The 233,563-nt window shown below is 40.9% G+C and overlaps 5 protein-coding genes and 1 long non-coding RNA gene across 7 annotated transcripts; 4 read left to right on the plus strand and 2 right to left on the minus strand.

The window, feature by feature from the left end:
- The first annotated feature begins 10,003 nt into the window (after positions 1 to 10,003).
- LOC114710938 (vomeronasal type-1 receptor 90-like) lies at positions 10,004 to 10,915 on the plus strand. The gene has a single exon (XM_028895255.1). The coding sequence runs from the start codon at positions 10,031 to 10,033 to the stop codon at positions 10,913 to 10,915; it is 885 nt and encodes a 294-aa protein (XP_028751088.1). The 5' UTR covers positions 10,004 to 10,030.
- A 12,034-nt stretch (positions 10,916 to 22,949) lies between these two features.
- LOC119087618 lies at positions 22,950 to 34,313 on the minus strand. Its single transcript, XR_005091100.1, has 3 exons — positions 34,131 to 34,313; positions 25,662 to 25,762; positions 22,950 to 23,789 (listed from the first exon to the last, which is right to left on the minus strand). It is a non-coding gene; the product is annotated as an uncharacterized LOC119087618 (long non-coding RNA).
- Positions 29,922 to 30,869, plus strand: LOC114710948 (vomeronasal type-1 receptor 90-like). Its single transcript, XM_028895266.2, has one exon. The coding sequence runs from the start codon at positions 29,922 to 29,924 to the stop codon at positions 30,867 to 30,869; it is 948 nt and encodes a 315-aa protein (XP_028751099.2).
- Positions 34,314 to 55,127: 20,814 nt separating the features above from the next.
- Vopp1 (VOPP1 WW domain binding protein) lies at positions 55,128 to 133,936 on the plus strand. Of its 2 annotated transcripts, XM_037203779.1 has the most exons (6): positions 55,128 to 55,186; positions 55,292 to 55,466; positions 95,609 to 95,667; positions 112,440 to 112,517; positions 124,193 to 124,329; positions 131,513 to 133,936. In XM_037203779.1, the coding sequence occupies exons 2-6, from the start codon at positions 55,362 to 55,364 to the stop codon at positions 131,701 to 131,703; spliced, it is 570 nt and encodes a 189-aa protein (XP_037059674.1). In that variant the 5' UTR covers positions 55,128 to 55,186; positions 55,292 to 55,361; the 3' UTR covers positions 131,704 to 133,936. The 2 variants fall into 2 exon arrangements, with proteins under 2 accessions (XP_037059674.1, XP_028751101.1); XM_028895268.2 differs by lacking the exons at positions 55,128 to 55,186; positions 55,292 to 55,466 and adding an exon at positions 55,614 to 55,830.
- Positions 133,937 to 142,815: 8,879 nt separating this feature from the next.
- Lancl2 (LanC like 2) lies at positions 142,816 to 204,118 on the minus strand. The gene is made up of 9 exons (XM_028895234.2): positions 203,892 to 204,118; positions 175,484 to 175,601; positions 162,380 to 162,587; positions 161,412 to 161,559; positions 159,985 to 160,131; positions 155,612 to 155,794; positions 149,999 to 150,175; positions 147,139 to 147,211; positions 142,816 to 145,146 (listed from the first exon to the last, which is right to left on the minus strand). Exons 1-9 carry the CDS (start codon positions 204,096 to 204,098, stop codon positions 145,052 to 145,054), a joined length of 1,356 nt encoding a protein of 451 aa, XP_028751067.1. The 5' UTR covers positions 204,099 to 204,118; the 3' UTR covers positions 142,816 to 145,051.
- A 10,988-nt stretch (positions 204,119 to 215,106) lies between these two features.
- Positions 215,107 to 217,947, plus strand: Pyurf (PIGY upstream reading frame). Its single transcript, XM_028895256.2, has 2 exons — positions 215,107 to 215,376; positions 217,076 to 217,947. Exons 1-2 carry the CDS (start codon positions 215,180 to 215,182, stop codon positions 217,215 to 217,217), a joined length of 339 nt encoding a protein of 112 aa, XP_028751089.1. The 5' UTR covers positions 215,107 to 215,179; the 3' UTR covers positions 217,218 to 217,947.
- The last annotated feature ends 15,616 nt before the right edge of the window (positions 217,948 to 233,563 follow it).

Raw genomic sequence — 233,563 nt, forward strand, 5'->3', positions numbered from 1 at the left:
ATCACCATGACCTTGGTGGCAATAAGCCACTCACAATTGTCTGATCCTTAACTCTTTCATCATTTAGATTACCTCTGTCTATAGTACATGAACTATTCTGACTCTCTTCCCCCATACCACACCATTCATTTCCTCACTATAATAGTGCCCATCTGCCCAGCACTGCAAAGCATCAGACAGACATATGTTTTCTCCTTGGAGACCAGGACAAAGTGCCCTGAGCTTGAGTGTGGGTCTTCTTGTCCCACTCAGTCCATCATGGTACCGGGCAGGACCACACTTCCTCCTCAGAGACTGGGATCTTCCACTGTAGACCTGGCTGTATGTCTGTTGGAAATTTTCTTTCTTGTCTTATCTTTTACTAGTTCTGTGTGTGCATCTCATGTGTTTTTGTGGGTGTGTCTTTCCTCAGTTTGGAGGAGTTTTCGTTTGTGACCTTTTTGAAAGTCTTGTCTTTGCCACCAACTTTGGATTCTTGACTCTCTTTTGCCTATAATTTGAAGGTCTGATATTTTCATGGTATTCGACATATACAATACTTTCAAGGAGTGCACTCTCTCAGCTGAGCTACATCACTAGCCCCCCAGTTTGCTATCTGCTGATAATACAGTATATCACCTCATGTCTGTGCCATCTGTAAGAAAGATTACTTTACCAAAGGGTGTTTGGAGAAGGTGACATTTTTCTTATTTTTTTTCTTCCTATTTTTTTAAGGAAAGGAAGAGTTTATTTAGGTGTATGGATTCACAGGGTCCAGAGTCCATCATGGCATGGCAGTAATTTACAGACATGGTGTCAGGAGCAGAAAGCTGAGAGTTCACATCTTGAAACACAAGCATGAAGCAGAGAGAACTGGAAATAGCAGAAGTCTTTAAACTCTGAAAGCCTGCCTCCAGTGACATATTTCCTTCATCAAGGTCATACCTCTTAAACATCCCCATTTTTGTGGGATATTTTGATTGCATTCTGATATTCCTGAAACTGGCAATGAAGTTTGCTTTGATTCAGAGGGCTTAAGTAGCTACTAGCTGATCAAAAATTAGCCATAGAGGAATTGGAGAACTAAGCACAGATAGAGACACACAGGAAGTAGTAGGCTGGGGCTTAGAGAAAAATCTTGGCTTTTTTGGATCAAAAAACAAGAGGCCGGGCAGTGGTGGCGCACGCCTTTAATCCCAGCACTCGGGAGGCAGAGGCAGGCGGATCTCTGTGAGTTCTAGGCCAGCCTGGGCTACCAAGTGAGTTCCAGGAAAGGCGCAAAAGCTACACAGAGAAACCCTGTCTCGAAAAAACAAAAAACAAACAAACAAACAAACAAAACCAAGAGAGAGGGGTAGTTCAGTGGTCAGTGTTCCCACTGCTTCTCTGATCATTCAGCTTCTTACTCTGACATCTAACTCCTGAATTCTTATTAACAAGAATAATTAGATAAATGCTTCATCTGGCACCCAATGTGGGGCAGAGGATCACACGTCCACTGGCTTTGCAGCTGCTGCAGCTGCCCCCAAGGCTGGAGCTGCCACTATGGCTGCCTTTTCCTCCCTTCCCCCATACCCTTTGTGCAAATCTGGGGTTTTCCCGTTGTAGCTTCTCTACAGTGGCCTCCAGCTGCTGCTGTTCCTGGCCCCATACTCCACAGGTGGCTGGGCACCAAATGCTATCTGAGTTAGCTGCCCACTGCCAGCTGGCTCTGTCCTTCAGGCAGCCCCCATGCCCCCACTTCCTTCCATGCAGGCTCCTTGCACACATCTCCCTATGTCCACTTTTCAGGTAGTTGACTCCTCCCTGTGGGTGGACGGCTTCCCCTGTATGCCCTCTTCAGGCTGCTGCCACACCAGACTGGCTGCCTTGATACCTTCTTGGCCTTTTACTATGCTTGTCATCACCACACACTCTCAACCCCCAGCTACAGACAAACAGCTGCAGCTGTCCTCAGCCAAGCCGTGCACCACGGAGCCCGGCCATGCACCACAGTGACAGCCAGGCTCACATCTCATTGTCATCATCATCAGTGACAGCCAGGCTCACATCTCATTGTCATCATCATCAGATCTGGACAGATCCTCAGGAAGTGCTAAGGGGGAATTATTATTTTTTTTTAAAGTTTTTCCACATGTTAATAATGGGGAACAATATTATGATACAGGGAGTTAGTTCTCTGTATGGTTCCATATTGAATGGCTTAAAAATGAAAAAACATTAAGTGAAGGGATAAAAACTTACCTGGTATTGACATGAGGTTGATTATAATCATTATCACTTTGGTAATTCATGTTTTATCCTTACAAAAATATGTTTGATTTTGGAGTCAAATATGAAAAATTGGCTGATAAGATACAATCTTTAGAAAGACCTATAAATGAAACTAAGAAAATATTCACATACAAACAGAGGAAATTTGAGAAGAATCTACTGCTTTTTAAAAAACTATACCTTTGCAAAAACAAGATAGAGAAAAATTGCCTTTACTGTGCTTACTTATAATAATACTGAGCCTGTCAAAAAATATCAGTGGAAAATTGTTCCACAATGGATGTTAAGCAGCCCTACCTTGTGTCAATATTTTGTACAACAACCATTAAAAATAATTCTTAAAAAACTTCCTCAATCTGTGACTTACCCTTAAATGAGTGATATCTTACTAGCTGATTCAGACTCAAATACCTTAGTAAAAGTGTTTAAAGAGGTAAAGAAAAATTTGCCTTGGTGGTGATTATAAATTGCTCCTGAAAATTACAAAGAAGAGATTCTATTAATTAATTACCCATGATATAAAATAGATTTACAAAAATTCAGCCACCGAAAGTACAAATCAGGAGAGATCAGTTATGAACTCTTAATGATTTTCAAAATTTGCTGTCAGATATTAACTGGCTACGGCCCACAATTACATTGATAACTCAAGAAGTTAGTAATTTATTTCAAACCTTACCAGTAGATAAGGACTTAAATAATTCAAGAAACTCCACTACCTGCAGGTAATAACAAAAGGGTACACAAGGAAATGAATTTGGCAAATGGATGTGTTTCATTTTGCAGAGTCTCAAAAAGTAAAAATGTACACCACACCATAGATACATATTCTGGATTTCAATGGACAACATCTTTGAGTTCTGAAAAGGCTGATTCTATAATCACACATTTATTAGAAGTTATGGCCATCATGGAGATGTGGGCATCATGTTTTTTTATACTGTTTCTTGTTGTCTAGGCATAATGAAATCTTAAGGGCACCCTTTGTTGCAGAGGAACCTTCGGTGACTGTCCAGGCAGCCAAATGCTTTGTCATTTCTAAAGTTTTAGAAGTTGTTTGCTCGGCACTTCCTGTTTACTCAGGTAATATTATATCTTCCTTGTGTCTCTAAAGGAGTTGAAAACTAGATAGTTATATTTACAGTGTTCCTTGTTAACAAATTCAAAAGGGAAACTCACAAGTGTAAAGTGTATAAGGTTGAGTGACATAATTAAATTGTTTCTCTAAGAAAATGTTTTGAGGTAAAAAAAAATAGTTTTGTGGTGGTAATACAAGTTAGGATAGAAAGTAAATTAGGTACAAAACTTTGGACTCACCGGGATAGGTGAGAACATGGAGTACTTTTTCTGGTTTTGCTAAATGCAAATGGACTGGACATTGTGAATGTAATTCTTACCCAATAATTATTCTTGTTGTATATAATTATACTGTGTTAGAATTAAAAACCTTCCATTTTTATTTAGACTATAAAGGGGAAATGTTGTGGGATAATTTGATCACATTCTGATGCTCCTGAGACTGACAATGAAGTTTGCTTTGAATCAGAGGGTAGAACTAGCTACTAGCTGACCAAAATTAGACATAGAGGTTTTGTAAGAGCAAGAACAGGTAGAAAGACACAGGCAGTAGTAGGACTGGAGTTAGAGAGAGTCTCAGCATGTTGGGATCTAGGAATGAGGGAGAGGGAGAGAGAGAAAGAGAGAGAGAGAGAGAGAGAGAGAGAGAGAGAGAGAGAGAGAGAGAGAGAGAGAGAGAGAGTGTTCAGTAGTCACGTCTCCACTTCTCTGATCATTCAGGTTCTTACTGCAATATCTGACTTCCAAATTTTTAATAGTAAAGAATAAATAGATGAATGCTTCACCCCATACAGCAACATCAACTGGAAATTAAGTGTTTAAATGTCCATGACTCTCAGGAATATCTCATTTAAACCACCACAGCTCTGGTACGATTTAGATCATCTTTTGTGTGTTTCATATCTTAGTCCCTGTCTAGCAACTGCAAAATTTCTTCTTTGGGGTTTCTTTTAGTTATCATAGAAAATATTTGAATATTTCCCTTTGATTAAGCAAAAGCACAGGTTTTAGCTGTAGAAGTTTTCTTTTCTTTTCTTCTTCATGTTAGCCTAATGTTTAGCTGAGGGCTGCATCTGTTTCCATCAGTTACTAGAGGAAACCTCTCTGATGACTATTGGGCTAGGCACCAATCTATGTGTATAACAGAATAACATTAGGCATCATTTTTGATGTATTTTTCTCCAGTCATGTTTGGTTCTATCCCAGATCTCTGGGTCAACTAGCCTGTGGGTCCTGATGATCACAGTAGTGTCAGGGGTGGGCCTACTCTCCTGCCATGGGTTTTAGGCTAGACGAATCATTGGTTTTCCACTCTCTCAATTTCTAGGCCATCCTTACCTCAGCACATCCCATAGGCAGGACAGACTATAGGTCGAAGGTTATGTGGCTGGTTGGACATTTTCTAATTTTAGCAAAATTGATGATAATTTCCAGATGAGACCCTGAAGCCACTACCAAGTAAGTATGGAGGCTATCAGGAATGTTTTGGAAGTAGGAAGGATACCTTGGGGAAGTGAAAATGTTTTTCTACTTCTTTTAAATGGGATATTGTTAATTTTCCTTTTGTTTTGTCCGTAAGGACTGGGATCAGCTAATCCACACAGACAGATATGGCCTGGGGAGAGTAGCTCACACATGGGAAACCCAGAGCTCAGCTGTTCCCACTCCACTGTTCTCCTGGAATTAAGAAGTTCACTTTCCCATTTGATGGTACAACTTTCTAACAACCTCATGATCAGAAGTGCCCTCTACAGATGACATGATAATTATGGGTCTAGAGAGGCATAAGCCGATGACATTCCTTCTTTATAACGGCTTCTTAGGGCTCATTCTACACTGATGTTTATCAGAGGTCTGTCCAGGTGAGTGTTTGCTTTTCTATTCATTAATAGTGAGAGCTATGTATGGTAGAACAAAGCAGGATTTTCTGTAATAAAATGAATAAAGAGTTCTCTGCTTAGAACTTTATTTTTGAGTCCTGCTGTTGCAGAAGCATACACTACAGATGCTTGTAGACATAAAATATCAGTGTAATGATTTGTAAAGGACATAGACATGGACTAACAGATGTGTGGATAGAGACAGGAAAGGCTAATAGGGGGAATATTATACATTGAATGAAAATGTCATGAAATCCTTCATTTTTTGCAATGACTGTTCACTAGTACATATGTAAAAAGTAGCCCCAAGTAGAATATTTAAGCTTATATCAGACTACTTATTCTCCCGAGTGCATATTCTAAAAATTCTAAAAATGTGGTTCCATCTATCTAATGCCAACTGTGTTAGTCTTACATTCCTGTCATGAAATACCTAAAAAAAATTAGAGAGTAAAACAGAGAACCCACATTTATTTGTTTGCTGGACTACATTTATAATACTAATTTACATTGAAATGATATTTTGTTCTTGTCATTTTACTACTTTTCTCATGTTAACTGTCTATACATTTATTCATATGAAACTTAAGCCAGAAATATACAACAAATATTAACTAATTTAGAGTTTATCAGTAATTTTCTGTTCTGTTAAATTTGCATATACTTAGGAATTCTGAGAAAATTTTCAACTTATTTTCTTAAGAATGTATAAATAAGTTTTTAAAAGTTTTACATATATTTCTTTATTCTATTACAGTGATTTCTAATAAAGTATATCTTTTCTGGGTATTTAAAAAATATCTAAAATCTTACCTCACTTATTTATTAAATCCTTGTAAAGTTATCCTTACAAAAATGTAAAGTGGAAAATTTTCAGTTTGATTATAAATGTTTTAATTAAAATAAATTAAGTTTTAATATTTCAAGTTTATAAATTGAACTTTGTAACATTGACATTGATATAATATTGAATAAGCTTTTCATTAGCAATGAAAAACTAATTTCAATTCTTGAATAGTATCAAAATCCCTAATAGTTACAGAATACAATTGCCTATAAATATGCATTAATAAAAAATGCCAAGTCAATTTAATGCAGCTGCCGAGTGCCATGAGTCCATTTTTACTTTGTTGGGATCTCATTTACTAAGGCATACAGGAGACTCAAATGGAGAATGAAGGCAGGTGTGGTGGCACACACCTGTGATCCCAGCACTTTGGAGGCTAAGGTAGGAGCATTGTGAGTTTGATGGAACCTGAACTACAGGTTTAGATTCTCTCTCTCTCTCTCTCTCTCTCTCTCTCTCTCTCTCTCTCTCTCTCTCTCTCTCTCTCTCTCTCTCTCTCACACACACACACACACACACACACACACACACTTAGAATGAACATTTTCATATCTTTCCCAGAACTACACCATGTGACGTGTGATCCAGCTGTGGTGTGACGGCTTCCCCAGAGTCTGCAGTGACGTTCTGCTGCTGCTGCTTCATCTCAGGGAAACTGGCTCATAACTGTGAGAATGTAATGTTCTAGTCAGTGTCTGTGGGTTTCCAGTTTCACCTGTGCTAAACTAATTTCCAAAGAATAAGTTATGCATTAAAATTATTTGTGTATCAGGTAATAGCGAAGAACTAATACCTTATTAGAAAATAATCGCAATTTATTCCTGCTGGTATTATGTATTTCATAAAGATTTCATGGCCCTAATTTGAGTGGCTAAGGTCTTCACCTTCCTGAGATTCCTGAAGACGTATTAATGTTGCTGACAGTGGACCGTGCACCAGCCAACACCATGTATCTTGTCACCTGAAAGTCACACAATCACTCTGTGTTCTCTCTGAGCGCTCCTGCTGCCTTTTGGTCATTCCTCACTAACTATGGTAAAAATGATACTTTTTATCGAGTATATTTCTATGTTCATTATTTTATTAAATCTCCACAAGAAGAATACAAAGATCACTATAAATTTATAAAATAAGACTCTTCCAAACCAAATACTGTGATAATGAAGGGGTAAAGTGATTTTTCTCAGAATATTGTAGAGCTAAGCATGAAGCAGCTCTAGGTTTCTATTATTGCACATCTCTTCAAACAGCTTCCTGAAGGCTGCTTGAACTTTAGGTCTGGGTAAATTTAATTGTGATGGCTTCTCCATATTATGAATGTTTATGGGTACACTTTGGGTTTTAGTACTTCAAACTAAATACTGTAACAAATTGATATGGAATGCCCTAGCACTGCAATTTTTTTCAAATCAAACAAATAATTTTTCCGGTCCATGTGTATGTTAACAACTCAGTTAGTAGCCATGGTAGCTATGGTCTTTTCTGGTTAGGTCTCAGCTACGTGAGCTCCAGAGGAAGATGCCATATGATGAATTAGGAGATGCATCATTTTCTGTAAGTTATAAACATTGACAAATCAATATTTGTTGACTATATCATTGGGCTAAGGAGAAAACATTTTAGATTACTACCTTTTACCTTATGTTATCATCTTTTTATATTACCTATAATACATGTGCTATATTGATAAATTACAGATGTATAATTAATGAAAAATTTTACAGATATGGTTTGTCCATTTTCAATTTTAAAATTAGAATTGAACTCTAAATCTTTCAGTTTGAAGACCAAGGCTTGAATAAAGTGTTATGCTGGAGCTTTTATTTATTTAAGATTTATTATTTAAGATTTATTTATTTTATTCTCCATATATGAGTGTTTTGTCTGCATATATGTCTGTATGCCACTTGCATGCTTGGGTCATAGAGGACAATGGCTCACCTAGAACTAGAGTTACAGATGGTTATGAGCTTCCATGTCATGGCTGGGAATCTAACCCAGGTCATTTACAGAGTAAACATACTCTGAACCACTGAGCTATCTCTCCAGCTTGTATCCTGGAGCTTTTATAAACACAGAGCATCACAGTGCAGCTACCGCAAATGTATATTGGTGGGAGAATCAGATGTTTGTCTCTGGCAATTGGGGTGAGTCTATACCTTTACTGGATCAAGCTTTTCAAGAGCAAAAATCATGTAAATATAAAATGTGTGATTTATGGTATCATATTCATGGGAATGTTATAGGGTGGTTTGATTAACTTCTGCATTATTTCTATACATACAGGCATGCATTAATTTGTATACATGGGATATGGTAGTGAGCTTGACAATACATTTGGGCACTCTTTTTCTCACAAGAATCTGAGTCAGTGAAACAGTTTTCTATTTCTTTATCATGAAGCTAATTTTAAAGTACTGAATTGTAGTAATTTGATAAAATAATGACACTGGTAACCAGCCCAAAAAACTAACAAAGGTGAGACTGTTGAGTGGAACTGTAAACACTGTCTGGTTCTGATGAACTCTGATAACACTGGGGCCTTGGTTTCCACGGCATGGGAAGGAATCTCTTTTAAAACAGAAATTCCAAAACTGGATCACTATATGGTCATCTTTGGCAAGTTCACGTTTTTCCCAGTGTGTTGAAAATAGTGTTTGTCTTAGTCGCATGTTCTCTCCTCTTGGAGGCTCCTAGCTCCACATCTTCAGATGTGAGTATGTAGCCTGCAGTAACTACAGACACCAGAGCAAAAGGGGACCATGGCCAGGATGGGGTGGGGCACAGAGAATTAGAGAGGAGAAGGGCAGGGTACATGTGATCTCTTCAGGGAAACGGGCGAAGGTTGAGTCCTTAGCAGGGAGGAGGGAAGTAAATATAGAAGGTGGGAGGAAGGTACAGCTGAGTAGCAGGACACAAGTGATCTAATCAGGAAAATGAGAAAATGGGAGGTTCTAAGTTAAAGGGAGGGGATATCAATATAAAAGAAGGAGGTAGGTAGATAAAATGACAATATGGATCGCTGAAAAAGTTAGAAGGTGAAAAGAGAAAATAATCATAAAGAATCATACTATTAATGATTTACCCCACCAAAAAAAAAAAAAAAAAAAAACAGTAAAAGCAGTGTTTCTCTTGATAGCTGGGAGTTAGTTCTTTAATCCTGAAGTGGAGTGTTCCAAAGGTGATGGGATGGGAGCTACCCTGGGAGACAGTTAGGATCATTTATAATTATAATTAATGATTACACAATTAACAAGGTGTGGAAAGTGCAATATATGTCTCCAAATGTATCTATGTCTTTAATTTTGGATTCTGGGGATGTAATACTTCATAGTATAAGGGACATAAAAAAAGGAACATATGAACAAAGACTAACATTTTGCTGATTAAAATAGTAGGATTATCATGAATTTTCACTGTGATTCCATTACAATTATGAGTCAAGCATAACTTTCAGTATCTATAAAAATAGAGCATATTAAAATTATGCAACGTGAGACTGACTTACCTCACTCTTTTGGTTTCTTTTATGACTATTTTGCAGGTCAATGTAAGTTTTAGTTGTTTGCAAAAATGCGATTAATATTCTGTGTTCATCACTATTGTTTTAGGTGTTAACTATATAATGAGGCAATGTAAATCAATAGGATTGGATTTCTAAGGCATGACACCTAAGTGCAATACAGGCACACAAAGTGTGTGTTCTGATTAGGATTTGACTATAAATGCCTTTATCATCTCTAGTATGCTATATATATATATAGGTAGATACATGGAGAAGTATATAGAAGTATATGTTGTCCAGTCTGGAACATCGAAAGTTAAAGAGACAGGTTAATAAAATTGGTAAGTAAAACAGAATGATGATAATAGACATACTGACAAGTGAATCATAAGTTTGATAAATATTATTTTTTCCAGATATATGAAATATGCTTCCACTACAATGCTGAGATGAATACACTTTGCATATATGGCCACATTAAACAATATCCTTTATTTCCAATCTGTACTTGGAGTTCTAGCCAATATGTTTCTCCTTTTTTTCTACACTGTCATAATCCTCTGGCACAGACCTAAGCCCACAGACCTGATCTCCTGCCAACTGACCTTCGTCCACATAGTGATTGTCCTCACTGGAGGGGACCTTTGGCTTACAGACATACTTGAGTCACTGAAATTTGATAATGACTTCAAATGTAAGACAACTTTTTACATGAGCAGAGCAATGAGAGGCCTCTCCATCTGCATCACCTGCCTCCTGAGTGTGTTCCAGGCTGTCACTATCAGTCCCAGTACCTCTTTGTTGGCAAAATTTAAACATAAACTAAAAACATACACAATCTATGCTTTCTTCTACCTCTGGTCTTTCAATTTGTCATTCAGTAGTAGGTGGATCTTCTATGTTGGTGCTTTTACCAATGTGAGTGAGAGCAACCAGATGAAGGTCACCAAATATTGCTCAATCTTCCCCAAGAACTACATCATTAGTGCACTGTCTTCAACAGTGACCATCTCCAGAGATGTCTTTCTTGTAGGAGTTATGCTGACCACAAGTGCATACATGGTGATCATCTTGTTTAGACATCAGAGGCAATGCAAGCATCTTCACAGCATCAGCCACCCGAGAGTGTCCCCTGAGCAGAGGGCCACCCAGACCATCTTGCTGCTGGTGGTTTTCTTTGTGGTCATGTACTGGGTGGACTTCATCATCTCATACACCTCAGTCCTGTTATGGAAGTACAACCCAGTCATCCTGACTGTTCAGAAGTTTGTAATGAATGCCTATCCTACAATTACTCCTTTGGTACAAATCAGTTCTGATAACAGAATAACCAATATTCTGAAAAAGATATAATGAGTGCGCCACCAAATTTTTTAAAAACTATAAATTATCTCATTTTTTAATAAAACGATTTATTTATTTTTATTTATGTTTATGAGTATTGTGTCAGCTTGTATGCATGTGTCCTGGTCCCCACGAAGGTCAGAAGAGGTCATTTCCCCCCTGGATATACAGATGGTTGTGAGGAGTCATTTTGGCACAATTATTTTTTTTTAAAAAACACAGATTCTTCTTAAACTGTTAAATTGTTCAAGTAGCAAACCAAGATTCTTCCTATATTTAAATAAAGTTTGTGGTGTCATGAATGTACATTCTGATGACATTTCTACTGCCGAGTGATGCAGAGTTCTTTAGGTTCATTGTACACCACAAGTCGATACTTCCACAGGGAGTCCCTTACTCTCCCCCTTCTTATTTTATATCATCAATGTTCCATTGATGCCGAAGTTACTCAAAGGGAGGGATTTTAATCTACTTTCAGCTACTGAAAATAGTTTAACTATCCTATTGTAGCTTTAATTCTCTTTCCTAAGTACAGTTTCTCTGGATCATAAAAATAGTGTGAATTTGAATATTCCATTTTTTACCCACAGTTACTTAAATAGTCTTGTATGAAAATTTCATTAGCCTGTTTATTTGCACTTCATATCATCCAAACTTACTGAAAATCATCGGTACTAAAAATTGTTTATGCATACGTACATGATGTGCCGTGTGGCTTTTGTGAGTGTGTGTGTGCATGTGAGTGTTCACGGATGAAGGAAATGTGTGCATGTGCACATGGAGACCAGGAGACCACCTTCCCTTTTGTTCTTCATGTGCCAATCATCTTTATTTTGAGAGAGCATCTCTCACTGTACCTGGAGCTCACCCAATAGGCCAAGATGGTAGCCCCAGTTCTTCTCCTGTCTCTGTCTCCCCAGCTCTGGCATTAGAACTGTTCACCACCAGACTCCACCATTTCAATGCTGTGTTTTTCTTTTATTGGAAAAAGATTATTTTTCTTATAATATATTCTGATTAGGGTTTCCTGCTCCCCTACCCCTCTCAGTTCTTCCTCTCCTCCTCTCAACCAGATTTCTGCCTCTCCTTAGAAAACAACCAAGCATCTGAGCAATAATAATAAAATAAACAACAAGATAAAACAAATATAAACAAATCAGAGTAAGACAAAAGAAATGGAAGAAAAAGAGCCAAAGAAAAAGCACAAGAATCACATATAGATATAGAAACAGAAATTCACACATAGGAATGTCATAAAAACACAAAAGCAGAAGTCATAATATATATGTGTATATGTATATGTAAATGCAAAGAGCCTGTAGATTCCATTGAGTTCATTTGGTGTTGACAATCTGCTGCTGGGCATGAGGCCTTCCCTTAAGAGTGGTTTGTTTCCCCAGTGGGACTCATTGGCGAAAACTAATGTTTCACCTGCCAGTGTTTATCAAATGGAGACAGCTTCCGGATGTGGGATGGGGGCATGTATCCACTTCTTTCTATCCAGGAGCCCATCTGGTTCAGACCTGTGCATCCTGCCATAGTCTCTGAGTTTCCACGTGTGTCTGTTGTGCTTTGTTTACAAGACCTTGTTTTCTTGGTGTCCTCCAACTACTCTGGCTCTTCCAGTCTTTCTACCACTACTTCTAAAGAATTCTCTGGGCCTTGAGGGGAAGATTTTGATGGAGAGATCCAGTATAGGGCTGAGGTTTTCAAGGTCTCTCACTCTTTGCACATTTTCCGGCTGTGGATCTCTGTCTTTGTTCTCACCTGCTTCTGGGAGAAGCCTCTCTGATGATGGCTGCTCAGGACACAAACCTATGAGCCCAGCAGAGTGTCATTTGGAGTCATTTTATTGCTACATTCTTTTAGTAGAACACTAGTATTTGATTTTCTCCTTTGTCCCTTGGCCTATTCAGAATCAGGTTCTTCACCATGCAAGCAGTGTCCAGTACGAATTCCATGCTTTAAATCAAATCAGATATTGGTCGGTTATCCTCACAAGTTTGTGCCATTATTGTACTAGCATATATTACAGGCAGGACACCATTGTAGTTTGAAGGGTCTGCAGCTGGGTTGGTTTTTACTTTTCCTCTTTTGTAGTGTCCATGTTACCTTCCAGTACCATGAACTCTAATCTGTAGGGGTGAAGGCTTTAGATTGCCCCCCGCTTGAATTCTTTGAGTTCAATTAGATGTGTAGGTGTGCCAGGGACTGCATATAAGATGGCTGACATGCTGCCAGCAGAGATTGGAGAAAAGGGGACCCAAGATTGTGCACCATCAATCCTCTGTGTGTTCCCCTTCGCATCCCCTCTAGAGGGCCACGGCAGAAATGCCTGTGTCCCAAGGTCATTCTTTATGGCATGCACATGTCATGTCCTCCTCTGTATAAATCCTTCTTGTAATACTAGTCTTTTTCTTCTATCTGATCTTCATGTTCTGTGTTCCTAGATCAGTGGTGATTTCTGTGATACAGGAAAGGAGTGAAGTAAATTTCACAGGAAATTATACAGAGATGATCATCCAGGCTGGGGTTAAGGAAGTTATACAGTTCATGGGAAAGAATCTGCAGCCTGGGGAAGCTTTTCAGGCTTGGATAAACTGTACCGAATGTGTGGTCAACTATAGCACATGGTATGATGTGTGTCAACACACTGGACTCAAATTAGCCATGATGAATAATTCAGTTTCTGAGGATATTCCAAGGACATTGTGTAAACTTGAGTCCCTAAGGGGTACTGGCCGAAGCCTGTGGATGGAGCAACATATAGTTGGAATGACAAACTAAAAGTGTGGGAACCTGGAATATGAGGAAAATAGTGGCCTCCACCAAGAAAGGGAGATGGCAACTTTAATCCAGATATTTTTTATTCCTCCTGAAGGAGTGTGGAGACAATGTGGCAACTGATGGAGTGATTGCTACATATTTTGTTGTGTTCCTAGATTAAAAAGAGCTGCCCGGCCGGGCAGTGGTGGTGCATGCCTTTAATCCCAGCACTTGGGAACCAGAGTCAGGCAGATCTCTATGAGTTCGATGCCAGCCTGCTCTCCAAAGTGCGTTCCAGGAAAGGCGCAAAGCTACACAGAGAAATCCTGTCTCGAAAAACAAACAAACAAAATGAGCTGCCAGAAAAGGTGAGCGTCCTTTCATGGAAACTCTGCAAATTGGATCAGGTCTTCCTTGGAATTGTTGGGATACAGAAGGACTGAATTTGCTGACTTGCAGGGACAGATTTCTTGTCTGAGGTCTTTGTGGCCCACCAGTCATGGGGCTTGGTGTTTGCAGAGGGTTGAGGAGGAACTTAGGTGCCTGCAGGGGTCTTGAGGTCAGAGCAGGCTGTGTGAGAAGGAAATGACTGTCTGGTACATTGACCACTGTTCTTATTTTTACCTTTTTGAGTGTGTGTGTGTGTGTGTGTGTGTGTGTGTGTGTGTGTGTGAAATTGCATGTTATTAGCCTCTGGGTCAAGTGCTCAGAAGATTGTATAATTATTAATAATAAAAATAGATTACACTTGCTTCGGTGTTAAGTCTGGGATAGTTCCTGTGTTTAGTAAAAGATAATGAAGATTATATTGGTGATTTTCTAAGAATAATCTTTGGAATCATGAGAACATTTTGTATTGGGTGATTTCCCCTTTTCTTTCTGTTCCCCCTTGCTTATGATAATAAAAGACTGAGGTTACCAGGGCAAAAGCAGAAGCTAGGGAAGCTAAGGAATCTGTAGCAAAGAGGGAACTTAGCAACTGCAGAAGCCGGAAGTGACCTCAGCTTGCAGGAACACTGTCTCTGAGTCATTACTGTGCCTTCAAGGAATCCTGTCCTTCGGTCCCCCAAAAGTGCTGAGGCTGGTCCCCGGCATAGCTGTTGACCTCAGGATCAGTTTGTAGAGAGCAGACAACAGCCTTGACAATTCCCTGGGTTGTTTTCAGATCCTCATGAAGTCCCTTTGTCCAACAGCTCAGTTAGATGTAACTTATTCCTGGTACTGGAAGCTTCGTTTGGTGTTGAGAGATTTAATTTGGGGTTCAGTACCCCCGTTATTTGGTGATTTCATTTAGACTGCTTTCATATATGTATACACTTTAGGAAGCTTCTTCTGTTTTAAGTTCTCCACATGATCCCTTAAATGTTCCCTAGTTTTAGCTATCCCTCCCTATACTCTCTTCTTGTCCCTCTTCTCCCTCCCCTTTCCCATTTGGTTCCCCCTTTCAGCCTTCCTCATCCATCCATAACTATCTGTTCTATTTTCCCTTCCTAATGAGATCTCCTGATCCCTCTTCCCTAGCTTTATGCCTAACCTCTGTGGTTATATGGATTATCAATGACTTAATAGCTCAAATCCAAATATAAGCAAACATAACCATGTTTGTCTTTCTGGGTCTGTGTTACCTCACAGACTTTTTCTGGTTTCATCCCTTTGGCTAAAAATTTCATTACTTTTAATGACTGAGTAATGTTCTATTATGTAAATGTACCATATTTTCTTTATTCATTCTTCTGTCAGTGGACATCTGGTTGTTTCCAATTTCTGGGTATTATGAATAAGCAAGTGTCTGTAGTAGAATAAAGTGCCCTCTGGGTATATGCCCAATCATGCTATAGGTGAATCTTGAAGTTGCTCTACTCCCAACTACCTGACGAACCACCACACTGGTTTCCATAGAAGATGTACAAGTTTTTGCTGCCAATAACAATGGATGAGTATTCTCCTTAGCCAACAACCTTGCCAGCATAAAATGTCATTTGTGTTATTCATCTTGGCCATTCTGACTGTATAAGGTGAAATCTCAAAGTAGCTTTAATTTTCATATCCCAGATGACTAGGGATGTTGAAACATTCTTTAAGTGCTTCTCAGGCATTTGATTTTCCACTTTTGAGAATTCTCTCTTTAGATCTGTACCCCACTTTTAAATTAGGTTATTTGTTTTCTTAATGTCAATGTTTTGAGTTCTTTATATATTTTGGATATTAGCCCTCTATTGGTTATGTAGTTGGTAAAAATCTTTTCCCATTCTGTAGTTTTCTAATTTCTCTAAATGATGGTGACTTTTGCCATGCAGAAATTTTTTAGTTCATGAGGGCCCATTTATTAATTGCTGTTCTTAGTGCCTGTGCAATCAACATTCTGTTCAGAAAGGTTTTCCTGTGACAATGGGTTCAAGGCTATTACCAACTTTCTCTTCTAATAGGTTCAGTGTATCTGGCCTTATGCTGAGGTCTTTGATCCATTTGGAGTTGAGTTTTGTACAGTGTGATAAGTATGGATCTATTTGCATTCTTCTACATGCAGACATCCAGTTTGACCAGTATCATTTGTTAAAGATACTATTTTCCAGTGTACATTTCTGATTTCTTCATCAAAAATCAGATGTCCATTGGTATGTGGATTTCTGTGTGGGTCTTCAATTAGATTCCATTAATCAGTGTGTCTGTTTTTGTGACAATATCATGCTGTTTTTATTACTATAGCTCTCTAGTACAACTTGAGATTGGGAATGATGCTATTAAAGAACCAGCCTGTCTCCATCTTAGGCTTAAAAGCTACCTTACAGTAAAGAGGAACAGGGTCATTCCTGTCTATGATTAAACCTCTGTTTCTCAAAGATTGGGCTATGTGTCACCTGAAACCTTAACTACAAATGGTTCTCTCCTGCCTGTTCCAGGAATGCCTATCATGTCTTTGTTTCAACAAGTTGTTTATAACCATCTTGAAATCCTAACTTTGTTTCAAAATGGTTGGTATGGCTACCTTTTTATAACTACCTTACTATACCTACCTTGCAACCATGTCTTTGTTTCTGGAGGGATTTATTTGTTAACTTATGTTCTGCTCCTGTAACCTGGCCTATTTTGCCCACAAAATCGGCTATTTAGAAAGCCCCTAACCTTGAGCTATAAAGGCTTTGTCTTCCTTACATCCAATGCTGATCATAGGGAGAGGTGTCATATGTATATGAATTAAAAAGCTTGCTTTAATCAATTGTTTGTTTTTATTATTTGAGCACGATGATTTCGGTCAGGGGACTTTCTCTTACCATCTTTGGAATTAATAATACCTCCAGCAGTTCTTTTATTATTCAGTAGTGTTTTAACTATCCTGTGGATTTTTTTTGTTTTTGTATTTCCATATGTGTAGTAGGACAGGCTCATAGGGTCGAGGAAATTGGCTCACACCAGTAGCCAAGGCATTCACACAATGTACTCGTGGAGTCTTTCTGAGGGCCTAGCAACAGGAGCTCTCAGAGTTCCTAGTCGATGTCAGAGTTCCTGATCATGCCAAGTATGCCTGAGGACCTAGCAACAGTTGCTGTCAGAGTTTCTGATTGTGCCCAGTCAATGAGGAATGACAACACAGACTGGTTGCTGGGAGGAGGGTACATAAGGCCTTCCCTGTTATTGAGTAAATGAGTTTGGTATTTGCTTTCAATGGACTCCTGGTGTCTGGTGTCTGTGTCGTTGATGCCACACCTTTTCACCCCCTCCCCCGTGGGAGCCCTTAGGATCCAAGCAACACATATGAAGTTGAGAACTGTCTTTTTAAGTTCTGTGAAAATTGTGCTGGAAATTTGATTGGGATTGCATTGAATCTGTAGATTGCTTTTGGTAGGATGGCCATTTTTACTAAATTAATCCCAATGATCCATGAACATGGAGAGCTTTCTATCTGCTTATATCTTTTTCAGTTTCTTTCTTCAATGTCTTAAAATTTTTATCACACCAGTCTTTCATTGCTTGGTTAGAGTTAACCCAAGTTATATTATTTGAAGCTCTTGTGAAAGGTGTTGTTTTCTTGATTTCTCTTTCAGTCCATTTGTAATATATAGAAAGGCTATTTATTTATTTATTTTTGATTTTTCGAGACAAGATTTCTCTGTGTAGTTTTGGTGCCTGTCCTGGATCTTGTTCTGTAGACCAGGCTGGCTTTGAACTCTCAGAGATTCACCTGACTCTGCCTCCCAAGTGCTGGGATTAAAGGTGTGTGCCACTTCCAGCCAGCAAGGCTACTTATTTTTGTGAATTAATTTTGCATCCAGTTAATTTGCTGAAAGTGTTTAGCAGCTGTAGAAATTTCCTGGTGGTAGTTTTAGAACAGTGATTCTCAAGCTGTGCATCACAACCCCTTTAGGGTTGAATGACCCTTTCATGGGGTCACCTAAGATCTTAAGAAATATTAGATATATACATTATGATTCATAACAGTAGCAAAATTAGTTATGAAGTAGCAACAAAAATAATTTTATGATTGAAGGGGTGACTACAACATGAACTGTATTAAAGGGTCACAGCATTGGGAAGGTTGAGAACCAGTAAACTAGAGTCATGTAGTATAATCTGTATTATTCAGGGTTCTCTAGAGAACAGAACATATAGAATGAATATATTCTATATAGAAAGCACATTTATTAGAATGGCTTATATACTGTGGTCCAACTAATCCAATGATTGCTGCCTACCACAGGAAAGTCCACAGATCCAGTAGTTGTTCAATCCACAAGGCTGAATGTGTCAGCTGCTCTTTGGTATATGATGAATCCTAAAGACGTAGTCTCTAATGCCAGTGAAAGAATGGATTTTCTGGAAAGAACAAGAGCAAGTAGGCAAAGAGAGCATGCTTCCCTTTTCCGTGGCCTTTAAATAAGCTGCAGTATAGGTGTGGTCCAGAGTAAAGATGGATCTTCCTACCTCAAAGATGCAGATTAGGAGTGGGAAAAACCAACTTCTAATGACTAAGGAAAAACATTGCACAAGTGTCTCCGGTCATTTTGGGTTACAGTTCATTCTAGATGTAAAAAAATCAAAAACTAAGACTAATGTCACCCTATCACAGCACGTGCAAACGAAGATACTTTGACTTCTTTCTTATTTGTATCTTCTCAATGTCCTTCAGTTATTTTATTGCTCTATTAAGACTTTGTGGTAGTTTGAATGTAATCAGGTCCCATAATCCCAAAGGGAGTGGCACTATCAGGAGGTGTGGCCTTGAGGAATAGGTGTGGTCTTGTCAGAGGAAGTGTGTCACTGTGCAGGAGGACTTTAGGTCTTCTTTGCTCAAGCTTCACTCAGTGTGACACTCAGTTGACTCTGTTGCCTGCAAGATGTAGGACTCTCAGCTACTTCTCCAGCACCATGTCTGCCTGCATGCCACCATACTGCTCCCCACCATGCTGATAATGGAATGAACCTCTGAAAATGTAAGCAAGACACCCCAATTACACATTTTTCTTTATAAGAGTTGCCATGGCCATGGTGTCTCTTCACAGCAATAGGAACTCTAAGATAGACTCAAGTACTATATATATAATAGGTATGGAGAGAGTGGGTATCCTTGTCTTCTTTCTGATTTTACTTGAATTCTTTTAAGTTTCTCTCTGTTTAAGTTGCTGTTGGCTATGGGCTCACTATAAATTGCCTTTATTATGTTTAATTATGTTCCTTGTATCCCTAATATTTCCAAGACTTTTCTCATAAAGGGGTTTTGGATTTTGTCAAAGGCCTTTTCTTTATCTAATGAGATGATCATGAGGTTTTTGTCTTTCAGTCTGTTTATATGTTCTATTATCTTTATCAGTTCATGTATGTTGAATTATACCTGCACCTCTGGGATGAAGCCTACTTGATCATGGTGAATGATCTTTTTGATGTGTTCTTGGATTAGGTTTGCAGGTGATTTAGCGATAAACTTTTGCATCTATGTTCATAAGGGAAATTGATCTAAATTCTCTTTCTTTATTGGGTCCTTAAGTAGTTTATATATCAGGTTAACTTGGACACACAAAAAAGAATTGGGCAGTGTTCCTTCATTTTGAAATTTGGTGAATAATTTGAAGAGTTTTGTGAGGTGTGGCTGGAGTAAGAATGGACCCATTAGGCTCATAGATTTGAATGCTTAGGGAGTGGTACTATTTGTTTGAGTAAGTATGGCATTTTTGGAGGAAGTGTGTCACTGGGTGTGGGCTTCCAGCTTTTGAAATCCCAGGCCAGGCCCCATGACTCTCTTGCTGCTGCCTGTGAAACTGGAGGTTGAATTCTTAGCACCTTCTCCAGCACCATGTCTGCATGGCACCATGCTCCCCACCAAGACAAAAATGGAAAAAAATTTCTGAATCGTAAGCAAGCCCCAATTAAATGCTTTCCTTTACAAGAGTTTTCAAGATCATGGTGTCTCTTCACAGCAATAGAACTCAGGCCAAGACATGGGGTTAACGTCCTTTTGGAAGTCATGGAGAATTTTGTGCTAAAATCATCTGGCCCTGGCCCTGGTTTTTTTGTTTTTCTGGTTTTCTTTTCTTTTCTTTTTTGTTGGGAGACATAATTACTGCTTCTAATCCATTGGGGTTATAGGTCTGTTTATATTTATACCAAAAGAAAATATAATTTTATTAATAATTTATATGGTATACATCATATTATTCATGATATTTTGCCATCAATAATATACAAATTCATATATATATTTTCATATTTGAGTTCTCATGAATAATGCAATTATTTCTTTGGGATATAAATTTAATGTCCTGCATATATGTTCACAAAATGGAATCTTAGTTTGATTTTTGTAATTCTACTTTGAATCTATGTGAAGAACCACAATAGTTTTTCACACAATGCCTGCATCCTTTCATGGAAAATGAATGGGTATTCCTTTTTCTCCTAACCCTTGTTATCTGTTGAGATTTTGATTCAAATCCTTCTAATATATGTGAAGTAATATCCATATTGTTTTGGTTTGCCTTTCCATAATAATGAGTATTATTGTGCACATTTTCATGCAACTGTTGACAGTTTATATTACTGGAAAAAACCTGTTTACAATCTAGTATCAAATTGAGTTATTTATGTATTTATTGAATTATATTAATTCTTTGTGTATTTCATTAGCCAATTTATTAATTGGATTGTGTGATTTCTTTTTTAGTTTCTTATTTCTGTGTATATTTTATATACACAGAAATTTTATATACACAGAAATATATATATATTCTGTCAGATATATAGCAGGCCAAGATTTTTCTCCCATTCTGTGGGTTGTCTTTTCACTTTTCACATTAACTGTCTCCTTTTCAATGAAGCTGTTTAATTTCATGACATTCCTTTTTTCACTTTTTTGCCTTATTCCCTGTGCAACTGGAGTCTGAATTAGAAACTTGTCTGTCTATATGTTGAAATGTCCCCTACTTTTTCCTTTAATTGTTTCAGATTTGGGTCTTAATGTGTCTAAGACTCCTGGAATTAATTTTTTTGAGGGTGGATAAAGGGCTATAGATTAAGTATCTTACATGCGGACATAATATTTTCATGCACTGAAAGGTGAAGAGGCTGGCTTTTCTCCAGTGTGTATTGCTGGCATCTTTGTCAATGATCAGTGGATACAACTTAATGACCTCATGCCAGTATCTCCTATGTTATTACACTGATCTATCTGTCAGGTTTGGCGCAAGTACGATGTTGTTTTTCCTAATATGGCTCTGTAATATAGATTGAAATGAAGTATTGTGATACCTTCTGTAATAGCTAGTGTGTGGAAAATAATTACTTTATTCTATACTATAAATCTCAATATTCTTACAACAAAATTGAAACCAAACTAGCTACATTGTAAAATAAGCCACATGTCAGTAATACCAACTAGAAAATCTCTAGGAGAAAGGTTAGCCCAATGTGTAACTGTTTCATATCACAAGTTCAATCATTTCTAAAATGGTTACTATTTATGCACAGATATCCTTTCAATGTATCTCAGAAATTATGTCTCATTGTTTTCATTTTGATTTAGTTTCACAAATTTTTATTTATTGATTTCTTCTCTAACACAGTCATCATTCTATAAGGCATTGTTTCATTTCCATGAGTTTGAGTTTTACTAGAGATTCGTGTGCTGTCAATTTTAGGTTTTATTGCACCATTATCATATAGAATACAAAGAGTGATTTTCTTCTTTCTTATTTGTATTGGTTTGTTTTGCATTTGAATGTATGGCCTACTTTAGAAAAGGGTCTTTGTGCTGCAGAGTAAAATGTGGACTCTTTAATATTTGGGTAGACTATTCTGTAGATATTTTTAAGCCCATTTGATGTGTGATGTCAATTAATCCTGATGTTTCTCTGTTAATTTTCTGTCTAGATGACATGTCTATTGGAGAGAGTTGGGTATTGAATTCACCAAATATTAATGGATTAGTGTTAATCTTTGTCTTTTAACCCAGAAATAGATTTTGTTTTTTAAATTTTGTGTCCCTGAGTTTGGTGTGCATATGTTTAAGGTAGTAATGTCTTCTTGATTAAGTTTCCTTGATTAGAATGCTTGATTAGAAAGTTTCCCTCTTTATTTCATTTGATTAGTTTTAGTTCAAAGTTTATTTTGTCAGATGTTTGGATAGTAACACTTGCTTTCTTCCTGGTTCCATATGATTGGAGTACTTTGTCTATCATTTTACTCTAGGGTGGTGCCTATCTTTATAACTAAAATGTGTTTTTTGCAAGCAACAGATAGATTTTGTTTCTTGATCTATTCAGGCACTCTCTGACTTGATTGGAAAATTGAGGCCATTCATGTTTGAATTATTATTGCAATATGTGTGCTAGTTCTGATCATCATGTTGTTGATTTTTGGTGTTGTGTTCTCAGTGGGACTTTATGTCTTAATAATTATGGCTCATATGTATTTCCACAGTGTCTCTGTTTTGCTCATTCCTCTTTTTTTTCCCAAAATAATGCTCCCTGTATTACCCTAGGTTTGGTTTGTTGAACATAAAACTTTTAGGCTGTCTATCATGTGGAAAATTGTTCCTTCTCTTCATCCATGGCAGTAGTTTACCTGGGTGTAGTATTTTAGATTGGTTGTCATTTAGGCATGTATTGTTCAAGGCCCTTCTGGGTTTCAAAGTTTCCTTTGAGAAATCAGGTGTTCTTTTGGTGGGTTTTCTTGAGCTGTGACCTGCAGCCCTTCTCTTGCAGCTTTCAATCCACTTTTCTGTTCTGTATACTTAGTGTTTTAACTATGAGATGCCACTGAAGTGTTCTTTTCTGGTCTTGTCTTTGATGTGTTCTGTGTGCTTCTTGTATTTGTATGGGTGACTCTTTCCTTAGTTTGGGACAGTTTTCTTCTGTGATCTTATTGCAGGTCTTGTGTCTGCCATTGACTTGGGATTCTTCTCCTTCACCTGTACATATAACGTGAAGTTTGATTTCTGCATGGTGTCCCACATAAACAATACTTTCTAGGCATGCACTCTACCATCTGAGTTACATCCTTAGTCCCACAGCTCACTATCTGCTGATTATATTGCTTCACGTCTGTGCCCTCTAAGAAAAATTATGTTTCCCAAGTGTGTTTGGAGGAGGTGACATTTTCTTAAGTTTAACAAAAGTGTTGTTAATTTCCAGGTGAGACCCCGAAGACACTGTCAAGTAAGCAAGGAGGCTTTCAGGAACGTTTTGGAAGCAGAGGATGCCTTTGGGGAGTGAAAATGTTTTCCTACTTCTTTTAAATGGGACATTATTATTTTTCCTTTTGTTTTGTCCACAAGGACTGGGATCAACTCATCCATACAGACAGATATGGCCTAGGGAGAAGAGCTCACACACAGGAAACCCAGAGCTCAGCTGTTCCTACTCCACTGTTTTCCTGGAATTAGGAAAGTTCACTCTTCCATTTGATGATACCACTATTTAACAACCTCAAGATCCGAACTTCTCTCCATAGAGGACATGATAATTATGGGTCTAGAGGGAGATGATCTCATGACATTTCTTCCTTATAACTGCTTCTTAGGGCCTCATTCTACATGAATGTTCATCAAAGGCCGGGCCAGGTGAGTGTTCGTTGTTCTTTTCATTAATAGTGAAAGCTGTGAGTAGGCAGTGAAGTGAATCAGGATTTTCTGTAATAAAATGATTAGAGAATTCTCTGCTTAGAAATGTACTTTTGAGTCATATTGTATCACAAGCAAACACAGCAGATGCTTGTAGACATAAAACATCTGGGCAATGATTTGTAAAAGAACATAGATTTCACTTTCTATGACAGTAGAAAAGAGGCTACTGGAAAAAGGACAGGGCCTAGCAGAAGTGTGGCTAGAGACAGGAAAGGCCAATAGGGTGAAGACGATCAATGGATATTATATATTGAACGTAAATGTCATGAAGCCCATCTCTTTTCACAATGAATATACACTAGTACATACATAAAAAGTAACACCAAATAGAGTATTTTAGTGAGTGTATCTGACTATGGATTCTCGTGAGTGTGTGCTTTAATAATTCTAAGAACATGGTTCCATCTAGGTGATGCCAACTGTGTTAGTTTTCCATTCCTGTCACAAAACACCCGAAATGACTTAAGAGGATGAACAACGAAGAACACACATTTAGTCCTTTGCAGAAGTACATTTATATATTAAGATACATTTAAATTGTATTTTGTATTTTCTCATTTTACTACTTTTTCTTAAGTTAACTGAGTGTATGCATTAATTTATATGAAACTTAAGCTATAAATATACCACAAACATTAACTAATTCAGTGCTTATCAGTAATTTTCTATTCTGTTAAGTCTGCATATACGTACCAGTTTTTTTAAGGAAAGTTTCAACTCACTGCCTAGTAATACATAAGATGTTCTTAACATTATACAGTGAGTTTAAAAAATTGTTTACTCTATTGCAATGATTTCTAATAAACTCTATCTTTTCTGTTTACTGCCGAAGTATCTGGAAGTCTCATTTCACTTATTTATGAAACCTTTGTAAATTTATTCTTACCAAAATGTAAACTGTAAAATTTCAGCAGCAGTTCCACTCTTTAAGTTAAAGTAAATTCATTTTTAATATTTTACGTTTTTTAAATTGAATCATGTAACATTGATACTGATATAATATTGAGTAAGCTTTTTATTAGCAGTGATAAAAATATTTTCAATTCTCAAATAGTATAAAATTACTCAAAGTCAAAATCCCCAAGGTTTTCTCTAATAGTTACAAAATACAATTGCTCATTAAAATACACATTCACAAAATATGCCAAGTAAATTTAGTTTAGCTGCTATCACAAGTTCATTTTAGTTTTGCTAGAATATCATTTACTAATTTATACAGGAGATTAAAATGGAAAATGAAGGCAGGTGTAATGGCACACTTTGAGGGCTAAGACAGGAACATCAAGAGTTTGATTGAAGTCAGTTTGCACTACAGAATGAGACTCTATGTAACACCCCCATACACACACTACAGCAAAATTAAAGTGGAAAACCGATAATGTAAAATTATGAAATTGTTGTTTTTAAAATATAGAACAAAATGATGCCAGTAAATGTCATTCAACCCTGGCCATAGAGTATCCAAACTACAAACCACAAAAAAAAAAAAAAAACAAATGACAGAAACATGAGTTTATTTTTGCAAGCATTAAAGAATTTTCACTTTGTTTTGAGTAATGCAAATTAAAAATCTGTGCTTATGCACTAGGCAGGGCCCACAGATCTGGTCAAGTCAAGCATAAAATATAGGACACACTCTCCATTTTCTTTAAGGCTCATTTTATTTCATGAACATATTTGATGTAACTCTCAGTTTTTCACTCAAGTGCTCAATAGTTATTCATGATAGCAGCTCCAGCACACAATATGCTATTGCTCTAGTCTCAGGCCCAGCAGTCCAGTCATTTAACACACACACACACACACACACACACACACACACACACACACACACACACACACTTAGATTGAACATTTTCACATCTATCCCAGACTTACACTGTGTGACATGTGATCCAGTTGTGGTGTGACTGCTTCCTCACAGGTTCTGCAGTGATGTTCTGCTGCTGCTGCTTCATCTTAGGGAAACTGGCTCATAACTGTGAGAATGTAATGTTCCAGTCAGTGTCTGTGTGTTTCCAGTTTCATCTGTGCTAAACTCAATTTCCAAAGAATAAGTTATGCACTAAAATTATTTGATTATCAGGCAATTACTATGAATTCATACTTTATGAAAAATAATCACTATTTTTTCCTGCTGGCATTACGTATTTCATAAAGATTTCATGGACCTAATTTGAGTGGCTAAGGTCTTCATCTTCCTGAGATTCCTGAAGACTTATTAATGTTGCGCCAGTGGACCGTGCACCAGCCAACACCATGTATCTTGTCACCTGAAAGTCACACAATCACTCTGTATTCTCTCTGAGCAGTCCTGCTACCTTGTGGTCATTACTCATTAACTATGGTAAAACTTAAAAATGAAAATGATACTTTTGATCTACTATATTTGTATGTCTATCATATTATTATCTCTTCAAAGCATCATAAATTCATGTTTAAAATCAAACGCTGTGAAAACGCTGTGATAATGAAGGGGTAAAGTGATGTTTCTCAGAAGAATGTAGAGCTATGCACTAAGGAACTATGCAACTCTACATTGGTTCCTTTTTTTATACATCTTTCCAGACAGCTGCCTGCAGACTGTTTGGTCTTTGAGTCTGGGTCAATTCAATAGTGATGGCTTCTTCACAATTATGAATGTTTATTGGTACACTTAGGTTTTAGTACTTACAACTTAAACTATTGTGAAAACCAGAAATAGCAATAACCTTCATTTCCAGTGTCTGCTTCAAACGTGCTCCAGTGCTTTTGTGGCCTGAGCAGCCCTGACCTTCACACACCTATAGACTACAAGGTATGTATACAGATAGTAAATTTCCAGCATGTCACAGAGGGTCTAATTCTCCTCGGCACTCTACTACTGTGTAGATTTTATCTCTGGTGTTTTAATCTATTCTATGACTTCCTGGTTAGCATTACATTAGTATAGATGTTTTGAATCTTCTATTTAGAAACTGCCAGAGTTATCAAATAAAAATGTCTGATAAATTCTTAAAATTTAAATTAAAATAAACATCTTGGATTTGCGTGCACACCAGTAACTCCAGCACTCAAGACACAGAAGCAGAAGGAACATGAATTTGAGAACATCCTGGACAACATAGCAAGCTCAAGGCCAGCATCAGCTATATAGTGAGGTCTGTAAAAGCATAAATAGAAAATAAACAAGTGACAAATACTCAGAGCTTCAGGTTATGCCTTCGTTTTAGAGTGCTTTCCTAGAATGTGCAGATTTACCCCAGTGTTGCATTTTTTTTCCAAATAAAACATGACTTTTCTCAATGCATATATGTGTTAACACCTCAGCTTGTAGCCATAGTAGCTATGGACATTTCTGGTCCAGTCTCACCTCCAGTGAGCCTAAGAGATGGATGACACTTGATAAAGATGTGTCATTTTCTTCATGGGATAAACATTTACAAAGCTATGGATAGGAAATGAAGGGGCTGAAGTGCTCGCTCAACTTTGGGATAAGAAAAAAACATTTGAGATTACTCTCTTCTACCTGATTGTAGTATCATCTTTTTGTATGACTTACAATACATATGAGACATTAAGGAATTGTATATTAATAATATATTAATTACTATTTTTAGTAATATCTATGAATAGATTAATTCATAATAAATAGTTGTACATATATGGTTTGTGCATTTGCATTTTTAAAGTTGTAATTGGGCTACAAGTCTTTTTGTTTGGAGATCAAGCCTTGAATTAAATGGTACCTTGGAGCTTTTATTTATTTATTTATTTACTTACTTACTTATTTACTTATTTATTTATATATTTATGATTTTGTCCATCTATGATAGGAGGATTTGTGCCCATTCTTATTGTATCTTGTTGGGCCATGTTTGGTGGATATCCCTGGGAGGCTGGCTATGAGATTGTTTTTTTTTTTTAGTGGAAACAGAGGATGAATTGATCTAGGGGAGAGAGGAGGTGGAGGGAGGGGAGGGAAGGAAAGAGGGGAAACTGCAGTCCGGATGTAATGCATGAGAGAAGAATGAAAGTTTAAAAAGGTTTATTTTATTTTCCATGTATGAGTGCTTTGTATGCATATATGTCTGTGCTCCACTTTCATGCCTGGGTCTGAGAGGGCAATGGATTCTCTGGAATGAGCGTTACAGAGGGTTATGAGCCACCATGTCATTGCTGGGAATCTAATCCAGGAGAGATGGCTCAGTGGTTCAGAGTTCATTTTACTCTTGCAAAGAACCTGAATTAGATTCCCAGCAACATCATAGTGCAGCTGCTGTAAGTACATGTTGGTGGGGAAATCAGATGTTTGGCTCTGGCAATTGGGATGAATCTATTCCTTTACTAGGTTAAGCTTTTAAAGGGCAAAATTTGTGTGATATCAAATGTGGTTTATTGTCTTGTATTCATAGGGAGCTTTTAGAGGGTCATCAGCCACTAACTCCTGTACTATTTCTATACATATATGCGTGCATGCAACTATAAATGTGAAATATATGAGTGAACTTGAAAATACAATTGGGCACTCTTTTTCTCACAAGAATCTGAGTCATTGTATCAGTTTTCTTTCTTTTTTTTTTTAATCACGAAGCTCATTTTAAAGCACTGAATTATAGTAATTTGACAAAATAACGACACTGGTAACCAGGCCAAATAACTAACATAGGCACCAAAGGTGAGACTGTGGAGTGGAACTGCAAACACTGTCTGGTGCTGATGTTCTCTGATAACACTGGGGCCTTGGTTTCCACAGCATGGGAAGGAATCTCTTTTAAAACAGAAATTCCAAAACTGGATCACTATATGGTCATCTTTGGCAAGTTCACATTTTTCCCAGTGTGTTGAAAATAGTGTTTGTCTTAGTCACGTGTTCTTTCTTCTTGGAGGCTCCTAGCTCCACATCTTCAGGTTACATAGCCTGTAGCAACTACAGAAAGCAGAGTAACCTTGCCAGGATAGGGGTGGGATGGTAGGGAACAATGGAGAGGGGACAAGTCATAGAAGGGTACAAGTAGTCTGATCAAGGAAATGGGAAAAGGGAGCGCCTTGTAGGGGCAGGGAAGAGGGTAAAGGAGAATGGTAGAATACAGGAGATCTGAGAGTGTATGTGGGGAAATGGGAGCTCACTAGGGAGGGAGAAGGAGGTACATCCAGAAGAAGGCAGGAGAAAAGTAAGGGTAATTGCAGAGTACAAGGGATCTGATAGGGAAAATGGGAAAACAGGAAGGTGGCCCCTTTGGTGGTGGGAGGTAGGTAAATAGCAATATGGATGCCTGAAAAAGCTATAACAAATCACACTGTTAACCATTTACTACCCACCCACTCCACCACAAGAAAAGAAAAATAGTGTTTGTCTTTATAGCTGGGAGTTAGTTCTTTAAACCCGAGGTAAAGTTCACAAAAGTTTTAAACAGGATGGGAAGTAAGCTGAGAGACACCTAGGGACATTTATAAACATAATGGTTACAATTAATAGGGTGTGGAAAGTGCAATAATGGCCTCCAACTGTATCTATATTTTCAATTCCAGATAATGGGGATGTAAGGTTCCATGGAAAAGTGAACATAAAAACAGATGAATTGAGATAGACATTTTGTGGATTAAAATAGTGAGATTATCATGAATTATCATTGTAATTCCACTAGAATTACGAGTCAAAACATGGCCTAGTTGCAAAATAGAGCTTATTGAAATTATGAAATATGAGGCTGACTCACCTCACTCTTTTGGATTTCTTTTGTGATTTTTTTCCCAGATCAACATAATTTTTATTTAGTTGTACAGATAAGATTAATATTCTGTGTTCCTTACTACTATTTTAGGTGTTAACTATAAAACAAGGCAATTTAAATCAATAGGATTAGATTTCAAAGGCATAAGGCCCAGGTGCAATATAGGCACACAAAGTGTGCATTCTGTATCGGATGCAACTTTGAATGCCTTTATTATCTCTAGTATGCTATATATACCGGTAGATACATGGAGAAATATATAGAAATATATGATATCCAGTCTGGAACATCAAAAGTTAAAGAGACAGGTTAATAAAGAATAAGTAGGTAAAACAGAATGATGGTATAGACATATTGACCAGTGAATCACAAGTTTGATGCATACTCTATTATTTTTTCCACGTATATGAAATATACTTCCACTATGATGTTAAGAAGAATGCACTTTCCACGTATGTCCTCATTAAAGAATATACTTTATTTCCAATCTGGACTTGGAGTCATAGCCAATATGTTTCTCCTTTTTTTCTACACTTTCATAATCCTGTGTCACAGACCTAAGCCCATGGACCTGATCTCCTATCAACTGACCTTCATCCACATAATAATGGTCCTCATTGGAGGGGATATTTGGCTTACACACGTATTTGAGTCCCTGAACCTTGAGAATGACTTCAAATGTAAGGCAACTTTTTACATGAACAGAGTGATGAGAGGTCTCTCCATCTGCATCACCTGCCTCCTGAGTGTGTTCCAGGCTGTCACTATCAGTCCCAGTACCTCATTGTTGGCAAAATTTAAACACAAACTAAAAACATACATGATGTATGCTTTCTTCTACCTCTGGTCTTTCAATTTGTCATTCAGTAGTAGGTGGATCTTCTATGTTGGTGCTTTTACCAATGTGAGTGAGAGCAACCAGATGAAGGTTACTGAATCCTGCTCACTCTTCCCCATGAACTACATCACCAGGGCACTGATTTTAACAGTGGCAGTCTCCAGAGATGTCTTTCTTGTAGGAGTTATGTTGACCACAAGTGCATACATGGTGATTATCTTGTTCAGACATCAGAGGCAATGTAAGCATCTTCACAGCATCAGCCATCCAAGAGCATCCCCCGAGAAGAGGGCCACCCAGACCATCTTGCTGCTGGTGGTTTTCTTTGTGGTCATGTACTGGGTGGACTTCATCATCTCAACCACCTCAGTCCTGTTATGGACATACAACCCAGTCATCTTGACTCTTCAGAAGTTTGTGATGAATGTCTATCCCACAATTACTCCTTTGGTACAAATCAGTTCTGATTACAGAATAATCAATATGCTGAAAAACTTGCAGGCAATGCGCCACCAGATTTTTAAAAAAGGTTAAATTTTCTCTTCATTCAAAAAACCAATTTATATGTATGAGTGTAGTGCCAGCATGCATGTATGTGTGAATTCCTCATTCCAACAGAGGTCGGAGGAGGTCATTGGCCCAGCCCCCTTGCACTGGACATTTATATAGTTGTAAGGAGTCATGCTGGTACAACACCAATATTTTTTCCGCTAAAAACAGATTCTTCTGCCGGGTGGTGGTGGCGCACGCCTTTAATTCCAGCACTCGGGAGGCAGAGCCAGGCGGATCTCTGTGAGTTCATGGCCAGCCTGGGCTACCAAGTGAGTTCCAGGAAAGGCGCAAAGCTACACAGAGAAACCCTGTCTCGAAAAACCAAAAAAAAAAAAACAGATTCTTCTTACAAGTAGCAAAGCATGATTCTTCATATGATTGGAATAAAATGTGTGGTATTACTTGTATACACTCTTGTGACATTTCTGTTGCCAAGTACTATAAACTTCATTGTACACCACAAGCTGCTGTTTCCACAGGAATTCTCTTACTTGCTCCCTTTTATTTTATGTCATAAATGTTCCCTAGATGCTGAGGTTATTCAAGGAAGCTCCTTGTTGATAGTGACTTTCTAAGATTTTTTTAAAAAAATATTTTAATTTATTCTAAACATTCCAGAATAGTTTAAATATCCTATTGTAGCTTTAATTCTGTTTCCTCATTATAATTTCTCTGGATCGTAAAAATAATGTGAATTTAAAATTTCCATTTTTTTACCACAGTTACTTAATGAGTCTATGAAATTTTCATGTGCCTGTTTATTTGCACTCATTTCATCTACATTTATTGAAATACTATTGGTTACTGAAAATGTTTATATATACATACAAATTGTACAATGTGTTTCTATGTGTGTGTGCATTGCATGTGTGTTTGCACAGACAAAGGATTTGTGTGCATGTGCACGTGCAGGCCATGAGACAACCTTGGCTTGTCTTCATATTCTCTTTACCTTGTATTTTGAAAGAGCATCTCTCGCTGTGATGTGGGTCGTGCCAAATAGCCCAGTATGGTAGTCCCCGGGATTGTCCTGTCACTGCCTCTACAACTCTGTGATTGCAGGTGTGCACCAGTATACCCTAATTTAGTTGTTACCTGTTTTCTTGATTTCCAGTGTATTAAGTTATTCATATATATTGGAGCTTAGTCCTCTATTAGTTATGTAGTTGGTAAAAATGTTTTCGCATTTTTTAGTCTGTTGCTTTGTCTGAATGTGGCTTCTTTACCTTACAGAAGCTTTTCAGTTTCCCGAGATCTCTGCTATTAATTGCTTTTCTTAGTGTCTGTGCTATCAGTGTTCTGTTCAGAAAGACTTTTCCTATACCATGAGTTCAAGGCTCTTCTCTGCTCTCCCGTCAGATTCTGTGTATCTGACCTTAGTCAAGGTCTTTGATCCGTTTGGAGTTGAGCTTTACTCAGGGTGATAAGAATGGCTCTCTTCGCATTTTTCTATATGCATCCACCAGTTTGACCAACAGCATTTGTTGAAGATGCTGTATTTTTTCCACCATGCATTTCTGGCTTCTTTATAAAAGATCAGTTGTCCTTATGTGTGGGGGTCTCTGCAACCATTACATCCAGAGTAATGATCCAGATGAGGCAAGAAGTTAGTTTTATTCAACACACCTCAGTAGCCTGTGTTGATTCAAACTTTGAGAGTCTGAACCTGAGTAGTTTATTTTAGGCATATTTAAGGATAGCAGAATTTGGTGAAATTTTCCCTATTGATAATTAACTCAATCCTATGTATACAACAAAGCTTAGCATATGATTACATTGAAACTATTTGTAAAGTAAAAGTGACATCTTCCCTAAAGACAGCATCTATAGATTGACTGAGACAATCTCTAGGCAAGGGTCTTGGGGGGGGGCGGATCTGGTGTGGTCTCTGTCACGCAGATATCACAGTGGTCACCAGGACATTAACCATGTCCACTGCTACCCTTCTGTGCAGAAAAACGTTATGTATCTATCCTCTTGAAGAGACCACCCTGTGTGTTTAACATTTCTGGTTCTTTTAGTGCTTATCTGTGAGCACAAGAAACCTTGTGCCTCTAACGCATAGGTGTGTGGATTTATGTCTGTGTCTTCAATTCATTCCATTGATCAACATGTCCATTTTTGTGAAATACCATGCAGCCTTTATTACTATAGTTTGGTAGTACAATTTGAGATCAAGGATGGTGATACTTCTAGCAGTTCTCTTATTACTCAGGAGTGTTTTACCTATCCTGAGTGTTTTGTTTTTCCATATGAAACTGAAAATGATCAGGCTCTGTGAAGACTGTTGGAATTTTGATGGGTATTGTAGTATATCTGTAAATCACTTTTGGTGGGATGTCCATTTCCACTACAGCAATCCTGGCAATCTGTGAACATGGGTGATCTTATACATCTTCTGTTACGTTCTTCAATTTCTTTCTTCAATGTCTTAAATTTTTTATCATGTAAGTCTTTCACTTGCTTGGTTAGAGTTACCCCAAGATATTTTACATTTTTGAGGCTCTTGTGGAAGTTGTTTCCCTTATTTCTGTCTTCTGACGTATATCTTTTGTAGTCCTGTCTCTTCAGGACTTTTTATCATGAAGAAGTGTTAGATTTTGACAAAGCCTTTTCTACATTTAATGAGATGATCATTGGTGAATAATTTGAGGAATATTCAGTTGCCTTAAGGGAAGGCCCTCCAACACCCCCATCTCCCAAGTCCCCAGTTCTTTCTTCAACTTCCTCTATCTTCTATTCTATGGTATTTCAGTCTATGTGACCTGTGGACACCCCAGTGATCTTCAGAGCTACTTAGATTCAGCAAATGGATATATCCCACACCTAAGAGATTGTGTGTGTGTGTGTGTGTGTGTGTGTGTGTGTGTGTGTGTGTGTGTTCACTGAGCAGAGGTACTTTTGCTAAGCAGAGGCTGCATGGCTTTGCCTGTGCCACCTGGGTCACTATAAGCACTGTGCTCTGACACCTTCCTTCAATGTCCACTGGGCTCCTTTCACCAGGCCTTGTTATACCTACTGCTCAGCTAGTATATATAGGATCCTCAGATCCACACCCTGCACAGCCCTCTTTCTTCTCCTATACCCTGCCTCCCTACAACCATTCCTTCATTCAAATCCCAAGGCATGCCTACCTGTGCCAGGCACTGTGCTTTTACTTTGGATGCCATGTTAAATATATAAATCCTGTATCATCCTCTATTCTGTCAAGACCACCCTTTGCTAACACACCCTGTCACTTACCTCTTCATTTGCTGGCCTCTTTCCTCAAAGCCACGGGAAACATCTGGTCCAGAGATATCTGTTTATCAATCAGATTCTGCTCAAAAAGCCCTACAAAGTGAAGGGCTTCCTGGCTAACGATTCATAGGTGGAGACATACCACGCAGATAAGGTTGGGTTTGCACCTTACCCATCACAGCACAGTTCTCCTATACCAAGACAAAAAGCCAAGAATAGCACTCTGAGAACAAAGGCCATGACTATGACCAGAGTATGGCATGCTGAGGATCAGGGAACTTGGCAGGGTACCTCCTGTTCAACCACTTCCAGCTCCTCACAGAGGAGAAAGAACATGATTTGTCTTCCTAGTCAGACTCACAGGTATGCACAACAAGATTCAGATTCAGCCTAAGAAACCTACCCTATATTTAACATTAACATCTATCTCACTGAGCCCATTAGGTTTTTGTAGCCTGTCTCCCACCATGCCCCATACACCTTACTTATTTTCTACCCTTCTTTCATGTCACATGAATTTTCTAGTCATTAGAAAACATGTCAGAAGTCTCACGTCCCAATCGTGAATCCAAGGACATGTAATTATGAAAAGCAAAAGCAGCAAACTTCCTTTTGAGCAACTTAGCTCTAGTTAGTTCTCAAGAGCAGCTTTTGAGAAAATGTCCCACCAGCAAACAAAGCCATTAAAATGTACTTTAAATCTCAAGTTATAAAAATGGAGGAGAGTTAAAATCATGGACAAATAATGACAAAAAGTGAGGTGTTAGTAAAGCTAGATTCTTGTGTTTTGATTTCTGATGAAGTTATCAGTAAGTATAACAATGAGTTTATTAAAGACTTCACAAGACCACTACCCACAGGTCCCCTCTGTGCTACATCCAATCTTTCCACCCTGCTAAGTCTCCCATACCTTTTTTCAGGGTCTTTCCTGGTGAGTATCCCTGACCTTCTCCATCCATGCATTCCCACAACCCAATAGATCTAGCCTGGATCCCACATCCACTATCCTGGCTTATTCTGGCCACCCTGGCCTGCACTGCAACCAATTTCTAGGCCTTTTCCATCCTATCTACCTCCTAACCCACAGTCCCCTCCTATGCCACATCCAACCTTCCATCCAGCCAGATCTACTCCCATACTCCATGCTTGGACTAGGAGATACATCCTGTATATCTGCCCAGTCCTTATGTCTACCTGACATCATTCCACCCAAGACATTTCCAACTTCTAAGTCCAATCTTCCCACATAGCCTATCTTCTGCCCCAACCCACTCTGTCTTTATCAGACCTAGAACTAACAAAAGCAGTCCATACATCCAAATCTCACTGTAAAAATGCAAACAATATGAAAGATCAAGTCAGTATCTCTCCTTTCAAACATAGCAGCCCTGTAGAAATGCTCGCCAAAGACAGAAACCTAGATGAACCACAGGAAACAGATTTTTAAAGAACAATCCTAAACGTCAAAGAATTCAAAGAGTTTAAAGAAGACACAAAGAAATAATCCAGTGAAACTAAGGAGAAAGAACATTAGAAAAAAATGCCTGGGTAATATCCAAGAAAACACAAAGATGAGGTGATAGAAATGACAAAGAGAATCCTGGACTTGAGAACAAACTGCAATGAGAAGGTAGAAATATGAATATGGCTCAAGATAAAGTGAATATGGAATTGATAAAGCCAACAGCTCAACTAGAAAACTTAAAGGAAAACCTTGTAATGAGAATGAATCAAGCACAAGATGGAATATCAGGACCTGAAGATAAAGAATCTATACCAAGTAAGAAAAGAATATGAAAACTTAACACACACACACACACACACACACACACACACACACACACACACACTCAGAGAGAGAGAGAGAGAGAGAGAGAGAGAGAGAGAGAGAGAGAGACAGACAGACAGACAGAGAGACAGAGACATAAAAGGAACACACAGGAAATGTGGGACACCATGAAAAAAAAACCCAAACCTTCAAATTATAGTTATAGACAAGGGAGAAAAATACCTAGTAAATGCCATAGACCAGCTCTTCTAAAGGATCATAGAAGACTTCCTCAAACTAAGAAAAGTTATAATCATACAGATACAAGAAGAACACAGAACAACAAATAGGAACAAGCAGAAGAAAATCCCCACATTAGATGATAGTCAAAATACTAAGTATACATAGCAAAGAAAGTTTATTGAAAGCTTCAAGAGAAAAACTGCAAGTCACATATAAAGGAAAATCCATTGTATAGCAGCTGATTTCACAATGGTAACTTTCAAAGCCAGAAGAGCCCAGAAAAATGCATTCCAAGTCCTAAAAGACTATGATGACCAGGCTAGACTAATAAACCTAGCAAAACTATCTGCCATATCTTTGAAGGAGAAAGAAAAACTTACCATGATATAAACAACCTAAAAATATTGTGTACAACAAACCAAACCTGAAGAAAATAGAGTGAGCAATAGTTCAATCTGAAGAATGAGCATAGCCAAAAGATTGTGGAAAGAAATACAAAGTCATAATCATTATAACACAGGGCACCACTGTTAACATAAACAATATCACCAAAACAACATGATGACCACAACCAACACATACATTTCAATAATATCTTTAAATGTCAATGGCCTCAATTCTTCCTTCAAAAGACACAGGCCAATCAAATGGATCAAGAAACAAAATGTATTGATCTATATTCTACAAAAAACAAAACAAAACAAAACCACATCTTAGCTTTAAAGGTAGGTACCTCCTTAGAGTAAAAGGATAAACAGAAGTACTCCAATCAAGTAGGACCAGGAAGCAAGCAGATGTCACTGTTCTTATATCTGACAAAGCAGACTGCAAACTAAAACTAATCAGACGAGATGAATAGGGACACTTCATTGTAATTAAGGGAACATTTAACCAAGACATTAGTATCCTAAACATATATGCATCAAATTCAGGGGCACCCAATTTCATAAAAACAAACAACAAAAACTCAACTGCTATTAGACTAAAAGACACAGATTAATATCAACCCATTAATAGTAGGTGCCTTCAATACCCAACTTTCTCCAATAGACAGGTCATCTGGACAAAAAATAAACAACAAAAAACCCCATCAGAACTAATTGACATTATACTTCAAATGGACTTAACATACTTATAGAATATTCTACCCAAATACCAAAGAATATACATTCTGCTCAGCAACACATAGTTTTTCTGATACAGACCATGTCCTAAAATATAAAACAAATCTTTACAAATTCAAAAAGACTGAAATCACTCCTTGTATCCTATTTGACCACAATGCCATAAACTTGAAATGGACAGCATACAAATCTCTAGTAAATATACAAACTCATGGAGATTAAACAACTGATTATTAAATGATGACTGGGTCAAAGAAGAAATCAAGAAAGAAATAACTTCCTGGAACTAAATTAAAATGAAAATGTAATACAATAAAATCTCTGAGATGCACTGAAAGCAGTCCTATGAGGAAAATTCATTGCTCTAAGTGTCTACATTAAAAAATCAGAAAGTGCACAAAAAAATGAACTAATGATGCAACTCAAAAATTTTGGAAAACAAGAACAAATCAAAACCAAATGTAGTAGACAGTCACAAATAATAAAAGCAAGAGCAGAAATAAATGAAGTAGAACAAGGAAAATAATACAAGAATCAACAAATATAAGAGCTGGTTCTTTGAGATGATGAACAAGATTGAACAGACTTGGCCCACCTAATCAAAAGAAATAGAGGACCCAAATGAACTGAATCAGAAGTGAACAGGAAAACATGACAACTGACCAAAGAAATTTAAAATATTTTAAGAGGATACTTTTAAAACCTGTAGTCCACTAAGCTGGAAAACCTAAAAGAAATAGATAAATTTCTAGATTCAGCCAAACCATAAACATTAACCAAGAAGTCAACAACCTAAACAGACCCATAACAAATGAGATTGAAATACTAATTAAAAGTCTTTCAGCTAAGGAAAAAGTCCAGGGTCAGATGCATTCACAGCAGAATTCTAGTAGCCTTTCAAAAAAGATGTAGAGCCAGCCCTTCTCAAACTATATTTAAAAAAAGAAAAGAAAAGAAAGAAAGAAAAGAAACAGAAAGAACAGTACCAAATTCCTTCTATAAAGCCAGTATCATTCTAGTACCCAAACCAAATAAAGATATAACAACAAGAAGAACAGCAAAACTACAGGCCAATAGTCCTGATGAACAAAGACTCAAAATTGCTCAATAAAATACTTGCAAACAGGATATAGACATATTTCAATATTGTACAGCATGGCCAACTTGGCTTTATATCTGAAATGCAGGGATGGTTCAATATCCGCAACTCACTAAATGTAATAAATCACATTAATGGACTTAAAAACAAAAATCATATGATCATCATAGATACAGAAAAATAAATACCATCAATCAGTTTAGAAAAAAGCCTTGGACAAAATCCAACATGAGTTCATGATAAAAGTCCTAGAAAATGTGGGACTAGAGGGAATAGACCTCAACATAATAAAAGCTATTGTAGTAGTTTGAGTGAGAATGCCACCAAAGGCTCTTGTATTTAAATCTTTTGGTCCCCAGTGAGGGAAGGATTAGGAGGTGTTGCCTTGTTGGAGGAGATGTCACTGGGGGTGAGCTTTGAGGTTTCAAAAGCCTATACCATGTACAGTCTCTTTCTCTCCTTCCCTCCCCCTTCTCTTGTCTTCTCTCTTCTCTCCTCTCCTCTCCCCTCCCCCTCTCCTCTTCTCCCTCCTCTCTCTCTCTCTCTCTCTCTCTCTCTCTCTCTCTCTCTCTCTCTCTCTTTCTCTCTCCACCTGCTTCTTGTGGATAAGGATGTAAAGTGCTCAGCTACTGCTCTAGCACCAAGTTTGTCTGCTTCCTGCCATGATGATTATGGATTAAACCTCTAAAATGATAAGCAAGTCCCCAGTTAAATTCTGTATTTTATAAGAGTTGCCTTGTCATGGTGTATCTTCACAGCAAAGGAACAGTAACTAAGCTAGTTATATACAAGAAACCCACATTATTCATCCTAAATGGAGAAAAGAGTGGGACAATCTCACTGACGTCAGGAATGAGAATGGAATGAATGCCTGCTCTCTGAACTCCTTTTCTACATTGTGTTTCTTATCTGGAGGATAAGAAAAAGAAAAGAAATTAAGGGGATACAAATAGGAAAAGAAACTCAAGTATTTTTATTTGCAGATGATATGATATTTTACATTAACTATCCTAAAATTCTCAAAAATTTTCTAGAAATAAATGAATTCATCAATGTGGCAGCATACAGAATCAATTTGTACAAATCACTAGATCTTCTTTACACCACCAACAGAAAATGAGATCTTGGACACATACCCATTCACAACAGCCTCAGAAAAAAATATGTAGGAATAAACCTAACCAAGAAAGTGAATAACCTCTACAATCAAAACTTTAAAACTTTGAAGAATGAGATAGAGAAAGAAACTAGAAAATGGAAAGATATCCCAGATTCATGGATTGGTAGAATTAATATTGTGAAAATGAACACTTTTTTCAAAAGCTTTTTACAGACTCAATGCAACCCCAGTCAAAATACTCATCTCACTCTTTACAGAAACAGACAAAACTGTCCTAAAATTCTTATGGAATCACAAAAGACCTGACATAGCCCAACAATCCTGAACAAAAAGAACAGTGCTGGTAGATTACCATTTCAGAGCCATAGTAATAAAAACAATATGGTTTTGACTCAAAAACTGACCTGTAGACAAATGGACCAAAATAGAAAACCCTAACCTGACTATATATATTCAGTCATTTAATATTTGTCAAATAGTGATGGAAATAGCAGGTTATACATGATCTGAATGATGAAATGGGAAAAATGGGGGGCCCTAATTAGGGAAGGGGAGAGAGATCAATACAGATGAAGGAAAGAGGAGGGTAAAACAATAGTAAGGATATCTGAAAAAACTCGTAAGAAATCATACTACTCATTATCTAAAAAACAAAACAAAAACACCCATAAGGCATGTAAATCTATGTATAAATATAGATATAATTTAAATGAAATTTTCTCATCTGAGTTGGCAATTCCCCTCCTCTTAACAAAACTCCCAACACCAGGCATGAGAAGCCCTTTTTTCAGTTGTTGGACAGGGTTGTCCAAGAGACTCCAAAACAATGCAGACTGTTGCTATTGCCCTGGGTTGTCTCTCAGAGGTGGAAGGTAAGTCCCAATTGCTGGAGACACCACGCACTTCAGACACAGGGCCCAGAGGCCTCTGAACTGGAACTGATTCAAAATGTTTTCTTTTTGAGGATTAGCTTTTATGGCACCAGAAGTACCATGAAAGCCTCCAAAGAAGGAATCAACCAACAGTTCTACCCAGATATGATACCTATGAGTCACAATAATGACCAGCATGGCACAATAAACCTAAGGGTGAAACAGTGGCACACGGACCTTTATGATAACCAGTAGCTCTCTAATTGGACTCAAGATTTATTCTACAAGAAGAAAATCTTGTCTTGTACTAGGAACCTGACCAACCTCCCAGGGCTAGAGAAGCCATGGATTTGGGGAGGCAATAGACAACCACCATTTTATTAAATCAGCACAACCCCTAAGAGCATTCTAAACATTTGTCCTTATAACCACAGATAAGTTTAGTCCCCATTCCTCATCACAGAAACTTCTCTTTGCAACAAATGAAGACTACTAAAAAACACCACGACCAATCAAAATGCAGAGTTATGGAGTCCAGTTCCAATGAATATATCTATAAAGCAACTCTTACACATAAGGCTCAGGGAACATTGTGAAAGAAGAGGCGAAGAGATTGTAAGAGCCAGAAGATCAGGGAGTTTGCTGTGAGACTGTGTCTCCTAGCAATGTCAGATGCTACACCCATAAAGTCTCACCAACCTGAATGCCTAAACATAAGCTGAACAAAGACAACAATAATAGACATGTCAAAGTGGATGGGGGGAACAATCATGAGACCCTACACAAAGAACTACAGGCAACTAAAAAAAGCTGAGAGCTGGACAAATAGTCTTCCCCGGGTAAGAACACACTAATTGGTTATCCAATACCAAATGGTCAGCCCTGGAAACACATACAAATAACATTATACAGGCTGAGCATATTATATTAGTAATATACATGCATATACATATATGCATGTAACAACAATTAATGAAAAAGGAGGTCATGAATCTGAAAGAGACCTAAGAGGGGTACATACATAGGAGTGTTTGGATGGAGGAAAGGGAAATGATGCAATTTTATTATAATCTCAAAAATAAAAGAAAAATTATAAATTTAAAGAAAAAAAGACTTCATGAGTAGGAAAATGTTTCCTGGCTTTCTGTTCTGAAAGGAACTGACCATTAGTGCAATAAATATGTACAGACTTTGGAGCAAATAAAGATTAGTTTAGCTTCACCTCTTATGACAGGTTTGTAACATTATTTTTATAAAACTTAAGCCATCTCATGATACTTTTCAGCTCAAAATGGTCTTACTCTGTCCCATTTAAAAATATAAACTATCATAAGTCATTAACACAATCAAAGAGCATTAAAACCTATTAGTGAGGAGCTTGTAGGATGATTCTATGGCTAGTGTTAACTATCTGATTGATAGAATCTAAGATCACCTGATAATTGTTGTTTTGGGCCTGCCTCTAAGGGATTATCTTGATTAAGTTAATTGATGTAGAAAAACCCGTATTATCTGTGGGTGGGAGCATTTCCTGGGCAGGGATCCTGCGCTGTATAAAATGAAAAAAGCAAGCTGAGGCCAAAGATTTTCTGCTCTATTCTGACTGAGAGGGCAATGTGACCAGCTTCTTCAGGCTCTGACTGCTTTGACTTCTTCATGATGGACTGTACCTTGAACTAGGAGCTAAAATAAATCTTTCTTTCCAAAAGTTGCTTTTCTGACAGTATCTTATCACATCAACAGAAAAAGAAAATAAAACAGATGACAAAGTATGGTGATATTTTATTTGTACTGAAATGTGATTTTATTTGTATGTTAATAAATAAAGTTTCCTGGGGGTCAGAGCTAATATCAAGCCAAAGCAGAAGCCAGGCGGTGGTGGTGCACACCTTTTTTTTTTTCCTTTTATTTTATTTTACAATACCATTCAGTTCTACAAATCAGCCAGGGATTCCCTTGTTCTCCCCCCTCCTGCCTCCCTCCCCTTCCCCCCAGCCCACCCCCCATTCCCACCTCCTCCAGGGCAAAGCCTCCCAGGAGGACTGAGATCAACCTGGTAGACTCAGTCCAGGCAGGTCCAGTCCCCTCCTCCCAGACTGGGCCAAGCGTCCCTGCAAAAGCCGCAGGTTTCAAACAGCCAACTCATGCAACGAGGATAGGACCTGGTACCACTGCCTAGATGCCTCCCAAACAGATCAAACCAATCAACTGTCTCACCTATTCAGAGGGCCTGATCCAGTTAGGAGCCCCTCAGCCTTTGGTTCATAGTTCATGTGTATCCATTCGTTTGGCTATTTGTCCCTGTGCTTTATCCAACCTTGGTTTCAATAATTCTTGCTCATATAAACCCTCCCCTTTCTCACTAATTAGACTCCCGGGCTCCACCAGGGGCCTAGCTGTGGATCTCTGCATCCAGATCCCTCAGTCGTTGGATGGGGTTTCTAGCACAACTATTAGGGTGTTTGGCCATCCCATCACCAGAGTAGGTCAGTCCCGGCTGTCTCTTGACCATTGCCAGCAGTCTATTGTGGGGCTATCTTTGTGGATTTCTGTGGGCCTCTCTAGCACTTTGTTTCTTCCTTTTCTCATGTGGTCTTCATTTACCATGGTTTCCTATTCCTTGTTCTCCCTCTCTGTTCTTGATCCAGCTGGGATCTCCCACTCCCACAGGCTCTCTTTCCCTCGATCCTCTCCCTTCATTACTCCCACTCATGTCCAGGTTGTTCATGTAGATCTCAGGCATTTCTTCGTCATTGGGTGATCCTCGTGTCTTTCTTGGGTTCCTGTTTTCCAGGTAGCCTCCCTGGTGATGTGAGTAGCAGTCCAGTCATCCTTGTTCCATATCTAGTATCCTCCTATGAGTGAGTACATACCATATTTGTCTTTCTGAGTCTGGGTTACCTCACTCAGGATGATTTTTTTCTAGATCTATCCATTTGCCTGCAAACCTCATAATGTCATTGTTTTTCTCTGCTGAGTAGTATTCCATTGTGTATATGTGGGTGGCACACACCTTTAATCCCGATCACATGACAAGCAGATCTCTGTGTTCAAGGATACAGCCAGCATGGAGACACATGCCTTAAATCTCAATACCAACCATAGAGATCTAGAGGTCTATATAGACAGGCAGTGACGAGGAGGTCATGTGGTTGGGTTTACACCCAATGAGAAGGCAGAACAGAAAGTCAATAAAAAGACAGACACACAGGAAGTAGGTCTCTTTCTCAGGGAAAGGGCGTCAGCGGCGGCTGGTGATAAGGTAGTTTTAGTCTCAGCTCTCGGCTACTGCTCTGACCTCTTGGGCTTTTAACTCTGCATTTGGCTCTGTGTTTCTTATTTAATAAGACTGTTACATCTTCAACAAAGCTTCTTCAAAGTTCATTATAGGTAACTGACACATATGTGACCAATGAAGGGTGTGTGTGTGTGTGTGTGTGTGTGTGTGTGTGTGTGTGTGTGTAGAAATAAGATTGAGAAGCTATGACTGATTAGGGTTCTAACTTTAGCATGGGTCATTTGACATTTTACATATTAAGATTATTCACAAAGTCATGAGAGGATCATTTGGGTCTCTGTTACATAACACCATTATGTAAACAAAAGCTTACATAAATGAAAAAGAATTATGTGTTGCTAGATATCAAAGCCACGTGCCTACATGCTACATTGTGCTGTATTTCTGGGATACACTCCCATTTCTGACTCTGCCCTTAAAAACTATTTTGTCAGGGTGACTAAATCAAGAAAACAAATGGCAAGAAATGCTGGTGAAGATGCTGGGAAAGGGAACCCTCACCACTGCTTGGGGGGTTTGTGTTGTTGGTTGTTTTTTACTCTTTGGCTCCTTGTTCTTTTGGGGGGCCTCCACCCAGCTCCCAAATAAAGCACACATGGAGTCTTCTGTAGAGACTCACAGAGGTTTCCTAGTGAGAACTTACTCAGGGTCCAAGAATCTGAAGTTGCTTTGCCAGCAGGGTTGCATAGGGGATGATTTGACCATGGGCATGGTTACCAGGTATTTGGAAGGGTCTGCACTTGGCTATGATGTGTGTTTTGATCTTGCAAGGGGGAGGTCCTTTGCCCTGCCCCTTGGCATGTTATAAAAATCCCTTTTGAAGAGACAGAAGGGGTCAGTGGATTTTGATCCAGGTCCTCTAGAAGCTATCCTTTGTTTCTGTCTTTCTCCTCTCCAATATCTTTCTATCTAAAAGTTTCTTATCCCTCTCTCCTTCTCATAGGAACCCTTTAAAATGTGGGAGCTGGCCTCTCACAGTCTTCTTCTTACTTAAGAATACCTGGCCTTAGTTTGGCTTGTTTCCAGCCAGCTTGTCAGCTTTTCTTAACTTAAATTATCCAGTCTACCTTTTGCCTCTGTACTTTTTCCTTTTCTTATTTCTGTATATCTTACTTTCACTCTTACTCTGTGGCTGGGTGGCTAGCCCTTAGTGTCCTCTTCTCCTTGTTCTCTCTTCCCAGATTTCTCCTTCTATTTATTCTCTCTGCCTGTCAGCCTCACCTATCCTTTCTCCTGCATGTAACACTGGGGCCTATGCAGCGACATTTTGTTCAGCCTGGGTGAAGAGAGGAGGGGACTGGACCTGCCTCGACTGAATCTGCCAGGCTGAGCTGAATCCCCAGGGGAGTCCTTGACCTGGAGGAGATGGGAATGGGGGATGGACTGGGGGGAGGGGGAAGCGGGAGGAGGGAGGACAGGGGAATCTGTGGCTGAAATGTAAAATTAAATTAAATTACAAAATAAAAGAAAAAATAATATTCCACAACATTTCCTCCTTTTTGTCTAAATAAAAATGAAAGGTATTAACTTTAACATAGTAAAACTACATACAATAAAAACAGTTATCAAGTAAGAATTATATTTACAATATTCAGTCCATTTGTGTTTAGCAAATTCAGAGAAAACACTCTACCATCTACCCCTTCTTAATGACTCCAAAGTTTTATAACTAATTTTTTTTCTATCATTAACTAAGAAAAACTGATACTCTAATTATTTAGTCTTTACCTCCACCAAAGACCTCAGAAGGATGTAATATTACCTAAGTAAACAGGAAGTGCATTGTAAGCAACTTCCAAAACTCTAGAAATGACAGAGACATCTGCCTGCCTGGACAGTCACCCAAAGCTCCTCTGCAACATTGAGGCATCCATCTTCTGTCTATAGGTCTAGAATATCTGGCAGACTTTTCAGTGAAGCAGGAAATGTGAAGGACTGCCCTGCCTTGTATTGGCAAAGTTCATCAGTCGCTTTTTTTTTTTCCGGGTCCTGCAGAATGTCTGGCAGACTTTTCCATAAAGCAAGAACCCTGAAGTACCATCCCATCGTTATTTGATAAAGTTCAGCAGTCAATTTCCTATGGGTCCTGCATGTCTAGTTTATAAAGCATACAGTTAAGTAGTCAAGGTAAAAACAGTTTCTTGCCCAAATGGCTAATCTTGCTTCAATGAAAGCAAACTCTTATGGAGTTTCTTCAATGCCTATCATCTTCTCTAAAGTAAATTGGCACTTCCAGGAGCAGAGGTGTCTCATTGTCATGAAAATCCTCAGGTTAACAAAACATTTTAAATGCTATATTCTCTAGGTCTTTGAAGTGTTTGAAAACCATTTATCCATCTAAATTTATCCATTTAACCTTGAAAACATACCTAATGTGACTACAATTTTGATTATTATAGACTACCTACTAACCTCATTTCTTATTTATACATTGCATTTGTAAATGAGCTGCATAAGCACAATACCCCAAAAAGAGTAGAAACATATACAGTATAAGAAAAATAATTCTGTTTATATTAGTATAGCAAAATCTATGCCAATGCAAAAATATCTGAAATTAATATATTTGTCTTTTTATCCTATATTCCCCTAAATTATAACAAACATCCATAACCCACCAAATAACCAAAAGCCTCCCACAACTCAACTCTTGGAAATGTGAATGGCTGCTTCCTGTTGTCTGTGGGCAAAGGCATCTTTAGGGGTCCCTGAGAAAAATTTTGAGATAATGAGCAAGTCCTGGGAAGACCAGCAGTAATCTTTCTTGATAGATATCATCTGTCAAGATTCACAAGGTCTCTCCTGATCAAAACTGATCAATATCATTCCTGAAGGAATCCACAGTCTCTCATCTTCTGTGGAAACAAAAGCAAAAACTCTTCTCCAAAGCATTTTTGATTTCTGTTTGACAAATATATTTTTGGCCTCTTTTTAAAAGTTAAGATAGCCCTAAGTTATCTAGGTTGGCTCAATGCTTCAGTCCTATTCATAATACCATGTCTTCCAGTAGCTGTTTTTTGCCCATCAGCAATCAAAAAAAAAAAAAATTCAAAATCAACACAATACTGTACAGGATCCAGACTCTCTGCATATTTCCCATCTTTGCATGGCTTTTTTCTTTTATATTACTTTCATTGTCTCTAAAGACTTTATTTTTTTAAGTATTATTTATTTCTCTGACTATCTATACTCATTTTATTTTCTCTCATAAGCCTAAGCACATCTGTGTTGCTGGAGGGCTTCTCTTCAGGTCCCCAAGCCCCGCAGTCCCACAATCCACTTATAAAATAATCACTCAGACGCTTGTATCACTTATAAACTGTATGGCCGTGACAGGCTTCTTGCTAACTGTTCTTTTATCTTAAATTAACCCATTTTTTTTATAAATCTATACCTTGCCACGTGGCTGGTGGCTTACCAGAGTCTTTACATGCTGCTTATCCTGGTGGTGGCTGCAGTGTCTCCCCCTCAGCCTTCCACTTCCCAGAATTCTCCTCTCTCCTTGTTCCACCTACTTCCTGCCTGGCAACCTACTTCCTGCCTGGTCACTGGCCATCAGTGTTTTATTTATATAGAACAATATCCACAGCACTTCCCCTTTTTTTCTTTTTTTAAAAAGGAAGGTTTTAACTTTAACATGGTAAAATTACATATAACAAAACAATTACTGAGCAAGAATTATAGTTACAATATTAAAGATGTCCTATCTATCTTATATTTGTGAGTTTAAGGTTTTATATCTAACTTATCTTTTATCATAACTGAGGAAATTACAACTATCTAGTTTTCAACCACATTAAAGACCTGAGAAGGAACATAATGGTACCTGAGAAATGGTAGATGGATGCAAGCAACTTTCGGGAATCTTGCAAAAGTAGACCAAGACAGCTGGCAGCCTGGACAGTCACCTAATGTTTCTCAGCATTGTTGGTGCATTCAAATTGGCTACAGGCCTAGAGTATCTGACAGACCATTTTCAGAAGCAGGATTTCTGAAAGACCATCTTACCCTGTCTTGGCAGAGTACAGTGGTCGCTTTCCTTGTATCCCGCTTGTCCAGAAAGGACAGCATTATATTTGTACTGTCAGCCATCAAGGCAAGGGCAGTTCTTTGCCCAGTAGGCCATTTTGTGCCAAAAAGACAAACTTCCAAATGGAAATGTCTTAGAAGCCCAACATTCTCTCGGGATCAATTGGTGTAGCCAGGAGCAATTGTGTCTCACGTTAACAGAATTTTAAGTTATTTAAATGCCATATTCTCTAGGTCTATGAAGTGTTTGAAGATTACCTATCTATCTGAAATATATCTATGTATACCTAGAAGACTTAACTAACATGGCTACAGATATGATTATCATAGATGACTAATTATTAATCTATTTTTTAATTATCCATTACAATTTTAAATGAGTTACATAAACATAATACCTCAAACAAGAATAGAAATATATATATATATATATATAGTATAACAAAATTAACTTCAAGTTTGTATCAATAAACTAAAATTTATACCAATGTAAAACATTTTAAACATAAACTAAAATCTATACCAATGTAAAACATTTTAAACAAGTTGGTCTTTAAAAGTAGGTTGATTAATCTACCCTTTTATCTTATCATCTCTATATCCTCCTATATATCTGTATCATATCCCCTTTTCTTTTTTAGAAAGAGATCACATTTATAATCAACCTGTTTTAAATAAAAATATTGGTTTTTCTCTGTCCCACACCAGAGGGCTCTTTTGATTTGGGACACAAGAATCTCTTTACCATTTTTTTTAAAGCAATATATCTGGGGTTAGAGGGGGAGTGAGCCAATTCCACCTCTAAAGCCAGCTTGGTATATTTGGGAATTTGGGCGTAGCATCTCTTACTACTTCCTGCTGGAGGGGGGGCACTGTATCTTATGGGGACGCAAAGAAAATTTTAGGCCTATGGGGTAGTCTGTGAGGCTGTATTGTGTGAACCAGTTGCCTTGAAACTGCTCTGGATGTTGGATTATCTGGGCCATGGTGTCATCGGAGACCTTTCAGGGGGTCTTGGATGGTGAAACCTGATGTATCTTAATCTGGAACAAATCCACAGCCTCTGGCTTTCTGTGGAAACAAAGCAGAACCTCTTTTCCAAAGCAACATATCCTTAAATCCAAATTTTGAAGTCAAGGTACCTTTAAAATATACATTTTGGCATAACTCAACAGCTTTTGCAATCAAATGTTTTTCTTCAGTTACGAATATCAAAGACAACATAATCCAGATTCTCTGTGTGGTAGCCATCTTTACGTGGCTTATTTTTTATATTACCTTGAGCCTATTGCTTTAAACTTTAGCCTTCTAAGACTGAAAAGGCACTGGCACTGTGGCTGCTGGCTCTGCCCACTTCAGCTTCCCAACATGGCAGTAGTACGTTTTCCGCCAGCTCTGGGAGTCATCAAGTCTCAGAAATAGTGGGTCTAAGCTTTTATCAAAGCAGCGTGTAGCCCAGAAACCTCTTTTTTTTTTTTTTTTTTTTTTTTTTTTTAAAAAAAATACTAGTAAAGACTAAATCTACCACACAGATTAATGTGCCGCTGGCAGACGCCTCATTTCCACCATACTGCCGGGCAAACGCAAACTCCAGGAACCCGCCAGTGTTCAAACCTGCGTTTTTCAGCGTCTAGCTGCCCATATGAGACAAGAAGCAGGAACCTGGTTTTGGCTCTGTTTAGAATTGGTTATTAAATATTCTCAGGTTTAAGGTGGAAACTCGAGCCGTTGGGCACCATTTGTTCCTGGAGGGTTCCCCAAGCCCCGCAGTCCCACAATCCACTTATAAAATAATCACTCAGATGCTTATATCACTTATAAACTGTATGGCCGTGACAGGCTTCTTGCTAACTGTTCTTTTATCTTAAATTAACCCATTTTTTATAAATCTATACCTTGCGACATGGCTGGTGGCTTACCAGAGTCTTTACATGCTGCTTGTCCTGGTGGTGGCTGCAGTGTCTCCCCCTCAGCCTTCCACTTCCCAGAATTCTCCTCTCTCCTTGTCCCACCTACTTCCTGCCTGGCAACCTACTTCCTGCCTGGTCACTGGCCATCAGTGTTTTATTTATATAGAACAATATCCACAGCACATCTGTTTAGAGTTTTTTTTTCCCCATCTGGACCTCTTTTGCTGCATATTTCTAGTCTTTTTAACTGTGTAAGCAAACTTTAAACTGCTAAGCTACAACTAGATCCTCTGAGCTGCTCTATCAGCTGGCTCTACCTGCTTCTTGAGTCATGAAAGCCAAGCCTAAAGCTTGAGGCCTGGTCAGAGGTGTGTGACCAAGAACTGCTGTCTTCTAGAGCTCTAGAATGCCAGTGCTTGCATTGCTGCAGGCATTTTTACTTTTATTTATTTATTTTTTTGTTCCTACTTAATGTACTGGCTTTTCAAGGGTTCACCAGCAGGCAGAAACTCTTAAAGGAGCCTTTCTCTCTCTCTCTCTCTCTCTCTCTCTCTCTCTCTCTCAACTTTCTTGTTTTTAGCTTTCTCAGGCACAATGAAAATTTGAGCTTCACATTGTTGTTGGTTTTTTTTTTTAACTCTTTCAGGGGCCTGCCACCTTGTTCCCAAATAAATACACACAGAAACTTATTATTACTTAAAAATGCCCTGCCTTAGCTTGGCTTATTTCTTGCCAGCTTGTCTTAACTTAAATTATCCCATCTATCTTTTGCCTCTGGGCTTTTACCTTTCCCTGTTTTTGTATACCATTCTTTACTTCTTACTCTGTGGCTCTTTGTGTAGCTAGATGGCTGGCTCCTTATTTGCTCATCTCCTCCTTTTCTCATTCCTTGATCTCTCTTGCACCTTCCAGATTTCTCCTCCAATTTATTCTCTCTGCTTGCCAGCCTTGCCTAGCCTTTCTTCTGCCTTGCTATTGGCCATTCAGTTCTTTATTAGACCAATCAGGTGTTTTAGAGAGGCACAGTAACACAGCTTCACAGAGTTAAACAAATGTAACATAAAAGAATGCAACACATCTTTGCATCTTTAAACAAGTGTTACACAACATAAATGTAACAGATCTTAAAATAATATTCCACAACAGGTTTGCAAACTAGTATAACCACTCTAGAAATCAGTGTGGAAAGTTTTCAAAAACCTAAAAGTGTATCCACCCTGCTCCACAACCTTTTGCCATATACTAAAAGGACACAATATTCTACTACTTGCTGAGCCATGTTTATTGCTGTTCTGTTCACCATAGGTAGGAAATGAGGCCAACATAAATATCTTTTAACTGATGAATGGAAAATGAAAATGTACATACACACAATGGAATACTATTCTTCTGTAAAATAAAATGAAATCATGAAATTTTTAGATAAATGACCAGATCCAGACAGATAAATGCTACATATTCTTTCTTATTTGCAGTTCCCTGATCAAATCTTTGTGTTTGGGTATATAATTAAGAGTAACTGCAGAAGACAGAAAAGTAGAAAGGGGCCATGGGTGGTGGGGGAGAAGGAACTCAAGGTGTGGATAAGACATGGATGTTATGAATGCGGGAGGGGTCAAATGGAGGTGGGGAGGGGCTGAGAGTTAAATAGGGAGAGGGAAGGGAGCGTAATTCAGAGGGAGAAGGAGGAAGAGAAAAATAACACTAAGGATGTTGGGAAAAGTCATAGGGAAATATTTTACAAATTTACTTAAAACATAATATGTATGTATATGCACATGCATACATATATTTATGTATACATATATACATACACACATACACACACACATATAATGTGTTTATCTAATTTTTAAAATGAAGTTATACCTCATGGGGTGACAATGCTCCCCCAATAACAATAAACTAACAAAAACTTCTGTACCAGTGTGGTGGTTTGAATAGGCCCCCATAAGCTCATAGATTTGAATGCTTGATCAACAGGGAGTGGTACTATTAGGACAAATTGCCTCGTTAGAGGAAATGTGTCACTGGGGGTTAGCTATGACATTTCACATGCTCAAACCAAGCCCAGTATCTCTTTCTCTCTTCCTGCTCTGTGCCAACCAAGATGTAGAACTTACGGCTCTTTCTCCAGCACCATGTCTGCCTGCATAATGCCATGCTTCTTGCATTGACAGTAACGGACTAAACCTCTGAACTTGTAAGCCAGCCCCAATTAAATGCTTTTCTTTATAAGAGTTGCCATGGTCATGGTGTCCCTTCACAGCAATAAAAAACCTAACTAAGACAGCCAGATATGGGAAACACTCTTCAATTTGTTGGTCGGAGAGTCCTAGGACTCCCCAAATAATATAGGCTACTTTCAATGTCCTTTCAGTTGCCTCCTAGAACTTGGAGGTAAGACCCTATTGCTGAAGACACCACAGCAGACACAGGATTTGGAGGATTTGAGCTGTAACTGACCTAGAAGCCTCTTCCCTGAGGATTAGCTGTTACAGTATCAGAAGGTGCTATGTAAATTGACAAGGGAGAAAAGCAATCACTAGTCCTACCCAGCTGTAAATTCTGCAAACCACAAAGACTATCCCAGCAAGATATTTCCAGTGGTGGCACTTAGATCTTTGGGGTAACCAACAGCTGTCTAATCAGACTTAAGGCCTGCTCAGTAGGTGGGAATTCTTGGTACTGTAAACCTAGCCAGTTACCTATGACTGGAGAGGTCATAGACCTTAAAAGAGAACCTAGTATTGCCATTTTCCTAAATTAATATAGTTTTTAACTGTACTCTTAAAAATGTACTATCATACCCACAGATAAGTGTAGTGCTTGATGCTTGTCTAAAGAATTTTCTCTTTTTTTTTGCAGTAAATGGACGATGTCATGAATTTGCAAGAGTGGGGAATCCCCAGCTGGCCAGGTCAGGGTTTCCCAGGGTATCCTACGGGCATGAGGGAAAACATGCTGGGCAGATGCAGCAGGGGTGATGGTGTGTGGAAAGTCATTCATACCCAGACACTGCATCCACGTGGAGAGTTTATTATAATAGAGAGATGAAGAGAAAGACAGAAAAGAGGGAGACAAGGAAGAAAGAGAAGGGAGAGAGAGAGGAGGTATGTACACCTCATGGGAATGGAGAGAGAGAGAGAGCAGAAGAGAGAGAGGATGGGGGGTTCCTTTATGTCAGGATGCAGGGTGGCCCCAAGGGGTAGGATTTCAAGGGGCAGGTCAGAATATTAACACATATTATAGGCTACTATAAAAATCACAACTGGCCAAAATCCAGAGAACAAGTGACCTGGGGAGCTGAGCTTCAGTTGATATATATACAATACAACCTGTATGCCTAAGGTTCTGTGAACATCATAGAGTAGGGCACAGAAAGATTGTAAGAGCCAGAGGACCAGGCCACCAATTGACACGTTTTCCCAATATGACAGGATTGCTATACCCATGGCATCTCAAAAGTAGGTTGCCCAAACAAGACCTGCATTATGTCTACCCCATTTGACATGCTAGTGCAGCTGGGGGGAATTCACAAGGTCCCACTCTTATATGAAGAGCTAAGGGCAATTAATGGTTGTTAAAGAGAGAGACTAAGTTTTCTCCAGGAACGAGTCCCCTTTTAGGTTATCCAGTCTCAAGTGGTCAGCCCTAAATGTGTTCATACGAACAACACTAAGTGCACTCAGTATGTTATATAATAAAAGTGTGTGTATAAATGTAACAATAATAATTGAAGAAGAAGCCTGTTGTGGGATATTTATACACTGTGTGAAAATGTATTGCTGTGATTGGTGCAATAAAAGCTGAATGGCCAATAGCTAGAAAGAGGTTAAGCAGGACTTCTGGGAACAAAGAAGACTCTCGGAAGGAGAAGGGCAAAGTTGCCAGAGAGGAAACAGGAGGTGCATGATAAAAGAGAGATAACACCATGTGATAGAACATAAATTAACATAAATGGGTTGATTTAAGTTGTAAGAGCTAGTTGAGACAAGCCTAAGTGTAGCTGGAGTTTTCTCCATTCCTGCCCGGGCCCGCAGCCGCTCAGACCCAATTAAACACACAGAGACTTGTATTACTTATAAACTGTATGGCCATGGCAGGCTTCTTGCTCTCTAGTTCTTATATCTTAAATTAACCCATTTCTATAAATCTATACCTTGCCACATGGCTCGTGGCTTACCAGTATCTTTACATCTTACTTCTCATGGCGGCAGCAGCTGGCAGCGTCTCCTGACTCAACCTTCCCTTTCCAGAATTCTCCTCTCTCTTTGTCCTGCCTATACTATACTTCCTGCCTGGCTACTGGCCAATCCAGCATTTTATTTATCAATCAATCAGAGCAATACATTCACAGCATACAGAAAGACATCCCCAGCACCTAAGCTAAAGGCCAAACTTTCATAATTAATAAGAAGTCTCATATCATTATTTGGGGCTGTTGGGAGAAAAGAAGTCCATCTACAGAGGTCATATATTTGTGAGGAAGTGGGAGGGTACAAGAGAAATTGGGGAAGGGAAATGGAGGAGTGGAATTGTAAATATATAGTACTCACACATGAAATTCTTTAAACAATTAAAAAGTTAATTAATGAAAAAAAGATTTGTAAAGAAGGCAAAGTCACCAGTCTAATAATCCTTTGCAGGCTTTGAGTCAGTCCTGTGTGCACACAAAAGTTCCCCAAAGAAACTACTTGTAGTGACCAGAGAGCTAAGAATACCATCATGGCCAAAGCAGAGACTTTTCTACTTCACTGCTACCCACCTATTTAATGTTTCTACCAAAGGTCTTAATTTTTGTCCTTCTTTATTTTGTTACTATAAAACTTAATGCAGCTATCACTGTGCTGGAACATGGAACTCAGGGTAACCATGAGGACATTTCCCCCCACACACACACACACACTCCTGGTTTCACCCACCAGGTGTTAACAGGTGTGGTTTCATGGTGCATGCTCTCTCTATCTTAACCAAATAAGTCATGTCCTGAAAGTTGGCAAAGTATTTTAGACTTGCCTCATGAAAAGATCTATCTTTGTAAACTTCTTCCATGACCTGTTGGAGGTGGTTCTGTCCTTTAACTAACTATAGTTATTAAAAAAATATTTAATTTCATTCATTATTGTGAGTGAATGTGTGTGCGTGTGATGGTGTGATGTGTTTGTGAGAAGGTACGCACATATGCCATGTGCTCATGTGGAGGTAAAATGAATTGATTTTTCCTGTCTTAGAATTCCAGGGTGGAATTCTCTTCCTCGGGCTTTCCCGGCAAGTATTTTCACCTGCTGAAGGACCTCTCTGGACCTAAGGACTCTATTTTTCCCTCGATCTCTGCACTCAGCACCCTGTATCACACTTGTTTAAACTAGATCTCTCTTTAGACTCTATGAGCTGTTTTCTTGTCCGCCTCCATGGATGTATCAGCTTAGGTCTGATACATCTTACAAGTTCAGCCAATGCTTCAGTGATTTCTTGAACTAGGTGGCCTCTGAGCCTTGGGGAAAAACAAAAAGACAGTGTCTGCCAGCAAGTGAGAGTGGGCGCGGCTGTCAGCGGCAATTCTCTGTGGTTAAAGGGTCTGTCTACTTCAAAGGTACGTTGTGAGATCCAAAGGTGGGGCGTCCTAGCAGAGCCAGACAGAAAGATGTTGGCATAACCCTACATCAACCTTTGACAGTCCGCTGTCCTTTCCTTACAGTTTAACTGTCCTTTCCATAACGCTGGGGCGGGGTGAGCCTTCCACCTCACCTGTAGAAACCACCGTGAGAATGTCTCAGGAGGGCAGAAACTTCAGGAAGGCCCCAGCGATGGGCTCATCCGTATCCATCTCCCCCAACACGGCGTCCTCTAAAAACCTTCCCAGAACTATCGAGGTGAGACGAGATGGTCTCCTCCCGGAGAGGAGACACCTAGCAGCGGTCTTCGCCCCCTAGCCCGCCATCTCCGCGTCCCGCAGCGCGCTCTCCAGACCTTGCCAGCTCCGAGCCCGCGAGCGCGCGCCCGTGCGGTGGGTCGGGGGCGCGCGGCGAGGGCGGCCCGGCACGTCCTCGAGCTCCGCCGGCTTGCGGCGCGTCCTTGTGCCGGCGTCGGCCGGTGTCCCCGGAGTCTGCACACCGGTCCCGGGGTGTGGACCGGCCCTGAGGCCGCCGTGCAGCCGGCCTTCGGACGGGCCTCGCGGGAGCCATGAGCCGCCGGCTCGGCGGGGCGGCGGCGCTGCTGCTCGGGCTGCTGGTGGAGGTAGGGCCGCCGGTTGCCCCCGCCTCCTGGAGTGGGGACGCGGGAAGGGCAGTCGCGGAGCTCGTGGATCTGCGGTGCGGGGTGGCGGAGGGGCCTGGGGCGGGGACCCCCCAGCCCTGCCTGTGCCCGGGGTCCCCCCGCTGCTCGGTTGGCTTGGGGAGGGACCTTTGTGCGTGTCCACACGCGCACCCCGCTGCACAGGGCCTGGGGCGGCGCCACCCGCAGCTGGTAGGAGGGAGAGGGACATTTCTGCTTTGGGGAAATGAAGTGCTGGCCTGTAGAGGCGAGGAGAAAATTCCACGGGGAGCTTGGGTGGGGGGTGGACTGAGGGGAAGCCGCGGGAACTTGGTGGTGGGTGGAAGCACAGCCAGGGTTAGACAGCGACCGCGGGCTGTGGAACCGCGACATCCTGTGACGCCAGACACCCTTCCTGCTCCAGCGGGTTCATTCAAAGGCAAAAATAGTGGTCTTGTGGTGTGTAAGATCTGAATTGGGGCTTTGGGGGTTTGTTCACTCTCCCCCGGCTTCACTTTTTTGAGAGAATTTTGTACTAATAAAAGTCAGTGTAAGTGGGTAGTGATAACCCCCTGCCTGTCGCGGTCTGAGACCTGTAAAACGCCCTTGGTTGGGGATTCAGCAGTGCTGGGAGGACTTTTTGGTTTTCTTGGAGACGCCGGAGGGAAAGTCTTATTTCTTTAGACAGGAGGGTTACTGGAACAGTTTCTCCTTGCTCCAAGTTCCAAAACGGAGCAAAGATTGCTTGCTTTTCTTCAAAATATCTCCTATCGGGCATTTAATGTTTTCTGAGAAGAAGTGCCACCTCTCACTTTCTTCCCACTTGCTGAGATTTTAAAAATCTTAGAAAGGAACCCCTCTGAGTGGTGATTCAACATTGACTGCTGTGGGAAAGCGAACCAGAGACCACTGTTTACAAAAATAACCATGTGTTTACCTTAACACATCGCTGCCAATTTTTGTAATCCGATTTGTGTGTGTGTGTGTGTAACAGTGCTTGATAAGATTATCTAGCATTCTCTGGGTTTCTGTTTGTGCCACTCCTGTGTCCTTCCTAGCTTTGTGTGTGTCTATCCTAAAAGGCTGCACAGGGTGTGTGTGTGTGTGTGTGTGTGTGTGTGTGTGTGTGTGTGTGTGTGTGTGTGTGTGTAGGGGTGTTCTTTTTCTGTCTTTTTGTATTCCAGTGATGTTTATTGAGGAAATGAACAGGAGACGACTGCTTGGCATGCCAACAGTCAAGGGCTTCATAGTCAAGAGTGGAAGTGAAAAAAATCCTCCAAACGGAGTCAACTGTATTAGCTTTTGGGGGAAAGAACCGGAAGTAACTTCAACTCTGATGGATAACCTGTGGTTGTTGCTTGTCATCAGTTTTTATTTTCAACGTTTTCATCACGCCTTATGGAGGTGTTGTCTAGAACTGCAGGAATAGACTTTTTCCCCCCTGCTGATTTAAAGAATAAGAAGGCAGGAAAAAACAAGGTCTCAGCACTCAGCCAAGTTTTATTGCAAGCAGAAACACATGTGGGTTGGGGTAAGGATGAGAAAGGTGGGGAGAGAGGGAGGGAGGGAGGGAGAGAGACAGAGAGGAAGGAAGGTAGGAAGGCAGGGGATGAACACAGAGAGTCTCCCAGTGGAGAGGGGAACCAGACCTAGAAATCAGAGTTTGCCTGGCAGAGCTAAAACTTTGATGTTTAGGGATGGGTTGATTTCCCTTTTTTTCTCTTAATTGGCTGGTTTGGGCTAGTGCAGGAGATTGGGTAACCCAGACAAAGAAAGGGAAGCTGATTGGTTCCTGCTGTAGGAACCCCCCCCCACCTCTTGTGGGAGATTTGAAAGCCCACTGAATACTTTCTGGATGGAAAAAGCCCACACTAGTCTTGGTGAGGAAGAAGGAGCAGGAAGAAGGTTGTCACAAATATTCAAGTGAAAAGTGTATTAATCCACCTAGAACCTCCTTTCCCTGTCTGTCCGTCTGCTGGGGAATCTGTCTAACGCCTAATCCTTTAGTGTAGAAGGTTTTGTTCTATCCAATAAGCTGTTTTTTGCATAGGAACTTCTTTCAAGTGCTGAGAATGGAACCCAGGACCTCAGGACCCTGAACATAGTCGTCAGACAGGACACTCTACCTTCAAGTTGCATTCCTATTCATTTAATTTTATTTATTTATTTTTCTTAGCTGCTGGAGATTGAACCTTGGGCTCCTTTACACATGTTAGACAGGTACTCTATCCAGCCGTAGTCCCTGTTTGTTTTTTAAGACAGGGTTGTCCTACACAACCCAGGCCTCAGCTCCCCCAAGTGCTGTCATTACAGGGATGGGTCACCAGGTCTGGATAGAAGTTTTTATTTTAATAGGGAATTTAAAACTTCTTTGAAGGGTTGAAAAGACCCCAAAGGCATAGCTCTTTTGCTTTTACAAGGTGCATTATCTGGGTGCTGGTAGCATTTGTTTTCTAGATAACCCACTTATACATGATGGTGATCCTCAGTGTCTGATTTCTGGTAGGGAGGTGTGCCTCCAAGGAATTACGATTTCTTAACAAATTTTCACGTGCCAGTTTAATGTGAGATTTTAGTCTGAGCTTTTCCATCTTAAACTGTCTGCTTTGACTATTTTATTTGCATACTTTAGATGCTTTTGCTGTCCTTAACGGTGCAGTTATCGTTAGAAAGTGCGTGAGGAGGCAGAGGGTCCCTTCTGAGGACATTAGGAAAGGCATTTGATGGCTCCAGTTTCTGATTGTTGACTGACCCTTGGGATACTTGTATTGGTTTCTGTGTGCTGCTTGGGATAGTTTCAATGTGTACATTTGTTTTGTAGTTGGCTTTGAACGTGTTTTGTGGCAGTGGACATCTCATTTCTGCCCTCTGGCAACCTTTCGTCAATGAATGCTGTCAAAATTAGTTTTATTAGTGAGATATCCTTGAATAGAGAGAGAATCTTAACAGTTTGGAGAGGGCTTTCCCATCCCACCCTGACATCCTTTTATAGAAGTTGGCTTGGATGGAGAAATTTGTATTTTTGTTTAGTGAGCGTTCACAGAATAACTTACTCTATCGCCAAGCCCTGCTCTGAGTACTTTACTAATGCTAATTCATGATTCATCCTGGCAATTATCCTCATGCCCGTGGTTATTTCAAGTGGGAGCTATTGTATAAATGGTCCCAGGTTTCACTGCTGTTAAGTAAAAGGGTTTGAAATACAAATTCAGGTACTTGGTTCTTTTGTTCCCCCACCATAATGTTCTTCTCCAAAGTCTGTTTACATGGGAACATGGACCAAATATATGCCTTGCATTATCCCAGAGAGATTTGCAGAGGTGTGCATTCCAACATGCAGGCAAACCACCAAAACTCTTCCAGAAACTTAAGTCAGTTCTCCTTAGAGGGATAATCTAATTTAGCACTTAAATGTGACATTTCAGAGAGGGAAGTTGGATGTGTACTGGATACCAGATATCAGCATGAACATCCCAGGAATCCTGGCCATTCAACAGGACTCCTACCTAGGTCAGGATTTAAGCAGGAAGAGGCAGCTGACATCTTCCTACCCCATGGAGGCATATTGAAGCTCATTTCCTGGAACCATCCTTCTCCCCAATTTAGTTTCCTGTGAATTATATGATCAGCTAGTGGGAGTCCCTGTCGTATACTCCTCACATCTTTCCGTCACCGTCTACCGTCTGGTTAAATACAAGGTTAAGTGCAGGTCAGAAATGTAGCATACTCTGTAGGTTGGTCAAAGACTGGTTCCCACAAGTGGGAGACACTAAAAGCCCCTTGTGAGTCCTCAGATTCTAAGGTTTGTTGCTTCAGTTTTGCTGGCTCGCTCACAAGAGCTCCTTGTAGGATAAGAGAACAGGGATCCAGCTCCTGTCGGTGCTGGTAGGATTATTCCTAGTAGCCTTCACTGGATCACAGTAAATTGCAAGAACACACTAAAAAGCTGGTTGCACCTTGTTTGAAACGGGAGTAATTAGACCCCAAGTGTGGAGGCTTTCCTGGGACTTTTCCTCATAATACATTGTTTCACAGCACTGTACTTGTTTTTTTTTTTTTTTTTTTTAATTTTTTAAAAATTTTTTATTCTTTGTAGACCCTGCCATCCAGCTCCCAAATAAACACACGTGGAGGCTTATTATTACTTATAAATACTGGGCCTTAGCTTGGCTTGTTGGTAGCCAGCTTTTCTTAAAGTCATCCCATCTACCTTTTGGCTCTGGGCTTCTTCCTTTTCTTACTTCTGTATATCTTACTTTCACTCTTACTCCATGACCGACTGTGTATCTGTCCCTTAGCATCCTCCTTTCCTTCTTTGCTTTCTCCTTGATCTTCTTCCAGATTTCACCTCCCATTTATTCTCTGTGTCTGCCAGCCCCACCTATCCTTTCCTGCCAAGCTGTTGGCCATTCAGCTCTTTATTAGACCAGTCAGGTGTTTTAGACAGGCAAAGTAACACAGCTTCACAGAGTTAAACAAATGCAACATAAAAGAATGAAACATCTTTGCATCATTAAACAAATGTTTCACAGCATAAATGAATGTAACACATCTTCAAATAATATTCCATAGCATTTCACCCTTTTTGTCTACATAAAAATGAAAGGTTATAACTTTAACATAGTAAAAGTACATACAACAAAAACAATTACCAAGTAAGAATTACATTTACAATATTTAGTTCATTTGTATTTAGCAAATTCAGAGAAAACACTCCATTATCTATCTTATCCTAGTGACTCCAAAGTTTTATATCTAATTTACTTCCTATCATAACTAAATAAAAACTGAAACTCTATTTAGTCTTTAACCCCATCAAAGACCCGAGAAGGAATTAATATTACCTAACAACAGAGACATCTGCCTGGACAGTTACCCTACAATGTTGAGGCATCTATCTTCAGCCTACAGGCCTAGAGTATCTGGCAGACTTTTCAGTGAAGCAGGAAATTTGAAGGACTATCCTGCCTTGTATTGGCAAAGTTCATCACTTGCTTTCCTCTGTGTCCTATAGAATGTCTGGCAGACTCTTCTGTGAAGCAGGAATCTTGAAGGACTGTCCTGCCTTGTTTTGGCAAAGTTCAGTAGTCACTTTCCTGTGAGTCATGTATGTCCAGTCTACACAGCACACAGCCAAGCAGTCAAGGCAAAAGCAGTTTCTTGCCCAAATGGCTAATCTTGCCACAATGAAAGCAAACTCCTATGGAGTTTTTTTGATGTCCATCATCCTTTTATGAAGTAAATTGGTACTGCCAGGAACAGATGTGCCTGAAATTAATAGTTGTATTTTTATCCTATATTCCCCTAAATTATAACAAACATCCATAACCCACCAAATAACCAAAAGCTTCCCACAACCCAACTCTTGGGAATGTGGACATCATTTTCTCTAAACTACTTCCTATTGTCTGTGGGTGAAGGCATCTCTAGGGGTCTCTGAGAAAATTTGAGATAATGGCCAAGTCCTGAGAAGACCAGCTATAACCTTTATTGATAGATATCACCTGTCAAGTTTCAGAAGGTCTTCTCTGATCAAACCTGATCCATATTAACCTGGAATGAATCCATAACCTCTTGTTTCCTTTGGGGGGGGGGGCTCTTCTCCAAAGCATTTTTGATTTCCATTTGAAAAACACATTTTTTTTTAACTTCTTTTTAAAAGTTAAGACAGCCCTAAGGTATCTAGGCTGGTTTAATTTTCAGTCCTGTTCACAAGCCCATAGCTGCCAGCAGTTGTTTGCTCATCAGCATTCAAAAAATTCAAGATCAGCACAGTACTATATAGGATCCAGAATCCCTGTGTGTCTTTGTGGCTAATTCTTTTTTTTTTTTACTTCTCTTTTTAAAGACTTTATTCTTTATTATTTTTAAACTATTTCTTTCTTTCTATGACTACCTATTCCCATATTCTTTCTTTCTTAAGCTAGGCACATTGTAAAACACACTGGAACCTGTCTAGAGGGTTCTTTCCGTTTGGATCTGTATTTACTGTGTATTTCTTAATCTTTTTTTTTTTTTTTTTGACCCTGCAAGAAAACTTTAAACTGCTGAGCTGTAACAAGGCTATTTCTGTATGGCAGAACTTCTTAAAGGAGTCATATCCTCCCCCCCCCCAAGCTTTTTCAGGCCCTATGGAAATTTGACCCTCACATTGAACACCAAAATGTAGTTGGTTGGTTTCTACTCTTTGCTTTTTTGAGGGGACCCACCACACAGCTCCCAAATAAAAACACATGGAGACTTACTAATTAATGCCCAGGATTTGACCCTCACGTTGAACACCAAAATGTAGTTGGTTGGTTTCTACTCTTTGCTTTTTTGAGGGGACCCACCACACAGCTCCCAAATAAATACACATGGAGACTTACTAATTAATGCCCAGGCTTAGCTTGGCTTGTTGCTAGCCAGCTTTTCTTAACTTATCCCATCTACCTTTTGCCTCTAGGCTTTTACCTTTCTCTATTTCTGTATATCATTTCTTTCTTATTCTGTGTGTGGCTGTGTCTGGCCCCATCTTTCCTCCCTCCTTCTTCTCTTGCTCCTAGATCCTCTCCCAGATTTCTCCTCCTGTTTATTCTCTCTGCCTGCCAGCCCTGCCTGTCTCTCTCCTGCCAAGCTATTGGACATTCAGCTCTTTACTAGACCAATCAGGTGTTTCAGACAGGCAAAGTAACACAAATGCAACATAAACGAATGCAACACATCTTTGCATCATTAAACAAATGTTCCAGAGCATAAACAAATGTAACACACCTTAAAATAATATTCTATAAGACAGCAGTCTCCTTCTAGGAGTTAACTTGGTGACACTTTTGAAATATATTTAGTGTTTGTTAGAAGGGCTCCATTTTTTTCTGAAACGTATACTTTAAAATTTTACTTATGTATATATTAATTTTTACAAATATCTTGGCTGTGCTGGGCATGCCCTTGTGCATGCCAGAAAAGTGCTATATCTCTGAGTTAATCCCCACTCCTCTCAAATATTATTTAATACGAGTCACCAGTGCAAGTCTGTAAGTTCATCTGCGTTTGTTCACAGGGGCATGAACCCATTTTATGGGCGGGGTCAGCCTCAGACTCTTCCTGATCTGTCCCTGGCACCAAAGCTCTGCATTAAATGATGCTGTCTTTTGCTTCAAGGCTGTTCTCCAAAAGAACAGCTGTTCTTGGCTGGGAAGTAAGGGTGGTTATCCCTGGGCGAGAGAGGATGAGGAAGTGAATGTTGCCTTTTGAAATTAGGAAAATAAGGGGGTTAGTGAGTGTTTTTTTTTTTTTTCTGTAGTTCTATGTATATTGATAGTCGGGAATCTCAAAATTAGAACTTTACTATTTCAGAGTGAGGGATTTTTGTTGTTTGTCAAAAGTTTCGTGCCCTGGCATTCCAACCTGTGAGTTTTCCGAAATAAACCTTTCAAGTGTCTTACTTCAAAGAATATTTAAAATCCGAGCAACAATTCAGTTTGGATGGAAAAGGGTTCAGGTTTATCCCTGGAAGCTCCGGAGAGGCCTGGGTGGCTACAGGTGAGAGAGGAAGGGCAAAGACAGGCGAGCCAATGGCACCTTACCACAGAGGCATTGCTCTGACGTGGGGAAGGGCTGTGGCCAGATGTCCGGGGAGTCGGGAGCATTGTCCAGAGCTTGGGCTCTACTTGGCCTAACTGGGAATGGGCATGACGGCGACATACACAGCAAGGATAGGGTTATAGTCATGGCTGGCCGCTTCATTAGGTACACGGTGCATGTTATTCCTAGCACTTACTCTTATTGTATTCTCTTTGTGAAGCGTCTTAATGTCTCCTCCGCATAGCCGTCTTGACCACCCACAAAGCTTCCTTCCCAGTCGCCCTCCTGACTGTCTCTGTCTTTCTTCCCCGTTAACCCCCTTCCTGCCGGCTACATATCAGCTTCAGAATGCGATGGAATTTATCTTCTGCTATGTAAGTAGTTTAGAGACAAATGTTTTAGTACTGTTTATTAACTGAAATGTCCTCGGAGACTGGGGATGTAGGTCAGTGGTAGAGTGTTAGTGTTGCGTATGCACAGGCTGGAGGTCCAGTCTCTGTGCCACCAACTATATACATGTCTGTAGTGCTTGCCAATAATAGAAACTTAGTAAATATCTGAATGTGCAAATAGATAAATGGGTAAGTAATGACATGGCAGGAGCTGGGCAGGGCTGTGGTAGGAGGAAGGTAAGTGATAGGCTCTGAAGAGGGGGTGGGTGCCTGTGCAGTGTGTGTGAAATTCTGAAGCATTTGTTGAACGTGTAAGATACATCAGTTCACACTGAGGGCCACCCATCCTCACCCTAGTTATTTGTTCTAGTCACCAATCCCATCCCCACCCCCTTTCAACCTCCTTAGTTTTTGTTTTTCTTTGGTTTGGCTTGGTTTTTTTTCAAGACAGAGTTTCTCTATGTAGCCCTGGCTGCCCTGGAGCTTGCTCTGTAGACCAGGCTGGCCTTGAACTCACAGAGATCCATCCACCTGCCTCTGACTCCTCAGTGCTGGGATTTAAAGGTGTGAGCCACCACTGCCCGGTGTTACTCTTTATTTAAATATAATTCTCCTTATGTACCTGTTAGACCATTGCAGAACTTAACTGTCAAATAAGTTTTTTTTGTCTTGTCTTTAACTACAATGTTGTATTTGCATCATACAAGATCCATAACGTTACCTTGCTGTTCATTTCTTTTGCTCTTCTGGGACCCTGTGGTCAGTTTGATTATAGAGCTAAGTACTAGTGAGAAGTGGGCTCTTTCAGAAAAATAAAAAAAAAGGTTCACTGGTCTGTACATTTTGTCCTGAAGCCTTTGGTTCTTAATTCTTCTTGGTGAATAATAAGGACACTGTTCTGTAAGTGTGACGTGACTGACATTGTCATAGCATGGTTTCCCCTTCTTGTCCTTATGCTATTAAGATTGTGTTAGTTTGTGATCTTGCCTTGCGCCTCAACTTCTGAAACAAAGAAGGCCCACACTGAGTTGTGGTGCAACTGCACTCATTTCACCACGTGTTACTGAATACAGTGGTCATGGAGCTGTGTGTTACATTAAAAATATAAATTGGTTCTATTTCAAAATTATTTGTCTTTTTAGACCGATCAAAATCTAGCTGTGTAAAATCTAGCTGTGCAATATAGTTTTTAATCTATTATTATTATTATTATTTTGTATCATTGACAGCTTTGGTTAATATACTATTAGTGTTATCCACCTGACTAATAAAATATTGAGCAGAGTAGGGTCTGAGATATTTGCAATTTTACATGGAGGACAGAATAGCCTAAATTGTATTAAGTCAGACTTCAAGTTTAATACAGCTCTCAACTACTGCTCTAACACCTGCCTGCATGCCATCCTCCTCCTCACCATAATGGACTAAACTTCTGAAGCTGTAAGCAACCCCCCAATTAAAAACTTTCTTTATGAGAGTGATGCCTTGGTCATGGTGTCTCTTCACAGCATAGAGCAATGACTAAGACAGAGACCCAATGTTAAGCTTTTCTATTCACATGGAAAGAAGAACCGGGAACCAGAACCATCCAGAAAGGCAATCTCATCAAAACTCAGTCTCATGAATACCTATTTTGACTCTTTTGTTGATGATGAAACATATAAAACAGCAAGTGACCAAGACAGTGGCCAGCTAGGGGGTAAGAGTCACCCCTACTCTCAAGTTAATTGGCAGCCAGCATGTCACCTGAACAGCTGATGCTTTCTTCTTGACCCTACCCTGGCATCCCAGGCCGAGAGATGGCTACTTTGTCTTATTGGTTTACTCAGGTCAGAAAGTAATGCCAGGGATGACAGTCCTTTCCATCATCATAGAAAAATGAAACCTGATATTTTAATCTGAACTGACATATTCTAACTCCAAGCAAGGACTTTATTATTTTTATTTATTCTTCATCAACTTCATACATGTATACAATGTATTTTAATCAATTCTCCCCCATTACCTCTGACACCCCTCCCACTCTTTTTGAACCACTTCTTCCCAGTAAGCCCCCTTCTATTTGCATGTTGCTTTGGGTTTTTTGTGTTTTTATTGCATTTTGTCACCCACTGATTTTAATTAGGGCCATTTGCATGAGCACGGATGTGGAGTTATTTTTTGGGGCATGGACAACTGACCAGAAGCACAACTTTTAAATAAAGAATTAACTAGAGCTCTTTCCTGTAGGTAGACAGCTGATCTTGGTAGGGACCAGAACGTAGCAACCTTGCTTGGGAATTGCTGTAATAGTCATCATCTCATTTAAAAAAATATTTTTTAAAATTATTTGCATATAGGGGGATCACATGAAAACAGTAGATCCCCTGGAGCTGGAGTTAAAAGCAACTGTAATCCACCCAAGTGGATGCTAGCCAAACTCTGGTACATTACAAGAACATTATGCTCTTAACAGAGCCATCTCTTTGGCTCCTATTCAGAGTCTCTTAATCCAACCTGTGGAACCAGTTAAATTCCACATGGGGATTTTCCAAAGAGCTCTGTCAGTGTCAAGGCAATTCTCTTTTACAGATGAATCAACTGAGTCAGCGAGAGGAGACTTTAAATCTCTAATTTATACAAAGATTCCCAGCTATTCCATGAAGAGCCAAGAGCGTGTGTCATACAGTCACAATGCCATCCAAACATGAGACTTAACTGCTACCCAGATATTTCCCGTGCTCCAAGCAAGTAACTAATCAATTTCAAATCTCATTTATAAAATAACATCTCTGTGTTGTAGTCTGGGGACACAGTTTTCTTATAAAGGAAAATCTTTTAAGTGCACAGCTCTGCTTCTGTGGTTTTGTGTGTGCAAGTATGTGAATTCTCATTACCTCCTTGTCTTCCCTAAACCCTGACCACTTAACCAACAAGCAGTCACCTCTTCTGTTCACCAAGTATCGGGGTTTCGTGGGAGGCTCCTTTTCAAGATGCTTCATAGTTTCTGAATGCCAAGAACTAATCCGCAGGCAGAGTGAGAGGAAGAGTGGGGAGAGGGGGCGGGCAAGGGAGAGAGCCTGGGCCTGTCTCAAAGCCCACCCTCCCAGTGACACACTTTCTCCAACAGGGCCACACCTCCTTCCTATCCTTTCAAACAGTTCCACTCCCTGTGACTCAGCATTCAAATATATGAGCTTATGTGGGCCATTCTCATTCAAACCACCACAGTCTCTGTGCCCTAGGGCGTTTTTCTAAAGCCCCTGTAGACCTCCTCTAAATAAAATCCTGCAGCCTTGGTTCTTCTCTGTTGCTCTCAAGATCAACTAAAACACTTTCACTTCCTCTCTTCTTTTTTTCTTTTTCTTTTTTAATTCTCTTTCCCCCTGTCTTTTCTTTTCCTCTGGAACCCCTTTCCTTGACATAGAGGTTATCAGCACTTTTTATATTCCCCTAAGAGTTTTCCAAAATCTGTATTACTTTCATATCATTTTTAAAAACTTTTATTTAGTCTTTGTGGATTTCACATCATGCATTCTGATCTAACTTATCTCCTCGCCCCCTTGCATCCACCCTCTGCCCTTGCAAACCGCCCCCCCCCAACAAAACCAAATTTGAAAGCAAAACCAAAAACCAAAAGAGGGAGGGAGGGAGGGAGGGGGGGGGAGAGGGAAGGAGGGAGGGAGGGGGTAGAGGGAGAGGGAGGGAGGAATCTTGTGGAAGCTGTAGTGTGGCCTGTTGAGTCACACAATTTACCCTTAGTCCATTTGTCTTTACTTGCAAGTGTTCCTTGCCATGAGTCATTGGTCTGGTTGGAGATGAATATGCAACCTTTTATTATTGGTTTTAAAGAATTGTAATAGATTTGATTTCTCATGTATTATAAAAATATGAAGTAAAATTATAGCATTAATCATCAAATGTACTTAGTAGAATCTAACTACCATTCGTAATTTGATACTGATTCTTATTCCTTTGAAAATACCTAAAGACCTTTTATTTTTTTTTTTTTATTTATTTATTTTTTTTTGTTTTTTGTTTTTGGTTTTTTTTCAAGACAGGGTTTCTCTGTGTAGCTTTGAGCCTTTCCTGGAGCTCACTTGGTAGCCCAGGCTGGCCTCGAACTCACAGAGATCCACCTGGCTCTGCCTCCCGAGTGCTGGGATTAAAGGCGTGCGCCACCAACGCCCGGCTCCTAAAGACCTTTTATAACAGCTGAAAATATAATTTTCTCAAATCTTTGAGCTTCTACTTTTCCTATAGAATTTTATTGTGACAAATATGTATTTATGCTTGAAAAATCTTAGCAACTGTGAAACATACACATTATATGACCATTCATTTATCTCTCTGGATGTTTAGTTAGGGTTTCTATTATTGTGATAAAGACTGCAGTCACAAGCAACTTGTGGGGAGAGGGGTTTATTTCATTTACATTTCCATCACTTAGGAAAGTCAAGACAGGAACTCAAAGCAGAAACCTAGAGGCAGGAACTAAAGCAGAAACTGTGGACTGTGAAAAATACCACAGCCAAGGGAAAGTATTTAATTGGGGGCTTACTTACAGTTTTGGAGGGTTAGTCCATGACCATCATGGTGGGGAGAGTGGCAGCAGGCAGGCATGGTACTAGAGCAGAATCTGAGAATTGTATCTTTATCTTCAAGCAGCAGGCAGAGTCACTAGGCCTGGCATGAGGGTTTTGAAACCTCATAGCCCACCCCCAGAGACATGCTTCCTCCAATAAGGACACACCTATTTCAGCAAAGCCACACCTCCTAATCCTTCTAATCCTTCAACAGTTCCATTCTCTAGTGACTAAGCATTCAAATACATGAACCTGTGGAGGCCATTCTCATTCAAGCCACCACACTTACTATACCTCAGGATCTGCCTATGGGTGGTACTGTCCCCACATCAATCATTAATTAAGAAAATGCCCCACATACATACCAGCAGGCAATCTGATGGAAGCATTTTTTTTTCAACTGAGGTTCTAGATAGCTCTAACCAATTGGGACATTGGATAATGTTTAAAGTAAACATCAAAAAAGATGGAAGAGTTGTCTTAATTTATTATAAATTTAACATTAAAGAAATCCATGTTCTTTTGATATTTAGAAAACTATGTGTAATTAATGTATGCAACTTCACAAGTTTCAGTATAGCCCTGCTGCACCTCTACCATGTACATGATAAACCTATTATCTCCAAAAGTTTCTACTTGCCATATGTAGTGGTTTGAATAAAAATGACCCACAGAGGTTCATATGTTTGAGTACTTCAGTAGGTGAAATTGTTTGAGAAGGATTAGAAGATATGACTTTGTTGGAGATACGTTACTGGGAACCTTTGAGGTTTGAAAAGCTCACACCAATCCAAGATAACTCTCTCTACCTCACACTTTTGGATCAAGATATAACCTCAGCTACTGTGGCATCTCTGTCGGCCTGCTGCAAGGCAAGGCTCCCTGCTATAATAATCATGGACTCACACTCTCAGCCCCAAGTAAATGCTTTTCTTTATAAGTTTCCTTGGTTCTAGTGTTTTATTATAAAAATAGAAAAGTGACTAAGACAGAAGTTGGTACCAGGAGTTGGGTAGTGTTGTGATGGCCCTGACCATTCTGGTTTTTTCTTTTTCTTTTTCTTTTCTTTTCTTTTCTTTTCTTTTCTTTTCTTTTCTTTTCTTTTCTTTTCTTTTCTTTTCTTTTCTCTCTCCCTTCCTTCCTTCCTTCCTTCCTTCCTTCCTTCCTTCCTTTCTTCTTTTTCTTTTTTCTGTTGTTGTTAAGAATGTGGAATGTTTTAGGACCTTGGATTAGGAAAGCCATTAAATGTTGTGAGCAGGGTTTGACAAGCCATCCTTATTGAAGCTTGGAAGACAGTAGTGCTGAGAGCAATGTGGATTTTGTAGGCACAGCTCAGGAGGTTTCATAGGGGAACAATATTAGCAACTAGGCTGGAGATCAGCCTTATGATTTCTTGGCAAATAATGTGGCTGCTTATTACCCTTGTCCTAAAAGTCTGCCTTAGGCTAAATTGAAAAGTTTTGGACTAACTTCATCGGCAGAGGAGATTTCAAGACAGCCTAATATTGACTCTGTTGTGTAGTTACTAGCTGTCACTCTTACACAGCTCTACAATGACAGAGAGCAAGCAGGGTAAAAAGGAAGTACAATTATACAGTTTGAAGCAAAAATAGTACTAGACAATTACTACTTGAGCTAAAGCTTATGCTGAAAGAGATAATGAGAGTCCTGGTGTGAAATGGAATAAAGGGAATAGTGCACTGAGGGTCAGACCCCACCCAGCATAGCTTCCAATTTATAAAAAAGGAACTTCCTGAGGGATTTTCTGCTCTACAACAGAGGGAAGCTTGTGTAACATAGGAAAACAGCGAAAGAAAGTTTATGCAAATATATTTCAAGGAGGGGGCCAGGCTCCAACCTAAGTAGGCAGCTGAACTTGGTAACCTTGGCCAAGTGGTTCTGGCTCTAGAGAGTCATGAAGGAGTTATGAGTAAATGGGTCGTGGTATCTTTCTCTGCAATTGAGAGCCATTGAGGAGAGTTCCTGTATAGAGGTCTTGAGATGCCATGTGTGAACCTGTGACAAATGAAGCCTGGATAGCATTGGAGTCCCCAGAGCCTTGAGACAGCTGCTAAGAGCTGCATACTTGGAATGGAACTAGCCAAGAGAGAGAGAAGTGTACTGTACTCAGCAAAACTGGAAAGGCAGAGCCACCTTAAGCCCTTTGACGTGAATCATACACAGATCTATAGGATTTAGAGTTGGCCCTGCTGAGTTTCAGTTTTGCTTTGGTCCAGTATTTCCTCAGGATGTCCTATTCCTCCCTTTTGGAATGGTAATGTTCTGTGCCGTGCTCTGCATATGTTGGAAACATGTAATTTGCTTTTGATTCTGATTTTACAGGGGGTTGCAACTAAGAGCTTGCCTTGAGTCTCAGGAAAGACTTCAAGTTTGGGACTTTTAAACTGTGTTGAGACTGTGAAAGACTGCTCTGGCACCATGCCAGCTCGCCGGCTGCCTGCTCCCTGCCATGATGGTCATGGACTCTAAACCTCTGCAGCTGTAAGCCCCAAATAAACGCTGTCTTCTCTAAGTTGCCTTGGTCATGGTGTCTTATCTTAGCAACAGAAACGTAACTAAGATAGCAACTCAAGCAGTAATTTTAAAAAACTGAGCATGCCAACACACTGTAATCCAGAGCTTTGTCTGTATGCTGAGGAATGACAACAGGAAAGTCAATTAAAATCTTTGTTTTTTGTACAGTTGCTTCTATAAGGACAGAAATGTTTATATGTATAGTCAGTCTGTGGCTGGTTATGACATACCATACATCTGAATTTGAGTAAGGTGTTTCAAGTTTTGTTTCTTGGCATTTTGAGGGTGTGCGCGGTATAAACTGGGCATATTGTATGTTCAGAACTAAGGCTGCAAAGAAGTCATGTACTGTACTGCAGAAGAATGCTCCTAGAAACACCTTGGATTCTTCATGCAACCAATTTTGAATTGATTTCTGGTCATCACACATTCTGAAGTTTCACAGCAGTGAAAATTTCACCCCACATTCAGTAATGTGACCCTATTTACAGATTAAGAAACTGCAGTTTGAGAGACTGGCCCTCTTGAGCTGGTCTTGTATCTTTGGTTCTATGACTGAGTTGTGTTATATCAGGGAGTGATTTCCAGAAGTTCTTGCACTTACTACGTAGTAAAGGAATGTCTATGTTCTTCCACAAACAGGCATTTTCTGTGTCTTTTCTCCTTCTGGAAAGTAGGACCTGGGGCATGGCTTCCCAGTCCCCCAGACCTGGGTCATGTGGTAACCCTGTTTGTGTCCAGAGAATGAATATGCTCTGGATGTGGATGGCTCATAGACTGTTTTCCTGGTCATGCAATGCATCTCTGCAGCGAACATGACCAGATTTGGAATGGCTGTAACTGAAGGCTAATATGTGGGACTTTACTTAAAGTGGAGATTTCTTACTGAGTATTCCCATTCTATATTGACTGTAAAGAAGAAGCAGTAGACTTCATAATGTGGGTGTGTGTATCTATTTAAATGGATACTGGCCTGTTGAGGGTAAAGGCTATAGATCTAAAAACAATCTCATTTGCAGACACTTCCTCCTTTTGTTTTTGTGTTCATGGTCACCATGCAGTGCACCAGGTGCATGGTTGCCCTGCCTTGAATTGTTAGGGGGGTGTACCCCTGCTCCTGTCAGTCACCTGCCCTGAGAAAGGGGTGAATGATTGGAAGCTTTTGCTACCATTTTTGTCCCATGTCTGTGCATAGTAAGTTGACCTTTGATTGATGAGCTTGGATATCTCTAATGATTGAGAGTCATCATTGATGAACTAGCTCTGTGTCATTTGTCAGAGCTTCAGAATATTTGGCGTTGACTTGGAATACTGGCCTCTGTGTGCCAGGACTAGTCATTTGTTTTGCAAGACCTCTTGCATATGATTAGCCTTGCTAGACAGGCTAGGACAGTCCCTGTACCTCACTCACCCCAGAGTCAAAATCCTTTAAACTTCAATGCCTCATAGGCCTCCAGCGCCTAGAGACTTATGTCTTCACGCACCTAGTCCCACTGTAGCCACCCTAGCTAACTTCTAGATGGTAACGAAACCTCTCCAGTCCCAGGACTGTGGGCTTTATTGGCTATAGGAAGTGCTAGGATTTCATTATCCTGAAGTGCCAATTATAGAACTTAAAATATATGCTGACTGCCTTTATCTTCTAATGTGTCATGGCAAAAATGCTGGTAATTATGGATCCTTTGTATGGTAATTATGGATTCTTTGTGTAGAAGGCCAAACTCATTATGTTTTCTAGGGAGTGAGTGGCTCTGGGGACAGGGGGTGTGGGGTACTTGCCATCTCTCTGGTGTAGCAGATTTTCAGTAAGTCTTTGGTTTTTCGGAAGGAAATGCATATCTAGATTTTTATGTTAAGTTTCTATAACTTAAAATTACTATGGAATAAATAAAACACACATACAGGTGGGTAGTTGGAGATCATCTTTCGAGTTCAATTTCCAGTAAGGCCTGTGAGTGTAGTATGGACTGAGTAATGCATGTTTAGTTGTGTGTATGCAGAGGTCTCTGTGAATGTGTTTTCTTGCTATCTCTTAAATTCATGTGAGATTCTGTAAATTGCTGGAAGTTGGGAAGATGTATTGGTTTGCAGAAGGTTAAATTAAAGACCACTGCATGAGAAGTATGAGGTTTCCCTATAAAATGCACTAAAATGAATCTAAGAAGGCTAGGTACTTCCTACCATGTTGTCTCGTCTTAGAAAGCCCCAGAGGTCACTGGAGCCAGCCCACTGCCTCTCACAGTTATCTTGTTTTATCGGGGAGAGGCAGCCTTAGTCTGCCAAGATCCTGTGTCTGTGGTATCTCTGGAGTGTCTATTTTAATTCCTCAGACTCTGGAGGCAGGGCTGGGTTAAAACTGGCTATGAGCAGGTAGGTGGTAGGTGAGAACAGCGGAATCAACACTCAGTTCTCTACCACTTCCGTGAGCTGTAGACTATTCTGAGGTTTTACAGCTCACCTGGGGCTGCTAAAATCCAGGTCAGTGGGATTATGATATGTCTGGCCCTCTGCCAGGTAGGACAGTTAGTGGGATGTGGGTCAAGTGTGCTGCAGTGTCATTCATTTGCAAGTCAAAGACTTCCCTTCTGTGTCCCAGAGGCACTCAGGGCAGAGTAGGGGAATCCTGTGTTCCTGGAGGAGCTGCCTATGGCAGTAAAAACCGAGGCTCAGCTCTTGGCACAAGCGGGCTCTCTGTGATTCAGCCCTCATGCTTCAGCCTCTTGTCTCTTAGTCCTGCTTTTGCATTTCCAAGCAGAGGCCATAATTCCGGTTCTTATTAGCTTTTGGGTTTGGGGTTATCCAGGGAGATACACAAGGTATTTGTACGTTTTTTATATTCACTTTTAATCTTAGAATAGGTTTTAGATTTGGAAAAGTTGTAAAAGTTGTGCAGAGCTCTCTGTGTAGCAATGACCTGATTTCCCCTCTGTGAACATTTGCACTGCCATCGTATGTCTGCCTGAACCACAGCAGTAAAACCCAGCATTGGCATAGTACTGTGAGTTGTTGTTGTTTTTTTAAACGTTTATTCCCTCCCACTAATGGCCCGTGTTCTATTTCAGGATTCAATCATAGATCCAAACCCTCTCCCACTCTCCTTCAGATTCATGGCTTCATTTTCCACTAATTATTATTGCATGCACATATGTATTTGTAGATGTATAGGCATATATATTTTCCTAAATATCACCCTTTCAGTCTGTATACTGTTACTTATATGGATGTTTTCAGGGCTGTTTCACACTGGGCAACTGATTGGCATGCCCTTCCCTGGAGAAGACTGTGCTCCTGCTCCCAAGCTTTACTAGGTTGCCTGTAGTTCTTTGTGTAGGGTTGAGGCCTTGTGGGCTTTTCCCTGTCCATGTTGGTGTCATCCTTCTTCAGCTCATGTTTGGACAGTTGTGTTCGTAAGATTTTATGATAGTACTAGGGGACTCAAACTCGGGGCGATTTTCTTGCTACTCTGGCTCTTAAAATCTTTTTACCTCCTCTTCAGCAGTGTTTCCTGAGCCACTGGTGCTGGGAGTGTTTTGTAGACATATCCATTAAGACCGGGCTCCACAACTCTGCATTTTGATTAGTTGTGGTTTTCTGTAGTGGTCTGGTCTCTCCGTCTGTGGCACAGAGAAGTTGCCTTGATGTGGGGTGAAGACTACACTTATCTGTGGATATAAGGACAGATGTTTATAGATTGTTGTCAGGGATTATGATGGCTTAGTAAATTAGAGTTGTAGATTCTCCTCCAATAACCATGATTTCAGTAGCACCGAATAGTTAGCTAGGGTGTTTTGCTGGCATGTAAGTCTGTGAACCATATGCATGCCCCAGAAGGGCATTCAATCTCCTGGAACTATAGTCACAGACTTCTGTGAGCTATCATGTGCGTGCTAGGAATTTTTGTGCCTTGCTGTTGGGATCTACTTTTTAGAGGAAAGTACTTTCAGTTCTTTTAATTGATTCTGGTAATACTACATCTACCTTTAATAAGTAATGTACATGCACTTTTTAGTCTTGATTTAACAGTGTTTGCATTTTTTGTCTACCCTCTCAGTATATTTTATTATTTCTGTAGGTTCAAATACAATGAGATACTGTATACACTCTTGTACATATTGTATTTTTATGTCTGTATAAGAATACTTTATATGAATATAGTATATATGTGTATATATATCAATGTTTTATTAAATCCATACTAATCCTAATTATATGTATTTAAGTTTTGTTGACTCTTGAGCTATGTAGAATGCCAGAATTGCCCTTAAATATTTTTATTCTTTGAGAATTTCATACAATGTATTTTAGTCATATTCACTCCCCAGTCTTCCCCCATTCAAGGTCTACATCCACCTTTCTGCATCTTCCCCAACTTCATTGTTCTCTCTCTCTCTTAAAAAAAGGGGTGGGGGGTGGGGGAAACCTATCAAATCCAATTTGTGCTGCCCATATCCTCCTGGGTGTGGTGCCATCCATTGGATGTTGGTGGGCCTACCAGGGTCCATCCTTAAATCAAACTGACTCTCCCTCCCCCAGAAGCCACTGTCCATAGCTCCTACCTTAGAGGACTTACAGGTGAGGTTCATGAATCATTTCCCACTCCCTGTTAGAACATTGACTGGCTTGATCTTTGTGTGGGTGCTATGTAGCCTCCACAGCTGCTGTGAGTTCATGAGTATATCCTGTCATGTACAGGCGACACTTTTGGTTTCCATACCTCCCCACCTCTGCCTCTTAGCATCCTTTCCTCAGCCATTCTCACTAGGGTGGGGTGAAGTTTCAGAGGTTTAATTTGCATTTCCCTAGTTGCTAAGGTTGATGATCATTTTTTGAAATATTTCCCCTTCATTTTTTCTTTTTTTCTTTTCAGAACTCTCTGTTCACATTCATAGCCCATTTTAAAAACCCAATTGTTTTCTTGACCATTTTTTGAGTTGTTTATATATTTTGTATAGTAATCCTCTGTTGGATGTATAGATAGCAGGGATTTTTTTCCACCCTTCCTCTTTAGATTCCTTAGACAGTTTCCTTTTAGTTTTATGAGGGCCCACTTGTCAATTAATAGCCATAATTCCTGGGGTTCCATTCTGAAAGTCATTTTGTGTGGTTCTGCCTATGGTTTTGTTTTTTTCCTTTCTAGAAGCTTCAACATTTCAGGTTTCACATTGACATCTTTGATCCACTTGGGGTTAATTTTTGTTCAGAGTGCTAGGTATGGATCAGTTTTCTTCTTCTACATGTGGACACCTAGTTTTCCAAATATCATTTGTTAACGATGCTGTTTTCTCTCCAGTGTATTTTTGTAGCCTGCATGTAATAAACTTTCCTTTGTTCTCCTACCGTATGTTCTGTGTTCATGTAGAACTCTGTTTACTCCCCTCAGAGGAATGCATCTGCCTCTTCATGGAATGCCTGGGGCAAGATGTTTCCTTCTTCCTCAACATATGCTTTTGGCATCTTTGTCAAATCTCAGATGGTCGTAGTTATGTACACATATGTATACATATGTAGAATGTATATATCATGTTTGGCTCTTCAGTTTTGCTGTATTGGTCAATATATGTGTTTCTTCACTGGTGCTGTACTGTTTTATTTTTGTAGTTTTGGTAATCGCTTCAGCATTGTTCTTTTTGCTTAGGATTATGTCTTCCATCTGGGGTCTTTTGAAGTTCCACATGAATTTTATAATGGCCTTCTCTTTTTCTATGAAGAATGTTGTTGGAATTTTGATTGGGATTGTATTGAATCTGTAAATTGCTTTGGGTAGAATGGTCATTTTCGCCGGGCGGTGGTGGCGCACACCTTTAATCCCAGCACTCGGGAGGCAGAGCCAGGTGGATCTCTGTGAGTTCGAGGCCAGCCTGGGCTACCAAGTGAGTCTCAGGAAAGGCGCAAAGCTACACAGAGAAACCCTGTCTCGAAAAACCAAAAAAAAAAAAAAAAAAAAAAAAAAAAAAAGAATGGTCATTTTCTCAGTACCAGTTCTACAAAACCATGAGTATGGGAGTCTTTCCATACTCCATTGCCTTCTTCAGTGTCTTTTTTCAAAGACTGCTTTCAGTTCATTGTAGAGGTCTTTCACCTCCTTATTTAGATTTCTTCCTAGATATTTTATTTTCTTTGAGGGGAATGGGAATGTGTATTTTGTTGTTGTATAGAAAGGCTACTGGTTTTTTGTAAGCTAATTTTGTATCTTTCCTCTTCCATGAAATTATTGACATTTCTAGAAGTTTTCAGGTTGTGGCTTTAGTATTATATTATCTGCAAGAAGGGATAATGTGACTTCTTCTTCTTTTCCTATTTGTATCCTTTAATTTCCTTCTCTTGCCTTATTGCTCCAGCTAGTGTTTCTAGGACAATATTGAAAACCATTAGGGATAATGGACAACCCTGCCTAATTCCAGGTTTTAATGGGAGTGCTGGGAGTTTTATTCCATTTAGGGTAATGTTAGCTGAGGTTTGTCACTTAGCCTTTATTGTGTTGGGGTTTGTTCCCTCCAGTACTACTCTGTTTAGGGCTTTTATAGTGAAGGCATGCTGGATTTTTGTGGAAGACTTTTTCTAAATCTATTGAAATGATCATGTGGTTATTTTCGTTAAATCTGTTTATATTACTTATTGACTTTCAAATATTGAATCATCCCAGAATCTTTGAGATAAAGCCAATTTGATCATAGTGGATGATCTTTTGATACATGTCTGTATTTGGCTTACAAGTATTTTATAAGGATTTTTGCCACTGTTCATTGGGGATATTGACCTGTAGTTTTTGTTTTTTTGTTATATCTTTAGCTACTGTTAGTATTAGAGTAGTACTGGCTTTGAAGAAGGAGTTTGGTCGTGTTCCTTCTGCTTCTATTTCTTTAATTAATTTAAAAACTATTGATTGCAGATCTTTGAAAGTCTGATAGAACTCTGCTGTGAACCCATCTGGCCCTGGACTTTCTCTGGAAAGTGTTTTATTACTCTTCAGTCTCCTCATTTGTTATTGAGCTGTTTAGGTTGTTGACTCTTAGTTTTATTTTGATGGCTTGGAGGAATCTAGAAATCCATCCATTTCTTTTAGATTTTTAAACTTGATGGCTCACAGGTTTCTAAAGTATTCCCTTACGTTATTCTGAATTTCTTTGGTGTCTATTATAGTGTTTCTCTGTTCATTTCTGATTCTGTTCATCTGACGTGTCTCTTTCTTCCTTGGGTTAGTTCCACCAAGGGTCTGTTGATCTTGTTTGTCTCCTAAAAAACAAACAACCAAACACTTAGCTCTTCGATTCTTGGCATTGTTTTCTTTGTTTCTGTTTCACTAATGTATGCTTTGACTTTTTATTTCTTACTGTCTATTACATTTGGATTTGGTTTGTTCTTGTTTTTCCATATTTCTGAGTCGCATCATTAAGTCATTTATTGGTGCTCTTTCTGGGTTTTTAATGTGGGAGCTTAGAGCTATAGCCTTCCTTCATAGGACCGCTTCTTAATGTGCCCCAGAGGTTTTGTTGTATGTGTTTTGATTTTCACTTAGTTAAAATAGTTTTTCATGTCTTTCATTTCTTTCTTTGACTCTTTCATTATTCAGTAATTAGTTGTTTAATCTCCATAAGTTTGTGTACTTACTAAAGATTTATTTGGTGTTGATTTTAAGTTTTATTGCATTATGGTTAGACATTATGGTTATTTCAATGTTTCTGAACTTGTTAAGATTTGTTTTGTGACTCATTATGTGGTCTACTGAAGAGAGGTTCCCTTGGGCTGCTAAGTAGAATGTGTATTCTTTGACATTTTGGTGGAATACCCTGTAGTTATCTTTTGGGTCCATTTGATCTGTGCTGTAATTTAATGCTCATGTTTCTCTGGTCTGTTGTTGTTGTTGTTGTCTGGATAACCTGTCCAGTGGAAACAGTGGGTATTGAAATCACTTAATATTGAGTTGGAGGTGTGGATGAAGCTCACCAATCTGGATTGGTGCTGTGGCAGGTTTGGGGCCTGGGAAGTGTGCAGACAGGGTAGGATAAGGTCGACTCACTGGGCTGAGCCAGAGTGTAGGGGGTGCGTGCTTGTCTGAGCTTGGAGTTTGGATATGCTATGAGTGGGATAAGTTCAGGAAGACACATGGAGTTGGGATTGTGCACAGGGTATATATTCTAGCTCAAGCTTTGGGGTCTGTTTGGAGCGTTCAGGGTCTTTCCTCACGAGGCCTATACACTGAATGTGCAGTTTGGACTAGGTCTGAGGATTGGGGTGGATGCAAACAAGTTAGAGTGAGGCAGCTTCACCAGGCTAGGTAGAGCTCAGGATGTCTAGGCCAGTCTGGCCCGAGAGGTTAGATATGATGGGGTCAAGATAAGATCAGGAGAACGCAGGCCAGGCTAACACACGGGATATAATTCATTGCCCAAGTCTGGAGTTGGGCAGGGCACAGGCAGGGTTTATGAGATGAGGACTAAGTCTGAGAATTGGAGTGCAGTCAGGACTCACCTTTCTGGGCTGGAGTATGTAATGTGCGAGCAGAGCTGGATATGGAGCAGGCAGGAGAAGGTCAGAAAGGCACAGTTTTGCTGTTGTTTTTGTTTGTTTTGTTGTGTTTGAATAATATTTTGATTTATCATTTGAGAATTTCATACAATATATTTTGATCATATCCTCTCCTCCAACCCACTCTACAGCATTTTCTCTCTTTGTCTCTCTTCAGAGAATGAATAAGATTCATGGAGTCCAGCTTGTTTTGGCCAGCTGGCCAACTACTCCTGGATGCTGTGTCTGCCCTGGAATGTGTCAGTATACTGTTAGAATCCCAGGACAAATGGCCAACAGAGGTGCCTATTTAACATATCAAAGCAGACACTGGCCACCAGGCTCTTGGCATCACAGGCACCCTCTAACTGGGTCCTCTCAGCCCCTCTTCCCCTACCGTAAACCTCTCCAGCCCCCCAGCTTCTCTTATATAACCTCAGCCATTTTGGCTCTGTGCAGTCTTGGTTCCTCTTGGTTCTCTTGGTTCCTTGGCCTCTTGAGTCTTCTCTCTTCTCCCCTTGCTTAACCCCACCCCACCCCACTCTCATGGCCCAGTTCAGTCTGGACCCTTCCGGGTGCCTCTGGCTGTGCTCTCCCTCACATCTACAGTGAAACCTCAACGACCTAGGAGCAGCCAAATCTTCATTTTCATTCATCTTGTGCTGAAATCAGAGATGAATGAAAGTCGAAATCATGACTGCTCCTAGGTACAGTTAAGGAGAAGGTTTTTATTGTAGGTATGAGGGAGAACACAGCCAGAGGCATCTGGAAGGGTCCAGACTGAACATGAGCAGTTGAGTAGACTGAGCCATGAGAGGAAGGGGAGGGGGAGCACTAGAGAGCATGAGAGAGGAGCCAGGAGGTCAAGGATCCCAAAATGGCTGAGTTATATAGGGAAGAGAAGCTGGGGGAAGGGAAGCAAAGCTCAGGGGCTGGAGAGGTTTAGGGTAGAGGGTGTGGGTGAGAAGTGCTGAGAAGAGCCAGGACTCCATAGAGGGTACTGAGTGATGCTAGGAGAACTTGGTAACCAGCATCCACTTTGACATGTTAACTAGGCACCTCAGCCATTTGTCCTGTGTTTCCTTGAGACCTAACGTATTCCAAGTATCACTCTACTAAAGAAAACTGACTCCCACCCCACCCCTTCCCGCCCCCCGCCCCCGTCCCCCACTCCCCAGCGGCAATCAAATGCCAATAGCTCCTTGGCTAGCGGTTGGACTCCATGCTTTCCTCCCCTCCATGTTGGGGTTTTGTTTGGCTTGAGCTTGTGTGGGTCTTGTGCATGCTGATGCAGTCTCTGTGAGTTCATATGTGCGTCTGTTGTACTGTGTTTGGAAAACACGGATCCTTCAGTCATCCACCACCTCTGGCTCTTAGAATATTACTGCTTCCTCTTCTGCATAGATCCCTGAGCCCCGAGGAGAAGGTTGGGATACAGACATCCCATTTAGGACTGAGCATTACAAAGTCTCTTAATCTCGTCCCATTTTTCAGTTATAGGTCTCTATATTAATTTACATCTACTGCAAGAAGAAGCTCTAATGTGCACTGAGTGATGCATTGATCTGTGGGTACAGCAATATGTCATTAGGAGCATTTTATTGCTATGTTCATTTAGTAGAATCATAGTAGGTTTTCCCCTAGGACCCATTAGCTATGTAGCCTCTGGTTCTTGGCCTCATCAACAGTGTCAGATATGAATTCCATCTCACAGAGAGGGCCTTAAATCCAAAGAAAAAAAGTAGATGGTTACTCCTATGACATTAGTGGTGATATTGGTGTTATGAATTATTACGAGGGGACCCCGAGGGTATCCTGAGTGTGCAGAGAAACATGCTGGCATGCTGGGCAGATGCAGTGATGGGCTGGTTGTTGGTTTTAATGCTGCAGTGTGGCAGCGCAATGTAATTCATTAAGCGGCACTGTTACTGTGCGAGAAGAGGCATGACAAAACTCACTATCAGAGTTTTATTAGGAGGAGAGAGGGGAGAGGACAGAATGTGTGGTCAGGCCTGTTGGAAAGACACGTGAAGAGGAGGGAGAGATGGTGGAGGGGGAGAGAGCAGAAAAGGGGGAGGAGTCTGTGAGCAGCTTTTTAAGGATTCCCCTGCACACGCGCATATGGGCTTATGGAGCTACACCACACATGCACAGATTGCGTGATCACTCTGCATGAGTGCACTCAGTGCACGTATTACATAGGACGTAAGGCCCCTTGCTTGGCTACTGAACTGCGCATGTGCAGTCATGCAGCTTGGGGAGTGGCCAGGAATCTCAACACTGGTGGGCAACCCCTTCATGCAGGCAGGGCGGCAGGTGGACATTCACAACCCAGACGCTACATCCACGTGAAAATGGTTTATTATAATAGAGAGACAAAGAGGAGATAGGAAAGAAGAGAGAAAGAGAGAGAGAAGGAGAGAGAGGGGAGTAGGACACAGAGCAGCCCCAAGGGGCAGGTCAGAATACTAACATTGGACCAAGGTGTATTTATCGACAGGCGGGTTGTTACTGTATCTTGCAAGTTTATAGCTGGGTAAAGTTGATGCTTTTCTCTTCTAGCAGCATGTATAGCACCTTACAGCACCATGAATGATAGTCAGGAGGGCTAAAGCTTCTAGTAGAGTACCAGTTAGATTTCTCCAAGATTTATGACATACGTATGTGGTGTCGTCAGCAACAGGGGCTTGCCATCAAGTTGTGGAGGGTAACCCTTAGCACTGGCAATAGCCTGTAATGTTTGGGGGTCTGTTGGACCTCACACACTCAAAAAAGAGGTTAACTCATTTCTGGTAGTGGGGACTTTATTTAGTAGGGTATCGTATCTAGTTCCGGTGTTCTTCCCAGTCATAGAGTAACTCCATTTAAACTCTGTTCATGTAGACATTTTAGGAGGCTTTCCAGGAGTAGGTGTTCATATGACATTTTCAAAAGGCCTTTAGTGGAGTTATCCTTCCCCATAGTCTCTCTTCTGCCATCCCCTCCTATCCTCATCACCTTTAATTCTTGCTCTTCCAGTTTTCCCTTAATGACTCTATGGTCTATTTCCCTTTGCTTGGACAATCCTGTTCTCACCTATGAGAACTTACAAGTGACCTAACCTTTGTAGTTAAGTATAGAGAATACCTAACCTGTATTCTAAAGGAGACACACATATTTAAAGCTTAAAAGCTAAGGTCCACATATAAGAGAAAAATCCAGTGTTTATCTTTCTGAGTCTGAGTTATCTTACTCAGGATGATTGTTTCTATGTTTTACCTCAGTGTTTCATTTTTCTTAACAGTTGAATACTATTCTATTGTATAAAGGTACCACATTGTTATTACCCATTCACCAGTTCATGTTCCTGTTTTCTGATTATTATGAGTGGAGTAGTCGTGAACATGGATAAGCAGGTCTTTCTTTAGTTAAGTATAGACTCCTTTCAGTTCTGCTCTCTGTGACCCCAAAACCTCTACCAAGTGGAAGACTTTTGCGCATTACTAAGTTCTGCTCCCAGCTTTGGGCCTGCTGACTCCCAGATGATTTTACCCTCAATGATGCTGGCCTCTTCGTAATCATAGTTGGTCATTTTTCAGCTCCAGTTTACCACCATCAGTTGTCTTAAGTAGCGCAAAGATTTCGCTTTATTAGTGCTGGTCTGTTGTTAATCAAAGCTGATTCTGTAGTCCCAGCTGACTTGAAACTGCAGATTCTTAAATCAAGTACTTCAGATGAGTGGTCCTGAGAGTCTTTGCTTTCCTCTGAACTTCACAACTGGGGCCTCATTGTTTCCATTACTTTCAATACATCACTTCCAGGCTCACACAAAACGGCCTATTAATCTTTGCACACTCCATGGATTTTCCAGCCCAGACTTCTAAACATTTCCATAATCCTCCCCACAAACAACATGGCCAGGTCAGTCCCAGCAATAGTCTACACACTCAGGTACCAACATCTGGATTTGCTTTTTTGTTGTGGTAAACACCATAACCAAAACCAACTTGAGGAAGGAGTCAATTTGGCTTGGATGTCCTCATCATGCTCTGTCATTAAAGGAAATCAAGGCAGGAACTCATGCAGGTCACCAACCTAGAGACAAGAACTGAAGCAGGGAATATTGAGAAACGCTGCTACCACATTGCTCCTCTGGCTCCCTCAGCATGTTTCTTACAACACTTAGGACCACCTGCCAGGATTGGTACTGCCTGCCTTCTGTGGGCTGGACTTGATCCCTCCCCTATCAGTTATCAATCAAGGAAATGCTGCACATACAGGCCACAGACTGCTTCACTCTTCCCAGATGCCCCTAGCTTGTGTCAAATTCACACACACACACACACACACACACACACACACACACACACACACAAAACCAAACCAAAACAACAACAAAAAACCCAACCAGCACACTGGGTCTTTTCGATTTGTGCTGCTTGTCCATGTTCCCACATTGAGTAAGTCTTTCTTACCTCTTCACTATTACCTGTCTCTTGGATTGGCATACTGGGGAGAGTGAGTGCCTGAGCCTGCTGACAAGGCCCAAGCTTTTACTTCAGTAACAATACAGAGATAAGTCTCCATGAAGCTATTGGTCAAACCATAAAGCCAGAGAAGGAGTTCATTTATTTTAGGAACTAAACAGAAATCTGCTAGCCAACCAGAAATTTATACTATCATTGCTGTGAGATAATGAGCAGTAAATTCTACATTATCAAGGAGTTGGGAATACATTTGTATTTTTGTATATTAAAATACTAAATTCTTTTTTTTTCTTTAAGATTTCTTTTCTGAGAAGGAAGAAGGAATTTTTTTCATGAGTTGCCCTCTGCATGGGCTTTGGGTTCTTTTTCTCTGTGGTTTGTTTGTAGGTGGTTGACCTTTCAAAACACAGAATGGTGGTTCTTTTAGCAAAGTTGTTATGTATTTGGTGTCTTGTTTTTATTCCTGGAGATGTGGTAAGTAATAGTGTTTTGTTTAGGTGTTGTTGTAGTTATTTTTTACTTACTGTGACAAAACACCATGACTAACACAGCTTATAAGAGTTTCATATGGGGCTGGTTCTACAGCGTTAGAATCTGACCATAATGGCAGTTACCATGGCCTCAGGCAGGCAGGCATGGTGCTGCAGCAGTAGCTAGGAGATTTTATCTTGATCCATAAGAGTGGGACAGCACTAGCTGGTGACACACCTCCTCTATCAAGGTCACGCCTCCCAGTCCTTCCCAAACAGTTCTTCTTTTGACCAAGAATTCAAATATATCAGCCTATAGTCTCCATTCTCACTCAAACCACAGTATTCCACTTCTTGATACCCATCGGCTTGTGGCCATATCACAATGCAGAATGTATTTATACCAACTTAAAAAGTCCCAAGAATCTCTCACAGTTTCAGCATGGTTTAAAATCCAGAATCTTTTTTGAGACTCAAAGCAGTATCTTAATTGTAACTCCCTGTAAAACAAAAGCAAAAAGCAAACCAGGTATTTCAGGCACACAATGGCATTAAGTATACATTACTATCCCAATAGGGAGGAAAGGGAGCATAGTGAGGAAATACTGCACCGAAGCAAGACTTAAATCCAGCAGGTCCAACTTCACATCCTGTAGCTCTGTGCCTGATGTCAAAGGGCTTCCACAGCTCCACCCTTCCGGCTTTGGTTTTTTTTTTTTTTTTTTTTTTTTTTTTTTTGGTTTTTCGAGACAGGGTTTCTCTGTGTAGCTTTGCGCCTTTCCTGGGACTCACTTGGTAGCCCAGGCTGGCCTCGAACTCACAGAGATCCGCCTGGCTCTGCCTCCCGAGTGCTGGGATTAAAGGCGTGCGCCACCACCGCCCGGCTTCCGGCTTTGTTTTTACTGCAGTACACTTCTCTCTCTTGGGCCAGGTTTAATTCCTGTGTGCAGTTTTCACTGACAGACATCCCACTGCTCTGGCACCTCCAACATTCTGGTGTTTCTAATTCATTCCAGCCTTTGCTTTCACAGCTTTATGCAATGCCCTCTCAGGGCCTCCGTACACACACCTGGCCTCACCAGATCCCCTTAACCAAGGAGGTAGATTCCACAGCCCCTTACTCCTATATCCTTTTATAATTCTAAAGTCAGAATAGATGGCTGATGTTGCCAGGTTCAGCTGCCATCTTGGGATAGAGCCCGACTCCCCTCTTGAATTACATTTGCATAAACTTCCCTTTGTTGTATAAACTTTCCTTTATTATTGGAGCAGAAAATTCCTTGCAGGGTGTGGTCTTGCCCCAAGGGCATCACACCTTTATTCCATTTAGAATGAAGCCTTTCCTATTCTTTACAACACAAACCTTGCTGAAATGTTAAATTGCCTGGTGCTCTTTTTTTGCTTGAATCTGTACATTTTGTATTTCTTTTTGCTCTGCTTGCTCTCTTTGTTGTAGACCTGTTTAAGAACAATTACTAATAACCATACTACAGAGTCAATATGATGCTTTCTTGAAATCTCCTGTGCCAATGAAATGAGTCCATAGCTTTTCAGTTTTGCCTCAGTCACAATTTTATAACATGGGCAGAAACCAGCCACATGCTTTGCCAAAATATCCTAAGAATGGTCTCTAGCCCAGCTGCTGGTATTGTTTGTTCCCTTCTGAAACTTCTTGAGCTGGGTCTCCATAGTCCACATTGTTCTCCAAGATCTTACTAGTATGGCCTGTTAAGCCCTGCTTACAGTATTCTACCACTTCCCTAGTCTGGAGTCTTCTACATTGGTCCCTCAATCAGCATGGTCAGGCCTGTTACAGGAATGCCCACCTCCTGGTACAAACTTCTGTCTAGTTATTTTTCAATTGCTGTGATAAAACCCCATGGCTGAAGCAACTTATAAAAGAGTTTCATTTGGGGCTCATGGGTCTAGAGGGTTAGAGCCTGTGACAGTAATGGCAGTGAGGATGACAGCAGTCAGGCGGACATGGTTCCCGAGCAGTAGCCGAGAACTTACAGCTTGATCCACAGGTGTGAGGCAGAGACAGCTAACTGGGAATGGCCTGGGATTTTGAAACATCAAAGGCTACCCCCAGTGACAGATTTCCTCCAACAAAGCCATGCCCCCAATCCTTCCCAAACAGTTCCAGCAGCTTTGAACCAAGCATTCAAATATGTGAGCCTGTGGGGACCCTTCTCATTCAGACCACTGCAAGGGTGCTATAAGATCCTGCCTAATAAGTCACAAAGGTTGTTGGAGTTGAGGCGCTTTCATTTGGGTTCAGATATCAGTTTTATATTCTGTTAGTGAAATAATGTCTACAATAAATCTCATGCCATTTCCTATGCAGGATGTGGCAGCTGTTCTAAAAGGTAGGATGATTGGTGGTCGGTGGCACAAGAAATGACGACATCCATACGGTGTTTAGAGAAAACACATAGACATTGAAACCACCGTAACACATTCCAATTTTTTATTTGCTTCCTGCATTGCATTTGCAATTCACCCTTCTGTGACCTAGGCTTATTTATATATGGATATTCCATCCAACTCTCAGCATGGCCATGGTGTTAAGTGGGATTTCATATGAAAATCATCTGTGGATAATCACACACACACACACACACACACACACACACACACACACACACACCCCTTACGTATGTAACATCAGTTACTATTCCCCCCCCCCCATTTAATATAGCTGGAAGAAGAAGCATGCATCATTAGAAATTATGAGAATGGCAGTTAAGCCACCATGGGATACTAGCACAGTGCCAGATGGGTAATATCAAAAGGACAGATGATAAGAGTTGGGATATGGAGAAGCTTGAGCTCTGTTGCATTTTTAGTGTGAATAGTGATATAAATGCTATGGAAAACTCTGACAGTTTCTCAAAAGTTATGCAAGGAAGCTGTGAGTAGTGATGAATACCTGTTTTCTCAGATAATTAGGAGACTGTGAAGTGGTAGGGTCACCTCAGCCCAGGAAGTTCAAAAGCTTGTCACTTAAAAAAAAAAAAAGACACTGAAAAGTTATATATGGTGTGTCTTGTTGCCTAGGAATTCTATTCCTAGGCATTTACCCAAGATATAAGGACATGCATGCAAATGTTTGTCAAGTTACCAGGGAAACTGAGGTTTCCATTTTGGGTTCCTAGTCTTAATTAGCAAATAATTTTAAAATGGACTCAGAAGGAAATGCAAGGATAATTTTATTTGAATTTGATAGCAAACAACAGAAAAGGTAAAGGGCCTGGCATCAGCTCAAGACACCCCAAGACCCAGTTCTCAGCACAAAGGAGGTTTATTTGCCCCTGAGGGGAAAAGGGCGGGGGATAAGAGACAAAGACAGGAGATGGAGGGTGAGGGAGAAGGGGAAGGGGATAATGGAGAGGGGACAGGAATATTTCTCCTGGAGAGACAAAGGACTGCCTCTGGATAGAGAGGAGACAGACATGGCCCTTAGGAAAATGGTGGTTTATAAAGGTAAAAGAGGAAACCCAGTGTTAAGATATTGTGTTTAATTTTAATTGAGCATGTCAATTAGGTGAGCTAAAGGGGTTTTTGATTGCTGGACTTCAATACTTTGATATCTGGACTATAGTAGTCAGCCTCAGGAGGAGGAAGTGGCCAAATAAGGGAATAGACCTTGGGGGCTAGCTTTAGGAATGTAATCTAACAGTTTTTAGCAAGGTAGAGGGAATGGGGGAGAAGGGCAAGGCCTGCTGGATTCCCTTTGGTAGGCAAGCTGCAAATCTTGATAGATATGCAAATCTCCTTAGAGTAGGCAGATGGAGCAGAGGGAAGGATAAGACCATGGCTTCTGCAGTGGAGCTTAGCAAACCTTGGTGGAGGGTGGTGAGATCTCAGAGCTTTAGAGGAGTGGGAAAGCTCAGGACGCGCCAGGGAAAATGTTCTCAGACTTTGGTCAGTATTCAAAGAGAGATTTAAAAAGGGGGAACAGGTGCGGGGGGGATTAGACTTCTCTAAGTTAGGATGCAGGAAAGTGGGCAGGCCACACGGCAGAGGGACCACAGTGCTACATGGTGTAAACTCAACTGATAGCTGCGTAAGAAAGACTCCTCTTAGAAGGTTGAGCACATTCTCACATGTGAGAGTAGTTGGTCCTTCCCTCTCCTGAGCATGTCAGGTGACTCAGAAGTCTTTCAGGATAGAGTGCTGGGGGTGGGCCAGGTGACTGACGGGCCAATTTGGATTAACTTTTTTATTTTATTATTTATTTATCTTTTTGAGACAGGAACTCTGAATAGCTCTGCCTGTCCTGGAACTTAATATGTAGATCAGGTTGGCCTCAAACTCACAGAAACCTTCCTGCCCCTGAGATTAAAGGTGTGTGCCACCGAACTTATGTTGGGTGTTTAGGCCATATTGTATGTCTGCACCGCATTAAGTGGTGTGCGAGGAGACCAGAGGAGGGCATCCGAGCCCCTGGAACTAGAATTAGCAGTGAACTACCTTGTGGGTGCTGGGCCCTGAACCCTGTCCTCTGGAAGAGCAACTGGTGCTCTTAAGCACTGAACCATCTCTGTAGCCCTTGGTTTGAATCTTAAAAGGAGACAGCAGTGTGTTTAGCTCTACACCCAGGGCAGGATGCTATGTTTAAATTCTATTCCTTTGACTTTGCCTTACTGAAAAGACTACCTTTTCACAAGGCAATTTAAGTTCTAAGGAGTAGCAAATCTGATGTTTAGTTTTGTAGTGCTACCAGGGAAATGGGATTTAGGGTTCAAGCTACTATAACAGTGTCCCTTCTGAAGAAGTAACCCTAAAACGATTTAGACATCGGAGCAGAGAGTAGAGCCCCCAAGCACTTTTGATATTTCTGGCCTCCAGCCAGTGTAGACGTAAGACGTTTCCTGTTTCTGTCCAAGGACAAGAATTGAGGCTTCTGTCTCTCAACTGCCTGTCCTGTTTCTATCAATCACCATCAGTAGCAGCAGCAGACATACTAGCCTAAACATAGGAACAACACAGATGTCTACCAACTAGTGAATGGTGTTCCCACACAGTGGGATAGAAGCACTAAAAATAAATGGAGCGCAGCAACACAGACAGAATCCAGAAGATGTAACTTAAATGATTTTACTTTATTGAATCTTATAGAAAAGGCAAGACTATAGACTAGAAAGTCAGGAAATACTGCTTGGAAATGAGATAGGAGCTGGAACTTGGTTCACTCAACTGTCCTGAATTATGTTTTATAATTGTGTTGTAAAAATTGTTCAGAAGATCTTGAGAACTCTGTTCACAAGGGCGTGAGTAGTCCTTCCAAGTGCCTGAGTATTTGTAGTTTGGGCTTTTCAGTGGCCCCTCCCCTTTGCACTGATTTACATTCTTATGTTCCTCTTGTCTTTTTGCACAGCAAATTCTGGCTAGTGTTAGAAGAATTTGATATAAATTAAGAGTATGGGTGCAAAACAGTCAACCCCCCCCCCCTTGAACTTCAGTTCTCAAAAGGTATTTTTACAGTAATTCTAAAGAGATTATGCCATCCAACAATGACTATCTACATGTATGAATATTTATTTTTAGTAAGTTGAAAGTAAACATATGTAGTATTTTAAGTTGACTAAAGAATACTTTTCATATTAACCTTTTTACAGTCTTAATTGCTGACTATGGAGAGTATTGTTTGGGACATCTTTCTACCCTTATATGTTATTTTTCATAATCTTTGCCCATGTTAGTGCTTATTATTCCTTATTGGATGATTTTCTTTATTAAATGCTTCTATTTTTATATCTTAAATATCTCTCCATATGTATTGTCTAGCTCTTTAATAGATACTAAGATGTAATTGAAAACAAATATTAAGAGTTTCCTAAAAGAACTTGGAGAGTAGCCGGGCGGTGGTGGTGCACACCTTTAATTCCAGCACTCGGGAGGCATAGGCAGGTGGATCTCTGTGAGTTCGAGGCCAGCCTGGTCTCCAAAGCGATTTCCCAGAAAGGCGCAAAGCTACACAGAGAAACCCTGTCTCGAAAAACCAAAAAAAAAAAAAAAAAAAAAAAAAAAAGAACTTGGAGAGTATCAAAATATACATTAGAAAAAAATCTCTGCTACCATATAAAAGATAACTTCTCTTGAATATTTCGGTACATTGATCCAGGTTAGCAGGTTGTTCTTCAGTGACAGGGTCCTGAGAGAGGACCAGAGGTCAGAGGATAAATAGATAGAAGTTTGGATTTGGGAGTATTATACAAGCTGTATCTTATGCCAATAGAACTTACTAAGAAGTACATCATTTTATATACTGTTTCCTGGGGAGAAATGGGGCAGCATCAGCAGAAACTGTCATATGATGGGGTGAAGCAGCAGGAGGCGAATCAAACATAGGAACATAGGGTATCTCAAGAGCGCTGCAGACAGCGCACAGTGGCCTTAGAACTATTAACTCTAGTCTCTTCAGGGAGAAAAGCTCTAAGCCTTACTTCCTTTGAGGCCCAAGTCCCAGCCCAGGACTGGACCTTGCCAAGTCTGCCTCTGGGCAAGGACACAGAACTAGTTTTCTTTTGTCCCTTTATAAGGGCCTCTGAGAAAGCCTTGGATTGGTCTGGCTCTCAATAGCACACACCTTTATGGACAGATGTTTCTGGGAAAAAAGCACACCTTTCACTGAACCTTCTGAAGGGTGAAGAACTGATAGGAACCTCAGTGATTGTAGAATGGTTGGATTGTGGCAGATCCCTACTCTAATCATAGTTTATCTTAGGTTATCTTCATCCCCTTCACAGCCCTTCTTTACTCACTTTTGTGTCAGACCTAACATCCTCAGGACCAGCAGGAAAAGCCCTTGAAATGTATCGATATGCCGCTAGCTCCCACCAACCAAAAGGTAGTCATGTAGCATCTGTGTTCAGTAGCTGAGATTTCCCACTTTCCTTTATCTAACATTTCCACAAGTGTTTTATAAAATGTCTTGATCTATGACTTTCTTTGCTCTGTGTTTATAATAAAACTTCATAAACCTTTTACTGCATTGAGACTTGGACTTTGTGGTAGTCTGAATTCGTGTTCCTAGGCGATGGTCACTCATATTTGACTCCAGGATAAACTATTTTTATATTCTTTGAGGTGAGAGTTGTGTGTTCTTGTTGACACTTCTCATATTATTTCATTTTTCTTTTAATGTAGAAGAAAATATGCCATTTTAGAAATACTATTTTGTTGGCTCTCTTAGCAGAGTATTTCTAAGTTATTGTTTCTCCACAATATGAAAGTGAATGCCTACTACTGCTTCCTTTGGGTATATGATAACTTTGTGTCTTTGTTAGGGTTTCTACTGATACAGGGAAACACCATGACCAAAAGCAAGTCAGGGAGGAAAGGGTTTATTCAGCTTATACTTCCACATTGCTGTTCATCACCAAAGAAAGTCAAGACAGGAATGCAAGCAGGGCAGGAACCTGAAGGCAAGAGCTGATGCAGAGGCCGTGGAGGGCTGCTGCCTATTGGCTTCCTTCCCATGGCTTGGGAAGCTTTCTAATAGAACTCGGGGATGATTGGATTGGGCCCTCCCCCATCAATCACTAATTAAGAATATGCTTTCCATATAAACCTTATGGAAGCATTTTCTCAATTGAGGTTCCCTCCTTTTCAGTTAACTTTAGTTTGTGTGTCAAGTTGACATAAGACTAGCCAGCATACTTTGTTAGCTAGATTATATTGTCAGTAGGATACTGTTCCCTTGCCTTTGGTTCTTACAATCTTTTGACCTCCCTGTGCTTCAGTGATCCATGAGCCTTGGGGGAGGGGGCTGAGATAAAGATGTCCCATAGTGGACTGAGTACTCGGTAGTTTCTTATTATCTGCACATTGACCAGTTGAGGGCCTCTAAGTTAGTCAACAAAAAGAGGCTTCTCAGAAGAGGGTTCAGAGAGGAACTCTGTCCACTTAGCACAGTAATGACAGTGGGCTCTCCCTAAGGGCCTGTGACTGTCTAGCCACAGGTTCTTGGGTCTGGTAATGATGCCAGCTAGAGTTCAACATGTGGAGTGGGCGTTAAATCCAATCAGAAAGTGGTTGGTTACTCCCATGGTGTTCATGGCACTGGTGCACCAGTGAGCTTATCTTGCCATGCTGACTGTTATTGGACTCCTCCGAGTTCACAGCTGAGTCAGATTAATGGTAGCATGGATAACACCTTTGAGCACTCTGAAAGTTAGCCAGCAGGAACGACACTTCCAGATCTCTACCTTGATTTCTCCAGGTTCTGACTCAAGTATATAGCCTTCAGTGATCAAATCTTTCCATTACACTCTGGAGGACAACCAAGAGTAGTTGCAATTGCCTCTTATGTTTGGAGGACTATGGGACCCCACTGGCCAACAACTCCAACAATGGTAACCCATTCCTGGCAATGGGCTTTATATTTGATAGCCTGTGATGTCTAGTAAGGGCATTGTTGCCCCATTGTAGGGTAACTCCACTTAAACTTTTTTTTATATAACTCTTAGGCTTTTGATCCCAAATACTTGAGAGGCTGACGCAAGAGGATAGCAATTTCAAGGCCTACCTGGGGCACAGAGTATGTTCAGGGCCAGTGCAGGCAACTTAATGATCTCCTGTCTCAGAATGAGAACAAATTATGGGGGAGGCTGGCCTGGGGTGTGTGGCTGGAGCACATGCCTCACAGGCAAGGCTTGAGGTTCAGTCTTGCTACAGAAAAATGAACAAACGTTAAAAAAATAAAAAGTTGTTGATGTGTTGAAAAAGCGCAGTCCTCAGACACATCTATTCTCCTTGCGGCATTATGTGTCTTGTCTTTTTTTTTTTTTTCTAATACTCTCATCCATAGGGAATATCAAGACTTTCTTTTTTATTACTTTTTTTTTTTTTTTTTTTTTTGGTTTTCTGAGACAGGGTTTCTTCTCTGTGTAGCTTTGCGCCTTTCTTGGAACTCACTGTGTAGACCAGGCTAGCCTCGAACTCACAGAGATCCGCTTGCCTCTGCCTCCCGAGTGCTGGGATTAAAGGCGTGCGCCACCACAGCCCAATTACTTTTTTTTGTTTTTTTAATCAAAATGCTTATTTTTTTTCTTAGTGAATAATGTAAGGTCTTTATTATTGTTAATCATGAAGAAGTCATTTCAAAAATTTCCTAAATGGTGATACTTTCCCCAAACCATGGTAATTTGCTTTCCTAGATTACTGTTAATGCCATACAGGGGCATTTGTGGATTATCTCTCACCTACTCACCATTTGGTTAGTCCTAGCAATGGCCCTTCTTGGGCCAGAAAATGAAGTTTTTTTGTTGGTAACCCTTCTCCCCCCACCTGACCCACTCCCCCACAACTTTCTGTAATTTGTTAAGAGGGCAGTGGTTGCTTTGATTTCCAGATATGGATCCCTCCCTTCCCTAGATTATCTCTGAACCTGTTTTCTGTTTTCTAATTTTCTATTGTAGAAGTTGATCATTTTCTTGTGTCTTTCTTTCTGCCAACCTTTTGATTGTTTAATGATATCACTCTTACTGTATTGTATAGATGTTTTCTTTTGTTTGACTTTTAATTTTGGTTATTGAATAATTTTATCTGCAGGAGATAAGGATTTTTATCTAATTTAGTTCAGATCCTTACAGTGTCTTCTGTCCTGAATCTCTTTAATTAAAACCCCAAAGCAGACAGAGAAACTGTATTCATAAAGTTTCGTGGGCTCACAGGATTTTCCCAGGGATATGTAGTTGAGACTAACTTGTATCATACAGTGTGCATGTCCCCATAGTCTTTAAGAGAGTCATTGACTTGAGGAAATATTGCTTGTAAGAAGTCATCAAGGTCCCTGAAGTGCTGTTAGTGATGGGAAACAGCATACTTGAACTCTTCCATTAGTCTCTCCATCCAATCCCTGAGTGCTTACTGCTCAGTCTCAGTTTTAAGGACACTTTCTGTTCAGCAGCACTTTTATTTTTAGAAGTTAGAAGATGAGACTTCTTAAACTTTTTTTTTCCCCCCAAGACAGAGTTTCTCTGTGTAGCTTTGCGCCTTTCCTGGAACTCACTCTGTAGACCAGGCTGGCCTCGAACTCATAGAGATCCGCCTGCCTCTGCCTCCCAGTGCTGGGATTAAAGGCATGTGCCACCACCGCCTGGCAGGATGGGGCTTCTTACAAGCAATATTAAAATGAAGAAAAAGGAGTATAATACTTAGACTCCTTTACAGTCTAATAGGGGGGAAAACCCAATCAACAATTCACACAATACTGGTGAGTAAATGATCAGAGATTTAGCACTGTCTACCACTCTTAAAAAGACCTTAGGAGGAAGGGCACCGACTCTGGAGGTCTTTTAAGTAGGCCCCGTGGAGGGCAGCAGAGGGAGAATTGGGTGTACCCTGAGGCTGGCCAAGGACGGTGGTGAGTCCCAAGGGTGTGGAGACGGGCTGGGAGGATGGGCTGAGGTGCACAGGATGGACAGATTAGGTGTACCCCAGAGAGACCAGAATGGGAAAAGAGGGTATGGGCAGCCTCCCTGGGTCCCAGCCAAGTGTGGTATTCGTGGAGTCCTTGTAAGGTCCTTGGGGAGTCAGTCCCAAAGGAATGCAGATGACTAGCAGGAGGGGTGAGGCAGGCAGTGGTGGCAACCCTCTCCTTCCCTGCATCTAAGGGAAGACCTGGGCTGGAGCTCCTGCATGCTGCCCAGGAAACCTGACTTGCGCTGTCCAGCAGACAGGGGTCCGCCACTGTAGAGTGAATAGTTGCATGTGACTTTCATGATATTGTGAAGCATAAAGATCTAGAGATGGTGACAGCATGGGGGAGATGTCTGTCAAATACAGAAGTCTGGGGCAAACAGAGTTCCTGGTGCTGTGTTTTATTCATTAGTTACCGCTCTGAAGTATCATACATTTTAAAAAAGGGGTTCGGGTGTGCTCCGTGGTTAGAGTTCTTGCCCAGAGTACACAGGGCCCCCCTGGGTTTTGATTTCCAGCATCCAAACTTCCACCCCTAAAGACTTGTCTCATTCCCCCTTTTAAGGACATGTTTGTGTGGAGTGTATTTAGAGGTGTGGGAAGCTAGAAAAATAGTTGCTCCCCCCAAAAAAAGAAATGTTTCGATGAAGTAAAGCAGCCCCGAGGGAGGGAGGAGGTTGAATTCTTCCTGTCACTGATTGCCGCCTTCACCGGCTAGCTCTTTGTGCTTCCCCCGCTGCCGTTCTTCCTTGTTCACTTCCTGAGGCCTTCTCGGAAGTGTACAAGTTACTCACCACTGACAGCGATCTTTTTTCTTTTGCTTTTATTTCTAGTGCACAGAAGCCAAAAAACATTGCTGGTATTTTGAAGGACTCTATCCCACATACTATATGTAAGTATTGTGCTTTCCTGTTGATTTGACTGGGCTCATTTTCTCTCCCACTCTGGGAGGAGTTTCTTTAATAGGTCCAGAACTGGATCATTGGATAGGGAAAGCCCAGGTATGGCCTAGCCTGCCCCCCCCCCCCCCCCCCCCCCCCCCGTCCTCTGCAAGGTTTTATACCTGCTTTTGCTCATGGTCACCTCACTAGGGCCATTCAGCCTGGTCAGATGAGTTAACCTAGGAATATGAAATGCTGTATGCTCTGTTTCGCTGGGCAATTAGTTCCTATAGGATTGGTGAAAAACAGGAAGATGTCTGTAGAAGACAGACATGGTGTTGGCTTGTATAAATTTTCTTAGACAAAGAGAACAAAGATTTTTTTAGGAGTATTAGGAATAGACTTATGACCTTGAGCTTGAGAAGAAAGGGCCTTAACTTGGTTGCTATGCTTGTGTGTGTATGAGAGAGAGAGGGAGAATTTGAGATTTTACAATGGTTATCTTCCTCTAAGATAGATACCGTCATGGCCTTTGCTCAAATGGGTTGTACTCCATCTTGTAAATTTTGTCAGATAGGAGAATTTTCAGAAATGCACATAAATTATTGTAGCAGAAACATTGTATATATGAGGTATTTGGACATGTGAAGTAATTGAACAGGAAATATATAATGTAGTCACCTCTCTATCATGGGTTTTATAATCCTCGGAACATATCTTAATAATATAAAATTGTGCCTGTATGAAATATTCAGACTTTGAAATTTCATCACCGTTTTCTAAACAGTACAAGTGCTATCCAAGTACCATTTATATTGTATAAGCAATCAAGAGATGATTCAACATTTATGGGGATATATAAAGGCTGCATGCAGATGTTAGTTCATTTTATAAAAAAATTTGATCATCCTTACATTTTGGCATCCAAGGAGGCCATGGATTGAGTCTTTTCAGATAATTGAGGGCAATTATAATAACAAAGGTTATTTCTCCATTATTTCCTGACCACACTTTTCTGACCTGTCCTTCTTGGAGTGCAATGTGGGACAAGGAATGTTACTGTGAAGCAGAGGAATTTGCCAGTGTCTTTGGTTGGTTTCCTGCTAACAAAAAGGGGGCCTTCACTGCCTGCTTTTGGTGGAGGAACCTGAAAGAAAGCCTTTGCAGCTAGAAAAAGAGAGAACCTATTGGGAAAATTAAGCAGCCACACCAGGACTTTGTCTTGTATTGAAGAGCTGTTATGTGGAAAACAGTACTTACAGGATAAATGAGGAGATAAAATACTTGGTACTTCTCAGAATAAAACATTTCTATTGCCGGACATTGTTCCCTCTATTCAGCTTCCTGCATTAATGTATATTAACAGCTGCTTCTTTCACCGTGGTCTTTAAAACATGCTTTCCCCTTGTTTTGTTGATCAGCTTTTTCAAAAGTTGGTAGTAGCAGCTACTCTTGTATTTACTTGTTAATTAATCCATTAATCCATTGACATATTCACTAATAATTCCTGAGCGTTTTTGCAGAGTAGTGTCCTGCTCTTGTCCTTTCCTCTCCATTCTCATCCTGTGGTAGAAAGAACGGTCTGGAACCCTCAGTTGCTCTGTTCTGAAAGTTGAGACAGTAATGATTAGAATGTTGAATTGAGTGTTTAATAGAAGCTAGGTAATTTCCTTTACCAACTACGTAAATTAATTTGTTTAGTTTCACAGCTGCCCCAGAAAACCCATAGCTGCCAGCCCCCTGCCTCTGCTCTTCCTGTCTCTCTCCTGACTCTACCTGGAAACAGCTCACCTTGGTATTTGTTGGCACCATGACTCCACCTGAAAATGGCCCCTCTTGGTGCCTATTGAAACCAGTGCAAAGACTTTTTTTTTCAGGCTTTTCTGGTCTTTTCTCACTTCTTTCTAAACTTTCATGTCCCTTATTTTCTGCTTAAAACCATCTAGAGCAAAGTTCAACGTTTTAGCTAACTTTAAAATAGTGGTTTTCTCTTTGTTTTGAGTGTCGTGAGGGCAGTGACCTGAATACTGGCAGTTTCTGTGCCATGCCCCTAGCACACTCCTGCAGGGGGAGTCAGTCTCTTCTTCCAGTCCTCGATACCCACGGGCATCTTTGGATGACTCTCCAGACCCCTGCTTTGTAACCCCCTTCTCCATGAGGACTTCTGTGATGCACTGTCCTTCCCAACAGCTGGAAACTGCACACCTCCATTCAGTGCTGGTATAGCAGCATCTTGACCAGTCCTTCCTGAGCGCACTGCCAACTCTACTTTATATCCACTGCATGCTTCTAGGAAGTGGCCAGAGATTATACTACAGTCCTCAAGCATAGATATAGGAGAGGGATTAGACCACACAAGCAAAGAAAATAAAAAAATTAAAAAGGAAAACAGAATTAAAAACTCCAGGAAATGAAACAGTCAGAGAATGTGGCACGTTATTGAAAAGACTCTATCTTTGAATTATAGACAGAGGTGAAGGAGAAGAATTTGAGGTTAATGGAATCAGATATTCAACAGAGTCATAGAAGAAAGTTTCCCCAAATAAAGACAAAAAAAAAAAAAAAAAAAAGGCACATATAACACTAAATAGATAGGACCAGAAAAAATTTCCCCATGTCATATAATAGTTAAAACACTAAATATACAGAACAAAGAAAGAATGTTAAAAACTACAAGAGATAAAAGACAAATCACATATAAAGAAAACCCATCAAAATAATAGCTGATTTCTCAATGGAAACTTTAAAAGCCAGGGTGACCCAGAGCAATGTATTCTAAGTTCTAAAAGACCATGGGCAACCTAGACTATTGTACCCAACAAAACTACTGGCCATATTTGGAGAATAAGGAGAAAAATGTCCATGATAACAACAGGCTAAAATAATTCATGTCCATCAAACCAGCCCTACAGAGAATACTGGAAGCAATGCTTCAGATGGAAGCTATGAATAAGAATGAGTAGCCAAGGGGTTACCAAAGAAATCACATGAAGCTGTAATGACTGGCACCCGAAATATGGTTAAGAACACAAGCAACAGCAGCAACAACAACAACAGCAAAGCCAATAAAATCACAGTAATCCGTGTACACCGTTCAGTAATTATTGTGGGAATATTTCCAGAACAAGCACTTGGACACCATTGAGAGTAGAAGAGAGAAGATGCGCTCACTGGTGGCCTGAAGCCAGGAGAGCTCCTGAAATGCCTTGGTCCCAGGCCCAGTTTGCATTCTCATTCTATACTCTAAAACTACACGGTGTGGTGAGCGAGCAAGTGAGATTTTACAGGAGCATATATGGCAGTCAGCTTTTTGGTTTTTTAAAGGCATCTGTTATAGTTGAATGGTATAAGCTTTTGTGGTCAGGCCATTAAAGGCAACAAATTATTGTGTTTTAGATATTTCTCCAAGTCATTTTGTTCCAGGTAGCAAAATGAAGTCATGCTTGGAAATGAACAGTACAAGCAGTGCTTTAAGTAAATCTAATAATTGTTTTTTTCTACCCTATTCTACTTTATAATGACATTAAATGTTAATGGCCTAAACTCCCAATAAAAAGACACAGGTTAGTTGAGTGAATTACAAAACAAACTCCATCTTTCCATTGCTTACAAGAAACTCAGCTTTAAAGATAAACATCACTTAAAGTGAAAGGATAGAATTTTTTTTTCCAAATAAATGGGTCCAGGAAGCAAGGAAGTCTCAAGAACCTAATATCTGACAAAATAAATTTTAAATTAAAACTAATCAGAAGAGATAAAAAAAAAAAAGCACTTCATCCTAATCAGTAGAACAGTTAACCAAAAGATATTGATGTTCTAAAGATTAATATGCACCAAACTCTGGAACAGCCAATTTCATAAACAACATATTATTGCACTTCAAGACACAGACTAGCATCAACTCCTTAATAATAGGTGATTTCAATACTTCAGTGTCTCTACTAAAAGACAGGTCACGTGGACAGAAAATAACAGAAAAACATTAGAATTCGTTGACACCAATCATATGGACCAGGCAGATATCTGCAGAGAACTCCACCTAAACACCCAAAAATGCACATTATATTCAGCAGCCCATGGAAGCTTCTCTAAAATAGATTACACACAGGGACACAAAACAAATCTTCTATTTACAAAAGTTGAAATAACATTGTGTATCCTATTGACCAAAATGTGATAAATCTCTAGTAATTACACGAACTCATTAAGACTAAACAACACATTACTGAATAATGGATGTGTCAAAGAAGAAATCAAGAAAGAAACTTTTCCTGGAACTAAATGAAAATGAAAACACAACAAAACAAAACCCTTGGGACACATTGAAAAACAGTCCTGTGAGTTGCAGCTCTAAGCTTCTACACTGAAAAATCAGAGAGAGCACAAGTAAATGATTTAATACAAATCAAAAGTTTGGACAAAAAAGAACAAACCAGCTTCAAATCCAGTTTTTGAGAAGGAGTAGTGAAAACCACAGCAAAAATTAATGAAATAGGAACAAAGAAAATAATGCAAAGAATTAATGAATCTAAGGAAGGCCTGCTTCTTTGAGAAGATAAACAAGATTGGCAGACTGTTGGCCTAGCTAACCCAAAGGAAGAAAGGCTGAAATGAACAGAATCAGAAATTAACAGGGAAGCATTACAACTGATACCAAAGAAATTCAGAACGTTATAAAGGAATACTTTAAAACCATAGATACCCTTAAGTTACAAAATCTAAAAGAAATGGAAAAAATTCTAGATTCATCAAAATCACCAAAGTTAAAACAAGAAGAGAGCAACAATCTAAACAGCTCTATAACACATACAATGATTGAAACAGTGATAGAAGACGTCCAACTAAACAAAAAGCTCAGGCCCAAATAAATTTGTAGAGAATTATATCAGACTTTCCTAAATCTCCAGCCAATATTTCTTAAATCCTTCAAACAAATAGAAATGGAAGGGGCACTCCCACATTCCTTCTACAAATCCAGTATTATGTTAATACCAAAACCAGTTAAAAACACATCACAACACCCAAAACTCCAAGTCAGAATTTCCTGATGAACACAGATGCAAAAATTTTTTAACAAAATATTTGTAAGCTGAATACAGGCACATATCAAAAAGAACATCCACTGTCATCTAGTTGCCTTTCTTCTGGAGATTCAGGGATGGTCTGACACGTGTAAGTTTATAAATGCAATAAATCATATAAATGGATTTGTAGATAAAACCCACATGATTGTTCTGTAGATGCAATAAAAGCTTTTGGCAAAATTCAACATGGCTTTGTGATTGAAGTCCTAGAGAGTGTAAGAGGGAATATACCTCAACATATTCAAGGTAATCCGTGACAAATACACAATATTTATACAAAATGGGAAAAAAGAAAAAGAAAAAGAAAACTCTAAGCAATCCCATTAAAATCAGGAACAAGACAGGGCTGTTCACTATTCCCATTCTTTTACAGTGAAATTGCTCTAGTACTAGAGCAGTCAGATAGGAGAAAAATCAAATGGATAAAAATAAGTAAAATCACTCCTGTTTGCAGAGGATGTTATACGTAAGAGATCCCCAAAATTACAACAGAGAACTTCTCGAAATGATAACAATTTCAGCAAAGTGGCAGAATTCATAATCAGCTTACAAAAACTAGCGCCCTTTCTATATATCAACAATAAACATGCTGAGGAAGAGATAGATCGTTGAAATATTTCCATTCAAAGAAATTATTAATAAAGTCACCCAAGGAGGTAAACGACCTACAATTAAAACTATATCTCTGAAGAAATTGAGGAAGACATGAGAAAATAGAAAGACCTCCCATGCTCTTTAAAATTAATATAAAAAAGTAACCTAAAAGAAGCAACTTGCAGATTCAATGCAATCCCAGCCAAAACCCCCACAACATATTTCACAGAGACAGATAAAATTATCCTAAAACTCACATGGAACCACAAAAGTCCCTGAGTAGCCAAAGTAACCCTGAGCCAAAAAAAAGAACAGTGCCGGAAGGATTACCACTTGAAATTTGTGGTATACGTTGCTTCACTACAGTAATAAAAAGCATGATACTGGCACAAAACTGTCATGTAGACCATTAGAACCAAGAGCGGAACCAAACATGAGTGCACACAGCTACCACGCTCTGATACTTGACGAAGATGCCCAAAGCATACACATCTTCAACAAATGGTGCTGGGAAAACCAGATGTCCACATGTAGAAAAATGAAATTAGACCCATGTCTTCCAACCTGAACAGACATTAACTCCAAATAGATCAGAGAGCTCGGTGTTATTCTCGAAACACTGAAACAGCTAGAAGAAAATACTTTCAGTACTCTACAAGATTTAGGTGTAGGAAAGGATTTTCCAGGTTGGACTTCATTTGTCAAGGATTTAAGGCTAACAAATGACAAGTAGAACCTCATAAAAATAAAAAGCTTCTGTACAGCAAAGGAAAAATCAGTTGAGTTAAGAAGAAGCCCGCAAAGTGGGAGAGAATCTTTGCTAGCTATATATCTGACAGTGGGTTAATATTTAGAATATATAATAAAGAACTCAAAAAAGCAAAGAATCAAAACAAATGACGTATTCGAAAAATGGGCTGTTTCTGCCACCCATGAGGCTTGAGTCTGGAAGCCTCACTAGGCCAGTGAGGGAATGCAGAAAAGACCAGAAAATGTACTGAAAAGCCAGGGTCTGGTCAGCTGTTCAAACTCTGATGAAATTCTGCAACTTATAACCTCAGTGCATTTATTATGTGCAGCATAAGCAGCAGGGCTTGCTAGTTTTGTTATGAAGTCTCTGTAGGTAAGCAGTCTCAGGCTGCAGTCATCCTAGAAGAAGAAGCTGCAGTTGCCATTGTTTGTACACACTGGTCAGTTGTTTGCAAACAGTGATACTTGGGCAGAGGATGGCCTTGCCTTTCTGAACCTGACCCAGAGGAAAGGTTTGCCAATTTCCCATGGGTCCAATTCTGGGGTCCTTGATATGGTCTGCTCATATCAAACAGTACACACTTAGTCAGAACTTTATTGGGTCCGTACTTCGTTCACTCCCTATAGGCTATGGATCTGAGCAAAGAGTTCTAAAAGAAGAAAGAAAAATATCCAAAAATATCTTCAAAAGTTTTCAAGATCCTAAGCAATTAGGAAAATAATTAAAACAACCTTGACATTTTATCTCACCCAAGTCAGAATGGGTGGGGTGATCAAAAAATAACTAATAGCAAATGCTGGTGAGGGTATGGGAAAAGGGAACCTTTATTCACCCTTGTTTGGTATAGCAAACTGGTACAGCCACTATGGAAAGCTGTGTGGAGAATTATCAGACACACATCTGTCATGTGACCCATCTATACCACTGCTCAAAGAACTTAACATCTTAGTCCACAGTTGTTTCTATAGCCATGTTCATTGATGCTCTAGCTACACTAGCTAGGAAATGGAAACAGCCTAAATGTCCTTCCAGTGATGAGTAGCTATGAAAATAGAGTACAGACACACAATGGAATATTATTCAGCTGCAAATAAATGTGAAATCATAAAATTTGCAGGGACTGAGTGTGGTAACCCAGCCCCAGAAAGACAAATATTCCCTATTACTAGTGGTTCAGATGTGAACATATAACCTGGAGAAGCAGCAGAAACTAGGAAAGTAAAAAGGGCTGTTTGTGGGAGTTTTAGGGAAGTAAATAACAGGACATAAGTGTCCTCAAGTAAGAAACTGGAAAAATGGGGGAGGACTTTGACTGGGGGTTTGAGAGAGGGAAATAATTAGAGAGAAAGAGAGAGCACTAAGAGGTTTTTTTTTTTTAAAAAAATCCTGTAATCATTATTTCATGTATGCAAAAAATTAAGTATAATGCAATGTATCTTATACACACATTTATTATTTAAATGAAATTATGCTACTTGGGGTGATGATACTCACCACTAAGAGCCATAGACTATCTAACAAAATCGCAGTAAGAGACTCGGCAAACCTCCTTTTCACTTGTTGACCAAGAGAATCTGAAAACAATACAGGCTGCCGCCTCTGGTTGCTTCCCAGAATGTGAAGGTAAGATTCTATTGCTGAAGACACCTCACAATTCAGGCACCTGACTTGGAGGTTGGAAGCCCCCCTGCCTGAAGACTGCCTTTCATACTAGATGGTGATAGGCAACCTGCCAAGGGAGGGAAGGAATCAATAGTCCCATCCAGCTGTGAAGCCCAGAACCACATCAATGACCAGCATGGCATGATATCCCTAAAGGTGCAATAGTGGAATCCATACATTAGTGGTAACCAGTAGCTGTCTGATTGGACTTAAAGTCTGCTCAACAGAAGGACGCTCATGGCTGGTGCTGTCCAACTAGCTAGCTACCTATGGCTGGTGAGGCCGTGGAACCTAGAGGAGAACCCACTACTGCCCCTTCCTAAACTAATAAAAATTCTATCTGCTTTCTAAATACTTGTCCTTGTACCTAAAGATAGTGCAGCTCTCCCCCAACCCCCCCATCAAAGAAGCTTTGTTTTTGCAGCCGTTGGAGACCATGACAGAAATCTGCAGTTGTTCAAAATGAAGAAATCAGCTGACTGGCATGCTCAGCTTTGACTGATACATCTGCCACACAACTCCTACTCCTAAGGTTCTGGAAACAAGGAGGAAGGGTCAGAAAGATAGTAAGTTCCAGAGTACCAGAATGCCTCTTGGGAGATTGTGTCTTTTATGTATGACAGGCTATCTGTGCCCAAGAAATCTGAACCATATGGTTTCCTAAATAAGACCTGCATAATGACAACACTACTTGACATTCTGACATGGATGGGGGAAACCTCACAAGGCCCCACTCTAGATGAAGAGTTACAAGTAATGAATGACTAGTGAGAGGGAGAAGAGTCTTCACCAATGTTGAGCACTCAAATTTGTTATCTAAAGCCAAGTGGTTATCTTTAAAAATGTACACACACACACATACACACACACACACACACACACACACACACACACACACACACACACACATCTTAGGATTTCTGTTGCTGTTAAGAGACACCATAACCACAGTAAACTCTTATAAAGGAAAATATTTAATTGGAGCTGGCTCACGGTTCAGAGGTTTAGTCTGTTATCATAATGGTGGGCAGCATGGCAGCATGCAGGCAGACATGGTGCTGAGAGGGAGCTGAGAGTTCTACATCTGAACTTTTAGGCAGCAGGAAGAGAGTGAAGCACTGGGCCTGGCTTGGGCATCTGAAACCTCAAAGTCCACCCCCAGTGACATACGTCCTCTAACAAGGCCACACCTCCTAATAGTGCCACTTCCTATGTGCCTGGGGAGCATTTTTATTCAAGCCACCATGTACATGTATATGTGTAACAACAATTATTAAAGGAAAAGAGGTCATGAATTTAGGGGAGAACGTGAGGGAGCGTGGAAGGAGTTGAAGGGAAGAGAGGGGAAATAATGTAAATGAAACTTAAAATTTTTTAAAAAGGATTATTCCAAAATGAGAAACTGAGTGCATGAATTATATGTATTTATGATTAACTGAGTCACCAATGATGCATTGGTGTCACATTAAGAAATCAAAGCACTTCCACTTGGAGTCAGTTAGCCAAGAGCAAGTCTAGATTTGAATTCTCTACTTCATGTTCCTTGTGTCTTCTATCCTTTGTCTGTCTGTGTCTTCTGTCTATATATGTGTATCTGTCCCTAACAAAGGGCTCCACTCTGTATTTTTTGAACAGCACATAAAGCATCACATGTGGAAGGAAAGGAATACTTTAGGGAGATCTTTGAGTTTTTATAAATGATTAAGTCTCTTGATTCCAATGGATCCCAACTGACCCAGATAACGAACATCATTGTTTAATCAACCCGTAATCATAAATGGATGATTTTCACCTTTATGGTTGATTTTAGGAAGTTGCTTTCAACTTCTGTATTTGCTGCTTTCAGCAAATGATATTCATGCATTGTCTGGGTCAGGGGCATGGAAGAGTACATAGTTTAAGATTACAGCCATGCATTAGCTTAGGTTGTGAAAGTTGATTACATGGGGAATCCAAGGCAAATAAGGTTGTTTGGTACATTGTTCTCTTAAAGGCAAATTAGTTTGAGTATATAGTAGGAGATGGATCTTAGGTGACTTCAAAATGTATTATTAATTTGGCTGTGGGGTCCAGCAAAGGTTCCAGTCTCTTAGAATGTAAGAGATATTTCATAATACTGTATCACCACAGTTGCGGAAAAGTGATAATTTAAGGAAAGTGAGAGAAATTTCCTAGGATGAGCGAGGTCTCAAAGGGAGGAAAAAGCCATTGTATTCCATTATCTAAGGAATTTTTATGGCGATGGGAGAAAGTGGAGAAAGGCTGATGTAATCTCTGTTGAAATTGATTCATTCTCTGGGGGATCATGAGGCTAAGCTAATGGATCACCCACATGATTTATGCCTGTCCCCCTGGCCCAGGCAGGGAAATGATCACACACTGTTTATGTACTGCCCACCCAAGAAGCCTTTTAAGTGCCCCTGTTCAAGTTTGTCCACTACCTGGCTTGTGATTGAATGTCTTCTTAACTGAACACAAATGATTTAAAATAGTAAGTAACCAACCCCATAGTTGTGTAAGTTCTGGCAGGTAGAAAAGATTTTACCCCAAAGACAGTACTCGCCTTGCCTCTGTTCTCTTAGAATGCTGAGGAAACCTTAAGAGCAGTGCAATAAGAGACCACTGGATGCTCAGCCATTGCCCTGGACCTTAAGAACCTCCAGAGGCCTTCTGCGTGTTTGAGTCACATCTCTGGCCTCCATATTGATGGGGTGGAGTGACAGAAGGGCTCTCAGTTCTGGTTCAGATGTAAACGCACTTGAAGGAGTGTGAAGATGCCTCTTGGAAAACAAGTCCCCTCAAGGAAGGGAAGCTGTACACTGAGTGGCTGAGGAAGAGGATGGAAGGGGATGTAGGATAAAGGGCAGACAGGCTTGCCTCTCTCTGGCTTGTGTAGCACCTGATGGAACCTGTTCTTCCCAGCACTGCTGTCCTCTGACCGTCACTGTTGACCAGGCCGTTTAAAAGCCCCAGTTCCCAAGTCCCCTGTTGCACAGAAATTCCTGTTCAAGAACTTAGTTGCCCTGTGACACCAACAGTGCTGAGTGAGTAAATTGCCATTTCTGGGTATCATGCTGCATTGAATAGCTTTTCCTGGGGAGACGTGAACTTACCCCAGACAGGATGCTAACAGCCAACCAAAGAAAATGTCTTGTTCAAGACTAGCTTAGTGAACCAGTGAGTCTTTTGGGCTTCTTACAAGAGTATGAGTGACTCCAGGGCAGTGGTGCCATGGAAAAGCCTACCTCAGCTTGCGGGATGACTCCTTGCATCTCTGGGGCTCCCAGAGTGGGTTGAAGGCAGCCCACTTGACCAGTACACCTTTCCCCCAGCAATTGTTTCATGGCGTATAGCCTTTAGAATATTGTAGGCTTTAGCTTTCAGAGAGTCGAAAGTTTTGTTTACTTCCTGAGTCTTCTGAGCCCCGCTTCTCCCTGTGAGAGGGAGTCTTTTAGTTAGCAAGCCGCAGCATAGCTGACCAAGAGCCCAGGAGCAAGGTTTGTGAGCCGGGGCCCTGTGGCGTCCCTTTACCTGTGGTCTCCAGTGGGAGGTACCAGTGTGAGATCCAGACACAGGGCCTAAGTACCTCTCCTGGCTCCAGTGTGATGCTGGCTTAGGCATCTGTGCTCATTTGAATGAGAAATGGCCTCCACAGGCTCATGAATTTGGACACTTGGTTCCAGTTGGTGGCCCTGTGTGCATGTTGTGGAACTTTAGGAGGTGTAATCTTGTTGGAGAAAGTCTGGCATTGGGGGTGAGCTTTGAGGGTTGATAGCCTGGACCCACCTCCTTGTTTTCTCTGCTTCTTATAAGTGGTTGAAAATGTGATCAGCCAGCTCCTGCCTCTGTCTCAATGCTATCACTGCCTATCACCATGCCTTTCTCACCATGATGAACTCTATCCTTCTGGAACAAGAAGCTAAGTAAACCCTTTCTTTTTTAAGTTGTCTTTGGTCATGGTATTTTATTGCAGTCACAGAAAAGTAACTAAAACAGTCTCTCCTCACTCTGGAGATGTGCAAGGATGAGGAGGGTGTGGAGAAAAGCACTTGTTCCAGTGTGATCGTCAGCCCCTAATTACCCTATGCTTTCTAAAACCCTGCTCTTTTCTGTGGTTGTTCAGACAGCTGAGCACAGCCTTTGATTGCCAGCCTGGGGAGACATAGGGAGCCTGCTCTGGAGAGAGAATGCTTATAGATTACGTGTCTGTGCTGTTCTCCTAAACCATCTTCATAGACTGAGAGAGCAGTGCAGGTAAGGATTAAGCTGAGAAAATAAGTCAGGCATCAACCTAAACTCAATTCCTAAATCAGGGCAATAGGATTGGTCTCCCTTTCATAGCTCATTGCCAAATTCACATTACCCCATTTGTATTCTGTGTGATTTCAATGGATATAAACTTGTTATCAAATTAAAATATTACAGGGTTCTGGGAGGATTTCTACTTTTCCATTTTCCATATTACCCTGCTGTTCTGAGAGGGTGTATATTTCTTAATCTTACCATATCTTAATCAGAATCTTACTGAATCAGAAACTGGAAAGACTGTTTCCAAAGACAGACGTGAATCAAACTGATTTTAAATGAACAGCAGTTTACTAAAAGGAAAAGAGAAGAAGAATCTGGGTCCCAGGAGCACAGTGTAAACTTTCAAAAACTCTATAGAGTCAGTGGGACTGAGCAGGAGTGTGAAGACCCTCTGGTTCATCCTACGTCAGCCATCTCAACCCTGTTATAGATGTGTTACGCAGGAGTTACCAATTATGAGAAAATGAACTCTTCCTAATCCATCTGGACTGCTAATTATAGGTGTACAGTATTTATGATACTTTCCCTCAGGGTAGAAATAAGAGTATAATTTCTTCAAGTAAATGACACAAACCAACTTAAATGCAAGTGTTTGGGACGTATTCAGTTTTAATAAGGTGTTTGCTGGTAATAAATACATCTCCCAAGAAAGGGCTGACATACAGTTGTCCCTCCTTGAAGCCACCCTGATGGCATTGACCTTGGATATATTGATCAGATGGGAGTTAAATGACCATCATAGTATGTCTCAACAGACAAGCACACTCCTTATAGGGAAACCAAGACAGACTAGGAGAAAAGGTTCTTACCTACAATCAACTGATGATGATAGAAAAAGAATCAGAAATGTATCCACAATCTGTGACACTTTTGACCTTATAAAAAGATAGATAAAAATTCTAATGCCTTGTGTTTGTAGAGATGGGAATTATTTTAAAATATAGGATGTTACATACACGCAGATGTACACTATTAAAATGATCAGAATGTCTGTTCCATGGACTACAGTGAGGATCTCATGCATCCATACTCACCCTAAACACATCAAATTATATTAATGCATCATAAATGCAGCTATTTATATATCAGTTATACTTCTATAATTTTTCTAAACAGATCAGAATAGCAAAATAACTTTCCCCCATCCGCCTGGACTCCACACTTCCCACCCCCACACATACCTGCTAGGTATAGGAAATTAAAACACATTAAAAGCTCCAAGTGTACATCATTGGTTCTCAGTTCTCATATACTAGGATTGTCTGAGGAATGACTCCTAAACGGGAGCTGCCAGAGTTGAGAACCATTGCTTCTTCTATTGCTCCTCACAAAACTATAGCACTGGAAGCAGAAGACCCACCTGACCACCTCCTCCTTGTGAGAGTTATGTCCACAAGTAAAGGATTCTTCATGGGTGGAACTTACTGCCACCTTATTCAAATGGGAAGTACTTTTCTAGGGTAGGAAAACGCCCTAAGAGAAAGGCTGGAGATGTAATCCTTAAGATTGTGCTGGAAGGACCCTGTAGATGATTATGTTGCATCAAACATGAAAAAGCTTGTTATTGGAAGACCAAATTGGAGGTTAATGGTAGACATACCTACCACTGTGTCAGAACTAACATCCTGTGACTAATAGATAAAAACCCTTTCAAATTTATTAACTTAGCGGACTATTAGCTTTCTCTAACCGAAAAGCTAAGAATGTCATCAGATAGGCATCTTAGGCTTATGGAAAAGCTTCCCCTGACCTCCTGTAACCTCCTCTCTGGTGTGCTCACCAATGTATTGTAACATTGTAAAGGGTTTATGACTTTCTTTATTCTATAAAACGTCATGAAACTGCTTCCGTGTTGGAACATAGGGTAAGCTTAAATCAGTGTTCTTGGGCCATGTTCAGTCAAAATGGCTCCAGAATAAATTCTTTCGTATTCCCTTTAAGCTGAGAGCTGTGGTTTTTACGTTGAGTTAATGTTCAGAGGGTGTGTGGAAATGGGAACAAATTGGGATTCTTCCTGATGAGGGGAAGTCAAGATTGTGCCCAACTTGGGCATCGTCTTCCAGGGAGGGGAAGACTTATAGTTGGTAGAGTTGTACTAAGAGGTCTAGACATTGAATGAAAATACTCAATACTGCAGAGAAACAAAGCCAAAAAGAAACAACAACAATAATAATAATAAAAAAAAACCCAACCCTCCTGTTCTGACAAACTCAGAAATGAAGAGAATGGTCTGTGGAGGCTTAATGCTGTATTCAGGGAAAGGATTTCCTTTTCTTTTTCAATAAGTTGGAGTGTCATGATGTTGCCAAAACTGAACTGGAAATCCTGGACTTAAATCATTCTTCTGCCCTGGGCTCCTAACTGGTTGGCACCACAGACATGCTACTCTCCTTTGCTGAGAATTAGATATTAAATCAGATAGTACTTAGAGGATAAAATTATAAGTTTAATTATTAGCCATATGTTGTCATTTAGCGCTGCCCCCGGTGATAGTTTACAGATGTCGAGATCTGCATCCTTTGCACCCTGCACTCATGCTGTTGTTGCTTTGCCACATTCAGAGTTAATTTCCTACATGTCATTTTAACTAATTGCTATTTGACATCCGCCTGGGGTTGGCTTACTGTAACAAGTTCAAGGGTTGGTTTTAAACAGCAAAAATTTATATTTCTTTTATTCCTGAGCCTAGAAATCCATGATGGTACCAGCTGACTCAGTGTGGCTTGTAGACAGCCATCTTCCCTGTAGGGAGCACAGAGAAAAAGCAAGCTGTCTCCTGCCTGGCCATGTAAAGGCACTAGTTTCATTCTCGAGAGCTTCACTTTAGCGACCTGATAACTTGCCAAGGGCTGCCTTCAAATGCCCTCCCGTTTGGGATTAGCATTTCTGAATATGGATTTTGTGGAAGATGCAGGAGAAGCAGACAAGTCCCTCTAGTCCATCACAGTAACCAAAAGGAAAAGGAATGTTTTTTCTTGAGATGTCCACTGATATAGTACTGGATAGTTTAGAACTCACTCAGTAGACCAGGCTATCTAAGAAATCACAGGATCTCCCAGCTTCTGCCTCCTGAGTGTTGGTGTTAAAGGCTTGGACCACCACACCAAGCCCCAAAGGAAATATTTTGCTATTTTCAAACTAGAAATATTTGTATTTTATTGACATTGAGCATTCCTTAGCCTGATAGGCCGGCCTATTCTATTCTTGAGATTTGTAGAATAAATGTGTCTAAAGGACAGACCTTCTTCACTTCTGGACAATGGTAACAATAACAAATGCTTATTCTTATCTTTAAAACCTTGGCAGAAGGACCATGTCATTTTTTGAATTATTAAACTATTGCTGGCACACACTGTAAAATCATGGCTCACAAGCACCCAGACTTATTCTTCCTTTCACATTTTGCACCCCAAGGACTACATTATTTATCATTTATCCAGAGAGAGAGAGAAACTTAGACACTGTCATGTTATCTTTGGAACATACTGAATTACAGATTAACACCTGCTCAGGATGATGTGTCCTGTTCTTGGACCTTATCTACATTTGGATCCCAGAATGCAGTGAGAAGCCCTTGGCTAACAGAAAGCAGTTTCAGTTGCCCACTCTTGCCAAACAGAAGCTCCAGGCCCATATAATTAGAAGTGCTGACCAGTGAGTTCAGGTAAGAATGGTGTCATTTTCTGCTGCCCGTCTGAGAATTTGTGTATCCGGTCCACGGTAGAACGAGACGGAAAATCCCTTTATCACCATCTGCTCTGTACCCAGTTTAGTAGTAATGACTTCCTTTGGAACATAAGTAAGTGCTTTTTCCAGGCCTGGGGTATTTGGAGTGTGTTAGATGATGGGCTTATTCAGTATCCTGCACCACCCAGAGATATTTTCTACTTTTAACTAAGCTCAAGGTTGTAGTTAACATTTTGTTTATAATGGCCGCTATTTGAAATAGCAGCAGGGTGTGCCTACTTCTCCAGTACACCATCAACCTTATTGGAAGAAAGCAGTAGAAGGAAAGGCTGATAGATTTAATAAGAGAAATCATATAGCTAGCCAGTGCCTGACCACAACTAAGCTGCTTCTCTGAACTTGACTCTGTAACCTTTGCTTTCAGCTTGTGAGGGCATATGGAGGCAGTCCCACCTTTCCCGTGGTCAGAGGTTAGCATAGCATAGAACAAGTCTTTGTTAGTACTCCTGTGTCGCAGAGCTTCTGTGGAGCGTGGATCTGGTAGACTCAATGCCTTTTCTGTTCCTGAAGACTCCTCAGGAAGAACCCATTATGATTTTTGTTTCTAAGAATGCTTCTGCCTGTGGTGAGTCTGGATGGAACTTAGCGATGAGAAACACTACCCCTTTTTACCCAGCTCTGTGCCTCTCTCCTGCAGATGCCGTTCCTATGAAGACTGCTGTGGCTCCAGGTGCTGTGTGCGGGCCCTCTCCATACAGAGGCTGTGGTACTTTTGGTAGGTTACAATTCGTTCTTGTTCTGAGTGCCCTTTCCTGGTACTGCCTGCAGTCCTCAAGTGCCCACTGTCAAGTCCAGTCACAACCTCAGTTCCAATGGCATCGTCTCAAGAGGTCATGGTCTTTGGGAAAGTCTGGGCTGAGTGCAGGAACATTTGGCTTGCCCTCCTCCAGGGCTGTTAGAGTAGGAGTTTAACAGAACCTTTTCCCATCTCCATCGGCGCTGTCAGGGTATGAAGAGCTTGGAGGGGTACGGCCTCCCCACTGAGCAGCTCCCTAGCCAGGATCTGAAATGGCCTCGGGTTGATTGTCTTGAGGAGTCAGAATCATCAGACTGAGACTTGTGACCAAGTTTCTGTTGCCTGAAAATCTCCCCTCATCTGTACCTCCTGCCTCTTAGCTTTCAAGACAGGCATCCTGCATCTTTACTCCTCCCCAAGCTTCTCACAGAGGTCTGGGGAACATACAGAATCCATCGATTGCACGTTGAGAGAAGTGTGGAAGGCACACTGTCATTTAGAGAGTAGCCATGTGCAAGTCTTAGTTCTCAGAGAGGCCCCCAAAAGTCTCTGGAGATACACTGCTCTGTAGCCCAGAGGCCGTTCACATGTCGGGGGTGGCACAGTGCAGCAGAGGGGCTTTCTGGAAAAGGAACTGAGCGTTTCTTGTAATCATTTACTTGGCTTGCTTGTGGTCGTGTGTGAGACCGAAACAGGAGCAGAACACCTTGTACGTTAGTGGGAGACCAAAACAGGAACAATGTACCTTGAAGGTTAGGTGTTCTGTTGGCAGCTAAGACAGTTAAGAATAGGTTCCAGTTTCTTCTATGTTAAGTCCTTGCAAAGTCAAGTTTCTGTCTACAGTTGAGTAAGTTCCTGTTTGTCCTGTGTTAAGGCCTTGTGAGTTAAGGTTTCTGTTTGTAATCAAGAACAAGCTGCTGTTTCACAGCCCCGATATAAACCGCCTGCAGCCCTACTCACACACTGTGCATCCTTAGCCTGTTCCTCCCCTTTCATTGTATTTTTCTAACTCTTGCCCCTGTGCTCACCTTCTCTCTCCTGTAAGAGATTTCAAAGGCCAGCAGGAGCGGCTCTGTCAAATCCCAACTTCGGGTGAGCTAGCCAGCTGGCCAGTCCTGGGTGCACCCCAAAACACAGCTTGCTTAATTGGATAAACGTGGATTTGATCTTTTCTCCTTTTCTACAAACAGATGGAGCAGTTTGTAAAATTTCATGTCGGATCAGACCCCATTCCTAGGGAACCACTGTGGCTAGTCCTACAGGAAGCTTTATGACTAATATTACTGTGAGTCCAAAGGGCGGAAAGGCCCTAGTCATCCCTATGTCCAGTGTCCCCTGATGAATTCCTCAAGCTTCTGCCATATAGAGAGAGAACTTCCAGTGGCGGCAGTGCTGAAGCAGCTGACTCTGTAGTTTCTAGAAGGTGACTCAGGCTGTCAGGGTGGACTTTTACAGTCCAGGTCTTCTCCTCAGACGTGGTACCCACCACTTAGTGTTTAAATGAGTGGCCATATTTCAGCCTGCCATGCTAAATGACCCTGTGGCAGAGGCTCCATCTTGTATTATCTATAACTTTCTTGGGGACTTCCTCAGATGATTGTGGCAGGGGGGGGGCATCCCTCAACCCCACATTTCTCCAGAGTACTCTTGGGTAGGAGCAGCAGGAAATATTAGAAGGATAAAGGGGAGAGAAACACATAGAAAACACAGAATAGCCTCCAGAAGGCCTGGATCCTAATCCATTGGGCCCCACTGTCTCTGTCCTGGGGGATTAAAGGAATGCCAAGGGGTGGAGCAAAAGACCTCCCCCCAGCACAGCCAAGTGCAGACCATCTCAGACACCGGTACTCAGGCCCATGGTCCTGATCATCCTCTCTATGTAGACCTGCTGGGTAAAGCCACTAGGAGACTTAAAAAATGGGCTCCAACAGATGATTACCTCCGAGCCCTGGGGATTAGTTTTTGCTAAGAAAATCAGAAGTCTAGGTAATGGTCATGGCCAATTGAACTAGGATGCAGGTCTCATTCCAGTCGGGTGGTAGGCTTGGGTACAAGGTTCCCCTGTTCACAGCATCCTCATGTGTCAGTATAGGAGACATTGTCAGCAGAGTAATTGCTCTTTGCCTCTCTGTTGCGTGAAATATTTAGGACGTGGGTACAGACTCGGAGATCCTCTAGTGGGTGAGAGAATCCATCCCCTGTCATGAGAAGGGATTCCTCATGACATGGGCTAGATAAGGAAGTGGTCTTCCTTGTTCTGGCCTACACACTGGGAGCAGCAGGATCTGGCAAATCTTGTGTTCCCGTGCATTCTCATCCTGTAATGATGCTAGCGTGAGATTTACTCTGATGGGGTCTGAGTCCATTCCAGGGAAAGGGTACGACTTGAGCCTGGGGCTGTCTTGTTATGTAAATGTATTGTAAATTTAACCTGTTTTACTCAAGCATTCAATTTTCCATAACTTTAAAACATACACCCGATTTTGAATATTATTTTATATTAAACTTTATTTTAAATTTGTTTTGAGTAACTTGCCTTAGGCTTGACATTGACAACATATACAGAAGACTATGTAACAGGAGATAGAAATTGGTTTCTCCCTCTAATCTTGTCTCTGTAAATGAGTTAGATTTGTGTTTACCATGACTACAAACAAATTTCAGGCACATTGAAGACATTTGATCAGTTATAAGGTGCTTGATGATTAACATTTATGTCTTAATTATCTTTGTTGTTAACAGTTTACAATAGACTAGCAACTCTCATAAAATTAAGATTTTATAATTTTATCTGTTAAGATTTTAAGCCTTAAAATTACAATTTTGAACCAAAGCTCTTTTAGTACCAAAATACATTTTAAACTGTAAATACAGTCCATGGGGAAACTGGAGAGCTCATTTTCTTGATCCTTTTATAATACGATTTTATAAAATCTAATCAATTTAATAAATATTTTCTATTAAGTAGCTCATTTTGTCATATATGCATAATTATATATGAATATAATTACAAGAGCGAACAGTAAGATCGGCTTTCCTAAGGAGACATCAGAGTAAAAGGTGTGTCATTAATTTTTACCATAGCCTTTTTATTTGTTCAGTCTCTCCAAATAGTTAAGCTTAACAAAATTATCAAAGATGTAAGTGATTAGACATACATCTTTAAGTTACTTTTTGTTAATAGGAGTAGACCATTATAAACTTAGCAATTTATAAATCTTAATCATCAAACATGCATCTTCCTTAAGTCCTATCATTTTTGACAAAATTTAATTTTATCATAAAAAATTTATTCTTATCCAAAATATTTTAATCTTTTTCCCCCAAACAGAGCCTCATATTTTATAAAACATTTTTATATCTACTTATTTTATGTCGCTAAGCAAGAGTTGAATTCAGGTTACATGCATGGCATCCTGTAGCAAATTGAGAGTGCCTGTGCAGACTGGTAACGACCAGCCTTCTAATGTTGTACGTTTTGAGTCATTTTTCTGATTGGAATTTTACAGGTTGGTGGTTTTTTTGTTTTGTTTTGTTTTTTACCTTCAATCCTCCCCTTCCATTCCCCAACAGTCTTACAGATCCTAAGAGGAAGAAAGTTTATATGTCAGCAAAAGCTTTAAAGGTACACATAACTTGGAATGGGGGAACATTTTTGTAAACAAGAACCAAAAAGGGCATCTGGAATTGTAGTTAGCCATCATAACCTTTATATATACACCTTTCTGATTAAAAAATTTTAAATACTACGTGAACTAATAATAATAAGTAAACTTATCATTTGTTGTGAGAACTTTTTCCTAAGGAGGGTATTAGGCAATATCTATTTTTATTGAGGTCTATGGGGGCCCACAGAGGTTTCCTAGTGAGATCTGAGCTTGCTTTACCCAACAGGGCTGCATCAGGGGATGATTTGACCACAGTCGTGGTTACCAGGTGTTTGGAAGGGTCTGCACTTGGCTGTGTGGTGTGCTTTGGTCTAGCAAGGGGGAGGTCTTTTGCCCCACCCTTTGGCATTGTTATAAAAAGCCCTTTTAAGGAGATAGAAGGGGCCAGTGGATATTGATCCAGGTCCTCCTGAAGCTATTCTGTGTTTCTGTCTGTCTCAGTCTTTTTATCTACACGTTTTCTCATCCCTCTCCTCAAGAGTGCCCTGGGTAAAAGTGGAAGCTGGCTTCCCACAGAGCTTGTTAAACAGTATATATAACAGCTTTTTCATTGCTGCATAGGTGGGCCCCCTTCCCATTCTTAGTTTTTAGCCTATATGCTCTATAGTTTCTCCAGAAAACTTTGAGGTCTCATGAAATTAAGTCCTAATTACTTTCAACTAGCTGGGAGGAGTGACTGGATATTCAGATGAGGGTCCAATGAACTTACCTATCTCCTCTTTTCTTAAAGGGGTACTAACATTTAACAAGACCATCTGTGGGTAAGTAGGCACAGCTAGAGTTACTATTGAGAGGTTTTAGACATAAAGTTTTTGTGGTTGTTTGAATGAGAATGGCCCCCGTAGGCTCATATATTTAAATACATAGTCCCCAGTTGGCGGAGTCCTTTGGAAAGGATTAGGAGGTGTGGCCTTGTTGAAGGAGGTGTGACCTTGATGGAGGAAATGTATCATTGGGGGTGGGCTTTGAGGTTTCAAAAGCCCAGGCCAGGCCCAATGTCTCTGTCTGCCTATGGATCAGGTTGTAAAGCTCTCAGCTACCTGCCATGCATATCTGCTTCCTGTGATGATCATGGAGTAACCCAAATCCTTAGCCAGTTTTTGTGTGATTGCAGACGGAGGCAAACTTAATAAGTATGTTTTTCTTATAAAGACACCAAGTTGCAGAGTAATGTGAGTATGGTAACTAGAGAGCATTTAGCAGAAAACTATGAAAATCAGACCAGGGAGCTCAGACATGGTGGCATCAGGTTGTTGGGTTTTTTTTTTCCTCTCTAGTTCTCTATGTCTTTAAAACTGGGAAGTGCAACTGAAAGCAGGAGTCTCCAGGCTCTGCAGGGCAGAAACAAAGGCAGACCACAGGTATAAGTTAAATGAGTCCAAAGAACAGGGAGAATCCTATCTCAGTTAAGAGAATCAGACTTAGAGACCCAGTAGAAATGGCAGGCATTAGGATCCAGTATAGAGCCTACCTCCAATCTCTCTCCTGAGCCACACAGCAAAGGGGTCTTCCCCGCACTGAAACTTGCCTTGTACCTTGCGGTCACTCTGAGGTAGGGTCCTGGGTTCACTGGCTGATGTGCTACCAGGATGCCTGGGGCCTTGGCTGGGGTAAAGAAATGGGAGGGGCCGCTTTGCTGCTGTGCACATTACAGCCCTTGATCCACTGCTCCTGCAGCCGCCACTCACCCTGTGCCGTCGGCCACTCTGTCGCAGCTGGGGCCTTGTCTTACGGGGTTCCGTCAGCAAGACTCTATGGCTAGCTCCCTGTGGCCCCGGGCAGCCCTTTGAGAGGAGCAAGATGGAAGTTGACTAAGTTCCAGGGAGATCGTTAAGTAGGAGCCGAGTGACGAGGATGAGAAGAGGTGAGGTCGGATTCTGAGGCGTTGAGAGCTGGGGAGGACAGAGGAAGAATCGTTTGGGAAGGAAGGACCAAGTGGCGGGGCGGGAAATATCCTTCCAACAGAAAGGCAGTTAAGGTAGGCTGTCGCCCAGGCACAAAGGACATTTTGGTTTCCTGGGGAGTAAGATGAGTGTGGTAGCTAATTTTCAAAGGTCTCTGCCTAGAAGGGGGCAAAGGCAATCCAAGACCACCACAAAGGAGTTTGTGACCCAGGACACCATCCTTAACTGTGAGAGTGGTTCCCTGTGCCAGCTTCATTTTCATTTGTGACTGACCCTGTTCCCCCGTGTCTACCCGAAACTCAACTGTGTGGCTTCCTACTGATTGAGTGACCAAGGGCTCTTGGGAGCCTAGGAAGCTAGAAACCCAGCCCCCTCATTGTTAGTCACTGTTCACGTCTCCTGGTAGTGGGGGATTAGTGCTTCCCTGGGTTTGGGACAGTTTGGATGTTCATTTGGTCCCTTTCCAGTGCTGACTTCCCATTCTCCCCAGGTTTTTGTTTCTCAGTATTTTGGTTATCGAAGAATTTGAGCCACCTCAGTAAGCTGGGAGGTATTTATTCCAGAAAAACCCTCTAGTTTCTAGGTTGTTTTTTTTTTTTTTTTTTTTTTTTGTCTGTTTGTTTTTAATGTGAGTATCATGAACAGACTGAGTGACAAAAGCCACATTTAATACCCTAGCATATAGTTGGTTGGTCATTCATCCAGACTAAAACCAAGCCAGATCTCTCATGAGGGTGGAATCAGAAAACCAAGCCTCTGCTATTGGCATCCCAACTTAGCACAGGAGGACAAGGGGAGGACCCTCATTACGAGTTTTCTTCCGAAACCTTAAGGCTTCTCAAAGGGGCATATCTTCCTCAACTCCTAGATCAACTCCCCAAAAGACCTGCCCATCTTCTCTGAAAAAGGGTCCTCAAAGGCCTGTCCTTCTCCCCTCTGAGAGGGCTCCTCCAAGAAGCCTGTAAGAGGCACAGACTTTCTAAGCAGAACCAAATCCAGTACACAGACTTGCCTAAGGGTGTCAGAAGGACTCATCCATTTTGTCCGGGAACACAGCAGTCATTCCAGACCTTTCTGGTTTCAGTGCCTCTGGAATGCTTGTCAGGGGATCCTCACATGCAACCTCCTTGGCCAGGAAGGCCCAGAGTGAGGCTGAGTCCTATGTTGGCGTGGGAGATCTTGCTGAGGCTTCAAATGAAGTAACCCATGTGAGAAAGTTATTGCTGATCATGCTTGATTAAGCCAGGGAGAGTATAGTGAGTCCTCTGGCCTGCTAAGGTAGACTCATGGTGTAGAGACCAAAGAGGGAGGGCTTTTTAGTCAGAAGGCTGCAGTCACCTCACACCTGGTGTGGGCTAAGGGGTTGACAGTGTCACCATTGATCTTGTAAAATACCACACAAGGCCTTTCATCCAGAGGGACCAAGCTGGTTTTATGTGTCAGGATCCTTTTTCAGCAAGGAAGGAGGACCCTTCTGGTGTTGTAAAGCACTTTATGAAGAGGGATGAGAAGACATTTGTTTATAGGCAAATGTGACTTCCAAGGGACAACTTGACCTTTCTTAAGCTATTTCACAATACCAATGCGTGGGTTGCTGAAATCTGTGGAGCATAAACTGAGGGTTGTTGACGAGCAGCCATCCAGTAAAGTGGATGATGACAAAAATATACTAGTTTCAGAAACAGAGAAAGAAAGGACTTAGCAGGGAGCATGAGAGACTCTAGAGTCCATTCCAGAGGGCTCAGCCCACATCAAGGGATGCCTTCCTTGCAGTGTGGGCACAGTTTCAAAGGGCTGAGAACACAGCTATGACGAAGAACCTTGGAAAAGCTGTGCTCTACTTTCAATAAAAGATCATTGGGGTGGGGGTGGGAAAGGTGGGGGTATCCCTGGTGCTGGAGGCTGAGCCTGCTAGAATGGACCCTAGACTTTCTTCTGTTTCAGGATGGGGAAGGAAAACATTTTCATGTAATTTTATAGTTTTACAGAATAAAGAAAGTCATAAGTACTGACAGTTTTAAAATGCATTGGTGGGTACTTCAGAAAGATTGTCACAGCAAGATAAAGGGAGCTTTTCTATAAGCCTAAGGTGCCTATCTGACAACATTGTTAACTTTTGGGTTGGTGGAAGCTAGGAGTCTGGTAAGTCAATAGGTTCCAAAAGGTTTTCCTCTATTAAAAAGGTTTTCCTCTATTAGTCTTAAGGTGTTAGTCCTGACACAGAGGTGGGAAAGGAATGGCTATCTGGGAACTAAAGCTAGCCCAAGATGAGTAATTAGCTTCTGGACCTGCAACATTCCAACCGTGTGCATACCACACAGGGGGCTTTTGCATGTATAGGGCCAGAAAGGGGGTGGTAGATGACATCTTCGGATCAGTTCTTCTGCAGCCTCAAAGTGGTAAATACCAGCTGGTACATAGATCTCCTTATCAGGAGCTAAGGGGTGTTATCAGTCAAGTTGACTTTCCTGTTGGGACTGGCTCAGTCCACCTGAGGCTTTTAGGTCATTAACCCTTCAGTAACAAGTAGATCATTGTATGGAAATGCTCTGCAGACAGCGCACAAAACTTTTTAAAAAATTACTTATATTTTATGTGCATTGGTGTTTTTTCCCGTATGTATGTCTGTGTGAGGGTGGAGTTACAGACAGTTGTGAACTGCCATGTGGGTGCTGGGAATTGAACCCAGGTCCTCTGGAAGAGCAGTCAGTGGCCTTAACCACTGAGCCATCTCCCCAGCCCTCCACACAACTCCTAATGCCAGGAATTTGGGGGAAAGCTGCAAAGCCTTTGAGTAGCTCTTTCAGTGAGGTTGTTAGCAGCATTGTCGGGTACGTGTTTTGTGGGGGAGATGTCTGGGGCTGAGTGAGAGAAAACGTCAGTGGGATCTTGTCAGGGCCCTCAGCTGACTTCTGTTGCTTCGCTGTGGTTTGGGGGAGACCACGTTTAAGAGGCCCTGCCAGCTGTGGAATCTTGAGCCGAGGTTTGAATGAAATTGTCCAGTTTTAGTTCATTTAGTTCTCGGGTTAGCCTTAGCATTGTAAAGCACGTGTTGCCAAATGGGAAAGATGGGCAGGGGTGGCTGCATGGATGAGGCTGCTGCTGCAGGTTCCATCCCCCTTCTGGAATGGCTGCAGGCAGCAGGGTCTTGGGTTATTGGTGCCTGTCACCAGAAGGCTGCAGGATGGACAACTGCCACGTTAGAAGAATTGAAAAGGCCAAGTGAATTAAAGAAACTGGATTACTTCTGGCTTTAGAACATGAAAACGGCTCCTCCTCACCCTTGGGAAGCTTCCCAACTGTGCTGTGCTGTGCTACAGAGGACTGCAGCAGGCAGGGCAGCCTGCCTGTGGAGAGAGTCCTTCGAAAACGACCTTTCTCGTTCATTGCCACGACTCTCACCCAGCTAACACCAAGTTCATTCTCCTGGCCTTTGTCAGCCCCTCTTATCAGGAGTAAGTCCTCGGGCTAATATTTCAATAAGGATCAGCTCAATTGCGTGTGACACCAAGGACACAGTTGGTCTCCTGCCAGGTGGCTGTGCTATCCTTGCTTCTGAAGTGCGAGGTACAGTGTCATTTTTCATCTCGGAGAAAAAAGTTCCACTTGGCAGTCTAACCAACATCTCGGCCTTTTCTCATGGTGGAGACATCAGGTGACTTATTTGGAAACCAGGAGAGCCAGGCCTGTTGGAATGGCCAGCAGTAAATCCCTGCACAACCTACCTCTCTAGGCTTTACATAACCGTACCCAGCTATGTACAGTAGGACTTCGCATTAAAGGGAAGATGATACGTTTGAAGCGACAGGTCCAGCTGGGCCTGGTGGCACTGCCCTGTGATCTCGGCTGCCTAGGAGGCTAAGACAGGGAAATTATGTGCTCAGAACCTACATGGACTACAGAGTGCATTCAAGCCAGCTTAATGAGACTCACCTGGAAGTAAAACATGTACAAAGGGTCTGGGAATATAAGACTGTACTGTAAAGAGTGGGAGAGGAAAAGGAGAGTGGGAGAGGGAAGAGAGAGGAGAGAAAGAGATGGGGGAGGGGGAGAAGGAGTGAAAGAGAGGGAGGGAGAAGGGAAGGAGGAGACAGAGAGAGACTGTCGCCCCTCTTGTGATGACAGCATCCTTCTGATGAGGTTCCTTCCTTTTCCAAACCTCTGAACCCACTTCCCGCATCCAGCCAGAGCCATCTCTTAAATCTCTTCCCCGAGCTTTCTCTGCTCCAGGCCTCTTCATGGCGTCGTTCTTCTCACCAGACTTCCTGTTCCTCCTTCTCCGTGTACCTGCTCATTCAGAGCCTAGCTCAAACATGGCCGAAGGAGAATATTTGTCCGTTCTTAGGTGCAAAGATATCTTTGTGTCAACCTCCCAGTGCACTGAATTATACACTTCAAGTATAGTGATGAGATATTTGACAGATAGTATTTCACACAGGTCTGTTCTTCCAGCCTTCATTTTTCTTTCATTATCACTTTCTTGTTATGAATAAATAGTCGTGTACATTTGCCATTCAGCTTCACTCTCTTCTATTAAAAATGAAGTCCGTCGAGGTGAGGGGAAGGGACTCACCCACTGTCTCTGGTAGGATTTCTACTGCTGAGATAAAACGCCGTGACTGAAGCAACTTGGAGAGGAAGGGAGGGATGTATTTCTTCTTACACCTCTCAGGTCACACTCCGTCACTGAGGGAAGTCAGGGCTGGAGCTGAAGCAGAAGCCACAAGGGAACACCGCCGTGCTCCTCATGGCTCTCTCAGCCTGCTTTCTTATATATGCCCGGTCCACCTACCCAGGGCATCCTTGCCCACAGTGAGCTTGCCCCTCCCACATCAGTCAATCAATCAAGAAAAGGCCTCACAGACTACAGGGAGTCATGCATTTTCTCAATTAATATTCCATTTTTCCAGAAATGCCAACCAGCACGCCCACTCTCCTCCCTGTGGGGCTGTGGACATCACAGGTGTCAAACAGTTCCTTACTGAATAAATGACTAATTAAAACAAAGAGCACAAGGAGCATAGTTTCAGCCGTTTTCTGAGTCATTTCTGCCTTCGTATGCTTTAAGTTCCTGCTCAGTATTCCAAGAGTATCTGGTAAGTTCCTGCTGACTGACTGATGATGGCCTCACACTTAGCTATCCTGTTAGTATTCTCAAAGATCCTATCACATACTCTTCACTTAATTTTTCCCTTTTTAAACGCATTATCTGGTGTCATTAGCCATGACCAACTTTGCTATGTGCCCAACCTATACAAGCCCCAGACTATGGGCATGTTGTATGAAGTTCTAGAAAGTCCCATGGGCCAGAGATGGGTAGGAATTTATCAGTTTTACCTGGTACTGCCCTTATCTACTAGTCAATGGGAATCTTAGGTGACTTGGGCAAATGTCTTATCAATAAAGCACTCATTTCCCTTGCATGCTAGATCAAGCTGTGGAGAGTAACCTGAAGTGGTTACAGCCTGGAGTTTTCTGAATATTCTTCTGTTTTGCTGACTGTTTCCTCTCTCTTCCTATTTTTTCCTAGTAATTAAGCAATGCTCTGGGTGCTTTTTATGATTATTAAATGTTCATTTCATAACATAGAAAGGTGTTAGAAAGGATAAATGTGCATTTTTATAGTTGTGACAGTGAAGAATTGGAAATGTGGAAACAGAAAGACAGAGACTGGATCTGGCAACACTTTCTGTTGAGACTAAATACTGTGTTGTGTCAGAGACATGGATCAAAAAGTAATACACCAGTCCTTTGTAGCCACTGAGATGCAGATTTTTCTTAGCAAGCATCTCAGTGTTAGTGGCCTCCATCCTGGGGACACCTCAGGAATTTGTAGAGCAAGTATTTCACTGATATCATCCTTAGGAGGAATGTCCCAAAGTGAAACATTCCAGAGAGGGCCAAGTCTAGGCTCCTGCCCTCATGGCTGGAGGCTTCCCACAGCTTGCTGGATCTCTCTGCTTCGCCATTGGCGAGTGGTATTCCAGGCCCCCCTGGGAATCCTCAGGCATTTTTGTTCCCATTCTAGAGCCTGGCCTCGGCCTGTGGCTTGACCTCTGGACTCCTGTCTTGTTCTGTGCAGGTTCCTTTTGATGATGGGTGTGCTCTTCTGCTGTGGAGCTGGTTTCTTCATCCGCCGGCGCATGTATCCACCACCACTCATTGAAGAGCCCACATTCAATGTGTCCTACACCAGGCAGCCGCCGAACCCTGCTCCAGGTCAGCCTACCTCATCCTTGTCTGTCCTCAGAACTTGTGTGTCCTCTTCAGGCATTTATAATGCCGCAGAGTGTGCTAAAAGAGATAAACCAGGCTATTTGGTCTTCAAGTCCTACTGACCAACTTTGTTGTTTGTTTCTGCTGGTAACAATGAAATATATTCTGTGTCCACATCTCATGTTTTTATATTATTGTTGATGTACCCTGTGTGATTGATACATGGTTCATATATACATACGTGCTTTTCTTTAAAAAGCTATTTGATGTATAAATTTTTTATATATGAACAATGATGCTACCATCTTAATTCATCTGGAGTAAATATTATGTTATTAAATGATAATTTGCTTGGTATTTTATGATTGCTAGTGATTTTGTTGATTTTTTGTTTTGCATTTTAAAATATTACTCAGTAAGTATGCATTGTGTACCTATTTGAATATTCATATGTTGTGCAGCAGTAGACATCTTTATAGAAGTTACCACTGGCCTTGTAGAGCATATTTCCTGAAGCACTGTTTCGAGATCAGAGAGAATTAGCTATTTCTTAGTTCTTACAGGACAATTTTTCTGTGACTGTGTAAATCTCCTGCATACTGTGGTAGTTGGTCCTGCCTCTCCTCAAGGCACAGGCTGGTAGGTGGGTTTTACAGTGCCTCTGAGGTCCCCTTCCTTGGAAGGAACTTTCTGAAAATGGAGAGTTGCAAGGCCCCAGAAGCCAGAATAGGCTGACACTGCTCATCCTGGCTCTGGACTCAAGAGTTTATGTTTGATGAAGTTGGGGCCACTGTGTTGATTGTGTTCACGTTGCTCTGCTCCAGTCACGGCTTCTACCTGGAGTCCTGGGGAGAGTTTGTCCATTCAGCCCCCACTGCAGATAGATGAGTGGACTTGGTTCTTTCCTTATGCCACGTTTCTATTATACAGAATGAGGAAGTCCTGCAGAGCTACTTTACATCTTATGGGCTATGATGAGTAAAATTGTAATTAAAAACTTGCTTGGAAACCTGGACTTACGTCTTCTTACCACATATATAAATACTAATAGTAAGTTAGATGACAGAGGTGATAGATATGTCTATAATATACACTGTAGTATGGGTCATGATGATTTCATGGATATTACCTTCAGGTTCATCATGTTGAATGTTGAATTTGTCAATCATGGTTTAAAAAGAAGTAGAGGAGTAGGAGGGTTGAATATAAAGGGATAAAATGCCCGTCTTCTGCTTTCTGACGACATGCTATTCAAGACACTTTGCAGGATTTCCTTTCAAAAAGGACTTTCTTTAATATCTTTAGGATTATTACCAAGAGAGATGTGAATGTGAGTTTTCCATACCAGTTCACTAGGAGCCACACCTTAAACTTAATTCAGGTTTAGAATCCTTTTGTGTTCATATATGGGTTTCATTCTTTACCTCTGATATTCGTGTTGTGTTATAAAGTAAAGTACAAATATTCAGTGAAAACAGAAGACTAAAGCTGTTGTTAGATTTCATCTGGATTGATCACTCTTGGATAATGAAAGGACATGCTGGACACATGTCCTTCGTGTCTAGTGCTGGCCCAGTGTCAGGATTTATGCTCCTCTCATCATCCAAACTAGAAGCAATGTTCTGAACAGATGATAATGTTAGGCCCACACTTTTGTCTGTGCAGTTCACCTTGAATGACTTTGAGGACCGGAGTGTCACTAGAAGAGACTATTACAGTCACTCACATTTCTCTTTTTAAAAGCAATGGACCTGTCAGTGGAAGCTTTAGTCTCACTTACCAGCTACGCCCAGTAAATCAGCAGCTCTTACCAAATTTTACTTCAAACCCGTACTTTGCTCAAGAAACACTTGCTGCTTGTGTTCATAGTTAATAGTCTCACTCTGCTCCCCTCTGCCTTCTGTGTATTTACCCGGAAGTTAAGAACCAAAAGGAACATGTCGGGGAGCTAAAATTACAGCTCCTTGGTTCTCTGAATCCAGTTTTAAGGACAGAGACTTTATCCTCTAGATACCTCAGCTGTCGATTTGGGATTAACTTTCCAACACTTGATTTTGCTGAGGAGAGCAGATCACAACTGTATCAGCTCTAGTCATTCGCACTGAGTACGAATCCTGAGTTCCCCAAACAGCCCATATTCATGGCATGGCTTCTACCCTAGGGTGGAAGCCCAAAGCGCTCACAGAAATGACCTTGTCAGCCCTCCACATCTAAGGCTATATAAATAAAACAAGCCTATATTTAATATCATGCTAAATGGAAAAATTCAAAGCATTGCCACTAAAACCAGGAACAAGTGTGTCCACTCTTTCTACTCCTTTTCAATATAATGCTTAATGTCTTGGCTAGAGCAGTAACAAGAGAAGGAGATTTTTAAAAAGTCTAGGAAGGAAGAAGTCTAAGTATCTTTCTTTTCAGGTGATGTGATTCTAAACATAAAAGAGCCTAAAGAGTCCACTAGAAAAATCCTACGGGTAGATGATAAACACTTTCAGTGAAGTGGCAGGATACAGAATTAACACATAAAAATCATTAACTTCCTATGTACCGATGACAAGCATACTAAGTGACATTAGACAAACAAACAACAACAACAACGACAAAAACCAGAATAAATGTAACCAAGGAGCCGAAACTGAAAACTTTAAGACACTGAAGGGCGAAATAGAGGACAGTATCTGAAGATGGGCAGCCCTCCTGTGTTCATGGTTGGGCAACTTAATATTGTAAAAATGGCCATCCAGCAAAAGCAACCCACAGAGTCAGCACAGTTCTAATAAAAATACTAACTCTATTCTTCACAGGAATAATAACCAACCCAAAAATTTGTATGGAAACATGAAAGACTGCCCATGGTCAACGCCATCCTGAACAATGATAGTACCACTGGAGATATTGTTCTGCCTGATTTCCACACAGACAACAGAGCTATCGTAATCAAACTGGCACAGTAGTAGACTTACAAATCAGTGCATGGGGGAACTTAGATATAAACCCAAACAAACTGTAACCTCCAGATTATTTTTACAAAGAGGACAAAAATGAACACTGGTTAGTACAGCTTCTTCAGCAAATAGTGCTGGAGAAACTGGATGTCCTCATGTAGAGAATTAAACTGGATCCTTTCTCCCTCTCTGCACAAAAATCAACTCCAGATCCACCATGTACCTCAACATAAAACCCCAAACTCAGAAAATTCCTAGAAGGAAAAGTAGGTTACACACTATGAAATGTAGACATAGGTAAGAATTTTCAAAGTATGAAGCCAGCAGCTCAGGAAATGTGGTCAGCAACTGAAAAATGAAACTTCTTGAGGTTAAAATTTTTCTGTATGGCAAAGAAAACTATCAATCTGGGGAATAAGCAGCCTACATAATGGGAGGAAATATTTGCCTTTTATAAATCTGACAGAGGGTTAATATTTAGAATACACAAAGATCTTAAACAAACAAAAAACCTAGACATTAATAAAGTAACCTAATGAAAATATGCTTTGGAAATAGCAGCATTCTCAAAACAAATGGCTAGTAAACAAAAAGTGTTCATAATTGTTAGCTTTTGGAAATGCACACTAAAACTGCTTTGAGATTCTATTTTATTGCAGTTTGAATGGCTATTATCAAAAAAAAGCAAATAATAGAAGATTCTGTTATATAGGTGATAGGGGAAGGAGAACCATCATTCACTGTTTGTGGATGTGTAGACTTGGATAGCCACTATGAAACTCAGTGTAGAGATTCCTTTTTAAAAAGTTAGAGCTACCATATGCGCCAGCTCCATCACATCTGGGCATGCACTCAAAGGAATCTGTATCCTACTTCAGAGACGCTTGCTCATCCATGTATATACTGCTATATTCACAGTAGCCAGGAAATGGAATCAGCCCAGTGATGGAATTTTCTTCAGCTCAAAGGAAAAAAAAAAAAAGAAATAATGAAATTTGTAGAAAATAGATAAAACTGAAAAAAAAAATATACTGATAAAATAACCTCGGCCCAGAGACGATTGTTACATGGCTCTCTGATACGTAGCTCTTTAGTTTTATGTTTTATGTGTTTAGCATGGAGCATCTGTATAAGCCAAGAAACTAAAACAGGGCCATTGGAGGGGGGTTGTCTTAAGAAGAGGGGATTAATTTAGTGCAACCTATGTTTAAATAAGAGTAGAGAGAGGAAACACTGTGGGTGGAGAGTTTCAAGGAAGGATGGGGTGGGGGAGGGGAAAGACCAGGAGATGAAGGGAAAGCAAGTGAGGCCTAACCAAAAGTAAAGGACCCGTGAAACAGCCGTGTGGAAACACACTATTTTTAGTCCAATTAATAATGTAAGCTAAAAAATAAAAATATATCTTCCATGGCTACATAGTGCAGTTTCTTAAAGCCATTAATTTAATCAAACAAAAATCCCAGTGCCCGATGCATGATTCCTCTTCATGAGTTGTGGGTTGAGGAGGCCCCCAACGTCATGCATGGTACTGCTACTCGTCCTGTTTGCACACTAGTTCTTGATGATAACACCTTCCTGCTGAAGATACCACGCACCTAGGTTACAAGAGAAAACTAAGCAAGAACTGAGCTGGAAGCTGACTATCTTTCACAGTGTGGGAAGATGCTATGCAGGCTCTGGGGAGAGACAGGTTTCAATGGTCTTACTTAGTTGTGACCCCTACAGTCACAACCTGTCAGGCAAAATGTACCCAGGGATACAATAATGGCACATTTGTTACAGGGTTAACCACCCACTCTCAGGTGAGATTTGAAGCCTGCTTCACAGAAGAGAATACGTAGACTTTAGAGAGGATCTCATTATTATTGCTTAACTAAATTGACAAGACACGAACCTGTGGTCTCAATATTTAATGTTATACCAATAAACACATGTTACTCTCATCATTGTGAAGAGAAGCTTCTCTTTGCTGTAAACAATAGTGAATACTGAAACACTTGGCAGCCAAGTGTGCTTCGATTAAATTTAAATGGTGGTCGAATGCTCAGCCATAAAAGGGGAGTACATATCACCTCCTCTAAGGCTCAGGGGGTAATGCGAGAGAGGAAGTGCCAAGATGTAACAGTCAGAGGGCGGGGAGAAGATGTGAAATGCTACATTCAGAGCACGGGGTAGCCACTGCCCTCACTCACCACGGCTGCAGTTGCCTGCACTGGGCCTAAATAAAACTGCCTTGTAAACAGCCAGTGTGGATCGGAGAGAGGCTCATAGCGCCCTACCCCCTGCTGAACTCTTGGAAACTGACAGATTCTGGGGGAGGGACAATCATTGCCTTCAGTTGTGTATGAAAGGGTGAATCCACCACTCTCCACCAATGGAAAGGCAAAGAAGAATAATGTCAGCTAATGCCTGTCTACCTGGCTGTAACCTGCTTCTCTGATATACCCACCAGTTTAAAATCGCTTTGACTTGCTTTATTCTGTTCGTATAAAAACCCGTGGAACTGTTTCCACACTGGAACAGAGAAACTGGGTGACCTAGCTCCACATTCCTGGGTCACGGTTACTCAGATTAGGCTCCAGGATAAACTGTCACTTAGGTTCGCCTCCCTGGACCTTTATTTTTCACAGCTTTCATCTGTGTTTGTAATCCCGCTTTGCAGATTTTCCTTTACAATGAACTGTGCGGGTTTTCTTAAGAAACTTTTGTTCTTACCATAGCATCTGTGATGCAGTTGACTGTAGTTCTGAGATGCTTTTCATTTCCTTAGACTCACGGGTACATTTGGGAACAGCTCTTTGAAAGGTTCTCTCTGAAGTCTAGGGACATCTGCCTAATTTACCAGCCTTGTCTCCATGGGTTTCATACATGCCATGCTGTCTTTCTGCTTTTACTTGCTGAGTATGCGTCTCTGCCTCCGTCAAACCTGGATCCATCTTCTTTCGGTTACTCTCTGTGGGTGCTTAAGTGACTGACTTGGTCAGTGCCTTGGCACTAGATCCTCCAGCTGGATCTCCAGAGGTCTGTGGAGAGGTTTGGAGTGTGCACCTCCTCTGAGAACCTCGGGCCCTGGTTAAGCTGTGCCCATTCCTGCCTGGTTGTCTGTCTGGTGGGAGCGTTCGGCTGCTCACCACTAGTAGACATGACCTGCTGCTGCTGTCCCTATAACCCCAACCACAGGTTTCCCAGCATATTCAAGCCTGGTGGTTGTCACGTTTCTCCAGTGAAGGATTTATGTTCTTGATAGATATAACTTCCCCACCTTTTGCCTTTTCTGCTTTTTTAAAAAAATATTCTAAATGGATATCTTGTCAAATATTTTGTAAAAATTTAAGATATATCTAGCTTGTCCATTCCTACAAAATCCATGAATTGGTATTGCAGTGTAAGTTTGAGTAGCCCCACGGTGGGGACATTACAAACACAGCCCAAGCTGTATCTCTGCACAGAGACAGCAGCCTTCCCTGTGCTCACCTGTCACGGGCAATTGGGTCCCCTTCCTCCTCCTCTGGTCCTCAAGAGCAGAAGCCTCAGTGAACACAATAGCCACTTCCTTCTGTCACAGAAGAAGGACACATATCTCAGGAAATTGCCAGCTCTACCCAGCATGGGCCTGCGGGAGTTGCCTACCTGCCTGAGACCTTTGTCGCTCCTGAAAGACAGATACTCTTTGCCTTCATAAATAGTACAGAAGATACAGGGAATTTCCAGTAAACTGTGTTCGAAGTGTGTGGAGGGGACTATGATAAATCTGGGTCGAGAGTTGGGGGAGCAGGTTATTTAGGGGATCTTTTCACAGCCAGGGTACAGTGGTGGCTGTCTGCAGTCCAGCTCCCTCACCTTGACTTGAGCACACCCCTGAAACCATACTTCCAGCACATGCCTCACCAGCTCTATCAAAGCGAGCTGCCTTGTTTTCAACTCTCAGAGTTTGTGATGGCTGTCTGTGCCTCCATAGGCTACTCCCTCATTCTTTCATACCCTGTACTTGATTGCACTCTGGAGACTGATAGATTTCAGCAATATACCTCTCCAGAGGAATTGTGCTCCCTGAGGGCAAGACCATGTATGTTTCTCTTGCTTGTTACCGAATCTACGTGGTTACTGTCTCAAGGAGTATTTGGTTCCTAATAGACAGAAGGATAGTGAATGATGGGGACAGAAGGGACCTGGTAGCACAGGGATGTACCAGATGGTGGCTTTTTCTCTTTTGCACTCACATATGGATATCTGTTTTTCAGGAGCCCAGCAGATGGGGCCGCCATATTACACTGACCCTGGAGGACCCGGGATGAATCCTGTTGGCAATACCATGGCAATGGCTTTCCAAGTCCAACCCAGTTCACCTCACGGAGGCACAACCTACCCACCCCCTCCTTCCTACTGCAACACGCCCCCACCTCCCTATGAACAGGTGGTGAAGGACAAGTAAAGAGGCTGGACAGGCCCTTCTGTGTGTCCTCGCCATCCTCACGGTCCTTGCTAACAGGGTGGTCCAAGGGCAAACTGCTCTTTGATGTCTTCAGAGCAAGCCCAGCTCTCTTTCAAGTTTTTTGTGGAGGACATTTGAATTTCACACTGCGTCTCCTCTGTTGCTTCTGTTTCTGATGTAGTCTGTGCTCTCTGAGAGAGTGTGGCAGCAGTCCCCGAGGGTTGACATTCCTGCCGTGGCCCAGGGAGATCCTCGGGAGAGAGGCTAAGAGGAAAGGAAGGCGTAGCCTGTGTGTGGGAAGATGGAGGGTCAGGCTGAGCTAAGACTCCCATGATGCAGTAGTGGGCAGACAAGTTTGAAGGGCCGCTGTCCACTGTCCTAGCCCATTCTCCTAACAGAAGCTGTGGAAATGTGCTGGGGAGGCCTCTTGATGCTGTTTGGTCTCCACTCACATCCTGAATATAGGCTATCCTCTGCAGAGACAGGAAAGACCCAAGTCTATGCTGCTTCCACTGCAAGATGAGGGTCAGAATCAGGCCCCAGTTGGACATCTGCAGTTAACTAAAGACCATTAAAGAGAGGAAGTCTTTTAAGTTAGGGGAAATTACTCCCTGCTCCAAATGGAGACATTGCATTTTCCGAATAACACTCTGGCTTCAGAAGGAAAAAGTTTCCTTTTTCTTTTAGTGCATTTATTGAAGTGACAGCCCTGTCCTTTGAGATCAGATGGAGAGTGTGAACCCTTGGGGTCACTGCTCCGAGGGCTTCAACACCCTTCCCTTAGGTAGCTCTGGTGATGGGTTTCATGAGCCGTTCAGGACAGGGGACACATTAGACTGGGTAGTTACACTGACCCTTGGAGCAGGAGAGAAGAGCTAAAGTAGCCCGACAACGCAAGACCAGCATTGCAGAGTAAGAGCTAGGCTTGTAATTGATCCAAGCAGAGATGTGCTGGGCTCAGAAGAGGGGGAGTTTATGGATAGAACAATGGAGACCTACTTAGTTGCACAGACCATATAATCAAAGTTAGAGAAAGAAGGTGTAGTTAGAGATGCTGTTTCCCAGGTGAGAATCAGAGCTCACCCATAGATTTTCAAGTAGTGGAGGGCGTTCTCAACAGTGAGGAGTGCTGTTCCCTTGCGTAGTTAGTCACGTTGATGTGTATTTAAACCCAGATTGAGACCTTGTGTCCTAAGAGCAAGGCAGTGTAGCTGAGACGTCTAGGTTACTTTATGTGTAGTGTTGTGGGGAGTGGACCGGGAGTAAGGGGACTGACATTTTAAATGAACTAATCAGAGCCTTTTGCTAAATTGTTACTTGTTGGATTGGGCATCTAAACATCTCCCTAGAGTGGACATGGAGTGTTCTTTAACCACCTACCAGACCAGGAGGCATGGTGTCATGCTCTGTTGGGGTATTTGTGTAGGACAGGGGTCCAGGAATCAGGACAGTAGCGGCATGTGCTTAGTTTAAGACAGAGAGCATGGGGACTTGGTAGACAGTTTCGTAGGAAATCCCAGGGAAGGAATGAACACCCCTTAAGGCAGTTCATGGACACAGTGCTGCTGCCCAAATCACTGAGCACCCTTGTGTCTCTGGCATCCTGTCCTGGATCCAGTACCACTCCAGGTTTGGGTCCTTGTTTTAATTAAGACGACAAAGCACAATGTCTGCTGTTTACAATCAAGACAACTACATGGTCCAAACATTTCCACTCCCTTCTATCACTTGTGGTTTTAACTTCAGTTTCCTCCGTTCCTTTTTAAAATAAGCACAGTCAGAGCTGTTCCTGGGATCACACCAGAGACAGCTGTCAAGGCATTGGTGTCCTCGGCTGCATTTTATCTTTTTGATAGCAAATCCTTTTGAGAAACTGAATGGCTGATAGGGCTCAGCAATTTTATACTCCAGTGTCTGTGTAAAATAAATTTTATCTGCCAGTAAGCCTGCATTGGAATTCCTTCAGCCGTAAACACTGGCAGTGCCTATGGAAATTGCACTTCTGGGAACATTTCCCAGCATTCTTGTTTTCTTGTCTTCAGTGAGTAATGCTCACCCCTTCCAACAGCTCCACTTAAGTGTGCTGAGGTCCTACAGAGCGGTGCTTGGGGACAGACCCGGAGCAGACTTGTGCATGCTCTTTCTTGGCGACACTTGGCTCATGTTTCTTTTTTTGTTCTCTTTTGATAGAGTCCTGTTTCCTATGTATAAAAAATAAAAGTGAATTTGGTCATATGCTGTGATTATTTGCTGGGGTGTGGGAAAGGGATGGAGATGAAATTTCTAATGAGAAGTTATGCACGGTAAGTAGTTCATGAATTCACATGGAAAGCAGGGTAGGGTAGATGATGCTCCCTACCTACATAGCCGGAAGTTAAATGTTATCCAGGAATTTATGTTTCTTTGGGTCCAATGCGTTTTAAAAAAAAAAAAAAAAACGCAAAAAGTTGTCCTAGGCAAGCAAGAAGCAGAATTATTTGCCTCCCAGGGGATGCTGGTGTTGGGGGAGGAATGGGGCCCTGTTCTCCTGCAGTAAGCTGGCCCTCTCTTTACAGCACCACCCTGGAACTGGGTGTGGTGCTCTGCAGGTGTTCTCTCCGATGCCCAGAGACCTGAGGCCAGAGGACTGCGTGAGTGCAGGCGTTCAGGACAGGCAGGACGACAGAGCAACATTCTCGTCTCAAGACCGCCAACGTCCTGGTCTGTGTAGTCAGGAACTGTGCTTCTTGGACATGACTGATGATTCACCTGCCACAGTTAAGCTGCACTTTGGATGAATTACTAAGCGACATAAAGGTTTTAGTTTTATATTCTGACCTCTTCAGATACTTGTCTTAGGAGCCTGACCCCTTCCTTTCTCTGTTTGTGGACCCACATTTGGGGGATTTGTTTCAGGGCTGTTGCCAGACTGTGTTCTTTTCATTGAACATTCTGAGAAGCATCTTAATTCTGCAGTAACTTCTTCTTTACAAATCTGCAAATTATATAATCCTCTTGAGGAAACAGGGAGGGCAGGGTTGGAGATATCGCAGCCCTTCAGCTCAAGACCTTACCTAAAGATAGGTGATTCCATAGGAAAAATGAAGAACAACTCTGGTCTTCCCATCTCTTTATTCCACACCCTGTAGCCGGGCCTTTTATTAAAGTGCTTTCTTTGGTGCTTATTACAAAATACCTCACTTGGCAGGTACATCCGCTGGATACACAGCAGGACATGGGACTTTCAAAGGTCTATTTATATTGTTTACATACAGTCATCAAGAAGGTTCAATTCACAATAACCCATTTCATGTTAAAAACTAACTCAAGTTAAAGGCGCAGCCTCAAAGCAGTGTACGGATATGAAACGGACTTCAACATTGTATGAATGACGCTGCACGGGGGATTGTGTGGCTGTACACAGTCGCCAACTCGGTTCCTCAGGAGGCTGAAGCTCTGAGGATCCCTGGAGCCCAGGAGGACAGGATTTGTTTGAGCAATACACTAGGACTCTGTTGCAGAAAAATAAATATATCTCTGTGAAAATCCACAAAACAAAATGCCAGTTTCTAAACACATCGGCCAGATAGACTGAGCTTAGAAACAACTCACCCTGGTTCCAGGATTCCTAGAATGCTGGACCACAGCAAAATGTCATTGAGATATTTTGTGATGAATAATTTAAAACACACAAAGAAACGAGAAAAAATTAGTGAGAACACCCATAAACCCACCACTTGGTTTCGATCACTCTTGGGTATTTTAAAGTAATTTCTTCATAGCTGGTGTGTGCTCTCTGACCGTTTCTGTGACACGGTTGAAAGCACGGACAGTCACTTGACAGAATAAGAAAATGGTCTATGTGTGAGTTTTAATGTGTTTATGCCTCCTGCCCTGTGCCCCCCCCCCTTTTTTGTGCTTTGTGATAAAATGCCTGAGAGAATCAACTAATAAGCAGAAAATGTTTTGTTTGGACTCACAGTCCGAGTGATTTCAATCCATGGTCACTTGGGCCTGTTGCCCCACAACACATCAGAGGGGCATGGAGTGGAAGAGGCCTTGTTTACCTCAAGAATGATAAAGAGGACTGGTCACAAATATCCCTGTCATGGGCATGCTCTCAGTTACCTGAGTTCTTCCCACTAAAGTCAACCCCCCAAAGGTTTCACTACCTTCCAGTAGCACTGTGACCTGTTACCAAGCTTTTAACACATGGCCTGGTGGGGACATTCGTAATTCCAAGTACAGTACTACCTGATTGCATACTTCTTCACAGGCCTGTAATCTCGGGTCCCTGGGGCCTCAGCCCTTAAGAGTACCAACTTGCCTCTGTCTTCTTGCTGCTGCCCCTGTGCATTTGTGGCCCCTCCCATCTGTGGACATGGCTGTTCAGACCTGGTAGCCGTGCTTCACTGGGTAGTTTGTGGTGGGGCCACCCTCCAACCCATAGACCAGGTCTGGCCACTTATACAGACAACTTACTGTGGTGGTATTGTGTTCCCCAAAATATTGTGCACCCTAATAAACTTATCTGGGGTCAGAGACAGAACAGCCACTAGATACAAAGGCTAGGAAATGGTGGCACTCACACCTTTAATCCTAGCATTCCAGAGATAGAAATCCCTCTGAATCTCTGTGAGTTCAAGGCCACATTGGAAACGGCCAGGCATGGTGACACACGCCAAGCTGTGGCTTGCTCTGTCTCTCTGATCTTCCAGCATTCACCCCAATACTTGGCTCCAGGTTTGATTTTATTAATAAGAACTTTTAAGATTTCTGCTACAACTTACTCTTAAGGCCACTCTGAAGATTTGTCTGCAGTACCATCCAGATCCATCATTGGATGTGAAATTTCTAGAACATCTGGGAAGGGTCTACCCCTGTCCTTCCCTGGGGACAGGAATTTACTCCTTGGCACTCTGCGTGTGTGCCTGCCTCCTTACTCTGTAGCTTTACTCTCAGCTGCCTGAAGAGTTCTAGGCCCCAGTGGCCCTTAGGACCTTTTATTTAAATGTTTTAGTTTGCAGTGAGTAGCTATCCATTTTTTTAAAAATGTATTAAATTTTAAATTTTGAGTGTGAGTGTGTGTGTGTGTGTGTCTGTCTGTCTGTGTGTCTGTCTCCCATGTAACACCATACATGTGGAGGTCAGCTGACCACTTTGTGGAGTCAGTTCTTCCACATTTCCAAGGGATGGAACTTGGCTTGTCAGGCTTCTGTGCCAGGTGTCTTACCCACTGAGCCATCTTGCAGGCCCTTTAATTTGTGTGGTAGTTTGGATAAGAATGCCACCATAGCCTTATAGATTTGAATGCTTGGTCATTAGAGAGTGGTGTTACTTGAGAGGGATTAGGGGTGTGGCCTTGTTGGAGGAAGTGTGTCATTTGGGGGGAGGGGAGTTTGAGGTTTCAGGAGCTCAAGCCAGGACCAGAGGCTCTCTCTCTTCCTGCTGCCTGCTGAAATGGATGTAGCACTCTCAGCTCCTTCTCCAGCACCAGGTCTGCCTGCATGCCGCCATGTTTCCCCGCTCTGACGATAATGGGACTAAACTTCTGAAACTGTAAACCAGCCTCCATTAAATGTTTTTCTTTATAAGAGCTGCTGTGGTCATGGTGTCTCTTCATAGCAATAGAACAGCGACTAAACGATTTGTTTTGATGACTGCCTAGTTTTATTTGGTTAGGATCATTACAAGGATAGGTTTGGCAAATTCTGATCTCACTCAAATCCCTCTAGGTAGACAGGAAACAAGACAGAAGAGGCTTGCCTGCTTGCATGCAGCTTCCTCAGGCAGGGAAGATACCCCCTCTGGCTAACTTCTCCTAGGGAAAAGGTCATGACTTAAGATGGAAAATCTAGAGCTCATTTTCATCTGTTCTTTCCAAATTCCAATGAGCTTCAAAATATCCATAGTGTCTGTCAAAACAAAAAACAAATAAACTAAAACTAAAGCAAACAAGACTAGAACAAAAACATGGAGTAGTCTCTGAAATAAAAGAAAGCTGGTGAGATTTACTGATGAGAGAACAGGGAGAGAACAGGTGGGGCAGGAAGGGCGCACAGGGGTGAAGGAAGGAAGAACTTGAGAGTGCTTTTAGTGGGCTCCACCTGGAGATGCTCCAGGCACACCAGTGGCCAGAAGCTCACTCCTTACCTAGTGCACACAGAGTGGTGAGACTCTTGCATGGTTCTGGGAGGTGGGCTACTCGAATTGTTATCCAGTCTTAAGAAGTGACTTTCTGTCACTCCGTGTTTCTATTAAAAATCTTGATGGCCCAGGGCGCTTATGAAGTTCCCACAATCTCTAGATCTCTGCTATACTTAGAATCTGAAATACACAGCTCCCAAGGCCCAAGTGTTAAAGATTGGGTCCACACCTGGCTTGTGTTATGAGGGGGGACCTGGTAGGAGATCTTCTGATTGTTAAGGGAACATCTTAAAAGTGGGTATTGGGACCTCAGCTCCTAAAGCTGAAATATATATATATTCCTCCTTGGCCATGAGATGAACAGCTCTGCACCATGTGCCTCTGCATGATTTAGTGCCTCATCATAGGTCCAGAGCAGCAAGACCAACGCATCAACATGAGGTGAAACCTGGAAAACTGAGCCAAGATAAACCTGTTTCCTTAGTTTGGTTTTCTTTGCTATTTGTTACAGTAATGCAAAGCTGACTAGACTAATTGTCATCCAAATGGATGGGGAGATGCTGTGCAAAGTAAACCTGATGGACTGCAGAGAGTGGCCCCAGTCCCTTATCACCATCCTGCAGCTGATTTTCCTGGCACCAGAGAAGACACAGCTGTGCCACCCGTCTCCTTCCACACCTCATCCACGTGACTGGCTCTGAGTTCAGAGGCTTGCCTGCTCCTTTTTGACCCTCAAGTGTTGTCCTGTTCTACACCAACCCTCCTATCTAAATGCAGAAGCACTTCTCAGCAAAACCGATCCTTAGTATTTTGAATTCTTATCTTAGTCCTTTCAGCCTATAAAGCACAGAAATTTTCTCTCAAGGTTCTAGAAGCTTAAAAAAAAACAGCTAAAATTAATGCGCCAGTGGAGATCCAGCTCATTGTGCCAGCTCTAGAGGCCAGAGAGTGGGGAGAACCACAGCGTTACAGTGAAAACACGTGTCAGGGGTAAACACAGTGGAGTCAGGAGCACCGAGAAAGGTACACAGGAGGCCGTAAAGCTCTCCGAGTGTTGGCCACCACGTAGACAGAGGGGCCAAAGGGGTCAGGGGTTCCGGTAAGGATGGTGAGAGCAGCTGAGGGTTGCCCCTGGAGGGTGAGTAAAAAGGTTCAAAGAGATGCTCCTAAATGTGTGTGTGTGTGTGTGTGTGTGTGTGTGTGTGTGTGTGTGTGTGAGAGAGAGAGAGAGAGAGAGAGAGAGAGAGAGAGAGAGAGAGAGAGAGAGAGAAGAGAGAGAGAGAGAGAGAGACAGACAGACAGACAGACAGACAGACACAGACAGAGACAAAGAGAGAACACCCTGCTTGCTGTTGAGGTGCGAGCCCAGCAGGACTACTTGGTCACTGAATCCCTGGTACCTCCATCTCCTCCCACAGAAGTGGGATGAGGAGATACACGGGCACGGGGAGGGTTGAAGAGGTCTGAAATCCAGCGTGACCACAATGTGGTGGAGGTGGTGGAGAAGACTATGGGATGTGCTATGATCAGGAGATGAAGCTGGGCAGTAGTCAGAGGGGCTAGGGGACAAAGGCTGCCTCATACACAATCTACCATGGCCCTGAGCAGTACACGGAGCTCTCTGAGTGTCTGCCGCCACGGTGTGGACAGAGGCCAAAGGGGCGCAAGTAACAGTCGTGAGAGGGGGGCCCTGGAGAGTGAGTCTGAAGGTCCAACAGTCCTAGACAAAACCTGCTTTATTTTTTCATTCAGAGAATAATACACACTCATTACATACAACATGGAGTAGAGGCATGAATGGCTCTGAGGCCGGGTTTGTGTAGTATTGGGGGTGTTTCTGCTGCCTTCCTCCTCTCTAAAGGGACTTAGGGTAAAAACAGAGCTCTCTATAGCCCATTGTCCTCCAATACTTTTCACAGCATTCTCACAGTCTTCTCTGATGCCTGAACTACAATCCCAGCACGCAGCCACTCTGCAGCCCGGCCACATTTGATGGGACCTTTAAACACGCTTTTCTACTCGAAACTAATACAATTTTTTATACATTCAAAATTATGAATGGGATTTTTGGATAACATATGGCCAATGCTCGCTAATCCTTAATACTTGCACTCTGTGGGCCTCCTGTCCCAGCTCCAGGAAGAATGCCAGGGCCACAGTGGCTAAAGATTTAGGAAACCAGTGAACCAGGTTGACCCTTCCAGAGTCTACTTGTGGGACCTAAAGGTTCTCCCACCTTCCCTTTGGTCTAGAAGCAAAGGGTCAGGCTGAGCATACCCAGGCCATGGGAGCCTGTGTCTATGAAGCAGAGATCTCTTGCCAACTCACAGATTTGAGTAAAATATTAATCTTCACCATGCTGTCTCAGTTTCTTGGCATTACTGTGGGAGAGCCAACCAAATAAAATAACATGAACATGCTATTGCCCTATCTCATGAATAAATTGAGGCCCCTGTGGATCTCTTCCTCCTTGTGGCCCACCATTATTTCAAATTTTGTGATTATAATTCCTTCAGTTTACCTATGAGTTTACTAAGCTCTGCTCTGTCCTGTTTTCCATTTTGAACTTTATAATCAATATTTTTTTCTGATTTGTTTGGCTCACATTACTTTTTCTTTATTGTGACTACTATTGTGTGGTATAATTCTCATTCTCTTTATGAACATCTATATTTTGTAATAAAATATGAGAAACAAGTTGCAAGATCAAAGTTTGAGTACTCATTTGGGGGCTTTTGCTATCATGTTAAGCGTTCGTGTACTAATTTTTCCCATCAGGCTTTGCCAGCTTTGCTTGTGTGTTATGCACAATTATACATGGAAACCATTGTAGCCATAATAATGTAGCATTGTGAGGAATAATTTTGAATGAATTATAGGATCACCATAAATATGAGACATATTGATTTAGCCAGGTATGATTGCCAATGTGAGAGGTAAAAGAAGCCCTATGTGTGTTCCTTTGTGCCATGGGTCTCTCAGTACTTGTGGGCACCACCTTCTTGAAAAGGTTTGGCAAATCAAGATTGGCAAGATGACAATGTCATAAGAAGCATCATGTTTTGTATCTAAGATGTTCTCTAGAGGCCATACGGTAAAAGCATAAGAGCAAAATGGACTTCTGGGAAGTGATTAGATCCTGTGGGCTCCAACATTATCAGTGGGTTTTCTTTCTATTGATGGGTTTATAATTAATGACTACTGGATGGTGGTTAAAAACCATAGAATGTAGCACCTAGTGGGAGATGTTGTCCTTGTCCCCCCCACCGCACCCCCGCTTCCTGGCTGCCATCTTTGCTCTGTCACACATCAGTGCTCTGTCACATCTTTGCTCCTAATGCCATGATGCTCTTCTTCACCGTAGGCCTATAGCAATGGAGTCAGCCAATCATGCACTGAAACTTCATGAAGCTATGAGCCAAATAAACTGTTTCTCTGAAATTGTTTCTTTTGAGGACTTTGCCACAGTGATGGAAAACTGACTAACATATAAGGGTTAGAGAATATGTGAAATATATACATATATGAAACATAGCATTAAGTACATACATGTGAGTGCATTTCAGGTGGAAGCATCAGTGTCCAGGGTCAGCCCCACAGCACTCACTCCTTGATTTTGAGGCCATGCAGATGCCACCAGTCAAGAGTTTGAGCCAACCTCAGACCCAAGTGATATCATAGTACTCACCATATTTCAAGCCTTACTCTTTGTGGTAGTTTGAATGAGAATGGCCCCTTATAGACTCATATTTGAATGTTTGGTACTCAGTTGGTAGAACTGTTTGGAAAGGATTAGGCCTTGTTGGAGGAGGTGATGGGCTTTGAAGTTTCAAAAGTCCACACCATTTCCAGTCAGCTCTCTCTTGCTTGTGTCTGTGGATCAGGGTATAACATCTTGGCTAGTGCTAGAGTGTAGCACAAATCTTAAAAGTTCTTATTAATAAAAACAAACCCAGAGCCAGGTATTGGGGTGAACACTGAATGATCAGTGAAACAGAACAAGCCACAGCCACCTCACCTTGCCAATTCCTCAGCTGATCCTGTTTCCTCAGACTGGAAGCCTCTGAATCCTCATCCAGAATGAATCTCATCCGAACTGTTGCTCAAAAGCCTAAAAGCTTAACCAGCTCTAGTTCCTGGTTTTCACCCCTTATATACCTTTCTGCCATCACTTCCTGGGATTAAAGGCATGAGTTACCATGCCTGGCTATTTCTAGTGGGCCTTTGAACTCACAGAGATCCAGATGGATCTCTGCCTCCAGAAGGCTAGGATTAAAGGTGTGTGTGCCACCATTTTCTAGCCTCTATGTCTGTCTAGTGGCTGTTCTGTTCTCTGACCCCAGATAAATTTATTAGGGTGCACGATATATTGGGGAACACAATATCACCACACTAGAGTACTATGCTTACCTGCATGCCTGCCTGCTGTCCTGCTCCCTGCCATAATGGTCATGGATTCTAACCCCTGGGAACCATGCACACCAAATTACATGTTTTATTTTATCCTTGACCATGGTGGTTTTTCAGAGCAATAGAAAAGTAACTAAGAAACTTAAAATTCATTTAAAGCAGACCCGCACCCTGCTCTATACTACCCTTCTTAAATGCTTCCTTATCTGAATCATACAGCAACTCGATGGTCACCTGGTATATCCAACCCCTCACTCCTAACCCCAGTCTTACCTTTTACATAATCAGGAAAAGCCATATATATTAATTTCCCCAGTCCTTATGGTGGGAGAAGGCAATGTGACAAATTCTGGCTAGGAAACATTCCGGAAACATTTCTCTAGGGGTTTCTGGGAAAGATTTGTCTTTCTCATGAGTAGGACTGAAATCGCTGGTATTGCCACATACCTAGTCACATCATTTTGATCATTATAACTACAAAAGCTAGACTGTGACCAAGAGGTAAAGACCAAGATAACCACCGAATTACCCACTTCCACACTGTTGAACTGAGACAGAAATGAAGAAATATGAAGATTCCATAAATCATCACCACAAAACTGTCTTTTATTAACAAAACCAAAGAACCCCAAACACTTCGTGGACATTAACTTTTTCCCTCCAGATTTTAAAATGGTATTCTGTGTGTACATTATTTTTAAAATTTCAACACATTTAGAAGAATACAGTTGTTGACATGAAATAGGCCTGGAAACAAAAGCGAGATGTTCTTAAATTTGATTTCAAACCTTTATAACTCTCAGATGGTCTCACGTGACCCCTCAGTCCTGGCCCACACACCATTTCTCCTTTGCCTCATGGGATGGGGGCTGCAGATTTTGTAGTACAGCAGCTCATGCAGTGGCTCTGAGGAAGGAAGTCCATGCAGACCTGCTGAGATGCACGTCTGTTGACACACAGTGGTGAGCAGGAAGGTGGCCATCCACCGGTCTGAAAGGAAATCTGTCAGCAAAACCTTCCCCATTCATCCTATGGGAATTTTGTTTGTCCCTCAGCATGTTGGTCAGAAAGAGACTAGCATTTGTCAAACAGGTATGAGTGAACATAAGGGAGGCAGTCACCACTGCTACTGCTGCCGAGGACCCTTGGCCAAAGCCAGAGCCCTACAAGCTGCCACCTGGAGTCAGAAAAGGGCTTCCTGCACAGCCCCAGGAGCTTCCTTCAAGAAATAACAATCAGGATCTCAAAGATTAACTGTGCCGTGTGTTATTTTTGATAAAATGGGCAAGAGGATGAAAAATGTACGGTTCAGATGAGACCAGACAACACACGAGATCTACAGAATGTTCTGCAGAATGGCTTCCCTTTAGCCTGTTTGGGATGGTTTGCCCTGCCTTCAGGTAATGAGGTGTTGGACAGCCCTGAGAAGCCCACTATCAGGCTCAGGAGTGAGTTTAAGGATAATCTTGGGGATTTATACACATAGAAGTAATCAACCCAAGGTGAAAGAGAATAGTCATGACTCAGAATCAAGAGTACCTGTAATGAAGAGACTTATGAGGCATCACTTAGAAACTGAAGGCCAGATATTTAGGGTACCCCACAAGCAAGGTTCAACACTCAAAATGGTCTATGCACGAAGAAGCCTTCTCCTTCAGACGCCCTCCATTCTTCCTGCTTTATAAGAGTAGAAACTAGGGCTAACGTCAAAGAAGTGCTGAGGGCCAGACGATTACACCATTCTGCTTTGTCTCTTATGACAGTATCTCCACAACAAAACACGCTTAGGAAACCTAGCCCACTCGTATCACGAACAACCATCAAACTCGGAAAATTATGTGACAGCATTACTAACCATATGTGATTCCAGCTTAATGTCCTTAAAAATAATTTTAAAAATCACCTAGTTAATAATTGTCTTGGTTAGAATATTTTGTTCCTTATGTGTATAAATTCAGCCTAGAATTTATTTTATCACCTCAATTTGTATGAAAAATAAGGAATGTATTATTTTTAAATTCAGACTTTACCAAAATGTGAAATAAATTTTTGAAGGGATATGGATGGATCCGGCTGGCATTGTATCTACTCTATTTTATACAGTAATAAGCTATACTGCTAACAGGTGGAGCCTGTTTCAATGTATCTGGGTGGATGTCTGAGAATTGCTAATATTTAGTCACTAGCTGTGCTGACCACAAGACACAAAGAGGGGAGCGGTGTCAACTGTGGCCTCCCGAGCTCTGCAATGCATACTGACTTGCCCACTTTCCTTCTGGTCTAGGAAGCTATCTTTAACTCATGCTCTTCTGAAGACTGCCCACAGAAAATGCTAACGCAGTATTCTCACAGGGTATCTAGATTTGCTAGCTGATGTTTAAGAGACATCACACAACTGTTTCTTTGTTGATAGAGATGACACCCTACTTTAGATACTATATACAAAAATGTGTGGCTGTCACCTTAAACACTCACACATGCTCAGCTAAGAGTTCATGTGACAAGTGTGGCTCTTCTATTTAGTCAATTTACATCTACAGACAAGCACCAAGAAACATGCACACTACAGGGAGCCTAGATATGAGGAATTCATATTTCACCATTAAGGGAAACGCTGTCACAAAATGCTGATGATGTGGTTTCTATCACTCATGCTCTAATTTGGGGGTCTTTGCAACAAATGGGGCTTGTGGAGGTTTTTGCCCTTTTTTTCCCTTCCTTTATTAGGATTTACAGTAGGTTCTGTGTCAGGCACTAATCAGTCAGGTGGCTTTTGGTCCAACGGGTATGTAAGTTGTCTTTTTGCACCTTTTTAATCCTTCTGCAAAAAGCCAAGTTCAAATGCTGGAAACCGTGACGTCTCTGGTACCAAGATATCAGAGAGAAAGTGAACAGCACCAGCCATACCTGCAAAGCAAAATGTGCATCTTTTAAGAACCACACAAGTTACTGATAAAACAAAGTGACATTTAATCCCTTCTGCTACAGGGGCTGTAAGGACAGAAGGAAAAGCACCATCATCAATTAAAAGTGACATCATTAAAAACAACACCCGACAGGCAATTATACCATTCTCTACTATTGAGTGTGTGTGTGTGTGTGTGTGTGTGTGTGTGTGTGTGTGTGTGTGTGTGTATGTGTGTAACCATGCACCGCCTCTGGCTTCCTCACTGAGTAAGGTTCCTTCAGTTCACATCTTTCTGTGGGTAAAAGTAGTCTCTCCTTCTTGCTCAATAGTGTGTCCTTATTTTGCTACTGAAGAACATTTAAGTTGGTCCCAGCTTTCTCTATAAGTTTTTTTGTTTTGTTTTGTTTTTTGATGAAAGGGTTCTAGAAGCTGATTTTAAAGAATAAAAAGAACATGGACCTATTGGAACCCATTAGAAACAAAAAGTGGCCCTTGGTGCCTTTGAGAGGACCCTAGAAAAGCCACTGGTGGAGTGAGTGCTCCAGGAGGGCAGCAGATACAGCCCAGTGTCGTCTCTGGGTCGTACTGTCTGTTGGACTCCCAGATAAGAACTTGGTTAAGAGTTATTGCTAGTTCTGTCTGCCATGCATTGGTGAAGCAGAGGGCAAACAACACCTATTGATTTCCTAGCCATAGGGATGCTGCTAGGTTCAAAAGTGGAACTTTGATCCAATGAGCAAAGCTGCTATTTTAAACTTGAATGTATAAGCATCAGTGGCCTCCACTTTAGAGTCTAAATATTGACTCCTGTTGTCTGATGTAAATGCAACTCATGTTTATTTTTTTCTCCAACAGGGCTTCAATATAGATCCCAGGCCAGACTCCTAATCATGATCTAATGCTTTAGCCAACAGTATGATGAGATTATAGGCAGGGACCACCATGCCTGCCACAGGATTTTATTATATAAACAATTAAAGTTTTTATTCTGGGAAATATTTTTCCTTATTACTTCAACTGATACAGAAAAAGCATTGATAGAATCCATTGCCTATGTACTTGACTTGATATAGTTCAATTATTTATTGCTTCTGAAGTTTCCTCTGGGATATAGTTATAAGATGTGGTTTAAAGTTATTATCAATCTATCCTAATGCTATGAAGTCTTTGCAATTTAGTCAAAACATGTGCACATGTGCATGCAAGTACACACACACACACACACACACACACACACACACACACACACACACCACACTCACAAGATATTTGAGAGCCCAGTGTGGTGGTACACGCCTTTAATCCCAGCACTTGAGAGGCAGAGGCAGATGGACCTCTGTGAGTTTGAGGCCAGCCTGGTCTACTTAGCAAGTTCCAGGGCAGCCAAGGCTACATAGAGACCCTGTCTGAAAAATACCAAACAAACAAACAAAAGGATCTCTAACTTCAATTATAGTTATAATACTTATTAATTATATTACATTCTGTCTTATATATTTATCAAGCTGGGCAGACTTAATTATTGTTGTTTTTAACCAATGGACTTGTTATAGCCATCAGTACAAATATTGAACTGTCTTCAATATTCACTCATATTTTTCTAATTATTAATATCTAATTACTACTTTCCATTAATATTAGTTACTAGTAATTCTTTATATAATTTAAAGAATTAAGTGTATTTAAATAACTAAGTTTCCTATGAACACATAGAATATATATATATATTACAGACAAAACGCAGAAGAGAAAACTTATTATCTCCCCCCATCCAGTAAGCCTTCCAGTTTTGTTTGCTATGTATTTCACAGAAGTTCTATAAATTTTTAAGACATTTGCGGAAGCAAAATGCAGGCAAGATAAACAGTCTTGCTCTCATTTTGTTTTAGTTCTGAAGTGTTATTCAAGCAACATTGAATGTACTAATGCTAGTCCTCAGAACAGAGGAACCAGATATTCAAATGTATGGTTTAATTTTCATATTCTCCTACCTTCAAAGAGGGAATAAGGTCTGTCAGGAATGCGACACCCATGTGCTCCATAATCTAGACACCACTCTGCAAACTGAAAAGAAAGACAATTCTTCTTAAGACAAATGGGACACTTGAATGCTTTTATAAGAACGGAAGAAGGGCTCCAGTGGCTCAGTGGTTAGGAGCATAGGGTGCTCTTCCAGAGGACCCTAGTTCAATTCTAAGCACCCATGGTAGGTGGCTCACAAACACCTGAAACTCCAGCCTTACTGGGAACTGACTCCTCTGGCCTCTTTGGGCACCTGGACTTACATGCACATTCCTACGTACACACAGACACACAGTTAAAAATTAATAAAAATAAACACTGAAAAACTAGTTCAAGAGGCCAGTTTGGGCAGTAGAGATTCCAGGGCTCCCGACTGTACTGTCTGACCAAACCCCTAGCAGGATGAGAGCTGGGGACCTTTCCTTGCTTGTTTCAGCTTCTGAAGGTCACATTACCTTCAAACATTGCAGGGACACCCAGAGGAGAAAAGCACAACTCAACAGCACGCCCCTGTTCCTTCCAAGTGCCTCCTCCATCTGAATCAAAATTCCTGCTCTGAACCTGCCTTCAGACTTGGCCGCTGGCTCCCCCTGCTCTCGGTTACTTCTGGAGAACATGCTCAGTGGGATGCTTTTTCCTCAGCGTCCTTTTACTGTCTTTTAAACTGTTGCTGGAACACTTCTCCATTGTGGAAATACCTCAACCCATAGCTCTCTATTCTACGGGTTTTACATCCTAAATAAGTTAACGCCTTCCTTTTTATATCACAGATGTTGCCTTGGTGTATAACTCATCACTTCCCCACTAATGATTCAATAAACCCCAGTGTGGGAACCCAAGCTCTTCCTGATTCTTCAAAACCAGACCTAAGGTGACTTTTCTAAAGAGTCTCCACATGGACCCTCCATTTTCCAAACTGGTGTTCAGTGCTGTCTGGTTTTTAAAAATCATCTGTAGGTCCTGAAAAACACTGGTAAGAGGGATTCTTCATTTAAATGATCTGGAGTGGGCCACAGTGATCCTCAGGTGTAATCAAGGTTGAGAACTGCTCTGTGCATATGTGAATTTAAGTCATAACACCCCCTCCCATGGAATCTCACAGCACTGAAACGCTCCGTCTCCAAGATACACTAAAGTGTTTCCAGACTCTGTGGCTTTGTACTAGCTACTCTAAAAGGAATGTATCCTCTTCCTCAGGCTACTCCCTTCCTAACTGACTTGCAAACTATTATTATTGAAGAAATATGTCTCCCTACTTAGTCAACTATCTAGTATTATACTTACCTCTGCCTCTAGCTCCTATTCTGCCCTGACCCCATGATCTAGCAACGATGAATTGTGTATCATTTTCTTGGGTGCTTCAACCTCCAGGCCACTGGGCAGGCAGTTTCCGCTCTCTACAACATTCCTCAACCCCTTCTGTATAACTTCCAGCTGTCTTCCTGTTTTGGCCTACACACCACTTTCTGATCTCCCATGACTAGATTGGGCTCTGCCCTCTTACATGCTTCTACAGCACCCCAGGATCAAACTATGAATGTGGGCAAATGATAGATAAATGCATCCTCAGGGATTCCAGAATGGGGAGGCCATTTTATTTGGGTTGATAGAAACAAACAAACAAACAAACAAACCTCATAACGGTAGCAGGTGTTCATTGTCCAAATGGTATAAAAAAATATGTTACCCATAATGTCTCTTTCTATCAACAGCTACTGCAAACATTTTGGTGTATTTTCTTCCATCATTTTAATGTGTGTGCACACAATTACACCATGTGAAACATGCATAGTAACAAAAATACAAGCAAGCATTTACCAAGTCTAGCTTCCTGCCATTCATGAAAATGTATTCAAGGCATATGTAATTGCTTCTATTTGGGGCCATGAGCTACTGATGTACATATGATAGAAGAGTAACCCAGACAAGGACAATCATGGAGCTTATATTTCACCAGTTTGAGCCAATCAATACACTCAGTAAACAACTGGATGATTCTCTCATGTGGCAGTCTTAAAGAGTGTGAAAAATGTCATAGTTAAACTAACACTGAATGGCAAAGAATTGCTATCTGAATTGCAAGGGAAAGTACATTTCTGCTGAAGGAAATAGGTAATAACAGTTTAGACTCCATCCTATTGAGAGGGAAGACCAGTGAGGTAGTATCTCTGAAAGTTGTATAAGATGAGACAAGGTAGAGAAACAGGCAAGGGTCAAGGGATGTAGGACTACAGAAACTTGGAGAGGAGTGCAGGTTTGACATGTGAAACTTAAAGGATTTAACTAGGAACAATTGTAGATAGTCTGCATGTTATCTCAATTAATTCTTAAAACATCCTTGGTAGATAGGTAGTCCTCGTCTCCCCATTCTTTCAAATAAAGAAATGGAGGCTTGAAGAATAAATGTACTTTAAGACATTAAAGGACATGTATAAGCTGGGTATGATGCCAAAGAACTGTAAACCTTGAACTTGGGATGGGAAGGAGCAAGAAGATCTGAGTTCATGGTCATCCTAGGCAACAGCAAAACCCAGGCCCATCTGTGCTAGCTCAGACTCTTCAAACAAACAAACAAACACATAAATAATGCTTATACATAGTGCAGTAATTCTGGCCAAGTAGTATGACTCCAGAACTTGTGTTCTTCAGAGTACCCTTTATGTTTGCTGCCCTCAAACATAAAGGGACAGAGGGCCAAGGACAAGGCCGTGCCAGAAGAAACAGACTCAGCCACAGATTGGGAGGAGTCGACTCAAAGAGGGAAGAGGAGTTGTGCTTTTGGACTCTGTCCTTGAAGCTCCTGGACTGCAGGGATGGAGGTGACCTCACCTTACAGGCTCGATAGAGGTACTTCTTATCTTGCGTAAGGTGGTAAAGGGTCAAAAAGGAATAACCATTTCCAGAGGTTCCATGGCAGATTCCATAGCCTTTCCGGAGCAGACCTCGCTGCCAAATCACATCACTGCACTCCATGGCCTCTTTCAAGTATTTTTCCTCCTTAAAAACCTGGAGAGTAAGAAAACAAAACTGTAAGCAAAACGTTTTCATTAAAGAATTAGAAAAATATTTCCCCACTGATTAGAAAAATATACAACATTATAAAAACTGAACAGGCATTACAGTTAAACAAACATAAGGACCTCTCCATCCAGTCAGGTCCTGCTCAACCTTTTCCTCCAGGGTCTAGCCCAATGAGTCCCCCTACACATCCTCCTTAATCCATCAGATCTAGCCCTGGTCCCACATCCAGTGTCCAGGCCTAGTCTGGCCACCTGTGCCTGTATGGCAGCTAACCTCTAAGCTGGGCCTCTCCTCTCCACAAGTCCTGAGTACCTCCCTCAGACTCCTGAGGATTTTTAACTAGAGTCAAAACATTTTTAACTAGAAGGTCTTCTACTGGGCTTAGAAACTTCCCCCAGCCTGAGGTGAGCCCCGACTACTTAACTTCTGCTACCCCATTTGAGCATCAACATTAAACCCTAAACCCCATTCAGCTGAAGACAATCTGACAAGGGAAGGTAACTGGAAACACAGATCCAAACATCAAGTCAACAAAGTAGAGACACAATTTCCATGCCCAGAAACACTACCAGTAAACTAACTGCAGATGTCTAGGTCCCATTGCAATAGCACAAGCCACATAAAGAACCAAGAAGATGAGACCCTCACTGAAAATGCGGTACTCCCATGTTCCCTGAACAAAAGCAACTCAGATGATACACAAAACAATAGTTTAAAAAGCAACAATACATATGAATGAGGAACTTAAAGGAGATATAAACAAATATCAGAATGAAGACTGGAAACTGTGAATGGAATGATGAAAACAATACAAGATACAAAAATATAATTTAATAAAGAGAATCTCAGCAGAAAGTCAAAATGAAATAACTCAGAGGAGAACCTCATCCCTAGATCGGATCAAGTTGAAAAGAGAGTATCAGGCTTTTGAAGATAAAGGAAAGGAATTTGATCACCGAGTCAAAGAAAATCTCAAGTCAATAGAAAAAAATAAACCATGAACAGAATATGAAGGAACAGAAAACTATTTAAAAAACAAAACTGAACCTACAAATAATAGGTATAGAAGGAGAATAAATCCAGGTCAAAGGCAAAGAAAATATTTTCTACAAAATTATACAAGAAAACTTGCCTCATCTAAAGAAAGAGATGCCTATTAAGGTCAAAGAGGCATAAAAAACACCAAACGGACAGGACCAGAAAGAAAGTCCTCATGTCATACAACAGTCAAGACACTAAATTTTAGAATAAAGGACTTTGAAAGCTGGAAGAAAGATCAAGTTACTTTAAAAAGCTTCCCATCAGAATACCATCTGATTTTTAAATGTCGATCTTTAAAATATCTTTGAGAATTTCATGTGTGTACTGTATTTACATAATTTCTTCCTTTTCTGCTCCCTCTCACTCCTTCCACAACCCCCATGTCTTCTCAGATTTATGGCCTCTACATCATTAATTATTATTGTTACAGTTGGGCAGTGGTGGCCTAAGCCTTTGCCAGCACTTGGGAGGCAGAGTTCAAGGCCAGCCTGGTCTACAGAAGGAGTTCCAGGACAGCCAGGGCTACAAATGAGAAGACTCATTAAGGATGAGTCTTAATCTCCCTCATTAAGGATGGGACCTTGTGAGATTTTCCCATTCACAGTGGCATGTCAATTGGTAGTGTCATTTTTTAGGTCTTGTTTAGGAATCCATATTGTTGAGATTTCACGGGTGCAGCTTCCCTATCATATAGACAAGAAATTATCTTGCTGCAGAGCAGATGTCCTGGTCCTTTGGCTCTTAAAGTCTTTGCAACACCACTTCTTGGTATTCTCTGAGTTGTACATGTAGGGATTGTATTGTGGATGTATCTGTGGTGATATATTATGTATCCCAATAAAACTTGCCTGGGGACCAGAGGACAAAGCCAGCCACTATATTAAACACAGAGGTCAGGCATTGGTAGCACACACCTTTACCCTAGCATTCAGGAGGCAGAGATCCATCCGTATCTCTGTGAGTTCAAGGCTACACTGGGAACAGAGCCAGGCATGGTGGCACGCACCTTTAATCCCAGCACTAGGAAGGAAGGAAGATGGCAGGGCACAGAAAGGTATATAAGGCTTAAGTAAACAGGAAGTCTCTCTCTGGAGGCTGAGGATTTCAGTAAGAACATGGCTGGCTTGTTCTGTTTCTCTGGTCTTTCAGCTTTCACCTCAGGATCTGGCTCCAGGTTTTGTTTTGTTTTTTATTAATAAGACTGTTTAGCAATTCGTGTTACATGTAACAGTTGCTGTTGGGAACCCCATAGAGAGTTAGTTGTTCTCTGAATTCTGACCAGTTGTGTCTTTCTGTAATGGTCTTCGGCTACTGAAAAAAAGAGGCTTTTTTAAATGAGATCCGAGAGCTACACTTATCTGTGAGTAGAAGGGTAAGTATTGCGAATGTGGGTACAAATTACCCTGGTTTAGAGAAGTGACTATAGTAGGTTCTCCCTAGGGTGCTTGGGTGGACCCAGCCCTGGGTAGTAGGCTAGTTTTACCATGTCATGCATGAATTCCTTCCTGGGGTACTCTGGAATTTGAATATTTGGTTTGCACTTGGGGGTGCTGTCCAGTGAGGCTTGGGGGAAGTGGCCTGCTGAAGACAATACATCGGTGGGCTTTGAGGTCAAGAATTCATATGCCTTTCCTAGTTCACGCTCTGCTTCCGCAGTTCAGGATGGGCGCTCCAGCTTCTGCTCCAACCACCATGGCTGCTGCTGCCTGCTGCCATGCTTCCTTGCCAGGAAGAACGGTAAGCCAAACAAACCACCCCTTCTGTAAGTTGCCTTGGTCACGGTGCTTTATACAGCAATAGAAAAGTAAACTAACAGAAGAAACCGGTACCAGAATTGTGGGGGCATTGCTGTAAAGAACCTGACTGTATTATTTATTTTTTCTCAAGGAATGGTGAACTCTTTGAGACTTTGGACTAGAAAAGTGGTTCGATCTGTAAGCAGGGCTTAATGGGCCATCCTAGCAGGATTTGAGAAATTGTGAAGAGAAAAGTAGACTGTAGCAGTAGAGCTCAAGAGGTCTTCAGAGGGAAGCAAGAACCTTTAAATATACTAGTATATCTAGTATCATCTATCTGTCTATCTATCTATCTATCTATCTATCTATCTATCTATCTATCTATCTATCTCTATATACACACTAAGAAATACATATACACTAGTTTGTTTCCTAGTTAATTGGCCATTCATATGAGATTTTGGTAAAGAACTGGTGCTTTCTGCCCTCATCTTAACAACTTACCATAGGCTGAATCATTAAGTAGTAGACTAATTTCTCTGGGAGAGGCAATTTGAAGCCAGCATAATATTAAATATGTGGTACAGTCATTATGAATGACTATTAAGGAGCTCTACAGTAAGCAAGAGCAAGTGGAACAAAAAGAAAAGCAAATGCTGTTTAAAGATAAAAAGAGTACTAGGAAACAGTGTTACAGCCAAGGTTTGTTAAGAAGTTGCTGCATCATCCTCCACAGTTTCAGAGAGCCATCAAGGCCAGGCAACATGTGGCAGGGAGTTCCTGTGTGAAGTCCTCAAGAGGGCAAGAGGCCCTGAGATATATACTAGACCATCTATATACACCCTAGTATAGTGCTCCATCCATCCATCCACCCATCCATCCACCCATCCATCCATCCATCCATCCATCCATCCATCCATCCATCCATCCATCCATCCTTATATACTTGTTTCCTAGTACATTGGTTTTGGTAGGATGATTATTTTCACAATATTTATTCTACCAATCTGTGAGTATAAGAGGTCTTTCCATCTTCTAATGTCTTCTTCGATCTCTCTATTAAGAGATTTAAAGTTTTCACTATAGGGGTCTTTTACCTCCTTAGTTAAGTTTATTACTACGTTTTCTCGTCTTTTTTTTTCTGATCGTGAATGGTATCAATTCCATGATCTCTTTCTCTATGTGTCTGTTGTTAGTGTATAGAAAGGCTACTAATTTTTACAAGTTGATTTTTGTATCCTGACATTTTGCTGAAAGTTTTGATCATTTCTAGAAGTTTTCTAGTGGGATGTTTGGGATCTCCTATGTATGAGAGCAGGTCATCTGCAAATGGGGATAGTGTGACTTCTTTTCTGACTTGTGGCCCTTTACTTTTTTTTCTTGCTGTTTTAACTAGTGATTCAAACACTATATTGAAAATAAGTGGGGACAGAGAATGACCCTGCCTCAGTCCTGATTTTATTTATTTATTTTGTTTGGAGATAGGATCTCTCTATGTATGCCTGAAATTTACTATGTAGACCAGGCTGGCCTTGAACTCACAGAGATCTCCTGGCCTCTGTGTCCCTTGTACTGGGATAAAGGGAGTACACCTCTATACCCAGCCTTGTTCCAGATTTTAAACTGAGGAATGCTGAGAGTAAGAGAAATAGTCTTCCTCAGGGAAGAACACAGAAGTTGGTTATCCAATATGAAATGGTCAGCCCCCAAAACACATTTACAAGTAATGTCACATAGAGTGAACTCATTGTATTTATATATTAGGGAATATATATACATACATCAACAATTAAGGAAAAAGAGGCCATAAATTTGAAAGAAAGCTAGGGGATACATGGGAGGTACCGGAGTATGGGAAGGGAAGGAGGGGATTAATATCGTTATTTTAAAATCTCAAAAATTATACATATAATTAAAACAACAAGTGAGATTTGTTGGCTTGTAATCCTGGTGCTGGGGAGGTGGAGAAATGTTGGCCCCTGGAGCTCACTGGCCAGCCAGTCTAGCCAGTCAGTGTGTTCTAGGGCTGTGAGAAATCCAGAAAAAATCAGGTGACTGGTCCTGCAAGGCTAACCACTGGCCTTTAAATACATGGACACTCATATGTACCTAAACATACATGATCACACAATGTACACAGATACACAAATAATTAAATTAAAAAGTGGAAAGTGAGATGGGGATGATGGTTCAGTAGTTAAAGCTCTTGCATAAACATGAGGCCTTGAGTTCAGACACCCAGAATCCATGTGAAGGTGGCTGTGAAAATGCACATCTGTAATCTCAGCACACCGATCAGGAGAAAGGAAGCAAGGGAAAGAAAATCCTCAGAGGTGCGCAGGCCAGCTAGCCTAGCATGCACAGCAGCAGAACAACAACAGACCCTGCTCAGACATGACAGAAGGCAAAGACCAACAGCACTTGGCACACGCGTGCTCACATGAACACAGAGATTACACCCAAGGTTGCCCTCTGAGCTCTATACATAGGACCTGGCACATGTGTACTCGCACTAACACAGAGATCAAAATTTAAAACTAGTTTTCAACGTACACTAGCATGGGCTTTGCCGAAGCAACCTGAGAGCTTGGTGGTGCAGACTGTGGTTGCCCTTGGACACTTAGGGTAACACAGGAGCACTCACCTGATACGCCTGTAAGAGCATGTGGATGACTCCTGGAGCACCGTGGCACCAGTGGACCAATCGGTCTGTTTCATTGCTTAATGAAGATGGGTAGTTTCCAGATCGGAATTTTTTGTGGCGCACATAATCAATACTAGGTTTCACCATTTCTGTTAAGGTTTCTTGGTCCACTTTTGCTTCTGGCTTTAAAGGCACAAAAAGAAAACAATTTATTTTTTTCTGCTTTCTAAACTACAGTAGCTCGGCTAATCTAATAAAGCATTAATTATCCACAACACTAAGGAAGATACAAACTTAGAATTCAATCTTGTGGGTTTTTTTTTTCAGATATAGCTTTTCTGTTTGTTTCAATTCTTCAAAATCTTGAATGTATTAGTGTTCCAATGTGTTGAACTTTCTATTCTTTGATGAATTGTGACCAACACTTGAAATCAACCATCCTACACAGTAGTGAGAAGAGCTGAAGGACTCTACTGAACCCTGAACTATAAAAGATTTGTATGTGTGTGTGTGTGTGTGTGTGTGTGCACGCTATCTAAATACTAACCTTTCATTTCCTCCTTGTGGCTCTTGCTTCCTCCTAAAGGCCAAGTACAACACACCTCCCAAATCTATCAACTGGCTTTTCCACTTTGGGCAAATTATTGAACTGTAATTTCTTTATAAGGTAATCAGAATAATTAACTCCCATTGAAAAGTATATGCTTATCTCCTTCATTCAGTAATTTGTATAATAATGGTTATTACTGAAAACATTCATTAGCTGTTACCTTGTAGAATGAATCAAATTTGTGTTAAAGTTTTACTAAAGAGTTAGAACTACAAACAGTCGGAATATATTTACTATTTTGAGGGACTCTTGTTTTTTATAAAAGTAGTGAAATATAAAACATTCGAATGGTTTCAAGATGCTATACAGATTCTCATCAAAAACTGGCAGCAACCAACTGCAAGTGAGGCTAACTGAATGTGTTTGGTGTGACACATTAGCAGGCCCTCACAGGTCTGCAGCACTGAAAAGGTCTGGCTAAAGAAGTCTCTGTCCGTTGACTTCATTTTCATTTGATTCTTAGAACAAACTTCCAAATGAGGTATAAATATTATTATGACTAAAGAGAAATATTGCTTTGAAATTGCTATGATCCTATTTTAGCTATAATATAACTATTATGTAAGATAAAATCTTATCTCCTTATCTAAAAGTTCTTGTTAAGCATGGAGTAAAAGACAACTTAAGGAATACACTTGCTTCTAAAATTTGCTGAGGTAAAGTTAGTTTATTATTTTAAAATATTTACATATTAGAAAACCTTTAGGTGTTTTCCTGAGATACATTTAGAGAATGTGTTAGGTATTTTTCTAACTACAGTTTATGAAGTTTATTTTCAAAATACTAAATTATGCTTAGAAAATCATTTTTATATAGCTAAATTCTTAAGTATTCATGCCTTTAATTCTAACACTCAGAGGCAAAGCAGAAAGATCAAGGGTACAAGACTATTATTGATTACACAGGGAGGTCAAGGCTAGCTTTGCCACATTAGATCTTGTCTTAAAAAATAAAGTAAAACACATAGTACAATGTTTAGAAAACGTAATATGCAAAACAACAACTATGTTCCTCCATGAGACACAAACGGCCTTTTCTTTTTTAGTGATTTCCTCACTATTCTTTAAATAATACACACAGTTACATCCTGACCTACTGATTTTAGACTTAAATAACACATACAGTTACATCCTGACCTATGGATTTTAGACTTCACTGCGTTTCCCTTGCTCAGCAGATAAGGTCACTTTCCCCTTCTAATCAGCCCCAGGTCACTTTCTCATCACCATTTTTGGTTATATTCCTACTCATTGCATTCTTTCTAAACTATGCAACTACTGCTTGACATTAAGGAACTGGTTGCTAAATTATATTCTACAAGCTTCACATGTGACTGGGGTGGCCACCAGGCTGCAGATGTAGGGAAGAGTTGTAGTTCAAGGCTGAAGGCAGTCTGCCCTGTCCCCAGGAGAGCTAATGCTATCCAAGTCCAGTGAGTCTGCTGGAGAACACCCTGTGCTTACCCCATGTCAACCTTTTGCTGTATTAGGAACTTCAGTTGACGAGCTGGGCTCACCCACATTATAAGAGACAAGAGCTGCTTTGCTCAAAGTGAAGCAATTTAATTCAAAATCTCATCTCATCTCAAAACAACCTGAACTCAAAACAACCTGGAAATGTCCAGGATAATGTCTCACCAAATGTCTAGGCACTATGGCTTAGGCAGACGTAAACATCAAATGAACCATTCAGATGCCTAGCCAATGTTTTTAATGGGAACTTGAAAACACCTGTTGTCTACATATCTTCTACCTGAGATAGGTATCATGTTTTGAATGTGAAATACATCTGCCCCCAGCGGGTGGTGCTGTTTTAGGAAGTCCTGGGACCTTTAAGAGGTGTGCCCTAGCTAAAGGAAGTGGGTCACTGAGAGGTAGGCATTGTTTCTGGCCTGAGCTCTGACTGCTGATGCCTCCTATTCCTGGCACCGTGCTTTCCTCACCTGTAGTGGATTGTATCTTCTTGAACCAGGAGTCAAATAAGTCCTTTTTCCCTTAAGTTGCTTTTTGCAGGGATTTTTATCACAGCTGCTAGTTAAATATAAGCAGGATTAGTACATCAAGGCTAGACTTCTTCCTCATAATCAATGCTTGTAAAGCTAAGAACTAGAACCTCAGGACTCCAGTAACTGGTCAGAGGAATGAGATCTGAGTCAAATTTCTGGACCTGAGAACAGATATGGCATCCTGAACTGTCCTCGAGTTCACTGATTGATATCTACCTAGACCTGGTTTCTGGGTCCCTAAACCTTATAAGATTATTGTTTAACAGGAACCTTTTTGAGAAATAACAAAGCTATAGCTTTGTTCCCTCCTGCACGAGCTAACCACTTGAATAGGACAAAAGGCCCCAGAAAAGCTGCTTGACTCAGAGACTTCAGAAATAGTATAAAACCTACCTACAATGAAGATGGTTCCTCTACCTGTTATCACTCTACAACTCCAGTGTGCTCTCCTCTCTGAAATAATCTATCTATACTACATTCTGTGTGTGTGTCATCTGAAGGTTTTCAACAGATGACAAAGACTTTGGGAACTGAAGGGAGTCCGGAGTGCGAGCCCAGAGTCACAGCAACAACCAACAAAAAGTTAGAAAATCAGTGTCTCCAAAAGGAGGATTTAGTCTCTTCCCTGGGGTAGAGGATGTATTGCCCATTGTTGTGAGAGGTGGAGGTGTCGGAGGCCAGTAGTGCAACATGGTGTTCCCACGTGCCACGTGGCATTTAAGTCCCTCTGCTCTCTTCCCAGCCTGGCCTTCTCTGATCAGAACAGATGGTTTCTTTCTCAGGCCCCAATTCCTTTGGTTGCTTATAGGAATTGCTGCAAGGAAGAGTCTAACAGAGCCGAAGGCTCCTTAGGGACGTGTGAAGGAGCCCCTTCCTCCACTACGCTGGCTCGTAGTCATCTCCACTATGTCATCTCGACACGGATGCGTGCCTGGTGCGGCTTCTGTGCCACCTGTCATTTATGTCCCCTGGCTCTAGGTTCTGCGGGAGAAACCAGCTCGTTTCTTGTTGACAGCCTCCTCGGGCATTTCTGGGTGATCGTCTGTCCTGTAGGTCACTTGCCATTTTGAACACTTATTTTCAGTTTATACCTTTCATTTTGGGGTCCTCACACAGTTGGAATTTCTGGTTTTGTTCTTCCTGTTATTTAGAAAGGATTTGTACGGGAATTTTGTCTTTGTCCCACCACTGCAAAAACGGGACTCCCATTTTTCAAACGCAACTGAAAACGTGTCCGTATGGACTAGACCAACAGCCTTTGAAATGACAACTGAGAGATGGCATGACCACAGGACAGTGGTCATGTGATATGTACATACAGCTCTTAACCGCTTCACTACTTAACTATGTCTGTAAAAGCTGACACATGTTTCTCAACAGCAGTTACTAAATAGTGCTTCTATGTACTTCACCTAAGAGCGAAGTAAAGGTTTCATAATTTGTATTTCTCTTAAAGAACAAAATCAACCTAACTGTGTGAATTTGAAGCACATAACCTCCATCAGAGTTCTTGCTTCATCAGCAGGACAAAACAGAAGGAAGCTGTGGGTGACAAGCGACTATTCTGGTACAAACTATATACAGAATGTCCTTTTAGGAATTCACTCCTGTGAAGCCAAGTTCATTATCTGTGAGTCAAAGTGGAACCTTCGATTCAGCCTCTTTGGTCTCTATGAAGAACTTAATGCCCCATTCATATTGGTCTAATGCATTGTAATACAGTCATCATATTTATTATCCCAGAGAATTGCTACCTACTTGCATTAACATGTAGTAGATTCCAGCCATGCCGTGGGCTGCTCCAACATATTGCTTCCTGTGCCACTGATATAACAGGGGGCAGCGCTCAGTTTTCCTTTCTTCCCTTGACAAAGTCTTTCCTGACTCAATAATAGCAGCGACTACCTATAGAGACAAGGAGACATCAGAAATCAAAACAATTTATAAGCATCTTAATCTACTCTAATAACATTAGTGTGTGGGAGAACACAGATATTATTTAATAACAAAATTTAAGCAGCCATTATCTAACTGTAAATTGAAGTTTCTCTCCTGTCCTGCGCAACCATTCCCAAATAACCAACATGGAAACTTAATATTACTTACAAATATTCAGCCAATATCCCAGGCTTGTTACTACCTAACTCTTACATTTAAATTAACTCATATTTCTTATCTATGCTTTGCCATGTGGTTCGTGACTTGTTACCTCACTTTCTACACATCTTGCTTCCTTGGTAGCTGGGTGGGTGGCATCTCTCTCACTCTACCCTTCCATTCCCTTCCTTAGTTTGGTTGTCCCACCCATACTTCCTGCCTGCCAATCAGCTTTATTATTAACAATGAGAATAATACACATTCATAGTGTACAAAAAGATTGTTCCATAGCATCTAACAATTACTTTCATTTAATAAATTCAATCAAAGAGAAATCAGGAAGTAATGCTTGAGAGAAAATATGTTAAGAAGTCTACTTATGGAATTGAAGTTCTTAATATGAAAAGTTGACTAAATTCTATAGAGCCTTTCTATTAAGAACTATCCCAAACATCTACCTGCTTCAAAGCTGTGACATTTTCTCTAACAGGCAGCAAGTACATCTCCAAGACAGTGTATACACACTAGCTTCACTGATGAAGGGGGTGATGAGGAAATGTGGTCTTCTGTGTTAGGTCTAATGGAATGCCTCTGTGGCAAAGACTCACTTTAGTGAAGTGCTGCATCTTAAATGGGCATCTGGCCCTCCGCCAGTCAACTAAGTTGTGGGAATGAGACGTGAGCAGGCATGAGGCGGGCACCTTCTAAATGCAACCCTGACAAAGGAAGCTGTTCCTTTTCCCTTTCCAAGCAGGCTAAGGGTGCCAAACTACATTTGGTTGTGTGGATAGGGCATATGTAGAGGACAGCAGAATAGAACGAAATGAGTACAAGTACCCAATTATCATCACCTTACTTTAACCTTTGGAAGTTGAACTATGTAGTTCCAATGAAACACAACCTAACCAATATAGATCACTGATTTTTAAAATATGTTTGAGAAGGAAGGTAGGATTTTCTAAAAAACATCTTATGACATACTTTTTAAAAAATCAGTACCACCTAGAAGCAGAGGCTGGGTATTAACACAACTGTATGCTGCTGTCAGCTAGCTTGGAATATCAGTAGGTCCAGTAGGCCCACAATACCTCTTTAATAGCTGTCTCACCAACTGTGCCGGGGCCAATCTCTGTGTTCACGTAGAGTAAGGCATACAGGTAACCTGCCCGCCCATACAGCAGCTCATCAGGAAGCTCTGATTCTTGACAGACAATGGTTCTGTGCATCTGCAGAAGTCTAACCAACAAGACAAAGGATTATCCCAGAAAATGTCTAAAAATCAATTATGACTGAAAAATAACACCAAGTTCATAAAACAATCAAAACCTCTCTACTAATTCCTGTTTCAAATAACAAAATTAAGAACAAAAATATCCAGGTTGGAGAAGTAGGTCAGTGTTAAAAAGTATATGGGATCCTGGATTCAATCTCCAGCTCTGAAAAAAATTCTTTCAGCTCCAAATGTCCACCTCCCTATTGCTCTAACTCATACAGTAAAAACAGAGTTCACACTTTACAATCTAGTATTAGAAGAAAGTGATGTAAAATCTAAGTAAGATGGAGCTGAGAGACAGTTACTGCTTAGGCAAGACTCAGTCGCTCCATCTTTCAACAACATCAATGTCTTCATGTGCCAGATACTCTACCATATCCAACGAAGGGACCTTGCTTTCTGCTTGTTCAAGAAGATTATAAACTAACCACTGTAGAAACCTTCACAGTCCATCATCATTCCCTCCTCACTGAAACTAAGAGCTACAAACTAAACTCAGGGTTAGTTATTCTCAAACTATTTTCCTGGATGTGAACTCATTTTCATGCATTGAAGGCAGTCGCAACTTGTTTAGAATGATTATTAAAGTCCCACTGAAATTAAGGCACACTCATGCATGCATAGGAAAAGAACACATGATCCCACCACTAAGACAAACATACTTCACTTTTCAGAGAGACCTGTTTGCAATTGCAAGTTAGAAAATAAGTTAATTGTTGAACATCTATGCTCAATAATTCTTCAACAAAACATTTGGAGACATTCTCAATTTTTAAAACTCACTTTGTGATGCATTCCTGGGACTCACATTCACTTTTGAGTTTATGATATATCACAGCTCCCACAGCAAGGGGCCCAGCATCTCCGCAGAGGAAAGTGACTCTGCGACCACTCAGATTTCGGAGTGTTCTCTTCACGTAATCCAGGGATCGGAGCAGGTAGGTCTGGTCACCAGTGACCCGATACAGCTGCAGGTACAAAAGTGCTATGCCTGGAAGGAGGCCCACCCCCAAAAGAAAAGCATTACTACCTTCCTTTTTACCTTCAGAGAGGGATTTGTAATTTGTGTAATTTGTAATGACACAAAACATCCTCTACAAAGACTATGTATTTAGAAATGGACAATATAAACAATAGCAACAAAAAGCATAATTGAAACTGCTGAAAAGACACAAAAATTAGGGTGGAAAAGGCCATGAAACGGGTTAAAATTTATCAACCTGTTGTGAGTCAGCAATTTCGCTTAGAAAAGAAGACACAGACACACTACTGCTCCATCTCCTCCCAGGTCTTGCTCATGCCCAGCTTATCCTCAGTCAAGCTAATGGAACTCTTCTCTGCTTCTCCTCAAGGCATTTCCTTCTATGTGATTCCTCAGTAAGTGATTATCTGTATAGATTTTCTGCCTCCTTTCTCATTTTTATATTTTCTATAGTGTTTCCTTTTTTTTTCTTTCCTCATCAAGCAATTGGGCATCTAACCAGTAAGTCAGACCCACACTTAGGGAACACCACGTGACCTGGCAGAACCGGGACAGTGGGAGCAGCCTGTCACCAACCTCTTCTAAAACAGAAATAGAAATCCGGAGCAGGTGTGGGGCTCATGTCTGTGATCCCAGCATCTGGCAGATGGACAGCAGTGTCAGGAACTCAAAGATGTTCTCAGCTATATGACAGTGACTCTGAGGCCAGAGCAGGCTACGCTAGGTTCTCTGTCACAGTCTTCTCTCACGATGGACGGGAGCCAGGAGTTCTGCTGCGAGCTCTTTGGAGAAACCCTCTGGAGAATGACTTACTCTGAAAGCACACTCTGACTCCTGAGCTATGGGACTATGGAAAAAGTGTGCTTGGATTTGATCAGCACATGCAGTGGGTCACACTGAACCCCATAATATGTTCAATTAATATGTGTTAGTAAAAAAAGAAGTCAGTATGACAGCTAAGTAAAAAAAGGAATCAATATAAATAAAGCACACTGTACAAGAACGTACTGGAATAAATGTTGACAGTAACTAGGTCAAATAAGACATTCAGTTAATCTAAAACTGAGGTTCTTTAATAGTTTAGACTTCATCTAATTTACCTAATAATCTGATTTTTATTCTTTTTATTTTAATTTTTAAATTTCTCTAAATATTTAGCAGCTTATTTCTTTAGTGGTTAATTCAGGGTACTTCACACCTTCAAGTTGATCTTAAACATATTTCAAAATTACAATGAATAAATGCCAATTTATATACAAGGGAATCTGTAAGATCTCATTTTCCTTTACCCAAACTACAAGGAAGAACTAACTCTATATCAAAATGGAGCAAGGAGGGTAGCCTTGGCCCATGCCCCATTATCCCTAAGAAAGAACCATTTGCAGATGAAGAGACATAGTTCTAACCTTTGTCTCACAGATTTCTATACATTGTAAGATAAGGTGAGTGGGCAATAAATCAGACCACCCACCTTGCCCAAACAGTAAATGATTCCATTTTGCTTTACCAATTTCTATGACCGGATTCCTAGGGGAAGCATGGAAACTCAGATGGTGGGCTTATAGTACCAATTCTCCTCACAGGTCAACCTCCCCTATTTAGTAATGCCTTATAAAGAGATCTGTATGCTGCTCTCTATACACTTTCTTGCCTTTTCTTCTCTGGCTCTCTGAACATTATTTTGCCAACTTTTCATTCATAAAAGTTTCTTCTCAGGATATACCCATTCCTTCTGGAAATATTTCCTTTCTAGGGAGGGGAGTATTAAGGACAAAAGTAAACATCCCAACTCATCTACAAAATAATCCACCCCTGAACATTGTACAGCCTCCATAGAAAGCGGGTGATTTGAAAAGAAGGAAGGACAGAAGGAAGGAGGGAAGGAAGGAGGGAAGGAAGGAGGAGGGAGGGAGGGAGGGGAGGGAGAGAGGGAGGGAGGGAGGGAGGGAAAAGAAAAACTCTACCAACAAATACACCATGTCCCAGCACTAAAACAAAAGTGAAAAGAAAGACCAAGACAACATATCACTTCAAAAACTTACTAATAAGACAGTAATGGTTCCCAATGAGAATGAACTGGAAGAAATCTCAGCAAAAATTCAAAAGAATGATTATAGCTCTGCTTGAACAACTCAGAAAAGATATGAATACAGCCCAGGAGAACAACAAAAAAAGTGAGGAAATAATTCCAAGATATGAAAACAGAATTCAATAAGGAAATAGAATTGTTGGGGGAAAAATCTATTGAAATAAGCTAGAAATGAAAAAAACATAATAATCAAATTATCTCAGAGGAAAGTTGCACTAATAGAATAGATCTTGTGGAAAATACAGTATTGGTGCTGGAAGACAAGGGAGAGGAATTAGATCACTCAGTAAAGTTGGGATGTTTACTCAGTAAAGGTCAAAGATAATTTTTCTAACATGTGAATGGAACATGGAAGAACTTTGGATCACCAAGAAAATTTAGAATTATGGGCAAAGAAGAGGAACACATAACAAAGCCATAGAAGCTAATTTTAATAAAATTAGAGAAGAAAATTTCCCAACTTGAGAGAAAAAGATTTCTATCCAGGTACAATAAACACATAGAACACCAGGGCCATAGAAAAACAGGCACATATACACATAGACCAGGTTAGAAAATAAACAACACAAAACTTTACTATTCACTATATTATAGCTTAAATACTAAAAACATAAAGAAAGGGCACTGAAAGCTGGGAAGAGGGCATGGTCAAGTATCTTATAAAGTTGAGCCCATTAGAATAATACTTGATTATTAGGCAGAAAACTTTAAAGCTAGAAGGGCTTGGTAAGATGTATTCTAAATTTTGAAATACCACAACTGTCAATCCAGACGACTATACTCAACAAAACTAGCTATTGAAATTGAAGAAGCTCTGCAATGCCAAGCAGAGGAGGTTAATCTATGGAGGAGGAAAAAAAATCAACAAAATGGCAGGAATTAGTACACATCTTTCAGTAGTAACTCTTAACATGAGTGGTCTCATTCCACCCTACTCTCAAAAGAGGTTAGTGTACTAGATTAGGAAATATAATCCATCTTTCTTGCCTCCATGAAAATATCTCACTGTCAATGAGCTAAATGGCCAGTAGTTAGGCTAGAGAAGGTATGGGTGGGAGAGCCAGAGAGAAAGAACTCTGGAAAGAAGGGCCGAATCCCCAGCTAGACAGGGGGGAAGCAAGACATACAAGAGGGCAGGTAAACGCCGAGTCATGTGACAACATGTAGACTGATAAAAATGGGTTAATTTAAGTTGTAAGAGCTAGTCAGTAATAAGCCTAAGCTATCAGCTGAGCATTTACCATTAATAATAAGTCTCTGTGTGGTTATTTGGGAGCCGGCAGGACAGAAAATTCCACCTACAGTAGGTGACTTCAATACCCCATTCTCACCAACACACAAGCCATCCAGAGAAAACAACAGAAAAACACTGGAATTAAATTGAATAACAAATCAAATGTACCTAACAAAATCTACAGGACATTCCACCCAAACACTAAATATATATTCTCATCAGCAGGCCACGGAACATTTTCCAAAAATGGCCCTATATCTGAACACAAGAAATTACTGATGAATACAGAAAAACTAAAGTAACATCCTGTACTCCCACTTACTACAATGAGATAAAGCTAGACATCAACAGCAATAGAAACCACAAAAGTATAGTTTCATGGAAAGTAAACAATACACTATTGAATGATAAATAGACCACTGAAGAAATCAAGAAAGAAATAGAAAAATTCCTAAAATTTAATGAAAATTAAAACAAAGCACACCAAATTCTTTGGGGCAAAGTGAAGGCAGGCCTAAGAGGAATGTTTATAATGATAACTGCCTACATAAAAATAATTTGAGAGATAGGTCCCCAGACACATTCCCCTGCCTGCTTGCCTATTTGTCTATCACCACATTCACCAACCTACCTAGCAATGACACCTCATGGAGTCTGACCTAGAACTCCAGGAAGTCACTTTAACCACACCCCACCTGGTACCATGTGGAGTCTGACCTGAAAATCCAGGTAACTCCCACAGACCCATTTCTCCACCTGCTTTCTACTTACCTATCCACAGCTTGACCTGGCACTGGTCTTGCATGAATTCTGACCCAGAATTCCAAATAGGACCCCCAGACACATTCTGCTCAACCACCTACCTATCAGCCATCCTACTTACCATGGTACTAGAACCATGTGAAATCTGACCTGGAACTCCAGGTAGAAAACCCCAGAAATAGTTTATAAACCCACCTACCAAGAATCCCCGGGACCAACTTAGCATTCTGAGTCCTTGGTCCCAATAAGTCACCAAATCTGGCTTCTACCACAACTACCTCGACTTGCGCCTAACCCTTGAGGAGAACCAGTAGAATCCAGTAAGCTCTCTACAAATTTCTAAGGATCACCAGAGAGAATTTCTAAGCTGACACAAGTTCTGTGTGATGGGTTTAATGAAAATGGCTTCCATAGGCTAATGTGTTTGAATGCTTGGACCCCAGTTAGTAGAATTGTTTAGGAAGGATTAGAACATGTGGTCATGTTGGAGATGGTATGTCACTGGGGTGTACTTGGAGGTTTCAAAAGCCCATGCTAGGCCCAGTCTCGCTGTCTCTCTACTACCTGCCTATGGATCAGGATGTAAGCTTTTAACCTCTGCTTTAGTGCCATACCTGCCTGCCTGCTACCACGCTCCCTATGAGGTGATCATGGACTAACCCTATGAAACTATAAGCAAGCCCTCAATTAAATGATTCTTTCTATAAGTTGCCTTGGTCATGAGGTCTCTTGACAAAAGAACAACAGCTGTGGGATGACTCATCCCTAACAAGCTTGAGGCCCAAACAAGTAAAAAGGATACTTTCTGAGAGCCAACCTGGGTCTGCCTAAGGGCCTTAGCAACAGCAGCTGAGACATGATCTGGAGATGACCCAGACCAATGAGAGGCAGCCATGTCATACCAGAAGATGCATATTCATCAGACCTTCCCCTCAGGGTGGGGTGGAGGGTATATAAGGCTTGCCTCTTCCTGAATAAACTGAACTTGTTGTTTCAACATTCTCCCAGAGTCTGTGTTGTTGACTCTGTGCCTACTTGGCCCATCTCCCCTAAAGGGAACAACAACACAGGACCCTGCCACAAACAGCTAAGGTAGAAGTTGGTACTAGGGACTAGAATATTGCTGTGACAATACTGACCATGCTATTGTTTAGTGTAGTAGTTCTTAACCTATGATGGTGACCCCTTTGGGGGTATCAAACGACCCTTTCACAGGGGTCATATATCAGATATCCTGCATATTTGATATTTATTTACATTGTGATTCATAATAGCAAAATTGCAGTTATGAAGTAGCAATGAGAATAATTTTATGTTTGGGGATCACCACAACATGGGAAACTGTATTAAAGGGTTGCAGCAGTAGGAAGGTTGAGAACCACTGATTTAGAGGAATGTGGAAGACTTTGGGACTTTGGATTAGGAAAGCAGTTGAATACTGTAAATAGGTCTTAACGGGCCACCCTAGTAGGAGTTTAGAAGGCAGTAGTGCTGACAGCATTTTGGGATATGGGGGTCCAGCTCAAGAGGTTTCAGATGGGAATAATAGCAACTGGACTACAGACCATGCTCGGAATATTTTGGCAAAAATTTGGCTGCTTTTTGGCCTTGTCCTAAAAATTTTCCAGAGTTCAAATTGAAGAGTTCTAGAGCAATAGCAATGGCAGAGGAGATTTCAAAACAACTTAATAGTGACTGTTGTATGCTTATTAGTAACCATTTTTATGCAGATCTGTAATGAAAAAGAGCAAGCAGGCAAATAGAAATAATAAAATGTCTACTTTGAGGAGAAAAAGAGCACCAGGGAATGTAATGTTAGGACCAAATTCTGTGCTCAAGGAGATAAGTTTAAAGAAATGCCTGAAGCTAAATGAAGTGGTACCCTTGGGGTGAAATCCCACTCAGGCTATCCTGTTTTCTATGAAATGAAAAGGCCAAGGGATTTCCCCAGCCTAAAAAAAAAAAAATATATTAACATGTCAAAGCTTATGCAAAGGTAATTTGAAGAGGAGGCAATGTTCCAGCCCCAGAAGGCAGCAAAGTTTGGCAGCTTGGCTAAATGATTCTGGATTTAAGGATACAAAGTGTAAAGGAGTTGTGGACTCTTCCTCCACAGTTAAAGTCAGGTGTGTGGCAGAGGAGTCCCGGCATGGGATACCTGCCAAGGAGAACTGAATACAAGAAGTGGATACAGCTCCAGAAAGAGAAGTGTGCTGCAGTCAGTAAAGCTGGAAGGAGTGGGAGATCTGAAGAGTCATAAGAGCCTCTAGATATCAGATATAGAGACACAGAATTTGGAATTTGCCCTGCTGGGTTTCAGTAGTTCTTTGATTCAGTGTTTCTTCACTATGCCCCCTTTTTCCCCTTTGGAATAGGAATTCATATTCTATGTCATTGTATGTTGGAAGGATGTGATCTGATTTTTGCTTTTACAAGGGGTTAAAGTTAAGAGATTGCCTTAAGTATTAGAAGACACAATGAAACAGCTCAATGAAATTAAAGAGAAGGAACATAAGGAAAATAAATGCCCTAGTGATGCCCAAGAAAACACAAACATAAGGCTAATGGAAATTACAAAAACAATCCAGGACTTTAAAACAGAATCCAGTGAATAGATAGAAACACTGAAAAAGACTCAAGCCAAAATGAAGATGAAATGGGACAACCCATAACCCAGCTAGAAAATTCAAAGGAAAGCCTTACAAGTAGAATGAATCAAGTAGAAGGCAGACAATCAGAACTCAGAGATAAAGCAAAAGATCTAGTTCAAAAAGCAAAGAATATAAAAAATTAAAAAACACACAGGAAAGGAGCAAACAGCAAACCTTCAAATGACAAGAATAAATGAGGGAGAAGAACTCCAAATCAATGGTATAGGCAAGATTTTCAGTAAATTCACAGAAGAAAATTTCAACCAATCTAAGGAAAGATATACCCATGCATGAAGCACATAGAACACCAAATAGACAAAACCAGAAAAAAACACCCCAAAGCATATCATAGTTAAAACCCTAATAATATAAAACAAAGAAAGAAATATTAAGAGCTTCAAGAGAAAAAATACAAATGACATATGTAACACGAATCCTAAATGGTCTTATAATAAAAACCCTGAGCCAGATATTGGGGTAAATGCTGAAAGATCAGACAGACAAAGGAACAAGCCACTAGAGAAACTTCTCACCACTACCAAATCCTCAGGCTGAATGGAAGGTGAGATCCGATCTCCACGAATCCTCTGACTGAATCCTTCTGAGTCCTCAGCAGAAAGGGCTTCTAGTTCCTGTCTCCTCACACCTTATATACCTTTCTCTGCCCAGATATTTCAGTTCCTTCCTAGTGCAAATACTGGTAGCAAAGGCATGAGATTTCAAGTGCTGGGATTAAAGGCCTGTGACTCCCAAGCACTGAGATTAAAGGTATGTGCCACCACTACCTGCCTCTATTTCTCTCCCAGACTGAATCTATAGGCCTTGAACTCACAGAAATCCAGACAGATCTTTGCCTCCTGAGTGCTAGGATTAAAGGTATGTGCCACCATTTCCTGCCTTCTATGTTTAATCTGGTGGCTGGCTTTGTCCTCTGATCCTCAGGCAAGCTTTATTTGATACACAATATATCACCACAGACATATAAAGGAAAACCCATCAGAATAACAGCTGATTTCTCAGTGGAAACTATGAAAGTCAGAGGAGCATGAAGCAACACATCCCAAGTCATAAAAGACCATGACAGACAACCTAGAGTAATACCCAGCAAAACTACCTGTCATAGGTGAAAGAACGAAAAACTTTCCATGATATAAACAGGCTAAACAAATGTATGTCCAACAAACCAAACCTAAAGGAATGACAAGCAGTATTGAATTCAGGCTGAAGAAAGGGATGAGCAAAGGAGAAAGACCATAGACAGATATAGATGCCATAATTCCTAAAACAAAAGTACCACCGAAAACGTAACACCAAAACTCAGCAACACAATGATGGGAACTAACACAAATATTTCAATACTGACTTTAAATATGAATAGACTCAATTCTCCAATCAAAAGGCATAGGCTGCCTGAATGGACCAAGAAACAAAATCAATGTATCTGTTATCTACAAGAAACACACCTCAGCTTTAAAGACAGAAACAATTTTAAGAGAAAATGGTGGCTAAGTGTACTCCAATCAAACATGTCTAGAAAATAAGCAGGCATTGCTATCCTGATGTCTGACAAAATAGACTTCAATTTAAAATTAATCAGAAAAGTTAAAGAAAGACACTTCATTAAAATTAAGGAAACAATTAACCAAGAAATTATTATCCTCAACATATATGCACCAAACTCTAGTGCAACCAATTTCATTAAAAATGGAAATTAAATGGACAATTATAGAGAAAGAAGTCAAATTATCCCTGTTTTCAGAAGATAAGGACTATACGTTAAAAATCTCACAAATTCTACCAGAAAATTTCTAGAAATGACAAAAAAATTAAGCAATGTGGCAGAATACAGAAGCAATTTGAACAAATCAGTACCCTTTCTATACACCAACAACATACAAAGAAAATAAAATATCTAGGAATGAACCTACCAAAGAAGTGAAATCTCTACAATGCAAACTTCAGGTAAGAGAGCTCCAGCAACAGCTCCATCCCACACCATGCAGCTAGGGCTGGTGGAACCGAACCAAATGTAGCCCAGGCTTTCTATCCTAAGCCCCTGGGAGGATTCCAACAATACCTGTCCATTAACCAGGAGCCCAGAAGCACCAGGCAGTTGGGCACTATTATGATCTCTTTGTGAAGAGGAAGCACGGTCCTATCCAGTGCCATGACGGACTGAGTGGGACAAGGAGACCCACACGCAGGCCTGGGGCGATCTGCCATGGGCTCTGAGGAGAAAACACGAGTCCACCCTGCACCTTGCTGTGCCAGGCAGAATGGCACAATTATGGTAAGCAAATGTATGGTGTAGTACGGGAGAAAGAGACAAAATGGCTCCTGTCCTGTGGACAGAGGCACATCAGAAGAGGTGAAAGTGGTGAGGAGGGGCCTGACATGGGTGGCTTGATTGCTACCCAGGGCCATAGTGAGGTCTGGGCCTGGGCTGCTGCAGGGGCCCATGTCTGGGTTCATGGCCCTGATGCAGCCACATTTCCTGTTGATGTTGGTGGCTCCTGATAACACCAAAGGCTGACAATATAGGACTGTACAAAGCTGGCCCCATCATTCACTGGCTGCAATACTAGGGGGAGAACTGGTCCTGCCCCTCACCAGCTGCAGCCCTTGGGAGAGCAGGCCCTGCACCTTGCTTGTTGTTGGAGGTGTGGGTGAGCCGGCCCCAAAGCTGTGAGCATGGGAGAGCTGTCCCCACTATTTGTCTGTTACGTGGTAGTGTAGCCAGGGAAGAGGTGCACCCCTTACCCCTCTCCCTTCTCTGACTGCAACCAACAGACGAGGGAGCCGACCCTCCCTCTCACCAGCGGCAGCACTTGGGAAAGCAGGCCCTGCTCCTCACCTGGGCAGCACAGCAGAGCTGAACCTGCTGACAGGGGTGCAGGTGAGCCACCCCTGAGACCCTGCCCCTCACCTGCCATACGATGGTGTGGGTGGGCAGAGATGTCCCCTCACCACCTGTGTCACAAGAGCAGGAGAGCTGCCCTTGCCCCTGCACCAGATGCAGCACTCGGGAGAATGGCCCCTGCACCTTGCCTGGGCAATACAGTAGAGCTGGCACTGGTTGTCTAGGTGTAAGAGAACCGACCCTGGGGGTGTGAAAGCAGGAGAACTGGCCCCGCCCCTTGCTCACTGCTACAAGGGTGACCTAGCCAGGGCAACGCTAGAGAGCTCACCCTGGTGGTGAAGACAGGGGAGAGCTGGCGGACTGACCAACCCTGCAACTACCCAGGCCCAGAACCAGGATTATGAGTTGGCCCACCTCAACATCCACCCCATCTATGATCTGCAGGAGCATGCGAAGGGGCCAGTTCTGCAGACCCAAAGCTGCAGGATCTCCATGACACAGGACAACAACAGGATAGGCAAGAGGAGTCCCAGTGAGGGCCCAGTATTGATGGTGTAGCAGAAACTAGAGGTCTCAAAGCAGACCAGTGACTCTTTGCACTGAACACTTGCAAGATATAGGGACAAAGGGTTTACTGCATGACTGTGTTACACCACAGCTTCCATGATGAGATTTTTCCTTTTTTCCATTTTTTCTTTTAAATTTTATTTTATTTGTGGGGGAGGGTTGCAAGGGAAGATGGTGGATACTAAGGATCAGGGAAATTAATCGGATTGAGACGCATGATGTGAAAGACACAAAGAGTAAATAAAAATAAAGTTAAAAAACAACTTCAAACTGCTGAAGAAAGAGGCATGTTCACGGATTTATAGAATTAATATTGTAAAAATGACCATTTTTCTAAAAAGCTGTTTACAGACTCAATATAATCCCTATCTCACTCAACAAAGAAACAGAAAAAAATCTATCCTAAAATTCAACTAGAACCACAAAAGACTAAAGATAGCCAAAACAATCCTGAACAAAAAGAATAATTCTGGAGGGATTACAAAACATTATGATACTGGTCCAAAAACAGACATGTAGACTAATGAAACAAAACTGAAGACCTAAACATGAGTACATGTAACTTCAGCCATTTATAGTTGACAAAGATGCCAAAAACATAAGCCGAAGAGAGGTGGTGCTAGAAAAACTGGACATCCACAGGCAACAGAATGACATTAGACCTGTATCTATCACCTTGAACAAATTCTAACTTTAAATGGACCAAAGACCTTAATGTGAAACCTGAAACATTGGAACTGCTAGAAGAAAACACTAGCAATACCCTCCATTGAAAACTCAGTCAAAAGACCATGAATGGGAAGGCTACAGGCCCTAGGAATAATCTACTATTTCAGTTTCACTAAATGGTCATATTTTCAAAGTGCCTCATAAATATTTATGTTTGCATAAACAGATCTGTGCTGATGTTAACCTAGATTGAGAAGCTTTTCATTTATTTTTCTGCAGTGAATAATGCAGAGACTCCTAACCAATCAAAGTGCCGAGAATAAGTAACTGTCAGCATTCAGGTTGAGACAGGTTATCTATAGCAAACTCCTCCCTTCCATGTCTGAGGAAACATCACAGAAGATGAGGTTGAAAGAATGTAAGAGCTAGAGAGCTAGAGGATGGGGAGGAGTTGTGAAATGCTGTCTTCTGGAGATGACGTGGCTGTTTCATACGGCAACTCACGGCAGCTTTGGTTGCCTGCACAACACCTCTACATGATGAAACCAGCCTAAACTCCAGCTGGTTGATTGGTTGATAGATGGGGAAGGGCTGCCCTGGGTCACTTTGCGGATGTGGTGGCTGCTGGTAGATTGTCCTTGCCCTAATGGTTGACACCAAACCCATACACAGATACTCAACATGAATTTGACTCAGGGGGTATTATCATTATTATTAATAATATAAAAGAATACATGGAGTTGGGAGGAAGATGGGTTTGGAGTCCTGGGGATTTGAAGAGAGGTAGTAGGGGGTATATATAATCAAAATATGTTGTATGCATGTATAAAATTCTCAAAGAATAAGTAAAAATATTATGTTAAAGCTAACAAGGAAAGCCTCTAAATTTGTATGTGAATTACTAGCATGATTGTCAGCCTTTCCTGTAATTCCAGAGAACAAGGTCTGTTCTTTTACATACCTCATACATAGCTATGAAAATGTTCTGACTACCTGGTAGTGTGAAGTAGCCCATTAGATATTGTAGGCCTGGGGCACTTGGAGCTGCCCATTCCCTAATTTAGAACTTGTACAATCAAGGTCTAACTAATTATTAGTCAAAAGAATGACAAAACAAAACAAAACAAAACAAAAAAAACCTTGTTCCAGGAGCCCTAAACCTAGTAGGATTACTAGCTGTGGGACATCCTCGTAAAGGACAAAAATAGCCCCATGTCCCTTTCTCCACTAATCTCCTTTCTCCAGACTGACAATACCCTGAAGGTGAAAAGGCCCTCAGAAAAAGCTATCTGTTCTAGAAATAGTGTAAATTTGGCCTAAAACAGTGCACACTGACCACTTTGTCCATTGTTCACTCAGATCCTTTAACAATAGGTTATACTACAAAGTGATCCCTGTGGCCTCTATCCTCTTTCTTCCCCTTGACAACATGCTCCGCTTTAATCTGTAATAAATACTTGCTATTTCCTAAACTATGCTCTGTGTATCTCATCTGAGTTTCTTCATCATAGATCATGGGAACCAGGAAGAAAAGATCCCAGTGTTAGAACAACAGCAAAAATGTAAAATTAGTTAAGGCAAGTTAAATTTGAGATCACACTTTTTTGTTCTGAATTATATGACTTTTTGTTTAAATGATATAATAAATAAACAAATCTATCATTAAAATAAAATATTTATGTATATAAATAATTTAATTAAAATTATTTGAATCAAATTAAGTATAACCAACAAGGTAATCATTTATGAAGCACACCAGATACACCATTTCATCACAACTTGTCAGAAAGAAAAATATAACAACAGACCCAATAAAATAAATAATAAGGTAGACCTTTTCTTGTCACACATTTGCATAGCTGTGTATGAGGTTAAATAATGTTATAAAAATATACTACATATTAAAGATCAAACCTTCAGACAGTATTTCTTCAGAAACAAAATTATAAAACAGCTCATAATAAAACTGTCTAATGATTCAAGGGTATAAATGTCACCATTTTAAAGTAGGAGAAAATGTCAAAGTCTCAGCTTATATACACTAGTTCAGGAATGGAACATAATGTACTCCACCTGTCCAGCCAGTATATGCAGAGCAATCGTGAGGATCAGCTGTCTTCAGTCCTTCTTCCATTTGCTGAAGAAGATCTTTGATTTTGGTCTGGACACGCTTTGTGAAGTTAGGAACAATCTAAAAATTAAAGGAAGAAATTAATTAAATTGTACAAGAAGAGAACTTCATGGAAGCAGTAGAAAGCTGCACTGGACACAATAGAGAAAATGGCCTTATTTGGCACATCTCAGGTGGCCAGAGTCTATTCTGGCTTTTCAGAGTTAATGTTTTAATGAAACAATGTCATATACAGATTACCATTCATAAATAGTACCATAAAGAATAATTTATAGAAATCAAGGACAGAGAAGAAAAGAAAAGAAACAAAAGATCTGACTACACAAACATTTTTGATTATATAAAGAACATAAGAAAAATTGGGTGATAGTAATTCAGATCACCAACTTGACTTGATTTAGAGTCACCTAGGAGACATGCCATGAGTGCGTCTATGAGGACAATTCTAAACAGGTTTAACTGAGAGGAAATCTACCCTAAGTGTGGGTGGCACCAACCCATGAACTAGGTTCCATAACTAAGTTCAAAAGGGAAAAGGTGAAAGTCAGCTGAACGCCAGCATTCTTCTCCCTCTGTGACCGAGGACTCAATGTGACAAGCCATCTCAAACTATCACTCTCCCAGTAACATGTTCTTGCCATGATTCTTAAAGAAAAATAGCAAACAAAGCCAGACGTGGTAGGTGAAGACAAAGAGCTCAGTGCCAGTTTTAGCTATACAGTAAGTTCAAGGCTACCCTGGGCTCTACCAGGCCCTGCCTCAAGGTAAAAACAACAAACAAATAAAAGGCTCCTCCTGTCCCATCCACTGTCAGACTATCCCCTATTTGTCAGGGACTGCACACCCACACACCCTCAAGGTCCTTTCAACCCATATGCCATTGGACAACCCCAGTGAGGTCAGAGACTGTATGCCCACCAGCTCACACATGCACTTGAGATATCCCAGTGAGAACAGATAATGTACCCACCACCCCCACATCCCATCAGACCAAGCCTGTGAGGCCAGAAATGCTTACCTGCAGCTGGAGTCTCCCCAATCCATAGAGCCTTGAAACACCCCCATGAAAAGACACCTATACCCTGGCTCACACTGGTCTGTGCCCCATCAACAAAGATTCCATTGAGGTTTGAAACTATTCTACAACTAACTAAGCAAGATCATTTAGTTGTAACTACAGCTACTTACCAAAAGTAAACACTCAACAATTTCTCTACAACTTAATTTCAATAGTACCTAACCAAGCCAAAAGAAGCTAAGTCCACAAAGAACACAAAGCACAAACACACACTGAACACAAAAGTGCCAGAAACTCATTCAAAAAGGTAAGAGGAACCCACATGCAGAGTAAGTTCCAAATAGAAGCACCACCCAGAAAAAGTCTGAACCAAAGACAGAGCAGAGCCAAACCAAATCAGGAATAGGGGCCAGAAATGGAACACGACATGGACACTCATCCAGAATAGTCCTTAGAAATAGAGAAGATACGAGACCATCCAACACAGAGGAACTCCTGGCAGTAAGTCAAGACTTCTAGGAAGTAGAAAAAGAATATGCAGAATGTTAGGTAAAACCAAGCAATCTGGGGTCCTACTGCTGGAGTTACCCTAGGGGAAGATCTAGTGATATGTCATGGTACCTTGAATATGGTCTGAACATGGAAAATGACAACTCAACTAGTCTTCATTACAAACATACCCACCTAAAAGAAGAAATGAGACCTAACAAATAACAACCAAATAACAAAGTCCTGAGTAAAAGTCCCAGTGCAAAAAACAGCTGCAAAGAAGACACCAGAGGATGGGAAGATCCCCTGTGCTCATAGGTAGGCAGAATTAATATAGTAAAAATGGCCATCCTACCAAAAGCAATCTACAAATTCAGTGCACTCTCTATAAAAATCCCAAGATAATTTTTCATAGAAACTTAAAAAACAATTTTTAGCTTCATATGGAAATACAAAATTGAGGATGGCTAAACAATCCTGAATAATAAAAGAACTGCTGTTCAGTATTGCCATCCCTGACCTCAAATGTACTATGGAGATATAGTAATAAAAACAGCATGGTATTGGCATAAAAACAGACATGTTGATTACTGGAATCAAATTGAAGACCCAGATATGAATTCATACACTTACAGGCACCTGAGGTTTGATAAAGAAGTACACAGTGGAAAAAAGACAGCATCTTCAACAAATGGTGCTTGTCAAACAGGATGGCTGCATGGAGAAGAATGCAAATAGACCAATGCTCATCACCCTACACAAAAATCAACTTCAGATAGATCATAGATCTCAACATAAGGTCAGATACACTGAACCTGCTAGAAGAGAAGAAAGTGGTGAATAGTCTTGAACTCATTGGCACAGGAAAGGGCTTTCTGAACAGAAATACCACAGGCACTAAGAATAACAATGAATGTTTAAAAAAAAGTTGAAAAACTTCTGCACAGCATTTGCACAATGCAGCAGCCTACAGAATGAGAAAATATCTTTACCAATTATTCATCTAATAGGTTGGTATCTAAAACATATAAAGAAAAATTGAACATTAAGAAAACAAATAACTGAATTAAAAAATGAGATACATAATTAACCAGAGATTTCTCAGAGACAAAACACAAACGACCTAGAAACACTTAAATGTTCGACATCTTTAACCACCAGGGAAATGCAAATCAAAATCACATTGTATGTTATACCAGTCTGATGGCCAAAATCAATAAACAAATGATAGCAGGTGCTGATGTGAACGCAAGGAAAATGTAAGACTTACTCAAAACAATCTTGAGCAAGAAGCAATGCTGGAGGGATTACCATTCCAGATATCAAGTTATATTATACAGTCATAGTAATAAAAATGTTATTGCATAAAAGCAGACATACAGACCAATAAACAAAATAGTTTATGTGTACACATAACTACAGTCACCTGATGTTTGACAAACATACACTGAATAAAAGATAGCATCTTCCAAAAATGGTTCTGGGAACACTGGATGTCCACATGTAGAAGAATCAAATTAGATCCTATCTATCACCACACACAAGCCTAACTCCAAATGGATCAATGACTTTACTGTGAAACCTGAAATACTTAAACTCCTAGGGGAAAAAACACACAAACAAGCAAACACCATAAGCATTACCTTAATGATACAGGTGTAATAAGAAAGGACTTTCTGAATAGGACTTCATTTGCCCAGGAACTGAGGTCAATGATTGATAAGAGAAACATCATATAACTAAAAAGCTTCTGGACAGTTAAGGAAACAAGCAAGCAAGCAATAAAGAAGCTCACAGAGTGGGCAAGAATCTTTGCCAGCAATACAGCTGACAGAGGATTAATATCCAGAATGTACAAAGAACTTTAAACATTGTGGAATATTTCTTTACACTGTGTCAATATATGTCACTATAATTGGTTTAATAAATAATTTAAAGCCAATAGCTAAACAGGATAAGGTTAGGCAGGAGAGCCAAACTGATAATGCTGGAAGGAAGAAGGGCAGAGTCAGGAGTCATCAGCAGACTCAGAGAGAAGCAAGATGGGCATGCTGTACTGAAAAAAAGGTACTAAGCCATGTGGCAAAGCATAGATAAGAAATATGGGTTAATTTAAAATGTAAGAGTTAGTTAGTAACAAGCCTGTGCTATTGGCCGATCATTTATAATTAATATTAAGACTCTGAGTGGTTATTCAAGAGCAGCTGCCAGCACAGAAAAACTCTGCCTACAAAATACAGAGAATAAAAAAAAAATCATTGAAAAATAGACTATGGATCTGAACAGAGTTCTCAAAAGAATAAATAAAAATGACAAAGAAATATCTTTAACATGTTCATTGTTCTTAGCAACTAGGGAAATAGAAATTAAAACAACTTTGAGATTTCATCTTACCCTAGTCAGTATGGTTAACATCAACAAAACCACCTACAACAAATGCTGGAGAGGATGTAGGGAAACAGGAACCCTCAACCACTGCTGGAGGGAATGCAAACTGATGCAGTCACTCTGGAAATCAGGGTGGAGAAATCTCAGAAAGCTAACAATAAATCTCCCATATGACCCAGTTAGGCCACTTCTTGGCATATGCCCCAAGGACTCCACACCCTACTCTATAGATCCTTGTTTAGCCACGTTCATTGCCACTCTACTTAAAATAGCTAGGGAATGAAAACAACCCAAATGTCCTTAAACCAATGGATGGATAATAAAAATGGTCTATATACAAGATGGAATACTATTTCAGCTATAAATAAAAATGGCATTGTGACATTTGCAGATATGTGGACAGAGCTAGAAATAGGGGGTGTAATAGTGGCACTCAAATTTTAGAGGTAACCAACAGTTGTCTAAGTGAACTTAAGGACTGTTCAACAGGTGGGAAATCATGACTGGTACTGGAAACCCTGGCAACTACTTGGGGCTAGTGAGGTCATGGATCTTCAGAGAGAGACTACTACCACCACTTTACTAAACGAGCATAATTCCTAACTGTATTCTGAATATTTATCCTTACACTCACAGATAGCTCTCACCTGTTATCAAAGTAGCTTCTTTGAAGCAGATGGAGAACATTACATAAAACTGTAACTGGTCGAAATGTGGAGAATAACTGATTGTGAAGTCCTGGTCCTTATGGATATGTACAACCCAACTCCTGTACCTAAGGCTCACAGAACATCATGGGATAAGGAAAAGAAATATTATAAGAGCCAGAGGAACAGGGAATCTGCTGTGAGACTGTGTTACAGAGCCAAACATAGAGTTCAGATACCATTGTTTTGACCAGAAGCAGGAGAGATAGGGTAAAAGTCATGTCTTTTAAGTTGTGAGTAGAGGTCAGAAAAACAGCAAGAAGGCCCAATATCAACACAAAACACAATTCTCACTTCAAAAACAGTAAGAGACAGTTTATACTAGAGCCAAATATGAGTGGCCATGGCCTGGGGACACAGCTTCAGGTTCCCTCAAATATGATGTCCCACTGCAGAAATTTTAATGTGGGATTTTCATTAGTTACAGAACACAGTTATAAATCAAAGTATTTATCAAAGTATTTATCAAAGACCTCAGAGTAGAGGTCATAGGCAGACTGGTTACAATAAAGAGGGGGAAACTCTTAGCTTTTGGATTGATGAAAGCCAGTGGTCTGCAAAAAAACATGTTGTAGGGTGTCTTTTCCTGCTGTAAACTTCAGTTCACACTTTCCATATTAGCTAGGCATCACAGTTTGTGTGTGTAAAGACCAAATACTGCTTGGTGTCCCACAGTACTAGGAAGGCTCATCTAGGGTCAGGTAAAGGTGATGATGATTGGGCAAGGAAGTAGACAGTAGCAGAGAGAAAAATTTGGTAAAGGCTTTAATAGAAAAATCCCTGGATCATATTATCAAATCTACAGTACATAATGATCAAGATAAGAGGTTTTACTTTTTCCTCTACATCTTGTAACCAGATATTTCCTGTCCCGACTGCCTGTTCTCAAATACCCAGAAGCCGCTTCCCAAATTACCACACAGAGGCTTATATTAATTATAATTGCTCAGCTGATAACTCAGGCTTGTTACTAGTTAACTCTATACTTAAGGTAACTCATAAGTCTTATCTATGTTTAGTCATGTGGCTTGGTACCTTTTCTCAGTATGACATTCTCATCTTGCTTTTCTGAGTTTGTCAGCAACTCTCTGACTCCACCTTTCCTGTTCTCAAAATTCCCCTAGTCTGGCTCTTGTGTGTAGATGAAATTCTAAAGTCTTAGTAAATAAGAAATGAAGAGCCAAATACAGAGTTAAAGCCTAAGAGATCAGACCACTAGCGAAGCACAAGACTACCTTTAGCTTACCAGTTGCTGCCGTCTCTTCCCCTAAGAGACAGACCTTCTCCTGTGTGACCTGTCTTTTTATTGCCTTTCTGTTCTATCTTCTCATTGGCTCTAAAGCCAACCACATGATTTCCTCATCACTGCCTGTCTAACAGACCTCCAGGTTGGTACTGGGATTAAAGGTTAGGGTCACCACTTGGCTGTGTCCTTGACTACTCAGAGACACTGCCTGCCATGTGATCGGATTAAGGGCGTGTGCCACCACCTGACTTCTGCTAAATGGCTTGCTTTTAGCTCTGATTCCCCAGGCAATTTTACTTATTAATATACAAATAAAATCACATTTCAGCACAAATAAAATATCACCATACTTGTGCTCAATCTCTTCATCAGCTTTTTATTAGCAAATGACAGTAATACATCATATTTATAGTATAGAAAAGGATTGTTCCACAGCAGTATCTGACATAATATTTATATGTGAGATATGTGTTTTATATATCAAGTTAAAACACAGTATAGCCTAAGAAAGTAGAGGTAATGCATGAGGGGCATAGCTAACAACAGCCAACCCTCTGTATGTGTTACATACTCCTTCACCAGAATGCATGCTCAGTCCCCCCATGTCTATAGTTATCTGTACCTTATCAAGGACTTCATTTGTTTGGAGTATTTGAAAGAACTTATTGTTTTCAATATTAGTTTTTCTGTTGCCCAGTATGATTTTATATCTATAACTTCACGTGGAGTGGCTAGCTTTCATTTTTATGAGCAATTGGTATTTGTTACTACATTATTATAACTCCTACTTTTGTGTACTAAATTGATTTGTTTTATTATCTTGCTATTACACAAGATTTTAGTTTCAGGAAGTAAATGGACAGTTATATCACAGGAGAAATTAGGTTAAAACAGTATTTAGAATTATTTTCTTTTAACAAAATTGTCTTTCCCTGTGTACTAAGCATGACCAACAGTAGTAGAAAGTAGGTCAGACCTCTAGAAATCTTTACTTTATAGGCCCTGCATAAATAAAAATTATTTTTATCTTAATAATTTCTTTCTACCTTTTTGTAGTAAAATATGAATTTATTGAATTAATATTTAAACCCTTACTAAATGTACTATAGAACAGTTTAAATATTCAATCAAGAACTACAAACTTCTAAGATCTAAACACCACAGATATTAATACTATTAGATACCAGTGTCTTTTATATAATTTGGATAAGAAGAGTTAACCTAAATCTTTCAGCACCTCTAACTAGTGTAAATGGAGTTTTAACTATTTAACTTTATCAAACATCTAAGGATGTTAAAATGCCATTAACAGTGTTTAATTCACTGCATCTTAATATTTTAACATTATTAGAAACATAGCAATCCAGTAATTGGTTAGACCCAATAATTTTTCTTTTCTTCTCTAAGGAAAAAAGGTGTATTTGTCTAAGGTGGATTTAAAATATAAGATATCCAAGGATGGAGAGATGACTCTGCAGTTACGAGCACTGGTTGCTCTTTGTGAGAACCAAGGTTTGATTCCTTTCTCACAACCTTCTGTAACTCCATTCCCAGGGGAGACTCAACCTCCTCTCTTGGCTTCTGCAGGCACCAGGCACACACATGGTACACAGACATACATGCAGACAAAACATAAATAAGTAAAAATTTTAAAAAATTAATATAGGTATTCTCAAAATTGGGGGGGGGGATATAAAACATGTTTTTGTCTATTTAAACCTGTATTTCTCTTATCCAAATTATACTGAATAATGAGAAATTTCTTTTACAATGACAGTGAAAGCATTAGAATCTTTTTTTTAACATGAAAACTAAGTTCAAGTAAGGAAGGGTTTGGGGTAAGCAAACAGTAATTACAAAAACATGTTTAATAAAAAGACACAATAGTATCCATTTTGTAAAATTACTAAAATCAATATTAGTCTTACTTTTATTACTTAGGAGCATACCAAGCTAAATATGAACTACCTTAAATTCCAAAAGTGTATAAATATAAAAAAAATTAAGAAATGCAAAGTGAGAGTTAGAAAAGTTTAGTGACGGGATACAATGTAGTGGAAGGTGAGTGCCATCCAACTTTTTTGAATTTCACAGGAATGTGTCTTCAGAAGATGACACAAATTTCAAGTGAAGGGCCTAATAAGAGTTCTTTTCCTCCTGGCTGAATGGAGTCCTGGCTGTGGTATCTTTGATTTCAGTTGATGAAATCACCTAGTTTTCTTCTCATCTTGGGAGCTCCCCATGGAGAAACACTGTAACCAATTTTAACTTCTAATTATCACATTTAAAAACAACCCGCCGGGCGGTGGTGGCGCATGCCTTTAATCCCAGCACTCGGGAGGCAGAGCCAGGTGGATCTCTGTGAGTTCGAGGCCAGCCTGGGCTACCAAGTGAGCTCCAGGAAAGGCGCAAAGCTACATAGAGAAACCCTGTCTCGAAAAACCAAAATAAATAAATAAATAAATAAATAAAAACAACCCTTATAATAGTATTCGTCTCCCTTTAATAGAGATGGCTCCGAACTATTTGCTTCATTGCACGTCTGCACATCGTATCTGTGAGGTGCCTGTAGAGTCTGGAGGGGGACAACCAGTCCTTTGGGACTAGAGTTACTGGTGGTTGTGAGCCACCATAAGGTGCTGGGAATTGAACCTAGGTCCTCTAGCCAATGCTCCCAATATCTCTCCAGCCCCTCTCATGTAGTTTTTTTACTTAAAATTTTAAAATAGCTTTAGTGCTTACTTCATATAGACATAAGAATACTGTTTAAAAGTGGTATACCCCAGATTTAGAAGAACTAATAGAAATATCTTAGGCCAAGGAGGTCAAAGCTTTGAGTTAACTTTTATAATTAGTGGTAGTTGCTTAGTCATCAATTTACATGAATGAAGATAATCAGAATCACTGTGTAACTTTTTTATATAATGGGTCAAGTATAGATATAAATATTTATCCCACAGAATAAGTTCATGATTATTAAATAATTTTAATAAAATGAGTTTTTTTATTACAAAATTTAGCAGTAATGCCTCTGGTAGGAATTATTTTAATATAATTTTTTTCTATTGTTAATGTAGTAGTAATCTAGTAAGTGGAAGCTTTACCCAATAGAAAAACATATTGTATTAAGTTTGGTTTATGCTGATGTGATAAACACCATGGCCTAAAGCAAGTTGGTTAGGAAAGGGTTTATCTTACAGCCTTTAAGTCCATCATGAAGGGAAGTGAGGGCATACTTAAGGCAGGAACCTAAAACCAGGAAGTGAAGAAAAAAGCACAGATGAATGCTGCTTACTAGTTTGGTCTCCATGGCTTGCTTAGCCTGCTCTTCTGTATAATCCAGGACCACCTATCCACAGGTGGTACCACACTCAGTGAGCTGGGCCCTCCTGCATCAGTCATTAATCAAGAAAATACCCCAAAGACTTGCCTAACGGTAATCTTTAGGGTCATTTTCTCAATTGAGGATGCCTCTTCTCATACAACCATAGCTTGTGTCGAGGCAGAAGAAAAAAAAAACCTAGCACAACTCATCCCTTGTCAACATGACTCATAAACTCATCACTGAACCATCTTTCCTTTTATTGTTTATCTCCAAGATCTCTTATTAATATCACAATATAAAACAGAACTTTTAAAGTCCCACTGTCTTTAAAAGTTCAGTCTCTTCAATATATCCAAAGTCTCTCTAAAAATCCAAACTCTCTTAACTGTAGGCTCCTGTAAAATAAAAAGTATGTTACACACTTCTTATTCTAAGAGGGAAGGTCTGAGACACAGTCACCATCTGAACAAAGCAAAAGCAAACTACAGTGTAAATAACTCAGTGTTTGAGACTCATGGTCTTCTGACTCCAGAGGGACTTGGCGGCTCCACTTCTTTGGTTCTACCTTCTGAGGCACACACAGCTTGTCTTACAGGCTCAGGCTGACTCCACACCACAGCTGCTGCTACCCTTAGTGGTCATCCCATCATACTGGCATTTCCAACACGCTCAGGTTTCCATAGCACCTGAGGCTGCACCTAACTTTACCAATAGTCTCTCTAAAGTCTCTTCAGGGACTCTGATTCTGCTTCATAGTGCCACGCCCATGCTTTTCTCCATGACCCCCTCAATCCTGAGGTTCTCATGACACCAGTACCACCCAGGAAACTCTTGGACATTATCAAGTTCAGCTACTAGCAAGAGATACAGCCTTGGAACTTTATGGATCAATGCTTCTATGTGCCAGCCATGAGAAAAATAATCCCAGATTTCCTCAGTGATGCTGGTCTCTTACTCACAACTGACTTCACTGTCCTCAGCTAACCAGCATCAACTGCCCCAGGAAAGCAAAGGGTTCATTTCAATGATGCTGGTCTCTTGTTAATCATAGCTGACTCTTCAGCCACAGTTGACCAGAAACCACAGGTTCTTAATACAAAAATAGCACATGAAGAGACTTAATAATCTTTGAGGAACTGTCAGACTTTTCTCTGAAACTTCAGATGCCAGGCCTCCATCATCTGCATTTCACACACTGTTGTTGTTTTCCCAGTCCCCCAAACAGCAGCTCATCAGGCTCTGAGCCTTTTCAACCCAAAGTTCAAAGGGCTTCCACAATCCTCCCCAAATCAATGAGGTCAGGTCTGTTACAGAAACACCCCATGAATCAGGTATCAATTTCTGCATTAGTTTAGTTTCTGTTGCTATGGTAAACACCATGACCAAAAATAAGCTGGAAACACTCCATCCTGAAGGGAAGTCAGGGCAAGGAAAGTAGGAACTGAAGACGTCATGGATGAATGCTGCTCACTGGCTTGCCCTCCAGGACTCTCTTAGCTTGCTTCTTTAGATAACTCAGAACTGCATAGCCTGGACCTTCCTACATCAATCATTAATCAAGAAAATGTTCCCAAAGATTTGCCTATAGGAGCTCAGATGGAGGGATTTCCTCAATTAAGGTTCTATCTTCTCAGATGACCATAGATGTGTCAAATTAACAAAAAAAATAAAAATAAAACATCAACAAAAAACAGCACACATACTAAGATCAATATTTGACAAAACTTTTTTGTGAACAGAGAATCATGGAATGATTTTATATTGGGTATTGAAACTTGGCCTTGGCAATTTAATCATCAAATTTAAGTCTTACCCCTAACAAACTTAAAGAACTTACTAGAACTCTCTGTGACTTGGCTTTAATTTTTTAAATTTGCCTTAAACTTCTAAATTTTATTTTTAAGAAAAAAATTTTTGAGACAAGGTTTCTCTGTATAGCCCTCACTGTCCTGGAACTGGCTATGTAGACCAGGCAGGCGGGCCTTGAACTCAGAGATCTGCTTGCCTCTGCCTCCCAAATACTGGGATTAAAGACGTGTGCCACCACACCTGGCAAGAAGTAAATGTTTTATTATATTAAGAAAAACATCATTTCTATCCCTGGTGCATGAGCTCGCTTTCTGAAGCCCATTACCTATGGTCAGACACCTTGCCCACCCTTGATGCGGGGGGAGGGGCTTAGTTCTACCTCAACTGAATGTGTACCAGGCTTGGCTGTCCCCCCATAGGAGGACTTTCCCTTTTGTAGGAGGGAAGGAGGGGTAGACCGGAGGGGAAGTGGGGCGGGGGACAGGAGGAAAGATGAGAGGGGGATCTGTGGTTGGTATTTAAAATGAAAAAAAGTTTTTTTAAATAAAAAAAAATTATGCAATTTTTCTTTTTAATCTTTTTTTTATCCAAAGTATAAACTTATACTTACATTCTTCTCAACATTTCTCCCTCTCATCTGTTTGTGACTGTGATATTTTATTTTTCTGAACAAGAAATGAATCCAAACTCCATACATATTATAAGTAGTAAATAAATATTACCTTTACACATATTATTAAATTGCCAATTTTTTCCACTGTAACTTTTTGGTAAACCTCTTTGTGGATAGAATTTTTTAAAATTCTGTTTTGTTTTTTAAATTGATAATATTTTTTTCATACAATATATTCTATTTATGGTCCCTAAACTCTTCCCAGATCCTCCCCACCTCCCCAGCCAATCAAATCTTGCTCTCTCTTGTTAGAAAACAAGGCAGACCTCTCTTCAAAAAAAAAAAAAAAAAAAAAAAAAAAAGAATAAAATATGGTAAAGTAAAAAACAAACTGGAAAAGGACAAAACAAACAAAGAAAAAGCCCAAGAAACGTAGAGACACACACATTGGCACACACAGACAGACACCCCCTAACAACACAAACTCAGAAAGCATAATATAATGAACAAATTCATAAGCAAAAGGCTTGTAGGATAAGAAAAAGGGGGAAAAATGACCAGACAACGTATTATGGGAGAAAGAAATACCTCTAAAAATACCATTGAGTTCATTTTGAGTTGGCCATCTACTGCTGGGCATGGGACCTGGCCCTAACAGTGGTTTGTATATGTAGTGAGACTCAGAGGAAATTAATTTTCATTTGTGAGTAGTTATTAACTACTAATAGCTTCTGGTTTAGGGATGGGGCATGTGTCCACTTCTCCTTTGAGCTCTAGAACCCCGTAAGGCCCAAACCTGCACAGGTCCTATGCATGCTGCCACTGTCTCTGTGAGTTTGTATGTTCATGAGTCCTGCTGTACTGAAGACCTTGTTTCCTTGGTGTCCTCCATCCCCTTTGGCTTTTACACTCTTTCTGCCTCCTCTTCTGCAGAGTTCCCTAAGCTCTGTGGGGAGGAAATGGATGAAGACATCTCATTTATAACCAAGTGTTCTAATGTCTCTCGCTCCCTACACATTGTCTAGCTCTGAGTCCGTATTTATTCCCATCTACTGCAGGAAAAAGCTTCTCTGATGATGGCTGAGCAATAAATAATACATTGATCTATGAGTATAGCACAATGTTGTTAGGGATCATTTAGTTACTAGAGTTCTTGAGCACAGTGGTTCTGAACCTTCCTAATGCTATGACCCTTTAATACAGTTCCTCAGTTGTGGTGATCGCCAACCATAAAATGATTTTGTTGCTACTTCACAACTGTAATTTTTCTACTGTTATGAGTCTTAGTATAAATATCAGATATGCAGAAGATTTGACAGGTGACACCTGTGAAAGGGTCGTTCAACCCCAAAGGCGTCTCGCCCCACAGGTTGAGAATCAGCGCTTTAGCAGAAGTGTAGTATTAAGTTTTCCCCTTGGGCCATGCCGTAGTGTTCTTGACCACCAGAGCAGATTTGGGTATGGGTCCCATCTCATGGAGTGGTCCTTGAATCAGACATTGGTAGGCTAGTCCCACGAGCTTTGTGTTGCTATTGCACGGATGCACTTGCATGCAGGTCACCATTGTAGATCAGAGTTTGTAGCTGGGTTGGTGTTTGTGTGCTTTCTCCTTTGGTAGCATGCAGACTATCATCTATACCATGAACACTAGTCTATAGGGGTAAAGGCTCTAGACAGGCACCAACTCGAATTCTCCATCTTCAGTAAGTTGTGTAGGTGTGGTCTTCAGCTACAGGACATCAGTTCATGGAGAGCAACTTTGGCAATAGCCTGGATTATTTGGGGGTTGCCATGGAACCGTTTTGGCCAACAACTCAATTAGATGTAATCAATTCCTGGAACTGGAAGCTTCTTTTGGTGGCAAGAGATGTCCAGTTGGGGCTCCATCTCCTTTATATGTTGTTTCATTTAGATCACTAACATTTAAGCATATGTTTTGGGAAGCCTCTACTATATTAGGTTTCCATACACCCCCTCAAATGGCCCTTAATTTTAACTATCTCTCCCTTAATCCCTCCCTCCCCCTCTCAACCCTCCCCTCCCTGTTTGATTCTTCTAACCCATCCCACCCCATCCATCCATAACTATTTCCTCTTTCCAGGGTGATCCAATCCCCCACTAGTCCCCCATTCTATATATAATTTCCGTGGTTATATGCATTATAGCCTACTTATCAAAGACTTAAGCTAACATCCACATATAAGTGATATATACCATATTTGTGTTTGGGGTATGAGTTACTTCACTCAGAACAATTTTTTTTCTAGTTCTATCCATTTACCTACAAATTTCATGATACCATTTTTTTAACTGCTAAGTAATACTCTATTGTGTAAATATATCACATTTTTTTTTAATCCACTCATCTGCTGACAGACATCTAGTCTCTTTCCAATTTCTGGTTATTATGAATAGAGCAGCAATGAATATGGTTGATCAAGTATCTCTGTAGAAGGATGAAGCATCCTTTGGGTATATGTCCAAAAGTGGTGTAGCTGGACTTTGAGGTAGATCTATTCCCAGCTTCTTGAGGCATTGCCACACTGATTCCCATGCTGGCTGTAAAAGTTTGAACTCTCAACAGCAATGGATGACTGTTCGTCTTACTCCACATCTTTGCCAACACGAGCTGACATTTGTTTTACTGATCTTGGCCATTCTGACTAGTGTAAGATGGAATCTCAAAGTAGTTTTGATTTGCATTTCCCTGATGACTAAGGATGTTGAACATTTCTTTGTTTCTCAGCCATATGTGTTTCCTCTTTTTGAGAATATTGTTTAGATCTGTACCCCGTTTTTAATTGGGTTATTGTTTTCTTTTTTTCCTTTTATTCAAAATAGATTTTTTTCAGATAATATATTCTAATTAGTTCCCTTCTCCCCACTTCTTCCCCATTTACCTCCCATATGGATCCAGTCCCTTTCTGTCTCTTGTTAGAAAACAAACAGGTATCTAAGGAATAATAATAAAATACAATAAGATAAGACAAAAACAAACAATTGGAATAGAACAAAAGAACCAATAAGAAATTGCATATATATGCAGACACACACACACACACACACACACACACACACACATGTTCATACACACAGGAATCTCATAAAAACCACAAAAACAGAAGCCATAATAAGTATGCAAAGGACCTGTAAAGTGCCCCACTCCAAAGCCCTGACTTAACATTATGAGACAAAGAATCTCCAAAGATGCTGCTGAGTTAATTTTGTATTGGCATCTACTGCCAGGCATACAGGCTACCCTTAGTAGTAGTTTGTTTCCCTAATGAGACTCCCTTGAAGAAAACTAATTTTTCAATTGCAAGTGGCTATCAGTTGGAAATAGGTTCTGGGTTAGAGATGGAGCCATGTGTCTATCCATTTCTCCTTTAATCGCTAGGGATCCATATGGTGCAAACCCATGCAGGACCTATGCATGCTGCCTCAGGCTCTGTGAGTTTATATGTGCACTACTCCTGATGTGTCTAGAAGGCCTTGATGTATTGGTGTCCTCCAACCCCTCTGGCTCTTACACTCTTTCCACTTCCTTTTCGTGAAATTTCCATGAGCCCTAAGGGGTGGGATTTGATGGGGACATCCCATTTAGGGCTGAGTGTCATGGTCTCTCACTCTCCGCATAATGTCTGTCTGAGGGGGTCTCTGTATTTGTTCCCATCTGCTGCAGGAGGAGGAGTCTCTAATAAGCACAGAGTGTCATTGTTTTCTTTATGTGCATTTTTTAATTCTTCACACATTTTTAGATATTAGCCCTCTATCAGATGTGTAGTTGGAAAATCTTTTCCCATTCTGAAGCCTGCTGTTTTGTCTAAAAGATGATGTCCTTTATTATACCGTAGCTTTTCAGTTTCATGAGATGCTGTTTATTAACTGTTATTCTTAATGCCTGTACTATTGATGTTCTTCTGTTCAGAAAGTACTTTTTTGTGTCAGTGAGTTCAAGACTATTCACCACTTTCTCTTCTATCATATTCAGTATATCTAGTCTTAAGTTGAGATCTATGATCCATTTGGAGTTGAGTTTTGTACTGGGTGACAAGTACGGATCTATTTGCATTCTTCTACATACAGCCATCCAGTTTGACAGCACCATTTGCTGAATAGGCTGTCTTTTTTCTAGTGTGTGTTCTGGCTCTTTTATCAGACCTCAGGTGTCCATGGGTATGTGGACTTATGTCTGGGCCTTCAGTTCAATTCCAGTGATCAACATGGTCTGTTTTGATGCCAATACCGTGCTGTTTTTCACACGATAGCTCCAAAGCACAATTTGAGGTCAATGATGGAGATACCTCCAGCAGTTCTTTTATCAGGATTGTTTCAGCTACTCTATTTGTTGTTGTTGTTGTTGGGGCTTTTTGTTTTGTTTCTGTATTTCCATGTGAAGCTGAAAACTATCCTTTCAAGTTCTGTGAAGAATTGTGTTGGAATTTTATTGGGGATTGCACTGAAACTGTAGATTGCTTTTGGTAGGACCTACTGATCTCTGTGCATCTTCTGATGTTTTCTTCAATTTCTGTATTCAGTGTTTTAAAGTTTTTACATACAAGTCTTTCACTTGTTTGGTTAGTTACCCCAAGATACTTTATATTTTTGAAGCTTTTATAAAAGGTGGTTTCCCTGATTTCTTTCTTAGTTCATTTGTCCTTTGTATATAGGAAGAGTACTGATTTTTGTGTATTAATTTTGTAACCTGCTACTTTGCTGTCAGCTACAGAAGTTTCCTGGTGGAATTTTTAGGGTCACTTATGTATACTATCATATCATCTGCAAATACAGAGACTTTGACTTCTCCCCTTACTACTTGTATCCCCCCTAGATCTCCTTCAGTTGTCTTATTGCTCTAGCTAAATTTCAAGTATTATACTGAATATATTTGAAGAGAGTGAATCAGGAACTGTCTTGTTCCTGGTTTTAATGGAAATGCTTTGAGTTTCTCTCCATTTATTTTGATGTTGGCTATGTGCTTTCTGTAAACTGCCTTTACAGTCTCTAGTCTCTCCAGGATTTTACCAAAAGTATTTTTAGAACCTTTTATCTTTTTCTTACTTGATGGTTCCTTTTCTGCATTTTTAATAAAACTTATAAAATATTTTAACAATTATATTCAAACAAAAACTAAAGAAATTATATCAGAAACACAGAGAGCATGCTCATAACCTCTTAAATATCCAACAGATACAACTCATTGGCAGTGCTGTTTGTTTTTTTTTTTAGTAAATTTAAATTATTTGCTAAATAGTTAAGTCATATTATGACAGTCAGTTAGAAACTGTCTTTGTTTCAGATTCATTGACCTTTCATTTGAGTCCACAATTCAACCAAAAAGCAGAATTAAAGTAGACATAGCTGTATTTTATTTGTTTTTGGGCCATCTGTTTATCTAAGCTGCGGTCACAAATGCATTCAATAGAAAAGTTATATTTTTGAAATAATCAGACACATTAGGATGAGCTTTGTAAGGTTTTAAGCAGGTGTAAAATCACCTTTTTCTCTATAAAGTTTTAGAACTGTATCTATTGCAGCTTGCCAAATATAAGGATCTTATAAAACTTATTTTTCAAAAGAGGTAGCAATAATAAAAAATTATACTAAAATGCTTATAGTCACATATATATGAAATAATAAATATACAGACATATACACATATCTTAAATTCATAGTGCTCAAGAGGCTTGAAAATATGCAATTATCAAAAATGATTTTGCTACTCGGTTCTTTCTTAGGATACAAGATGACAAAGACACTCACTATGAAGATATGCAGCTAGCTCAAATGGTAACGCATGGGACTCTCAACACACTTAGAGTGTAATTTCTAATAAAGCAAAGCATCTCGGTGTGGTGGCACATTCCTTTAATCACAGCACTAACAATATTCAAGAGGCGGGTGGAGCTGCGTGAGGTCCAGGTCTGCCAAGACTACACAGTGAAACCTTCTCTCAAGAATGAAGTCGAACAAAGCAAGAAATTTCACATCATTTTATTTCTAAGACATATAAAAGCTTGGGGCGGGGCGGGTGTCAAAGCTGAAGCTTGTTGTCATAGTTAGCTTTAACTGGCATCTTGACCCAGCCTAGCATCACCAGAGAAGGGAGTCTCTCACCTGAAAGAATAACCAGACTGGCATGTGGTCACATCTACAGGGGGTTATCTTGACAGTTAACTGATGCAGAAGTGCCTAGCCTACTGTGGGTGGCACCATTCCCTGGGCAGGTATTAAAGCTGGCCAAGCATGAGCCTGGGAACAAGCTAGCAAACAGCTGTTCCATCAAAGTTACTGCTTCAAGATCCTGCTGGAGTTCCTGCATTGACTTCCTTCAATGATGGACTGTGACCTGCAAATATAGACTAAATAAACACTTTCCTCCCCAGACAGCTTTTGATCAGAGTGTTTTATCATGACAGAAAGGCAACTAGAATGTCTGTTATTTAAATTAGATTATCATCCCTGCTCAAGAGTTAATCACCTGAGTTGTCATTACAAATGGGAATTTTTAATGTAGAATGGGATTGCTTCTGGGCTTTATCCTGGAACAAGCCAGAACAAAGCTTTTCTTTGACACAGAATTTTCTTCTGTTTAGGGATAAACAAGGAAGAGACAAGGGCAGAGAAAGGCAAAAGAGAATAAGAGTTTCGATAATATATTTCTTAGCATTTTTCTTTAATTCTGACATAATCTCTTAAAATTTTAATTGCTTTTGTATTTAGCATCTTTTAATTTAGATATACTTGCAGAGGTCCTATTAATTTTTGTAAATTACCAAGCTTAATTATTTTAGATGATTTTAAATTCCAATTAAATCATTCTGCCCATTTATGACATTTTTAAAAATTGTACTGCCTGGGAAAGCTTGTTAAAATGTGCAAAATTAGTTAATTTGGAGACAGTTAATATTACCCATTAAGGGAAATATAAATTCAAGTTTTCTTTAATTAGATTTTCCTTTTAAAAATAAATGTGAGTTGAATTAAAACATTTACCAAATTCAGATAGTATAACAAATAATCTGTTTTTCTGGACATGCCTCTCCTTTCTTCAGATTGGATATGGGAGGAATGTCCAGTGGGGGGTGGGGTGGGGGAGACTGACAGCAAATTATCAAACAGGCATGATTTCAGAGGTCTGAAAACATAAAAAAGGGAATGGCCAGACACTAAAAGGCTTTCAAAGCAATCAAATAAAATGTATTCCTTCAATGAAACAGTTTGAAGGCAAACCAAAGGGGTATTCAGCAATATCCTACACCATCTCACAATAAACACAAGGACCATCAACCAAACAAGGGAGAGCTGAGACCCATGAAGAACACCAGTATCCCACCACAAATGTATTCAACTGAGGAGGCAGGCCAGATACTTGGAAATAAGGACCTCATATTGGTCCCTGACACCAAGCCCAGTAACTCCTCCAATGAAAAATGGATTGTCATTGGGGCCCCACATCTGGGAACCATAACTACTGATTCAAAACCAAAGTTCTCACCTCAAAGAGAATAAAAGAGCATTTATTCTGCTGCCAAATGTGAGTGACCAGGAACCAGGAACATGGATTCAGGTCTCCCCAAACATCATGTTTCAGTGTGAAAGTAGTTACATGAGATTTTTATTGGGTATATAATAAAGTTATAAATGAAAGCAGTTTCAAATACATTAGTGGGAGCCACTGGTAGGCAGGTTACAGCAAAATGGGTAAAACTCAGGTTCAGGCACTATCTGTTGACATTCTCAGTTTTTGAACTGGTGAAAGCTATTATAAGGTTTGATAGTTACAGGCTATTATTATGTCAGACACAGATGTGAACTCTAAGCAGCTTTCAAATGGGACTAAAAATAGTCCAAGATAATTTGTCTCCTGTCTGCAACATCTTAACTCTACATAATCTTAAAGTCCAATCATTTCATCTGGCCTTATAGAATCTTGAACATTGGTGCAGCTTTTCTCTCCAGGTGCAGTTAATTTGCCCCCCCCCCCGCCCCTCCCACACACACATTTCTTTTTCTTTTTTCTCCTTCTGGGAACTTCAGTTCACACCATTGTCGAGGGCCGTGAGAGTATACAGCAGGTGATAACTAGTGTTCATATGTCAACCCACCAAATGAATGACTCTTTGATGGGAAGCCCCACCTGGAAAGGCCATGAGGTTACTGACAATAAATGACCAGTTGCTCCTTGTCTGTGTTTCTCTCATGTGCCACTTCATTTCTTCCCTAAGAACTGCATTCCTTCCTTAAGAACAGCTATGATATCTCCCCATTTACCATAATGTGTACATGTAATCTCATGATTACGCCTCAATCTTATGGGCACACATAATTGTGGATAGTCAAGAAGATGGTTTCTTATTTAACTGTACAATTTTTATGAATAGAAACATACTAAAATATGCTTCATAACTAAGTCTGTTGTTCCATGTGGACTGTAGACACTTAGAAGTCTTGTTCTCCATCCTTAGGCACTGACAAGGTAAATATTGGCCAGACAAAGTGTCTTGGTAGAACTTTCACAGAGTGGAATTGCAGGTGCCTGGCCTTGTTAGATCAAAACCCCTCAGAAGAATTATAGTGAACTAGAAGTGATAGTGCAGGTGTCTGGCCTTGGCATATCTCAGTCCTTCAGGAGATCAACAGCACCTATGCTGCCCTAAACTTCCTCCACCATCACCTCCCAACTCTGACTCAAAAACAATTAACACTTTGTATTTATTTCTGCACCAGTTTTTAATGCAAGATTTTAGGCTCAGTAGACTAACTATGTAAAGGTCCTGAGATTCAGGTGATTAACAGAAAAAAGGCTGTTAACTGACTAACCATGTCCTGATATTATTAATCACATAAAATAGCACACGTATTCTTTGCCTCTTCCTTAGATCTCTCACTAGTTCAGTTTCTTCTCTTGTAACCCTTGTGGCTATCCCTTTAAGAGATAGCCAGAACTTTTTACAACCTACAGCTGTTGTCAGCCACCAATTAAGCTGACCAAGTCTTTGCCAAGTGTGACTCTTGTCAGAATGCTTGTCCCTGAAAGTTTGCCTTGTAGTTTTTACTAATGAATTGTTAATGAATGGATACATATATGCTTGGGAATTTGTAATGAGTAGTAGAATAGAGATGTCATAGAATAAAGATGGAAGAAACAAAGAACACAACAATAAAGAGCACATAGAATGAAGAGCATTGGCCATGTGTGTGAAGTTATAAAAATCTTTCCTTTTCCCTCGCTCCTGGGAAGCATTTCTCATCAGACCCTGGGTAGGGGCTGAGGGCAGGTACCTCAACCCCTACACATCATGGTGTCAAGTGCAAAGCTGTGGATCTGAGTTCAGAGGGCACTGATTCTAGACTCCTGTGTTTCAGGGCAAAGGATTGTACCAGGGGCAGGGTTAGAAAAGAGAGATGATTAAGACAGTCAAAGTACTCCCAAGAATGGAAATGGGGTAAGGATCCAAAAGAGTTCCAGATGCACTGGGCCATGCAGCCAAGACCCTTTCTAGGACATTTATATAATGCTGGCCTCCCTCAAGTTTGTATATTGGAGGTTTTTCTCTCTCATGGTCTACTTCAGAGGAAGCCCAGGCAAAGGGCTTCCAGTCTTCCTCTGCAAACAGGCTTTATTCATGTGTTAATCTTGATGTTTCACTCTCCCTATTCTCCTGCCATGACATAAAAGAAAAACACAATCAGTCCGTGGAAAACTCCTTTAGGTGTCACTGCACCTGGTGGAACAAATGATGCACAGTGTGTGCTCATGGCCAAGGTGTCACTGCACCTGGTGGAACAAATGATGCACAGTGTGTGCTCGTGGCCAAGGTGTCAGTGCACCTGGTGGAACAAATGATGCACAGTGTGTGCTCATGGCCAAGGTGTCACTGCACCTGGTGGAACAAATGATGCACAGTGTGTGCTCATGGCCAAGGTGTCGCTGCACCTGGTGTAACAAATGATGCACAGTGTGTGCTCATGGCCAAGGTGTCGCTGCACCTGGTGTCATATGACACATAGTGTATGCTTAAAGCAAGAGTCACTTCTCATTCTCTTAGTGTTTTTTCAGAGTATTGAATCTTAGAATTCGGGGGGAGGGGCGGGGTTTGAGACAAGGATAGGAAAAAAAAATGGGGGAAATGTAGCTGGACTTTTCTTAGGGCCGCCAGCTCACAAAAAACAACACAGAGACTTGTAGCTGGAGAGCTTCTCTCAGGGTCCCGTTAAGCCCTGGCAGTCCCACAGCCCACTTATAAAACAAACACACAGACTCTTATATTATTTAAACTGTTTGGCCTAATGGCTCAGGCTTCTAACTATCTAGTTCTTACATCTTAAATTAACCTATTTCTATAAATCTATACCTTGCCACAAGGCTCGTGGCTTACCAGTATCTTACATGTTGGTACTCATGGCAGCGGCTGGCAGCATCTCCTGACTCAGCCTTCCTGTTCCCAGAATTCTCTTCTCTGCTTGTCCTGCCTATACTTCCTGCCTGGCTACTGGCCAATCAGCATTTTATTTATACAGAGTGATATCCACAGCAGAGACTTATTATTAATTATGAAAGCTCAGCCTACAGCTTAGATTTGTCCCACAGCTTTTATAAATTAAATGAGCCCATTTATATTAATTAATCTACATTTTGCCTTGTGGCTTTTTAACCTCTCTTCCATCTTGCACCTCCTGGTTCATCTCCATGTCCTCTGGTGTCTCTCTGGCACCTAGATTCATCTCTCTCTCTCTCTCTCTCTCTCTCTCTCTCTCTCTCTCTCTCTCTCTCTCTCTCTAAGTCCCGCCTAACCTCTTCCTGCCTAGCTATTGGCCACTCAGCTCTTTATTAAACCAATCAGAAGGTGCCTTGGCAAAGACACGTCTTCACAGTGTACAAAAAGATTATTCCACAGCAGAAAAAGACTAGGAACTAGGAGTCAGACAGACTCCTGGCAGACAGACAAGGGGAAAAATATCTGGGCAGATTGATGTACTTTTTACTAAAACACTTTAAATGGCCAATTTCCTGACTATTCTCCTTCAAGATGAAAACCTTGTGGGCTTTTTCCCACCAAAGGAAATGTGGGAATTTCAAGTCTCTTTCCCATTGAGGGGCAGGGTGGGTGGAGCTCTTGCGGTGGGAAGAAATTAGCTTCCTTGTCTTTGTCTGGATTATCCAATTCCCTAAAATAGTCCAAACCAGTCAATTCAGGAGGAAAAAGGGAAGCTATTCCACTCCCAACAGAACAGCTCTGATTTTCCAGATTGGGACACCTCCCCACTCTGGAGAGTCTGTCTCTTTTCCATGTGTGAAGAACTATGTATACCTATGTTGTGTTTCTGTTTTCAATAACGTGCCTGAGTGTTACTCTTTAAATAGGTAAAGAGAAAGAACCCATTCCTGCAATCCTGATCAACAACACCATGACGGTATCAAAAGGGATAGAGGTAGGATGGACATACAGACTTGTGTGGCGCTTAAGCATACAAATCACCCCGGTTATGTACTTGAAAATGATTCAAGATATTATTTTTTCCTATGTGCCTCACAAGAATAATTAAGGAGATTGTAGTTTACTAGGTTTGGAATGGGATCTGCATTCCTAACAGGTATCCAGGAAATGTCCTTGACACATAAACCTCACTCTGACAAGCATTACAGATGACACCCTCCCATCCATAACCCTACACCCACACACTACTCTTGTTCACTTTGTACTTTAATTTATCTGTCTTTAAGACGTGGAATCTCATTTAAGTTTCTCATGCTGCATTCCAACCCTGAGGTTAAGCCATCTTTTTGCTTCAACTGCTTGGGTAGCTAGAGGTTCAGGGATCCAATTGTTCATTCTGAATGAATTACATTCTCTTGACAATTGAGATTTCTTTATATTATTGTAATATGTTAAGATGTCAAATACATTTTGAAATAAAAGAGAATCCACCAATTTTTTAAGCTATGGAAATTAAGTAACCATAAAATAAATCATTACCAATAGTTCAAGATGGTCAAATTACAAATACAAAGTACAAGTTTCTCTAATTTCATTTCTTTTTCTTCAAATTAATAAAGTCATTCAAAACTGGCCCTATTTCCTTTTCAGTCTCAAATTCTATGAGAACATCTTTAACATTTTGTGTCTCCTTGACCACTGACTGTCAGGACAGGGTACCTATCTGCTGTGTCATGAGGGCAGCCCTACAGCAAGACCTACGTGGTGAGAAACTGAATCCTTTGAGAGGGGTAAGCTGGTAAAGACACTTGCTGCCAAACCCAGCAACCTGAAGTTAATTCCCAGAAATCACATGATGGAAGGGAGAGAACCATGACACATGCATGCGCGCACACACACATACACACACACACACACACACACACACACACACACACACACACACACACACACAAATATAAAAGGAAAAAAAAAAACCTTAGTTAACTGAAGCCACCAACCAGTAGCTAGTCAGGCCTGCCAACAACTATGTGAAGGAGGTGAGAAGATTATCTTTACCTCACTGAGCTCTGAAATGACTGCATTTTCATGACAAACCCTGAGTCAGAACCATACAGCTAACTGCAATATTATGAGGATCTGGATTCCTCACCCTCTGACACTGTGTGAGATAAGTGTTTTAAAGTTGCTAAATTCAGGGTAATTCATTTTCCAGCATCGGACAGCTACTACCCAGAGCCTTGTCCTTAAGTGCTCTCTCAGTCCTAGCTGTACAGCCGGTTCCTCATAGCTGCTATTCCTATATTCTCTGGAGTTCTCTTTACTTCTTATGAGACATTTCCCATTACGCCAATCTCATTACAGTTAATAACAATCCTTTACATTAATTTTCCTCTATCAAATTCAGTAGTTTTTCTTCTCTGATTGGACCCTCAGAAAATACCACATAAAACTGATGCTGCTAGTTAAAAAATCATCTACACTTCACAACTACTGGATTACTAACCATAACCCAGCTCCTGGAGCTGGACTCAGTAACTCTGAACTGGATGGACACAGCAATTTCAGATAAAGGGCTGTTAAGTAAGTATTAAAAGTGTAACAGAGAGAAACCACTACTACATCAGATCACTGCTTTCACAATATTTGGACCCATCCCCTTCGAATGTCTCCTTTTCATTTTCAAAGACAATACAATTTCCATTTCACTTTTTCTTTAGCTAATCATATAATCACAACACTGGTATGACACTGTCTTCATTACTGTTCTATTGCTGTGAAAAGACAGCATGACTAAGGCTAGTTATAAAAGCATTTAACTGGGGGTTGGCTACAGTTTCAGCAGCTCAGTAGGCTTCCCATTATGGCAGAGAGCATGGCAGGCAGGCATGGTGCTAGAGCAGTAGCTGAGACCTTACACCCTAATCCATAGGCAGAAGGCAGAGAAAGAATGAGACTGGGCCTGGCCTGAGCTTTTGAAACCCCAAAGCTATATATGATAAACCTACACCCAACATCAAACTAAATGAGAAAAACTCAAAGCATTCCTGCAAAAATCATGAACAAGACAAAAGACTCCCATGTTCTATAGTCCTCTTCAACAGAGCGCTTGAATTCTTAGCTAGGAGTAAAATGACGAAGAACAAAATAAAGGGAAACCAATTAAGAAAAGTCAAACGTGTCTCTATTAACAGATGATGAAATCCTATACAAAAGAGACCCTTAGAGACTCCACCAAAATCTCCTCAGAGCTGATAAGCACTTCCAGCAATGTAGCAGTATACACAACTAACATAGGAAAACCAGAAGCCTCTCTGAGTACCAATGACAAACATACTGAAAAGAAAACCAGGTAATGAAATTTATCCACAATACACATACAGACACGCATGTACAAAATACCCCGGAATAAATCCAGACAAGCACATTAAAGACCTCTACAGTGAAAACTTTAAGGCCCCAAAGAAAGAAACTGAAGGAGAAACTAGAAAATGGGAATACCCCTCATGCATATGGATTGGGAAAATAAATATTGTGAAAATGGCCATCCTACCAAAAGCAATCTATACATTCAATGCAATCCTTATCAAAATTGCAAGCAATACTTTACTGTAATAGAAAATATAATGCTAAATCTCATATGGAAACACAAACAAGACAGGACAGCCAAACCAATCCTGGACAAAAAAGAGGACACCACACCTGATTTCAATTTTACTACAGATCCATATTAATAGAAACGTCATGGTGCCTGAACACAACAGACATGTAGGCCAATGGAATATAATTGAGAACTCAGGTCTAAATCCACGCTACTACATCTACATGGGTTTTGTTGTTGTTTGTTTGTTTTTGACAAAAATCTCACAGGAAAAAAGAAGGCTTCTTAAACAAATGGTGCCATGTGGAGAGCAGATGAAGTCCAGAGTGAATGTGTATTATTGTCATAAGCATGGCCATGTCAAAGACCCCAGTGACTCAGACCACGCAAAGTGCACACCCTTCCCCACCCAGGTCAGGATCAGGGAACTAGCAAAGCTTTCCCTATTACAAGTACTGATGCTGATAGTATTTGCAAAGATCAACAACATCTTCCTCCCTGAATGACTGCAACCTGAGATTGCTCCCTGGCAGAGAATCCCTCCTCATTCAACTGAATATAATAACCCACCTCCACACTCAGCTCTATAATAAATGCATTGAGTTTGGGCTGCTGAAAACAGCTCACCAGATACCGGGTTTTCTGTAGTATGTCTGTTGTTTCTTCATTCCCCCAACGCCCCATCGGGTCAATCCCAAAGCTGTGCAGGTCATGGTTGTGCTGGGAATATAGGGTATCAACTTTCAAAAGAAAGAAACTAGATCTTCATTTGCCGCCCTGCACAAAACTACCTCAACGTAAGACTTGATATTCTAAAAACTACTAGAGGAAAGAGTAGGCAGGATACTTCAATGTATAGACATGGGTAAGGACTTTTTGAATAGGACTCCTGTAGCATAGGCATCGTGGCCACAGTCAGCAAATGCGATGGATCTCAAAGGCAGCCCATGGAATAGGAGGAAATCTTTTCTAGCTGCACACTCAACAGATTAGTGTCTAGTTCCTAGAATATACAAAAACCTAAAACACACACACACACACACACACACACACACACACACACACACAAAAATCATCCTAGGCATCAAGAAAACAGACATTTTTTTTTTTTTAAATGGGCTACATAGGACCAGAGTGAGAATTCAACAACTAAGAGCATTTGCTGCTCTTGCAGAGGATCCAGGTTTGGTTCCTAGCACCCAAACAATTGCTCACAACTGTCCACAACTACATTTGCAGAGGACCCCGCACCCTCTTCTGACTTCCTTAGTACTAGGCATGCACATGGTACACATGCAGGAAAAACACTTCCACAAAATGATTTTTTTTTAAAGGTGGAGGAGTCTATGCAACTGGGAAAAAAAGCTTCTCAAGACAAGTACTACAAATAGTAAACATTTTAAAAAAAGCTCAACATTCTCAGCAATGAGTGACATGCAGATTAAAATTACCTTTTTAAAATTCTGTCTCATCCCAGTCAGAAAGCCTATCATCAATACAAATAACAAATGCTAGCATGGCTGTGGAGAAAAGGGTATCCTTTCACACTGTTGGTGAGAGTGTAACCTGGTGAAGCCAATTTGGAAATCAATCTAGAGGGTCCTCAAAAGTTAGAAATAAAAATACCTAATATGCTGAGCACAATGGAGCGTATCTTTAATTCCAGCACTCAGGAGGCAGAGCCAAGTGGATATCTGTGAATTCCAGGCCAGCTAGGGGCTACATAGAGAGACCCTGTTTCAAAAATAAACAAGTAATGCTTTAAGACAGCCATAGCACTCCTGGGCATATACCCAAGGGTTCCATATCACTACAAGTAACAGGTGAAAGCTTGGCCCTAAACAAGCCATGTGTACTACACCTTCTAAGATTTGGAAACGTTGAGGAAGAATGGTCAGAAAAAAATGTAAGAGCCAGAAGATAGGGAACAAGAACGGGAAAATTCTAGCCTCTAAGACACGACGCAGCCAATGTAGCCAAGAGCTCAGAACTGCTATAATTATTTGCACTGGATGGGAACAAGAAGGGCCCTCCCAACAGTCAGTCATGAATGAGGAGGGGCTCATGGGACCCTAACCCTTAATACCGAGCTATTAGCTACAGTTGTGTACCCTAGCGAACCCACCGGGTTCCAAAGGATAATTCACACAGACGGTCCTGGGCAAGGCCAGGCAGACAGAAGCAAACAAGACATAAATGTGGAGGGAGCGACTAGTAGGGGAGGCAGCTGTAGAGGGGGTTAAGGGGATGAGAGACAGTGGGGTGGGAGCAACCAGAATGAAATAAATGCATGTATGAAAGTATTAAAGAACAAGATTAATTTAAAAGATTGAATAAGGTGCGACTTTAGCCTTTCTCCAAGTAAGGGCGTGCCCACAGGAGGTGTGATAAAAAAAAAAAAAAAAAAAAAAAAAAAAAAAAAAAAAACTACCTAACTAACAGCAACAACAAATTCACTTTTTAGTCCCAAGAAACATCGAAGTGCTCCATCAGAGTGGTTCAGTGACCAAAAGATCCGAGTAGCGTCTATCATCAGATGGGGCGCGCTGCCCCGCCGCCTTTTCCCAGCCTCTTCGGCTGGACCGACCCCGGGCGGGGGGACGCACGCCGGTGACGTCATCGCACCCCAGGGCGTGACCGCCGGACGCTACCATTGGCGGAGGTGGCCTCACCCTCCCAACCGCTGGTCCGGGCCCTGGCCGCCCGACTCACCTTCCCGTTGGGGTGGAAAGGGAGGCCCGGGTCCTCGGTGGTGGGGAGAGGGCAAGCACGGCCTGTTTCCTCCGCAGCTCCAGCGGCGAGCCCCGCGGCGGAGAGGGCGGCCTCATAGTCCGGGAAGGGGTTGGGGAACGCCCGCTCCTCCATCTCCGCCTCCCCTCCGAGGTGCAACTTGAGTCTCTTCGACATGGTCTCGCCCATGTCCGCGCGCTTCCCCTGCCGGAGAGCTCAGGGCACGGCGCGCAGGCAGGGACAAACCTCCGGGAAGGCGTTTGGGCCGGGGCTGCGCGGCGAAGCCTGGCTGGCGGACCGTGGCTGGCACATCTGGAGGCCGCCGGCGCCAAGAAGCCGAACCTCCAGCCGTGGCCCGTCACGCCCTCCCGGCAGCTGCTCGCAGCCTGCCGGACGGGCCGGCCGAACCGCAAAGCCTCCCGGTGACCGTCGTCTCTCCGGCGGCTGTGTCCTTCCGAGAGGTTCTAGAGAAAACCGCTCGCCCGCGAAGCTCACGTTCCGGTAGGGAAAGCCTGTAAAAGATGGGTTCATTCAGAGTGTGAGCGCCTCGCAGACCAGGGAAGAGCGCATCTTCGGAGGCTCCAGCATCGAACTGACTGTATTTTCACCAGCCCAGCCTTGCCGCCTGCCCGTCCCTGTCCTCGGCCCCTGGTCGTGCGCCAATCCCAGGAACAGCAGCTGCTTTGTTTGATTAAAGAAAAAATATCTCTTCTAAAGAAAAGAATTTCAAAACGGCCTAAAACAGGGAAAGGATAGCCTCCCGAGGGAGGGGGCATACAGTCCCTCCCATTCATCACCACTGGGAGGGGGGTTGCTTGGAGGAGGAGCCACAGGCCTTTGTTTTGTTTTGTTATGTTTTATTTTCATTCTCTTTGTTTTGAGTAAATGCACATCTTTGGTAACGAGAATTCATATAGAAGAACGTTTATTAATCATCTAAATATTGTTTAGACCAGAGAATACCATAAACACGAGATTAACATAATTGGCCAGCAGAATAACATGGATGGCAAACAGGACACAAGCAAATAGATCTTTGCATTTCTATAACCACAATATATAAAGTCATAGCCTTTATTGGTTCTGTGTGTTTTGCCCCGTTTACCTAGGACCAAATCTGTGTAATGATTTGAAAGGAAATATCTTATTCAGTTTTCTTTCATTTAATAAACTTTGGTACTTGGTGGCAAAATGTTTCTGCCCCCTGGAGAAATCAAGTTAGTATGCAAGAAAGCCAAGAATCAAGAGCAGCCTAACTGTGTAATTTCTCGAGTCCAAGCAAGGTACATGTTTGGTATAATGTCAAAGGTGACATGATGGAACACTACCAAACAGCAAAGATGTCAGTCACTCCCGCCTTCAGCCTCAGAATGCAGTAAAGTGGAGAAGGTTTAGGTTTTCATGTCTGTCCTTTGTCATACATGCAATACACACACACACACACACACACACACACACACACACACACACACACGAGCCTTATTATGAAAGTTTAGATCAGAGTTATAAAAGTCAGACCCTACAGTCATTGAGAGGGTGCCTGAACTGGTGATCAGATGGTTGAATACCCTAACTGTCATCCTAGAGCCTTCATCCAGTGACTGATGGAAGCAGATACAGAGATCCACAGCCGGGTGCCAGGTCGAGCTCCAGGAGTCCAATCGATGAGAGAGAGGAGGGATTCTATGAGCAAGGGACATCAAGATCATGATGGGAAAATGTACAGAGACAGCCAACCAAACTAGTGGAAACTCATGAACTGTGGACCAATAGCTGAGGAGCCCCCATGGTACAGGACAAGGCCCTCTGGATAGGCGAGACAGTTGTTTAGCATGAACTGTTTAGAGGGCCCCCAGGCAGTGTGATCAGGACCTGTCCCTGGTGCATGAGCCGGCTTTTTGGAGCCCAGTGCCTATAGTGGGACACTTTGCACAGCCTTGGTGCAGGGGGAGGGGCTTGGACCTGCCTTAACTGAATGTACCAGGCTCTGCAGACTCCCCATGGGTGGCCTTGCCTTGGAGGAGGTAGGAATGGGGGGGGGGTTAGTCTGGGGGTCAGGAGGAGGCAAAGTAAGACCTGATTTTTACATTTGAAACCAAGTTAAGCTGGTAGGTAATTGAGCCTCTGCCACAAAACCACAAAGCCTCTTTTTTATTTAAGAGACTTAAGTAATTTAAACATCTTATGCTTTTTTAAAAATTTGTATCATCAACTAACATGTCTATCTTTTATACCCAAACTTATTGTAAAGCCAAAATGCTGTTTAAAGGTGAAAACAGGCCTTTTAGCTCTTGATTTTCAAGAGTGGAGAGCAGAGAAAGCCAAGATGTAAGTGATTTGCGGGACCACTTGCTTGTGAAGTGGCAGAAGTTGTTATTATCTGTGAGAATTTGGAAACTGAGTGTGCCATTTTAGCTCTGAATGGACTGCCCTGGCAGTGTAGCCTCATGAGAGGGGCTGGCCGAGGTCCTCTTGGCGCTGCTAAACTGTCTGACATAGCTAATGCCCTCCATCAAGGCCATCACAGAGATCTGAGGAGGGTACATTTGACCATATAGATCAAGTGGCCTCTGTACCAACTAAAATGACAAAGACTCACCCACTACCTGGGCGGCCAGCCTGGGATCTTCCATGGGACAAAGAGAGCCAGTGACAGACAGACAGACAGACAGACAGACACACACACACACACACACACACACACACACACACACACACACCTCTACCCAACTATTCAGATCCTGACCCAAGGCTTAGGTTTAAATAGTAGACTAGAAATTTGTATGCCTTATTAAGCATGCCCAGGTCCAGGTGTGGTCTGGCCCATCCCTAGCCCATCATAGTATCTATTTCTCTGTCTTCAGCAAGGTAGTCTGACAAGTCCTCACAGCTGTCAAATCACTGGGAGATAGTTCTTCCTCTGGCTGGCACCAGGTTTCAGCCTTCCTCTATTATGGTGAAAGTCCTCAGATTGCATGTATTTTATGCTGTTGTTACATCTGGGTTTGTTTTCAAAATAATATTTAAATAAAGCATGTGTTTGCTTCAATATTAAAAAGATGCTATTAACTTTTGTGGTTGTTGTTTAGATATAAGTACCCCTAATTGTCATAATTTTGTCTATCACTGTCTGGGTATCTGATGACCATGTCATACCCCAGAGCTTATAGGTGGTGATTGATGTTTTTTCTTCATTATCTCCTCCCAGTTTTCACGCTTTTTTTGTTAATTATGTTTAATTTTTAACATAATTTATAACATCTATATAGAATATGTTTAAAGAATCACAATTTGATTAATTTGAGAGAACAGGATTGAATATATTACCATTAGACTATTTAAATATCCATGTGGGAGTCTTGCAAATGGATAACTTTGTCTTTCAATCTGAAAGTAGCATATCCCTGCTTTCTCACCTCCAACCCCCGCACCCCACTTTTCCCTTCTAAGTTCATGTGGGGGTTTTGTTGTTGTTGTTTCAATTTTTCTTTTTTTATAACGTAATTCTTTTTTGATTCTTTAGGAATTTCACATCATGCGCCCCAATCCCACTCACCTCCCAGTCCATCTATATCCTCCCCTCACCCCTGCAGCACCGCCCCAAAAGAAACTCCACCTCACAAAAAAAATCAATTAAAAACCAAACCAAACAGAAAAAACCTACCTCACTCCTCCATCTTCACAATACCTCTTCCTCCTAGTGGCATTGGGTCCTGCGGTGTGTCACAGTACGCCCTCTTGTCCACTCAGCCCCACCCACAAAATGTTCCTTGCAATGAATCATTCGTCTGGGTCAAGCCCTCTGGCACACATCATCACTGGACCTTCCCCCAAACTCCTCTCAGACATCCTGCTCTCGCCCCCATCTCACCTGTCTCACCCCTCCTAAAGACTGAAAGCTTCAAGATAAGCCATTGTTTTGTATTCCAGAACACCAAAGCCTCGCAGGACATACCATTCCCCCAAATGAGTATTGTAGTGGGTAGTTGTTCCAGCTTTGATGGGGAAATACCACCCCCATTGAGGCTTCGGTAACGGTCATGCCTACAAGGCAGAGCCAAGAGAGGACCCTGAAGACCCGAGATCCAGATGGGCTGGCTCTCTTGGTTCCTGGAACCTGGACGCTGGAGGTAGACCTAGCCGAGTTCTCCAGAGAACAACGCCGGACTGCGCTACACCTTTCCCGGACCCGTAATCTATCCCTTCACTTGTAAGTTACCCCACAAAATAAACCTCCCTTTTAACCACGTGGAGTTGCCTCAATATTTTAACCAAGAGTATAATTACCCATTTTGATGAGGCTATGCAGCAATCTTGAACTAAGTGTGTGGGTGTGGAGATGGCAGCAAGTGAGGTGAAGGATGGAGAAGGGAAGAAATGACTTACCAAGCAAAGGCAGCTCATGGACAAACGTGGTTCTTGGGCTGTGGGTCTGGAGTAAATTCTATCTGATCCTAATAATAAAAACCTGGAGCCAGATATTGGGGTAAATGCTGAAAGATCAGAGAGACAAAGGAGCAAGCCACAGCCATTTCTTACCTCATCAACTCCTGAGCCTAAAAGGGGGCAAGCTCCTGTCTTCACCTAGCCTTATCACTTCCTTTCTCTACCAAGTCATATCACTTCTTGTTTCCTCCTCCCAAGTGCTGGGATTAAAGGGGTGTGCCTCCCAAGAAATGGAATCAAATGCATGAGATCCCAAGTGCTAGGAATAAAATTGTGTGCCATCACTGCCTGGCCTCTATGATTAACTAGTGGATAGCTCCACACTCTGATCTCCAGGCAAGTTTTATTTGTTAGAGCACAAAGTATCACCACACGTTTCTGTAGACACAAGGTTTCTCTCCAGTCAAAAAGGTTTCTCTCCAGCGTTATAGAGGCCATGGGGGAAAAATATGGCCACCCATTATGATGTTATAAAAATTCAAACCAAAATGATGCTATTTGATACTAAGATGGGTTTGAGCATCAAAAGAGGGAATGTGGTAAGGGGAAGAGAGGGCATTTGAGAACTAAGTGGAAAGAAATGGGAAACAGCCATGTAAGCTGGCCAGTGTCCATGTGTAAGTTCAGGTTGGTCAGTTTCCCTAAGTGGACTGACCACATCCCTCCTGCAGTCCTCTTCCTTTGCCCTCATCACTGTCATTGCTGCCAAGTACTGTAAAATGTTCAATCAGAATGTATGTAACCATATACAGAGGACAGAGAAGCGAAAATGTGTAAAAGCCTCGTGCCTGTAACTTTCAGAGCTCTGGCATTTGGATAATAATCTGCTAGAAACCTGACAACATAATAAACTGCTTTCTGGCAAGAGGAGCCTTGGGGTCCCATATCTACAGCTAGAAAGTCTGCAGCAGAACTGCCTGTATTAGATTTAGAATTTTCTTGGAATGTCTTATGGGGTTCACGAGGACTGTTAATAACATCTGTTTTCTTCCAGATAGCTGTGTGAGTGTACAGTACCAGATATACATAAATATCAGTTTGCTTCCCACTTTTGTGGTAAACACCATGCCCAAAATCAACCTGGAGAGGAAAGGGTTCATTTGGCTACACATCCTGATCACAGTCCACCATAAAGGGAGATCAGGGCAGGAACTCAAGGAGCAGCAGAAATAGGAACCATGGAGGAAAGCTGCTTATTAACCTGCTTCCCCACCATAATGAACACTTATCCCTCCTGGAACTAAGCCTCCCCCCAAATTTTCCTCCGATGAATTTCCTTTGTCCTGGTGATTTATCACAGCAATATAAAAATAACTAATGTAAGCCGGGTGGTGATGGTGCACGCCTTTAATCCCAGCACTCGGGAGGCAGAGGCAGGCGGACCTCTGTGAGTTCGAGGCCAGCCGAGGCTACCAAGTGAGTTCCAGGAAAAGGTGCAAAGCTACACAGAGAAACCCTGTCTCGAAAAACAAAAAAAAAAAAAAAAAAAAAAAAAAAAAAAAAAAAAAAACTAATGTAGAAGTTACTGTTGCTGTGAAGAACCAGACTGTGGTTTTTTGTTTGTTTGTTTGTTTGTTTGTTTTGGAGGAACATAGACTTTGGAACTCTGTACTAGACAATCAGTATTGACGGGGAGGGTGTTGGAGTCAAGAGTTTAGTATTCTGTTACAACATTAATTTCCTGCTTTATTAATTCTATTCTGAATGGATGAACTCCCATCAGCAAACAGTTGGACGATGGAGTTTTCTATAGATTGGTCTTTAAGGTCAGGTCTAGAAGCACAGTTTTCTAGCAAGACCTCCTGGCATAAATGCTCAAGATATTCCCCATCAGGAAGGTAAGTAACAAGAATGAGGGAGGAGCAGACCTTAAATGTCATCTCTGATCCTTCTGTTATATGAGCTTGATATTTCACTATTCTGTTGTCCAACCACCATGAGTGTCCTTTTGAGTTAAGTATATCCCCAATGCTAGGGAGGGTATGGTATATACAGTGAGGTGATTTCCCAGGGTTATTTTATATACACTTGGGACCAGAAACACTGTGGCTTTGATTGCCCTTAGGCATCCTGGCCATCCTTTAGCCACTAGTTCAGTTCTTTGCTAAGGTATCTCACTGTTTGTGTCATGGGTCCTATCAGCTAGATCATAATGTCCAGGGAAGTTCCTTTCTCTTGGTGACATACAAAGAAAATCAGAGCTGGGTGGGCAATACCAGAGCAGGGCTTGGTAAAGTGCATCATTGAGTTGTTGGAAGTAGTCCATAATGGGTTGCCATATGAGAGGAACTGGATGGGCAATACCAGAGCAGGGTTGGTAAGTACATTCTTTGTGTTATTTAAGCTCTGCTAATGAGAAGACACTGTTGCCATAGGAGGGTCTGAATTGTCCCATCTTCTCCTACAAAGTTAGCATTCCAGAGACCTCTGGAGGTGAGGTTGGGAGCTCTGGGTTGAATTCTCCAAGGTCCTTCAGTGTATGGTGGCTAAAGCTCCAGGAGAGCCTGGGTGGTCAGATGGTAATATATGGCTTTTATAGGAGCCAGAGAGAGAGGACTCAGGTGGCAGGGTTATATGGTTATGAATGTGATGGCCTTATTTCAGAGTAAGAAAAAAGCAGAACCATAGACCATCAAAATAGTGGGGTCTAGCTGATAATTGTGACCCAATTTGGGCTGGCCTTGAAGATAAAAGTTGAACATAGGGGACGTTGGCCTATTTTCTCTTCCTTTTGCAGAACTGACCCATTTGAAGGATAGTATTAGAACTGAGGGTCCATTGAGGTGGCCATTTTTTTTTTTTTTTTGTCATCAGCTCAGAGCCATGCCTTCTGACAAAAGAAATGCAGAGGTTTTGATATGAATGTCCGAGTTTCTAATTCTGAGCACTGTTTGAGAAGGCTGCTGAGTGGAAGCATCGGAGGAATTTTGTAACCAGTCTGTCCAGTCTGCAATGAGATGGAGGAGGAGAGAGAGAGATGTCTTGGGTCAGGGTTGCTCTTTCCCTACCTAGACCACCTGATAAAAGGGGGCACTGAGTGCAACCTAGTCTGTCCAGGGTAGAGGCCAGACCAGGTAGTGGGTGATCCATGGCTCAGTCTCCGGTCACCTCCTAGTTCCCTTTTTTTCATTTTTCTTTGGGTCATATCACTCTCCTGTCCCTGCCTGCAGGGATTCAAGTCTAGGTCCCCTATACCTCTATATCCAAGATAAGTTTCATGCCACCATCCCTCAAAACTCTAGATTTGACATTTAATTTCTTGCAAGAAGCGTATCAGTCACAGAGAGGGTAGATCCTCAACAAGAAAAGACCTAGTGCCCTCCCTTATTGTAGGGGGTATCTAATTGAGAGGGAAGTGGCCAGAGTCCTAAGGATCATGAGGACAGAAGGACCCACAGTACAGCCAGTGGTCAACTGCGAAGGCATTCTTGGCCACTAGGGTAACAGTATCCTCCAACTTTCCCTGGCCATAGCAACCAGGCTGGGAAGGCTAAGGAGTCGGGTTTGAGATGGGAAGGTGGCATCAGGAGCAGAGTAGAAACAATTTAGGTAGTAACTAGATCTCACCCCCTCCTTAGCCATGGAAAGTGAGCAAATGGAAGGAGAGCCATCCCAGATGCTCTGAACACAGCAGTCTGACTTCAGAGTGTTTATCCCCAGTGTTGTTTTGGTTTGGATTTTTTTTTTTTTTTTTTTTTTTTAGAGTGGAGTTGGTTTTTTGAGACAGGGTTTCTCTGTGTAGCCCTGGCTGTCCTGGAATGCTCTGTAGTCTAGACTGGCCTCGAAACTTACAAAGATCTGCCTGCCTCTGCTTCCCCAGTGCTGTGATTAAAGGCATTCGTCACCACACCCAGCCTAACCCCTGTGTTGAGCCTTCAGGAGTGAGTGGTTTCTGCTACAACTGATGTACCCCAACGCCATTGCTTCTGGGGGATGCTCTGAAATTGCTTCGCTTATTGACAACGATCAGGAAACACAAGGACCTGCAGCATCCAAGTAAGCTTCACCAAGCAAGAAATCAGTTCAGTTAGTTCTCAAACTACAACCAGACCTGCTCATGGCTGTGGAGACTTCAGCTGCAATTTGTTTTATTTCAGTTCTGGGGCTAGACTCAGGACTTAGGACATGTTAGGCAAGCCTTCTGCTGAGTCCCACCCACAGCCTTACAGTTAGCATTCCTTCGAAGGGTTCCCTCACTCTGAAGAGGCCCTTGGAGTTCCAGAAGATCATGGCCACTTCTGAGTCCTTTGTGATTTTTAGTAAGGTATAGCTATCTTTAGTAGAGTTCTTCTCAAATCATAGATGAGCCCCCAAGAGATGTAATGGGGTGCTGGCTGTTTTCTTCCCCGCTCCCACATCAACTGGGGAACTTCCTGAGCCCAGTGTCTTTTGCAAAGACAGCAGAGAGCTTTGCACACGATCAGGGACGTGGGGAGCCTGGGCTGGAGGAAGGGTATGTGCAGAGGGGATAGTTGTAAGGTCAGAGTTGTCATTGGCCGGACAGTCCAACTAAGGTGACACCCATGACCTTTCCCTCATATGTCACATATGGTGACAAAACTTTGTACTTCTTGAGACTCTAAGGAAGAGCAAAGACAAGTTTCCAGCAGCCATATGGGTTCCCAACAGACAGCTAAGACCCCTTAGGACTGCCAGCACCCAGGGAAGCTTTCCTATACACTAGCTCACTCTTAGCTGCCTCCATTTAAATTTCAGGCACACCCCACCTCCAAAGCCAGCTTGGCATCACTTTCTTTTCAGTACATTATAAATTCAAGACTGCTTCAGGTTTCACTTACCTGCTAGAGTGGCTCAAGGTGAGTCTTTCCTTCCCCCAGGCATCAAGAAACAGAAAACTGAGTGAAGCCTTCCTTCCCTCAGACAGCCTAGCTGCGGGTGCCTACACCCTTTGGGACAGAGAAGCCTCAAAGTTGGGAATGTGCTAAACAGACAGGTGTTCTCCCTTGGGCTCTCTCTCTCCTTTTCTCTACTGATCCTGTTTAGATACGTACCCTTATGCATTCCATTTTTGTCTTGGAACAAGAAGCCACCATCTTAGGGAGCCAGTTCCCTACCTACCTATGTCCCTCTAATTCTCAGTAGCAATTTTATTACTTTTTTATATTTTTTACAAGGGCATAAAATAACACGTAACATATATCAGTGGGTACATTAGGTAGGTAGGTAGGTAGGCTACAGCAAAGCAAGGAACGCTGTGATAGGCCCTAGCTGATATCTATCAGCATCCTTCTGAGCAGTGGAAACTAGGGGTGTGTTCATATATTCCAAAGGATTTGCCTTTTGGCCACAAAGGTGTCAGGTCATGTACAGAGGAGGGTAATAACTGGCTACTAAGAAGGCTAGAGATGCTCAGTACATGTAGGCTCTGAACTTGAGGCCTTCCAACTTCTCCACATCACTGAAGCGTTAACCAGTCACTCAGTCTTTGTAGACATAGCTTTTCCCCAGGAATTCTCTTTCACATTAGCTGCTAGGGGGTTGTTAGTATATTCCCAAAGGAATTACCAATAGTCACAAAGATGTTAGGTCAGACACAGAGGTAGGCAATGAATGGCTGCTAAGGCATCTAAAGACACTGAAGATAATCTGGCTCTGGACCTGTAACGTTCCAATTCTCCACAATCATGGAGAGTTCTGTCAATCAGCTTTGTAGCATCTCAGATGCAGAGATCTGCCAGCCTCTGCTTCCTGAGTTCTGGGATTAAAGGTTTGTACCACCAAGCCAGGCTAGTCTTGTAGAATCTTAAAATAAATAAGGCTTCCCCTATGCCCACCCCAATTTCAGTTCATAGTTGGGACAATTATTAATCTTACTAAACCAGTAAGGAAACTGAATTATTTTATTATACCAGTAAGGAAATTGAGTTGTCTGGCTTATAAATGTGGAACTAACTGTCTAGGCCCAAGTTCTTATCTACCTCACTACTGTATAAGGAAAATCAAACAGGCATGACTTCCATGCAAAGTTGGGATCAAAACCCCGCTGAATTATCCTAGTGGACCATTTGACTGATGGACATAGGTCTGATTACTTTCCGAGACAGCCTTCAGGTTCACTTACAGCAGTGGTTCCTCAACTGTCCTAATGCTGCGACCCTATAATACAGTTTTTTATGCTGTGGTGACACCCAACCATAAAACTATTTTCATCTCTATTTCATAACTGTAATTTCACTTTGAATCGTAACGTAAATATATTTTCTGATGGCCTTAGGCAACCCTTGCGAAACAGCCACTCGACCACAGGGGTCTCGACCCACAGGTTGAGAATCTCTGGCTTACAGCCGTGCCTTTTCCCAATTAACAAGTCTAAGTAGTAAAAAGAAAAAAATAATAATACAGAGTAAGAGAACAAAACCATTCTTTCAAGGTTCTTAGTTTTTTTGAATGGGGGACGGAGTCCACAGAAGGTCACAGAAACTGATACTGTACGATTAACATTAAAAAGCTGTTGCTTCGAACACACTCAAATATGCCTGTGTTTGAAGACTCTGAAAATAACCACGCAAGTCGAAGCCTAGCGCTCTGCGACTGGAGGCCGGCCCTTGGCATCCGTGATTAGCCTTGCTGAAAAGTTGGACACCCGAATGAGCACTGGTTTACTTAAGTTTCGTAAAAAGGATGGCGCAGCCAGTGACCCCGGAACGTCAGTCCAGCTCCCGGAACCACAATGCCAACGCCGGCTGTGCTGGGGCTGCATTCGGCAGAGCACCGAGGGGGCGGGGCCGGGGCCGGGGGCGAGCCTGGCCAGGGTGACCCGGGGTTTAGGTGCCGGGCCAGCGGTGGAGGAGTTCGCAGCGACCATGCTGAGCGCCACGTGTCGCAGGCTCGCCCCGGCGCTGTGGGGTCCGCGCGCACCGTCCGCGGTCTCCAGGAGGTATCTGCTGGGGCCTGGGGTCAGGTCCTTTGCTGACCAGAGCGAGAGGGCGGAGGAGCCCCGCACCTTCCACCCGGAGCTGCTGAAGTTCCTGGTGTGTCCGCTCTCCAAGAAGCCGCTTAGGTGAGAGCCACCAGCCGCCTCTCCCCCGGGGAAGGTGGTGACCCAGTGGTTACAGCCATTGGGTCCGGAGCCCACTCCCTACCAGCGACTCCGCCGGGCCACCCACTCCCACCCCCCTTGCTGGGGTCAGTCCCGCCCTCGACGGGAGCGGGGTGCTTCTCGGGCTCTTCAGTAGCTACCCTTTACCTCCAATCCTGGAGAGCTTCAAGAAAGACAGAGTTTCTCAGACTGGCGTCTCCAGAGCCTGTTGAACCACAGTGTCAGGGCCAGCCTCAGGGCCTTTCTTTTTTCTTTCTCTTTTTCTTTTTGCTGTGTAAGAGTGCATGCGCGGCATCAAAGGCCAAAAGTCACCGTGCATTGTCGTCTTCAATCGCTCCCCAATTTATTTTAGGAAGGGATCACAGAACCTAGAGCGAATTGAGCTGGGGGGGGGGGGGCTTCACATCACTGCTCAGGAATAAGCTTATATATATTACACATTTACCGAGAATCAGAACTCAGACCCATACGTTTACAGGGCAAACAATTTACTGGCTTAGCCATCATCCCAGCCTGTTTCTTCATCTTTGCTTTTGTTTGTTTGTTTGTTTGTTTGTTTTGAGACAGGGTTCAATATCTGGTTTGGCGGTTCCTGGAACTCTTGATGTTGCCCAGTCTAGCAAGTTGTGGTACTTCCTGACTCAGCCCCCTGAGAGCAGATTACAAGAATGAACTACCACCCCTGGTTTCTTGTTTCCAGTGTTCTGCCACCTGTATGAACCATAAAGACAGGACAAATCCAGAGCTATTCACTCTTTAAGACAAAATTATATATATATATATATATATATATATATATATATATATATATATGTATAAAATAGTAGCTTCCAGAGTCTTGTGAAATGCTATGCATTTACACCCGATGCCTGGCATTGTCTCATGCTTTCAGTTGTGGGCTAGCTGGTTTTTAATTACCTTTTTAACCTTCAGGTGGTTTAAGGGAAAATACATCCACAGTTCCAGACTCCAGAAACAGAATAATGGGCAGCACCATTAGTATTCAAAAATGAATAAATGATAAAACGTGATTATCTTTGGGTAGCAGGTTACTAACAATTTTTATTCTCATTTTCACTTTCTGGATTGGTCTCTCTATAGTGAAGAACTTACTTGGTTTCCTTAAATCTTGAAATCACTATTTGCTTTCCTGTCTCTGTGTAGCTAGCTCACTGCAGACTCGCTGCTTTCCAGAGTTCCTCCTTTGTGCTCTCTCATCTTCCAGGCTTTTATTTTGCAAGTTTTGATTCTCAGTGTTTTCTTTCTGTTGTCTCATATAAGTCTCTCTAGCATTTACATCAACAAAGGAAGTTACTTTTTGTTTTTCTTTTTGGATGATTTGGGGTTGATTATAGCAAGGAAGGAATTCTGGGCATGAAATGTGGACATCTTTTCTAACTGGTATGAAAAGGTTAAGGCATAACTTGGGAATAAAGTTATAAAAAAGATAATATGAGAAATACTGATTCCAGTGAGAATAACTACAAGTTGTAAGATGGTTTTCTAAGAGCAATGGTTGGGTTGGCTTAGTGCATTTAAGACTAAAACTACTGGAGGAGTAATTCTGTATCAGGAATTGGATAGACGGGCTATTTATTGGTTATCAAGCTCTTCTAAGCTTTGATTTCCCGTAGTTCATTGTGTACTTTTTCTCCCTCAGATATGAAGCATCGACAAATGAACTGATTAATGACGAGTTGGGAATAGCCTATCCAGTCATTGATGGGATCCCGAATATGATACCACAGGCAGCAAGGACAACACGTCAAAATAAGAAGCAAGAAGAAGTTGAGCAGCATTAGACCATGATTGTTAAAAGCATAACTGCTGAGTTCTCTAATACTGTAGACCTTTAAGACAGGGAAGGGCAGTTGGGGAAGAGTAGTGATTGACGTCTGTCTGCTAGACTGTTCTTCCACTGCTCCCATTAGCAGAACTGATCTAAGATGCTTTCTGGAGGAGAATTTCCCACAGGGCTGCACCCGCACAGCCAGGCTTCGCTTTTACAGTCTGCTCTTGCCAACTACCATGCCAGTGTGTGTGCTCTTCCACCTTTGGACCTAGTTGGGTCTAAAACCCTATAAGCATTGTTAGTGCAGCCAGAGTCAGGATGACGTATACATTAGTAAGAAGTCTGAGGCAGTATCTGAAAACTACACACAAACCCCTTTGGTTTACGAAAAGACTCACTTGTCTTGTTTCAGACTTAGGATTATGATGCAGGCTATGGAAGCTTTTTTTGTACGTGTTCTGTCCTCATTTTTTGAAGATTCTCACTTGTAACTGCTGTATCTGAAGAAGCATATCAGCGAAATATCTCAGTGCAGATTAACAGCTTCAGTCATCCGCTGAGGCCTGTTTCTCATCCCATTCATTTAAAAGTTAGTAATTTGAAATGTTTGTTTGGTTTCAAAGTCAATGGTAAGCTTAAGTACTTAGAAAATTCTGAGTGTATAAAATTACCTTCATCACTTTGGCATCACATGCTTACATCAATAATAAAATGATGTTGATAGTTTACTACAAAACCCAGTTTGCTAAAGTGGGAGAGTGTCTGTTTGAATGAATATTTTTGTCTCAAGAGTTTGGTAGTAAGAGAAAATGTGAAAATACTTTATGTAACTACATTTTATTTCGGAGGCACTTAATATTAAAAAGAGAATAATTTCTCAGAAGTGAGGTACCTTTAGTTGGTAAGGTCAGGAATGGGAAGCCAATTATGTCCATTTAAGTTTAGAGGCATGTTTCAAGGTACACTCAGTTATTTTTGCCCTGGGAAATTTGATAAGTCCTAAAGGATTGAGCCTATGTTTTCTAGACCTGCAACAGAACTGGTCAAGGAGGATGCAGTATCTACTTTGGAAGCATGGCATGAATGTTTCAATCCTTACCTTAAAGAAACTTAAGAATTAGTTATAAATTTAATTGGTTACACACACCCCAGTCCGGGGCCTTGTGCATGCTAGTCAAGTGTTCAGCCACAGAAATAGACTACCCCTAATTTACTAATCTATATTTATGTGGGATAGGGGCATAGCATGGAAGAAATCACAGGACAGCTTTGTAGGGTTGATTGTTTCCTTGCACCATGTGGATACTAGGGCTTCAACTCAAGTGTCCAGTCTTGGAGGTGAGACCTTTATCATCTGAATCATTTCACTGGCCCCCTAATTGATTCTTAATAAGCCAGCATCCTAAAGTAGTTTAATAAAAGATTTACAGTGATTCTTCCTGTCAAGAGGAAATTACAACCTGTCATACGTTTCCTATTGTATTGTCAATATAGCTAAGTATAAGCCACATTCTTAAATTATCCAGTCGCAACACAGGGCTGAACTAGAGGGTTGTATAGCATCTCAGTTCCTGAAGTGGAGTTTTTAACCCTGAATTTCACACTTAACCAACTGGAAACTGGGCAATGTGAATGAACAGTTTTGCTGATGAAGCTAGTGTTAATCTGATAAGTGAGTTGCAGCTTTTTGAACTTAAAATCATTTTAGGAAGCTGACAAGTTGTCTCTGAGGGAGTCTACTTGTACAAACTACCACAGGTGTGGTTATTGGCATAGTACACAGTCTTTAATCTCGGAACCTAGAGAAGAGGTAGTAGCACTATTTTACAGATGGGCAAACAAGCATATCAGTGTTGACCTGAGCCAGGGAGTTCCTCTGAAACCTAGCACTTGAGAGGTGCAGGCAGGATCTGGAATTCAATCAACAGCTTGAGCTAGAGAACCTTTTATCAAAACCCTAATTAAGCTCCTGGGGTCACCAAGAAAGACAAGTAGAAGAGAATGGGGAAGAGGGAGTTGTTCAGTGGGAGTGAAGTTAAAGGGTACTGGGATAACATGATCAAAATACATTATATACATGGGTGTATGAAGTCCATTTTGCACAATTAATATGTGCTAGTAAGTACTCAGAAAATAATTTTTGGTAGGTGTGTCTAGGTTGGGTTTCTATTGCTGCCATGAAACACCATGACCAAAAGCAATTTAGGGAGGAAAGGGTCTATTTAGTTTATACTTCATATCACTATATATCATCAGAGGAAGTCAAGACAGGAACTCAAACAGGGCAGGATCCTGGAGGCAGGAACTGATGCAGAGGCCATGGAGGGGTGCTGATTACTGGCTTGTTCTCATGGCTTTGCTCAGCCTGCTTTTTAATAGAACCTAGGACCACTAGCAAGGGATAGCACCATTCACCATGTGCTGGGCCCTCCTCCATCATTAATAATTAAGAAAATATCCTTTACAGGCTTGCCTACAGCCCAATCTTATGGAGGCATTTTCTTAATTGAGGCTCTGTCTTTCTAGATGACTTTAGCTTGTGTCAAGTTGACATAAACTATCCAGCACAATTGATCCTGTGTCAGCTTGACTCACAAACACATCACAGTTAAGCCACACCCCTTCCTTTCTCTTTCATCCATATGATCTCACATTAAAAAGACAAATAACTCTAAAAATCCCCAGTCTTTACAAATTTAAACATTTAAAAATTCAGTCTCTTTAAAATGGCCAACTTCTTAAAGCTAACGTCTTTTAAAATTCGAAGTCTCTCAGCTGTGGGCTGCTCTACAATAAAAAAATAAATACTTTCTTCAAGAGGGAAGAAGCAGGGCACAGTTACAACCAAATCAAAGCAAAATCAAACTCCAAAAGTGAAAATTTTATATTCAAGGTCTAGGATTCACTCAGAATCTTCTGGACTCCTCCAAAGGACTTGGGTCACTTCTCTGACTCTACCCTCTACACCATACATACACAGCTTGTCTTCTAGGCTTCAACTGCCTTCACTCCACAGCTGCTGTTCTTGGTGGTTATCTCATGGTATTGACATCTCCCAAACACTAGGGTCTTCTGCTGCAACTGGGCTGCACTTTCCCAGTAGCCTCTCATAGGCTTTTTTCATGGTGCCAAGCCTCAACTTCTCTGCATGATCCTTTCAATTTTGGACCTTCAACTGAGGCTATTCCTTCACCAATGGCTTCTCCTGACCTCTCACAGTGCCAAGCTTCAGCTGCTTTTCATTGCCCCTTTATGCCTTCAAACCAGTACTGCCTGGGTGATTCTCCCAGTACCAAGTTCAGCTGCCATTGTGAGGTACAACCTTGGCTGCCTCTGGAACACAGCTTCTGTGTGCTGACTGTCTCAGGAAAAACTTCTCCCAAAGATTTCACCTCAGTGATGCTGGTCTCTCCCAATCACCACTAACTTTTTAGGTCCAGCCAACCAGCAAAGCAAAGGTTTCAATTTAGTGGTTCTGGTATCTTGTTAATCACAGCTGATTCTTTACTTGCAGCTGACCAGAACCACAGAATCTTAATTCAAAATAACAAATGAGTCCTGATAAGAGTCTTTAAACTTCCTCCTGACACTTCACAAGCCAGGCCTCTATCATCTGCATTGCTCTCAACATTCTTATCTCCCAAGTTCCTACAGAACAGTTCACCAAGCATTGAGCACTCAATGGCTCTTCTTGGCCAAAGTTCTTCTACAATTTTCCCAACCCCCAAAACAACACGGTCTGGTCTGTCACAGCAATACCCTACAATCCTGGTACCAACTTGCCTTAGTTAGGGTTTCTATTGCTATGATGAAACACTATGACCAAAAAGCAAGTTAGAGAGTGTGGTGGTTTGACTAAGAATGGCCCCCATTGGCTCATATATTTGAATGCTTGGTCACCAGGAAGTGGTGCTATTTGAAAGGGTTAGTAGGTATGGCCTTATTGGAGGAAGTGTGTCAAACCTACAAAGTTTGAAACCTTTGAGCTTTCTGCCTTCTCTCCAGATGTAGAGTTCTCAGCTACCATGTCTGCCTCTATGTTACCATGCTTCACTGCCATGAGGTTAATGGATTAAACCTCTGAAACTCTAAGCAAGCCTCCCTTAAATGCTTTCCTTTTATAAGTGTTGTCATGGTCATGGTGTCTTGTCACTGAAATAGAACATTGACTAAGACAGGAAGGAAAGGGTTTATTTGGCTTATACTTCCATATCACTGTTTATCATCAAAGGAAGGAAGACAAGACAGCCACTCAAACAGGACAGGAACCTCAAGGCAGGAGCTGATGCAGAGGTCATGGAGGGGTGCTACTTACTGCATTGCTCTCATGGCTTGCTCAACCACCAGGACCACCAGTCCAGGGATGACACCACTCACAATGGGCTGGGCCCTCCCCCATCAATCACTAATTAAGAAAATGCCTTATTGGCCTGCCTACAGCCCAATTTTATGGAAGTATTTTCTTAATTGAGGTTCCTTTATCTCAGATGACTTTAGCTTGTGTCAAGTTGACATAAAATTACCCAACACAGGGTAACACCAGACCCATCTATCTACCTACTGTTTATTGTTTTCTATGTGTCTGAATAAACTTGTAAGGGAACATGACCCTTCTCCAAGAAAAAAAAGATTCAAGCTAACCTAATTAAGATAATGGCTGGACCATTAATAACCACAGAGTAGCTTGTTGCCTTTTATGTTTAAGTAATAAAAATATTTTTACACCATCTACAATGGTGTAATTAAATTCAATAATTTTTCTAAATAATGCTATGATGATTTTCAAATGGTTTTATTGCTCCAGTAGTAAGCGGTTTAAAATTATTTTTAATATTTTATTCAAAAACTGTAAAAGGTGACTAATAAGAGGTAAGTGATAAACAATGTAGCCAATGAACTAAAAATCCTGAGTATTCTATTCTTTCATATTCTGAGACTAGACAGAGATAATAGGGGCTTCCTTAACCAATTCTCCTAACCCAAACTAGTTCCTCTAATCATTGGCATTCAGGCTCCTTGATAGGAAGACCTCTGAGAACCTCAGGAACCTAGGGCACTGTTCATTGTTTAACAAGACCTCAATGACCCCTGGCTTAGAAGTTAAAAAAGAATAACAATGGTAGGCTAACGGATACATCAAATGTATACCATGTGTGAGCATATGATTTTATTTCTTGGTGGTCAGGAAAGTTTTTATTTTTCACCTTTAGCCCTTTGTAAGTATTTGCTAAAACAAAAATGTCACGAGAATTAAAATCTGATGCAAGTATACATAACCACTGGAAAGGGAGAAGGGGATTTCTTGTCATTGCTCTGGATAGGCTGTGAGAAGCTTTGAGGGTTTTCTCAAATAATGAGCATCCCTATAAAACAGATGATACGATGAAGTGATAAACAGGGTAGATGAATTTTTGTCCTCATAACCTACAAAAATAGTTGGTGTTCTACACCTGTACATCAGAGAGAATGTTCTCTAAGTTAACTCTAGAAAGTGTGTCTGTTGTCTCATTAATGGTAATCCTTGTGTGTTTAATGAAAATCTTATTGCTTCATAATTCTCAGTGTGAGAGATATATTTACATTCTCACAAACATTCTGCATATATCCACAGGGGATTCAGTATCAGAAAATACGTTTTGCAAAATGATAGTCATCAGGACAGCACAGGTTTATGTCTCCTAAGGTGCCTGTGTTGCTACATGGAAGTTAATATGCTCTGTGTTCATTCTTTCCCAGTGGTTCTCAACATGTGGGGTGTGACCCTTTGGAGGTTGGAGATCAGATATCCTGCATATCAGATATTTCCATTACGATTCATAATAGTACCAAAATTACAGTTATAAGGTAAAAATGAAGTAGTTTTATGGTTGGGGTCACCACAACATGAGGAACTATGTTAAAGGGTCGCAGCATTAGGAAGGCTGAGAACCACTGTTCTTACCTGTCGACACTGGCCCAGATGTTCGTTATTAACATGGAACTCTAATTTGTCCTGTCTTTTCTATCTTCAAATCCGGTTCAAACAAAGTCCAGGATCCCTCTTACATCTTATGACAAGGAACACACAAAGGATGCTTAATTCAGGTTTCTGGGTATTATTACAGCTTGATCTCAAGGGAAGAAATAGAAATGATTTCAAGTAGCATGGCTGCATGACTAAAACTGGAGGTCCAAAAATGTTACTTACATTCTTTCCTTTTTTTTTTTACTACTAAAATTTTATTTATTGGGAAAAAACCCTAACTTTAATCAAAACAGCATCTACTCATTAGACTGAAATGCAACAATCCAGAAGGTTAGACTTGGTTTTCTTCACTTCTGTCTAACATGCCTCCTCCTTTTGAGCAAATTTCTGTTTTTTTAAAAAAGGAACAAAAATGCATAGATTCTAATTTCTTAGGCTGAGAGTCTTTACTGTACCATATGCTTCAGTTATGAGCTATATAAATAATAATGTCCTGAAGCACAGTAGGGTGACTAAACTTCAGGGCATTTGATCAAGTACAGGGAATATCCCTGACAACAAAATGTTCATGGAGAGGAAAATTAGTTTCTTTCTTTGATCATAGTACAATGCATACATGTATCATGCCCCTTAAGTATGTTATATTTTGTGTCAATTTAAAAGGCACCTTATATTTTGGTATTATACATTGCATTACAATTGCCTGCTTTTTGTCTTCAATCTAGAGCAGTGGTTCCCAACCTTCCTACTGCTGTGACCCTTTAATACAGTTTCTCATGTTGAGTGACCCCCAACCATAGAATTATTTTTGTTGCTACTTCATAACTGTAATTTTGCTATTATTATGAATTGTAATGTAAATATCTGTGTATTCCTATGGTCTTAGGGGACCCCTGTGGAAGGGTTGTTTGACCAGAGGGGTTGTGACCCACAGATTGAGAACAAAATTGCAAAAAAATCTTGCTTTCCTTTGGGTTCTCAATTGAACCCCAGTGCCTTTTGTATGGTAGATTACCATTGCAACATTTTTATTTATTTTTAAAAATATATTTTATTTATTATGTCTGTGTGTATATATGCTCACATGTGTGTACAGGCAACATGGAGGCTCAAAAGGCACATTGGATCCCTTGGACCTGGAGTTTCAGGTGTATGTGAACCACCCAAAGTGTGGCTGTTGGGACCCAATCTCTGATCCTATGATAGAGTAAGTAGTAAGTGCTCTTGACTCCTGAGACATCTCTTCTACCCTCTTGTTTGTCTGAGGCAAGGCCTCTAAGCTCAGACTGAAGCTCATCCAACTCCTCCTGCCTCCTGGGTGCTGGGATTGCCGACACGAGCCATCATGCCTGGCTGTCATGACATTTCTAAAAATAATTCTTAGTACAAAACAGGCAGTTACTTCCTGAGCAAATACATGACTCAGACAAGTCTTACTAATTTTTAGTATTTTTATTTATTCTTAGACAATTTCATATATATGTGTATATAGATAGAAGAGATAGATAGATGATAGATAGATAGATAGATAGATAGATAGATAGATAGATAGATAGATAGACAAATATCATGTACCTTGATCATATATACTCAACACATGGCCCTCCCGCCTTCATATCTTTTTTTAAAAAAATAACCCACTGAATTCAATTAGTGCTGCCTGAATAAGCATGGTCAACTTACCAGCAAGTCTTATAATTTCAGCCCAGTTAACATCTCCCGTTCATCTTGAGAGCTAGAAAACCTTCTGTGTATATAAAGTTGTGGGATTAGGGAGATGGCTCAGTGGCTAAAGAGCTTTCTCAAGCATAAGGACCTTATTTCAAATGCTTAAACCCACATTAAAAACAGGGGTAAAGTTCCCTACACCTCTGTAGCTCCAGCACTTCAGAGTGCAGAGACAGGAAGTAAGCACCTTACTGCCCAACTCCAGATTCAGTGGAGACTGCCTCGATGCAACAAGACAGTGATAGCCTAGGCCGTACAAGGACCTCAGCCTCCATGTGCATGCACCTAGGCACAGCTGAGAGTCCACGTGCCATGTCCATATACATGACATACACACACACACACACACACACACACACACACACACACACACAAATTAAATATTGTGAGGATCAAGTTGAAATTTACATGTGAAAATTCCCCTGACCAAGGAATAGATAAAGAAAAAGTGGTACATTTACACAATGGAGTATTACCTGGCTGTTAAAAACAACGACATTAAGAAATTTGAAGGCAAATGGATGGAATTAGAAACAAAAAATCATCCTGAGTGAGGTAACCCAGACTCAAAAAGACAAACATGGTATGTACTCACTCACAAGTGGATAATAGCTGTAAAATAAAGGATAACCATTCTACAATCCACAGACCAGAGAGACTAGGTAATACCTAGGATCTCCCTGGGAAGGGCAAATAGAAGAGATTTCATGAGTGGATTGAGGGTGGGTGGGGATGGGAACATGAGCGATCAGTATCATTTTATTTATTTATTGTTTGTCTATTTATTTTTCTATTTTAGGATAGCCCTGGCTATCCTGAAACACACTATATAGACTAAGCTGGTCTCAAACTCACTAGCCTCTACCTCCTGCATGTGAGGGTTAAAGGCATATGCCACCATGCTTAGCTCATTTAATTCTTTTTTTCTAATTGTATTTAGAAGTATGCTATTTTATTTATGTATTTTACATCCCTGCACAGTTACCCTTTCCTCCTCTCCTCCCAGTCCCTCCTTCCCACCCTGCTCTGTTCCCACTTCCCAATCCACTCTTCCTCTGATTCTGTTCAGGAAAGGGCAGGTCTCCCGTAAGTATCAACCAAACATGGCATAAGTTGCAGTAAGACAAAGCACCTCTCCATATATTAAAGCTGGGCAAGGTGACCCAGCATGAGAACTAGGGTCCCAAAAGCCAGTAAAAGAGTTAGAGACAACCTCTGCTCCATTAGGGGTCCCACAAGAGGACCAAGCTACATAACTGTAAAATACACGCAGAGTGCCTAGGTCAGTCCCGTGCACGCTACCTGGTTGTCAGTTCAGTCTCTGTGAGCCACTGTGAGCCCAGGCCAGTTGATTCTGTGGGTTTTCTTGTAGTGTCTTGACTCTTATGGCTCCTACAATCCTTCCCCTGCCTCTTCTGTAGGATTCCCTGAGTTCCACCTAATGGCTACTCTAGAAGGATGTAGCCAAGAACCCAGGACTCCTTCCCCATGAGTTCTCAGGTTAAGGTTAAAGAAGCTCCTGGGAGGATAAGGTCACCAGAGTAATTGTGTAATTATCAAAGACAGCATACACATACATTTCTCTAACTGATTTATGGGGCAACTGTGGAAAACTATAATACAGGGAGAGGAGTGGAGGAGGGGCTGGGAGGAGAGGAGTGGGGGGGGAACTGCAGTGGGGATGTAAAATAAAGAAATAAATAAATTTATAAAAAAAAAACCCAAAACTATGTATAACTCTTTTGGAAGGTTATAATATAACATAACACTCTTACTATTAACTGTGTGGGAAGCAGATGTGAGCAAAGCTGTAATTAGAGCAAGCAAATGATAACAGATGGTAACTTGAATTCACAGTGGCACAGAAGAGAATCAGAAACCAAAAAGTTAATATAATCAATTCTATAAACATACTTGCTTTAAAAATAACTCACAAAAACACCAAAAGGGAAATCTAAATAAGCAAGCAAAGGACCAATAAGATAAAAAATAATTGCCCAAACAAAGCAAAATGAAACAAAAACTCCAAAAGAATGCCATTGAATTAATTTTGTGTTGGTTATCTCTGTTGGGTATGGGGCTTGCCCAAAAGTTTGGTTAACCTACCCAGTGAGACTCCCTTGGAAAAAAATTGATTTTTCCTTTGCCACTGGATATCAATTACAGATAGCTTCTTGGTTGTGGAAGTATCCTGTGCCTACTTGCCCCTGTCAGTGCTGGGACCCTTTCTGGCTTAAACTTGTGCGGGTTTTATGTGTGCTGCCACAGTCTCTGTGAGTTCCTATGTGCATCAGATCCGCCTTGTCTGGAAGACACTGTTTCCTTGGAGTCGTTCATCACCCCTGGTTTGTATAAATCAATCCACTCATCTTCTGCATAGAACCCTGAGCCTTGAGGGAGGACTCTGATGAAGACATCCCATTTAGGATTGAGGACTCCAAAGTACCTGACTCTTTGCATGCTGTCCAGATTTGAGTTTCTGTATCAGTCCCCATCTTCTGAAAGAAGCAGTTTCTCTGATGAATGAGGCACTGATCTATGGGTACAGCAGGATGCCATGAGGAGTTCTTTATAGCTTTGTTCCTTTAGCAGAATAATAGTCTTAGGTTTTCCCATAAGCCCATAGCCTATCCAGTCTCAGGGTCTGGGCCACTTTAATAGTGTCAGGTATGAATTCCAACTCATGGAGTGGGCCTTAAATCTAATCAGAAAGCAGTTGGTTTCTCCCATATTTGTGGCACTATTGCACCCGTATATCTTGCACGCAGGTGGTTGTTGTAGGTTGCCAGGTTTGTAGTGGAGAGTTGCTCATGTTTATTCCAGGTATACAGAGTACCTTCCAGTATCATGCGCATTAGTCACTAGGGGGGAAGCTTCTAATTAGGCACCAGCTTACCTCTCTGTGCGCTTCAGTGATGTGTTTTCATAAATAGAACCTTATCATCACGTTACAGATAGAACCAAGAGCCTGTGATGCTTGGGGATGTCTTAGTTACTGCTCTATTTCTGTGAGGAGAGACCATGACCAAAGCAACTTACAAAGGGAAGCATTTAATTGGGGCCTTATTTATAGTGTCAGAGGGTTAGTCCATGATCATCATGATGGTGGGGAGTGTGGCGGCAGGCAGGCAGGCAGGCATGGCACTGGGGCAGGAACTAAGAGCTCACACCTGATCCATAAGTTGCAGGAAGAGTGAGCGTGAGACTGGGCCTGGCATGACTTTTGAAACTTCCAAGCCTACCTCCAGTGACACCTCCTCCAATAAGGCCATACCTTCTCTAGCAAGGCCACACTTCCTAATCCTTCCCAAATGGGAAGTTCCGCTAAATGAGACTTAAGCATTCAAATATATGGTGATATTTTATTTGTGCTGAAATGTGACTTTATTTGTATGTTAATAAATAAAGTTGCCTGGGGGTCAGAGCTAAAAGCAAGCCATTCAGCAGAAGTCTGGTGGTGGTGGCACACTCCCTTCATTCAATCACATGGCAGGCGGAGTCTCTGTGTGGTCAAGGACATAGCCAAGCGGTGACCCTAATCTTTAATCCCAGTATGAACCATAGAGACTTGGAGGTCTGTATAGACAGGCAGTGACAGGAAAATCATGTAGTTGGGTTTAGAGCCAATGAGAAGGTAGAACAGAAAGACAATAAAAAGACAGGCCACACAGGAGAAGGTCTCTCTCTCTCTCTCTCTCTCTCTCTCTCTCTCTCTCTCTCTCTCTCTCTCTCTCTCTCAGGATGGCAACAAGTGGTAAGCTAAAGGCTATTCGTTAGTGCTCTGATCTCTTAGGCTTTTAACTGTGTATTTGGTTCTGTGTTTCTTATTTAATAAGACCGATTAGAATTTCGTCTGCACAAATATTTGAGTCTAAGGGGGCCATTTTCATTCAAACCACCACAGGGGCTTTCTAATGGGTCACTTTGGTACATCAACAAGATGTACCTATTTCTGGCACAGGAGGTTTTACTTGGTGCTATATGATGTCTAGTTGTGGCAATTGACTCCCTATTATTTGGTGACTTCATTTATATTTATATTTATTTCTTATATGTACATATTTTACGATGCTTCTCTAGTAACAGGTTTCCATATGGTTTTTCAAATGCCCTTGAGTGTTAATTGTCCCTCCCCATAGTCCCTCTTTTACAGTTCTTCCCCATCCCCCTCCCAATTTAATTGTGCTATTCCAATTTCCCTTTGTCTCTCTGTAACAGTATATTCTATTTACCTTTCCTTGAGGGATCCTTTCCTTCCTCTTAATCCCTTACTAGGTACCTTATCTGTGGCTATTCATTGTAGCACATATACCAAAAGCTTAAAAGCTAACATCCATGTATAAGAGAAAACATACAATATTTGTCTTTTTGGGTCTGAGTTACCTAAGGATGATTTTTTTTTCTAGCTCCATATATTTACCTAAAAATTTCATGATTTTGTTGTTTCTTTTTTTTTAACATGTTTTTATATTTTTAAATTCCATCATGTAAATGTACACATTTTCATGACCCATTCATCAGTTGATGACTATCTAGGCTGTTTCCAATTTCTGGCTCTTATAAATAGAGCAATAATGAACATGGTTGAGCAAGTGTCTCTGTAGTAGCATGAAACATACTTTGGGTATATGCCCAAGAGTAGTATAGCTGGGTCTTTAGGTAGCTCTATTCTCGCTTCCTGAGGAACCACCACACTGACTTCCATAGTGGCCATACAAGTTTGCACTTCCACTAACAATGAGTAAGTGTTCCCCTTACTCCAAATTCTCACCTTTATGTGATGTCATTTGTTTTATTGGTCATTTGACTGCTACAGATAAAATCTCAAGGTAGTCTTAATTTGTATTTCTGTAGTGAATAAGAATTTTGAACATTTCTTTAAATGTTTCTCAGCCATTTGTGTTTCATCTTTTAGAACTCTATTTAGTTCTGTACCAGTTTTTAATTTGGTTTTTTGTTTTCTTGATGTTCATAATTTTTAGTTCTTTATATATTTTATTTATATTATTTTAGAAACAAACCCCCTATTAGATGAATAATCTTTCCTCATTCTGTAGGCTGCCACTTTGCCTGATTGATGGTATCCTTTGCCATATAAAAGCTTTGCAGTTTCATGAGGTCCCATTTATTAATTGTTGTTCTTAGTATCTGTGCTATTGGTGTCCTATAGAGAGAATCCTTTGCTGGGCCAATGAGTTCAAGACTATTTTCCACTTCTCTCCTATCAGATTCAGGGGTACCTGGTTTTTTTCTTTCTTTCTTTTTTAGAAGCATAAATATTTATTTGTAACAAAGGAGTTTGTGTACAGTGTTGAAAATCTACAACTTCTTGTTAAATTCACATTTGCACTTCACCTTTTTAAACAAACATTTATAATCATTATTTTATACAGATATAGATATGTGAATACAACATTGAGTTCAGTGGTCCTTCAGCATTTTCCACTTAAAGGTTTTTTTTTTGAACATAAAAACAGGTTATAATTCCAAAGTCCAGAGTTATTTGAAACTGGAAAATATTTTCTCTGTAGAAAATAGTAAAAATGATAACACTTCCCAATAAGCCCTTTTAAGCCAAATAATAGCTGAATTATACATATAAATATTGAGTTGATGAGCAAATAGAGCATTGGTTTTTCAAGACAAGGTTTCTCTGTGTAGTTTTGGTGCCTGTCCTGGATCTTGCTCTGTAGACTAGGCTGGCCTTGAACTCATAGAGATCCTCCTGTCTCTGCCTCCCAAGTGCTGAGATTAAAGGCATGCACTACCACCTGGCCGTTATCTGGTCTTATGGTGAAGTCCTTGATCCATTTAGAGTTGAGTTATGTGTGGATGATAAATATGTATCTAATTGCATTCTTCTACACACAGATACCCAGTTTGACCAGCACCATTTGATGATATCTTTGTTCCAGTGTGCGTTTTTGACTTCTTTGTCAAAGTTCATGTGTCTATAGGTGTGTAAATTTATGTCTGGGTCTTCAAATCAATCCCATTGATCAATGTGTGCTGTGGATATCATTCTGTATAAATAAAACACTGATTGGCCAGTGGCCAGGCAGGAAGTATAGGCGGGACAAGCAGAGAAGAGAATTCCGGGAAACGGAAGGCTGAGGAAGGGAGACACTTCCAGCTGCCGCCATGACAAGCAGCATATGAAAATGCCGGTAAAACACGAGCCACGTGACAAGGTATAGATTTATAGAAATGGGTTAATTTAAGATATAAGAACAGTTAGCAAGAAGCCTGCCATGGCCATACAGTTTGTAAATAATATAAGCATCTGTATGTTTATTTTATAAGTGGGCTGTCGGACTGCTGGGGCTTGGCAGGACCCAGAGAGAAAACTCCAGCTACAAATGTGTCTTTTTTTATGGCAATACCAAAGTGTTTTTATTTCTACAGTTCTAGAGTACAGCTGGGTAATACTTTCAGCAGTTCTTTTATTATTCAGGATTGCTTTAGCTATCATGGAAGTTTTGTGCTTCTATATGAAGTTGAAAATTGTGTTTTCACTTTCTGTGAAGAATTATTTGGATATTTTGATAGGGATTATATCAAATCAGTAGATTGTTTCTGGTAGGATGTCCATATTAATCCTACCAATTCATGAGCATAGATTTCCATCTTCTGATATCTTCTTCAATTTCTTTCTTCAATGTCTTTTTTTTTTTTTGAGACAGGATCTCACTATATAGCTCTGGATGTTCTGGAACTTACTATATAGACAAAGACAGCCTTGAACTCACAGAGATCCACTTGTCTCTGCCTCCAAAGTGCTTGGATTAAATGTGTGAGCCACTACACCTGCCTCCTTCTGGCTCTTTCTTCAATTCTTATTTTTTTTTTTTATGTTACAAGTCTTTTATTTTCTTTGTAAGAGTTACTCTAAGATAGTTTATTTTATTTTGATGCTATTATGAAAGGTATTGTTTCCCTGATTCTTTTTTCTGTAAATTTGTCATTTGTATAAAGGAAGACTACTAGTTTTTGTGCATTAATTTTTTTTCATTTTACAAGCTGTAGTCTTTATTTAATTATAGGTCAAATAATGATACTTCATTCATCAATCTTTTCATAGGACATAGAAACAAATTTCAGTTGATTCCAGAGTTTTAAACTCAAGTCCTAGTTTGTGAAGTAGGAACTGAAGTAGTCTAAGCCTGAGCTTCTATTTCTAAACAGTCAAAGGGGGTGTTCCTGCATGGGCACACAGGAACTTCAGTGTTCACAACATCATCTCAGAAACTCTCATCTTATCTTTGTCATCTGTCATGTTTCCTGATTACCATTTTAAACCTTCATTTATGTTCCATTCTCTTGTTACAACTAAAACAACCTGATAAAACCAGGCTGTGCTTTGATGTCTCATGGAAAACTGGTGGTGAAAATCTGTTGACATTGGAAGAATATAACCAGGTGACTCCTTGAAGAAATGACTGTGGGCCAAGCCTTCTGCCCTGGGGAAGGGGTTAATGCCATTTCAGTAATGTGAGTAAATTGTCCAAGAGAAGGAGTAACTCCCCCTGGTGTTCTTGTCTTGACTAGAAGCTTGTCCAGCCATGTTATGACTCAACATGAAGGTGCTTATTGGATGCTGCCATCAAATGTTTGAGTTTCTTAGTCTTCAGAACCATAAGCCAAGCATATGTCTATTGTTTATAAATTTCCCAGTTGGTGATACTCATTATTACAGCAGGAAATAGACTAAGATATCCATCTTTCTAAGTCTCAGTCTTTGATTTGTTTTAACTAACTGCAATGTAAGTCTAAAGCGGTAACAAAAGGGATGCCAGTGGCTTCACCTAGAGAAGACTATCCCTTACATGACATTGTGGGTACAGAAGACTACGTCTTACATGACTGTGATTGTGCATTAGTTTTGTATCCTACTACTTTGTTGAAACCGTTTATTAGCTGTAGAAGGTTACTGGTGGAGTTTTTAGGATCTTTTATGTATAAAATCATATCATTTACAAATGATATGTAAATAAAGATACTTTGACTTCTTTCTTTCCTATTTGCATCTCTTCAATGTCCTTCAGTTATCTTATTGTTCTAGTTAAGACTTCAAGTATTACATTGACTAGGTATGGAGAGAGTGGACATCCTTACCTTGTTCTTGAGTTTAGTGAAAGCGCTTTGAGTTTCTCTTCTTTTAGGTTGGGGTGGGCTTGCTGTAAATTGCCTTTACTATGTTGTTATGTTGAGGTATGTTCCTTGTATCCCTAGTATCTCCAGACCTTTTTTTTTTTTTTTTTTTTTTTGGTTTTTCAAGACAGGGTTTCTCTGTGTAACAGTTCTGGTTGTCTTGGAACTCACTTTGTAGACTAGGTTAGCCTCAAACTCACTGAGATTCACCTGCTTCTGCCTCCCAAGTCCTGAGATTGAAGGAATGCACCACCACCACCCAACTCTCCAGAACTTTCATCATGAAGGAATATTCGATTTCATCAAAGGCCTTTTCTACATCTAATGAGATGACCATGTGATCATTCAGTCTTTTTTATGTGATGGATAGTTTATTGATTTGAGTATGTTGAACCATTCCTGCATCACTGACATGAGACCTATTTGATCATGGTGGATGATATTTTTGATGTGTTCTTGGATTTGATTTACAAATATTTTACTGAGAAACTTTCCATTTATACTAATAAGGC

This window comes from Peromyscus leucopus, chromosome 3 (genome assembly GCF_004664715.2).
Source record: "Peromyscus leucopus breed LL Stock chromosome 3, UCI_PerLeu_2.1, whole genome shotgun sequence".
Taxonomy (NCBI): domain Eukaryota; kingdom Metazoa; phylum Chordata; class Mammalia; order Rodentia; family Cricetidae; genus Peromyscus; species Peromyscus leucopus.

Bases quoted from the DNA above. Each gene is read 5' to 3' on its own strand.
- Lancl2 (XM_028895234.2), bottom strand. From the start codon at position 204,098: ATGGGCGAGACCATGTCGAAGAGACTCAAGTTGCACCTCGGAGGGGAG. The intron at 175,602-203,891 runs GTGAGTCGGGCG...TTTAATTTTTAG, and splicing joins CTTTCCACCCCAACGGGAAG to ATTGTTCCTAACTTCACAAA. The intron at 145,147-147,138 runs GTAGGAGAATAT...TTTGCTTTGCAG, and splicing joins ACCTTATTCCCTCTTTGAAG to GTATGGCTGGTGCTGTTCAC.
- LOC114710948 (XM_028895266.2), top strand. From the start codon at position 29,922: ATGATGTTAAGAAGAATGCACTTTCCACGTATGTCCTCATTAAAGAAT.
- Vopp1 (XM_037203779.1), top strand. From the start codon at position 55,362: ATGTCTCAGGAGGGCAGAAACTTCAGGAAGGCCCCAGCGATGGGCTCA. The intron at 55,467-95,608 runs GTGAGACGAGAT...TTTTATTTCTAG, and splicing joins ACCTTCCCAGAACTATCGAG to TGCACAGAAGCCAAAAAACA. The intron at 124,330-131,512 runs GTCAGCCTACCT...TCTGTTTTTCAG, and splicing joins GCCGCCGAACCCTGCTCCAG to GAGCCCAGCAGATGGGGCCG.
- Pyurf (XM_028895256.2), top strand. From the start codon at position 215,180: ATGCTGAGCGCCACGTGTCGCAGGCTCGCCCCGGCGCTGTGGGGTCCG. The intron at 215,377-217,075 runs GTGAGAGCCACC...TTTCTCCCTCAG, and splicing joins CTCTCCAAGAAGCCGCTTAG to ATATGAAGCATCGACAAATG.
- LOC114710938 (XM_028895255.1), top strand. From the start codon at position 10,031: ATGGCCACATTAAACAATATCCTTTATTTCCAATCTGTACTTGGAGTT.